The sequence below is a fragment of the Salmo trutta genome, chromosome 3, assembly GCF_901001165.1.
Source record: "Salmo trutta chromosome 3, fSalTru1.1, whole genome shotgun sequence".
NCBI lineage: Eukaryota > Metazoa > Chordata > Actinopteri > Salmoniformes > Salmonidae > Salmo > Salmo trutta.
In genome coordinates, this window is record NC_042959.1 from 30860316 (window position 1) to 31111924 (window position 251609).

General features: G+C 42.9%; 7 protein-coding genes across 26 annotated transcripts; 2 read left to right on the forward strand and 5 right to left on the reverse strand.

Annotated features, from left to right (window-relative positions):
* The first annotated feature begins 10267 nt into the window (after positions 1-10267).
* tex11 (testis expressed 11) lies at positions 10268-23097 on the forward strand. Of its 5 annotated transcripts, none has more exons than XM_029730234.1 (29): positions 10268-10388; positions 10740-10843; positions 10983-11067; positions 11173-11252; positions 11351-11431; positions 11552-11671; positions 11863-11943; positions 12062-12147; positions 12301-12358; positions 12503-12598; positions 12683-12764; positions 12897-12975; positions 13174-13325; positions 13955-14040; positions 15858-15995; positions 16135-16237; positions 16333-16457; positions 16829-16914; positions 18836-18889; positions 19184-19224; positions 19675-19761; positions 19921-19991; positions 20367-20480; positions 20715-20787; positions 20905-21054; positions 21179-21287; positions 21492-21666; positions 22231-22398; positions 22598-23097. In XM_029730234.1, exons 1-29 carry the CDS (start codon positions 10361-10363, stop codon positions 22667-22669), a joined length of 2784 nt encoding a protein of 927 aa, XP_029586094.1. In that variant the 5' UTR covers positions 10268-10360; the 3' UTR covers positions 22670-23097. The 5 variants fall into 5 exon arrangements, with proteins under 5 accessions (XP_029586094.1, XP_029586112.1, XP_029586102.1 ...); XM_029730252.1 differs by having other exon boundaries at positions 21492-21612; XM_029730242.1 differs by having other exon boundaries at positions 16339-16457.
* Positions 23098-24635: 1538 nt separating this feature from the next.
* On the reverse strand, positions 24636-154729 carry dlg3 (discs, large homolog 3 (Drosophila)). 10 transcript variants are annotated; one of them, XM_029730317.1, is made up of 24 exons: positions 154413-154729; positions 153487-153612; positions 135348-135433; positions 117471-117584; positions 79602-79655; positions 78997-79047; positions 77120-77244; positions 76013-76182; positions 75443-75579; positions 74386-74530; positions 69894-70080; positions 61471-61666; positions 60671-60773; positions 31776-31890; positions 30303-30479; positions 30148-30223; positions 29332-29431; positions 27705-27746; positions 27318-27368; positions 27092-27193; positions 26785-26957; positions 26540-26649; positions 26333-26424; positions 24636-26190 (listed from the first exon to the last, which is right to left on the reverse strand). In XM_029730317.1, exons 1-24 carry the CDS (start codon positions 154426-154428, stop codon positions 26084-26086), a joined length of 2655 nt encoding a protein of 884 aa, XP_029586177.1. In that variant the 5' UTR covers positions 154429-154729; the 3' UTR covers positions 24636-26083. The 10 variants fall into 10 exon arrangements, with proteins under 10 accessions (XP_029586177.1, XP_029586168.1, XP_029586183.1 ...); XM_029730308.1 differs by having other exon boundaries at positions 153487-153618; XM_029730323.1 differs by lacking the exons at positions 29332-29431; positions 117471-117584; positions 135348-135433; positions 153487-153612; positions 154413-154729 and adding exons at positions 28519-28564; positions 104595-105378.
* A 1320-nt stretch (positions 154730-156049) lies between these two features.
* On the reverse strand, positions 156050-169657 carry gdpd2 (glycerophosphodiester phosphodiesterase domain containing 2). Of its 2 annotated transcripts, XM_029730372.1 has the most exons (15): positions 169422-169657; positions 165651-165955; positions 162154-162257; positions 161925-162018; positions 161783-161842; positions 161503-161601; positions 161013-161106; positions 160510-160655; positions 158814-158896; positions 158494-158653; positions 158106-158309; positions 157851-157999; positions 157195-157342; positions 156858-156940; positions 156050-156172 (listed from the first exon to the last, which is right to left on the reverse strand). In XM_029730372.1, exons 2-15 carry the CDS (start codon positions 165735-165737, stop codon positions 156100-156102), a joined length of 1584 nt encoding a protein of 527 aa, XP_029586232.1. In that variant the 5' UTR covers positions 165738-165955; positions 169422-169657; the 3' UTR covers positions 156050-156099. The 2 variants fall into 2 exon arrangements, with proteins under 2 accessions (XP_029586232.1, XP_029586241.1); XM_029730381.1 differs by lacking the exons at positions 165651-165955; positions 169422-169657 and adding an exon at positions 165480-165608.
* A 1094-nt stretch (positions 169658-170751) lies between these two features.
* Positions 170752-178248, forward strand: pdzd11 (PDZ domain containing 11). The gene is made up of 6 exons (XM_029730393.1): positions 170752-170901; positions 172741-172844; positions 172960-173100; positions 173278-173376; positions 177264-177324; positions 177473-178248. The coding sequence occupies exons 2-6, from the start codon at positions 172752-172754 to the stop codon at positions 177505-177507; spliced, it is 429 nt and encodes a 142-aa protein (XP_029586253.1). The 5' UTR covers positions 170752-170901; positions 172741-172751; the 3' UTR covers positions 177508-178248.
* Positions 178249-193658: 15410 nt separating this feature from the next.
* LOC115172705 (START domain-containing protein 10) lies at positions 193659-202303 on the reverse strand. Its single transcript, XM_029730401.1, has 6 exons — positions 201612-202303; positions 200954-201101; positions 200418-200521; positions 199923-200040; positions 199516-199568; positions 193659-195004 (listed from the first exon to the last, which is right to left on the reverse strand). The coding sequence occupies exons 1-6, from the start codon at positions 201798-201800 to the stop codon at positions 194789-194791; spliced, it is 828 nt and encodes a 275-aa protein (XP_029586261.1). The 5' UTR covers positions 201801-202303; the 3' UTR covers positions 193659-194788.
* Positions 202304-202664: 361 nt separating this feature from the next.
* On the reverse strand, positions 202665-219878 carry rab41 (RAB41, member RAS oncogene family). Of its 4 annotated transcripts, none has more exons than XM_029730438.1 (8): positions 219535-219878; positions 209952-210010; positions 209623-209676; positions 208381-208486; positions 207784-207895; positions 206618-206711; positions 205360-205426; positions 202665-204441 (listed from the first exon to the last, which is right to left on the reverse strand). In XM_029730438.1, the coding sequence occupies exons 1-8, from the start codon at positions 219611-219613 to the stop codon at positions 204377-204379; spliced, it is 636 nt and encodes a 211-aa protein (XP_029586298.1). In that variant the 5' UTR covers positions 219614-219878; the 3' UTR covers positions 202665-204376. The 4 variants fall into 4 exon arrangements, with proteins under 4 accessions (XP_029586298.1, XP_029586291.1, XP_029586282.1 ...); XM_029730431.1 differs by lacking the exon at positions 206618-206711 and adding an exon at positions 207084-207177 and having other exon boundaries at positions 219535-219801; XM_029730422.1 differs by lacking the exon at positions 208381-208486 and adding an exon at positions 209136-209241 and having other exon boundaries at positions 219535-219798.
* A 17527-nt stretch (positions 219879-237405) lies between these two features.
* arr3b (arrestin 3b, retinal (X-arrestin)) lies at positions 237406-245140 on the reverse strand. 3 transcript variants are annotated; one of them, XM_029730467.1, is made up of 16 exons: positions 244848-245138; positions 243771-243804; positions 242678-242708; positions 242383-242443; positions 242235-242279; positions 241932-242125; positions 241634-241693; positions 241474-241550; positions 241215-241350; positions 241001-241085; positions 240843-240915; positions 240545-240682; positions 240298-240405; positions 238690-238743; positions 238500-238529; positions 237406-238070 (listed from the first exon to the last, which is right to left on the reverse strand). In XM_029730467.1, the coding sequence occupies exons 2-15, from the start codon at positions 243776-243778 to the stop codon at positions 238517-238519; spliced, it is 1083 nt and encodes a 360-aa protein (XP_029586327.1). In that variant the 5' UTR covers positions 243779-243804; positions 244848-245138; the 3' UTR covers positions 237406-238070; positions 238500-238516. The 3 variants fall into 3 exon arrangements, with proteins under 3 accessions (XP_029586327.1, XP_029586311.1, XP_029586319.1); XM_029730451.1 differs by lacking the exon at positions 238500-238529 and having other exon boundaries at positions 244848-245140; XM_029730459.1 differs by lacking the exons at positions 238500-238529; positions 244848-245138 and adding an exon at positions 244697-244818.
* Between the last annotated feature and the right edge of the window lie 6469 nt (positions 245141-251609).

Sequence of the window (251609 nt, forward strand, 5' to 3'; positions counted from 1 at the left end):
GGAGGCTCGAACATCTTCTGACGTATGCAGTGCGCTACACAATGTCATGGTCCTGGAGTTATGTTCAGTTTGTTTTGACTGATGTTTACATCGCATCATCCAACAATCATCTCTGATTAATATGTAACTTTTACCTGTTGTAGCCTTGACTGGGACTAGGCTTTATCGGGAATTGCATTTTATGTAGGCTATGTCAAGACTATTATATGAAAATCAATTGTTAAGAGTTTATTATCCTCATTACATCTTTATTATCCTACATAGTCCTCTCAATATACTGTATTATGGATCAGAGTATACACAGGATACGTTGATAGGCTATTCATTGCTCCAGTATCAGACACCATCTTGTGGGTGTAAAATAGAATTGCACCAAAAGTTTTCATTGGAAATTAGAAAGAACAGTGGATTTTATTTTTCAGCTCTAAAACGTTTACATTTCATTTCATTTACAAAATAGTTTAGTAAAAAAAAATGCTATTATAGAAAAAATTTATTCGGCCTAACTGACAATTTGAGATTCAAGCAAAACGATGAACTAGAGATGTGGGATCCCGATCTCGGTTGCTGACATAAGTAGAATTTTTAAGCGTTGCCGGTCGGTACGGTATCTCGAGCTTCGTCCTTAGTGCATGCGTAGACCAGCTGGATGGAATGTATGGACATATTCCACCTCTCAATATCCCAGTCTGTTGTCCCTATGTGCTTCAAGATGTCCACCATTGTTCCTGTACCCAAACAAGCTAAGGTAACTGAACTAAATGACTATGGTCCCGTTGCATTCACCTCTGTAATCATGAAGTGCTTTGAGAGGCTAGTCAAGGACCATATCACTTTGTTATTCCTAATCTACAGTATATCAATGACCTTGCTGCTGTGTCTTCTACCGTACGTCCCATTCTCTTTGCTGATGACAGCAATTTGATTTTATCACACAAGAATTTTGATTTACTAATTTCTGAAGCCAACTCAGGTATGGCCAAAATTTCCAAATGATTCCAGATACACAAATGATTTTTAAAAGTAAAAAAAATCCTACTTTATTGTATTCACTAGTAAGAATACAAAATATTCTAAAAAATAAAAATAAAGAGCCAGAATCTCAATTGGTGGAAATGAAATGGACAAGTGAAATCCACTAGATTCCTCTGAGTTCTAATTGATGAAAAGTTATCCTGGAAAGATCATGTTCAGTTTGACTGCAGTAAAGTGATGAAATATGTTGATATCATCATCAAGATTAGTGGTTTGGTTCATCATGATTGCTTCCTAACTCTACTTACCCATATCTCATTTACTGTGATATTATCTGGGCTAGTACATATGCCTCCTACCTACACAAATTGCTCATCATACAAAATAAATGTGCAAGACTAGCCACCTTCTCTAATTACCTGGGTACATCTGCACCTTGGTTTAAGAAACTCAATATCTTGTCTATTTACGACATTAATGTACACCAATTATGCACTGTCATCTACAAATACTCATACCTCCCAGACAGTTAACCTAAACCCTTCAATTGATTCTTCTAGGTTAATTCTGAAATCCATCTATATAACACAAGACACTGTGATAACCTTCACCCTCCCCACATAGTCCATTCTCTATCAGATACAGAGGTACCGTACTCTGGAATTCTTATCTTCACATTGCCAAAACCTCATCATCCCTCAATAACTTCAAGTGAAGACTGGGGGTGAGCCTGATAAACCAAACTACCCAATAATCCCCTCTATGTAGTTTTTTCTTGCATACTGAGTATATCATGCACAATTATAATTAATATGCTTTTTTTAACTGATTGAACAAACTTTTTTTATATATACTTATTGTCACGTCCTGACCAGTAAAGGGGTTATTTGTTATTGTAGTTTGGTCAGGACCTGGCAGGGGGTGTTTGTTTAGAGTATTTCGGGGTTTGTTGAGCTATGTACTTATGTAAGAGGGGTGTTTGTTTTATGTGTTCCGGGGTTGTTTGGTCTATGTTCTATGTTAGTGTATTTCTATGTTCAGTCTAGTTTATCTATTTCTATGTTTAGTTCATTGGATTGACTTTCAATTGGAGTCAGCTGTTCCTCGTTGCCTCTGATTGAAGGTCCTATGTATAGGGGTGTTTTTGTATGGGGTTTTGTGGGTAGTTGTTTCCTGTTTTGTGTCTGTGCACCCGACAGGACTGTTTAGTGGCGGTCGTTGTTTTGTATACGTGGTTTGTTTTTCCTTCTTTTGATTTAATAAAGAAGATGAGTATACACGTTCCCGCTGCACCCTGGTCTAATCCTTACGACGCCCGTTACACTTATATTTGTGGTGTGGTTTTCATATAAGCCCTTTTGGGCGTCCAACTTCACCTGCACACCGTTTTTACCAGTTTTCTTATCTGTACTGTTTTGTCTTTCAGTTATTTTCTTTGGTGCGAATAAATAAACCTCAACCCTCCACTTTGCCCGACACCCTAGACCCACAAAAATGTGCATACCGCCCCAACAGATCCACGGATGACGCAATCACCATTGCACTGCACACTGCCCTATCCCACCTGGACAAGAGGGATACCTATGTGAGAATGCTGTTCAACGACTACAGCTCTGCTTTCAATACCATAGTGCCATCCAAGCTTGTCACTAAGCTCAGGGCCATGTGTCTGAACTCATCCCTGTGCAACTGGGTCCTAGACTTCCTAAGGGGCCGACCCCAGGTGATGAGGGTAGGCAACAACATCTCCACCACGCTGATCCTCAACCCGGGGGCCCCACAGGGGTGTGTGCTCGGCCCCCTCCTGTACTCCCTATTCACCCATGGCTACGTATGACTCCAATTCAATCATCAAGTTTGCTGACAACACAACAGTGGTAGGCCTGATTACCAAGAACAATGAGACACCCTACAGGGAGGAGGTTAGTGCCCTGGTGGAGTAGTGCCAGGAAAATAAGCTCTCCCTCAATGTAAAAAAAAACCAAGGAGCGCCAAGAGACAGAAGAGGGAGCACACCCCCATCCACATTGACGGGGTTGCAGTGGAGAGGGTCAAAAGCTCCTTGGCGTGCACATCACTGAGGACCAGAAATGGTTCCACCACAACAACACAGTGGTGAAGAAGGCACAACAGTGTCTCTTCAACCTCAGGCAGCTGAAAAAATGTGGCAAGGCCCCTAAGACCCTCACAAACTTCTACAGATGCGCCATTAAGAGCATTTTGCTGGGCTATATCACCACCTGGTATGGAAACTGCATCGCCCTCAACTGCATGGCTCTCTAGAGGGTGGTGCTGTCAGCCCAACGCATCACCGGGGAAACACTGCCTGCAGTGTCGGATTAAGAAATCATAATCCACAGTAATTTTTTATACACTATTGATCCTCTGTGGATAAATTATGTACTCTGGTGTATTTTGAACAGTGAGAGAAGGCTACTATGGTTGTTTAAAATTGCAATATCTATTTTAATATTTGTTGCTTCTTGGGTCCCAGCCTTGACTCACATAATTGACTAGTAGTAGTCACATTTGCTTATTATGCAGTTTACTTTTTTTTTTGATCAGTTACTTAATTAACCTCTCTGGCGCATGTGGGACGAATTCGTCCCACCTACGTAACAGCCACTTCAATCCAGTGGCGCGATTTTTGAATCGTTTGAAATACTATTACTTCAATTTCTCAAACATATGAGTATTTTACAGCTATTTAAAGACAAGAATCTCGTTAATCTAACCACACTGTCCGATTTCAAAAAGGCTTTACAACGAAAGCAAAACATTAGATTATGTCAGGAGAGTGCCCAGCCAGAAATAATCAGACACCCATTTTTCAAGCTAGCATATCATGTCACATAAACCCAAACCACAGCTAAATGCAGCACTAACCTTTTATGATCTTCATCAGATGACACACCTAGGACATTATGTTATACAATACATGCATGTCTGTTCAATCAAGTTCATATTTATATCAAAAAACAGCTTTTTACATTAGCATGTGACGTTCAGAAAAAGCATACCCCCCGCAAACTTCCGGGGAATTTACTAACAGTTTGCTAAATTACTCACGATAAACGTTCACAAAAAGCATAACAGTTATTTTTTATTTTATTTTTTATTTTATTTCACCTTTATTTAACCAGGTAGGCAAGTTGAGAACAAGTTCTCATTTACAATTGCGACCTGGCCAAGATAAAGCAAAGCAGTTCGACAACATACAAAAACACAGAGTTACACATGGAGTAAAACAACATACAATCAATGATGCAGTAGAAAAAAATAAGACTATATACAATGTGAGCAAATGATGTGAGATAATGGAGGTAAAGGCAAAAAAATGCCATGGTGGCAAAGTAAATAAAGTATGGCAAGAAAAACACTGGAATGGTAGATTTGTAGTTTGAAGAAAGTTAAAAGTTAAAATATAAATAATATGGTGCAAAGGAGCAAAATAAATAAAATAAATAAATACAGTAGGGGAAAAGGTAGTAGTTTGGGCTCAATTAAAGATGGGCTATGTACAGGTGCAGAGATCTGTGAGCTGCTCTGACAGCTGGTGCTTAAAGCTAGTGAGGGAGATAAGTGTTTCCAGTTTTAGAGATTTTTGTAGTTCGTTCCAGTCATTGGCAGCTGAGAAATGGAAGGAGAGACGACCAAAGGAGGAGTTGGCTTTAGGGGTGACCAGAGAGATATACCTGCTGGAGCGCGTGCTACAGGTGGGTGCTGCTATGGTGACCAGTGAGCGGAGATAAGGGGGGACTTTACCTAGCAGGGTCTTGTAGATGACCTGGAGCCAATGTGTTTGGCGACGATTATGAAGTGAAGGCCAGCCAACGAGAGCATACAGGTCGCAGTGGTGGGTTGTATATGGGGCTTTGGTGACAAAACGGATGGCACTGTGATAGACTGCATCCAGCTTGTTGAGTAGGGTATTGGAGGCTATTTTGTAAATGACATCGCCGAAGTCGAGGATTGGTAGGATGGTCAGTTTTACGAGGGTATGTTTGGCAGCATGAGTGAAGGATGCTTTGTTGCGAAATAGGAAGCCAATTCTAGATTTCACTTTGGATTGGAGATGATTGATGTGAGTCTGGAAGGAGAGTTTACAGTCTAACCAGACACCTAGGTATTTGTAGTTGTCCACAAATTCTAAGTTAGAACCGTCCAGAGAAGTTATGCTGGATGGGCGGGCAGGTGCAGGCAGTGATCGGTTGAAGAGCATGCATTTAGTTTTACTTGTGTTTAGGAGCAGTTGGAGACCACGGAAGGAGAGTTGAATGGCATTGAAGCTCGTCTGGAGGGTTGTTAACACAGTGTCCAAAGAAGGGCCAGAAGTATACAGAATGGTGTCGTCTGCGTAGAGGTGGATCAGAGATTCACCAGCAGCAAGAGCGACATCATTTATGTATACAGAGAAAAGAGTTGGCCCAAGAATTGAACCCTGTGGTACCCCCATAGAGACTGCCAGAGGTCCAGACAGTAGGCCCTCCGATTTGACACACTGAACTCTGTCAGAGAAGTAGTTGGTGAACCAGGCGACGCAATCGTTTGAGAAACCAAGGCTACTAAGTCTGCCGATGAGGATGTGGTGATTAACAGAGTCAAAAGCTTCAAAATTTTAAGAATTATAGATACATTACTCCTCTATGCACTCGATATGTCCGATTTTAACATAGCTTTTCGGATGAAGCACATTTTGCAATATTCTAAGTACATAGCCCAGCCATCACGGGCTAGCTATTTAGACACCCGGCAATCTATTTAGGCACCCGGCCTTCACCAAAATCATATTTCCTATAAGAAAAATGTTATTACCTTTCTTGTTCTTCGTCAGAATGCACTCCCAGGACTTCTACTTCAATAACAAATGTAGGTTTGGTCCCAAATAATCCATCGTTATATCCAAACAGCGGCGTTTTGTTCGTGAGTTCTAGACACTATCCCAAAGGCAAATCACGGCCACGAGCATGGCGCATTACGTGACAAAAAAATTCTAAATATTCCATTACCGTACTTCGAAGCATGTCAACCGCTGTTTAAAACCAATTTTTATGCCATTTATCTCGTAGAAAAGCGATAATATTCCGACCGGGAATCTGCAATGAGCCTAAACAGCCGAATGAAATTTCTCCACGGGGGTGAATTGTGCACGCGCCTCATTCAATGGCCCTCTGATCGGCCACTTGGCAAAGGCGATAATCTGTTTCAGCCAGAGGCCGCCTCGTCATCGTTCAGGTTTTTCCCGGGTTCTGAGAGCCTATTGGAGCCCTAGGAATTGTCACGTTACAGCTAAGATCCTTACTCTTCAATAAACAGATGCAAGACGCACGACTCCTTGTCAGACAGGCCACTTCCTGCATGAAACCTTGTCAGGTTTTTGCCTGCCATAGGAGTTCTGTTATACTCACAGACACCATTCAAACAGTTTTAGAAACTTTAGGGTGTTTTCTATCCAAACCTGAACAATAATATGCATATTCTAGCTTCTGAGTTGGTGTAGGAGGCAGTTAAAAATGGGCACATATTTTTTCCACAATTCTCAATACTGCCCCCTAGCCCAAACAGGCTAATCAAGGCAGGGCCCTCCAGTTACCCAGGTGGGCCCCTACCTCCTCACCCCATCTGATGATAAGCAGAGTGGCAGCAGGCAGCAGCAGGCTGTCTACACTCATTGAGAGTGGGCTCCTGAGTCCTCCTGTGGTTGGCAGTTGCAGTAAAAAAAATACAAAATATATATTACATATATAATATATACTGTATACACAGTATATTTTTAAAACACTTTTCTGGGGGAGGGGGTTCCTCTTGGGACCCCCACGGGCCTGGGCCCAGGGGCTTCAGCCCCGGTAAGCCCCTGCATTCATCTGGCCCTGGTTGCCTGCCCTCCATAACACTAACAGCACTTGGTGTCAAAGGAAGGCCAAGAAAATCATTAAGGACCCAAGCCGCTGACTGTTCACTCTGCTACCATCTGGCAGACAGAGACAGTACAGGTGCATCAGAGCCAGGATCTATAGACTGAGAAACAGCTATCACCAGGGCCCAGGAAACAGGATGCATCAGAGCTCAATTATGAGTCTCATAGCAAAGTGTGTCAATACTTATGTAAATAAGGTATTTCTGTTTTTTTATACATTTGCTAACATTTATAAAAACCTGTTATGGGGTATTGTGTAGATTGCTGAGGACGTAACAAAAGGTGGAAAAAGTCAAGGGGTCTGAATACTTTCCGAAGGCACTGTATTCTCTGTATTCTCGACATACCTAATATACCTGCCACTGTACATACCATTTTCTTTTCCAAATTATACTGAACAAAAACGCAAAATGTAAAATGTTGGTCCCATGTTTCATGAGTTGAAATAAAAGATCCCAGAAATGTTCCATGCACACAAAACCTTATTTCTCTAAATTTTTGTGCACAAATTTGTTTACACCCCTGTTAGTGGGCATTTCTCCTTTGCATTTCTCCTTTGCCAAGATAATCCAGGCACCTAACTGGTGGCTGATGATTGGCTAGGAGAAATTGATAATAAAATGAATGTGAGGGCTGTCTTGTTAGACTTCAGTGCAGCTTTTGACATTATCGATCACAGTCTGCTGCTGGAAAAACGTATGTGTTATGGCTTTACACCCCCTGCTATAATGTGGATAAAGAGTTACTTGTCTAACAGAACACAGAGGGTGTTCTTTAATGGAAGCCTCTCACATATAATCCGGTTAGAATCAAGAATTCCCCAGAGTAGCTGTTTAGGCTCCTTGCTTTTTAAAATGTTTACTAACGACACGCCACTGACTTTGAGTAAAGCCAGAGTGTCTATGTATGCGGATAACTCAACACTATACACGTCAGCTACTACAGCGACTGAAATTACTGCAACACTCAACAAAGAGCTGCAGTTAGTTTCAGAGAGGGTGGTTAGGAATAAGTTAGCCCTAAATATTTCTAAAACTAAAAGCATTGTATTTGGAACAAAACACTCACTAAACCCTAAATCTTGTAATAAATAATGTGGAAATTGAGCAAGTTGAGATGACTTTAACTGCTTAGAGTAACCCTAGATTGTAAACTGTCATGGTCAAAACATATTGATGCAGTAGTAGCTAAGATGGGGAGAAGTCTGTCTATAATAAAGCAATGATCTGCCTTCTTAACAACACTATCAGCAAGGCAGGTCCTACAGGCACCTGGTTTTGTCGCACCCTGACTACTGTTCAGTCGTGTGGTCAGGTGCCACAAAAAAGGACTTTGGAAAATTGCAATTGGCTCAGCACAGGGCAGCACGGCTGGCCCTTGGATGTACACAGAGAGCTAATATTAATAATATGCATGTCAATCTCTCCTGGTTGAAAGTGGAGAAGAGATTGACTTCATCACTACTTTTATTTATGAGAGGTATTGACATGTTGAATGCACCGAGCTGTCTGTCTAAACTACTGGCACACAGCTCGGACACCCATGCATACCCCACAAGACATGCCACGATAGGTCTCTTCACAGTCCTTAAGTCCAGAACAGACTATAGGAGGCACACAGTACTATATAGAGCCACGACACATGGAACTCTATTCCACATCAAGTAACTGACGCAAGCAGTAAAATTAGGTTTAAAAAACAGATAAAAAAAACACCTTATGGAACAGTGGGGACTGTGAAGCAACACAAACATTGGCACAGACACATGCACACACACACACACACACACACACACACACACACACACACACACACACACACACACACACACACACACACACACACACACACACACACACACACACGATAACATACGCACTATACATACACATGGATTTAGTACTGTAGATATGTGGTAGTGGTGGAGTAAGGGCCTGAGGGAACACAGTGTGTTGTGAAATCTGAATGTATTGTAATGTTTTTAAAATTGTATAAACTGCCTTAATTTTGCTGGACCCCAGGAAGAGTAGCTGATTCATTGGCAGCAGCTAATAGGGATCCATAATAAATACAAATACACAGGTGCACCTTGTGCTGTGGGCAATAAAAGGCCACTCTTAAAATGTGCAGTTTTGTCACAAAACACAATGCCACAGCATGTATAGCATTGTGTGGGTGAGTGGTTTGCTGATGTTAATGTTGTGAACAGAGTGCCCCATGGTGGCAGTGGGATTATAGTATGGGCAGGCATAAGCTATGGCCAATAAACACATCCCTTTTGCCCTCAGGGCATGGACTCTACAAGTTGTCGAAAGCGGTCCACAGGGATGTGAAAGACCCAGCAGCGTTGCAGTTATTGACACACTCAAACCAGTGCGCCTGGTACCTACTACCATACCCCATTCAAAGGCACTTCAATATTTTGTCTTGTCCATTCACCCTCTGAATGGCACACTACACAATCCATGTCTCAATTGTCTCAAGGGTTAAACATCCTTCTTTAACCTGTCTCCTCCCCTTCATCTACACTGATTGAAGGTGACATCAATAAGGGATCAAAACTTTCACCTGGATTCACCTGGCCATTCTATGTCATGGAAAGAGCAGGTGTTTCTAATGTTTTTTACACTCTGTGTATCTACTTGGATTGTTATTTCTTGATTTCTTGTTTTGATTTTTTCAATTGTGTAATTGTATTGTATTTGCAAGACATCCTACTGCACTGTTGGAGCTAGTAACATAGGCTTTTCACTGCACCTGCCATAACACCTGCACATTTTTCTATGTTTTAGTCTGGCAGGCTGCTCACCTTAATTTTGGCTGCTCACCACATCCCTCTGTACTTCCTTATCGGTTAGTGCTATTCAGGACCATTGGGGCGTCCCTACCCAAAACACTAAACACTACCCTTAACCATAACCTACCTCAACCTACATACGTGTACACAGTACTTCAATCAATCACCTAACTTAACCTATTTGTACATATTACCTTAAAAAAAAAAAAAAAACTCCTAACCCAGTACACTGACTCGGTACCGGTACTCATTATATAGCCTCATTATTATTTGATTGTGTTATTTTATTGTTACAATTACATTTGTATCTATTTGCTAATTTTCTTACGTTTTAACTGCATTGTTGGGAAAGGGCTCGTAAGTAAGCATTTTACGGTGAAGTCTACACTTGTTGTATACGCCGCATGTGACAAATAACATTTGACCCTTACCTAACCTTAACCATTTGAATTTCAACTTCAATGGGGTGGTGTCAGCGGTGCACATCTAAGGGCTCGCGGATAACAAGGGCCGTTCTCTCTGACGTCACTTCAAGAGAGCGGCTCGCGCAACGCCAAGATCACAGCTGTCAATCACTTATCAGCATCAGCATCCGAATAGAGCGCTAGCTGGCGAGCTTAGTTACATTGTTTGTGTCTATTTAAGGTGTTACACTTTCCTTCACTCGAAACATGGATATGTTTATTTCAAATGTAAAATGTGAGTTTATAGCAACTTTTTCTGACATAAAATGTTGACTGCTAACGTATATCTTAACGTTAGCTAGCTAGCTAGCCAGCTGACTAACCTTCCAGTGTGCTTTAGTTTACGCTTCAGAAAATGTAGCAAAGTTGAAATATATTGCTAAGTTACCGGTATATTGGTTATATTCCTCATTTGAAATTCGCAAAAGTTTCCTTGAAATGTATTGGCATTACATGAGACGTCGATGGTGTCGGCGACCACTGGTGCCTCGAACGCAATGCCAACCTGTCACGTCACTCAACAGGCACCTGTATGTATTTATTTTCATGGTAGTTTTTGGGATAATATAGTTATGTTTTATTAAAGGTCTCACAGAGCGCCTGCTGCAGAAACAACTGGCTAATACAGATGAGGTTATTGAGAAGCTCTTTTGTGAAGACTTCCCAAGAGTAACACCATTGGATCCTCAGGTTGGCAGCCAAACTTAGAGCAGTATTTTTCTTCTCTAATGAAACCATTGAAAGGTGCATGTGTTTTAGTCAATACATAATTTATTCTATAGAAAAATAGCTAGTTTGCTAATTGCCACTTCAAATTAACATTCTCTAGCTTGAAGAAAGTGCCATTCAGCTGTGGAATTGGGCAGTCACCAAACGTGTGGGAACAGCCATAAATGAGCACCAGAAAGCAAAAGGTAGCCTAATACTTTTTTTTGCTGTGAAATACCTGATTTATGCCATTGTCATCATTACTGACTTTCTCCTGTGATGTATTCCTCCTGGTGTGTCTGTGGTGTCAGTGCGTCATGTTGCATGCAGGCTGCTGTACGCCTGTGAGCCTGAGAATCCAGCAGAGGGCGCTGTGCGCAAACAGATCCTGGTTAGTGAAATGGATCATGAAATAAACCACTGCACTGTAAGGCCTACCTCTGTGTTACTGTAATTCATTAATTAAGAAAATTAACATTTTCTTTACAGATGGCCAGCAAGACAGGAAGAACCTGGCTAGACTGTAAAAAGCCCCAGCTAGCTGATAACTTCCTGAGCCTTGCTGTCAAAGTAAGCTTGAATATGTTAAACTATGCCCTATGACTCTGTACAGTATATAAGACAGTTGATAAACTTTTAGAACTTCTGTCATAACACTGAACTCAAATGTTCATAATATTATTTGTCCAGAGCTTGGAGACACTGTACAGTCGACTAACATCCCGAGGCCATGGAGGGGCAGACATCAACACATCGAAAGGAGATGTAGAGAAGGACCTGCTTCGAGTTCTGTCTTACCAAGCTGAGTCGGTGAGCTAGAGATGGATTCACCATCTAACACATACAACAATGTTAGGCTAATTTGTACTTGTGAAATTTGGCAACTGAAAGTGAAATTTTCACACATCTGCAGAATGAAGAAGAAAATAGTTTTTTGTTCACATATAGCTTTACCTCACTGATGTGCTGGTAGCTTATGATATGTTTTTATTCTGATGCAGGCACTTGCTCAAGAGAATCACCAAGAGGCTGTGGCCTGCATGCAGCGCTGTAAAGACATGCTACTGCGGCTCCCCAAAGAGGTAGGATGCAAAAAGGAAACTAAACTCAGATATTACTTTGATAAAGCACTAGTGTTTTTAACTCTCCCGATATTGGGCAGGTATATTCAGCTACTTCCCCCCCTCCCCCCCCCCAAAGACAGGCTATCTCTCTCTCATGTGCTATAACTTCGGAGTGGATTCCTACAATATGAAAAAGTATGAGGAGAGTTCATTCTGGTTGAGGTAAATAGCATTGATTTAGCTTGACAAAATATACTATATTAGTGACATAAAGGAAGCATTACAGAAGCTCAACATCTGAAATATGTTACTTATTTTAATTAAGGTGTATGATAAAGTGCAGTACATGAATATCTACACTGTTGTCTTTTCCAGCCAGAGTTATGACATAGGGAAGATGAATATAAAATACTCCCCTGGTGCTGAAGTGCAAGTAAGGGAGTAGTGCAGTTCATACATACCATAGTCTCTTCAGTTTTTTCACTAGTACTTCCTGGTTATTAGAAACGCCAAAAGCTCCAATGTTTTGATTTGTTTTTAATTACAGTAGAGTAAATTGCTGAACGTTCTTATTTAGGCCAAGGTCCTGAGGCTCCTTGCCACTGTCTATATGAAGTGGGACTGTCAGCAGTTTCAGGAGAAGGCACTCAATGCTGTGAACTTAGCCAATAAGGTAACCCCCCCATCACTCTTGTTGATACTTTCTAATATTAAGCAAGATTATTTGGTTTTCGATTAAAACTCAGCAATTTGACAGGAAAGTGTGCATCCCTCTGGGCTCTACCTGAAGATCAGAATTCTACTGAGTTGTGGGGCTCAGGATGACCACATAAGAGCTGGTGAGTAGGACATTACCCTGTTTCTCTTTCTGCTTTTTTGAATGGCTTGAGTGGGAGTTTTAAGGACTCCCAAGTCCTCCGTTTACAGTACTGTATAATGCATTACCATTTCATCTTGCTGTCTCCATTCAGGAGTGACAGAGCTGCTGGAGTTGGAGGTTCCTCTGGAAGTGTGTCTAAGCACAGTGAAACTACTCATGGCTGAAGACAGGTAGACACACTGATCATCTTAACAAATTGCAAATCAGATTTCCACTTGTGCCATTGTATTCATTCCAGACGTTTTTAGATAAAGTAATAATGTAAATATTTTATAATATAAATATTTTCATGTTTCCATTGAAATACAACATTGTATTGATATATTGCATTGATATGTGCCGTGTGTTCTGTTGATATGTGTTCCCAGAGAGACATTGGCCTTTGACTACCTGAAGAGGGTGTGCCAGCACTTTGAGTCGTCCCCTGAACTGGGCAGTGCCCTGGTCCTGCACATTGAGTTGCTGCTGCAGAGAGGCAAGGAGCTTCTGGGAAAACAGAAAATAGAGGACATCATCACAGGTACTACAGTGGTGGTGGTGGTGGACATCATCACAGGTACTACAGTGGTGGTGGTGGTGGACATCATCACAGGTACTACAGTGGTGGTGGTGGTGGACATCATCACAGGTACTACGGTGGTGGTGGTGGTGGACATCATCACAGGTACTACAGTGGTGGTGGTGGACATCATCACAGGTACTACAGTGGTGGTGGTGGTGGTGGACATCATCACAGGTACTACGGTGGTGGTGGTGGACATCATCACAGGTACTACGGTGGTGGTGGTGGACATCATCACAGGTACTACAGTGGTGGTGGTGGACATCATCACAGGTACTACGGTGGTGGTGGTGGACATCATCACAGGTACTACGGTGGTGGTGGTGGACATCAATCACAGGTACTACGGTGGTGGTGGTGGACATCAATCACAGGTACTACGGTGGTGGTGGACATCATCGCAGTTACTACGGTGGTGGTGGTGGACATCATCACAGGTACTACGGTGGTGGACATCATTACAGGTACTACGGTGGTGGTGGTGGTGGACATCATCACAGGTACTACGGTGGTGGTGATGATGGTGGTGGTGTTGATGCAGTGAAATGAAAATGCAGTTGTAAGATTGCTGATATGTCCTCTTTCAGGCCACTACACTGGTAAACAGCTGTCTCCTCAGACTCTCACCTGTTTACATCTCCTGCTGTGGGACAAAGCCTCCAAGAACTTTGAGGTACAGTAGAACTTTTTATTTTATTTTTTTATTTCACCTTTATTTAACCAGGTAGGCCAGTTGAGAACAAGTTCTCATTTACAACTGCGACCTGGCCAAGATTAAGCAAAGCAGTGCGACACAAACAACAACACAGAGTTAGACATGGAATAAACAAACGTACAGTCAATAACACAATAGGAAAAAAATCTATATACAGTGTGTGCAAATGAGGTAAGATAAGGGAGGTGAGGCAATAAATAGGCCAAAGTGGCGAAGTAATTACAATTTAGCAATTAAACACTGGAGTGATAGATGTGCAGAAGATGAATGTGCAAGTAAAGATACTGGGGTGCAAAGGAGCAAAAAATAAATAAATAACAATATGGGGATGAGGTAGTTGGATGGGCTATTTACAGATGGGCTATGTACAGATGCAGTGATCTGTGAGCTGCTCTGACAGCTGATGCTTAAAGTTAGTGAGGGAGATATGAGTTTCCAGCTTCAGTGATTTTGGCAATTTGTTCCAGTCATTGGCAGCAGAGAACTGGAAGGAAAGGCGGCCAAAGGAGGAATAGGCTTTGGGGGTGACCAGTGAAATATACCTGCTGGAGCATGTGCTATGGGTGGGTGCTGCTATGGTGACCAGTGAACTGAGATAAGGCGGGGCTTCACCTGGCAACGACTTATAGATGACCTAGAGCCAGTGGGTTTGGCGACGAATATGAAGCGAGGGCCAGCCAACGAGAGCATACAGGTTGCAGTGATGGCTAGTATATGGGGCTTTGGTGACAAAACGGATGGCACTGTGATAGACTGCATCCAATTTGCTGAGTAGAGTGTTGGAGGCTATTTTATATATGACATCGCCAAAGTCAAGGATTGGTAGGATAGTCAGTTTTACGAGGGTATGTTTGGCAGCATGAGTGAAGGCTGCTTTGTTGCGAAATAGGAAGCCTAATCTATATTTGATTTTGGATTGGAGATGCTTAATGTGAGTGGAAGGAGAGTTTACAGTCTAACCAGACACCTAGGTATTTGTAATTGTCCACAAATTCTAAGTCAGCACCGTCCAGAGTAGTGATGCTGGACGGGCGGGCAGGTGCGGGCAGCGATCGGTTGAAGAGTATGCATTTAGTTTGGCTTGCATTTAAGAGCAGTTGGAGGCCACGGAAGGAGAGTTGTATGGCATTGAAGCTCGTCTGGAGGTTAGTTAACACAGTGTCCAAAGAAGGGCCAGAAGTATACAGAATGGTGACGTCTGCATAGAGGTGGATCAGAGAATCACCAGCAGCGAGAGCGACATCATTGATGTATACAGAGAAAGGAGTCGGCCCGAGAATTGAACCCTGTGGTACCCCCATAGAGACTGCCAGAGGTCCGGAAAACAGGCCCTCCGATTTGACACACTGAACTCTGTCTGAGAAGTAGTTGGTGAACCAGGCGAGGCAGTCGTTTGAGAAACCAAGGCTGTTGAGTCTGCCGATAAGAATTTGGTGATTGAGAGAGTCAAAAGCCTTGGCCAGGTTGATGAATACGGCTGCACAGTATTGTCTTTTATCGATGGCGGTTATGATATTGTTTAGGACCTTGAGCGTGGCTGACGTGCACCCATGACCAGCTCGGAAACCAGATTGCATAGTGGAGAAGGTACGGTGGGATTCGAAATGGTCGGTGATCTGTTTGTTTACTTGGCTTTCGAAGACCTTAGAAAGGCAGGGTAGAATAGATATAGGTCTGTAACAGTTTGGGTCTAGGGTGTCTGCTGAAAATAAGTACATTGCTCTGTCATAGTGAAGTCTGTATGTGTTGGGATGTGAGTCATTTTCCTGTTCCAGACTAAGAACTTCTCAGAGGCTCTGCAGTGGTATAACTACTCCTTGAGTTTCTACAAGGCTGGCCAGATGGAGCCCAACCTGGCCAAGCTTCAGAGGAACAGAGCCTCCTGCTTACTGCAACTGCAGCAGCTGGACAAGGTGACTCAATAGTGTGACAACAGACTTCACACAGCATGTTGTAATTATTACTGTATAGTAATCTTTGTGTGTGTGCATTCCTGTGTGTGTGTGTGTGTGTGTGTGTGTGTGTGTGTGTGTGTGTGTGTGTGTGTGTCAGGCCAAAGAAGCAATAAAGGAGGCAGAGAGATGTGATCCAAACAGCATCTTCACTCAGTTCAGTGTTTACAAGATTGCTGTCCTGGAGAACAATGTGGAGAAAGGTAACAGCATATTACATGAGTGTGGTGAGTTTTAGGATGGACTACATGTATTCAGGCCCTCTGTGCCTCTCAGTCTGAAGCCTTGTTTCTGTCAGCTGCAGAGGCAGTGAAGGCCATTGGGGCTCTGGCCCAAGGACCTGTGTCCAGTGAGGACAGACTGCTAGTGGCTGAGAATGCTGCCTCCAACCTCCTCAGTCTCGCTGCTCAGATCGCTCTGGAGGTGGGTCCCCATTACTGACCTACCTCTGGAACAGATGGTCATACTGTTGCTGATTATGGGGATGATAATGAGGATGATGACAATTTGAGAGCTTGGGACTAAAAGGTTCTATCTTCATTTTTGACAACATGTAGTTATTGACATAGCCTTGTTCTTTTCAGTGTTCTCTAGCTATTTAGTAAATACCCCCATTCATGTTCTAAAGAATAAAATATTAAAGTTGCTGACATCATTCAAACCAATGAGGGTTTGGAACTTTAAAGCCAATTACCTCAGAATCATCTTTTTGCAGATAGTCCCAAGCTCTTGAATTGTTGAAGGAGAAAAGACCCATCATTCTCATTGTCATCCTTTGTTTCCTTTCCTTCCAGAATGAGCAACAAGACACAGCCATGAAGGCTCTGGAGAGTTTGTGTGAACACTCAAAAGATGAAGCTCAGGTTCTCACTGCTCTCAGGTCAGTTACTAACGCACACAAACAACATCAGTGAACTCTTGTCCAGCGAGATCAGGAACACTATGTGAATGGTCCATCTGTAAGACATACAGTGGCTTGCGAAAGTATTCACCCCCTTGGCATTTTTCCTATTTTGTTGCCTTACAACCTGGAATTAAAATGTATTTTTTGGGAGGTTTGTATCATTTGATTTACACAACATGCCTACCACTTTGAAGATGCAAAATATGTTTTTGTGAAACATACAAGAAATAAGACAAAAAAACAGAACTTGAACGTGCTAACTATTCACCCCCCCAAAGTCAATACTTTATAGAGCCACCTTTTGCAGCAATTACAGCTGCAAGTCTCTTGGGGTATGTCTCTATAAGGTTGGTACATCTAGCCACTGGAATTTTTCAAGGCAAAACTGCTGCAGCTCCTTCAAGTTGGATGGGTTCCGCTGGTATACAGCAATTTTTAAGTCATACCACAGATTCTCAATTGGATTGAGGTCTGGGCTTTGACTAGGCAAGACATTTAAATGTTTCCCCTTAAACCACTCAAGTGTTGCTTTAGCAGTATGCTTAGGGTCATTGTCCTGCTGGAAGGTGAACCTCCGTCCCAGTCTCAAATCTTTGGAAGACTGAAACAAGTTTCCCTCAAGAATTTCCCTGTATTTAGCGCCATCCATCATTCCTTCAATTCTGACCAGTTTCCCAGTCCCTGCTGATGAAAAAAATGGGATGGTTTTCTCGGGGTGACGCGCCAGACATAGTGTTTTCCTTGATGAAAAAAAATCTCAATTTTAGTCTCATCTGACCAAGGTACCTTCTTCCATATGTTTGGGGAGTCTCCCACATGCCTTTTGGCATACACCAAATGTGTTTGCTTATTTTTTTCTTTAAGCAATGGCTTTTTTCTGGCCACTCTCGCGTAAAGTCCAGCTCTGTGGAATGTATGGCTTAAAGTGGTCCTATGGACAGATAGGACCACTTTAAGCCATACATTCCACAGAGCTGGACTTTACGTGAGAGTGGCCAGAAAAAAGCCATTGCTTAAAGAATCTCCGCTGTGGAGCTTTGCAGCTCCTTCAGGGTTATCTTTGGTCTTTTGTTGCCTCTCTGATTAATGCCCTCCTTGCTGGGCCGTGAGTTTTGGTGGGAGGCCTTGTCTTGACAGTTTTGTTATTCTTTCCATGTTTTAATAATGTATTTAATTGTGCTCCGTGGGATGTTCAAAGTTTCGGATATTTTTTTATAACCCAACCCTGATTTGTACTTCTCCACAACTTTGTCCCTGACCTGTTTGGAGACCTCCTTTCAGAACAGGTGTGTATATATGGTGAGATCATGTGACAACTCATGAGACACTTAAATAAAGTCCACCTGTGTGCAATCTAACTAATTGTTTGACTTCTGAAGGTAATTGGTTGCACCAGATCTTATTTAGGGGCTTCATAGCAAAGGGGGTGAATACATATGCACTCATCACTTTTCTGTTTTTAATTTTTAAATGTTTTTTTAAGCAAGTTATGTTTTTCATTTCACTTCACTAATTTGGACTATTTTGTGTATGTCCATTACATTAAATCCAAATAAAAATCATTTAAAATTACAGGTTGTAATGCAACAAAATAGGAAAAATGCCAAGGGGGATGAATACTTTTGCAAGATGACCTTATCATAAACATGACATAACATACAATGACAGTTGATTATCACAATTTGTGTCGCATCACCAGTCTCCAACATAAATGTGTTAGAATGCATGATGTAGTGAAACATGGTGCTATTTAAGCTTTCAGTGAGGTTTAACTGTGTCTCCATGATCTACTGACCTATATCTTTTAATTTCTCCTGTGAAATGTGTGCCTCTCAGTACAGTGTTAGTAGGTGAAAGGAACTAGGTCCCGAGTCCTCATGGTCTTTGTCTATTACAGGTGTTTGGTTCGACTAGTGCTCACAACAATAGAAAAGGCCAGTGGGGAGATAAGGTGAGATATCGTGAAACATGATCATACAATAGTGTTTAAATGCTCCATTTAATTTTAGTAATTTAGCCAACGCTCTTATCCAGAGCGACATACAGGAGCAATTAGGGTTAAGTGCCTTTCTCAAGGGCACATCAATAGACTTTTTTTACCTATCCGGCTTTGGGATTCGAACCAGCGACCTTTTAGTTACTGGCCCAACGCTCTTAACCGTTAGGATACCTGCTGCCCATTTCTACAGCGTTTCAGTTGTGGTTGATTTACTGTTTCGGCTTGTTGCATTTCCTCTATATATAGACATGCAAATCTGGATGTTCTGCTGTCATATCTAAAAATGGGTGAGTACAATGTACAACAATCACACTTACAGCAACATCTTTCTCCCCTCAATATATGAGTACTCTGAGGTAATGCATTATCAGTGTTTCCCCTATGCGCACCGGAGCTGCTAAATCATCCCCGTCTCCCCCAAAAAAATTATTATGTAGAATTGGCTGGTGATGTCATTGAGATCGAGATCAAATTAAACTGTCCTCGATTTACAGATGAGTTCCAAAGGAAGAGAACGTAATTTAATTTTCATACATTTTGGGAGTAGAATGTCCTTTAAAAAAGTCACCAGAAGTGACCTTCTCACATATGCCCCCCCCCAGGAAGACGCCCCCACTACCTCTGCCACCGCTGCTTAAAAAATCCTCAGCTTTAGTGCCGATTCTATTTTTCTCTGCTGTGCGCTGCTGCTTGGTTTTCACCCAGCCAGTGTTTGCTGTTTACTGTCACCACCACAGCACTGCAGAAAGTGTCACAGCTCAGCCCAGGGCCTAGCATGGCTGTAGAGCAGCGCACAGAGGACGCCAACTGGTTCAGGAAAATTGGTACTTACATACTATCTGGAGATATACTGTTATTTATCTTGCTCTTGTACAATTATCTGGATCATCTTGCTATTTTACGAATTACAGTAGCACTGTGTAAGCAGCATAGTGCACTGTGCATTTTGTCTAATTTTATTTCTGTGTGCCTGCGTGTCTTAGCTTGGAACTCTGCGCTGCAGTGTGAGAGCAGCCCTGACAGGATGAGGGATTTCTTTGTGTTCTCTTACCAGGCATGTCCTCTTATTAGCATCACCGGGAGAATTGATCTGTATCTGTGCAGGTGTAGATCAATACAACCCACAGGGAATTAGTGTTGCCAAAGATAGAAACGTGGAGCCCTGCAGCTTCCACATAAAACAACTTGGTCAGTCGTTATACCCTTACACCCCTAAAACACACAGACACGGACCGTCACGCAGTCACCCTCCATTTAATGCATTCTCTGTGTTGTGGTCCTTCATCTTTATGGTTCTCTTAATATATATATATATATATATATATATATATATATATATATATATATATATATATTGTGTGTGTGTGTGTGTGTGTGTGTGTGTGTGTGTGTGTGTGTGTGTGTGTGTGTGTGTGTGTGGTAACCCTAGCTGTCCCAGTTCTGCCCCCCGGACCGGGCCGTGCTGATGGGCCAGAAGACGTGCCTGCTGATGGCTGCTGCTGCCTCTCTGGAGCTCTGCAGGAAGTCTCCACACTCTGAACAGGTGTGTACCTCTCTCTCTCTCTCTCTCTCCCTCTTTTTCTCTGCCTGTCTTCCATATTTAGCTCTTTCTCCATCCGCATGGATGGAAATTTACCAAGACCAGCGGAGAGGAGAGGTGACTAACCATGTTATCAGTGCTGGCGTAGGTAGTTATTTTTAATCTTGCCGTTATGGTAGCGGCCACTAGGTGGCGATGATGAATACTGAATGACAATGTCACTGTCTTCATGTTTAGACGGAGCAACTGACACAAGCCCTGGAGCACATTCAGATCTGCTGGGAGGTCTGGAAGACTCTTAAAGCATCAGGTGGCCCTAATTATCCCTCCTCTTCCATTCCATACTGTGCTCTGCTCAATTCTGCCATGATGTTGGATTACGTTGTGTGAGGAGAATAATCTGACATCATCTGATACTCACGCCCAGGGGACAACTCCAAGGACCCAACCAACGTTTTGCTGCTGCTGTATGAGTTTGAGGCTCGTGCCAAGCTCAACGACCCCAAGGTGGAGACAGTGCTGGAGTCAGTGCTGGAGCTGGATAATGTTGAGATCAAGGTGTTGGAGACCATGGCAGGTGAAGAGTAAACACCGTAGTTGACCCTCTCCTTACAGGACTTGTCCTCCTCATCCAGTGTTTTTTGCCCGGCCACACAGTTTTGTATTGAGTATTGTGATGAGTGTGTTTCTTCTGTCCTCAGCCTTGGCCATGGAGCCTCCTGCCCACTTCCCTCTGCTGTGTAAGAAGGCCTTGAGGATCGCTCTGTCTCTGCACAGGAAACAACCACAAGCAGACCTGGCCCGCTGCAGGTGTGTGGCCATCTCATTGCTCATCCCATCACAAAACAACAACAAAAAAAGCCTCACAGTTTACCATTGATCCACTGAACGGGTCTTTCAGAGACTCATATATGATCCAGTCAGATATTTGCTGTGACAGAACTCCAATGTGTCCGTGCGTAGGTTGCTGTGTGTGATGTCTAACTCCCTCTCTATCTCAATGCTCCCTCTCAGCCAGTGTGTCCACAGCCTGATCCAGCTGTCGCTACCCAGCGGCGTGTCGGATGTGGAGGCCCGTGTGCTGGAGGAGGTATGGGGCTACTATGAAGAGGCCCTGTCCATCATCACAGCCGCAGTGAGTCGGCAGCAATCTCACGCCACCGCCGCCACCCCCAAGCAACCCCGCATTGTAATTAACCCCCTCGTCCCTCCGCCCTCCTCCGCCGCTGCACTGAAAGCATCTCCTGTTTGTTTTTATCAATGGGCTTTCAGCAGCACTTCAATTAGCAGATGCTTCCATTCACCATCCCTTTCCTGCCAATGTGAATGGTAATATGCTGTACAAGCCATTGCTCTGCTGTTAAACTGGTGAAAAGACACATCAGAGTATTGAAGCATTACCAAGCTTTATGTGCACAGGCACATTGTCATATGCAGAGTTGCAAATTGAAACACTGCCGTGCAGATTTTCCATTACACAACCTTGTAATCGATACATTAAAACAATGGATGGACAAGTGACTTAAATTAATATACATCAAAGTCACATACATTTTAATCTTCCTCACAAGTGAGCATGGTCCTGTATAAAATCCCGTTATTTTCTGACACCCAGACTGACTATAGACACTGAAAGCCACATTCATAGGCATACCTGGGCTCTGAGGTCAGGTGAGTTATCACTGGTGCTCCTAGCCAGGTGGACGGCAGCAGCTTGAATGTGTTCGTTGTCTCCTCTGTGCCTCCTCTCCAGCCTGAGGACTTCCCTGAGATGGAGATCCTGTGGCTGCTGACCCGAGCCTGGAACACAGGCATCCTGCTGTACAGCCTGGCCCAGTACCCCGAGGCTGAGAGGTGGTGTGGCCTGGGCATGAGCTTCCTCCGGCACCTGGGCTCCCTGCAGGAGAGCTACCAGACACAGGTACTACTGACTGACTGTGGGAGGGTTGGAGCAGCAATGGAGCGTGACAGGGCTGAGTCATCCAGTCAAATGAGAGGCCTCGGCCTCGTCTTAAATTAGAAAAGTTTGACTGTATACCTGTTACTGGAAACAAATATAGACCTAGCCATTTGTTTCTTAATTACATTGCTAATATCCAGTATTGTTTGTCTGTCCACAGATGTCAGGTCTGTACAGTGAGGTCCTGGACAGGCTAGACAAAGCCAAGAAGAACCTTATCATGGAGGAGTGATCTTGATGGTTGAGCTCTGCAGAGCACTTTTAATGTCAGGTACCTGATATCATCCATGTGGTAGCTGGGATGGTGGTTTACTGTATGAAGTCTCACTGGTTCCTGTATGACTGGTCTTCAGTTTAGTCAGCTCCTCCAGGATGTCAGTTGCATCCTGCCCTCCCCTAATATTTCCCTATGGAGAGTTTAGATAACAATTTCTAGCTTTTGTAGTTCATGTTTTGGTACTTCTCTACATTAATATAAATACATTTTTTCCCTCCCCAATATTACATTCATATGAATTTTACATTGTCTTATTTAAACAACTACCACTACCAGTGGACTTGATTTGGTGAGAATAAAACACATCGAAATCATATAACCGAGTCACATATTTTATTTTCAAACAAATAAACTCTTGTCCAGTCCAAACCTAAAACCCCAAACAAAAAAAATTGCAGGACTGTGCTCCCTCATGACTAGGACAGGGAAGACCATTTGGCCCAGCATCCTGATAGGCTCAAACACCTGCAGTGTGACAGGAAGGAAACTACTGTACAATCAAAGAATTCGCAAGCACTTACTGCACAGGTGTGCTGTCAAACAACTCATCACCCAAAAGGACAAACCAGAACCCAACAACCCCCCCAGAAAAGCTTACATCATCGTGTCTCTCTCACTGGAACAGACCCTCATCAATTATACACACACGGGCATTTAGGTTCAATCTTGTTATACCGCAACTTCAATGGAAAGGATGAAAAAAAATCATGTTATTTGGGCTTTATTGACATGATGGCTGACCGAAAGGTATAAATACCAGACACATGTTTAACAGTCAGCTGTGTTTCAACTAAAAACAGAGGACCAGTTCTAAATCAGATATTCATCAATGCTCCTCCTGGTTACTGGAATATATTGTAGTTTGCTGCCTGCATCTTGTCTTCATTCTTTGAATCTATACATCATTTTCCACAAGAAATAACATGTAGACAGGCCGGCCCTACTTCAGGGAATTAAATTCCCAACTGACTAAAAAGTGTTCCAATAGGCAGCTAAAGATTTGTCTATAGAGAAATACCAACATTACGTCACATGTATGGAAACATTGGAAATTATATCTCGGAATATCTCAGTTTACTTACCTGTCATTTGTGATCTATAAAAATGTTTTGTCCCAGTTTATTTCACACATGCATGAAGCACAGGTGAGGGGGATCTGCTGGGGGCATATTTACATTTGACAGCTACCACACCCTTTGAAACAGTCTGTAAGCAGTTTATAAATGGCTCTGTTCCCTTCAGTTATTCCCTGAACTCTGGTTTTGACACAGGTAATGACAGCTGGTTTAGCAGTGGTGCCTGGCAGGTGGGCACACCTGTTCAGAAAATGCCTGCATGTACAGGTGTTGGGGGGGTGGGGGGGTGGTTGACCCAGAGGGCAAGGGCATACAGAAGATGGTCTGACTCTCAGGCATCTGAGGAAAACCCTTCCCCTCTGCCAAAAACGGTGGAAAATGAAATGTTCACAGGGTAGGGGGCCACAGTATTCTTCAACAAGTCAGACACGTCCCCTCACATGAACAAATAAACAGTGCCAAGATCTGCAAATGAAGATTTAGCAGGTCATTTCAATCTTGTTGAATCCATAAAGCCAACTCAGGCAAGGGTTTACCACAGAAGTGGTCTTCACGAAGCTTCACCACATAAGATAGGCTGATGTATTGTGTCTATTAAAGAGTTCAATGCAAATGCCTTTCAAAATCTCTCCGACCATTGTCAGTTACTCTTTCATTCACATTTAACATCTGTGAACTCTTAAATTTGTCCTTTAAAACATGGTGTTTCAGTCGCAGGGGAAATTATATCGGTGCGTTAGATTCTTGAGCTGACCGAATTCACCCCAGATATACCATTGGGTTCATAACACAGTGCCTCAACACATGCCCAGAACAAATTCAAAAAAAGATTGAAAAACTTTATAGATACAGAGCATATAGGTTTTAATCAAACCCCTCTTAAGTGTTATTTTGGATGGGGGGGACAATCCAAAAAAACAGTTATATCGACTGTTTAATTGTTAGGACATCCAATACAATTTGTCTTGTTCTACCCGTTTTAAGGCCACCTTCAGGGTGGCATATACAGGACAGTACCATGTGACCATTCAACCAAAAAGAATCATCTTGGAAGGCAGAGAGTGTAATAGGGTGGTCTGCTGCTCAACATGGGTGAGGGAGCTATGGCTGCCCAAATTGGAATCCAATAAATTCTTAAACTACAACAGGAAAAGGATAAAAATACAGGGGGAAGATTGGAATCCACAGAGGTGAGATATGCGTTCAGTCTATTGCACTCACAAGTTAGACCTCCTGGAAGTCAGGAGGACAACTCAGAAAATAAAATAAATGTCCTGTTTGTTTTCCTTGTCAATTATTTGTAGCTTCCCTCACGAAGTACAGGTAGTAATATAACAATTTGTATTTGACGTAAGGCAGTTTGGTGTTTTGCAGAGAGCCCCGTTACACTTCTCTACCCCCACCCTTTACACAGAGCAGCTAAAAATCACAAGCAAAAAATCCCACACAAAAAAACAAAGGAATGAAATCTAACAGCCCTCCAAGTAGACAATTCTAGTGAAATGTAAAATGTGTCGTTTTTAATATGTAGTAAAATCTCAGTAGGATTTGTTCATTTACCTTGTGATTTCATTATATAAATGTAGATTCATAACTCATCTCTTTCATTTGTTCTGCCTCCCAAGAGGTCTTGATCAGCTGCAGCAGCACCAACAACTGGCAGCTGATCAAACAGCAAGCTGGTTTGTGATAGATCACCAGTCTGTAGGCTTCTCCACCAATTTCTTCAGTAATTATAAACAAGAGAGACAACTCCTCCAACAGTACCATCAGCTGGGCTTGATATTATTCAGTCCTTGTAGAAAAAAACCCTCCTAAGTGGTCTTTGCTTCTCTTGTGTCTTTTTTTAAATGTGATTTGATGAACATTTACAAAGTGTTCCAACTTGTGTGATTTAAGTCTCCATTCCTCTGCAACTTCCCCTGAATCCCAAACTCCTCCTCACCCCGGCATTGTCTGTAAAACATTCTGATCTTCAACTGTCAGTCCCATTTCACAAAAGACGGATTATTTCTCCTTTTCCCTTTTTTTTTGTTTTAAAATGACAAATTCATTCGGAATGGCATTTCCAGTCTTAAATGGATTTGCTGAGAAACTCATGCAGGGGTGTGCACAGTCACAGTAATGGTGATAAGACTTCTTTTCATTTGAGATTAACATAATGATGACACTAAAACTTGATATGAAACATATCGGCAAAAAAGGGGGAGGGAGGAGCTATTTGGGGGATGGGCGGGGTGTCAGGAGGGCTGTGGGGGGCTCTGCACTGACACAGAGGGGTATAGCTGGGAGTTCAGAGCTTCTCTGAGGAAGGTATCCAGATGTAGGGGCCCGACTGTTCCTCGATGATCATCTTGATTTTGTTGTAAATTTCCTCTAGAGAGTCACCCTGTACAATGGCTGGAGACGGACAGAGAAGTGGATATCATGAGTGCATTGATGCATTAAGATTCCTACTTGCCCTACAATACGATTCAAGTGTATCTAAAATATGTATAATCCGCGATGAACCTAAAAAATAAAAAAAAACTAGTGGACTTACCTGTGAAAAATTCTCCAAACTCTTGTTCCAGTTTAATTGCCTTATCAAAGATTTTATTGGATTGCTCAAATGTCTGTCTCTTATTCATCTCCCTGCAACACAGACATGGTTGGTTGGTGTGCAGTACAGGAAGTGATTGTTGTATGGAGTTACAGTAAAGAGAAATGCTTTTAACAGTTCATTAGATCCGAGAACAGACACACTTACATAAGAGTTTCAATGGATTTTGGTTTGATGAAAATTGCGATCGAATAAAGTTGTGCTTGTTGCAGTCGCTTTATAGCGTTCCCAGATACGTCCAGGATACAGTGTTTTCCCTTCACGAAGAGGAAGGAGAGAATGAGCACTTAAGTATCAAAATACCACATTTTCTCAGGCTCTACATCCCTTAACAATCAATCAGAAATTAACCTTGTGTATACTGCACATTTATGATGTGTTGTGCTCCCTACCCTCTCAGCCACTGCTCTGACAGACAAGATGCTGGTCCCATAGAGGTTCTCGTTGAACTGGCCCGCCTCAATGAACTTATTATCCTGAATGTCCTTCTCCATCTGCTCCCGTGAGCCCACAAAATGGTAGTCCTGGCCATCCATCTCATTCTCCCGCCGCGGACGTGTCGTGTCTGCACAGATTGAGGGACAGATTCAAATGACTGTTAGGGAGATGTCACTAAAACACAGGATATATATATTTTCCACCAGTGTTTCCATAAGTGGCTGTGATAATGTGGTGCATGTTGTCGAGTGGTCTACTCACGAGGAACGCAGGAGCCAAACTTGTGAGGGAACTCTGAGATCAGGTCATCGTTTACTCTGTCTTTCATTGGGCCCAAGATGATCACAGGCCTTGTGTAATGAACTGCAAACAAGAAGAGAGGGCGCAGGTCAAAACTCATGTCTGCAAACACTGGGATAAAATAAGCATTAATGGTCTCAAACACCATCCTAAATGGAGGAGAACATCTAGTATATTGCATACTTACTCTCCTGTCGAATCACTGGCTCGTAGGAGAGAATTGTGTCTTCCTGACCCTCTGAATAGCAGAAAGGAAGACAACAGTTTGAGTAAAAATACATCTTTATTATAATCCCATTACAATGGATTACTAGATGTGGTTGATAGTAATGGAATGTTTAAAGTACTCTTTTCATACAGTCACATTTTCCATAACAGCAGACGAAAGAGACGGTTTTGCTACTAAGTGCCTGATAACATCGCAGTCAAATGCCAGCTCACTACAGCACCGAGGACTAAAATAAAACACCGCTCTGGATACAGGTGTAATGACGTGCCGCATGCTTTTCATTTAGTTGGATTATGTCTGAAATAAAAGCTTCAAAAAAGGTAGAAGGAAAATAAGGTCACTTACTTGAGCTGCTTTCACTGTCGCTTGTGTTTGACGTCAGGCATTCTGCAAGGAGAGGAACATGTTTATGTTGGGAAAGCTCAAAGCTGGGCAGTAGTAGTAAAGCCACATCAAAATAAATTGGTTTTCATTTTGGTGACGGAAAAATGTTCACCACCAGTTGCCGAGCATCAAGAAGGAAAAGCAAGTGCCCTGTTGTCCCACTGCATATAACCCGATGAAAAGGAAAAAAAGACAGAAAGAGGGGAAAAAAATGTCTCGTTCTGAGCGATTGCGCTTTCTACGCGGGGAAGTGGTTGGAGGTATGCAGCAATAGGAAATTAAGTGTTTCCTTTCACAAAGTCCCAAGTGACCCTCCGGTCCCTTGCCAGTGTTTCCTATCGAGGGCTCCATATCTGTGACGCCAGATACAGTGTCAGGGACAAGCCAAAGAAAACAGTGGCGGTGGGTCTGTTAACAAGCATACATGGGCACTGGGCAGTCAGCTGAGCTTGCTAACATGGAAAAGCAGAATAGGAAAAGAAAACCCTGTCCAGTCAGTGTAGGGAGGGAGATACTTGGTTTCTCCAAGTAATCACTCTCTGACAATGACCTACTAAACTTTTATAGTAAAATCCCTACAGGGAAGAAGGAAGTCAGACTAGGAGTAACACTTGCTCTCTTACCCTAGGGCTGTGTGTTTGTGTGTATGTGTATCAGTAAACAAGAGTGTGTGTGTTTGTCGCAGCCATTGCTAGCCAGGTCTGCATTGAACAGGCGTTTAGCTCGGAGCTCAGGGGACAGCAGCTGCAGCGTGACAGTCCAACCACACACTTACTCAAACTCTTTGATCCATAAAAGTCATCGCTTAACCCTGGGAAGTCCTGAGTGTCCCGACAGGTGAGAGCAGAAACAAACAGAAGAGGCAGACAGGAAGAAGAGGTTAGTGAGAGCTGGGACAGGCCGAGAGAGAGAGCGAAAGAGAAAGGGAGGAGCGGTGTGCTGGCTGCTCGCCTGGTGGCAGGAAGGCAGGCCAAGATGGGGGGGACCAACACGAGGCACTGTGCTCCCTAAACCCCGAGCCCCACTCTACTCCCAGTGAAAGCCAAGGCCTTTAAATTACACACAGCCAATCCCATTAAGAATGAGGTTGACCCATTAGTGTTTTTTAGTGCTGCCGTCCAGTTAATGAAATTCTAGTTCTCTGGGTCAGTAACTGAGGATGAGGATTGACTGGGCAGCAATGAATAGTGGGGTCTAACAGGGCCTCTAGCAGCAGTACACAGTTATAGTGTTAGTGCAGCCAGCCACACACCTGCCCTGGCAGCCTGCAGCACACACCTGCCCTGGCAGCCAGCAGCACACACCTGCCCTGGCAGCCAGCAGCACACACCTGGACTCTCCACCAGTGGACAGACAGACGAACAGACACCAGAGAGGCCGACACCTGAACCCCAGGCCTGGGTCTGTGTGGGTCCTCTCTGGCTGTGAGTGAATGACAGTGAGCGGGGAAAGACAGCACTGCCCACAGACAGACAGCCACGGTCTGGTCCCAGAGGTGAGTGGAGAGATTAAGCTGCGGGAAGGATGAAGCATGAAAGGAAAGCGCGAAAAGTAAAACCCCCTCATATCACACACTTTGGGTACTCACGTTCAGACTCCACCAACTCCTGCACAATATTCTCCTTGCTCTTGTAAAACTGGAACTTGCGTGAGAGGTTGAAGCTTTTTTTGCGCTTTACTTTGACTGGCTGCTTGGAGATGTGCGTGATGAGGGGAGGGGGGCGATGGGGGGGGGGGGGGGGGGGTGAAACAAAAAACAGAACGTTGTTGTTCAATGAGGACACCAAACACACATGCAAAACGAAATAAAAACAGACAAATCTAAAAACAAAGAAAAAAATCTAAATGAAAGAATGAACATAAATGAAGGCAGATAACCGGGGTAAAATGAATGGAACGCTTATCCAAAGGGAAGATCATTTCCATGTTGATCCTAAAAACGGTACATACGAGCGGAAATTGCCCTTCTAATGAGTGAGCATATCATTACAGGACCATACAGGTGTCACAATATTACACGAAAATCATGTGAAAACAAGACAACCAATTAATACTTTCACCAGTGACAGCCTACAGGGGGTTTCTTACATTGCCTGATGTATACTAAGACTTTAGATCACATTAAAAACACTAATTGCACTTCGATAAGAAAGCGACAGGTCCCATTACTAAGCATCGAGTCAGTTTGGTAGCCCCTTGTCTTTAAATTAAAGAGAGGCAGGACTGTCTGTAATGTAAATGTATGCGAGTCTTCAGGTTTCTCCACTAGCTCTAATGAGCAGCTAGGTCCCTGCTACACGCTCCTGTTCCCACACTGCCTGCCTCAGGGAGGGGGAAGTGGGTCAGCTCCCTGGGTGCCCACTGCCAGGCAGGAGAACCAGAGAGCACAGCCCTCCAGACTCACCCTGTTGGAATCAATCATGCCCGTCCTGGCGTGGAACTTGACTGTTTTTAACCTCGCTCGCTCCTTCTTCTCCACCCTGCGTAGAAAAGACCAGTTTCAAATCTCTTACACAACAGGAGCACATTTTGGGTGGTAAAATGGGGTGATGAGGTTACCTCTTCTTGCTTGGAATGACCCCGATCTGCTCGCTCTCTCCGTGGGGCGTGACCAGACGCGCCTGCCACCACTCGTCATCGGAGGCATTGATGACATGCAGGATGTCCCCATAAGAGAAGCTCAGGCCCTGGCTGGGCAGACAGCTGTCTCTGGCCCGGTCATAGTCAAAAAGAGCTCTACACACAGAGACAGAAAGGGGGAGGGGTGTTTGTGTCAATCACTCAACAGCATATACAGTATTACTGCACCATACTTGTAACAAGTTCTGAAGTTTAAAACCCACTACGTCACATGAAATTTGACAACGTCATTGCAAAACACACTGGCTTCTTTGTTGCCACAGTTTCCATTACTTCTGCTAGGAGTCTGTCAGATAGGGAACTGACAGCTCTACAGGTTCCACTACTGCCACTAACCTGGCACCAATCTGACCTGGATCTGCAGGACACGACAAAGTATTCAGACTGCCCTGATACTAGCTACCTGCAGGTAACGGTAGCAAGTCTCACTGCCAGGTTACATGAGTGCCTCCCCTGACACAGGCATTCAGATTGTACCCTGGCTGTGTGTGTGCACCTGAGAGGTCTCACATTCCAGAGGATAGGATGGCTGGGGAGAAGTCTGCTCTACTGCTGTGAATTGGAATGAAACAGAGCCTTTTCCTCCATAACTGTATGCTTAGTCACCCACACAGAGGAAAAGATGGCTCTCCCTGGCTGACAGGAGAGACTTACAGAGCATTAGTCATCCTGGTTTACACTGTGTCTATAGGTGGTCCAATGAGCTACAGTCTTGTTGGGGGATACAACAATGGGGAAAATGACAGAACAATATCTTACTTTGTTTATTGACTGATTTGGACATTGAACAGATTACACATCATTCATTTCAAGTATTTTGATCTAGCTTGTGTTCATAGTAAGCCTTGGATTTTGAGATGCTTCCTTCTCTGTCAAGAATCGCCATCAAAACTGAAAATGTTGCTATTATTGCAGGGGTTGTAAATATTGGGTTTACGTGACGCTGCACCACAGCACTTAGCTTGAAATATGTTTCCAGTTCTTGGGACATGAGTGTTACATCATAGAATAATTATTTTCACCTTGACCCCCCCAGAACACTTCCTGTTCTGACTCAGTCAGCTGCACTCAATACAGAGGGGGAGGCTGCCTGCCTGGCACATGTTGCTCTTCCTGACTGACTGGGGTTCCTTACAGTTTTGGCTCCATGCCCAAAATGTAATAACATTATGTTACCAGGAGTACGTTTGCCAGCCATAGGCTGCAACTATGTAAAATAGGTCATGTGTGGCATCCAACTGAAAAGCTTGCTCATCAAATTCATCAGATATTTAGCGTCCGATAGTCTCATCATGACCTACTTTGTGCTGATGAAAAATCATAGTATTTGTGAGTGGTGAGCTAAACGTGATGAATTTGGGAGCGGTGTGTACTGTGCGTGTGTTCTGGTACCTGACGTAGAGGGAGCGTTTCTCGCTGGTGCGCAGGGAGCCCGAACCAGAGCTCATGCTACTGTTCATCATCTGTTCCCTCAGGTCGTGGATCTTCGACTCAAAGCGGCTGTACTCTGCAGGGACACACAAATGGTGTTAAAATTCACAATGTCACACACAGTTCACCCCCCTTTAATTCTCACAGAATCTGATGAATGGTTGATGTACTTGCAGGGACCGACATACACAATGTGTAAATATTTGCAATGACACACCCCTAAAAATACCATTGTTATTTGCTTCGCTCTCCAGTTTAGAGGTTAACACACACGGCCTGGATCAATGTGAAGTGAACCCAGTCCTCTACTAGTGTCTCCTGGGCATTGAGTGAGAGAGTGAGTGAGAGAGAGTCACACTCAGTGCTCTGGTGAGCAGAGAGAGAAAGTAGTGGAGTCCAGGTTCAGTAGCGGGTTGTTTCAGCCTGATTAATTACCTCAGGACCAGATGGAGCTTCATCATGTATCTGCCTCACACATCCACTAATATCTCATGGCAGGGCATTAATTATGCAGATTAATTAAGTAGGTTCAACATGGACCTCTAACATGATTTTTCGTTAAAGGAAGCTAGCCACTACAACCCGTTTGAATGGACAAATATTTGTCATGGTGTTTAAAGCCACCGCTTCCTTCCTGTATGGCCCAGGGACAGTTGCAGAGCTGATATATGAATCCACCTGAGCCTCCTCATAAACATGCACTCATTAGGCTAGCAGGACAGTGCAGTTAGTGTGTGGCCAGGCTGCTGGAACAAGCCAAGCAACCAACCCATAGTACACACTAGGCAACAAGAACAAAACCAACAGACACAGCTAGAAAAACAAAGAACAGTGTAAACGTCAGAAGCACACTGGTGTTAGTGGAGTGCCTCAACCAATGTTTGTTTCTGTAGTCCAACACCCTGAGATAAGATTTAATAAGGGCTATTCCACAGTAATGGAATTACGCTTTGACTCAGCTTTTTCACTTAAAAAAATGTATGCCATTGATTTAAAAAGTTTAATAAACCATACAACTTTGCATAAGGACTACTTTTAACAATTTCCACTGATTTAGTGGAATAACTGCAGATGCAAACTTTGGTAACAGAATTACAGTAAAATCTTTGTGACCACGTTTTCCAAAAGAAACGTAAATATCTGCTTCAAATTAAGATTCAACGATATCTGCAGAAAGAACGGTGTGTCAGCTATGACATGGCACCTTGAGTTTGAAAAAAAAAAAATATTTCGGTTATTGAACTACAGTAAGTGAAGTGGATTTACACCCGGAGACGGAATTACATCATAGGTCCCTGAGCCGTACTACAAAGAAATGCAGCATTATGGATAGGAATGTCATTCTCATGTTTCACAAGTTTGGACAGCACAGTGCACCACCGCAAAGTAGAGGCCGATTAATTTGGGCCGATTTCAAGTTTTCACAACAACTTGGTAAATCGGCATTATTGGACGCCGATTACATTGCACTCCACGAGGAGACTCCGTGGCAGGGTGACCACCTGTTACGTGAGTGCAGCAAGGAGCCAAGGTAAGTTGCTAGCTAGCATTAAACTTATCTTATATAAAAAAAAACAGAATCACTAGTTAACTACACATGGTTGATGATATTACTAGTTTAACTAGCTTGTCCTGCGTTGCAAATAATCAATGCGGTGCTTGTTAATTTATCATTGAATCACAGCCTACTTCGCCAAACGGGTGATGATTTAACAAGCGCTTTCGCGAAAAAAAAGCACTGTCGTTGCACCAATGTACCTAACCATAAACATCAATGCCTTTCTTAAAATCAATACACAAGTATATATATATATATATATATATATATATATATATATTTTAAACCTGCATATTTAGTTAAAATAAATTCATGTTAGCAGGCAATATTAACTAGGTAAATTGTGTCACTTCTCTTGCGTTCTTTGCAAGCAGAGTCAGGGTATATGCGGCAGTTTTGGCCGCCTGGCTCATTGCGAACTCTGAAGACCATTTCTTCCTAACAAAGACCGTAATTAATTTGCCAGAATTTTACATAATTATGACAAAACATTGCACAACCTTCAATGTAACAAAATTTAGACTTATGGATGACAGCAGTTCGATAAAATACAGAACGGTTCCGTATTTCACAGGAAGAATAAACGTTCTGTTTGCGAAATGATAAGTCATTAATACAGTCAAATCCGGAAACTAAGGCTCGTATTTGTGTGTCTATTATATTATAATTAAGTCTATGATTTGATATAGCAGTCTGACTGAGTGGTGGTAGGCAGCAGCAGGCTCATAAGCATTCATTCAAACAGCATGAATGTGTTTGCCAGCAACTCTTCGCAATTGTATTTATTTATTTCACCTTTATTTAACCAGGTAGGCAAGTTGAGAACAAGTTCTCATTTACAACTGCGACCTGGCCAAGATAAAGCAAAGAAGTTTGACACATACAACAGAGTTACACATGGAGTAAAATAAACATGCAGTTAATAATACAGTAGAAAAATAAGTCTATATACAATGTGAGCAAATGAGGTGAGATAAGGGAGGTAAAGGCAAAAACAGGCCATGGTGGCAAAGTACATACAATATAGCAAGTAAAACACTGGAATGGTACATTTGCAGTGGAAGAAAGTGCAAAGTAGAAATAATGGGGTGCAAAGGAGCAAAATAAATAAATAAATGCTTGAAGCACAGCGCTGTTTATGACTTCAAGCCTATCAACTCCTGAGATTAGGCTGGCAATACTATAGTGCCTATAAGAACATCCAATAGTCAAAAGGTACATGAAATACAAATGGTATAGAGAGAAATAGTCCTATAATAACTACAACCTAAAACTTCTTAACTGGGAATATTGAAGACATGTTAAAAGGAACCACCAGCTTTCATATGTTCTCATGTTGTGAGCAAGTTACTTAAACGTTAGCTTTTTTTTTTAACATTGCACTTCACTTCCTTCTCCATCACTCTTTTTGCATTATTTAAACCAAATAGAACATGTTTCATTATTTATTTGAGACTAAATAGATTTTATTTATGTATTACATTAAGTTAAAATAAAAGAGTTCATTCAGTATTGTTGTAATTGTCATTATTACACACACACACACACACACACACACACACACACACACACACACACACACATATATATATATATATATATATATATATATATATATATATATATATATATATATACATATACACATACACAAAAATCAGCCGATATCGGCTTTTTTTGGTCCTCCAATAAATCGGTATTGAAAAATCATAATCGGTCAACCTCTACAGCACAATACAGCAGAGTTCAGTATAATATAGTTCAGTACAGCAGGTGTCACTTTAAAGCAGGATTCTGCATTTTCCACGCTGAAAAGGAAAGATAAAATGCTGAAAAAATATCTTGCTGTGTTTCGTAAAAGCAGATCTAAATTGCTTCTTATTGTAAATTCTGCTAGGCTACAGTCAGGGTTCGCTCCAAATCATGAACGTAAAAGGAGTATTTTCGCACTTCAGTTGCACTTCTCCATCAGATTAAATATATTTGCTCACGACATTGGTCCACCAGACAGTGCTCTGACTGATGTGTAGTCTACTTTTCTCCAGTAATTTCCTACGGTATAGTTTTTCCTCCGGTAGAAAGTGAAAATGCAAGATTTCCTGATGTTTTGCTTAAAGTTAATGTAGCTGGCTACATTCTTTCTATAATAGAAATATGACGGCCATGCATAGTTTTTTGCAAGAAAAGTGCTTTTTCGTTGTTAGCCAATTTACTTGTGTGGCTGCAATAGTGTTGCACTTATGTCTGTTGTCATCTGTTCAAAACGGTTTTCTGCCGAATGTGTTGAACTAACATATTTTGTGTGAAAATTAAATTAAAAAAAGTTGCACTAGCTCTATTTAAGCAAAAATACAACAAATAAAATTGACTTTCACAATATAAAATGCAGGTGAAATGGTTTAATTTTTTTTTGGTTTCTGAAAGCTTATGCGACACCTGTACAGTAGAGCACAATACACTATACTTTAGCGTATTGGACTGTAATGTGCTCTACTCACTGCAGACGACACAACAGTAGTAGGCTTGATTATCAACAACGGCGAGAATCTACAGGGAGGAGGGTGAGGGCACTCAGAGTGCGGTGTCAGGAAAACAACCTCTCAACATGAACAAAACAATAAGGAGATGATCGTGGAATTAAGGAAACCGCAGAGGGAGCACCCCCCTATCCACATCGACGGAACAGTAGTGGAGGTGGAAAGTTAAGTTCCTCGGCGTACACATTACGGACAAACTGAAATGGTCCACCCACACAGACAGTGTGGTGAATATTGCACCTCTTCAACCTCAGGAGGCTGAAGAAATGTGGCTTGTCACTTAAAACCCTCAAACTTTTACAGATGCACAATTGTGAGCATCCTATCGGGCCTCATCGCCGCCTGGTATGGCAACTGCACCGCCCACAACAGCAAGGATCTCCAGGGTGTGGTGCAGTCTGCACAAGGCATCACCGAGGGCAAACTACCTGCCTTCTAGGGCACCTACAACACACGTCACAGGAAGGCCAAAAAGATCATCAAGGACATTAACCAACCGAGCCACAGCCTGTTCACCCCGCTATCATCCAGAATGCAAGGTCAGTACAGGTGCATTAAAGCTGGGACCGAGAGACAAAAACAGCTATCTCAAGGCCATCAGACTGTTAAAACAGCCATCACTAACACAGTGAGGATGCTGCCTACATAGACTAGACATCACTGGCCACTTTAATAAATGGAACACTAGTCACTTTAATATATGTTTACATATCTTGCATTACTCATCTCATATGTATATACTGTATTGTATACCATCTATTGCATCTTCCTTATGCCGCTCGGTCATTGCTTATCCATATATGTACATATTCTTATTCCATTCCTTAGATTTGTGTGCATTAGGTAGCTGTGGAATTGTTAGATATTGCTGCACTGTCGGAACTAGAAGCACAAGCATTTGCTGTATAATACTCTGTGCTGTACTCTACTCACCGTACTGTGCTATCCAAACATAAAATCTACTTCCTGTATGATTGGTCAGGACCAAATCTGAACCTAATTTAAATTACTTTTCAGCATCCATGGATTTCCGGTGTCGGTTGGTGAGAATGCTGATTACAGTTTAAAATAAAAAAATTTAAAAACACACATTCAAAAGTTGGTCACTTAGAAATGTCCTTGTTTTTGAAATTTTTGTCCATTAAAATAACATCAAATTGATCAGAAATACAGTGTAGACACTTATTGTTGTAAATGACTATTGTAGCTGGAAACGGCAGATTCTTTTTAATGGAATATCTACATAGGCATACAGAGGCCCATTATCAGCAACCATCACTCCTGTGTTCCAATGGCACGTTGTGTTAGCTAATCCAAGTTTATAATTTTAAAAAGGCTAATATAATCATTAGAAAACCCTTTTGCAATTATGTTAGCACAGCTGAAAACTGTTGGCTGATTAAAGAAGAAATAAAACTGGCCTTCTTTAGACTAGTTGAGTATCTGGAGCATCAGCATTTGTGGGTACGATTACAGGCTCAAAATGGCCAGAAACAAAAAATAAAGGCTAATCCAAGCGAGAAATTGCCAAGAAACTTAAGATCTCGTACAGCACTGTACTACTCCCTTCACAGAACAGAGCAAACTGGCTCAAACCAGAATAGAAAGAGTGGGAGGCCCCGGTGCACAACTGAGCAAGAGGACAAGTACATTTTGTATAGTTTGAGAAACAGATGCCTCACAAGTCCTCAACTGGCAGCTTCATTAAATAGTACCCGCAAAACACTAGTCTCAACATCAACAGTGAAGAGACGACTCCGGGATGCTGTCCTTCTAGGCAGAGTTCCTCTGTCCAGTATCCATCTTAATATTTTATTTTTATTGGCCAGTCTGAGATTTGGATTTGCAACTCTGCCTAGAAGGCCAGCATCCCGGAGTCGCCTCTTCTTTACCCCATGTTTATCCAGAAATCCAAGCCTTTATTTAGGCCGAAAATTATTTAAATGGAAAAGGGTTCTTTGTTTTTCCTCAAAATATAAACTTTTCGCTTTCGTTTTGACACCCAATTTGATATGCTCCTATGAACATCACGTTGGTGCTAATGGGTCCTTTTCGATGGAAATGCCCATAAGGCAAATTACATGTGGGAATAAAACATTGATTCCAACAGCATTGTCAGAAGCAACAGGTGCAGATGTTCCACATTGACAGTAACATACTCGACAAGATGCCATTAATTCTATTGAATAATAATAAAAAATAATAACAATAACCTGCTGTTAGGCCTAACCAAATACCATTTCCTGTGAAGTCACCACTGTCGACAAATTAAAGTATGTGTCAACGTCAAAGGTTTCACTTTTAAAACAGAGTTGTTTTCAAACAGAATATTGTTGTGCAATGAGACCGACTCCCATCCCCATAAGGGTTTTACTCACCTTAGAAATCAGTCATCAGCTGGTTGGAAACACTTTTCCTTTCCAACATGATAATGATCAGAGATCGTGCTCTAAAAAGGTAACGTCGGAAAAACAAAGAACCATTCAACCAATGATGATTTAGGCTACTCCAGGTTCTCCGTAAATAAACCCAGTCAGGTGTGAAAACAAGGTTAGGCAACTCTCTCCGGCAGTAGGCCCCAACTCTACCCCCCCAGTCGAAACCCAAAGCAGAGAGAATTCAAAAGGAAACAGAATCCACACCCGAGGCCTGCTGTGTAGTCTCCACCCTACCCTCTTTGGCTGGGGTTAACAATACAGGAGAATGACACAGCAAGGTGAGGTAACCAGACACCACCTGCCTGCCTGTAACCAGGGGCAACGCTCCGGCACTAATCAGGAGCCACAGAACAGCGGAAGCAGCCAGGCAGACAAGTCCACTTGGTTCTCAGGCACAAGGGAGGGGAAAGAAAAGGAACAATGCCGGAAGCAGGATATAAGAGGGACAACAACAAAAATACTGAAGGAGAGACGAAGACAATACAGTGTCCTATAACACATCGTTAGTGAACGCTTCCCAGAGCAATGCTGGAGAGAGTGGAGTGGGTGGGGCCCTCACTCCTAAAGGTCTGTAAGGAGCACTGTATCTGTTGTCAGTTGTACCTTAAGTCCTAACCACCAGAAAGAAATACATGGAGGAGCAGGACTAGCATGCAGCCCCTGCCTAGCTGCCAGGCTCCACAGGAAACAGCTGTAGTTTGCAGTCAGACAAGAGAACAAAAACTTGGTCATTTTTGTATCTCACCATCTTCTACTGCTTGTCCTCAGTTGTGCTGTCTTTTATTTTGGGGGTGCTTCTCTCTTGATCCAGTTATGCAACAGTCCAGGCATGCATTTGTAATATGAGCCTACAGTGCTATCAAAGATTGTTATAACAAACCCAAGATAGGCTCTGGTCTGTCATTTCCAATAGGAGCCAAGTTATCATAGTGGGCAGAACAGGTGGGCAGAGCCAAGCACGGGCTAGTGAGATCCTGTTCACTCCTTCTAGCATTTATTTGCATATTTTCATTAGGGAATGCCTACATTGTGAAGTGCGCACGTGCAATAACTCGATTTGCCCTTGCACTACTAAACAACGCCATTTTTACAAACTTTGGCAAAGGGTAAAGTCCACAAAATGCAGTCAACTCTGTTACAGATTCTAGTTTTGGAAACCAAAAACTGTATGGAGATCAAATGTCAACGAGAACATTTGCAGAATGTCAGCAAAAATCCATCTCGCTCCATCTTCTCCCACTGGGCTTCCTCTCGTCACCATATTTAGTAGTGAGTGGAAATACCAACTGGATGCTCCACATTTATAAATCCGGGTGAAATATCTGGCTCATTGTTCTCTGGGTTAGTCTAGGTTGTGACTACTGTTTCCGCAGTGCTGTAACAAACATGTAACTCGGGCTACAGTCTACCGTTTCTAAAATGAGTTGTTGTGGTTGACATTTAAGGCTTCCCCATGCGTCGGTTCGGCTGGCGCTTAGTCGAGCTTGGCTAGGCGAACCAAATGAGTGTGCTTGCATACTCCCTTAAAAGACCTTCGAATAAAAAACGAGAAAAAGTGGCACTAATACCGTGTCCATCTTCAGACGCCCTAGTATGTATACACCTACTCAAAAGTCATTAATTTTCACTTTTTTCAGAGATTTTACATCCAACAAATTTTACATGTAACTAAGATATTTGGTGCAGTATTTCTCAAGTGAAAATATTTTGCATGAAAACGAGTCGTTGAATGAAACACTTCATTGAAGAAACCCCAGCCAAAATAACCCTTGTGAAGACCAAACGTCACAAAAAGTCATAATATATGCAAACTGTTTGTGAAGGGAAGCATGCAGACGCATTAAGCCTAATCCTGTCCTGTGGCTGTGAAACCCCTTGCCCAGGCAGGTCTACGGTAATTCCGCCGCAGTGACAGAGGGTTAGCATGAGAGCACACTACACACCCCACGATTCAACTCAATGTTACGACTGAGTCACAGTTTTAGTGACAGTCCAGTGAGCTAATGTATGAAAGGGACTCGGAAGACCTACTGCTGTGAGTTCAGTTCATATATACTTAGCAAAAAAACAAACATCGCCTCACTGTCAACTGAGTTTATTTTCAGCAAACTTAACATGTGTAAATATTTGTATGAACATAAGATTCAACAACTGAGACAAACTGAACAAGTTCCACAGACATGTGACTAACATAAATTGAATAATGTGTCCCTGAACAAGGGGGGGGGGGGGCAAAATCAAAAGTTAGTCAGTATCTGGTGCATTAAGTACTGCAGTGCATCTCCTCCTCATGGATTGCACCAGATTTGCCAGTTCTTGCTGTGAGATGTTACCCCACTCTTCCATCAAGGCACCTGCAAGTTCCTGGACATTTCTGGGGGGGGGGGAGGGGGATGGCCCTAGCCCTCACCCTCCGAGCCAACAGGTCGCAGACGTGCTCAATGGGATTGAGATCCGGGCTCTTCGCTGGCCATGGCAGGACACTGACATTCCTGTCTTGCAAGATATCACGCACAGAACGAGCAGCAGTATGGCTGGTGGCATTGTCATGGAGGGTCATGTCAGGATGAGCCTGTAGGAAAGGTACCACATGAGGGAGGAGGATGTCTTCCCTGTAACGCGCAGCGTTGAGATTTCCTGCAATGACAACAAGCTCAGTCCAATGATGCTGTGACACACCGCCCCAGACCATGACGGACCCTTTACCTCCAAATCGATCCCGCTCCAGAGTACAGGCCTCAGGGTAACGCAGATCCGACCATCACCCCTGGTGAAACAAAACCGCGACTCGTCAGTGAAGAGCACTCTATGCCAGTCCTGTCTGGTCCAGCGATGGTGGATTTGTGCCCATAGGCGACGTTGTTGCCGGTGATGTCTGGTGAGGACCTGCCTTACAACAAGCCTACAAGCCCTCAGTCCAGCCTCTCTCAGCCTATTGCGGACAGTCTGGAGCACTGATAGAGGGATTGTGCGTTCCTGGTGTAACTCGGACAGTCGTTGTTGCCATCCTGTACCTGTCCCGCAGGTGTGATGTTCGGATGTACCGATCCTGTGCAGGTGTTGTTACACGTGGTCTGCCACTGTGAGGACGATCAGCTGTCCGTCATGTCTCCCTGTAGTGCTGTCTTAGGCGTCTCACAGTACGGACATTGCAATTTGTTGCCCTGGCCACATCCGCAGTCCTCATGCCTCCTTGCAGCATGCCTAAGGCAAGCTCACGCAGATGAGTAGGGACCCTGGGCATCTTTCATTTCGTGTTTTTCAGAGTCAGTAGAAAGGCCCCTTTAGTGTCCTAAGTTCTCATAACTGTGACCTTAATTGCCTACCGTCTGTAAGCTGTTTGTGTCGTAACGACCATTCCACAGATGCAGGTTCATTAATTGTTTATGGTTCATTGAACACGCATGGGAAACAGTGTTTAAACCCTTTACAATGAAGATCTGTGAAGTTATTTGGAATTTTACGAATTATCTTTGAAAGACAGGTTCCTGAAAACGGGACGTTTCTTTTTTTTGCTGAGTTTAGGTATTCCTTTTCCCATTCAGTGCTGGCCTTCCAAAGGTCTGTGGAGCGGATAGCCGACCTCTTGCCCAAGAAAGGAGTCCAGGCAACAAGCCTAGCATGAATCAGCATCCACACTCCACTTACTCCTGACTGAGTTACTGTCCTCTCTAGCGGGCCGGGCTGTGTCCCTCCTCTGAACAGACCCATGCTAAGAACATGTCATATCAGAGCTCAGGATGAGAGTTACTGGCCATGGGCCGTGTGCACCAGCTGGGCATAAAAAAAGTTTTTCTTAAATGCAAGGTCTTGTTACAAGCCCTTAACCAACAATGCAGTTAAGAAAAATACCTAAAAACTTTACCCCAGGCAAAATAACAAAAGCGAGGCTATATACAGGGGGTACCGATACAGAGTCAATGTGTGGGGGGACCGGTTAGTCGAGGTAATATATACACGCGGCAAGAGTTAAAGTGACTAATGCATAGATAGAGAGTAGCCATTTGATTAAGACGTTCAGTAGTCTTATGGCTTGGGGGTAGAAGCTGTTTAGAAGCCTCTTGGACATAGACTTGGCGCTCCAGTACTGCTTGCCGTGCAGTAGAAGAGAGAACAGTCTATGACTAGGGTGGCTGGAGTCTTTGACAATTTTTAGGGCCTTCCTCTGACACCGCCTGCTATAGAGGTCCTGGATGGCAGGAAGCTTGGCCCCAGTGATATACTGGGTCGTACGCACTACCCTCTGTAGTGCCTTGCGATCGGAGGCCGAGCAGTTGCCATACCGCCCAAACAGGACCCATGCCAAATATTTTCAGTCTCCTGAGGGGGAATAGGTTTTGTCGTGCCCTCTTAATGACTGTCTTGGTGCGCTTGGACCATGATAGTTTGTTGGTGATGTGGACACCAAGGAACTTGAAGCTCTCAACATGCTCCACTGCAGCCCTGTTGATGAGAATGGGAGCATGCTCAGTCCTCGTTTTCCTGTAGTCCACAATCATCTCCTTAGTCTTGATCACGTTGAGGGAGAGGTTGTTGTCCTGGCACCACACGGCCAGGTCTCTGACCTCCTCCCTATATGCTGTCTCATCGTTGTCGGTGATCAGGCCTACCAATGTTGTGTCATCGACAAACAATGGTGTTGGAGTCGTGCAGGCATGAGTGAACAGGGAGTACAGGAGGGGGCAGAGCATGCACCCCTGAGGGGCCCCTGTGTTAAGGATCAGCATGGAGGATGTGTTGTTACCTACCCTTTCCACCTGGGGAGGCCCGTCAGGAAGTCCAGTTGCAGAGGGAGGTGTTTAGTCCCAGGGTCCTTAGCTTATTGATGAGCTTTGAGGGCACTATGGTGTTGAACGCTGAGCTGTAAGTCAATGAATAGCATTCTCACATAGGTGTTCCTTTTGTCCAGGTGTGAAAGGGCAGTGTGGAGTGCAATAGAGATTGCATCATCTGTGGATCTGTTTGGGCGGTATGCAACTTGGAGTGGGTCTAGGGTTTCTGGGATAATGGTGATGTGAGCCATGACCAGCCTTTCAAAGCACTTTATGGCTACAGATGTGAGTGCTACGGGTCAGTAGTCATTTAGGCAAGTTACCTTAGTGTTCTTGGGCACAGGAACTATGGTTGTCTGCTTGAAACATGTTGGTATTACAGACTCGGACAGGAAGAGGTTTAAAATGTCAGTGAAGACACTTGCCAGTTGGTCAGCGCATGCTCGGAGTACACGCCCTCGTAATCCATCTGGCCCTGCGGCCTTGTGAATGTTGACCTGTTTAAAGGTCTTACTCACATCGGCTGCGGAGAGCACGATCACACAGTCATCCGGAACAGCTGGTGCTCTCATGCATGTTTCAGTGTTACTTGCCTTGAAGCGAGCATAGAAGTAGTTTAGCTCGTCTGGCTTGTGTCACTGGGCAGCTCTCGGCTGTACTAACCTTTGTAGTCTAATAGTTTGCAAGCCCTGCCACATCTGACGAGCGTCAGAGCCAATATAGTATGAGTCGATCTTAGCCCTATATTGATGCTTTGCCTATTTGATGGTTCGGAGGGCATAGCGGGATTTCTTATAAGCTTCCGGGTTAGAGTCCTGCTCCTTGAAAGTGGCAGCTCTACCCTTTAGCTCAGCGAGAATGTTGCCTGTAATCCATGGCTTCTGGATGGGGTATGTACGTACAGTCACTGTGGGGGGGACGTCATCGATGCACTTATTGATGAAGCCAATGACTGATGTGGTGTACTCCTCAATGCCATAGGAAGAATCCCAGAACATATTCCAGTCTGTGCTAATAATACAGTCCTGTAGCTTAGCCTCTGCTTCATCTGACCACTTGTTTTATTGACCAAGTCACTGGTGCTTCCTGCTTTAAAATGTTTGTTTGTAAGCAGGAATCAGAAGGATGGTCAGATTTGCCAAATGGAGGGTGAGGGAGAGCTTTGTATGCGTCTGTGTGTTTGGAGTATTGGTGGTCTACAGTTTTTACCCATCTTTCAACATGCTGATAGAAAAACAGATTTAAGTTTCCCTGCATTAACATCCCCGGCCACTAGGAGCGCCGCCTCTGGATGAGCGTGTTCCTGTTTGCTTATGGCCTTACACAGTTGATTTAGTGCGGTCTTAGTGCCAGCATCGGTCTGTAGACAGCTACGAAAAATACAGATAAACTCTCTAGGTAGATAGTGTATCTCATGATAAGCTGTAGACCACACTACCTCAGGCAAGCAAAACTTTGAGACTTCCTTAGATATTGTGCACCTGCTGTTGTTTGCAAATATACATAGACCATCACCACTTGTCTTACCAGAGGCTGCTGTTCTATCCTGCTGATGCAGTGTAAAACCCCCCCTAGCTGTATGTTAATCTTGTTGACGTTCAACCACGACTCGGTGAAACATAAGATATTACAGTTAATGTCCAGTTGGTAGGATATACGTGCTTTTAGCTCATCCAATTTATTTTCCAGCGATTGTACGTTAGCCTGTAGTACGGATGGCAAGGGCAGATTAGCCACTCGTCGGCGGATCCTCACTAGGCACCCCGATCTCTTTCCGCGATATCTTTTCTGTCTCTTTCTCCTGTGAATGACGGGGATAAGATTCTGGTCTCTGGAGTAATTCCCTCTCGTCCGACTCATTAAAGAGAAATTCTTCATCCAGTTCAAGGTGAGTAATTGCTGTTCTGATTTCCAGAAGCTCTTTTCAGTAATAAGAGATGGTTGCAGCAGCATTATGTACAAAATAAGTTACAGAAAAAGCAAAAAAAAAATAAACAAAATAGCACGGTTGGTTAAGAGCCCATGAAACGGCAGCCATCCTCTCCGACGCCATCTGGAGATACTGATAATGGTTGCTAAGCAGCGCCCATTACTAAGCTGTTACCTCATGGCAGTTCCAAAGTTTGTGAGGCATGTCCAGGGCTCTAAACTGTATCCAACTTGGTCACATATTAGGGGTGTTTTTACACTGCTGCTACTTGCTGTTTATTGTCAATGCATAGTTACCTTGCCCCTACATACATGTACAAATGACCTCGACTAACCTGTACATTGACTCAGTTCCCCCTTTATATAGCCTCATTATTTTATTGTGTTCGTTTTATTTTATTTTTCTCACTTTAGTTTATTTAGTAAATATTTTCTTAAACTGCATTGTTGGTTAAGGGCTTGTAAGTAAGCATTTCACAATAAGGTCTACACCTGTTGTATTCGGCGCATGTGACAAATAATATTTGATGGTACAGGTATTCGATACGAGGACCTCGGTTCAGTATGTGCAGTGCACCAAAATGAATACATAAATATTACCAAATAAAAACACTAGACTTATAGGATAACTATGCAGTGTTGAAGGCCTATGCCGCGAGTAAATCTGATCTGAACACTTTTAGGCTATTCTGTTAAAACTACAGCAGATTGGCACATTTGTAATTGGCACATTTCAAACTGGCTTTTGTGAGGCGCAGCCGGAAACTAGTTCTGTACGATGGCAAGCGGTGGAGTTGATAAACCAGAATTGGAAGATCCTCAATCATTGTTTAAATCTTGGCTTCCAAGTAGATTACAACGGCGATGGACAGAGTTGTGGATAAAACGTTAACAGTATGTCACCACGCTCAAAGAGAACGGCCAATGCAGCTGCCAACATTTCAAATATGTTGACATATACGCCAACGTCACCCCAGTATATCAGAGCAAGACGGAAACGCAAAGAAACAAAATTGGCTCCCTTATGCATTCAAGTAGCCCTTGGTAGCCAGTTCTGACCAAAGAAATTACAAGAGCGATAGGTAGGCTACTTTGTTTGTATGCAGTTTTTGGTTTATAGCTGTGGATATGCGCCCGTTCTCGGTGGTTGAGAATGGGGGTTCCAGCACCTTGTGAAAGTGCTCGGGCCACTATACGAACTTCCCTCTTGCACCAATTTCAGAAAACAGGAAGTACCCACTCTATATAAACAATCCAAAGCTTTCAATTAATTGGCTAATGCACCCTGTGTTGTGCTTACATAAAAAGGCCCAGTGAAGTCTAAAACGTGATTCTTTTTTTATATTTCCACACTACACAGGTTGAGTAATACTGTGCAATTGTGAAAATGCTGCTAATGCCCTTTTAGTGTAAGACCTGTTTGAAAAGGCCTCCTGAAATGTTATCCTGTTTTGGTGGAATGGAGTTTTGTCCTGCCTGGTGCAATCACCAGGCGGTAAATTAGTTAGACCAATAAGAGTTCCAAACCTCTGCCAATAAAAGCTAGTTTACAGTTGTCCCCTCCCCACTTCCAGTAAGGTACTTAATACCCAGAAAATATTTGATATTGAGAAGAAAAAAAACAGCTGCATTGGACCTTTAACAGTGACAACCCATCACATTACTATTATGAGAGTCACAAGTGTGCATCTGGCACTGAAGGAGGCTGTGTCATGGTGCGTTGGTAAGCAAGTAGAAAGTGGGAATTTACCACATGCAACTGAAAAATCCACTTGAACGGTCCTCAAACTAGTAATTACTAGTGGGAAACTCGTCTATCATCCTGAGCACCCACTTCTCCCACATGGTGACCTCTGACATCACCTACTAAGAAAAGGGCCTCTAGAACAGCATTTTTGGCAGTTAGACTTGTATAAATGTTTTATTGCATTTATCTATTAATGTGGTTTTTGAACTGAATAATTTGTTTACAAGCATATAGCTGTACTTTAAGTTTATGGTTAAGACAGCTTGTTGGCCATTTGCCAATTGTCATTTCGCAACGAGTTCAAATCAAATGACTATCCAACTGGTATTTACGACTTAACTGGTAAATTCCAACGTTTACAAAACGCAACAGAGTGGAAACTTGAGGCCCAACATAACAATCCCGTCACACAGATAATGCAAGGAACATGGTGAATGCTGAACATAGTGAATGACATTACATTTTCGCACCGAACAGTGGGTTTAGTGAACAGTTACACCCCTATCGCATATGCAACGAAATATTTTGCTGTGCGACCAGGAGTTTTATTTTGGGAGCACTGTGCGACTAGCAAAAAAATCTTCCAGATAATAATTGTAATGATAAGGCTTCGATGTAACGTTGTTTCCGGGTGCCCTAGAGAAAAAGTCATGGCTTCTAGTCCAACTTGGTTACAAGATCTGACCCATATTACAGGCGCAACATTTTTATCTTCCTATAGCGGATCGCATTTTACATTCATAAACCATGTCGTGGGCTTTCTAAAACTACTCACGGGTCGTTAATCATGTTTGCACTTTGTTAAGTCATGTTACGTCATTGGCTAGCTAGCTAACAACCTGGTAACTTTACCAGTATATCAAAACATTAGGGGGCACAGAAAGAAAGGAAAAAGGGATTTATTCTTCAGGAGATAAATGATCATAGATAGCAATGAATGACAGATCTCTTGCCTGTCATCACAAACCTGTCATTTTTAAAGAGAGTGTACAATTTTCAATGTAATGCATCTCAATGGGAATATAGTGCTTTTACACCATGTAGAAACCCAATATTCCACAAATGATTTTCAAAAGTAGATAGAAACCATATACAGTGGGGAGAACAAGTATTTGATAACCTGCAAAATCTGCAGTGTTTCCTACTTACAAAGCATGTGGAGGTCTGTCATTTTTATCATAGGTACACTTCAACTGTGAGAGACGGAATCTAAAACAAAAATCCAGAAAATCACATTGTATGATTTTTAAGTAATTAATTTGCATTTGCAGCCTACAAAGCTGGAAGCTACTGCTAACTTTCCTGACAACTAAAGCTAACATCAATTCACTACCCTAGTACATAACGCAAAAGATGCTGATTTCAAAGCTGATTGCACCAAAAACATGATTCACTTATTTGGCCTCTCTCACATCTTTCCCAAATGTTATCTATTGTCTCAAACTTTTTTATTATCATTTTCTGCCTCGTAAACTGGCCCCCTAATGACATCATTGTTTAAAAGAGACGGCACATTTTTTATAAAACAAGCTACTTCTACGCCATTGTTGTTGATCAGTACAATAAAATAAGTCCCAAATAGAAGGGAAACTCTGTAGCCCCATGAAAATCAGCCAAAACAAGTTCAATAACTCAATGCATGCACACTACTATGGAATATGCATTCACCTTAGGGCTGGGCGATAAGGCCTACAAATCATATCGATTCCTTCAAACTTACGGCTGACTTACGATACATCTAATTATACATTTTGTATATGTTCTAAATAAGGCTTTGTTGCATAATTAAAGGGTAAATTATACCTAGGCTAAATACAAGCCTTCCACAACCATAAGACCCACTAATACTTTCATCAAAATAGTTTAACCTGCTTTTTCCTGCAATAACCACTGATCTGGCTTTCAAGTTAGTCTATGGAAAGTTATAATTTTTTGTTGTTGAGAGATATATATATATATATATATATATATATATATCAGAACCACATACATCCACTAATAATGACCAACTTCTTGTAGCAGGCATTATAGAAAATGAACACAGGTCTCAAACAATAATCATATGCACAAGCCCACATGCTAGTGAGTAGCCAGCTAATCTTTATATTTCAAGTCTAGCCAACTCGGATCTATTTGCTTGCTACCAAGGTAGAACTGTTATGAATAGACCCTCCTGTTCGTCACCAACTGTTTGAACAACATATCCTGTTCACTTTGTTAATATATTGAAGTCAAGTGGCCTTCCAGGATAAGATGCTTATTTCTCAGAATGAAAAGAAGTTGCCTATTCCTGATATGAGTCTTCATGATCATTGCACATTCATAAAAACGGACTATACCGCTAGCACATAACAATCTGTGGCTAAAATGTTGCTAGCAGTACTTGGTATCACGATGCCGCGCACGACAGAAACTTCCCACACCTTCATTGATACTCTCGTTTTAATAGGGTCTGTTCTACATTTTGGGAGTTGAGACAAAGAGTATCGTTAGAAACGGTGACATGCTCGTCTACCACAGTACAATAACATCTAAGCGTTTCAGTGTCAATATAACTGATTCTGTTGGACCAAACCTCAAATGTAAATAGTTTAAACTGCTTATTGTCAGAGAGGAAGAAGTTATCTTTCACCTTTGTTGCGAGTGGCAGGGGGAGGGGCTTGGTGTCTGTGTGCGAGTGGGAAGGTACACAGTGTACACAGTACAGAAGGAACAAAGGAGACGAGATCAAAAAGAGAGAACACTCATAAAAACCTTGATTCTTGTGATACAGGCATTTGGAACGTCGCTCTAAAACAAATTAGAATTAATAAAATTCAATTGATATAATCGCCCAGCCCTACCTGGAATCACTAGTTATTAAGTTAAAACAAAATACCTTTTTGGGTGGATATTCTTGTTCGGTTTACTGGTTAAATGGTCGCTGAGATTATATTTGGTTATCAATGCAAAATAACCTAATTTGATGAACAGCCTATAGATCAGATCAAAGAACCAAGTGACAACACTGCCCGATAGCTGCGGAAGGTATGATATGGCGCGTCTCAATTTTCAGGTAGTACAAAAGTAAGTAGAATGTCGGAGCATATTCATATTCTTCTGCACATCCTATCATTCCAGTGTTTAATTGCTATATTGTAATTCCTTCGCCACCATGGCCTATTTATTGCCTTACCTCTCTTATCCTACCTCAGTTGCACATACTGTATATAGATTCTTCTACTGAATTATTGATTGTATGTTTGTTTATTCCATGTGTAACTCTGTGTTGTTGTATGTATCGAACTGCTTTGCTTTATTCTTGGCCAGGTCGCAGTTGCAAATGAGAACTTGTTCTCAACTAGCCTACCTGGTTAAATAAAGGTGAAATAAATAAAAAACAAAACAAATATTACAAGGAGCCGGACCTTTTGTGACGGAAAACGACATTGCAACGCCACGCTAGGTTCCGAATGCATCTCTGTAGAGCTTGCAGTAAGTTTAAATTGAGGCGAGTGCTCATGATGATAAATCTTTAGTCAGGTTTGCGCATCTATTAGCACTGATCAAAACATTTTGCAAGCATGATAGCTATGTAGCCTAGTATAAAAATTTTTTAAAAAGGGGGATTATTTTGCTCTTGGTCAAGCCTATATCTTGACCAATTGTCTGATTTTGTTTCACTGAATCTCCGTCTGTAGGCCAGAGTATGTGAGCGGAGCTGGCGCGAGGAGCGTGCCCAATTTGACTGGAGTGTGGAGCGAGATTCTCAAAGGCGGGAGTGTCGCTCCAATAGCACTCACTTCAGGAGCTCAGGGCATGCGCAGCCCAGCATGCATTTGTAGTCTACTTGTGTGCTGGCATTGCCCCTTGCTTTAGCTACCGTCATGGAGTTAGCTAAATATTTTCATAAAGAAACTGATAAAACACACAGGTGCTAAATCAAGATGACTTACAAAGATGAGGACAAAGAGCAAAAGGGAGTGCAGTGATGTAGAGTCCACAACTAAAGAAGTATTGTGGAATATGAAAAGATACGTATCCAAAAAGCATGGTGTACTTACTACGTGCACATGCTAAAAGAAAGGACCGAGGTGGGTAGGTAAGTGTGTCATCGTAACAAAGTATTTTATTTTTACTTTAAAAACTAAATATTTCATTAATTGTTGTTCTATTATCTATACAATAGGCCATAATTGATTTTGGCCCAATAGCCTGAAGCCACAGTTTGGCCAAACTCGAGGCACAAAGTCATTTTTCCATTTAATTCTAGGTCACAGTCTATAGGTGCAATTTATAGAATATAATGATTTAATAAAACAAAATGTTGTTGAAATGCTGACTGCTTTATGTCTCTACCAGCCTACTGTGTCGCACTCGCAAATTCTTCACAATGCATTTCTTTGTAGGCTATAGCCTTGAAATAATATAGCCTAAATCATTTATTTTTCATTCCTTCTTAGGCTGTCTGGCTCCTGACCTATTTAGTGTGTTTATATTATGTTTAATATGACATGTAGCCTATTTGAAATGTGCGCTACTTACATTCACCTTTTCATGTTTATTCAAATAAATACTTTTCATTCAAATCCATATGGTTTGGTTTCAATACTTAAAAATCAACTGGTAGGTCCAGGAAGTCACAAAAATAGATGGGTGTTGGTTAAATTGTGATTTTAATGAATGGACCGAATTTGGAGTTGCATTTTTTTTCTTCTTCCTGTGAGCACTGAGGGTTTCTTTGCGAAGCGGTTGGGAAGAACATGAAGTGCTGGAGCGGGTGCACTGCTCGATAGAGCGGGATTTCCAACTCTGCTTACATGTTCTCGGCTGTAGGCAAATGTGGTTATTTTACCTCTGGCTGTGCAAACAAGTGGAGGTGGTAGCTCATCTAGTTGTTTGCTAAATCTATCAGACACATTCAGCATGTTATAAAGTAGCATAAATCAAGTGTATTATTCTGCTATTGACTCAAGCATAGGTAACTCGAAAAACCCGCGGAGGTCGTGTAATATGAACACGAAACTCATTTCCTGTGGGTATCATGATGAGGATAGTCCCAAATGAACATCCTATGCCTGCTCTCTACTAGGCGTAGAATCTACACCCAGGTGTAGCTCATAGAAGGGCTTACTCCCAGGTGGAGAAACAGATAATTTTTCAAGTCCGCCGTATAGCGAATTTTACGTTGGATGTAACGACCCAATTACGACGAACTGGTGCAACAGGCCCCAGAGCACTAGTGGAGGGGGTCAATTTGCCAACAGTCTTCCCATTGTTAAGGGCTGGTTAAGTACTGCCAGCTCTTCAACAAATACTGATTTGTGAGTGTCCTTCATTGTCTAACAGTAAAAGCACAATACCACAAAAGTCACTATTGACATGCCTTGAGACATTTTACATACATTATGGAAAATGCATTTTGGAAAATGTGATTAAGATATTGCTAGCTGTTCCTGTTCAACCGACTCTGGGGAAGTAGATAAAATGCTTCATTGCCAAAATCTCGAACTATCCCTTTAATATGGAGGGAAATTACAGTCATTGGAGCTAGGGCTGTGGCCGTCATGAAATTTAAATCAGCCGGTGATTGAAAAGCAAATAACTGCCGGTCTCATGGTAATTGACTGTTAATTAACATGCACATTTAGCATCTCATGGCTTCCACACAGCCTACAAACCACTGATGCAGACCTTTGGAACATCTACATTTTAAAAAGTCTAACGGAACTATGTATTATAGCCTACACCTTCACAATCAATCAATTATATAATTTAGACAGGTTTAAAGAAAAATTATATGAAGAAAATGTAGTCTATTTGATAAGAACAGAAGAGCATACTCGGAGTTCCTTATGTTAGGTCCTGATCTGGCTATGCCATATGGCTATGGGCTACACTAGCTCATTTAGGAAACAAAATTTGCTTAGAATTCCATGGCACTGTATTACTTTATAGTATGAAGAATACAATTGAACAAAGCTGAATAAAATAAAAAATATTTTCTCCAAATGATTTGAGGGTGTGCACGTGAATATTCTGCGTTGAGCAGGTAACAAAAATAAATAGGTACTCCTATATGCTTAGAGTTCTTAATGTAACTTTAGTTGTTCTACAAGAGTTGGGCTATACATTTAGATTTTTAGACCATTTTAAGGATGCATGATGCAACTAATGAGGATTTTTTTTAAAAGTTGTTTGAATGGCATTTTTTTGCACAGGCTGTACACACGTCATCAGTCTCTCATTCACAATTATTAAATTTTTTACCCCTTTCTCTCCCCAATTGGTAGTTAGAGTCTTGTCCCATCGCTGCAACTCCCGTACGGACTCGGGAGAGGCGAAGGTCGAGAGCCGTGCGTCCTCCAAAACACAACCCTGCACTGCTTCTTGACACAATGCTCGCTTAACCTGGAAGCCAGCCGCACCAATGTGTCGGAGGAAACACCATACACCTGGCGACAGTGTCAGTGTGCATTGTGCCCGGACCACTACAGGAGCCGCAAGAGCGCGATGGGACAAGGACAAGCCGGCCAGCCAAACCCTCCCCTAACCGGACAATGCTGTGCCAATTGTGCACCGCCTCACGGGTCACTGCGATGCAGTGCCTTAGACCACTGCTCCACTCGAGAGGCCCCTCTCATTCACAATTTGACAAGCACTTGATAATGCCTCGAATTTCCCAGCAGCATCCCCTTTGTGTGGATGTAATGACACCTAAAAAAAAAAATCCATGCCTTTTGCGGCCATTGGCCGTTGTGCCTTTGGGCTAAATATAATAATTCCCTTCTCCCCGAGTGCTGCGTGCTCTGAAGCACCTCTCACTCACATGGCTCTCCATCATGTGATCGGGTCTTTCTCACAGGCTACAAGTGAAGACAGACATCGCAGACGCAACTGCACGTGTCCTTATCCAAATGCACGTGTCCACATTTACATTTCATCAGCCAACAAGAGGAGTTGGCCTAACAGCAAAAGCACTAGCCTATGTCAATCTACTATCCCCCGTAGTACAAAAGTCAACCTATTCTATTCTGTGCGAGAAATAAATATTCCAAACATAGTCTGGGACAGTTGTGGGATGCAATAGATCCCAAATTAATACAACCACTAGCATCAAAAACCCTTTATTTTTTACGCAATGAGGATGACGCAACAGATCAGAACGTTTAGCTTAAAATGTTGATAGCCTAATAGTTTATTTCTTCACATTATAAGCGCAGCAATGCACAGACAGCAGTAGGCTTAGCAGGAAAACAACATTATCAAAAGTGACTGCAAACGCGATTATGCATGTAGGCTTCCCTGTGGCTCAGTTGGTAGAGCACGGTGTTTGCAATGCCAGGGTTGTGGGTTCGATTCCCACAGGGGACCACTACAAAAAAAAAATGCATGAAATGAAATGTATGCACTCACTACTGTAAGTCGCTCTGGACAAGAGCGTCTGCTAAATGACTAAAATGTAAATGTAATGCTTTTATAATAAAAGGTGCATTTTAATGGTGAACATTTTGTTCCCCAAACTTGAAACTCACTCGCTGCTTATCTATGCCAGTTTGGCTCTACACCCCTTGTAAAGCGGATTAATGTGCTTAATTTTAAGAAGTAATTTGGTCACTTTTTAGTTGTGATACAAACCCTATCAAAACACATTTAGGCCTATGGGCTAGGCTACATGAGGTGTGCGACTAGGATTCCAAAAAGTTGCAAAAAATGACATTGACGCCCAGCGTAAGGCAAGAAACATTCACAAGCTAATATGGTCACCCATCAGACTAATCTTGATTTAAGCTCGTCTTTACATATATTATTTTGATTTAGAATGGACCACTACCATGCACCTGTCTCCAAACAGGGGCAGGGCACAAAGACATCTACACACTTAAATAGCAAATGGAGGATGCTTTTCCCATGGTTCATTTTCATGCCAGCCAGGTAAGCTATACCAGATAGAAAGCATGCAGAAAATATATATTTTAAAATAAGTGTTGTAGTTGAGTCCCGATTTTCATGACTCTACCATTGGCAACTCAACTTCTCCTGACTTGGATTTGCACGTTGACTGGATAGGCTCTTATGAGAAGCAAAACATTAGCTGCACTGTGCACATAGCAGTGAGGGTTCTGTTCTCAGAAGTGGAAGGACGTGCCATAGCCTACATCAACTGGTGAGCTGTAACCACAACCATTTAGTTTTGACTGGCTAAGAAACACTGCTTTACGAAATTTCAAAACACCAGTATTGCGTTTAATAGTAAAACAGTCTAGCTATGTCTCTCTCCCCTTGAGTAGAGGGTTGGTTGTTTGGCAACAAAACCAACGCGTGCGCAACTATGGGGCAAAACAGACAGGGTTGGCTTAGCTTGTTGATATGTAAACTATATTGCTTGTCCAATGTTTATTGAAAACATAAATAACGTTGCACAATGAGCACGTCTCAAATACATCAGTTGATGGTTAGCTAGCTAGCGAATATTTGCATAGACATGACAATCAAAACAAGACATGGTATCAAGAACAAGAAAAAACGACCTGAAACGAGTGACTTAGAATTCCCCAGTTTCTTGTCATTGTTGCTAGCTATCCAGAATCACAACACAGGGCATTCTGCCCTATTGAAGAGTGCGCATAGTTTGACGTTCTTAGCTAACCCGTCTATAAAATAAAGTAGGCTGGTACTTGGACTTGTGCCAAAGAGACTCGACTACAACACTGAAAAAAAGCGAACATTGCTATAGGCTAATATTTGAGCCAAACAAAACAGCACTAGCCATGGAAAAAGTCATAGAATTTCAGGAAATTCTTAACAGAAATTATCTCCGCTCCACGGAGTAATATTTTCTTTACGCCGCCAATATACATTTCTAGTAGGTAGTAGAGCGTTAGTTTAAACTTCCTCCTCCAATGAATTCTGAAGGTTAAAATAATGTCTACCAAATCGATTCATTTTTAAACGTTGAGAAGACGTTACTTCTTTTTGCTAACATACTCTATGGTCCCTGGACTGGGCAAGAAAAGTTAAAACAATAAAATAAAAAAATAAAAACCTGACCTACCTTATCAGCTAATGAGCAGATGCCTTTCGTGTCTACAAATCAATAAGAACATTAACAGCAGTAACTTAGATAAGTCCTGACGCTCTACTTTGGACATTACAAGCTCTTGCGCTATAATTCAACATTTGTACCTAGCTGACTAATAAGTCTACCTACAGTAACACGTTTAGCTTCCCTCTTGACACACAGCCAACAAGCTGGACGGCGTCTGTCAATTCATTTGGCTAACTAACCAGGTAGTTAAATTAATGAACTACCCAACTAAGTTAGGTAGCTACCTTTGGTGGAAGCTGGCAAGCCAATGGCACATAGCTAGCTACAGTAGCGGCATAGAATCTAATGTTACATTAGTTGGTATCTAGCTAGCTAATTCCACACTGATCCTAGCATCAGCCTTAGCTAAGAATAGCATTTACCAAAGGGCGAAAACAGGAGCTAATCCACGTAGCAGGTTTAGCTAATCAATTGAGTTTACCACGCAATTTGGATGGGCAACAGAAAACCATATCTAACTATAATGGCAAGTTACTGTCGTTAACCGACTCAGGAAGGTTACAAGACGATAGCAAAAGACACGAACCGACAACGTCTGTGCCTGGTTCCAATGAAATTCCAGTGTATTATTTACACGAGAGAAAAAAGTTATTCCTGTTCATTTCCTCACCTCTTTTCGGTGCAATTCTGTGTTACTTCACAGCCCGTGGTATATTAATGCCCATCCCCCCTCCACATTTGGGTGATGCTGAGAAAGTTCCTGGTTTTCCACCTTTTCCTTTCTTCCCCTACTACGTTATTAGCAGGCTAGCTATTTCCTCGCGCACGCTCTGTATTTATGTTCGCGTCCCTCTGCCGGCCCTCACTCCGGTTTGCTTTGTTTCCTTGTTCCTTCTCGAGTCCAGTGACCGCAAAGACGGATACACTGCACACGGGGGGCTTGGACTTGAAATAGGGGAAAGGACAACACAGCCATTCGGTTGCCCGACTTGCAATTGGCTCTACACTTCAGCCTGGACGTACAGCGAATGTAAGCGGAATCTGAATCCCGCCACAAGCAGCCAATCACACAACACTCTGTACTGTCCTCATTTGCAAACCAGACTCTCTTCAAGATAACAAAGCCAAACCAGGTAAGGGCTGCATGTTGTCAAGCCTATAGCACTGCAGTAGTTTAAACATATTTGGACACGTTTCATTTACATGTCACGTGGTTCTGAAACATTGGTTTTACTATATTGTACACTGAGCAAAAATATAAACGCAACATGTAAAGTGTTGGTCCCATGTTTCATGAGCTGAAACAAAAAATCCCAGAAATGTTCCATACACACAGAAATCTTATTTCTCTCTAATTTTGTGTACACATTTGTTTACGTCCCTGTTAGTGAGCATTTCTCATTTGCCAAGATAATCCATCCACCTGATAGGTGTGGCATATCAAGAAGTGGATTAAACAGCATGATCATTACACAGGTGCACCTTGTGCTGGGGAAAATAAAAGGGCACTCTAAAATGTGCATTTTTGTCACACAACACAATGCCAAAGATGTCTCAAGTTTTGAGGGAGTGTGCAATTGGCATGCTGACTGCAGGAATGTCCGCACCTCTCTGATTCAGAGGGATTGGGTTAAATGCGGAAGACACTTTTCAGTTGAATGCATTCAGTTGTACAACTGGCTAGGCATCCCCCTTTCTGTTTTTATTTTTTCACCAGAGTTGTTGCCAGAGAATTGAATGTTAATTTCTCTACCATAGTAATTTTAGATTATTTGGCAGTACGTCCAACAGGCCTCACAACCGCAGACCACGTGTATGGCGTCCTGTGGGCGAGCGGTTTGCTGATGTCGACGTTGTGGACACTGTCCCATGGTGACGGTGGGATTATGGTATAGGCAGGCAGAAGTTACGGACAACAAACACAATTGCATTATATCGATGGCAATTTGAATGCACAGCGATACCGTGACGAAACCCTGAGGCCCATTGTCGTGCCATTCATCCGCCGCCATCGCCTCATGTTTCCGTGTGATAATGCATGGCCCCATGTCACAAGGATCTGTACACAATTCCTGGAAGCTGAAAATGTCCCAGTTCTTCCATGGCCCATTGAGCATGTCTGGAATGCTCTGGATTGATGTGTACGACAACATGTTCCAGTTCCCGCCAACATCCAGAAACTTCGCACAGACATTGAAGAGAAGTTGAACAGCATTCCACAGGCTCCAATCAACAGCCTGATCAACTATGTGAAGGAGATGTGTCACGCTGCATGAAGAAAATAGTGGTCACACCAGATACTAACTGCTTCTCTGATCCACACCCCTACCTGTGACCAACAGACGCATACTGTATCTGTATTCCCAGTCGTGAAATCCTTAGATTAGGGCATCATTCATTTATTTCAATTGACTGATTTCCTTACATGAACTGTAACTCAGTAAAATATTTGAAATTGTAGCATGTTGCATTTATATTTTTGTTGAGTATATATTTATATTAGTAGGTCTACAGAAATACAAATACTGTAAGCGCTGGTTTTCTTAACTAGACCACCTGTATGCCCCTCATGTAACTCAGTCTTCAGTAAGACCAAGATGATTATTCAGCACATCTGTTCCACAACATAAAGATCAAGATGACTTTGGAAGTAGTAGCAAGAATGAGCTGTTTGTGCAGTTGCTCAGCAGCCCCCTACCTCACACAAACTGACTTGAGGTTGCTTTGGATGACAACGACTAAAATGTAAAGTATGTGGGTTACACCCTGACTAGACCAGACACGTTGTGTGTGCGAGTGATGAAAAATAAATGTACACATATACTTAACAAAAATATAAACGCAACATGTAAATTGTTGGTCCCATGTTTCATGAGCTGAAATAAAAGATCCCAGAAATTTTCCATATTCACAAAAAGCTTATTTCTGTGAAATTTTGTGCACACATTTCTTTACATCCCTGTTCATGAGCATTTATGCTTTGCCAAAATAATCCATCCACCTGACAGGTGTGGCATATGAAAAAGCTGATAAAACAAAATGATTAATACACAGTTGCACCTTGTGCTTGGGACAATAAAAGGCCACTCTAATATGTGCAGTTTCGTCTCACAACACAATGCCACAGATGTCTCAAGTTTTGAAGGAGCGTGCAATTGGCATGCTGACAGCAGGAATGTCCACCAGAGTTGTTGCCAGAATGTTCATTTCTCTACCACAAGCCACCTCCAACAATGTTGTAGCAAATTTGGCAGTACATCCAACCGACCAGACAACCGCAGACCACGTGTAACCACGCCAGTCCAGGACCTCCACATCCGGCTTCTTCAACTGCGGAATTGTCTGAGACCAGCCACCCTGACAGTTGATGAAAGTGTGTTTGCACAACCGAAGAATTTCTGCACAAACTGTCAAACTGTCTCAGGGAAACCCATCTGCATCCTCACCAGGGTCTTTACCTGACTTCAGTGGGAAAATGCTCACCTTCGATGGCCACTGGCACGCTGGAGAAGTGTGCTTTTCATGGATGAATCCCAGTTTCAACCGTATCGGCTCGACGTGTGCAACAGTGTTCCATTTCCCACCAACATCCAGAAACTTCGCACAGCCATTGAAGAGTGGGACAACATTCTACAGGCCACAATCAACAGCCTGATCAACTTTTCTTTTCTTTTTTGGTGTTTTACCTCTTATTTTTACCCAATTTCGATCTTGTCTCAACGCTGCAACTCCCCAACGGGCTCGGGAGGCGAAGGTCGAGTCATGCGTCCTCCGAAACATGACCTGCCAAACCACGCTTCTTAACACCCGCCCGCTTAACCCGGAAGCCAGCCGCACCAATGTGTCGGAGGAAACACCGTTCAACTGACGACTGAGGTCAGGCTGCAGGCACCTGGCCTGCCACAAGGAGTCGTTAGAGTGCGATGAGCCAAGTAAAGCCCCCCCGGTCAAACCCTCCCCTAACCCGGACAGCGCTGGGCCAATTGTGCGCCGCCCTATGGGACTCCCAAACACAGTCGGTTGTGACACAGCCTGGGACACAACTGCGTACCTGGGAGGCCCGCTGATCAACTCTATGCGAAGGAGATGTGTCGCGCTGCATGAGGCAAATAGTGGTCACACCAGATACTGACTGGTTTTCTGATCTATGCCCCTACCCTACCTATTTTTGAAGGTATCTGTGACCAACATATGCATATCTGTATCCCCAGTCATGTGAAATCCATAGATTAGGGCCTAATGAATTTATTCCAATTGACTGATTTTCTTATTTGACTGATTTCCTTATATGAACTGTATCTTAGAAATTGTTGCATGTTTACATTTTTGTTCAGTGTACATGTTATTCAATAATTTCCTCCAAACTGCTTGAGCGTCTGCATAGCCAGATGCTAAAATAGAACTTGCTCGACACGCTGCAAGTCCCTCCTCTCCCATCTACTCATTGGTTTTCACGAGCATACTAACCCACGTGGGTAATTGAAAGATGAAGCGAGGAGAGATTAATCAAAGATAACTAACTAGGTTTCCCATTTTATCTGTGAATTAATCGTCAAAGTAGAGAAACATATGATTTTGTATGACTACCGGTCAAAATTCAACAAAGATCCAGCAACAGCAAAAAAAAAGACTATATGCATTTCAGGTGAAATAACAACACAATACCAGGCCAAATTAACTAGCAACACAAGCTAGCTAAATGTCCATGAATGTTTCATGTGTGTTTTGACCTGTCCACAGACAAAATCAACATGTGCACGATGGTGCGTGTGACTGGTTTGGCCAAGGTTTTTGGTGTGTGTGAGAGAGAGTGAGAGAGAGAGAGAGAGAGAGAGAGAGACTCCTACCTTCTGGTCGGTACTGGGCAATGATGGTGACTGTCTGGCCGGCCCGCTTCAGCGCTGCAGCTGCCTGCTCGTGTGTGGCGTTCCGCAGGTTCACCCCGTTCACCTGAGACACATAGCACAGGGCAGAACCTCAGCCATGGAGCCTTGATTAGCAGGTCAATGGACCAACCAGCACTGTTCCTATTTAGCCTACAAGGGAATGAGACTACCTGGCTTTGACATAAGGATGTGGAGGAGAGCCTCAGCCTATCATTCCTTTCTTTCTTGGATCACCAGCTTGATGACTTGTTTTCAATCAGTGGAAGAATGACCTTGGCATGATTAAGAGGATTGTGACCAGGGAAAATGCCTGATTCACAATTCCAGCAGGGCCATTGAGCAGATGTGCCCTCCAGAAAGGTACCTATCTGTCATCACGGGGGGCCTTGCGTTAGCTATAAGAGATTATTGATTTATATGAGAGCTGTGACCTTGACTGGAAGATGGTCCAACGCTGTCTCTTTTGATTACTTTGACTCCATGCTGCCCAACGTATCATCTTTATCCTGTTACCCCTTTGGGTCTACTCCTCTCTACATTGCTAAAATTGTCTATTTGTAAAGGCAAGTCTTTGATGGTAAATATTCAGTGCTAAACCATGTACAGCTGTAGCTATCTATGTCGTTATGACAAAGCACTAACTACTGTAGAAGCTTTGCAACTTGCTGTAAGTATGTTTTAAGCAAATATCTCAGATGTGTAAGCCCTGCCACAGGTTAGCTGGCTGGTTAGTTCATTGCGAGGGCCGATAAGCCACTGACCGAGAGGATGCGGTCTCCCCTCCTCAGCTCCCCGCTCAGGTCTGCTGGTCCTCCAGCCAGGATGAATGAGACAAAGATGCCCTCTCCGTCCTCGCCGCCCACGATGTTGAAGCCCAGCCCTGTGGAGCCCTTGTGAAGCAGCACCTTCCGCGGCTCCCTGCCAAACAGAGCGACAGCGTCAGGCCGCAGGGCGGGACTGGGAGCACAGGAAAGAGACGGAGACAGACAGAGTGCGAGAATGTAGGTAAGGAGAGAAAATGGGAGAGAGAGAGGTTGAAAAAGAGACGAAGAGCAAAAGTGGGAGGAGAGACAGAAAAAGAGGGAAAAGGGATGAAAGACAAAAAGACAGAAGGGGAGACGGAGGCAGTTTAGGAAACAGCCCACACCAACATCTGTTCATACATGGGACTAACTTGTATTCTGGAAAAGGTGACACATACATCTCTCATTTTGCAGTACGTATACAATCCTTGGAATATGCTGCAGCAGAGCCTGAAGAGTAGCACTTTCTATACATGTTTGAAAGTGAACACTTTCATATACTTTTGCAGGGGAAACAATCTCAGCATTCAAATGAGTAATAAAACATCCTTTCCACAAATGGAATGAAAAAAAAGGAGAAAAAGGAAATTAAATACAGACAGCACTTTCAAATATGCTGAACTACACTGGTAATAGGCCTATAGGAACAACATTATTATGATTCGACTTCACCTCGAACAATGCTTTGGCGCAACAGGGCCCACCAAGACATGCCGTCTTTGGATGAACAATTTACCCCCTGAAAAACACACACACACACCGAGCAGCAGCCCCACACTTGACTGCCCCTGCTTGCAGCTCTGTTTTAGCTTTAGCCGCTGTGAGTCATCATCAGGCAGGCTGAATTCCAGACTGTGTTGGACTGAGGATCCTGGAGAGGCCAAACCACTGCTAGGGACCATCAAAAGACTTCTGAGAACATGCCTCAGACTGTAAGGCAAAGACACACCGCAGAGGCCCTAGAAGCTGACACACACACACACACACGCACGCACACACAGCCCGTCTCAACAAAACTCTCCACATGGTTCCCATTAGTGGTCTTCGCTCTAGTACTCAGCCTGCGGTCCACAATAACAATTCCTACTCAATCCCTAATGGCTGTGCTCCAAGTTGCTGTAGAGACCCTTTTAACATCAATGGGAGCCAATGCATACATACTTTCCTAGCGTTAGTTTCAGGTCCCGACTGAAAACAACCCTGATTGTTCTAGTTAAACATGTGAAGAGGCATGGTAAGTTTTTATATGGTTTCACAAAGGTTTAATAACATAAACGAAAGGCACTTTGACTGAAGAGCAATGATTGGATGGTACTTACATAAATATCTCACGTTGATCTAAAACCCATATCAGCACATCCTGGATTGCTACAATACCCTTAAAAAATTATGCATTTCCTCAATTGAGAGTCCATAAATGTAAGGTTCATGCCCATGGTCTCAAATTAGAGCATGTGAATAAAGCCTGTTTGGCATTGAAAGTCAGGAACTATAGTAGGCAAGTCTTTTTGCAATTACTGCATTAGGTTTATTCCCACATGGGAGGATGAGTCACAGAGATGTAATAAGCCCATACTGACCACACACTCTCCTTTTCTTTCTGTCATCCATGTAAAATTCTGCCTAGCAGAGGCTCCTTTCTATATATATTTCTGAAGGATGAATACCTTTTTGAAAATCAACATCACCCTTACATACACAACGGAGTAACAAACGTGAGTAGCACACGAGAGAGATCATCTTAAAAATAACCGCATGCAGCGACACAATAGGACCGTTGTACCCCGCACATCGGACCAGACAGTATTGGACCATTCCAACTCAGGCACATGCATCACCATGGTTACCTGAGGATCCTGTGTTTGCTCCTGAATGACAGTCGCTTCCTCAGCCGCTTGGGGTGAGCTCTCACAAATGGCATGGAGGAGGAGATGTTCACTGCAAACATGGTGGCTACTGACTGTTGCACATTATTATGTCAACTCCAAGTAATGTCTCAAAGCCCCCTAACCCCACTCTCTATCTTTGCCCTGCTTGTGAGAGGAGCTCTGGTTGAGGCTCGCTATGTACAGACATAATCTCAGGATGTTGTGTGATGAGATACAGCTCCACTTTGGGCTGTTACATTCTACTCCTCATCAGCAACAGGACAAGACTTAAACCACACCCGCCCACACAGACTAGACCAGAGCCATCTCTACAGAACAGAACCACATCCTACAGGAAACAGCCAGGGTAGGTTCCCCCGTTCCAAGCTTCCTCATTTTGTTGCCCAGGCTTCCCTTGTGTGGCTCAGAGGGCTGTGTATCACAGCAAAAGGCGGCGGGAGTGGGATGTTGATGGGAGGACCTTCAGACTACATGCTGTTTGAGTTATTTGAATGCTGTGGCTCTCGAAAGTAAATGTGTGTGTTTTGTGCCAGCACATGTATGGAATCCTAAAATCAGGAAAAAAACGCTTGGGCAATTCTGGGAGCTGACTCCCCCTCCCTCCTCCCCTCGTTTTTTCATCCACGCCAGGAATGTAAACCGTTATGGTGCTATAAAACCTTTACTCTCTATGCCTGTCCCTCTCCTCTCTCCATGCCTCTATGGGCCTGTCTATCTTATTCTCTCTCTCTCTCGCTCTGGCTCTTGTTCTCTCTCTCCCTCTCTCGCTTTGCCTCTCCCGCTCTGTAACCAGCCATCCCCCTCCCCTCAGTGTTTTGGCAGAGGCTGAGGCAGCCCAGTCCTAATGCTCTGAATGGAGATGTGGGCTGTGGGGTTTAGCGGGTCGCGCTGCCCCAGCACTCTGCTCTGGCTCTCCCTCGCCTCAGCCCAGTAATTGGTTCTGCTTGGCTGATTAATGGTGGACAATGCGGACCAACATTTTCCACAAACATAGACAGACATACAGACCAAGTCTCAGGGTTAAACATTAGCTCCCTTTCTTTCTCTCTCTGTAGCAGGCTCACAAGCCCAATGTATGCAGGGCTGGTGTATACAGATGAAAGAGAGACTGCTCTCTTGTCCTTCTTCTAGTTTTCATCTTCACATTCTCCAGTGGATTCTACCGCCACTGCCTCTCTCCTCCTAGACCTATTATTTCATTCTAATTTGACATGGAAAAGGCGACAGACGGTTCAAGATATTTCAAGCCTCTCAGAGCGGCTAAGAATAAACCAGGCGCAATGAATGATTAACAGTTTAGACTAACTCAGGCGTTCAACTGATCCTGAACTATGATTACCATGTTCTAATCTTTCCCCCGTCTACGAATGGTTTCCAGTGGCCATAGAAGGGCTTGCTGCAAATGTGGATATATCACTGTAATGCTCTCAAAGCTTACCAGTCAAAGGTTGAGCGCATTCACAATGGAAGAGCAACACCAAGTTATTGATTAGCTCACCTGCTGCACTGCTCTGTAGATTCCTGTTGTTTACAGTATCTAGTCTCTGGGCAAACAGTCCTGGCCAATAGCATTCTTTACTCTCTGATAGTGCACAGCTAAACAGTTCAGGTTGTGGTATTGGTCAGCAAAGACGCACACTCAAAAACAAACACCATTCCGGTCATTAGGTCTCACTTGAAAAATATATTTTATCTCAACAAGATTAACCTGGATAAATAAAGGTCACATAGCTTATAAAAACAAAAGTGACATACTGTATACTAAGATATCTGCATATGGTTCCTGTAGTGGCTAAATTGTCCAATATAATTATCCCAATAGAATTTCCATTCTAGTCCTTTAGCCACAATGGAGAGTGGTGAAATGTTAGTCTTGACGCAGACAAATCTAATGTCCAGAGTTTGATTCAAGTTGAAAAATAATAATACATGGGTACAAAAATGTACAGAATTCTACCAAAACTAATTCTGATCATTAAAGAAACAAACAGCATGGTAAACATGGTCTGGTTTGGCCAAAAGACTGTGCTGCCATTCCAGTCACTCCCAGTAGGCCTTGGAGAATGTATGCCTTTTAACTGTATTCTCCATTGGCCAGTAGAGGGGGTACACACACACTTGACAGGGGATTAATGGCAAACACACATAAAACAGATGTGCATCATGAATTGGAAACATGCAAATATACAATATGACCTATTTGGCTCCTACACACCAGTCCCAATTGTATTTGATGTGAAATCAAAAACAATTCTTTACTTAACTTGAAGGCGCCTTCCATCTAGGCTGTATTACAACTGGCTGCGATTGGGAGTCCCATAGGGCGGCACACAATTGGCCCAGCGTCGTCTGGGTTTGGCCGGTGTAGGCCGTCATTGTAAATAAGAATTTGTTCTTAACTGACTTGCCTAGTTAAATAAAGGTTAAGAAAAGAACCAACATTTCTATAATGTTGGTTCTTGTTTTCAGGCGTACTGCACCTACTAACCCCTTGGAATCAGGCTTGGTCTCAAGACCCTTTCCAAGTATCCATGCACTACGTGGTGCCGTGGGGTCCATGCCCAGAACCACATCTCCTTCACTAAAGCTGCATTTCACTTTACCTCACTTTTGCCTTTCTTGTAAGTGGCAGGTACTCCTGTGTCCATCTCTTCCAAGATATGTCGGCCATGTAGTGGACTTGTTCCAATGCCGTCTGATGTACAGGTAGTTGTTTTGAAAGGTTGCAGGGGGTAGGACAGGCTTCGACAATAGCGTGATTTGGGGTGAGGGCTTCTAGATCCAGGGGGTCGTAGGTTACCGTGGTGATTGGGCCGCTGTTTAGAATGGTCTCTACTTCACATAGCATGGTGTGCATCCCTCCTCATCTAGGGTCTGTTGTTTCATGACAGAATGATGTTGTAGGTTCTCCGTCTCCAGAATATCCTCCACCATGCAGAGAGGAGGTCGTAGTGTCAGATGGAGAGGGGAATGTGTCTGTGAGGTGACGGCAGCACCACTGAGGGGGACGCATGGTGTCGCAGATGGGCACAGGGCAGACGATACCGGCCCTCTCTCTCTGACTGAGTCTAGCTCCACTCCTCTGGAAGCCCTCACTTTACACTAGAATAATCACTCCAATAAAAACCCTGAGAATAAAATCCTATGCAAATCCTCCTGGGCTGCAGGGAGGTCTCTCTCCTATCCGACAGCAGGGAATCTGATGCATCTAGATGTTGATCTAGTCTGACTGGACCGGAAGTCTGTTGGGATGATGTCATCCGTGACAATGTCTCTCTGTTTAGGTTTGAAGCAGACGCGCCATACTGTATAGGCCCTGAAAGACAGAGCAGGGGCATGTGTGTGTTTGTAGACCAGGGGCATGTGTGTTGATGTGTGTGTTGTCTGGGTGGGTATGCATGTACTGTATACCAACAAGTGTTTTTATGTGTGTGTGTGTGTGTGTGTGTGTGTGTGTTATATTGCAATGTGAGGGAGCCAACATTAATGTGTGTGTGCCTATGCGTCAGCACATTATGAGGAAATGTCTGAGTAGATCAGTGTGTGTGATTAATGTTGGCAGCGTGGGCTGTCTTTGTGAGGGGTGGAGGGGGGGTGGTGGACCTGGGTGCATGGCCTGGTTTTCCCAGAGTGCAGATGAATCACGACAGCTGCAGGAATGTCCGGCACTCCTCATTTGCTGCCCCGTGCTGGATAAGCCTCTCACTTCCCAATACATTTATGGTAAAACCACGGCCCAGTGTTTATATTTACATAAGGACAGCAGCAGGCAAAACATTCCTGTGCTGCACGTGTGTGTGTGTGTGTGTGTGTGTGTGTGTGTGTGTGATGACAGCCTCCAGTTACACCTCCTCCCAATACTGTCTGTTCACTTTACCCCCTCAGTCTACTGGCACATACACACAGACACTGGTGGCATGTTCTGTACACACACACACACACACACACATAGATTAGACACGCATACTCTACACAATCATAAATACAGTGGCATGCAACCAGCAACATCAAGGCATTCATCCATGACAACATGGTGATTGATGAGGAAGGTAGGACAGACAGAGGACACGCAACACAAATATATGACAACACATAAAACAAATCAACTCTACACACACAGAGACAGGTAGATTACATTAAATACACACTCATAAACAACCCAGACACACACTAACAGACATTCTGTCCATATATCTGCCGTAGAGGTTTTCAGTAGGGAAGCTAGGACAATGACAGTGGCTTGGCTGGGGACTCGGGCCTTGGTTAGACTCGGCTCCTGCCAGATGGAATTGAGCAGCTTGTGCCAGCGAGCGGTCCTGTGGAGACGTGTGTCTCTGTGAAGGGCAGGTATAACTCTGTCAGCCGGCTCAGGCTAGGGCTGGTCTCAGCTCAGGACTGTACTAATGCTACTGTTTCTAATTCATATTCATGTAGGTTTGATGATTTAACACTATTAGCACACAGTATTTTTTACTCTTAATGTAAAATGGTGTTTATAAATACGTGCAATAAGTAAATGGAGGTTAGATGTAAAGTCAAAATGGAGCATGCCAGTGTAGGAAAAACAACAATTAAATATTAACTCTGGAAATACAAATAAAGGAGGAAACAAATACCGGTGGAAAACTTTCACACTTGACTTGGGGGAGGGCTGTTGCAGATGTTATCCATCTTAGACAGGTAGTCAAAGCAGATCATTATCGAAGCCACTGTGGCTATTTCAACCTTACAAAAGTGACACATGGCACTGTAAAGGCTTTTATAGATGTATACTGTGAGTATGACCACCAACATTAAAAGCAGGAGCAGACATGGACATGGAGAGGTAAGACATGTATAGACTGTTACACACAGACCGATAGATTCTAAGTGGCTATCAGACATAGATGGGACGCCCTCCCTTACAAGAGAGCTCTGTCAGCACAAACAGCACTCCTTCCTCCTTTTCCCTCCTAACTTCCCTTTCTCTTCATCCCGTTGTTCTTCTATCTGCTGCCATCTCTCCTCCTCCTCTAGTCTCAAAGTGGAGCCACGTCCCTAAACCTTTGCCATGGTGATCCCCCTCTACCACCACTTCTCCCCTGTCTCCAGGCACCACAGTCTACTGCCAAGCCCAGATACAGGTGTGGCGAGGCGGGTGAAGGTAGGACAACACAGGGCTGTAACTAGGTAGTAAGATTAGCTAAGCGGACCTAGCGACACCGCTGGGTTAGTACCTGCCAGAGGAGGGGACTGGGCCTTGGCCAGAACAGTAGCCTGTGTCCCGGGGTATCCCCCCGCTGTAGAGACCCAGGGGGACCCCGCTGTCCCCAGGTTGTTTGTGGATGACACTGTAAATAGGTTCAGGCCTGGTGGGGGAGTACAGAAATCACAGTGAATGGGGCTTGAGTAGGACACAAACACAGAACACACAAACACATATACAGTATACGGGACAACTACGCAGGACAAATACACAGGACAAATACACATACATACATGCACATGTATAGAAACTGTTACACACAAAACTACACAGTCACACAGTCGGATACACACAAACACACGCCCACATGCACCATACAGTCATTGCCACACACACACACACACACACACACACACACACACACACACACACACACACACACACACACACAATAGCTCAGGATATTAAGGTGACTGTGGGGCTCTCAAATCAAGCTCTGTGAATGTTGTTTCAGTGTTTGGCCAAGAGGTCGTAAGGCAGAACAAGGAGGAGGGACTATGGGATGAGAGGGCTTCTTTGAGGTATTTGGGCTATACATTGCCACCTCAGACAAAACTGAACCCTCCTTGCCCAGCTAGTCAACCAGAGACAAACACATTGCCACGCTGTTGGAGGCCCACTAAACTACATCAATCTACATACATATCACCAAAGAAAGCCACAACACCGGGGAACGCCAGGTAAAGCAACGGTCACCACACCAAGATTAAAAAATGTATATTCTAAAGTTCACATCAAAAAGGCCTCTTACTGCGATCTGGTGGCCCTGTCTATTTTGACACGAGAAAGTGACTCTAACCCTGGATTGTCAAAACTACTCTTAAAACTTACATTCACATGGTAAACAACATATTATAAACTGGGTGGTTTGAGCCCTGAATGCTGATTGGCTGACAGCCATGGTATATCAGACCGTATACCACGGATATGACAAAGCATTTATTTTTACTGCTCTAATTACGTTGGTAACCAGTTTATAATAGCAATAAGGCACCTCAGCGGTTTGTGATATATGGCCAATATACCACGGCTAAGGGCTGTGTCCAGGCACTCCATGTTACGTCGTACATAAGAACAGCTCATAGCCGTGGTATATTGGCCATATACCACCCCCTCGGGCCTTATTGGTAAAATATAATTCCCTTTTGTGAATTATACTGCATAGCTATATCATCCTGTAAAAGATTGTTATGTGCTGTACAACAATGAGATAATAAAGAAAAAAACATGCAAAAAATGGTACTGACCTGGTGAAGTCTTCCTCCCCCAGCATGTGACGTGGGTCTGGGGAGTACCTGGAGGGCGTGACCTGGGGGGGCTGGCTGTAGACGGGCTTGGGCTCCATAGCTCCCATGTAGGCCATGCCTGAGTTGTGGCTGATGTGGTTGTCCACCATGGTGGGGAAGGCTGGAGGGAGGGCAGGGAGGGCCAGACCAGTAGATGGAAAGGAGGAATGATTAAAACAGTGGTCCACTGGAGGCCTGGCAGCACTCTGGCCAAGAGGGATCAACTCATAACACTATCATACATGTGACGATGCCTGTTCAAAAAATCTATGGCCCATTAAAGACAGTATTCTCCCTACAGATTAGTCAGTGTGGGTATTCTCTATACCTGAGATATAATAGATGTGTGCAGGCTACTGTGAGACCACAGTATGTCCTACACCAGAGATTTTGAGTAGCTAAAGTCTAGAAAGTTCCCAGATTTACATTCCATCATGGGGCTACAGTACTTATGACTCATGGCTCTAAAATCCCTTGAAGAACATCTGACTATAGGTCATACTTTCAGAGCTGGCTTAAAGGAGTAGTTCACTAGTTTACAACATGATGTTAGATGGTTCCTCACTCTGAAAGTCGTATATGGGCCAGGATACGTTTCTTTAAACTGCCACAAACTTCAGCTAACTATAGCCACCGCTAGCTAAAAATCAATTTTAATGAAAGGGAAAGGGGGATACCTAGTCAGTTGTATAACTGAATGCATTCAACTGAAATGTGTCTTCCGCATTTCATCCAACCCCTCGCCCGGGGAACAGTGGCTTAACTGCCTTGTTCAGGGGCAGAAAGATAGATGTTTACCTTGTCAGCTCGGGGATTCAAGCCAGCAACTTTTCGATAGGGGTATGTGAACATGTTTATTTGAATATTTTATATATTTTATTTCTAAATCAACTGTTAGTAACATCTAACCAAATATGGAGTTGATTTGAGTTGATTTCAGGTGATTTTGGTCACAGGGGATCACATGCCCACATTACTTCCAATTATTTTTAGCTAGCGGTGGCTAAAGTTAGCTGAATATTATAGTAACTGTTTAAAGAAAACCAAACTATGGATTACAATTTATCCTGGCTCATAGCCTACTTTTAGGGAGAGGAACAGTCTAACATCATGCTGTAAAATAGTGAACTATTCCTTTATGTCAGTATAAGGGGCTTGCTCAAGCCATGGAAACCACACATACAAAATAACAATGAACATATACAGTACTACTGTACATGCCCTTTGACAATAAATCACTGGTTGACATACATATTGTTTAGTACAATATAGTATACCTGTAATAATTACATATAGTCCAGTACAGTTATTTTGTGTGTGTGTGTGTGTGGTTCTTCAGTAAAATCGATGTGTGTGGCTGGCAGGAGCCCCAGGCCATGGGTTCTCCTGAGCAAGTGGGTGGGATGTGAGAAAGCCTCCACACTCAGTGGGAGAGAGAGAGCTGGGCTTGGTGTTTCAGTGGGCAGCAGTGTGTCTGCACCATGTAGGAGTCTGGGCACAGCCAAGCCGAGGAGAGCACACTGAAACGGTTCTACCACTCACTGAGATAATCCATAAACATCCCTGTGACAGGGACAATGTTGTGTACCTACAGTAGGGGTCGGCAACCCACCGCTCCATTGCTATGTATAGATTTCCTCAACAAACAAACAACTAAACTCAGCAAAAAAAGAAATGTCCCTTTTTCAGGACCCTGTTTTTCAAAGATAATTCGTAAAAATCCAAATAACGGCACAGATCTTCATTGTAAAGGGTTTAAACACTATTTCCCATGCTTGTTTAATGAACCATAAACAATTAATGAACCTGCATCTGTGGAATGGTCGTTACGACACAAACAGCTTTCTCACTATGGTATCTATAAAACAATGACACTAAATAGTACAGTCACAAAATTCTCATTTTTCTAAAATCTATTTTTCACAGGTTTTTGCCTGCAATATGAGTTGTGTTATACTTACAGACACCATTCAAACTGTTTTAGAAAATTCAGAGTGTTTTCTATCCAAACCTGAACAATAATATGCATATTCTAGCTTCTGAGTTGGTGTAGGAGGCAGTTAAATATGGGCACATATTTTTTTCCAAAATTCTCAATACTGCCCCCTAGCCCAAACAGGTTAATGAACATGCACCTGTGGAACGGTCGTTAAGACACTAACAGCTTACAGACGGTACAAGACCTTGCATTTAAGACAAACTTTTTTTTACGCCCAGCTGGTGCACACGGCCCATGGCCAGTAACTCTCATCCTGAGCTCTGATATGACATGTTCTTAGCATGGGTCTGTTCAGAGGAGGGACACAGCCCGGCCCGCTAGAGAACAGTAACTCAGTCAGGAGTAAGTGGAGTGTGGATGCTGATTCATGCTAGGCTCGTTGCCTGGACTCCTTTCTCGAGGTCGGCTATCCGCTCCACAGACCTTTGGAAGGCCAGCACTGAATGGGAAAAGGATTACCTAAACTCAGCAAAAAAAAAGAAACGTCCCTTTTTCAGGAACCTGTCTTTCAAAGATAATTCGTAAAATTCCAAATAACTTCACAGATCTTCATTGTAAAGGGTTTAAACACTGTTTCCCATGCTTGTTCAATGAACCATAAACAATTAATGAACCTGCATCTGTGGAATGGTCATTACGACACAAACAGCTTACAGACGGTAGGCAATTAAGGTCACAGTTATGAGAACTTAGGACACTAAAGAGGCCTTTCTACTGACTCTGAAAAACACGAAAAGAAAGATGCCCAGGGTCCCTGCTCATCTGCGTGAACTTGCCTTAGGCATGCTGCAAGGAGGCATGAGGACTGCGGATGTGACCAGGGCAATAAATTGCAATGTCCGTACTGTGAGACGCCTAAGACAGCACTACAGGGAGACATGACGGACAGCTGATCGTCCTCACAGTGGCAGACCACGTGTAACAACACCTGCACAGGATCGGTACATCCGAACATCACATCTGCGGGACAGGTACAGGATGGCAACAACAACGGCCCGAGTTACACCAGGAACACACAATCCCTCCATCAGTGCTTAGACTGTCTGCAATAGGCTGAGAGAGGCTGGACTGGGGGCTTGTAGGCCTGTTGTAAGGCAGGTCCTCACCAGACATCACCAGCAACAACGTCGCCTATGGGCACAAATCCACCGTCACTGGACCAGACAGGACTGGCAAAAAGTGCTCTTCACTGACGAGTCGCGGTTTTGTCTCACCAGGGGTGATGGTCGGATCCGCGTTTATCATCGAAGGAAAGAGCGTTACACCAAGGCCTGTACTCTGGAGTGGGATCGATTTGGTGGTGGGGGGTCCGTCATGGTCTGGGGCAGTGTGTCACAGTATCATCAGACTGAGCTTGTTGTCATTGCAGGCAATCTCAACGCTGTGCGTTACAGGGAAGACATCCTACTCCCTCATGTGGTCTCAACGCAGTTGACAGTGAGAGGACATTATTTTTTTGCTGAGATTATATATATTTTTTGTATTTTTATTTCACATTTTTCAATCAGAAATAGATGGGTTTGGAAAGATCAGGACTAACTAAGATAAGCTACGTTACAATCTACAGGACAATACATGTTAAAACCGTATCTTACTTTTATTCTGTTTTTGAAATGTACAGAAAATAACCTTTTGAAGGTTAAGTTTCTGTTGCTGAAAGTGTGCAGACAAGGTCTGTCTGAATGGGCTAATGTCTCATTTATAAAAGCAAAGTAAATAAACAAACACTTTTGTTAAATCAGTATAATAAATATCAAACCTGTTTGCATTATAATATTTGTGTATCTGTGTTTCATTATTCAATATCTTGCGGGGCTTGATGTGGGTATTTCAATGAATCCCTGGAAAACAACATGTCCTTCATTTGTAGGTTTTTAAATAAAAAAAGTAACACTACTTCTGTAGCATATTTAATGTATGTTCACAAGATTTGATTCTCCCTGCAACTTCGCTAGACAGCCACTGCTCTGTGACCCTGAACTGACAGATTCTGTGGTAATTTGATCTGACTGCTATCTGTGGTGCTGAATATCAGATATTGCCACTATTGCGCTTGAAAAGGGCTCAAACTTCTTCTGCAGCTCCCTCTAAACAATTTTTTTTGTGTGGAATTTTTTTTGCTTTTCAAGTCAAAAAGGTGACCCCTGACCTAAAGCTAATGCTAATCAACAAAGCCTTCTTCTAACAACTGATGCATGGGTTGGTTTTTGAGGTTTAGGCAAAAACTGAGAATAAGGAGTGTGGAAAGAGACCACCAGTGTCATTATCGCAGGGTTCCTGTGGTCTTCCATTAAAACAAACTGTGTGTGCTGGTACAGTACCATTGAGGCATCCATCGCCTGGAATGTTCAACTGTAGTTGTATGTATTGTGAGCAGTATGAGAGTAGGAGGGGAGGGGGGTGTTTAGTTTGAGCCATAGGTGAATACAGTAGCTAGCAGAAGAAGATACGTACTGCTGGAGTAGTCCGGAGGGGCGTACATGTCGTTGAGGTGCCCGGGTCCGGGCTTGGCCACCTTGAGGTAGACCATGTCAGAGGTGTTCTTCAGCGCCGCCACCGCCTCCTCGTGACGCACGTCCTGCAGGATGATGTTGTTCACCTGAAGCACACAGACCACAGTCAAATCCTCAAGTCCACAACACTGAGGCTTATAGCTACCTCTTTTAGTTTACCTGAGCCACACCCAAATCATTCATACACTACTGTTACTGTGTACTACTAAGATAAAGTATGGTTTTGAACAGAGCTGCTCCATATAGGTACAGTTGCGAGAGATTACTTATTTACGGAGCCGTCACATCTGCATCATTGTGTCGACAGATAAATGCATGGATTTCGGGGATAAACTTTGATCAAATAGCACAAATGATACGGCCATCCGTCCAGAAGTGTACTGTGATGAAAACAGTGCAGTGGGGATTCAGTGTTGGGCAGTTGTAGTCACTCACAGCTCTTCCCCGCACAAAGGTAGCAGTGCTTAATGGCTCTGTTCTTATTTATGGCAGTCTTAAACACATCTCATATTTTCTAACAGCGTAGTCACTCATTCAGCCTGGCAGGAAGTTCTCTTTATCTTTTGCCGGTGTAGAACAGAATATGCCCGGGGAGCAGCTGGGCTGTTTGAACCCGGTCTCCAGCACCGTATCAATCACACACAGGGCCATAAACGCTGATGCGCGTCACCTCGCCTGGTTCTCCTGAGAAACGTCCAGGGATGGGCACAGAGGCACCCACCAAAGTATCAGTGTCTTGATGTGTGCAGGGAATGGATCACTAAACAGTAAGGGAATCAAGACTGTTCTAGGGCATCCATTAGAGCTCAGTATCATAGGCCACTATCTGTGTAATTGACTAGGTATGGAACCAGAGTTTTCTACACAATTAAAGACTGTGTTAGGCTGCTGAGCTTAAGTCTAGGCATTCACTCTGGCTTCACCAAACCACCTCTGCTACATCGAAGCAGGGGTAAGCCCAGGTAATGAATAAAGATGCAAATTATATGTGTTCTTACAGCTAGCAGGCGGTCTCCGGTCTGCAGCCGTCCGTCTTTCTGTGCGGCCCCGCCCTCGATGATCTTTGTGATGTAGATGCTGTTGTCTCCAGGGATGTGCTGGTTGCCGATCCCCCCAGCAATGCTGAAGCCAAGGCCTGGGGGTGAGAAGCACAAAGACGACAGTCAAGAACAGAAAATTGCACAAAATCGTCAATGGGGACAATTCAAATTCTCAAACATAATCTAAATGTATGTTCCAATTTCAGAGTTGACCTAGAATTACCCAGGGGAATTTAGTTTAGTTTATTAGGATCCCCATCAGATACTGCATATGCAGCAGCTACTCTTCCTGTAAAGAAGAGTTATAGACAAGAACAATAGAAGATATTATATTCAATTCTAAATAAAATATTTTATATAAAATATATTAGAAAGACACCAAGAGACAACAAAATTACTATTTACCCGTTATTCATATATATATATATATTCATATTCTTATATACATTACAGTTAAGTTATAGGGGCCAAGAAAATCCTGTCCTTCAAAATGAGGATTCATTCATATATGTACTATATATAGCTGACCTTTGGGCCCCTTGAGCAGGTTGATCTCCAGGATGGTCTCAGGAGGGGCCTGTCTTCTCCTGACCAGCAGCCTGACCACAGGGCCAGCCTCTTTCAAGGCCTCCACCGCCCGGCTGTGGACCACCTCAGACACATCTACCTCATTCACACGCAGCACACAGTCATTCACCCTGGGGAGACGAGGGGAAACAAAGTTCATATTTTACAATGCTGTTAGTACTGTATATACACATACATAATATACACTGAGTGTACAAAAACATTAAGAACACCTTCCTAATACTGAGTTCTAAGGCACTTAAATATTTGATCTTGCCCATTCACCCTCTGAATGGCACACATAAACAATCCATGTCTCAAGACTTAAAAATGCTTTTTTAACCCATCTCCTCCCATTCATCTACATTGTTTTGAAGTGGATTTAACAAGTGATATCAATAAGCGATCATAGCTTTCACCTGGTCAGTCTAGGTCATGGAAAGAGCAGGCGTTCTTAATGTTTTGTACACTCAGTGTATCTACACTATATGATGATTTATCCGTTTGCCTACTGAATCATAATTATGGAATTAATGGCAATCCACAGGCTGTACAATATGGATAGAATCAACAGACTAGTCAACTGCACAAACACACAGAAAAACAAACAAACACAAACTGGGCTCCCGAGTGGCACAGTGGTCTAAGGCACTGCATCTCAGTGCAAGAGGCATCACTACAGTCCCTGGTTCGAATCCAGGCTGTATCACATAGGGGGTCCGATAGGGAGGCGCACAATTGGCCCAGCGTCATCGGGGTTTGGCCGAGGTAGGCCGTCATTGTAAATAAACATTTGTTCTTAACTTACTTGCCTAGTTAAATAAAGGTTAAATAAAAAATAATAATACAAATTTAAAAAACACAGAGGCCGGCAGTACACCGAAAGTACTCGAGATCATCATTTGCATGTTTTAGGCTTTGGCTTTCCAGTGAATCACAACTTAGTGGAAACACAGACAGAGCCTGGGGGCAGAGGGCTGTAGAGGCACTGCCACCCACACACACACCTCTGACTGCCTGGCGGAAAATGGTGGAGTGAGAGAGAGAGAGAGGGGGGGACTAACTCACCCCAGCCTGCCATCCATAGCTGCAGCTCCTCCAGGGATGATCTTGGTGATGAAGATTCCTGGGTCATCTGGGATGTGTGGATTGTCCATCCCCCCAGCAATGCTGAAGCCCAGGCCAGAGTTACCCTGCAGTGGTTATGAGGCATTACACATAGAAGAGATAAAATAGACACACATACACACACACACACACACGTGAGCGTGACGCAGAGGAGGCTGGTGGGAGGAGCTATAGGAGGAATGGCTCATTGTAATGGCTGGAATGGAATGGATGGAACACATCAAAAATATGGAAACCACATGTTTGACTGCTTTCCATTTATTCCATTCCAGCCATTATAATGAGCTCATCCTCCTATAGCTCATTCTACCAGCTTCCTCTGGCGTGCAGCTCGTGCACACTTTCACACACACACACACACACACGTGCATGCAGGCACACAGAGCTCTACTGCATAAGTGATGGGTCCCGTCCCACTCAAGGTGTGTGGACTCAAGGGGGGAGAAGGGGCTTCTTCTTAATGGTATTGAAGTCTCAATACATGTGATCTATGAAGAGTGCTCAAGGGAATTCAACATTACTGATGACCATGGCACTTTCTCATGCATGTGTGTGTGTGCATCTTCCTCACATTGAATTTACTTCATACTACAAACTACATTCTAACATCAAGTCACTTAATTCTAAACGTATGTAAGATGAAGCGGTGGTTTGGGTGTAAATGGTTTGGGTGTAATTGTTTTGTTTAAAAAGGACAGATTCATAAGTAGAAGAGAGTCAGAGAATCCACATTTCTCTAAAGACTTGAATGGTACAAAACTTCCCTTTTTCTCTATCTATATGTACACCCCTTTCCCCCACCTCTCCCCCAGAATGGCAAAGCACCCATTTGGATCCAGTGGGCCCAGGCGTGCTGTTCTATCTGACAGCCATGGCTGCAGAGACAGGCTCCAAACAAGACAACTGAGAAAAGACTTCACTTTATTATTTTCTATAATTAATGAGAAACGGTCACAACCAATTAGGACAGAGTGAGGCTGAGGCCTCCCAGTGCGCTGCTCCTGAGCCAAAAGGAGTGCACTGGGCCCGACCACCAAATGTTCCACACCCACAGACCTTTTAAAGTGTGATTTTATCTAGTTTATTTAAGCCTCTGCATGCAGAAATGCCACTCGGAGAGGGAGATGGAGAAAACAGCTCTGCACCTATCTGTGGGTGGAATAACAAGAGCAGGAACATAAAGTATGTCTGCGCTCCACTATAGACTGAACTCTGTCACTGACAAGTGCAACTGTCAAGGGTCCTGAGAGTGTGTGTGTAGGGGGAGATGGCTTTTGCTTCTGAACTATTTAATGTGTGTGCTTTTGAAAGGTGCAGTATGAGGCCTACAGGGGTCTGACGATGACGATGTGCATACGCTGCTGCTACTTATTATCTATCCTCATTGCCTAGTCACTTTTACGCGTGCCTACGTGTACATTTTACCTTAATTACCTCAACTACCTCGTACTCCTACACATTGACTCGGTACCAGTACTCTTTGTATATCAAATCAAATCAAATGTTATTGGTCACATACACATAGTTAGCAGATGTTAATGTGAGTGTAGCGAAATGCTTGTGCTTCTAGTTCTGACAGTGCAGTAATATCTAACAGGTGATCTAAAAACTTCCCAACAACTACCTAATACACAAAAAGAGGTGAATGAGAATAGCAACATTTACTGCACTGAGAAACCTTAATAAAGCCAAGAAGAGCTTATTAGTGCCATCTAGTGGGAAAAGCTCACGTGTTTAACAAAAGGCTTTGAAAAGAATACATTTGATCACAAGACGTTCAAATAATGAGCGGTTATAAAGGTGTTAGTGAAACTCACCCTCTCCAAGATGATCTCTTCATATTTAAACATCCCATCACTGCCATTTACCTGTCAACACAGAACACATACAGGTCAGTTATATCATCATCATCATCATATATTAACAGCCCACATGAAAACATCCTAGAAATAATAAAAAAACAGAAAAGGAACATAAAACATGGACTAATCTTTCATCTCAATAGAATAATTTTTAATAACCACAGAATTAAACATAGACATACATAAAACAAATAGTATTGCTGGTTTTGGCTATTATATCCAGATTTTGACAATGAACACACAAATATGATCATGTTTACTATTAATATTACCATTAGGCTTTTCTCAATCCACAAATCCTACAGGAATACTGTAGAAACTATTTCAATCTCTTGCATTACCATACTAAATGCATAACTGCATCATATTCATGCTGTAGACGCAGCTCAATAGAGATAATGAAATAGGTCCACATGGTGAGTAAATGTGATCTTATATGCTGCGACCATGACGCACATCCATCCACACACAGAGACAACAGAATAGATACTCCATCCACACACAGAGACAACAGAATAGATACTCCATCCACACACAGAGACAACAGAACAAATATTTACATAAGGGCCTGCATCCAGTGAGTCTGCGTTGACGATGACGGGGGGAGGGTTCGCCTGCAAAGATAGATAAAGAGATACAACATTACCTAAGCGCGTGTGTGTGCGTGTGTGAGGCTGGCAGATCACACATCATCAGTCAGCTAGGTGCCAGTAAGTGGATGCCATGGGAACAGTCGGTGTGTGTGTGTGTGTTTGTGTCTCGCTAGGGATGGGTGGATGATGGCTACAGTAGGTGTGAGGACTGAGAATGAGGAGTGGGGAAAAGAGACCAGCAGTGTTATAATTGCCTGCTTCCTGTGTAAGACTCCATTTGAACAAACTGTGTGTATGTTGGGACCATTGGGTCATTGTCTAGGATATCACAACCATCTCATACTGTACCGTACCACTACCTGTTCTAACACACTGGAAATGACAACTTGAAGTCTGGCATCCAACACTACGTCTATGTTTTGATGGTCTATTGCAGGGTACTCAAGTGCCATTTCAGAAGGTCTGGTCACACAAATGTTCTAAGTGGCAAAGGTCCGGATGGATATTGTAATTTATCGACATAGTAACAAACCCTCATCCCATAACCCCAAACTGTTCACACCCTTCTTGTTGGCGAAGAGAACATTTTGCAGTTTTAAAGCTAATTTCCTGCAATTCTACACATTTTTCCATGTCGTATGTGTTATCATATGACACCAGGGATTGGAGGCCCGACTGAGTTCCTAAAAAAAGTTGGGACCCGTGGTCCGTATTGACCCCGTTCCGGACCGCGGTCCACCTGTTTGAATGGCTGGTCTATTTGGTCAGTAAGACTCAAAAACTCTTGCATTCTGTGTTGTATCTGTATATCAGAATTAGATCTCTTAGCAAGACAAATCAGGCTGTTCAGGCTCCATTACGCCACCTAGTGGCTGGTGTTCATTTCCCAACATCCCATGCATGTTGTATCAGAGGAGACGTTATGATCCTGTGGAGAGGGCACCAGTCAAAGCGGAGTGCAGGAGAGGGCACTGCAAAGATATGCCTCTCACAGCGGCAGTTATAGACATCGTTTATTCTTGTAAAATGTCCCCTCACAAGGTGATGTGAATGCTATACTCAATCAAATGTTACATAAAAGACTAGCAGCTCTCAGTTGAGGAGGAGACGGAGGAGGAGCGGGACATAGCCCCAATAGACTGGACACAGGGCTGACCAGCAGTAATGGCCTCTCCTTATAGCACAGCACAGAGCCCTGGAACACTGCCCCCTGGCTGTGTTCTCTCTATTGATCTGATTGAGCTGTGGAGGTGAGGTGATGCTGCTGACGGGGCAGCTAGGGGACCAAGGCTACCTGAGGTCCAGCAGAGAGAAGCTACTAGTCACTCACTACCTCCCCCTTATTGTCTCCCCCCAGTATTCACTATTTGCACACTACCAGGTTCTTGGGGCTTTTCAAAGTGGATCCACTCCTATTGATCCCCATTGATTCCAATCTTCTTCCACCAACCTCTATCGCCACACACGATGAGCATGCATGCATCCCCATGTTTTGGCTACGTGATGAGGCAGCCTATGGCCTTACCTGACTGCTTTAAACTCGTCGAGGGGTCATCGCAGTTACGGATGATTGCTTTCGTGGCACAGAATCTCGGTCGCTCATTTATTTCCATAGCGTATCTCCCCCTAGTGACGGCATTAAAGGATCACTTGATCACGGCTCTTGTATTCCTACCTGACACTTCTTTCACACAGGACTCACAGGCAAAGGAGGCGCAAGCGCAGTGCAACACTCCAATATAACAGGTCACAGTCTGAGACAAAAGAACCACACCCTTTATATTACAGCTCGAGTTATAACAGTTCTTTGATGCTGGACCATGGTACTTCAATACGCACACATACAATCAGAGCTGGTTTGAGCAGAAAAGGCTGAATACTGGAGTTGTACTGAGGTCATAAGACGAGAGCATCAAGCCCCACTCGCTTTGATCGGCATCATTCATCATCATGCTACACCCCAGTTTCTGTGAATCTTTCCAGAGCTTTGTTACTTTATTTTCACTGAGTGACTTCTCTGATTAATGGAAACTGTTCAAATCCAACACAGAAGACGTGACCTCTTTTTCAGATCTGTAGTCTAGTTCTATGGCTCTGGCCAGCTGTGGAGAAACACAAACGTCCCTTAGTCAGCACAACATGGCTTGTGTAATCTGCGAATGGACTGCAGACGCCCACAACAGTGCTTGTGTGCACGTTTTCCATGTACCGTACACATTTAGGCATTTCCTGTTTGTCATGAAAATACAGGACAGCAATGTTCTCACCAGATCTAAAGCCTAGTGAGAACAAAGGGACATGGTAGCAGCAGCTCCCTTCACATGCTTTTAGAAGTGTGTGTGTGTTTTAGAAGTGCACAGTGTGCCACAGCACCATAGACACCCAAGTCTTTAAGAAATGTACTCATCCCCCACAGCCAACCGGCCCCATTGAGCAGCTGTGTGAAAGGTAGTGGAGAGAAGGAGCCTGAGGGCAACAGTGGGGACTATTTCTGCTCTGTCATTGTACTGGACTGAGCTAGTGAACAGAATCCAGTGCCACAGCCAAGGGACCTCAAATGACAAGCACAACAGCAGGAACAAAATAGCTTATCATCAGCAACAGAGGTTACTTCCTAGCTGGCTAATCAATGATTGAAAATAAACCAGTATGTTACAATAATAGCAATATAAACCTCGTAAGGTTTCAAGACAGTCAGTCTGAAAATAAAAACGTCATCCTAGTCTGGGATTGAAGCGGGTAATCCCAGTATCTGTTTCTTCCTTAACAAGCACACAAAAAGAAAGAGGAAGATAATCTCAGTGAGTGTAATCCTAAATCCGCCCCAGAGCGGTGTGTTGTCTCTGAAGTGGGAGTTGGGTTTGAGGAGGAGAGGGCTGATAAGCGTGGGGCCGCGAGGCCAGGGCAGCAGCGTGGGGCCGTGAGACCAGGGCAGCAGCGTGGGGCCGCGAGACCAGGGCAGCAGCGTGGAGCCGCGAGACCAGGGCAGCAGCGTGGAGCCGCGAGACCAGGGCAGCAGCGTGGGGCCGCGAGACCAGGGCAGCAGCGTGGGGCCGCGAGACCAGGGCAGCAGCGTGGGACAGCACACAAAGTAGCACACAGTTCTTTCTGCTGTGACTGAAAGAGCCCTGGACTGGCCACGTCCCCGAGAGAGAGAGGCTTACACAGTCTGTAATGTAGGCTCACAGAGGTCAAGATAAACACACATTTACAGATTATTAACAGGGGACGGTGCATACAGTGCTGTGTGTGTGTGTGTGTCTGTGTGTATGTGTGTCTGTGTGCAGGCACGTGCACAGATAGGGGTCTACCTGTGCAAAGCACATCCATCTGCCCTCCCACTCGCCAAGTGCCCTTTTGGGTGGTGGTATAATATATATTTTTGTATACAGTTTTTCTCGTTGTTGTTCTGAACCCACTGCAGCAAGTCGTTGTGATGTCATCAAGTTCGCCACCTCCACCCCGTCCGTTGGTTGGTTGCGCCTGTTAGTCTGCCCTGTACGGCGCTTGCGCATGCCTCGGGTAGCGCCCGTTTTCCCAGTCTGCCCTGTACGGAAATTGCGCATGCCCGTTATCCAGACATGTATGGCTTGAGATGCTGTCACCCGTCGAGTGTGTGTAGCTATCTACTTAGTTTAAATATCAACAGTACTGCCACACAGCAGCATTAACACTTGATAACACTTGATATACATCATTATGAATATTTCGGTCTGGTTGGCTGATACGCACAACAGAGAGAGGCAGAAAGACATAGAGAGGAGCGGCTGCATCTACGACCCTCGACCCCAACTCCATCCCTTCAGCAGTCGGAAGTTGCACTTGTGTGTCAGGGCAGAGGCAACACAGGTAGTTTAGACTCTAGCTAACCAACATATACTAAAATATCCACACAAGCCACTAGCCAGCCAGCCATATATCATGAGTAAGTAGATTATTCATATTATATTATGAAGTTATTATTTAAGTATTTAAGAGAATTGAAGATAAATCACAATCTGTAAAAAAAATACAAGTAAAATAAAGCTAGCTAACTAGCAGATTTACATCAATCATCAACATCAATGATCAGCTAACAGCCCACTTTCTTTCACCCGATCATGTCTTTAGGAGGCACTGTGACTAGCTTGCTTACAATTTGTGATGAGTGTGTTGTTGAAGAAATAAATAGGCCTATGCGCCCTTTTTTCATTTTGAACACCTGCCCCCTGAAAGGTCTGTGCACAGCCCTGTGTGTGTGTGTGTGTGTGTGTGTGTGGGGGAGGGGGGTTACATGGGGATGGCCAGCAAATGAGGTGAGGGGGGCAGAGAGGAACAGGGGATGACGCTGGTTAAAAACGTTGGCAACCGTCCAGATGTGGCAGAAGGGTGTGACTGAGGGGCATGGGGGGAATTAACCAAAATCTGGATAAGATTATAATAAATCCCTTAATTTCCTTTTAATTCAAACACTAATCATGTTTTCCCAGCCAGCTGTCGCTGTTCACTTCTGTCCAACTGCAGTGCAGGGCTCAGGGCAGGCTGTACAGACACACACACGCACGCATTCAGACACACACATGCAAACAGACACACACACCCTGCTCAAGCTGCTCTCCCAACAGGACTGACTGTACAACCACTACAACCAACCTATCCCAACTGAGCACCATTCCAGACAAAAACACTCATCTCCATACATCCAGCTGTTCACTAGTTCCCTCCAAATTGTTATCGATCCATCCATCCATCCCTCCGTTCATGTATTTATCTGTGACTTTCGTTTCCCCATGTATTATCTTCAAACAGCACTGCACCTGACAGCACTGATTTGGCTGCAGCCAGTCTGGACAGCAACGCTACAAAGACTCCCACTAAACCTTGGCAACCGTAGAGCACAGCCTTCGTCCAAATTGCTAAATAATCAATGTGTTCCAATAACAACCGGTGCTCGCACGCCCGCTTAGCCGCCTCCCCCTGGTTCACCTCTCAGGACGCTGACTGCAGCTTATGCACATGCATGGCCATGGGCACAGCCTCAGCTTGGCTGGCCTGCCTGCTCACTGCCTGTCTATATCGTATTAGTACTGTAGCTACAATCCTCCCCCTGCAATGAATGAATAAAACAGTTACACTGTGTCCAGATCTGCACTATTACTGTCAATCAGAGCCCACTCGACCAGAGGCCCTGTGTATCCACTACCTAGCTAGAGTCCTTTAAAAAAAATGTTTATCCTATGTTGTGACAGAATGAAGTTTGAGGCTAAACTTTTAAATTGTTCATCTGATTCATTCAGCTTTTTAATTCCAGTTATGATTCATTCTTTTTATGAAGTAATTACATGAAAATACCTATTGTTAGCACAACAACTCCAGGTAAATACCAATGGAAAAGTACTGTAGAATAAAGTACAAACAATATTAGCCTATATATGATGATGCCATATGTTGGCACTGCAATAAATAGTGCGGCCACACCTCAAATGAAATCCAAGCTCCTCCTCATGCAGCGTTATTTCTATGGTGTTTTTAACTCCTTGAGTTCCCTGGGGTACAGGAGGGTTTGGCATGTGCATAGCAATGAGATGCTGACAAGATAATAACCCTTAGATCCTCCTTTACATAGTACACTGATACTGTATGGCAGCCCTGTAACCAATGACAACGTCACATTGAAATATGACAGTGACTCTGATCCAGCCCTGTCTGAAACAGGGAAATGAAGGCTGTTCTGTCTGATGATCCAGTCCTGTCAGACAGGGTAATGGAGGCTGTTCTTCCTGATGAATCAGTCCTGTCTGAGACAGGGTAATAGAGGCTGTTTTGTCTGATGATTCAGTCCTGTCTGAGACAGGGTAATAGAGGCTGTTCTGTCTGATGATTCAGTCCTGTCTGAGACAGGGTAATAGAGGCTGTTTTGTCTGATGATACATGGAGCATTAGGAAATTATTCCTCTGCCTTCACTCATTCATATTGATTACTGATATAGAGAAATGGTGAGCCCAAGTCCAATAGAGTCAATCTTAACCTTCCTTACAGTATCTATTGATGCTTACAGCACAATGGTTACATGTCAATACGTCAATACTACGTTATCTACAATGAACTGTCACTGTGAGCTGGTCAGCCGTGTATGGTTTGTATGTTTCCTGCAGAATGTGGGATGAGAGGTGCAGTCAGTCGGTCGGTGGTGCCTTGCTCTGATCCTCGGGCCTTCATTGGCCTCTCGTATGCCACGCTGCAGTCCAATCAATACCTACTCAATTACCATGCACGCAACATCTCATTCACGCTGAGCTGAGGCCCCGCTCACTGCCAGAGGGACCGGGGGAGAGGAGAGCAGGAAGAAAGAATGGGAGAGGAGGAGGGAGAGAAGGAGGAAGGGAGAGTGAGAAAGAGGGAAGGTGAGAAGAAGGGATTGATATACATTATATAGAGAGAAAGGGACAGAGAGGAAAGGGTGTCGTCGTCGTCCCCAATAAGAATACCAGCTGATTTAAGTCATTCAGTCACATGTGGCAACCACAAGGAAATGTATTAGTTCATGCCTATTACAAACCATGGTTTCCATTGGAAAAACACATTTGATGTGAATGATTTGAGTATTGTGACACACAAACAGGTATGATCCTCTCTCTTGCTTTCACACAGAGCGAGGCTGACACACACACACGTGCACACACAAGCACGTGCACACACAAGCACGTGCACACACAAGCACGTGCACACACAAGCACGTACACATTTTTATGAAATGATAATTAATAGGCGGTCACAGCTGTCAGCAGCATTCCCTCCTCATCTTGATGTAATATTACTAAAGCGTGCTCAAGCTTAGCTTCCTGTGTGGTCACGGTGAGCCTCAGAGAGGTGGTTAGTCTGACCTTCAACACAACAGACACAGCCACACACTGAAATGATATTACTTATCACATGCACTCCACACAATACCACTCCCAGTGGATGCTTCAGTATTCATGAGGCTGTTATGTGGTAATGAAGTCGGAGCATGCCAATGTGTGTCTGATGAGTGCATGCATGTGCAGTGCCTTGAAAAGGTATTCAGACCCTTGGATTTCTTCACATTTTGTGTTAAAGTGGGATTAAAATGGATTTAAGGAAAAATGTTGGGACAAATAACAAATTCTTCAATGAAAATATAATCAATGCATAAGTATTCAGACCCTTTGTTTAGTCAAGCCTAAATTATACTGAACAAAAATATCAACGCAACATGCAAAGTGTTGGTCCCATGTTTCATGAGCTGAAATAAAATAACTCAGAAATGTCCCATATGCAAAAAAAAAGTTTTTCTCTCAAATTTTGTCCACAAATTTGTTTACATCCCTGTTATTAAGCATTTCTCCTTTGCCAAGATAATCCAGCCACCTGACAGGTGTGGCATATCAAGAAGCTGATTAAACAGCATGATCATTACACAGCTGCACCTTGTGCTGGGGACAATAAAAGGCCACTCTAAAATGTGCAATTTGTCACACAACACAATGCCACAGATGTCTCAAGTTTAGAGGGAGCCTGCAATTGGCATGCTGACTGCAGGAATGTCCACCAGAGATGTTGCCAGGGAATTTAATGTTAATTTATCTACCATAAGCCACCTCCAACGGCATTTTAGAGAATTTGGCAGTACATCGAACCGGCCTCACAACCGCAGAACACATGTAACCATGCCAGCCCAGCACCTCCACATCCGGCTTCGTCACCTGCAGGATCGTCCGAGGGGGGATGTTGGGGGTGCTGAGGAGTATTTCTGTATGTAATAATGCCCTTTTATGGGGAAAAACGAATTCTGATTAGCTGGCCTGGTTCCCCAGTGGGTGGGCCTGGCTCTCAAGTAGGTGGGTCTATGCCCTCTCAGGCCCACCCATGGCTGTGCCCTTGCCCAGTCATATGAAATGTATTTCAATTGACTGATTTCCTTATATGAACTGTAATTTATTGAAGTTGTTGCATGTTTCATTTATATATTTTTGTTCGGTATAGTTCAGTGGTAAAATTTGTTTAAAAAAAAAAAAAAATCACACAATAAGTTACATGGACTCACTCTGTGAAATAAAAGGGGTTGACATGATTTTTGAATGACTAACCGTTCCTCTGTCCTCCCTACATACAACATCTGTAAGGTCCCTCAGTCAAGTATCACATTTCAAGCACAGATTCAACTACAAAGACCAGGGAGCTTTTTGAAAGCTTCATAAAGAAGGGCAACGATTAGTAGATGGGTAACAAAAACAAATCAGACATTAAATAACTCTTTAAGTATGGTGAAGTTAATAATTATGCTGTGGATTTTATATTAAACCACCCAGACGTCCTTCTGAACTGAGCTGCAGGACAGAAATGAAACTGCTCAGCGATGTTACCGTGATGATTGGTGATTTTAAAACAGCTACAGTGTTCAACGTCTGTAATGGTAGAACACTGAGGATGGATCAACAACATTGTAGAGACTCCACAATAATGACTTAAATGAAAGAGTGAAAAGAAGAATACAAACATATAGAATAAAAATATTCCAAAACATGCATCTTGTATGAAACAAGACACTAAAGTAATTGTGCAAAAAAACACAGCAAAGGAATAACCTTTATGCCCTAAATGCAAAGCCTTATGTTTGGGGCAAATCCAACAACGGAGTAACTGCGTCCTTATTTTCAAGCATGGTGGTGACTGCATCATGGTACAGTATGGGTATGCTTGACATCGGCAAATACTGGGGAGTTTTTTAGGATCAAAAGAAATGGGATGGAGCTAAGCACAAGCAAAATCCTAGAAGAAAACCTGCTTTAGTCTGCTTTACAATAGAGACTGGGAGAGGAATTCTCCTTTCAGCAGGACAATAACCTATAACACAAGGCCAAATCTACACTGGAGTTGCTTACCAAGAAGACAGTGAATGTTCCTGTGGCAAAGTTATCGTTTTGACTTAAATCTGCTCGAGAATCTATGGCAACACTTGAAAATTGCTGTCTAGCCATGATCCCCAACATCTTGACACAGCTTGAAGAATTTAGAAAAGATTAATGGGCAAATATTGCACAATCCAGGTGTGCAAAGCTCTTATAGACTTACCCAAGAAGACTCACAGCTGTAATCAATGCCAAATGTGTTTCTAACATGTATTGACTCAAAGAGCTGAATACTTATACAACGACTATATTTTAGTTATTTCATTTCTATTAATCTTTCAAAAATGTTAGAATTTTTCTTCCACATTACAGTGTTTTGTGTATATTGTTGACAAAAAAAGAACAATTAAATATATTTGATTCCCACTTTGTAACACAATAAAATGTGAAGAAATCCAAGGGGTCTGAATACTTTTGCAAGGCACTGTATGTGGTGATGGTACATGTACAGTATATACTATATGTAGGCTGGCATATGTGTGTATATGAGTGGATGCACGCATGTGTGAATACAGACTTGCATTTAAATGTGTGTGTGATTATGTGTGCATGTGTGAATTAGTGATGAGGGAAAAAAATCGATACAGCTACATATCGGGATATTATTTTGGCCGATATATATCGTATTATTGTGACAATATCATTTTTGCGCTTGTTGGCTGTACCTGCACCAAAACTCTAGTATTTTTCTTGTTCTCCATCTTCTTTTTAAATAGTGAGCCAATGTGTTTTCAGCACTCTTTTTCCATGACTGATCAAAACTCGTTTTTTTATGGCTCTCGCTTGTCCCTCTGCAGCAGACATATGGTGAGCAATATGTTTGGAGCATCGAATCGCAATAAAATCACAGTATCGAATTGCAATACATATAGAATCGCAATACATGTCGTATCGTCACCTAAGTATCGTGATGTCCCTGGCAATTCCCAGCCCTAGTGTGAACGCAGGCTTGCAGGCTTGCATTCAAGTGTGTATGTGTGTAGGAGTGCATGCATGGGTGTGTTCATGGGTGCATGTAGGCTATGGCTTACGTGTTTGTGTGTGTGTCTGTGTGTGTGTGTGTGTGTAAATATGCGTGCATGTGTCCATGCGATCATGTAAGCTTGTATTTAAACGTGTGTTGTATTAGGGTTGTCCATGTGTTGTAAGAAGGTTGTCCATGTGTTGTATTAGGGTTGTCCATGTGTTGTATTAGGGTTGTCCATGTGTTGTATTAGGGTTGTCCATGTGTTGTATTAAGGTTGTCCATGTGTTGTATTAGGGTTGTCCATGTGTTGTATTAGTGTTGTCTATGTGTGGTCAGTGTTTATTTTTTGGGATGCCCGGGGCAGTGGCAGCTGCTGCCTGGTCTGTGGATTACGCTGTGCGGTATGGAGAGAGAATCAGAAGAATCTGGATTGATAATTTAATCTACCCCCACCCCTGTCTGTCGGATGCTACTGGTGCCAGGTTACTTGACCCACCGCCGTCCGTCAGTCTGATCTAATCATTTCCACTCACTATTACACGGAACGTGTCCGAATTGGCACACTATTCCCTATGTAGTGCACTATGTTTGACCACAGTCTGACTGCAACAGGCTCCTCCGCTCCTCAGATAGATGTCAGATTGATTGACGGGTTGCTTAAAATGACCACCAACAGATGTGCGTCATAACGTTGTTATGGAAATTATAATAATAACAATACAAAAACGGTGGATGCACTCTCAAACCCATTAACATGGCACTGATCTGGAGGGGGTAAAATGCTCCCTCTACATCAGAGGTCTCTGCAGCATGCTAGCTTGCAGGCAGCTCTCTCTCGGCTGGTTGCTACCCCTTGTTGCTAAGCTGAGAGCAACACTTCTGTGCTGTTTGGGATTCTGCCTGTTCTCAGTGAGCGCCAGCGACAGTGTACAGCACTATGCTGCCATTTTGAAGCTCGCTGACTATAATAATGTTTTGTCATCCATAGTCAACGACATATGAAATACAGGATTCTATGGTTGTGTTCTGATCATAGAACGTGGGCTGTTTCTCTGTGATGATGAGGATTACGAGTGAGTGTTTCGTGACATGATGGCCTTATTTTGGCAGCTTATTTTGGCACTACACAGTGTGACCTTTGACCATTGAGTGTGTTGGTGTGTCACTCGGGGGCAGAGGGCCAGCTGATCCCTTCCAGGCCATCCCTGCCTAAGCACCACCAGACACAGTACCGCCCATATAAACACAACAACACCGTCCGCTCAAAAAAGCACCAAAACAAATTATGATTCATTTGTTTCTTTAAAAAAAGACCATCATTTGAATCATTAAGCTGAACCTGCGAGCCATGGGGAGATGGGGAGGGAAGCAGAGGGAGCCAGTTGGTCGGTAGGGGAAGTACACTGTACATGTGGGACTAAGGGGTCGTCACACACGGATCATCTTTGATCTACTGTTAAAACAACCAGTGCAGATGACAGAGCCACTTCTGACCCTGGCCAAGATGGAGAGAGGATGGAGAGCAGGCAGAGGCCGGTCCCAGGTGGCGCCCCTGTGGCACTACAAACAGCCCAGCAGCTCCCCTCCCCTCTTTCCCCTCCAGTCATCATGGCCCACAGGGCTCAGCAGGTCTTTATTCCTCGACTGCGAAAACACCCACACAGCTCCATTCACTGCCTGCCCTGCCTGCGCTCACGTTGGCTGGCAAAGCGCAAAGGTGTTGAAAGTGATGAAGAATTACAGTAAAGTAGGAAAACGATAAGGCAACAAAAACTGTGGCAGTACTTTCTAATGCACAATTATGAATACATTCATGAGCACGTTTGTCCATATGCTGGTGTATTTCCTGCCAAATGAAACGGCGGTGGGAAAAAAGGGTCCTTTGTTTCAAACGTTTGTATCACTTTGGGGATTGCCAAGCCAATCTGCCTCCTGTTGAGGGCCCAGATTTTCTCGTCTCTTCTTCTCCTGCAGAACACCTCAGGTTGGATCACGACACACAGGCCTCATGGAGGACTGTGTCTCAGCACAGATCAGAGCAGATCAGAGTCAGAGCAACCATCATTTGGGCATGGACATATGACGCAAACACTGATCAGAGCACAGACAGACAACAAGAGGCTTTGAAGTTGTAACCTTTCAGCATAGAGGCCTCTGATCCAATGGTAAGGACTGGCCTTTGTTCAAAGAAGCCTTCAGTCAGACCATGGAAAACAACATGAGAGCACCACACAGCATCGTAGCACTAGATACTGTGACGTACTGTAACCAGAAAATATAAATATTCAAAAGTATAATATTGATAATATTCAAATGTAAATTAAGATTTGAATATACAGTACAAGAAGGTTAAGATAAACAATCTAATTTCTTTACTATGCTAACATTGGCTTAATGAAAATCCTCTGCATGTCAAAGAATCTCCCATGAAGCAACTCTGTTGTAATTCCATATAGGACTCCAGCAGCTCATCACTAGTACCCTCTGAGGACGCTTAGACAAGAGGAATAGATGGAGGTCTTTATATCTGCACAACATAGAGGAGGGTCATGACCTGAACATCAAGAATAACAATCATTTGGAGTATTCAACTGCAGTAGAAACATAATATGGATCTGTTATAACAGACATGAAAATATGCTGAATACTATATTCACCATGGCCATTCTAGCTAGGATGAGTTTTCAAAATGACCAAATCTCTAACAGCTTTTCGTCTCCTGGGCACAAGAGAGAGCAATCTGGTGTTGTGGTGTCATTGGCTTCATTTTGATAATGCGCTGTAACTTGCAGTGCAACCACATGTAACCATGGCATTATCTGGTCAGCCTGCCAGGCGGACACAGCATCCACAGGAGATGACAGTCCGGGGTTCAAAGTGCATGGCCTAATATTGCAATATTCCTCTCGCTTCTGAGCCCCTCCACCCCTCCTTCCATCCTCTTCTCTCTGCCAAACCCCCCATCCCTGCCAGTCGCGTCATCGGGCTCGGAGATATTCCAATGAGAAAATGCAATGCTTGGATTTGGCTGATTACATCATTGGAATTTTAAAATGGGGAACATTAATCCACAGCGACCCACATTGGGTTTTCTAAACTGGCTGATCATGATCTGCAGCCTATTCACAGCAAGGCTCTGGGGCTTGGCTGCTTGGAAGACCTCTCTGTGTTACACAAGTGGTACGCCAGGTAACACAGGAGAGGAGAGGGAAGCAGCACCACAACAGCACCACTACTAGAACCAGAATGGCTCCTCACTCCTCCACTAGCTGCCTCTACCTCAAACAGCATCCTTGGTAGTAGGACATATGGGATTTGATTCTGTCCTTCAAATACATCTGAAGTAAATCCTCATTCGTGTTTGTAAAATAAAATGTATGTCTAACTGTGTAACTTACAAATGTGTACTACATGTCCTCCATATCTATGCGGTATCAAAAAATCCTTTGCTTAAAAAAGTCCTTTGCCTGTCTTGCTGCCTGTCTGCCTTACTGCCTGCGCCTCAACATTGCAGTCTCTCTCCGTAATTAGCCGAGCAGCAGAGCTAATGTACAGCTCTGGTTGAGACTGCACCATGGCAACACTGTCTCCTCCCCTCCTCAAGGTCCTCTGCCCCAGGGACAGACAGAGACACAGCTGAAGACGTCTTATGGCTTCATGTGTGGGAAGGCAGTGCTCAACATTACTGCCTTACTTATTCTAACACAGGGATATGTACTAGGATATTATGTAATTCAGTTCAACTACAAATTAGGGCCATCTCCAAGATACGGTGGCTAAGATTAGTGCTTAGACATCACGCAGTTGCCCTCAGTGAATCTTTCATTTTGTAAAAGGCTGGCAAGAGTGATACTGAGACCCATGAATGATCAGGCCATTCAACTGATCGTTGATCATCTATGCGATTCATTGACACAAATATCCCTGCACATTCAGTGACCAACTCTAGGAGCCTGAGCTCTGTGACATTACCATGGGCCAATAGACAGACTGAGACGACTGAGATCAGGCAACAAATCCCAGGTCCAAGCCCATCCAGCCGTGGCTTTCCTGCTCCAAATATACATTTAGAGAGCCCTACTGGGGCATCTGCTATTACAAAGGCTTAACGGGAGTTCAAGTCTCTTTTCCTATTTCCTGAAGCAGCCCTTCTGAAAATCACAATGACTAATATCACATAATAAACTGCTTTTCTTCTTTTGAAACACTGCTTCTTTAAGCATCTCCTCCCTTTCTTCACTTGTAATGAGTTTTGGGGGACTCAAGTTTCAAGACGACACTATCAGCCTGAGGTTAAAGAGCCATAGTTAACCCTAAAGAACAGACAACAGGCCTATACTGTATTTGCTAGTGGTGGGGACCATTGCGGATAATTTGATTTGATATTATTTGATATTGACATGAGCGAGGAATATCGTGATATTGGTTTATTCTTCCTGTTAACCTACACTACTATGTAAAAAAACATACATGACTGTTCCTGCATGCACAAAATCCTCTCACAGACATTTTCATAGGCATTAGCATACTTAATGGAAAACTCCACCCCAAAACTATCTTTCAGTATTTGTTTAATTAGTCCATTGTTGAAATAGTCCAAAAACTTTCAAAATACAGAAATCATGATTTCTGTATTTTGAAAGTTACATATATTGAAAACTTAGGTGTTGAAAAGCAAAACATTTTGGGACTATGTCAACAATGGACTAATGAAACAAATACCAAACTATAGTTTTTGGCTGGAATTTTCCTTTAAAGGAAAGATGGGCTTAATTGACAAAATGTCACACTTTTTTTCTACTTACCCAGAGACAGATTAACTCATGGATACCATTTTTATGTCTCTGCGTACAGGAACAACTAGCACGCTAGCTGTTCCTTTAGACTTCCAGTCATTGCGCTAACACATTCAAACTGCACGCAGAGACATCAAATTGTATCTATGAGGATGCTAAATTGCCAAAATGTCGAACTATCCCTTTAATTACCTGCTCATGGGGCATCAACAGTAGATTGATGCCCATTGTATTCGGACTGGTTGGGTAGGTAGATTGATGCCCATTTATGACATTTCCTCTCCCTCTGTGCATGTAGGGTGTCTGTGAATATGCCATATTTGAGGAGAGGTTGGTGGCCGTCTGTGTCTTGTCTACACTGTATGATTGCAGCTCTCAAACTCATATTTCCTTTCCTCCCCAGGATTTGTGTTAGTGCCTCGTACACTGTAGTATTACACAGAGTATTTTACTGTGTTCAGTAAGACCCCTAAGACACTGCCTTTCCCAATGTCTTCAGACTCAACAGTAGATTGATGCCCATTGTATTCGGACTGGTTGGGTAGGTTTTAGGATGCCAGAACATTCACACCCGGCCTAATTGGCAACCAGTGAACATTCACTCATTTGCAATGTTTTAAAAGTTTAATGAATTCCTATTGTATGTCAAGTGCATACTTGTGGTGTTTCCAGGTGGTAGTCGTGTGTTAGCTTATAAAGTTGGGTAGGTTGTTTCCAGAGGCAGTTTGGAACTAGGTAGAGAGTGTTGCAACTTAGAACAGGCGATTTTTAAGTGCTGCACGCTTCAGCACTTGGCAGTTCCGTTCTGTGAGCTTGTGTGACCCTACAACTTCACGTCTGAGCCGTTGTTGCTCCTAGACGTTTCCACTTCACAATAACAGCACTTACAGTTGACCGGGGCAGCTCTAGCAGGGCAGAAATTTGACGAACTGACCTGTTGGAAAGGTGGCATCCTATGACGGTGCCACATTGAAAGTCACTGAGCTCTTCAGTAAATGCCATTCTACTCCCAATGTTTGTCTATGGAGATTCATGGTTGTGTGCTCGATTTTATACACCTGTCAGCAACGGGGGTGGCTGAAATAGCCAAATCCATTAATTTGAAGAGGTGTCCCCATACTTTTGTATATATAGTGTATATGTAGTCTCTCCTAAGACTAGCTCTTCAGACTAACTCTATACGGTAAAGATGGGCCTCAAATCCTCACTACGATTTCAAATAATCCATCGATCACACCTCAACTATCGCCAAGGTTGAGGATTGGCATTAGACTATGTTTTTTTAATTGAAATCTTGGACATTAAGGTTCCTAACATTGAAGTAATGGCCAGAAGATGGCTGCTGTGCTGTTAGTATAAAGATGGCATGGTAATGCTACACTGAGTAAGGGTGCCAACCGCCAACGTTTTATAGTTCCAATGCTTATAAATCAACCGCAACCCAAATACCTACGGGCGCCTTGACTCGGGCACCTTGACCCGGGCGCCTTGACCCGGGCGCCTTGACCCGGGCGCCTTGACCCGGGCGCCTTGACTCGGCCGCCAGTCATAAAAAAATAACACAATAGCAGAGAGCAGCAGAGGCGCTACACTGACGCATAAAGACAATTACATCAGTGCCCAATGAAGTTCTTATTGCTCTGCTGTGTATGGCCCGCTGAGCCCTGCCAGCTCCAACGGTGGGCTGCTGCCTGCTGACCATGTACTACATAGAAACTTTGATAACGTACTATGGTAATCCACCATGTAATCTGGACAGGCCCCGCTTGTGCTAAAGCTTAAATACAGTACTACAGTACAGTCAGGGGAGATGCAGAGATGACACCAGACGCTGGATATCAAATATAATGTATGTTCAGCAGAATAAAAAAATGGAGATAAAATATATTCGTATACAGTATTGCTTATGCTCTGTAGTCTGAAGACATTGGGCAAGGCAGTGTCTTAGGGGTCTTACTGAACACAGTAAAATACTCTGTGTAATACTACAGTGTACGAGGCACTAACACAAATCCAGGGGAGGAAAGGAAATATGCGTTTTGGAGCTGCAATCATACAGTGTAGACAAGACACAGACGGCCACCAACCTCTCCTCAAATATGGCATATTCACAGACACCCTAGATGCACATAGGGAGAGGAAATGTCATAAATCCAGAAAAAGCTATGTCAAGGCCGGTGTACCCCATCTACAGTGCAATGAGAAGAGGGATATTAAGAAGGGATTGTTTGTATTGTTTGGAACCAGGAACGGGTCGAGTTGTGCTCTCTCTATCTGTTTTTATCTCGTTCTCCGTCTCTTTCTCTAGGCTGGGGATATCTGTCTCCATTTCCCAGAGAGAGAGGGGGGGGAGATACTTTTTTAAGCACATTCAGCTCAATGGGTAGACACAGTATACTGTATATCCACTGGGCAATAATGACTGATCAGGAACCAGGGGCCTGTTAAAGGATGATCTGTGGTCTGTGCTCTAGCATAGACATACTGTATGTTTGGATAACGTCAGTCACCCTCTCACTCATCTTGTCTTTTCACTGGGGAGGGAGGGGGGAGAGAGGGAGAAGGGATGGAGGGAGAGCGCAGTGTCAGGCAAACATATGCTTCTGTAGGTGACTATATGGTGCTTATACTGTGTTGATCCCATTCGGAGTGTTTTTTCAGAGGCATAGTGACTAAGACCAATCGAAACAGCAATGAAAAACACCGACACTACTGGAATTGCAGTGAAAACATGAATAATTGAAACCAATTGCTCTATGTTAAACAGATGTGCAATCAACAGCAGGTTCAAAAAGACAGTTTAATTGTTAGATTTGTCAAAAGGAATCCACGTATTTCAACTATGGATCAACCTTCATCATTTAGTTTAATGCATTCAATTTGTTCAAGGCCTCATTTCGATGGGGGGAAAAAACAATGTATTCAGTGCGACTTCAAAGATAAAAGACGTGATTGTTTTGAAGGCGTAGCGGCTGTATATTAATGAAGCAGCACCTCGTGCACATCCTCTTAAAATGGCAGAGAAAAGCTGTGCTAATTATACTGACGCACAGAGCTGAAGCAGCCTGCTGAAACATACCCACACCATGTAGCTAGGTGATTGGAGCTTTTGATCTGGACAATGCATGAGAAAGACAGAAGGCAGAGATGAGAGGATGATGGGAAAAAAAGAAAGATTGGAGGCCAGCAGACCAAATGGCTAAAGGGCTACTTGGATAATGCATTAGCGAGATCAGATGGCACTCAGTGCAACTACGCTACACATGGGAAGAGATGCACTGACTGCATCGCCAAATGTTCTCCTCACAAGACACAACTCTCCAGAAAATGGGAAAAGACATCTAAATCTGTGCATTTCAGCTCTTCCCGCTTTAGCATTTAGTCTTCATTCTGCATCTCAATATTAATCTGAAAAATCAACATGTTTGGAGACAACAGCTTCACAATAATGCATGAATAACAGCATCCAGTCAACACTCTACTGTGAAGAATATTCCAGATCTGCAGGCCCTTGTCTACAGTATACAATACATGCATCCACTGGAGCCAGAGCTGTGTTTCTAAAATTACGAGCAGTGGAACAATAGCCCGAGCGCTGTTGAAAGCGCCCACGGACACCCACAAAAAAGGAGAGGAGTCAGAAGGCTTGGGGATAGGCCCAGTCTTCAGCGTTATCGATGTGATGCATGCAGTCCCGTGGCAGTGTGTGGGTGTTCTAGTACGCTCTGGCCAGGAGTTAGTGCTGCGATCTGAAGCATACCCAGCCAAGAGCAATAGAGGAATAGAACCCAGATAAGGCAACAGGAGATGACAGTTGAAGCTAGAAGTACCATACATAAATCACACAGCACTGTTTTCTGTACATATTATTCATTATAGATTATAGCAGTAGGGGGGCGAGACCATGTGACCGTGTCCCCCCATCATCAACCAATGAAAGGCCTCTTCCTCCTCCCTTGTCTTCCTGACAGAACAAGGGAATGATGGTCCCATCGTTGAATCAGGAGTACAGCCCTGCACAGCACATTCCCGTTTCTAGGCCAGCCGCTACCTTGATCAGCAAAACCCCCTAAATAAAACAAAGCAGGCAAGCAAACAAACAGCCCTCCCCTCCCCTCTTTCCTCTCCTCCCTGGCTGGCTGGGAGAGGCAGAGGGTTGAGCCCAGGCAGGACTCTGACAAACAGCATTCGGATCACATGGCCTGGCCTCACCATACATGGCAGAAATCAGGCAAGCCAGTTTACACACATCATGTACATGCTGTACAAACAGCCCACGCCAATACACATTTCATTCAATTCTGCAGTATAAGTTTTTATAAACATATACTGCAGATTTGGTTGCATCTGAGAAGCATATTTGTATTATATGTTGAGTAGAATACTTATATTTAGAGTAAGCCTAACCTTGAAACGAAGCAGGTCCACCTCTCTGTGAATGAAGTACTGCAAGTCCATGGGGGCTGCAGCAGCTTTTACAGGAGGTGTGGGAGGTGAGGTTAGGCTCCAGGCCAGTCCCGGGTCATTGTTAGACCAACACACCTGACTGTTCAAGCTCTACTACTTTTCTAATAGCTGTCAAACGATCCCCGTCACTCTGACGTCCACGTTTGTGCCGGCCTCTTCTCAACCACAGAATCCTTGCCCCCTCTAATGGTGTAGAAAAAGTTTACTTTTCTAAAAGTGCACATAAATATTGCAGCACACCTTGTCCCCTCTGTTTCACTGCATTTGCAGTGATTCACCGTGCTGCTCTCCTCCCTTGAATCTTTATGAGTCCGGTACATTTTGTTTTAGGCAAAGGTCTGTTTGAGATGTCTATATGTGTGTGTGTGTGTGTGTGTGTGTGTGTGTGTGTGTGTGTGTGTGTGTGTGTGTGTGTGTGTGTGTGTGTGATGGTGTAAAAGAGATCCAAAGAGACAGAGAGGGGAGACATATAGATAGATATTAATACAGATTGGACAGGTAGTATTCACAAGTCCTTGTCCAATGACAATTGATACTGCAAGTGAGCATCAGTGTGCAGCCAGCCACTGACAGGCATGAATACAATATAGAAATTACTTACAGGGGAGAAAGTCTCATGGCCGTTAACTAGACTAGCAGATTGTCATAGCTAATAAGATTATGGAGTAACTGTGTTGCACTGGACCACGTCAGCTAGCTGGACGACTCTCCTCCCACGGGGCAGGGCACTGCTGGCTAGCCTGGTATGGAGGTTATACAATACCAAAGTTTGTGGACCGAGTAGGATCCCACAATTGGCTCCAGTATCTATTTCATGCCTCCTACATATCTGGATCCATGCTGTGTCCCTCCTGAATACACTGTACTGGATATTAGGGTCAAATGTATCCATTTTGTTTACCTAAATACAGCTTTATGTCCACATGGCAGCAAAGACAAACAGACTGGCCTACTCTTCTATGTTTTATCACACCAAAATGCTCAAGGCTGAGATCCCACGAGTCTCATGTACTGTATAAAGTAGCACAATGTTGCAATTGCAAAAGCTACGATTAACACAAAAATGTGTAGGAATTCAGAGTATCAAACCAAAGTATCAAAGTATCAAACCAAGCACAGAACATCCCACACTGTCTGACACCAAACTGATTGTGGACATCCAGTTCTGTAACCCCTGAGCATCCGTCCAGCACTCAGCCCCAGTTATTAGTCAGAAACAGGCACACAACCTCCCCCCTTTTCTACAGACACACACTGCATTTAGAATGACATCATTCTCTGAATGCCAAGCTGTCTGGCCTTCAAGAGTCACCAGAGATAATGGGGTGGATGGAGTGGGGGGAGGTTTGGCCCCCCTGGGATCCACCCCAACCCCATCTTTGTCTGGGGCGGCCTGTGATCAACACTCTAAAAAGGACAGGCAGCACCCCACCAATCAACTCCACTACACTCACTGACAGACAGGCCTCACCACCAGGAACCTAACCTCTCCTGTTTCGTACCTCTCTCTGTACCACTCCAGATGTACTGTTAGAAAGCTATGCATTATGACTAGCTGTACATGTCCCAGGGTTGACATCTCAGGCCAGACAAACAGCGAAAACCAACCAACTCCCCCCCCCCATGCTCCCTTCATCTCCCTTCCATCCATCCTATCCCATCCTCTTCTCTCAGAAACCCCAGTGACAGCACGATACGCTGGATATCTGCTGACATATGTGATATAGATGGGACATACAGTATCTTCCCCATCAGAGAGAGGAATATTAGCCAATGAGAACGCTGACATGTAACGTTACATCCAATATATATGCAAATAGGCTCATCCACATTGATAAGACACTTAAAAGACAACCATGAATGAATAATCTGTAAAAAAATGGCCAGGGTGTATGGATGGACCTCAGAATACATGTCATGAAAAGGTCATACATCTTGTCCTTACTGCATGACACTGTAATGCCCCAGTCCCAGTGTAGTGTAGCCATAGCCTATCATGCCAACATCCCCTCGTCCTTGCTCCCCATTTTGAGATCAGCTCAGAGATAAATCCCTCTTGATCTGATGAGAATATTCCTGCGTTCAGATGGAGGCTGTCTAAATCACAACAGGGGTCTGAGCTCAAGACATCTGGGTAAAAAGCCTTTGTAAGTCCTCTCCTGTAATACTCCTTGGGCTGGGCCCCTGTTAGAGGCCTGGAAAATCACATCAAAATGGACAAAGTCTCATCATCACATTGACGCAAAAACGCACAAATAAAATGTATGTATTTGCTGTATGCACAGAGATTCCACATACTGTACTAACCTTGAAGAAATGTGGTATGATGCAAACACACCAGATATGTGGATATAACTATCAAAGAAAAACTTGGACTAAAAGCCTATCTGTTAATAACTGTTTATTTACTATTCAACTATTGTAGAAACATCTGGTGGTTGGATCGTCGAGAATGGAGACATTGGAGAGCGTGCTAAAGTTTCAGTGAGCAGGAATAACAATTGTGACCACCCAGCGAGAGAGGGGCCAAGAGACATTTCTGATCCAAACCTGAAGGCTCTCGACTGGAAACCACCTATGGGAGTGTTCATGATGTAAGCCCACACTCAACGCTCATGCATTAGTGATCCTGTACGTCCACAGAGCACCAATCATCTGGTAAACAATAGACCTACGACGGAGCATGGGGGACTGGGAAGGCATTTTGGAAAATGTTTAATATCTCGCTCATAATAAATAAAGTAAAATCCAATTAATATTTCAAGCTAATCATAGGCACAGAGCTGGAGAGCACACACAGACAGATTGGAGCCTGAGGGGGGAGGGAGAGCTCTGAGTGAAGAAGCCTCCCATTAGGCCAGGGTCTCCTCATCTCTCAAATGGAAATTCAACTGCTCATGTTTAAAGGAAATGCTCCTTTTAATCCCAACTGGCTTCATGTACATCCATCCATCCATAATTAACTTAACCAACCCCCTGACAATAGCCATTGACTGTAATCTTGCTTTCAAGGAGATATGGTGGGGAAGGAGGAGAACAAAGACGTGTGGTTAAATGGAAGGTAACATACTACACTTTGGTTAGTTTGGAACAATTTCTTAGCCATTTTAGGAACTTTTTATGGAACACTTCTGGCTATCAAAATCTTTTGAAAAAACCCAGATATGAAAATATGTTAACCAACTGTAATCATGTATTATTTTGAGAGATTATGTCGGATGACTACTAATAACAGTTTCAGTATCCCAAAAATCTTCCAAAAGATGCATGTATCAGAAAGATTAGTGTGGTTGTGTGACTGTGTATAATATGAGCATTACACATGTCTATGCCTGCCCTGGCGTCTTGTGAGTGCTGCGAATGGTGGTGGGGGAGGGGGGAAATTCCCACCCATGGATGTGCAGTGGGGACTGAAGGGAACAGAGATGCTCCAACGTCCATCCAAGGCTGTGCTTTGCCCACAGCAAGCAGGGGTGGATGGTGCTATGTTGATGCTGTACTAGAGACAGAGGGTTAAAACCTGACCCTGTAGAGGGCCTTTTAGGAGGCTGAGGGACAGATGCTTGTCCACAGAGCCATGGGGCTCCCTCTCTCTCTCTCTGAGCATCCCCTCTCAGCACCACCAACTGCCTCCTCTTACATAATCCCCTCCCCCTCTCCAGGCCGGCTGTCTTTATTGGTTTAGTGCTCTCTTTTTCTACATTAGCATTTTCACCTCTCTTTCCTGTCATCACTAATTCTTTCTCTGTATGTCCGGTGCTGTTGTGCCGGTTACATTGCAGATTATCACTGTTTGGATTTGTATGCTGTATTTTACACACGTTGAAACGTCTCTCTGTACACCCAGACTTTCTCCTAATAAAGGCCAGTGATAATGTGTAAATGCAGTATATTAGGCATAAAACCATCCCAAAGATCCTCTGACAGGATGACAGAAGAGGAGCAGGACCAATCATTTTAGCTCCATTGATTTCATCTATCAAAGGCTGTGGCTAAGTTGTGATGATGCATGCTCCAAATAACCCACCCCCTTCGCATGAATTGACAAGCCACTACATAAATGAATGAGCGGCTGAAAAACATTTCACAGGAGATATTGGCTCCAATTCATTTGCAATCTAGACATTACATTTACGCTGGGAATAAGCAGTTGGCAGGAGGATATTTGTACTGATGGTAAATAAATAATCGACACGAAAATGCTTACGTAATCAAAACTGCCGTGAGGTTTTAAATGTGAGAAATGAAATCTGCCTGATTGGCTTGGGCACAGCTGACGGTGGATATGGACCGGTTAGAATATACAATAGATTATTATTACAGCACAATGTCAAGGAAGCAAATCGTAGGCTACTCGATTATGCTTCCTTTACTAATGAAACCTCTTCCTCCCTGGTTCATGTAGGAAGGCTAGCTAGTAATATCAGTTAGGTTGCTGTTCATCTGTGCTCTTGTGCTCAGTAGAATTTCTCCAACATTGCCAGTGAGATTTCAGCCTCCATTTTACCCCCACGCTGTCTCTCTCTCCTGCCGTTTTATGCTCTCTGCTCAAATAAATTCACACACATTCACAGTAGCTTCGAACACCGTGTATATTATGGGACTAAACAGACACTAACACACACACACACACACACACACACACACACACACACACACACACACACACACACACACACACACACACACACACACACACACACACACACACACACACACACACACACACAGGCCCTTCCCCCACCCCCAGCTCACTCTCGTGCGTGCGCACACGCACCCTGCCTAATTACAGATTGTGTTCCTAGCTTTAGTCTAAAGAGAAATGTCAAGACTGAGACAATAGAGGCCCCGAGACTATAAAGGAAATGGTAAACGGAGAATATAAAACATGTGCTGGTTTAAATGGTCCTAGTTACAGTATCATATCTGCCCAGTAGGATGGACACTTCTTCCTTTTCATCAGTCAGCTTGGTCCAACCCCTCCATCTCACCCAACCCTCCATTGCAGAGCAATGTACATCTTTTAAGGAATAACCAGACACATACAGAAATAAGCCATCTAATGGAGTCTGTCTTTCTCCTCATTCTCCCCCTCCTCTCCTCCTCATCTCCTCTCTCTCTCTCTCTCTCTCTCTACAGGAAATCTGCCAGATGAGAGACAACCCTTTCAGTAGTTCATCTGTGAGAAACATGCTTCATATATGTCAGGCAAAATGTATTTTTGTTAAGGGCCGATGGAGGAGAAACATGTGTCTGCATTGCAGCGTAATGAGCCGGCTTTAGTATAATTTAGCCTTAAATGAATATTGCTCGATCGCCGCTACACTCTCTGTGGCTGTTGAATGAAAACGAATGCAGGGCTGGTTTAGTCTGTGATGTTAACATAGGCCTTTGATGAAAAGCAATAAATAAGCAATACTCATTCCCATCTGATCTTAAGGCAACATTCATCTTCAACATTCTTATGTTGAAGTGAATATAGAACACTAGGCCTGCTCTGCATGGTAGACAAATGAATACGAAACAGCTCACTACTCCCTAAATGAATGAATGAGTATGAACAGATGAACAGATAATCTGTATTAGAGCTGGGATGAAGCAGTGCATATGATAGAGCTCAGGTTGCTCTCTACCACACCACAGCACAACAGGCTTCACCAAGACAGATAAGCACCTCTAAAAAGGTGTGCACATGTCTGTTTCAACCCAACAACCTCACATCAAATCCCATTCACCCACTGCCCCTCTGCCTAATCCCTACGCCCCCAGAGGCGTGGGATAGAAGGCCATAAGGCCGGCTAAGGAGGTTGAGGTAGTTACCTGGTCGTACCACTCCCGGTTGGAACAGGTGCATTCCGGCCACCAACCTGCTTGACCACCGGCGGTGTTGCCATTCACCTTGGGGCCGCCCTTGGATTGGAGCTTGGGGTTTGGGCCTCCGGGACCCCCGGAAGACATCATCTTGCCCTTACTTCTCCCCAGAGTGCCCCCTCCTCCTCCCATGCCTCCTCCTCCTCCTCCTCCTCCTCCTCCACCCGAGGCTGGAGGCTGGGGTAAGGTCTGCCCGCCCCCGGGCCCGTACCCGGCCGGGTATCCATAGGGCTCGGTCTGCCATTCTTGGTACTGAGGGGCGTCCATCCTGCGCAGGGCGGCCATGCGGGTCACCTCGTAACATTCTGGGCACTTGCAGCAGTGGTGGTGTTTGTGCATGCTGGCTGTGCTGGCGCTGTGCTGCGCTGAGCGGCGTGGTGTGGCACTTTCTCTCTGCTGCCTCCTCAGATCACACGCAGCACGCTGCGATCGGCTCACAGAGCGCTAATACTGACGCAAATAACACTAATCACAGCAATTCGACTGATTTTCCTTTTTCTCCAAATCCTGTTACTTTCCTCTCTTCCCCTCAGATGCAAAAAAAAAGCGCAAGGGGGGGGGGGAGTAGCAACAGGAAAACCCAAAAATTCAAAATGAGTATGTAGTCTTCCTTCCTCTTGACGTAGAAGATCAAAGAAAATAATACTGAAAATATTGTATATGATCACACAATCAGAGACCAGCCCCGATGGTAGAATTTTCCTCTCGCCTCTCTTGTTTCACAGTGATATGTATATAAATTCATAGATATATATATTAATTTGTTTATATATATTATATATATTTACACACACACAAATACATATAAAAATATGAATATAAACAGACTAGCACAAATACACAGATATATACAGAGATATATGTATATATATATATATAAATATCTATATGCGTGTATACAAATATATATATAAACAATATGTATATATAGAAATTATATCCTCAGATGAAATCTTCCTCTGGATTTCTCTTCCCTTTTTCCAAACCCGTTTTCTTCCTCCTGTTTTACCTCGTGTTGAGAAGCAGTGTTTTCTTTCTGTTTCTCTCTCTCTTTTCTCAGCCTGCAGAGAGGAGCTGAGCACTGGATTGCCTCTCAGCCTGCCTGCCCTAGATGTGGATTATACAGAGGGATGCGAGCAAGCGAGAGGGAGATGGAGCGAAAGAGAGAGAGAAAGCACGAGAGAGAGAGAGAGAGAGGGGGAGATACGTAGCAGCATCCCTCCAGCACCTCAACCCTGACAGCCACAGCCAATCAACTGGCAGCACTGCCATCAGCAGCAGCAGCACCAACAGGACTGAGCGCTTCACTGGCTGCTCTTAAAGGGGCCACGCCACCTAAACCACACCGTTCACTGCCTAGAGAGGAAAGACACTGCCTCACACATGCAATGACTGTAACCTAGTCACATTTGTCCATCTCCTCCATATGACTGGGCTGTGTTTGGAAGTAAAAGACAGGAAAGATCATAACCACATTCTCCGTATGTTCATTCCAACCCTCAGTGGTGATCCTCTGCTATTCGAATCCATGTTTTTCCTCGTTCCAATGCAGCCAAAATCTAACAGGCAACCTCCAATTTACAGCCCTGTTCCTGGGACTGGTCCCTAGGTGTCTATGGTCATCTCTGGTTCAATGATGGGAGCTTTGTTGTATTGGGCCATTGATTGACACCCTCAGGGCTAATGTCAAGTTTAGCTCTGAACATCTAGACATAATGTAATAATGAAACGGGTGTTGTTGCGACTCACATTCACATGACAATCCTATTGCATTTGGTATATTTAAATATTTATAGGGGTGATTAAACTCAAAGGTATCACCATTATTAGGCTTTGTCTTGTAATAAAGGATGCCTACAAATCACCATACTAAAGATCCCTCTCTAGCTCTTCTGCCGATACCAATGTATTACATTTTCAGCAGGCCTTGAACAGCATTGAATAACATCATTCTGAAAACCTAGATGAAACATAGTATGATGACCAGAGCCCTGTACTGACAGGTAGTGACTAGTGCAGTACATCTAAGAACCATCACCTCACTGAAGAACCATGGGGGAAATATCTCACATGTTCACAATGATGACATCAACACATGTGTACGCAACAAACACGATTACACGCTTGGGCTTTCGAGTGGGCGGAGAAAGAGTGAGAGAGAGCGAGTGAGTGAGAATGTCGAAGAGAGACAGGAAGAGAGAGTATGGGTGGATATGTATTTTTTTATGTGTGTGGTTATGATTTTTAATTAGAGATAAATTCATAAGCTTGCACAAAGCAGTTAAGTGTTGATCAGAGCTCCATCGAACAGACACTGAAGCTGAAGGTCTGTCTTTTGGATAACTGGTGTGTGTGTGTGTGTATGTGTGTGTCTGTGTTACAGTGTCGGCATTAAAGCCCTGCATCTGTGCATTATTAATGAAATGTGGTGGGGAGATGGAACTGGGTGTGTCTGTCTGTGGGGGAAGATAGTAGCTATATTTACATGAGTGTCTGCTGTGAGAGAGGGAGACACTATCTATGAAGAGAGTACATTCGAGGGTACACAAAGAACATCTAAGAGTACGCATCTTGGTGTGTGTCTGGGGACATAAAACAGAGTATGCATTTATATCAATGTGTATGTGTGTGTGTGTGTGTGTATCTGAGTGATGCTTACAGTCAGTACACACTATGCCTCTGCAGCCCTACCAGGAGGCACAAACAGCAGGCTCAGCCACTTAATTACACGCAACAGTAACTCACTTCATTATCATGATATTCTATTCCTGTAACTTATGGAGATTCTGCAAACGGAGCAGAAAGAAGGGGGAACTTTAACATTTTTTTACAGAGCGAGGGGCCACTGAGAACTCCCATCTCGGATACAAAGACGCAGTCAAAGCCAATCACAGCTTCAAGGCGGTGCTTGAAGGCGGTGGCTTGAAAAGACGTTGCAAGCAAATCCATCATGGCACACATGACCGAGCACATGTTGCAACCATCCTCCCTCTGCCTCTCCGTCTCTCTTACCTATCGTCTGCATCATATTTACCGTCCAGCGTTATGCAGCGAGGGGGTTTGCAGTATAAAAGGAAACATATGACAGAGGGAATGAAAATGGATGGATACAGTACAGGCAGGAGAGATGAATGGAGAGCCGGAAAGAAACAGACTGCCTATACTGTATGAACACAGATATGTTATGAGATGTGTTTGTGTGTGTGTGTGTGTACAGTGCATTCGGAAAATATTCAGACAATTGACTTTTTATACATTTTGTTACGTTACAGCCTTCTTCTAAAATAGATACAATTCTTGTTTTCACCTCATTCATCTACACACAATACCCTATAATGACAGGTTTTTAGACATTTTTGCACATTTAATTACAAAAAAAAAGTATTCAGACCCTTTGCTATGAGACTCTAAAGTGAGCTCAGGTGCATGCTGTTTCCATTGATCATCCTTGAGATGTTTCTACAACTTGATTGGAGTGCAACTGTGGTAAATTCAATTGATTGGACATGATTTGGAAAGGCACACAGCTGTCTATATAAGGTCCCACAGTTGACAGTGCATGTCAGAGCAAAAACCAAGCCATGAAGTCGAAGGAATTGTCCGTAGAGCTCCGATACCGGATTGTGTCGAGGCACAGATCTGGGTAAGGGTACCAAAAAATGTCTGCAGTAACGAAGGTCGCCAAGAACACAGTGGACTCCATCATTCTTAAATGGAAGAGCAATCGGGGGAGAAGGGCCTTGGTCAGGGAGGTGACCAAGAACCCAAAGGTCACTCTGACAGAGCTCCTCTGTGAAGATGGGAGAACCTTCCAGAAGGACAACCATCACTGCAGCAATCCACCAATCAGGCCTTTATGGTAGAGTGGCCAGACAGAAGCCACTCCTCAGTAAAAGGCACATGACAGCCCGCTCGGAGTTTGCCAAAAAGCACCTAAAGACTCTGACCATGAGAAACAAGATTCTCTGGTCTGATGAAACCAAGATTGAACTCTTTGGCTTGAATGCCAAGTGTCACGTCTTGAGGAAACCATCCCTACGGTGAAGCGTGGTGGCAGCATCATGCAGTGGGGATGTTTTTCAGCAGCAGGGACTGGGAGACTAGTCAGGATCGAGGGAAAGATGAACGGAGCAAAGTACAGAGAGATCCTTGATGAAAACCTGCTCCAGAGCGCTCAGGACCTCAGACTAGGGCAAAGGTTCACCTTCCAACAGGACAACTACCCTAAGCACACAGCCAAGAAAACGCAGGAGTGGCTTCAGGACAAGTCTCTGAATGTCCTTGAGTGGCCCAGCCAGAGCCCAGACTTGAACCCAATCGAATATCTCTGGAGAGACCTGAAAATATCTGTGCAGCAACGCTCCCCATCCAACCTGACAGAGCTTGAGATGATCTGCAGAGAAGAATGGGAGAAACTTCCCAAATACAGGTGTGCCAAGCTTGTAGCGTCATACCCAAGACGACTCGAGGCTTTAATCGCTGCCAAAGGTGCTTCAACAAAGTACTGAGTAAAGGGTCTGAATACTTATGTAAATGTGATGTTTCCATATTTTTTTTTATAAATTAGCAAAAATGTATAAAAACCTGTTTTTGCTTTGTCATCATGGGGTATTGTGTGTAAATTGATGAGGGGGAAAAAACTATTTCATCCATTTCAGAATAAGGCTGTAACATAACAAAATGTGGAAAAAGTCAAGGGGTCTGAATACTTTCCGAATGCAGTGTATGTGTGAGTGTGCGAGTGCATGTGGGCGTTTCTAGTACCTCTGGGGAAAAGAATCCTATTCCTTCACAAATGATGTAATATGAAATCTAAAATGTTTTGCTAGGTCTCCTAAGTCAGAACCAATCAATGACCAGTAGTAGTCTCTGTATAACCAGGACAGGGAAATGGAATGAGAGAGAGAGAGGGAAAGGAAGAAAGAAGGGAACGGAGATACACGAGGTTACCAATGGCAAGTCAGACCAAGAAATGGTCTCCAACACGGCATAGTGTGTACTATATTAGCTTATAAAGTAGAATGGATGCATGTTCTTTAAAGAACATTCTTACTGATGCATTGGATATAAAGTAATTTCAATAAAATGCTTTACTCGTCATTAAGGCTTGAGAATAGTGTGTATAGCAGTATACTATACTAATAGTGGCAGCATTTGGGTCCATATCCTAGTGCAGTCCTACTCACACAGTGAGGGCTCAGAAGCATCTGGGAACAGATGCTTGCTCTGAGACTAATTTCCAAAAGCGAAATGTGTTCACTGTCAACTGACAAGACGTTGCTCGGGGTTCTCCTTAGTTTATAAGAGTTAAGTAGGACATCTACAAAACACTTACACAGAGGGGCGTTTCAACTGAGATGGAACATCTGTAAAGATTATTTTGTAATTGTTTTATTCTGAGAGGTACAGGTAACTGCCAAAATAATGGAAACACTTGATTAAATGAGGGATACAAAGTATATTGAGTTAATTAAGCAATTCAAATCCCATCAATCTTAGGGTCATGTATAATGCTGCCATTATTTTGGCTACCATGGCTATGCTTCCATATGACAATGTCATTTGGGTGTTAAGCATGTCCCAGTTTAGGTCACCTAGCAGCACGAGCTCTGAAGATAGATGGGGTGCAATCAATTCACATATGGTGTCCAGGGCACAGCTGGGGGCAGAGGGTGGTCTATAGGAAGCGGCAACGGTGAGGGACTTGTTTCTGGAAAGGTGGATTTTTAAAAGTAGAAGCTCACATTGTTTGGGTACAGACCTGGAGAGTAAGCCAGAACTCTGCAGGCTATCTCTGCAGTAGATTGCAACACCGCCCCCTTTGGCAGTTCTATCTTGTCGGAAGATGTTATAGTTAGGGATGGAAATTTCAGGGTTTTTGGTGGTCTTCCCAAGCCAGGATTCAGACACGGCTAGGACATCCGGGTTGGCAGAGTGTGCTAAAGCAGTGAATAAAACAAACTTAGGGAGGAGGCTTCTAATGTTAACATGCATGAAACCAAGGCTTTTACGGTTACAGAAGTCAACAAATGAGGACTTCTGGGAAGAATGTAAAATGTAAATGTAAATCTGGTTCAACAGTATTAGGGAATTTATCTTCTGAAATTAAATCGGCAACCCTTGACCCTCCCTTGACAAAAGAAAATGGGAGACCTGTGATATATGGTTTTAAATCACAGGTTAAGGACACGCACCTTTTTTTTTTCACCTAAAATGACATACCCAAATCTAACTGCCTGTAGCTCAGGCCCTGAAGCAAGGATTTGCATATTCTTGGTACCATTTGAAAGGAAACACTTTGAAATTTGTGGAAATGTGAAAGGAATGTAGGAGAATATAACACAATAGATCTGGTAAAGATAATACAAAGGAAAAAAAAAACGTTATTTTGTATTTTTTTTGTACCATCATATTTGATATGCAAGAGAAAGGCCATATTGCACTATTCCTGGCCAGGTTAAATTTAGATTTTGGCCACTAGATGGCAGCAGTGTATGTGCAAAGTTTTAGGCTGATCCAACGAACCATTGAATTTCTGTTCAAAATGTTGTATCAATCCTGCCCAAATGTGCCTAATTTGTTTATTAATAACTTTTCATGTTCAAAATTGTGAACTCTCCTCAAACAATAGCATGGTATTATACCACTTTAATAGCTACTGTAAATTGGACAGTGCAGTTAGAGTAACAAGAATTTAAGCTTTCTGACAATATCAGATATGTCTATGTCCTGAGAAATGTTCTTGTTACTTACAACCTCATGCTAATTGCATTAGCCTACGTTAGCTCAACCGGGCATTTTACTCTGGCTTATTGGAGGGCTACAGCAGATTTCACCTCACAGCACTCCCCACATATGTCTGTCAGCCTACTGTCACCTAGCTCTCACATCCCCCATTACATAAACCCACCTGGAAGACCCAACACACTCGCTCTCACACACACACACTCCCAAACACCACCATTATCACCCCTCACCCCCTGCACACACAGCATATGTAAGAGCATTTCGGTCATTTCTATGCATTCTCCAAGAAACAATGTGACTACTCCCTGGTCACCTGACAGGATGCATGCCCATGTAAGTAGAGAGGACGGAGAAGCTGTCTTAAAGGTGCAGTCCCAGCAACCCTGTTGCAGTGACCATATTACCGCCAAACCGGCGGTCACGAGTCATGAAGGCAGTCAAATTCCACATGACCGTTTAGTCACGGTAATTAGGCTTCTCCAAGTTCTGATGCTGCTGATGGTCATTAGTAGCTTACCGAACTTGCTAACTGCCTGGTACTCAGCACTCTATCGTCCCTCTAATCATTCTGATATCAATGCAAATGTAATCGAAAATCTAATAAAACACTTCATGAGAGCCCATGAGCTCATGTTGCGCAACATTTCTATAGGCAATGCAAATGCAGGAGAAAACAGATTGATGGCCTCTATTAAAAAGAGGATCCCATCAGCTTTCTATAGGCTCGGCCTACTATATTTATTTCTCAACTTTCCTAATATTAAGCACATTGCTTATATTTACAACAGGAGTATAGCCTAACTGGCTGGCATGAAAATAAACCACAGGGAAAAGCGTCCTCCATTCGCTATTTAAGTACATAGATGACATGTATTTTTCCCCCTTCCCCCATTTTCGATACAGGTGCATGATAATGGTTCATTCTAAAACAAAACAACATGTCACACATATATTATTTAGTATTTGTAAATACAAGATTAAATCAAGATTAGTCTGATGGGTGACAATATTAGCCTATCACTTGTGAATGATATATTATGACTTGTGAATGATGCCCAGCATAAGAAACAATGCCTTTTTTTGCGACTTGTTTGAATCAGTCGCACACCTCATGTAGCTTAGCCCATAGGCCTATATGTTTTAATAAGGTTGGTATCACAACTAAAAAGTGGACAAATAACTTCTTAAAATGCAACATATTAATCTGCTTTACAAGGGGTGTAGAGCCTAACTTGCATATATAGGCAGCATGTGAGTTTCAAGTTTTGGGAAGAAAATTTTGGCCATAAAAATGCACCTTTATAATAAAAGCATTACATGCATAATCGCATTTGCGGTCACTTTTGATAATAGTGTTTTCCACTAATGGAACATTCATGCTTATAGTCTACTACCATGTACGCATTGCTGCACTTATAATGTGAAGAAATAGCCTAATAGTTTATCAACATTTTAAGCTAAACATTCTGATTTGTTGCGTCAGCCACATTGCATAAAGAATATGTTTTGATGCTAGTTGTTGTATTAATCTGGGATCTATCACATCCCACAACTGTTCTAGACTATTTTTGGAATATTTATTTCTCGCACAGAATAGAATAGGTTGACTTTTGTACTATGGAAGATAGTAGATTGACATAGGCTAGCGCTTTTGCTTTAGACCTACTCATCTTGTTGGCTGACGAAATGTAAATGTGGACAGTTCTTCCAATATCTTTAATATGCTCCTCGGAATTGGATAAGGACACACGCAGCTGCGCCCCGATGTGTCTGTCTTAACTTTTAGCCTGTGAGAAAGACCCAATCACGTGACGGAGAGCCGTGTGAGTGAGAGACGCTTCGGATTGTGCAGCACACTCAGGGAGAAGGGCACAACGCAGCACTCCAGGCCGCAAAAGGCATGGATTTCTTTAGGGTGCATTATGGCCACAAAGGGGATGCCACCGTGAAATCCAAGTGCTTGTCAAATTGTGAATGAGAGACTATTGGAGCGTGTACAGCCTGCGCAAAAAAAAAGCAGAACTCATGCTTTTCAAGCAACTTTTTTCAAATCATCATTAATGTCTCATGCAGCCTTACAATGTATTAAACATCAAAACATATAGCCCAACGTTTGTAGAACAACTAAAGTTACATTAATAACTCTAAATTAAGCATATTCCTTTGATAACCGCTCAACACAGAATAGTGTTGTGCGCACTCCCTCAAATCGTTTGGGGAAAAATATAGAGATTTTATTCAGCTTTGTTCAATTGTATTCTTCATACTATAAAATAAAATAAAATAATGCCACGAAATTATAAGCAAATCTGCTAAATGAACTAGTGTAGCCCACAGCCATTTGGCATAGTCACATCAGGACCTAACATAAGGACAACTCAGAGTCTGCTATTATTTTCTTCTGAAACAGACTACATTTTCTTCACATCATGCTTCTTTAGACCCGTCTAAAATAAATAATGGATTTATTGTGAAGGTGTAGGCTATATTACATGGATTTATTATACTTTTTAAAATGGCTTGTAGTGGAAGCCAGGAGATGCTAAATGTGTTTATGTTAATTAACGGCCAATTATCGTGACACCGACAGATATTTGTTTGACAATCACCGGCAGACGTAATTTCGTTGACTGCTACAGCCCTACCATAACCCATCTTGATCCTCTCCTGTTGTCTTAAAGGAACAGTCACTCCATAACCCATCTTGATCCTCTCCTGTTGTCTTAAAGGAGCAGTCACACCATAACCCATCCTGATCCTCTCCTGTTGTCTTAAAGGAACAGTCACACCAGAACCCATCTTGATCCTCTCCTGTTGTCTTAAAGGAGCAGTCACACCATAACCCATCCTGATCCTCTCCTGTTGTCTTAAAGGAGCAGTCACACCATAACCCATCCTGATCCTCTCCTGTTGTCTTAAAGGAACAGTCACACCATAACCCATCCTGATCCTCTTCTGTTGTCTTAAAGGAGCAGTCACACCATAACCCATACTGACCCTCTCCTGTTGTCTTAAAGGAACAGTCACACCAGAACCCATCTTGATTCTCTCCTGTTGTCTTAAAGGAACAGTCACACCAGAACCCATCTTGTTTCTCTCCTGTTGTCTTAAAGGAGCAGTCACACCATAACCCATCCTGATCCTCTCCTGTTGTCTTAAAGGAACAGTCACACCATAACCCATCCTGATCCTCTCCTGTTGCCTTAAAGGAACAGTCACACCATAACTCATCCTGATCCTCTCCTGTTGTCTTAAAGGAGCAGTCACACCATAACCCATCCTGATCCTCTCCTGTTGCCTTAAAGGAACAGTCACACCATAACTCATCCTGATCTTCTCCTGTTGTCTTAATTAAATGCAGGGAGGCTTGGAGATGGCTAGAGGCACAGGTCCCTCTCTCTCAGGATGAAACTCTACATCAGAGCGTTATCAACCTGTTTCCTCCTCAGAAGAAAAGAGATATAGCAAGATATCATCTCCCCAGGAATATTAAAAATAACAACTTAATGTATAGCAGATATAGTCAACATGGACAATAGGAATGTATCCAGAGGAGTTGACATAAGACAAGGAATGGGTCCATGATGAAATACTCTGACCTGTGGAGGTATGACTGGGGCTAGTAGAGCTAACACACACACACACACACACACACACACACACACACACACACACACACACACACACACACACACACACACACACACACACACACACACACACACACACACACACACACACACACACACACACACACACAGAACCAGAATGTAACCTGCCAAGAAGACGACAGTTTGCTGGACCAGAAACACAGAGACAGGAAACAAAGGCTCCACGGCTGTGACTCCTATTAATAGGCCACAGTGGCAGAGAACAGCTGCTCCACCAACACAGCACATCCCACTGATAGAATAATGATAGAGGGATAGAGAGTGAGGTAGTTGGAGAGATTGAGAAAATAAGAGAGATAGACGGAGAGGAGAGAGTGAGGGAGAGAGTAAGAGAGAGAGAGAGCGAGGGAGAGAGTAAGAGAGAGATCGAGAGGAGAGATAGGGAGGGAGCAAAAGAGGGAGCGAGAGATAGAGAGCGCAAGAGAGGGAAAGAGTAAGAGAGGGAAAGAGTAAGAGAGAGGAGACAGAAAGGGGGAGGGAGAGAGATAAAGAAAGATAGAGAAGAGGGATGGAAACAGGGATGGAGGAAAACATGAGGAACATGGCGAGTCAGTAGAATAGTGTCGGTGGTGATGTGATGTAGGGGTGTTGGATAGGTAAGGTGTAGGGCACAGAGAAAGCTGTGATGGGGATTGATGAATGGGAGGTGAGGGGAGACAGACTAGAAGCAGAGAGACAGAGAGAGGGGGGGTGCTAAGTGACAGAATATGGCAGAAGACACAGGAGAGAGATAGGCACCTTGTGAGTGGGAAGAAATGCAATGACTGGAGCATGCTGCAGAAAAGAAGGGATGAAGAAAGAAAGAAAGAAAGATGGAGAGAAATAATGTGTGTGTATCCATGTATGAGAATGCAGAATCACATCCGTATATTTATGCATTTAATTCTCTGCAGCGAAGCAATGTATCTAAATCATGTGATCCATGCTAAATACAGCATCATTTGTAGATGTACATCTTTTAATATGCATCTGTGTGTCTATAATATGACTGGGAATAAAAGAGAGATGTAAAAGAAGGAATGAAAAATGGAGAGAGAGAGAGAGAGAGAGAGAGAGAGAGAGAGTCAGAACAGTCTGTAGGGATGCAGGCAGGAGGAGGAATGTGGTTTCCATGGCAACCTGGGGAAGGCTGAGCTCTGGGTGTCCGTTCCAGCTCTGACTGCGCGTTGCACTGCAGCGGCCCTCGCCTAGCTCTCTCCATCCTCCCCCACTCTCTCCCTCTATTCCTCCCTCGCTCGCTCATTCACTCCATCCCTACCCTCCCCCTGCCACCTCCTCGGCTCCCTCCCTCTCTCCATGCGAGAGAGAGGAACTCAACACTACACACACCCAGCTCCATATTATCCAGACCCAGCTCTTCACTGAAAACCATTGAGTCTAACTGTACTGTCACAGTGGTTTTATGCAGATATTACATTATCATACGAGAACAGTGATCCTGTATCACCGTGTCTCAACCCAGGCAGCAGCCCCCTCCCGTCCCCCCACCCCTTGCACTAGTTCTCAGCTCAGTTGAAAAGCCAGCATCTGCGGGCATTCTGCTGCCATGTGCCGCTGGGCATGTTGTGATTGGGAAGGCATGTGAAAACAAGGCATGCCATGGTACTGTACTGTTGTAGTAGGGAACATGGACAGGAGGCCTGGCCCTTCCCTCCCTCCTTCCCTGACAGACAGACACAGGGGCTGTGTGATAGCAGGTGAGTCACAACCCTTCATTCTAAGGTATCGTGGCCCACTACAAATGACAGTGATATACAGTATAATCATATTGTCAATCTTTGATGATTCATCATACATGCATGATTTACATAATTTACATAGTCTAAACTGACAAACATAAATTTGAAAATATGACAGCATGCCAAGTTACAAGAGGCTAAATACCATGAAATACCAGGCCCCATTATCTGCCCAGTGTTGACATATTGAGTTGAAACAGCTGTCAACATGCTTACCACTTCCTTATTTGACATAATGAACCCAAACTAAGCAATGTTTCAGCCTCAACCTTCCCAAATATCAAAAATGCTAAATATATGTTGAATTTCAGAAATCCACACCAGCAAAATCTACAACAATTCTGAATATTCTCATATCAACATTAGGATGAATTGTACTAAAGGCTATGGTGGTTATGTCATCACAACTGATATCACTGATTTGAGTCGCTGGGATAGTTCTGTGAGTCCGTGTGATGCATGCGCTGTAATGCCCTCTGATTATTAATATGTTCATAAGGTCACTGAGCTTAATGAAAAATAACAAACGTCTCAGGACGTTAAGGGCAGCCCTGTGACGACTCGTTGAGCAGGCTGAGAAAGGATATGCCAGAGAGACACTGATTGGGTTAAACTTTTTTGGGCTCTTTTACGTTAAGGAGCGTTCATTTGACCCCTGGGTGACTGACCTTTGGTGTCTCGATGTGGGAGCAGCTCACCAGCACCGACACACGCTCCACCTTCTGAGGGCTCCTCCTTGTGGTCACTCGTACCCGCGACACTCCCTCCTCCTCCCCAGAGTTCTGTAGGAAGGACACACAGGATGAAATAGATCCAAATCTTTCCGACATTAGGTAGGCTATTTGCTAGGTCAACCTTTCTATAATTAGATACAGGAAATTTGTCTTCGGTCATTACTTGATGCTCTAGAACACTAAATAAAGCTTTGCTCACCAGAATAATGTCATAAATCAATACAATGAATGCATCATCAACAATATAGTTGACATCAGTAAAGTTCTCTTTCATTTCTGCTTCTCTAGCGGAGCAAAGATGTTTAGGGACCAGGGAGATTTCAGTGCAAAATTTCCAAATGACATCAGTTTCTCGACCGGTTTTACGGAAATGAAAAGCTGTGAAAACGATCCAACATGTTTATGATAGTATTTCAGTTCATCTTGGATGCATACTTTGGTTGAAAGTTAAATACTGTCAGCTTTTATGTAGCTGAAAAAAAGCTAAGCACGCATTCACATTTCCTCAAGATTAAATAAATAAATGTATCATATTTCTCCACTCCTGTTCCTGAGAAACACTTAATTCTGCAGGAGTTAATATTATAACAGGCTACATGTGAGGCCTACAGTCAGTGACCACACTTGGTGATACTATATGAAACAGCTTGCGCAGACTGCGAAAAACAACAAGTTTACATGCCACAGTATCCCGTATAAGATCAGCCTATCCCAGGGATTTTATTCGGGTTTCTCAAAACTGGGATACGAGCTTATTTTGGGTTATTGTAAACGGCATATGATGTTTATATGCATCCACTCAAAAACAGAATATTTGAGTATCCCGAATAATAACAGGATACTGGTGTGCACGTAAACATGGCCATTGCCGTAGCAACATTTAAAATGAATCAAGGCAACATCCATCTGCGATGGAACAGGTTGAGTAATACAGCCGTTGGGCTCTCTTTCTGTCGGCCTCTCTGCTAACGAGCATTGACTGACTGATATTTGTTGTGCAAACAGTCACCGGTGCCCCACAGAACCAATGGAGAAAAGACAGAGTATAAACTGGACTGTCAAAGATCTACTAAACATGACAAACAATTGGATCATAAGTGAAGAGAAATTAAAACTCAACCAATACATAGTGACAGGAGAGGAGAGTAATCACTATGTTCCAGGCTCATATAGGACAGACTGGTAGCCTAAAGACTGTAACTGTATGAAATTATATAAGGACGTTGGCAGGTATTGATTCTTACACACTACGTATGTATTATTCAAAGCGGCAGTTAGATCTGACACAGAGAGAGGGAGGCTTTTCCTACGTTTGAGCTGTTGAGTGTATCGCCACAGCTTAACCCGCACAGACCCTTAAGATACAGCAGAGGGCAGCCTTTAGAGCAGGCCATGGAGTGCCTTAGACTGCCTGATGCAAGGTCACAAAAAGCGCTTGACAAAATTGCATTGATGATCAAGGCGCCAGCGAGTCTTTTGTCCTGATCTGTGTATAATAGACACGCTACACTCATAGAAGCATGCAGGCTAAACAAATCCGTCGTCCCGTAAAAAGGGCTCCTGAGTGGCGCAGTGGTCTAAGGCACTTCATCTCAGTGCTAGAGGTGTCACTACAGATCCTGGTTCGATCCCAGGCTGTATCACAACCGGCCATGATTGGGAGTCCCATAGGGCAGTGCACAATTGTCACAGCATCGTCCGGGTTAGGGGACGGTTTGGCCGGGGTAGGACGCCATTGTAAAATAAGAATTTGTTCGTAACTGACTTGCCTAGTTAAATAAAGGCTGAATAAATACGTTTCAAATGAATGCTTGTAGATGTTTTGTCATTGCTGTTCCGTACTTTAACCAAACATGTAGCTGTGTCGCTGCATGGGTCTGAATATGTTATCAGGGAGATGATAAGGGAGTTTTGCTTCGGCAGCTCTGTTCCCACGTGGCAGTGCTGACAGGCAGGTCAACTGACACAAGCAGGGCTGAGGGTGCCCCCTGCCCTCTCAGCTGACCCCTCTGTCTAATGATGGCAGCTAGGAGGACGGCCTCGGCAACACTGGCAGGTCACTCATCACACACAAACACACACAAACGAAAGCACAGCACGCACACATGCACGCAAATGCAGTCACACACACACACGCACGCAAGCACATACGAACACACTGCAAAAGCACGCACACGCACGCACGGTTGAATGATGAGTCTATGAATGACTTATCATGAGTCAACAAACAGCATGCAGTATTCATTAGAAACATTCCTATTTCAAACTTGAACAGTCAAATAACAAATAATGACAACTAAATATACCAAATCACACAAGTATGACATTGGAATCACATTTTAGCTCCAAACTAGATTCTGCATTGCACAATGATAACCTAATATATTCAACTTTTCCATCAGGCCTCTTCCTCCCAAGTATCCCCCTATTTTAACCAGTTTCATTCATTCCATCTCTACAGAAGCTATTATCCCCCTCACTTGCCTCTCTGCACCAAATCAGTGAATTTGCAGACTCATTTATTTTCCCTCCCATCCTCCACACAGGTGACAGCATGCCTCGAATGCTGATGAGGGCCTACTCACTGGCCAGCCACTGAGCTGAGCTGTCCCATTCACTAGCCCCCACTGCTAGGGCCTCCTCACTGGCCCCCACTGCTAGGGCCTAAGTAAGACCAAGGAGCTGATCGTGGACTACAGAAAACAGGGGGGTGATCATGCCCCCATCTACATCAACGGGGCTGCAGGTCAAGCAGGTCAAGTTCCTCAGTGTCCAAATCACTAAGGACTTAAAATGGTCCACACACATACGCACAGTTGTGACAAAGGCATGACAGCGCCTCTTCTCCCTCAGGAGGTTAAAAAGGTTTGGCATGTGCCCTCCAATACACAAAAAGCTCTACAGCTGTACCATTAAGAGCATCTTGACTGGCTGCATCACTGCTTTGTATGGCAACAGCACCGCCCTCGATTGCATGGCGCGACATCGGGTGGTGCGGACAGCCCAGTACATCACTGGGGACAAGCCCCCTGCCATCCAGGACCTCTATATCAGGTGGTGTGAAAGGAAGGGTCGGAAAATTATTAAGACTCCAACCACCCAAGCCATTGATGGTTCTCTCTGCTTCCGCACGGCAAGCGGTACCGGTTCATCAAGTCTGACATCAACAGGCTCCTGAACAGTTTCTAACCCCATGCCATAAGACTGCTAAATAGATACACGGACTATCTGAGTTGACCTTTGTATTTTATTCTTACTTTTCACTGTGTCTATGCACACTCACAGGGCCCTACACACTACACACACTGATATCCCAACACACATACAGTGAGGGAAAAAAGTATTTGATCCCCTGCTGATTTTGTATGTTTGCCCACTGACAAAGAAAACGCATGTCAAAAATGATTTGCATTTTAATGAGGGAAATAAGTATTTGACCCCTCTGCAAAACATGACTTAGTACTTGGTGGCAAAACCCTTGTTGGCAATCACAGAGGTCAGACGTTTCTTGTAGTTGGCCACCAGGTTTGAACACATCTCAGGAGGGATTTTGTCCCACTCCTCTTTGCAGATCTTCTCCAAGTCATTAAGGTTTCGAGGCTGACGTTTGGCAACTCGAACCTTCAGCTCCCTCCACAGATTTTCTATGGGATTAAGGTCTGGAGACTGGCTAGGCCACTCCAGGACCTTAATGTGCTTCTTCTTGAGCCACTCCTTTGTTGCCTTGGCCATGTATTTTGGGTCATTGTCATGCTGGAATACCCATCCTCGACCCATTTTCAATGCCCTGGCTGAGGGAAGGAGGTTCTCACCCAAGATTTGACGGTACATGACCCCGTCCATCGTCCCTTTGATGCGGTGAAGTTGTCCTGTCCCCTTAGCAGAAAAACACCCCCAAAGCATAATGTTTCCACCTCTATGTTTGACGGTGGGGATGGTGTTCTTGGGGTCATAGACAGCATTCCTCCTCCTCCAAACACAGCGAGTTGAGTTGATGCCAAAGAGCTCCATTTTGGTCTCATCTGACCACAACACTTTGACCCAGTTGTCCTCTGAATCATTCAGATGTTCATTGGCAAACTTCAGACGGGCATGTATATGTGCTTTCTTGAGCAGGGGGACCTTGCGGGCGCTGCAGGATTTCAGTCCTTCACGGTGTAGTGTGTTACCAATTGTTTTCTTGGTGAATATGGTCCCAGCTGCCTTGAGATCATTGACAAGATCCTCCCGTGTAGTTCTGGGCTGATTCCTCACCGTTCTCATGATAATTGCAACTCCACGAGGTGAGATCTTGCATGGAGCCCCAGGCCGAGGGAGATTGACAGTTCTTTTGTGTTTCTTCCATTTGCGAATAATTGCACCAACTGTTGTCACCTTCTCACCAAGCTGCTTGGCGATGGTCTTGTAGCCCATTCCAGCCTTGTGTAGGTCTACAATCTTGTCCCTGACATCCTTGGAGAGCTCTTTGGTCTTGGCCATGGTGGAGAGTTTGGAATCTGATTGATTGATTGCTTCTGTGGACAGGTGTCTTTTATACAGGTAACAAACTGAGATTAGGAGCACGCCCTTTAAGAGTGTGCTCATAATCTCAGCTCGTTACCTGTATTAAAGACACCTGGGAGCCAGAAATCTTTCTGATTGAGAGGGGGTCAAATACTTATTTCCCTCATTAAAATGCAAATCAATTTATAACATTTTTGACATGTGTTTTTCTGGATTCTTTTGTTGTTATTCTGTCTCTCACTGTTCAAATAAACCTACCATTAAAATTATAGACTGATAATTTCTTAGTCAGTGGGAAAACGTACAAAATCAGCAGGGGATCAAATACTTTTTTCCCTCACTGTACACACACTCACTCCATCATTTGCTCACACACACATAATATGCATAGACATTTATACTGACTCTACACACAAACAGACACACACTTTTACATTTTAGTCATTTAGCAGACGCTCTTATCCAGTGCGACTTACAGTAGTGAGTGCATACATTTTCATACTTTTTTCATACTGGTCCCCTGTGGGAATCAAACCCACAACCCTGGTGTTGCAAGTGCCATGCTCTACCAACAGATACACAGTAACATACAATCATCATATACGCTGCTGTACTCTGTTTATCATAAATCCTGATGCCTAGTCACCTTACCCCTATACAGGGCTCCCGAGTGCCGCAGTGGTCTAAGGCACTGTATTTCAGTGCTAGAGGCATCACTACAGACCCTGGTTCGATTCCAGACTGTATCACAACCGGCTGTGATTGGGAGTCCCATAGGGCGGCGCACAATTGGCCCAGCGTCGTCATGGGCTTGGCCGTCATTGTAAATAAGAATTTGTTCTTAATTGACTTGCCTAGTTAAATAAAGGTTAAATATCAAATATAAATATCTACCTCCATCACTACAGTATCCCTGCACATTGTAAATATTGTACTGGAACTGACTCTGTATATGCTATGCTTACTTACCTTATCGTGTTCTTCTTATTCTTATTTGTATATGTTTTTGTTCTACCTTGTTATTTGTAGTATTACATTGTTATAAATTATTACACTGTTGGGGTTAGAGCTTGCAAGAAAGGCATTTCACTGTACTTGTGCATGTGACAAATTCTTGAAACTCATCCCTGGCCCCAACCGCTAGAGTCTCCTCACTGGCCAACCACTGAGCTGAGCTGTCCCATCCACTAGCCCCCACTGTTAGGGCCTCCTCACTGGCCAGCCACTGAGCTGTCGCATCCACTAGCCCCCACTGTTAGGGCCTCCTCACTGGCCAGCCACTGAGCTGTCCCATCCACTAGCCCCCACTGCTGCGGCCTCCCTACATATAGCCCACACTGGCCAGGCCGGAGGATGGGCCTGGGGATGGGGCTGGGTATGGGGCTAGGGCTGGGGATTGGGCTAGCCAAGCCTCAACACTGTCACTAGTAACATTAGCTACAGTTCCACTGTACTAGTGACATGGTGACCAGCTGTAATGCAGGGAGGGAGGGCTGGGGCACATGTGCAGAGGATTTAGTTGTAAGCAGCACCAGGGTGTATCAGAGGAATGATGGGTGGGGCACTAGGTCTCTGGATAAAGCTTTTGACCTGCTGTGACGTGTGACCACAGTGTGTGTTTGACATGGGTCAAGGAGATGAGGGTTTTGCACAATGATATCTGTCAAGTGAGCGTTAAATCTGACTGTAATTCATTGAATGAATGAAAATCTGATTATAGCAGGAAAATGATTGGTTCACTACAGTGTATTCCTATTAAGGTTTAATAGTTTAAGCTAGGAGGTACATATGGGAATTCCTAGAGAGTTAACTGGTCTGCAACCTGATTTAAGATGGGCGTCTGTGAAAAATCTGTGTATGAGGACTGTCATGTGTACATGTGCCCAGGATACAGCAAACTTGCCGAATTCAGGTCCAGCTCCGTCTTGACTTCTTGGTCGGCCAGTCCAAGCAGATTACTCATATCTTCATGGTGACAAAACAAGTCTACAGTAAACATGTTGTCCCCCACAAATGATGTAGCGCTTCTTCTTGTGTCTATTAGTAACAATTATTCCAACATACGAGTAAGAGGAAAAAAATTTATAAAATGTTTTCCCTTGCTGGAAATTAAAAGTTGATCATTGACTATGGGTGGTATGTTAGTGAATGGACTATACTTCTTTATAGGGAGATACAATGATAAAAAGCAGGATTCGTTTTTATGGGCAGACTAGGGACATTTATAATGATAGTTGTCTTGCCGGACTATACTGATAGTAACAATGTTTGTTGTCAATGAATTGACTGTGAAATATTTCCATTGATCCATTGTTGTCAATCATTTACACTTACGCAAAAAGTATCGATGTAGACATGTAAGATGTTATTAGGGCAATAGAAATTACTTTACTGTTTGATGACTCACTTAAAATTATACTGAACAAAAATATAAAATGCAACATGCAACAATTTAAACAACGTTACTGAGTTACAGTTCATATAAGGAAATCAGTCAATTGAAATAAATTCATTAGGCCCTAGTCTATGGATTTAACATGACTGGGCAGGAGCGCAGCTATGGGTGAGCCTGGGAGGGCATGGGCCCAACCACTTGGGAGCCATGGCCACCCACTGGGAGCCAGACCCATCCAATCAGAATGAGTTTTACCCCACAAAAGGGCTTTATTACAAACAGAAATTCTACTCAGTTTCATTAGCTGTCCGGGTCTCAGATGATTCTGCAGGTGAAGAAGCCGGATGTGGAGGTCCTGGGCTGGCATGGTTACATGTGGTCTGCGGTTGTGAGGCCGGTTGGACATACCAGCAAATTCTCTGAAACGACGTTGGAGGCGGCTTATGGTGGAGAAATTAACATTCAATTATCTGGCAACAGCTCTGGTGGACATTCTTGCAGTCAGCATGCCAATTGCACGCTCCCCCAAAACTTGAGACATCTGTGATATTGTCTTGTGTGACAAAACTGCATATTTTAGAGTGGCCTTTTATTGTCCCTTTTATGTGCACCTGTGTAATGATCATGCTGTTTAATCAGCTTCTTGATATGTCAGACCTGTCAGGTGGATGGATTATCTTGGCAAAGGAGAAATGCTCACTAACAGGGATGTAAACAAGATTTCTGTGCGTATATGGAACATTTCTGGGATCTTTATTTCAGCTCATGAAACATGGGACCAACACATTACATGTTGCGTTTATATTTTTGTTCAGTTTAATATCAAGTACTTGCAAAAAAGTCTGAGTTGCACATTTATGTTAATTAGGCTTATGCCAGCAATGGGGGGAGCAGGTAGCCTAGTGGTTAGAGCATTGGGCCAGTAACTGAAAGGTTGCTGGACAAATCCCCGGGCCGACAAGGTAAAAATCTGTTGTTCTGCCCCTGAGCAAGGCAGTTAACCCACTGTTCCCCGGGCGCCGAAGACGTGGATGTCGATTATGGCAGCCCCCCGCACCGGTCTGATTCAGAAGGGTTGGGTTAAAGGCAGAAAACACATTTCAGCTGAATGTATTCAGTTGTACAACTGACTAGTATCCCCCTTCCCAATGATATTTTAGTCCGTTTTTTCACAATTAACCATGGTTTCTGATTTCGTATTGAGTCAACAATGAAAAGAAGTGTGATTTGAAATTAATTTGAGGAGTAATATAACAAATACAAATGTAACAAAAATGAACAATAATGTTACAATAAATGTAATAAAAAAAGTTACAATAATGAGCCATAATGAGCATTAACACTAAAAGCACCAAGAGGGGTACATTTGACCCCAAGGGGTCTAAAGATGTCATAATTGTTCTTTAAAATATATATATTTATGAAATAAGGTCTTTGTCAAGCAACTAGTTTCTAGTTTTTGTATTAATATGGAGTATACCGTATACTAGTGGTGCACGTGCAAGTGTGAAAATAAGTACTGAAATTATATAGGTCATTGTGGGAAACTTCTCATAAGGAGATGCATATATGTCCAAATTACATGACTGTAGCTCAAACAGGGCAGGAGATATGCTTTTTAAAAGTTTGGTGGGGACAAAAAGTCGAATTAGCAGAAAAACTAAAGGGCGGAGCTTATAGGTCCTTATGAAAAACCTGCTGCTCATGAGGGGCTGCATATATGAACAAATTTCATGACAATAGCTCAAAACGGGACAGGAGATATGCTTGTTCAAAAGTTTGGAATTTCAGTTGATTACTATAGCTTCCCCTTAGGGCCAATCAGTGTAATTTTGGAATTTCAATTGATGACTATAACCACCCCCCTTGGACAAATCTGTGTATTTTTGTACATCACCCAAGTTTCGTCAAAATCGGGCCAGTGCTGTCTGAGATATAGTGTGTGACGAACATACTAACGGACAGAGACAGATCCACAGTCTGCTCCCCGATTTCATTGTGGGTGACAATAAATATGTACAGTTGAAGTCGGAAGTTTACATACACCTTAGCCAAATACATTTAAACTCAGTTTTTCACAATTCCTGAAATTGAATCCTAGTAAAAATTCTCTGTCTTAGGTCAGTTAGGATCACCACTTAGTAGAGAGAATGATTTATTTCAGCTTTTATTACTTTCATCACATTCCCAGTGGGTCAGAAGTTTGTGTATGTATTGATATGTAGGTTACATGTGCCTTTAAAAAAATGTATGTAGTTCTGTCCTTGAGCTATTCTTGTCTATTAATGTTCTGTATTGTTTCATGTTTTGTGTGGACCCCAGGAAGAGTAGCTGCTGCTTTTGCAACAGCTAATGGAGATCCTAATAAAATACCAAAAATACCAAATACTCCGATGATGATTACTATTATGACGGTAAGTAAAAAAAAAAATCTGATATTGACTTGATTGTATGTACTTGTATTGTATGTAACAAATCAAAGTTTACTGGTCCCGTACACAGATTAGCAGATGTCATGGCAGGTGCAGCGAAATGCTTGTGTTTCTAGCTCCTACAAGGCAGTAATACAGTACCGATACAAAATCAATACACAAATAATCCAGAAAAATACCAAAACAATAAATAGCCAATGGTTTTCCTTCATTATTTGTTTTTTAATGCATGAATATAATGGCTCACTGTTCGTTGTTGGCATTTCCTGCCTAAGTTTGCCGACTTTTCCAATGAAGTAATCATTAAAATAATTGACAACATTAAATGGTTTTGTGATGAGTAAGCCATCTGATTCGATGAAAGATGAATGTCTTTCTGTCCATAATTAAATGTTTTCCATCATTCTTTATATCATTGATCTTAGCTTCATAATACAGTTTCTTCTTTTTGTTGAGTTTATCACATAATTTCAAAAGTAAATCAGCCAGACAGATGTGCAGCCAGACTTTTTAGACACTCCTTTTGCCCCATCTCTTTCGACCATACAGTTTTTCAATTCCTCATCAATCCATGGAGCCTTAACAGTTTTAACAGTCAATTTCTTAACTATTTTAGGCCCAGCTTTTAGAACTTTGGCATTCCCTGGATATAGTCACTATATTGTGATCACTGCATCCAATGGGTATGGATACAGCTTTAGAATAAAGTTCTACAGTATTAGTAAAAATGTGATCGATACATGTGGAAGATCTTGTTCCTGTAGTGTTTGTAAACACCCTGGTAGGTTGATTAATGACCTGAACCAGATTACATGCACTGGTTACAGTGAGAAGCTTCCTCTTGAGCAGACAGCTTGATGAAAACCAGTCAATATTCAGGTCCCCAAGAAAGTAGATGATCTTTCTTTTTACATCACATACACTATTGAGCTATTCACACATATTATTTAGATACGGACTGTTAGTACTTGGTGGCCTATAGCGACACCCCAAAAGAAAAGGCTTTAGATGTGCCAAGTGAACCTGCAACCACAACACTTCAATAACACTTGACATAAGATCTCCTCTAAGCATTACAGGGATATGGCTCTGAATATATACAGCAACACCTTCCCAATAAGCATTTATGTCTCAGAATTGGCTAATATATGAATGTTATTTGATGTTAGCAAGTTATTGATTTCATGAACGTTATTTCTAAGGCTACATATATTAATATGTGCTATTTTCAGCCCTTTCCTGGGTAGCTTAATATAGATATACACTACCGGTCAAAAGATTTAGAACACCTACTCATTCAAGGGTTTTTCTTTATTTGTACTATTTTCTACATTGTAGAAAATAGTGAAGACATCAAAATTATGAAATAACACATATGGAATCATGTAGTAACCAAAAAAAAAGTGTTAAACAAATAGCCATCCTTTGCCTTGATGACAGCTTTGCACACTCTTGGCATTCTCTCAACCAGCTTCATGAGGTAGTCAACTGGAATGCATTTAAATTAACAGGTGTGCCTTAAAAAGTTAATTTGTGGAATGTCTGTCCTTCTTAATGCGTTTGAGCCAATCAGTTGTGTTGTGACAAGGTAGGGGGGAATACAGAAGATAGCCCTATTTGGTAAAAGACCAAGTCCATATTATGGCAAGAACAGCTCAAATAAGCAAAGAGAAACAACAGTCAATCATTACTTTAAGACATGAATGTCAGCCAATGCGGAAGATGGATCACAGGAAGCTCCACCTCAATCTTCCTGTGGTCCATCGTCAGTTTCTCAGAGATCATTTCCCTCACTTTGTCCTCAGACTCCATCCAGGTCTTGTGGAGATTCTGCAATTCCGTTAACAACCATGTTGTTCCACCTAGATTGTCCCTTGAGATCATGGATTATCATGGATTCACACACAGAACTGATGTCTTCTCTCAATGACTTACAGATTGCTGTCATCTTGCCGTTCTTCCTGTTTCAACTAATCGAGCTGACCCCGGGAGAACTGCCACAATGGCTAACCGTGTCATGGGCTGCATTCAAGCCCCCAAGAAAACCCTGCTAGCTTGATAGGCAGCTCGCTAGCAGCTAGGCTAACTGCTACGCCAAATAGCTCCTCAGACCCAGGCTTGGTCGACAGGATCACTGGACAGAGACTAGCAGTCCCAGCAACTGATGTCAACTGCGTCGCAGGATCCAAACTAAGAAGTTAGCTAGCTACTAAGAAACTTTCCAATATACTTCAAAAACAACAAACTTTTCAAAACAACAAATTGAGCTCTCCCTCGTTCAACAGGAAGTGACGTATGTGTGTACATTCGTCTATATATATATATATCTCATACATTTTATGTTCCTAGTTTACCGACACACATTTTCATTATATAGTTCTTAAAAACCTCTTAAGGATCGGACCCTTTTTTTCAATTTTCATCTAAAATGACGTACCCAAATCTAACTGCCTCTAGCTCAGGACCTGAAGCAAGGATATGCATATGCTTTATACCATTTCAAAGGAAACACTTTGAAGTTCATGGAAATGTGAATGTTGGAGAATATAACACATTAGATCTGGTAAAAGATAATACAAACAAAAAATACGCATTTTCAACAACAACAAAAAAATCATCATCTTTGAAATGCAAGAGAAAGGTCAGAATATAATATTGCAGTTTAGACACAATTTAGATTTTGGCACAATTTAGATTTCACCCTACCTTGTAAAGCATTGCAATACTGGACAATATTTGGATAAAGTCTTCCCAAATGTGCCAAATTGGTCAATTAAGTAATAGTAAAATGTCTTAAAAAGAAAAGTTAATTATATCAAAAATAATGTGCAATAATATGCAAAACCATATTGCAACCGGAACAATACAAAGTGTAAGAAACCAAAAATCCCATAGGGGCGAGCACACTCCACTGTAGATTTTCATATGGGAAATGGTCACAAAGTCAGATCCCAAGGGTGAAATTTTACAAATTTTAAAACCGATTTTTTGTGTCAATTATACATATGTAGAAACCGTATCGACAAACATTTGTCTTATTTTATTGAGTTTGTCCATAAGGCCTATGTTTTGTCCCTTTGCCATATAAAAATGTAAAAAATGATCATAGGAAGTTGGCTTCCATACACAAAAGTGCATGAACCATGTCCAAATGGCATAAGAAATGTCCAAAGGGCATATATAAGTATTGAAAGTACCAAATCAGGATGTTATGTCCATTTGTCATATATAATCATAGGAACTTGGGTTCCAAACCCAAAATCAGTGAACCATGTCCAAATGCCATAAGAAAATGCCCAAATGGCATATATATCGACCAAATGACATATATTACTATGTTAAGCCCTGATTCAACCTATAAGGTATATTTGTTATGTTTGATCATAGGAAGTAAGAATTTCTGGTTGATGTTGATTCAGCATGTCCATTTCGCAATACAAGTCCTTATGGATATACATCGGCAATGGACACTGTCAACTTGCAGAAGAGCATGTTCACACTGACAATATAGCATATGTGTAATGGACACTGTCCAATTACAAATGTAAACTGTCCATTTGCAAAGTCTTACAATGGGCATTTACCATCACGAATTGGACATGCTCTAAAATACTGCAGAAATGCCCAATTGACTGGCTCGTTGAACTCGGGATGGCCGAGCAGTGATAGTGGTTCCTCTCCATCGCTCATTGGTGTTGATTTCAGCCTGTCTATCCCTCATTAAATACATTGGAAATGTACACTGTCCATTTGCAATATTAAAATGTCCATTGCCAATATATTATTACTGGCATCAAGTCAGCCATCGTTCAATAAGATATCATACTGACACCAAACTGATACATACTGACACCAAACCCACTTTGTCCAACTCGTTTAGAAGCCAGCCATCACATTTCAGAGCCTGCCCAAAATTCACACAGCGCCTTCTGTTAAAACCATTAAAAAAAACATAAAAACACGTAGTTACGTTCTATCTGCGTGTCCAGTTCTGACATTGTGTGTAGGCCTAGCTGAGGCGACCCGAATCCCGAGTTTCAGTTCGATAGGTCATTCGGAGCTCGAGCAGCGACCTTAAATAGTGCTGAAAATTTACTTTTTCCGGGAGTTGCTACGGGGTCCCTGAAAGAGCTATCGGACAGAAACTTTAGGGTCCGTTTCTATGGGCCGAGGCAGATTCAATACACCTAGTCTTGTGATTCTGGGACTTTTCTAAGTGTCGTCATTTTCGGGACATTAAAAATTAATTTAAGTTATTGCAAATGGACGAGGCTCTTTCTCAGCCTGAGAACCTTCTACAGTGACATAACTCACCGTGCACTACCGACTTAAGCCATAGAACAGGTTTATAAAGTTTCAGGGCTCTAGGTCTGACCGTTATTTGATGGTTCGAACAGAGGTAACTATTGCAGGCTCTGTGTGTCTGTAAGCCCCACACTGTGTCACTCCACATTGTGTGTGTATGAGAACAGAAAATCACAGAAAATCACAGAAATCACATAGAGCTCCGAAACCCACCTTAACGGATTTCGACCTTTAATCCCAGAAAATGGGCATTAACTCAAAGAGCGTTGAGGCCTCGAGGCCATCTTGTTACTGGGCTAAAAGTACATTTGTCCAAACCTGTGCTCACTGAGGTTCTTCTTCCAAGTCTTTTCCGTTTACGAGAAACGTCTGGTACAACAGAAAAATGGCAAAAAATTTAACATTTATAACGCAGAAACCAAATGTCCAATAGACTTTATAAGATGAATTCCCGGAAGACCGGGCCCTTGGAGATTTTAACATTTTAATCTGCATATTTTAATAACACCTGCGGACGTCCAAACTCATCCCAATATTGGGATGCCCCTGCCCAGTCACGCAAAATCCATAGATTAGGGCCTAATGAATTCATTTCAATTGACTGATTTCCTAATAAGAAATGTAACTCAGTAAAATCGTTGAAATTGCTGCACGTTCCATTTATATTTTTGTTCAGTATATCTTGGAGATCTACGGGAAGCACTGACCCAACAGATCCACAGACGATGCAATCTCTATTGCACTCCACACTGCCCTTTTCCACATGGACAAAAGGAACACCTTTGTGAGGACGCTATTCATTGACTACAGCTTAGCGTTCAACACCATAGTATCCTCAAAGCTCATCAACAAGCTAAGGACCCTGGGACTAAACACCTCCCTCTGCAACTGGATCCTGGACTTCCTGACGGGCCACCCCCAGGTGGTAAGTGTAGGTAACAACACATCCACCACACTGATCCTCAACACAGGTGCCCCTCAGGGGTACGTGCTCACAGTCCCCTCATGTACTCCCCGTTCACTCATGACAGCACGGCCTGACATGACTCCAACACCATCATCAAGTTTGCCGATGACACAGCAGTGGTAGGCCTGATCACGGACAATGACGAGACAGCCTATAGGGAGGAGGTCAGAGACCTGGCCATGTGGTGCCAGGGAAACAACCTCTCCCTCAACATGATCAAGACAAAGGTGAGGATTGTGGACTACAGGAAAAAGAGGCCCGAGCACGCCACCATTCTCATCGACGGGGCTGCAGTGGAGCAGGTTGAGAGCTTGAAGTTCCTTGGTGTCCACATCACCAACAAACTATCATTGTCCAAACACACCAAGACAGTCGTGAAGAGGGCACGACAAAACCTGTTCCCCCTCAGGAGACGCAAAAGATTTGGCATGGTGTCACGCCCTGACCTGAGAGAGCCTTTTTTATGTCTCTATTTAGGTTTGGTCAGGGTGTGATTTGGGTGGGCATTCTATGTCCTTTTTTCTATGCTTTGTATTTCTTTGTTTTGGCCTGGTATGGCTCTCAATCAGGGACAGCTGTACATCGTTGTCGCTGATTGGGAGTTATACTTAGGCAGCCTGTTTTCCTTTGGGGTTTGTGGGTTGTTAATTTCTGTTTAGTGTGTTAGGATACCTGACAGGACTGTTTGGCTGTCGTTTGTTTTTTCTTTGTGAAGTGCCTTTTTCATCCAAAATAAAAGATGAACAAATTCCACGCTGCACCTTCTTCCAAAGACAGCCGTTACACATGGGTCCTCAGATCCTCAAAAGGTTCTACAGCTGCACCATCAAGAGCATCCTGACTGGTTGCATCACTGCCTGGTATGGCAACTGCTCGGCCTCCGACCGCAAGGCACTACAGAGGGTAGTGCATATGGCCCAGTACATCACTGGGGCCAAGCTTCCTGCCACTCAGGACCTCTATACCAGGTGGTGTCAGAGGAAGGCCCTGAAAATTGTCAAAGACTCCAGCCACCCGAGTCATAGACTGTTCTCTCTGCTACCGCACGGCAAGGGGTACCGGGGCGCCAAGTCTAGGTCCAAGAGGCTTCTAAACAGCTTCTACCCACAAACCATAAGACTCCTGAACATCTAATGAAATGGCTACCCAGACTATTTGCATTGCCCCCCTCCTACCCCTCTTTTACACTGCTGCTACCCTCCGTTGTTATCATCTATGCATAGTCACTTTAACTCTACCTACATGTAAATATTACCTCAACTAACCAGTGCCCCCGCACATTGACTCTGTACTGGTACCCCCTTGTATATAGTCTCACTATTGTTATTTTACTGCTGCTCTTTAATTACTTGTTACTTTTATTTCTGATTCTTATCCGTATTTTTTAACTGCATTGTTGGTTAGGGGCTCGTAAGTAAGCATTTCACTGTAAGGTGAAATACCTGTTGTATTCGGCGCATGTGACTAATAAAATGTGATTTGATTTGATTCCTTAAAACTTCATGGTATAGTTTCTGCTCTGACATGCACTTTCAACTGTGGGACCTTATATAGAAAGGTATGTTTCTTTCCCCATTTCGTTGCATTTGCGTATGCTTAAAAAATGTTTTGCAACAGAATCGTCAGAATGAATACGCCCCTGATCACCCGCACACACAGTTCATTTACATAGCAGCCACATACAGCATAATCACTTTGATCATTGTGTAATTCCTTCTCACATCGCAATTCCTGCTCTCCTCCTCTCACCTTTTCCCTTGGCTTTTTGGACTTCAGTGGACAACACATCAGTTGTGACCAGGCAAAACAACCTTTCCAAGCCAAACCTTCATATCATAACTGCTAACCGCTTCACAGCCTACATCGTTGGCACCATATTAGCTAACATCATCGTCAACATAACTACTCGAACTAACGCGTTAGTAAACCCACAATCCAATCCATGTGTATAATCACGCAGTGCAGCAAGAAGTTTAGCAGTTACACCGGCGGGCCCCAGTGGCATTAAATTAATACAACCGAAAACTCACCTTGACTTGGAAGAGTTGCAGTGTTGGATAGCCTTAGCCAGCTAGCTAACATAAATAGCATTCCTCTCTGTTTGAGTCAGGTTGTTGAGTCGGCTAAATTAGCTACATTAGCTAGTGAAGTACTGTAAGTGAAAGGTTAACTAAGAATAAAAAAATACAATGAAATATAGCTAGCTCTCTCTCTCTATGCTGCTTGTCCATATTTTTTGAAAACATTAATTTGTTCAAAACTTTTCAACTAGTATTTCTCTCTCATCGAGTCAACTACTCGCCACACTTTATGCACTGCAGTGCTAGCTAGCTGTAGCTTATGCTTTCATTCTCTGATTCTTTGATTGGATGGACAACATATCAGTTCATGCTGAAAGAGCTCTGATAGGTTGGAGGCCGTCCTCCGGAAGTCATTATAATTACTGTGTAAGTTTATGGAAGGGGATGAGAACCATGAGCCTCCTAAGTTTGTATTGAAGTCAATGTAGCCAGAAGATGCTGTTGAGGCTACTGTAGACCTTAATTGCAAAACAGTGTGTTTTAATCAGTTATTTGGTGATGTGAATATACTTTTTTGATGTTTCACTATTTAAATTGGTCCTCCCCTTCCTCCTCTGAGGAGCCTACACTGCTTTCTCCAAATTTCTCAGTGGTTATTTTTCCAGAGCTTGTCTATAAATATTACTGTCAGTGACCATGTGATTTGATTGCAACCACTTGTAATGTAAGGATTGGGTGACATTGTTATCAGCAGCCCACTGATGAGCACATGGGAGCACATGGTGTTACCATTGCTGAACTGACTAATGCTGTGGTGTCTGTCTTCATCTATCACTCCCAGACAACCACTACTTTATCTCTCACTCTCTCTGCGTATCGCTAACTCTCTAACTCTCCCAGACAACCGCTACTTTCTCTCTCTCTCCCCCCTCTCTCTCCTCACTTCTGACACCAATGTAGCAAATGGTGTAAAAGGCAAACACCCTACGCATCGCGCCAAAAGGATTAACCACTTGGTGAGAATTGTAACGTGGCTCATATAAGTGAGGATCGCTACAGTATTTTGTGCGTTATGTAAGATGTATAGAGTATTTGTAAAGGCATACAACTGGTATCCGGTTTACATATTTTTGTATTGTGTACAGTTTGACTGATAAAGTGAAGCGGGCCTTTCTCTAAGTTTCTCACCTCCTCCGTATCCTCAGCACTGGCCTTCTTCACACCGTTCTGTGTTGTGTTCAGTTGCAGGGTCACCTTGTAACATTCTTGGATATCTGCAAGGAATTAAATAAATAACAAGTCATAGAAATAAAGGCCATGGTCCCCCGAGATATGAGTATTTGAATGACAATCCACAAAAATATCCCATAGATAATGTATCATTAAAACACTGAATGTTGCTTGTTTTCTTCAGTGTGCATCTGTTCACTACTATGCAGTTAAGTTTTCTAAATGTTGTTGTATGACTCAAATCCTGACTGGAGAGTTGATCATTAAGTCAATGTCCAAACAGCCCCAACTTTAATAACAAGTTATCCTTTGTATGGTCTAATAAAGATCAGTACTCTGCCTCCTACGTAAATGAGTTTAGACTAAATTAGATGAGAGAGGTAGATTTCTCCACAAATACCCCATCTGAACGAAGGGCATAGAATGAAGATGTTGGACTGTCTGATGTCTATGGCCTTTAACTACAGTGCCTTCAGAAAATACTCATACCCCAGCACTTTCCAAATGTTGTTGTGTTACAGCTTGAATTTAAAATTGATTAAATCTAGCATGGTGAAGTTAATAATTACACTTTCGATGGTGTATCAATACATCCAGTGACTACAAAGATACAGGCGTCCTTCCAAACTCAGTTGCCGGAGAGGAAGGAAACCGCTCAGGTATTTCACCATGAAGCCAATGGTGACTTTAAAACAGTTAGAGTTGAATGGCTATGATAGGAAAAAACTGAGGAAGGATCAACAAAATACTAACCTAATTGACAGAGTGAAACAAAGGACGCCTGTACAGATTAAAAATATTCCAAAACATGCATCCTGTTTGCAACAAGGCACAAAAAAAAATGCAAAAAATGTTTAACAAATGTGGCAAAGCAATTCATTTTTTTGTCCAAAATACAGAGTGTTGTGTTTGGGGCAAATTCAATAAATCACATTACTGAGTACCATTTGCCATATTTTCACACCTAGAGGTGACTGCATCATGTTATGGGTATGCTTGTAATCGTTAAGGTCTGGGGAGTTTTTCAGGATAAAAAAAATTACGGAATGGAGCTAAGCACAGGCAAAATCCTACAGGAAAACCTGGTTCAGTCTGCTTTACACCAGAGAGGTGAATTCATCTTTCAGTCGGAAAATAAGCTAAAACACAAGTCTACACTGGAGTTGCTTACCAAGAAGACAGTGACTGTTCCTGAGTGGCCGGAGTTACAGTTTTGACCTAAATCTACTTGGAAAATCTATGGCAAGATCTGAAAATGGTTGTCTAGCAATGATCAACAACATGTTTTACAGATCTTGAAGAATTTTCAAAAGAATAAATGGCCAAATGTTGCTCACCCAGGTGTGGAAAGCGCTTAGAGACTTACCAAGAAAGACCAAGAAAGACTCACAGCTGTAATCGCTGCCAAAGGTGCTTCTACAAAGTATTGACTCAGGAGTGTGAATACGTATGTAAATTTGATATTTCTGTATTTCATTTTCAATACATTTGCAAAACATTCTAAAAACATGTTTTGACTTTGTCATTATCGGGTATTATTTGTAGGGGAAAAAAAAGATTTAATACATTTTGAATTCAGGCTGTAACACAACAAAATACAGAATAAGTCAAGGGGTAAGAATACTTTCTGAAGGCACTGTAGGTGTTAGATCAGACGGTCTGGAAAAACTACTGGCTTTACCTCTATAACATAAGAGAAGGATGAGCCCAAGTTCTCTGTCAGTCCATCACCACTAGGCCATGCTGTTTTCCCACTGTGGCCAGCTCTGCCAACCCAAAACTGCTCATCCTCCCAAATCCTGCTCACTCCCCTAAAATTACCTCCGGCCCATCGCCTTCCCTTTCTCAACTCATCCTCCTTCTTTAATTGAGTTTCTTAAACACTGATTCCCCCTCCCTCTCCCCCTCGTGTCTCCCTTCATTACATCTCAGGTCATTAAGGAGATTCTCCAGTACTTTTAAATACTTTCTAGCCAGTAGTTGAAAGTAGTGCTCACAAGCGTCCCCGAAAATTGCATACTACGTCACATATGTGCAGATATGTGCACCATGTAATTGCTCTCTCTCTCGCTCTGCTGTTTGTGCATCTTGCTAGCTGTCACTCAAATGGTGAGGGACTGAAGCTCATTGGCTATAACTCGAATTGCTAGGGGGCTGGCCCATATGGGGGAAAATGTAGGGTAAATGGCGCAGCACAGCTTCCATAAAAATGGTCACTTTCAAACTAGAGATTTCATGGCTAATTGAGGTAAAACAGTAATTCTGCTCATATATTATGCATGTATTAACCACACATTGACACATTCAGCCCAAAGCAGGAGGTTTAAAAAATACTTCGTAGTCGACAATGTTCCGGAGCATGTATTTAAGCTGCTGTGTCTTGTGGTCACCTATTGACTGGCAGCCACTTGATGAGAATGCAGGGAGACATTGTTGCTGATGTCATACACTGGCCCTCTTGCTGAACTGTAGACATAAAGAGGTCGCTGTTCTCATAAGAGCTCAGCTATGCTACAACTTTCTTAGGTTCAATGTCAGGACACAGTGATGGAAACAAATGTGTAGAAAGATCATCATGTACTTGAAATGTATAATTCTGTGTACAAATATCTGTGTGAAGGAGTGAAGGCACTGTATGTACTGGTATGTCCTCGGTGAGTGTGTGTATGTGGTCGGTGTATCCCAACAGGGTGGAGTGGGAACAAATGTGGAAGAAGGGGGCATGTGACTCATCACTGTATAAGAGTGTCTGAGTGTGTAGGAGTGGAGCCGTGTGTAGGCAGAGCTTTTTGCAGCCCAGCTGGTTAGAGGCCCACACACACACACACACACACTCCTGTGATTTTACAATGTATTATTTAGCTTTGTTATAAGAATTACCTTACAAAAAATGTGGAATTACATTTTCAGATGTGAAATAGCTTAAATTTCACACATAACTGTTTTTCACATGTATTCAATTTATAATTCACATGTTAACGCCACCTTTTCACATGTGAGGAGAATAACTTGTTTTCACCTCACATTTGAATTGCAGTTTCACATGTTCAAAATGTGTAAATGGGATATGCAGCTTCACATGAAAAATATTCACATGAAAATCTCACTTTAACAAGTTGGAATTGCATTTTCACATGTGAAAATCACATTTGACGTTTCTTATGTAAACAAACTCCACATTTGAAAATGTCACTTTCGCATGTGGAATTGCAAGTTCACATGTGAAAATCAATCGCGTGAAAATTGAATTTGGGGGGACTAGGAGCGTTTGCTTGGATGGTTGGGGGTGGCAGGTAGCCTGGCGGTTGGAAGCGTTGGGCCAGTAGCCGAGAGGTCTACACATGTGAAAAGATGGTGCTAACATGTTGCAGAAGCAATGTTTTCACTGGTGGAATTAGGGTGACCACATCTAAAAATATAAAATGCGGGACAAGGGTGCGATTTTGCGCGACATTCGCGGAACAGTGGACAGAATAAATGTTTTGGGGGCAGGATAATGGATCATTATCAAATGGCAACATAGTTCTGCTATATGAAGGTCACTGCCTGTTAAACATATTTTATAGAGTAATAGTATTATTATATGGTGCAATCCTTTAGTGAGCGAGTTACTTTTGTGCCATTAATATCAAGCAAATCTTCTGAAGTCAAGAACAACATTTGTAGTATTGCAAACAAAAATAATGATATTGAAAGCAAACCATCAACCCAAAAGTATTGATTACAAAACAAAATATTGCAAGGAAATAATTTTGAAATGTGAGAACAAATGATAACACGATTAAATACAAGTCTCCCTCTTTGGTTATGTTACCCTGGCATTCAATGCAAGTTTTGGCACATTCATTCCAGCAACATAGCACCCTGTATCCCACTGCTGGTTTGCCTCTGAAGCTGACCAAGGTCAGTCCTGGCTGGTCCCTGGATAGGAAACAAGACGTAGCTGGAAGTACTAAAAAAAAAAGTTCAAAATAAAACTTGTACAAAAAAAATAAGTGGGAATTTTTTTCTTCATGATTGAAAAAAGGGAAGAATTTACATGTGAAACTTCACACATTCTGAAAACCACATGTCCACTTATCTAAACATAAAAAATAAAATAAAATGAATCATGTGATATTTTGTGTTGCGTTCACACGTGTCCGAAAACAAGTTATTGTTTTTCACATTACTTTTTCATATATATTTTGTAAAGGTTGTATAAACAATGCAAACACATAACTTGTCCTGATTACTTGTCTAAAGGAATTGAGAGAAAATGAATGCATAAGTATTAACATACTTGTATAAATTGTTAAATTTATGTGAAATTACTTGTCTCTTAATTTTTAACAACCACCACTTGAACCGCAGATATGAAACCATTATCACATGGCAATAAGAAGGCTTATTCTCAACAGAGAACTGCTTGTTCAGAGCTTTAAATAGGTGGTGTTGTGTACAAAAACCATAGTCAAATAAAACATCAGAGACTGGAGCTATTTCTCAAACTTTTCCCCCTAAAATTCCAAAGCTACTCCATCCATCAAAGACCACATTAATTCCTGGCTACGGAACAAAAAACACAAACCCTGTTTAATCCCAGTCAGTACAGGCCATCTCTCACAGATCTCTTTTCAATACCGTGGTCCCATTTTGGGATGTCCAGATTAGAATGTGTGCCTTAGTCAAAGTCATCAGGGTTTTCCAACTGCTACTGCTCTCTGTTTTACAAATGACACTGTGTGTGTGTGTGTGTGTTATAGGGAGTAAGGAATACAACCACGTTAGACCCTCCTCTATTTGCAGCAGACCTATTCAAGTGTACTGGAGTCCTCTTTCCACTCATCGCCTGTTCTGGGTGAATAAGCTCAAAAAGAATGTGCCCCAGAGTGTTTTGCATGGGATGACAATTTGCGACAGACAGACACTCCGCTCACTACAATCTACATTCAGCAAAAATTGGGTCAGAATTAAAGGGCCGTACAATTCCAACCCCACCCCCCCACACTCCCCGTCTCCAACCCTAAAATAATCTCCTGCTCCACCACTTGTGGGAGTGTTGTGTGTGGGTATGCCCAACTTCCTGCATGTTTGCATGTTGGGGAACAAAGATATGAGTCCGCAGTCAAGGCGAACTTTGTTCATGTTTGTGCAACCATGCAGACATCCAATCAAGTGCTCAGCTCTCCAACTTCCTACAGTGCATCCCAGGCAAGGGGATTCCCATTCATTCACACATCAAATACTTTACAATGCTGCTCACAACTGAACTCATGAACACTTTTTGCACCAGTCATGCATGTTGTCATTCACTATCATCATACCTTCTTTGACATTGTGCCAATGCTGTTAATTTACAAATGTTCCCACTGTGGCAGAGCATACCGGTAGCAATACAATTGCAACAACACAAATACAGCCAGTGCAAAAATACCTCCACCACTACAATGACACTACCTTCACCACTACAACAATGACACTACAACAAGTAGCCTAAGCAAAGCCCTTCTACCTATTTTCAAATAGGTACTGTACAAAAAGGTACAGTAGCGACAGTTGCAACACAAAAATCCCAAACTTCCCCAGGTCACACGAATCCCGGCCCGTGAATGCAAACAACAGAGAGCATCTGGGAGGCTAATGCGATGAGTTACCCCGTATTCCCTTTAGCTGTGGAAACGTTCAGCACCTCCCCTGTGCCTAGGCTGATGATTAAAACCACATGTTGAGTAGAGAACCCAGCCTCGTTTGACCCTGCTCTGCCCCTGCACCTGAGACACTCTCTCTCACACAAACTCTCTCGGCTATATCCTCAGGCTGAACTCAGATATGTCACGCAGGCCAGGAGAAACAGGGGGTGAGGATGGCACGGCACGGCAGCCATGAGCTTTTTGTTTTTACATCTACATCCCTCTACTCTACCATACCTCCAGCCCCAGCCTTTTGCTGCACATTCCTGCCCCAGGATCCAGACACTTCAGTGTGGAATGCTTGGAACCCTGATCCTCTTCGCTGCAGCCCAACCTACTCTTTAGTATATCAGACCTAAACTGTTAGGATAGTCATACACCCCCCTATGTATTTATTTGGACAGTGAAGCTAAAACCTTTAATTTGGCGATATACTCCAGCATTTTGGATTTGAGATGAAATGTTTTCCATCACAGTAAGTCGGGCGCTGATGACGTGGATGTCAATTAAAGCAGCCCCCTGCACCTCTCTGATTCAGAGAGATTGTGTTAAATGCGGTAAGCACATTTCAGCTGAATGCAATCAGTTGTACAACTGACTAGGTATCCCCCTTTCTCTTTCCCTTTACAAAATGTCCCCTTTTAAATTTTTGTAAATTCATACATATCGGTTTCACCATTTAGAAATGAATGCACTTTATTTATCTAGTCCCCCCATTTGAAGGTGTCATGAATATTTGTAAAGTTCATTTGTGGAATTTCTGTCCTTCTTAAAGCGTTTGAGACAATCAGTTGTGTTGTGACAAGGTAGGGGTGATATACAGAAGATAGCCCTATTTGGTAAAAGACCATGTCCATATTATGTCAAGAACAGCTCAAATAAGCAAAAAGAAATGACAGTCCATCATTACTTTAAGACATAAAGGTCAGTCAATATCAAATCAAATGTTATTTGTCACATGCGCCGAATACAACAGGTGTAAACCTTACAGTGAAATGCTTACTTACAAGCCCTTAACCAACAATGCTTTAAGAAGTTAAGAAAAAAAATAAGAAAAAAAGTGTTGAGTAAAAAATTGAAAATAAAAGTAACAAATAATTAAACAGCAGCAGTAAAATAACAAGCAAGGCTATACACAGGAGGTACCAGTACAGAGTCAATGTGCGGGGGCACCGGTTAGTCGAGATAATTGAGGTAATATGTACATGTAGGTAGAGTTAAAGTGACTATGCATAAATTATAAACAGAGAGTAGCAGCAGCGTAACAGAGAGGTCTGGGTAGCCATTTGATTAGCTGTTCAGGAGTCTTATGGCTTGGGGGTAGAAGCTATTAAGAAGCCTTTTGGACGTAGACTGGGCGCTCCAGTATCACTTGCCGTGCGATAGCAGATAGAACAGTCTATGACTAGGGTGGCTGGAGTCTTTGACAATTTTTAGGGCCTTTCTCTGACACCGCCTTGTATAGAGGTCCTGGATGTTAGGAAGCTTGGCCCCAGTGATGTACTGGGCTGTACGCACTACCCTCTGTAGTGCCTTGCTGTCAGAGGCCGAGCAGTTGCCATACCAGGCAGTGGTGCAACCAGTCAGGATGCTCTCGATGGTGCAACTGTAGAACCTTTTGAGGATCGGAGGACCCATGCCAAATATTTTCAGTCTCCTGGGGGGGGGGAATAGGCTTTGTTGTGCCCTCTTCACGACTGTCTTCGTGTGTTTGGACCATGATAGTTTGTTGGTGATGTGGACACCAAGGAACTTGAAGCTCTCAACCTGCTCCACTACAGCCCCGTCGATGAGAATGGGGGCGTGCTCGGTCCTCCTTTTCCTGTAGTCCACAATCATCTACAAGCGGTACCGGAGCGCCCAGTCTAGGTCCAAAAGGCTTCTTCTTAGGGCAGTATTGAGAATTTAGAAAAAAATATGTGCCCATTTTTAACTGCCTCCTACACCAACTCAGAAGCTAGAATATGCATATTATTGTTCAGGTTTGGATAGAAAACACTCTGAATTTTCTAAAACTGTTTGAATGGTGTCTGTAAGTGTAACAGAACTCATATGGCAGTCAAAACCCTGAGACAAATTCTGACAGGAAGTGGATACCTGATGTGTTGAATTACCTTTAAGCCTATGCCATTGAAACACACAGGGGCTTATTAATCTTTGAGCACTTCCTATGGCTTCCACTAGATGTCACCAGTCTTTACAAAGTGTTTTGAGTCTTCTACTGTGAGATCTGACCGAACAAGAGCCATGGAACGGTGGTGGCCGATTAGACTCTGGCGCGCGAGTTCATGTTCATGTTTCCTGTTTCCGGTCACAACTTGCAGACTTGTTTACGCTGCTGTGCGTTTTTGTTGCATCTCTTACTTTGCTACCTAATGGTTTTTACTTTTTCATTACCGTATATTTTTTACTTTTTACCCTCACTCAACTTTTTTTATTCAACTTTCTTACCCCGGAGGTTTTATCTGGACATGGTTCGTCAGGACTTCAAACAGCCGAAGCTAAGTAACATTAACATGATGCCTTCTAATTGCAGTCGTTGTAATTATAATATACAGGAGAACGATCGCCTTACGGCAAGGATAGCTGTGCTGCAAGCCCAGCTTCAGACGCAATCGTTAGGCAAGGGTAATTTCAGTGTAGGAAAGGATGAAACAGCGTCTGTGCCACCAGCAAGTACAGATAGTAACGTTAGTATAAACAGCCTCGCACGATCCCCGCAGCCGGACAACTTTCTCATGGCTTCTGGAGGGAAACGCTGTAGGAATGCTCAACCGGTGTCGCTTATTCAGCCGACAGAAACTTTCAACCGGTTCTCCCCATTAAGTGAGTCGGAGTCGGAGGCCGAGACTTCTCTGGTCTCTACTCCTCCCGCTGTGGGGTCTGAGACGCCGACGGCTCCCACCATTAGCTCTGACAAATTGAAAACCCTAGTCATTGGCGACTCCATTACCCGCAGTATTAGACTTAAAACGAATCATCCAGAGATCATACACTGTTTACCAGGGGGCAGGGCTACCGACGTTAAGGCTAATCTAAAGACGGTGCTGGCTAAAGCTAAAACTGGCGAGTGTAGAGAGTATAGAGATATTGTTATCCACGTCGGCACCAACGATGTTAGGATGAAACAGTCAGAGGTCACCAAGCGCAACATAGCTTCAGCGTGTAAATCAGCTAGAAAGATGTGTCGGCATCGAGTAATTGTCTCTGGCCCCCTCCCAGTTAGGGGGAGTGATGAGCTCTACAGCAGAGTCTCACAACTCAATCGCTGGATGAAAACTGTGTTCTGCCCCTTCCAAAAGATAGAATTTGTAGATAACTGGCCCTCTTTCTGGGACTCACCCACAAACAGGACCAAGCCTGGCCTGTTGAGGAGTGACGGACTCCATCCTAGCTGGAGGGGTGCTCTCATCTTATCTACGAACATAGACAGGGCTCTAACTCCTCTAGCTCCAGAATGAAATAGGGTGCAGGCCAGGCAGCAGGCTGTTAGCCAGCCTGCCAGCTTAGTGGAGTCTGCCATTAGCACAGTCAGCGTAGTCAGCTCAGCTTTCCCCATTGAGACCGTGTCCGTGCCTCGATCTAGGTTGGGCAAAATTAAAAATGGCGGTGTTCGCTTTAGTAATCTCACTAGTATAAAGACCTCCTCCATTCCTGCCATTATTGAAAGAGATTGTGATACTTCACATCTCAAAATTGGGTTACTTAATGTTAGATCCCTCACTTCCAAGGCAGTTATAGTCAATGAACTAATCACTGATCATAATCTTGATGTGATTGGCCTGACTGAAACATGGCTTAAGCCTGATGAATTTACTGTGTTAAATGAGGCCTCACCCCCTGGTTACACTAGTGACCATACCCCCCGTGCATCCGGCAAAGGCGGAGGTGTTGCTAACATCTACGATAGCAAATTTCAATTTACAAAAAAAAAACAATGACGTTTTCGTCTTTTGAGCTTCTAGTCATGAAATCTATGCAGCCTACTCACTCACTTTTTATAGCTACTGTTTACAGGCCTCCTGGGCCATATGCAGTGTTCCTCACTGAGTTCCCTGAATTCCTATCGGATCTTGTAGTCATAGCAGATAATATTCTAATTTTTGGTGACTTTAACATTCACATGGAAAAGTCCACAGACCCACTCCAAAAGGCTTTCGGAGCCATCATCGACTCAGTGGGTTTTGTCCAACATGTCTCTGGACCTACTCACTGCCACAGTCATACTCTGGACCTAGTTTTGTCGCATGGAATAAATGTTGTGGATCTTAATGTTTTTCCTCATAATCCTGGATTATCGGACCACCATTTTATTGCGTTTACAATTGCAACAAATAATCTGCTCAGACCCCAACCAAGGAGCATTAAAAGTCGTGCTATAAATTCTCAGACAACCCAAAGATTCCTTGATGCCCTTCCAGACTCCCTCTGCCTACCCAAGGACGTCAGAGGACAAAAATCAGTTAACCACCTAACCGAGGAACTCAATTTAACCTTGCGCAATACCCTAGATGCAGTTGCACCCCTAAAAATTAAAAACATCTGTCATAAGAAACTAGCTCCCTGGTATACAGAAAATACACGAGCTCTGAAGCAAGCTTCCAGAAAATTGGAACGGAAATGGCGCCACACCAAACTGGAAGTCTTCCGACTAGCTTGGAAAGACAGTACCGAAGAGCCCTCACTGCTGCTCGATCATCCTATTTTTCCAACTTAATTGAGGAAAATAAGAACAATCCGAAATTTCTTTTTGATACTGTCGCAAAGCTAACTAAAAAGCAGCATTCGCAAATGGAGGATGGCTTTCACTTCAGCAGTAATACATTTATGAACTTCTTTGAGGAAAAGATCATGATCATTAGAAAGCAAATTACGGACTCCTCTTTAAATCTGGGTATTCCTCCAAAGCTCCATTGTCCTGAGTCTGCACAACTCTGCCAGGATCTTGGCTCAAGGGAGATACTAAAGTGTTTTAGTACTATATCTCTTGACACAATGACGAAAATAATCATGGCCTCCAAACCCTCAAGCTGCATACTGGACCCTATTCCAACTAAACTACTGAAAGAGCTGCTTCCTGTGCTTGGCCCTCCTATGTTGAACATAATAAACGGCTCTCTATCCACCGGATGTGTACCAAGCTCACTAAAAGTGGCAGTAATAAAGCCTCTCTTGAAAAAGCCGAATCTTGACCCAGAAATTATAAAAAACTATCGGCCTATATCGAATCTTCCATTCCTCTCAAAAATTTTAGAAAAACCTGTTGCACAGCAACTCACTGCCTTCCTGAAGACAAACAATGTATACGAAACGCTTCAGTCTGGTTTTAGACCCCATCATAGCACTGAGACTGCACTTGTGAAGGTGGTAAATGACCTTTTAATGACGTCAGACCGAGGCTCTGCATCTGTCCTCGTGCTCCTAGATCTTAGTGCCGCTTTTGATACCATCGATCACCACATTCTTTTGGAGAGATTGGAAACCCAAATTGGTCTACATGGACAAGTTCTGGCCTGGTTTAGATCTTATCTGTCGGAAAGATATCAGTTTGTCTCTGTGAATGGTTTGTCCTCTGACAAATCAATTGTAAATTTCGGTGTTCCTCAAGGTTCCGTTTTAGGACCACTATTGTTTTCACTATATATTTTACCTCTTGGGGATGTCATTCGAAAACATAATGTTAAATTTCACTGCTATGCGGACGACACACAGCTGTACATTTCAATGAAACATGGTGAAGCTCCAAAATTGCCCTCGCTAGAAGCCTGTGTTTCAGACATAAGGAAGTGGATGGCTGCAAACTTTCTACTTTTAAACTCGGAAAAAACAGATGCTTGTTCTAGGTCCCAAGAAACAAAGAGATCTTCTGTTCAATCTGACAATTAATCTGGATGGTTGTACAGTCGTCTCAAATAAAACTGTGAAGGACCTCGGTGTTACTCTGGACCCTGATCTCTCTTTTGAAGTACATATCAAGACTGTTTCAAGGACAGCTTTTTTCCATCTACGTAACATTGCAAAAATCAGAAACTTTCTGTCCAAAAATGACGCAGAAAAATTAATCCATGCTTTTGTTACTTCTAGGCTGGACTACTGCAATGCTCTACTTTCCGGCTACCCGGATAAAGCACTAAACAAACTTCAGTTAGTGCTAAATACGGCTGCTAGAATCCTGACTAGAACCAAAAAATTTGATCATATTACTCCAGTGCTAGCCTCCCTACACTGGCTTCCAGTTAAGGCAAGGGCAGATTTCAAAGATTTACTGCTAACCTACAAAGCATTACATGGGCTTGCTACTACCTATCTTTCCGATTTGGTCCTGCCGTACATACCTACACGTACGCTACGGTCACAAGACGCAGGCCTCCTAATTGTCCCTAGAATTTCTAAGCAAACGGCTGGAGGTAGGGCTTTCTCCTATAGAGCTCCATTTTTATGGAATGGTCTGCCTACCCATGTGAGAGACGCAGACTCAGTCTCAACCTTTAAGTCTTTACTGAAGACTTATCTCTTCAGTAGGTCCTATGATTAAGTGTAGTCTGGCCCAGGGGTGTGAAGGTGAACGGAAAGGCTGGAGCAACGAACCGCCCTTGCTGTCTCTGCCTTGCCGGTTCCCCTCTTTCCACTGGGATTCTCTGCCTCTAACCCTATTACAGGGGCTGAGTCACTGACTTACTGGTGTTCTTCCATGCCGTCCATGGGAGGGGTGCGTCACTTGAATGGGTTGAGTCACTGACGTGGTCTTCCTGTCTGGGTTGGCGCCCCCCCTTGGGTTGTGCCATGGCGGAGATTTTGTGGGCTATACTCGGCCTTGTCTTCGGACGGTAAGTTGGTGGTTGTAGACATCCCTCTAGTGGTGTGGGGGCTGTGCTTTGGCAAAGTGGGTGGGGTTATATCCTGCCTGTTTGGCCCTGTCCGGGGGTATCATCGGATGGGGCCACAGTGTCTTCTGATCCCTCCTGTCTCAGCCTCCAGTATTTATGCTGCAGTAGTTTATGTGCCGGGGGGCTAGGGTCAGTCTGTTTCATCTGGAGTATTCTCTTGTCTTATCCGGTGTCCTGTGTGAATTTAAATATGCTCTCTCTAATTCTCTCTTTCTCTCTTTCTTTCTTTCTCTCGGAGGACCTGAGCCCTAGGACCATGCCTCGGGACTACCTGGCATGATGACTCCTTGCTGTCCCCAGTCCACCTGGCCATGCTGCTGCTCCAGTTTCAACTGTTCTGCCTGCGGCCACGGAACCCTGACCTGTTCACCGGACGTGCTTGTTGCACCCTCGACAACTACAATGATTATTATTATTTGACCATGCTGGTCATTTATGAACATTTTAACATCTTGACCATGTTCTGTTATAATATCCACCCGGCACAGCCAGAAGAGGACTGGCCACCCCTCATAGCCTGGTTCCTCTCTAGGTTTCTTCCTAGGTTTTTGGCCTTTCTAGGGAGTTTTTCCTAGCCACTGTGCCTCTTTCACATGCATTGCTTGCTGTTTGGGGTTTTAGGCTGGGTTTCTGTACAGCACTTTGAGGTTTCAGCTGATATACAAAGGGCTATATAAATAAATTTGATTTGATGTTGGGTACTCTCGTTCCAATACGTTTTAAAAGAGAATGCAATCGTCCGCCTTGAATATTATTCATGTTCTGGTTAAAAAAGGCACTAATGATTTATGCTATACAACGTTTGACATGTTTGAACGAACGTAAATATTTTTTTCCCCCTCGTTCATGAAGTGAAGTCCGGCGGGCATAGATCATGTGCTAACAACACGGAGCTTTTTGGACATAAATTATGAGCTTTTTCGAACAAAACTACATTCGTTATGGACCTGGGATTCCTGGAAGTGACATCTGATGAAGAGAATCAAAGGTAATGGATTATTTACATAGTATTTTCGATTTTAGATCTCTCCAACATGGCGGTTAGTCTGTATCGCAAAGCGTATTTTTCTGGGTGCAGTGCTCAGATTATTGCAAAGTGTGATTTCCCAGTAAGGTTATTTTTAAATCTGGCAATCCGGTTGCGTTCAAGAGATGTAAATCTATAATTCTTTGAATGACAATATAATATTTTACCAATGTTTTCGAATAGTAATTATTTAATTTGTTGTGCTGATTTGACTGGCGGTTATTGGAGGGAAACGATTTCCTGAACATCAACACCATAGTAAAACGCTGTTTTTGGATATAAATATGAACTTGATAGAACTAAAAATGCATGTATTGTCTAACATAATGTCCTAGGAGTGTCATCTGATGGAGATTGTCAAAGGTTAGTGCATAATTTTAGCTGGTTTTCTGCTTTTGGTGACGCCTGTCTTTGAATTGACAAAACATTACACACAGCTATTGTCAATGTACTCTCCTAACATAATCTAACTTTATGCTTTCGCCGTAAAGCCTTTTTGAAATCGGACAACGTGGTTAGATTAAGGAGATGTTTATCTTTCAAAGGGTGTAAGATAGTTGTATGTTTGAGAAATTTGAATTATGACATTTAATTGTTTTCAAATTTGGCGCTCTTGATATTTCACCTGTTGTTGATAGGGTGTACCAGGGGTGGCACGCTTGCGTCCCACATAGCCCCTAGAGGTTAACAGCTTCTACCCCTCAAGCCATAAGATCACTGAACAGCTAATCAAATGGCTACCCAGACTATTTGCATTGCCCCCCCCCACCCCCATTTTACACTGCTGCTACTCTCTGATTATTATCTATGCATAGTCACTTTAACTCTACCTACATATTACCTTGACTAACCTGTGCCCCCGCACATTGACTCTGTACAGGTACCCCCTGTATATTTTTTTATTTCACCTTTATTTAATTTAACCAGGTAGGCATGTTGAGAACAAGTTCTCACTGACAACTGCGACCTGGCCAAGATAAAAGCAAAGCAGTTTGACACATACAACAACACAGAGTTACACATGGAATAAACAAATATACAGTCAATAATACAGTAGAAAAAAAGTATATATACAGTGTGTGCAAATGAGGTAAGATAAGGGAGGTAAGGCAATAAAATAGGCCATAGTGGCGAGGTAATTACGATATAGCAATTAAACACTGGAGTGATAGATGTGCAGAAGATGAATGTACAAGTAAAGATACTGGGGTGCAAAGGAGCAAAATAAATAAATAAATACAGTGTGGGGATGAGGTAGTTGGATGGGCTATTTACAGATGGGCTATGTACAGGTGCAATGATCTGTGAGATGCTCTGACAGCTGGTGCTTGAAGTTAGTGAGAGAGATATGGAGTCTCCAGCTTCAGCGATTTTTGCAGTTCGTTCCAGTCATTGGCAGCAGAGAACTGGAAGGAACGTAGCCTCGCTACTGTTATTTTGCTGCTGCTCTTTAATTATTTGTTATTTTTATTTCTTACTTCTCTATTTTTTACCTAGCACTTATTTTTCTTAAAACTGCATGTTGGTTAAGGGCTTGTAAGTAAGCATTTCACTGTAAGGTCTACACCTGTTGTATTTGGCGCATGTGACAAATACAATTTTATCTCAATGCATCTCCATAGCCTACTGGCGTTAACAAAATATTCGTACAAATATGATTAGGCCTCTCATAGACTAGGCCTTGTAGAAAGAGGGTCAATCAAGTTCTGTCTGCCAAATGAATGTAGCATTGGAAAAAATGCATAAATCCAACCATAGAGTATAGCCTATCATCATCAAAATAATAAATGTGTTTATAACATGCACAATTAGAAGCATCAATCTATAAAGAGAAAGCTTGACTAAATTCGAGCCCAGTAACTTTTCTCACCGCATCCTCCTTTGATTGTCTCGTCTGGTTGCCACGAGAAGCCCACACTTTGGAGAGAGTTGATCACATCATTGTGGAGCTGCTGATTTGCACGAAGTGTGTGCATGCCACTGGCGATGTACTTTGCTGGACATGCTAGCTGTTCTCGGCGGCGCATCACTTCAAACGCATTCCGTCTTGGTGATATCAGTTGGCCTACTACTACTGGTAGTACCGGTAAAATGTAAGTTATGAATCACAAATCACCATACAGCTGACACACTTCAATTTCATGAATAATTTTGACTTCAATTTGGTATCCAAAATACTATTAGCTTGCACTGCGTCTTTGCTGATGAATGCCCTGATCTCTGGCCAGTCAACTGGTTCAATGACGTTGTTTTGTCTATTAATCGATTCTATTAGATCTGAAAATGATGCATTAACCATGAATTTAATCGACTGTTTGTTTATAATGAGGCACGTCCCACATTGAACCTGGACACATAAATAGTAGGAAATTGCGCTGGCTTCAGCCATGACAGCATGACGCCTGCAGTTGCGAGCGTGTGTGTTTCACTGTCCAATCCGAGGCTCGAACATGACCTGAGCGCGTGATCTGAGGCTGTTTGGTTTCTTGTACATCAACTTGGGAAATCCTCAAGGGAGCGCAGACAGTGCATTATAAACAAAGCACTGCATATACTGGCCAAAACAAAAATAACCCATGGGGGGGGGGGGGAGAAAAGTAAGGTGGGGCATCTGTTAAACAGTAATTCAACTTTGTCCGTCCTTAGTGGGACAATCATTTGTTTTTCAACAGGACAATGACCCACACACCTCCAGACTGTGTAAGGGCTATTTGACCGAGGAGAGTGATGGAGTGCTGATTCAGATGACCTGGCCTCCACAATCACCCAACCTCAACCCAATTGAGATGGTTTGGGATGAGTTGGACCGCAGAGTGAAGGAAAAGCAGCCAACAATTGCTCAGTATATGTGGGAACTCCTTCAAGACTGTGCATTCCTCATGAAGCTGGTTGAGAAAATGCCAAGAGTGTGCAAAGCTGTCATCATGGCAAAGGGTGGCTACTTTGGAGAATCTAAAATATACTTTGATTTGTTTAATACTTTTTTGGTTACGACATGATTCCATATGTGTTTTTTCATCGTTTTGATGTCTTCACTATTATTCTATTATTTGATCTCAAATCCAAAATGCTGGCATACAGAAGCCAAATTAAACATTTTAGCTTCACTGTCCAAATACATACGGAGGGGAGTATATGTGGTTTACAAAGCCATCTTTTGAATACTGGATATATTGACCAACTCAACTGTAAGACAGATAGAGCAACATATCTTGTATTTTCTGTGTTGTGATTAACACATACTTTTCTAGTTAGACCACAGCAATAGTTCTGCTAATAGCACATTATCATCAATGTATTTGTTCAACTAGTTTGGACAGGCAGGCATCCACGTCTGGAGAGGTCACTAATCAGGGTGGACAGCCTCCTCAGTCTCCCCTTTTCTCCAGTCCTCAACCCTGCTCCATGGTCACCCATCCCCCATGGAGGCTCCAGAGCTCTGGGTAGAGCAGCAGTGGCGGCAAACCCACAGGCTAGCATCATTAAGGCATGGCCATGGTAATTAGAGGGGCCACTCAAGCATTGGTTAAATTGAACTCACTTGTCTCCTTTGCAGGGTAAAAAGACTGTGAAATGTAGTTTCACAGGAGCCCTTTTGGGGCCCTAACGGCTTATTAAGGTATCGTTGCAATACACTCAAGAGATCATTGTTCCAGTTAGGCAATGATAGATGTGGTGAGGTCAAGCACATTCATAGTATTGAAAAAGCTATTGTAGACTGGTAACATCCTCTTTTTACACCTCATACAGCAGTGTTTTGGCTGTTGTGAGTGATCCATATCTAATAATAACTCTTTCTGTGAGATGATCCTGATCAAGTTAGGATGAGATCCAACAGTGCAAATAAACAACTGAAAATGTGCAACTCTTTTACAGCGCAAATAAACGACTGAAAATATGTGTAACTCTTTTACAAAGTAAAGAGGTTTGAACTGAGCTGTCTGATAGCCTGTGAGAGGGCTTGTGATCAGCCCCATAGATAGAGTACATTGTGTCATGGGCATGTTTAATAGGATTTAATAGGATACAGCAAACCTTTTGTGAGAGGCCACTGAAAGGCCTCTTTCATGGGACTTAATTGAGAAATGTTTAGGCTCAGTTAACTTCCCACACAAATTAATATAACCTGACCCTGTTGTCTTCATCCTGAAGCTTTGGCCAGAGGCAATACTCAGCCCACACCAAAAACAACTAGCGAGTTGCTAATTTTCTCATTAGAAAGATAATAAGCAGAGACATAAGTATAATAAAAAAAATATCTTGATGAGTTTTGTTACTAAATACACTAATTGATTTAGAATATAGTGATTTGAAAAATAATTTGCTTGTATTGTTGTGGGGCTGGACTGAGACTTCCCACTGGGCAGACACTAGTTGAATCAACATTGTTTCCACGTCATTTCAATAGAATGACTTGAACCAACATGGAATAGACGTCTGTGCCCTGTGGGTTCGTTATTCATAAAATAATAATAGTGAAAGTCTCAATATGTGTATTTTCTGTGTCTTACCTAATAGTGCATGAAAGAGTTGGCTGCCGAAGATGGTGGATACCTTCCCCACGCTGGTCTTCAGGGCCTGTTCCTCTGGACTGGTCAGACTGTCCTGGTACTGTCTCAGCAGACCCACTGCCCTCTCTGTGTCTGACAACAGGGATGCTTCATGTTAAAACCCTCACCAAGCCAGTCGTTGTGATGAAATGTTAAGAAACTGATCAGATGTGACTTGCACATGACCATTTTGGTCTTTGAAACAAGTGCCAATATTATTCTACCATAGCATAAGACAAGCCTAAATGCATGCTAGGAAAAGCCTCAAATGATTGTTTTATCGGGCACACTCATGTCATAGGCTATTGTACAATTGTCAGGCTCAAAGCACAAGGACAGAGTTGGTGCATAGTTTTGTTCATTGTTGAAGAGTTTCTCTAACTTTAGGTGCTGCTATGGGCGGGGAAAGGGACTGTCTGTTATCAGAACTGCAGTAGTCTAAGTATAGAATGTATGCGCGTGCACAGCTGTTTACCGAAGCCAGGTGGGAGGTGTAGCGTAGTTAACAGCCTTGTGATGTGCCTCACTCGCTTTACTACAACTACCTAAAGTTTATTTATGAGTAAACTAACTACTTCCCTTACCATGGCAGTGTGAAAGTGCTCCATGCCAGTATATATGAATTCATGGAAACATACTTCCTGTTTTCATGTCTCTTCCAAAAATGTACAAGCTAACGTTAATTCTCTCGATTCTGGCTTCATAGTTGGCAACAAAGTGGGAAAAAAAACACGGATACGTTTCTGTAATTTTCTGCTTGTCAATACTTTTCGGCTATGACAGCGAATAAACCTAAATGTTCTAAAAACGGTATCGAATAAACGTTTACGATAGTTTAAAACTTGTACACAAACAAAATATTTACGAAAAAGTATGTAGGCACTTACCATATTTGTGGACCATGGTGTATAGAAAAATATTTTGAGGACAACTATTCGAGGCAAGCCGAAAACTAACCAAACAAACCAGAAGAAAGATTTAACAGAGTTGATGTTTGTACCCCGTTATTCTCCCCCACAATTAGGTTAATCCCGCAGTTTAGAATTTTACTACCGAAACAGACACTCCCAAATTCGCACAACACTGAACTGTTACTGTAGCGGCAGCAGCTGTAATCCATTTGGCACGAGACGGGTCCGCAAATTCTGTTAAAAAGTGAGTGTTTCTGGGTCACCCTCGGGCCCCTCGATTAATTATCTGATAACTGTAGATGAGTATGTAGCCCGTCGATGGGGGTCTATAGACCGAACATTCGTAATTAAAAATGTTTTGTTTTTTGGGGGATACTTTTGCTAGACTTAAATCATAATTATGACCATCATCATCGTCGAAAAATATCGCTACAATATCGTCGAAAAACAATTCCCTTTAGATCTTTTTCATATAGCCAACTAAAAATATTCAATAGTTTGACACTTCGAATTTGACCGTCTCACAAAAACGTGGTTACACCTGCCATCTAGTGGTTGTAGAAGATACTTTCATATTACCAAGGAGCCGCACCTGTGGCGATTGAACACATTCCAAGGTGAGAATTCACACAGACACATAATTCATCATAAAACGTTTATTCCATTAACACATACACGTCAAATCTCGATTGTAAAATCTCTCCATCAGAATGTAACCCTAAGTGCACTGGAAATAGTGCTGACATTTATCAGCAACACCAATAGCTTCCAAATAAGATTAAACTTTATGTGTAGAGTGAACCAGTTATGTTGTTTAATTTTTTTACAAATAAAGTGTTACACAAACATATTTTCTGTAAGAATATACTCTTTACACCTCTGTTCATAAATTCTCATGACGAATGTAAAATGTTTGCCTGGCTACCCAAACTCCTTGCATCTGGCCAAATGGTACACCATCCCCATTGATGTTAATTTCTTCTCTGTAATGAGTCTGGATCCGAGTACCTCCATGACAATTTGTATAATGGCAAAAACATTCTAATCGTTCTGATTGGTCCCTGAATCTGATGGGTTGGGCCAGAGCCAGAACACACGTGGGTAAAGCTGAGGTTTGAAAATCAATCATTGGCTTTGCTACTGATTGGTTAGAGATGATCCAATTGCTGATTACTTTGTTTTGTACAACACCTCTCATTATGACATCACCTCAAACGAGTTCAATAATGGCAGTCTCAGACTGAAGTATGTAGCGAACAACAGAGCAGCGGAATAATTCAGTTTATTTTTTTTTACCTTTATTTAACTAGGCAAGTCAGTAAAAAACAAATTCTTATTTACAATGACAGCCTAGGAACAGTGGGTTAACTGCCTTGTTCAGGGGCAGAGTAACAGATTTTTACCTTGTCAGCTCGGAGATTCGGTCTAGCAACCTTTCGGTTACTGGCCCAACGCTCTAACCACTAGGCTACCTGCCGCCCCAGTTTGAGTCGTCAGGCAAGTAAAATGTACTCTATGTATGTGATCCACCATTTAAAAAAAAAAAGTAATTTAAATGGGCCGAATTCCTCCCTGATTCAAGGCTTAACCAATCAGACAGTATGTTATTAATGGGGGGGGGGGGGGGTCTGGATCCAGGCTGTTGTTTCAGGCTTAATACAAACTATTCAGAGGGTAAGAAGCGGGACAGTTCTCTCTGTTTCCGGCCGGAAAATCCTTTCTTTGCTTCTCTTTCCCTGCAGAGATAATCACACACAAAATAATTATTCCACTTCGTTATCTGTATCATCATCATCATCTGTATAACATAAGGCGGTGCACAATTGGCCCAGCGTAGTCCGGGTTAGGGTTCGGCCGGGGTTGACCGTCATTGTAAATAAGAATTTGTTCTTAACTGACTTGCCTAGTTAAATAAAGGTTAAATAACACATTTAAAAGATTGTCTTTATATGATGCCCTTGTACATCCTAGTTTATGTGACCGTAAGGACAAATACAGCAGTTGTTATCTTTGCATGTCATTAATGCAACCACTACACTACAGATTAAATTATTTAAACCATCAAGACAAGAATGGCATGTATTACGGTAAGAGAGCATGACATAATATATCAGTCCCATATCAAAGTTAACAATAGCAGTCTTAAAGATTCATAATACAAGATACATTGATAGCAATTATCTTAGTAGTTAGTACCGTACATAATTACTGTAAACATTGCTAAAAAAAAGGGCAATCAATTTGAATTGTTCCATATTGATTATATTGATCAATTGCAATGTCTACTAGCAAAACCCACCTGTGGCATGACTCAGAAAGCACCTCTTCCAAAGAATAAGAGTAAAGTGAAGCAAATCAAGTAATCAAATTACAAACACTGTTTCCATTGTCTTTTAGAAACAATGGTAGTGCTCTACTCACCTCTGTAAAATGAACAGTGTGACCATTATGAGCAATGACCCCAGGTCCACTATGATCCATATCATTCTGTATCTATCAGGTCTCTGAAACACATACAAACCAAGTAGGTACATTCATATGACTCATAGATCGCGCACAAGATTAAAAACACAGCATTGAACAAGAAAATGTCAAGTTCAATGTTACACATGGATATCATAATATATGCTAGCTAATGTCCAAACACAACATTGACTTCGTGAGAATTACAATGTCAGGGTGGGGTGATCGGGTTGACTTTTGAAGAGGGAGTGTCTATGGAAGAGTGAAGAAGAGGGGTTTGATGTGAGTCCCTCACCATTGTCCAGTCAGGCTGGGTCATGTCCTGTAGGAGGGAGCAGGCGTTGGTGGTCACAGAGTTGGCCCCCGAGCACCAGAGCAGAGAGAAGAGCCATGGCTCATTCACCACCCACAGGTTCACTGACACATTCCTGCTACGAAGCTCCCTGGGACAAAGAAACACACAAAAACACAAATTTAGTAGGTAATTCAAAGATTAGTTGAAAGAGCTCAGCTCACACAGAGCTACTTCAGCAAACATGACACTTCTCAAAGACTACAGACAGGAGTGATCAATCATAACATGTCGTACTATTAAAGCACACATCATGTTTGTTCAGACAACACTTTCCCATCATCTTTGGAGCTGTTTGTTTCACTAAACCAACAGAAACTATCATCCCACAAGAAAGTTTCACTACTGGGCTCTCAGCCATTAAAAAACACACCTGGGTGAAAACATGATATGAGTCTCATTCTTCCCTGAAGCAGCGTGTCTCCATCTACAACAATGCCAGTTCTTTGTCTCAGCACACCAACACTTTTCATTGTGACACTATTGTTTACCCTGCAGCAGTCAGTCAGCACAGGAACAGTAGAATGTGGTTCTGGAATTAAGGTTTATTTGGCAACAGCTCTGAGAAAAGCGTGGGTGCTTTGAGGTAGGCTACTCACCCAATCTCTGTGGCACTCAACGCACTGTATTTGACATTCAGATGGTCTCCTCTGTCAAGGTCCATATCAGTCACATTGTTGTAGACCTGTATGAACCCTGGTGCGACCTCCCTCACATCCACCCTGTGTTTGGGGGGAAGCCAGAGGATCTAGAGAGAGAAACGACAAAAAAACACTGTCATACAACTGTAATAAGACTTTAACTACACAGGACAGGAATGATAAAGCGGTGATACTGATAAACATTCTACTCACCAGGTCTTGGGGGATGCCAGATTTGAGGATGGTGTTCACAGTGTCGATACTGTCATTGTTGTCGTCATTTTTTAGGTCAAAGATGACAGAGGTGTTATGAGCCTTGGCTAGGTCCAGCAACTGCAGAAGGGAGGGAACACTCTGGTTCCCAGCTGTCTTCTTCTCCTGCTCTGAGAGCTGGGAGACTGAGCGGAACGGATCCGTCTGAAAGGGAGACATCCATAGTATGGATGTCATTATGTCATTATGTCAATGAGTTTGTAGAGTTCAAATTGTAATCAAAATGTAAAGGATCTACAGTATATAAGGAATTTTCAAGTAAACCTTCTGAAATGATTTCCAACTACAACATACAAGGGAGGCTTGTGAAACTGGATATCACCCTTACCTTCAGGAACCAATCACCAGCGTTTAATTCCTGTAGCTCCTCCCAGGTGAGGTTTGTGCTGTGGTTGAAGTCTTTCCCAGGGAACTTATGTAGAACATCTGTAGTCCTCCTCAGGAAATGGCTTCCGTGGTCGTGCATCAGGTAAGGAACTCTGTCCTTACTGGGGAAGGAAGAAACGTCAATAAACTGCGTCTCTGAAAAGCGCTATATAAATCCCACGTGTTATTATTATTAAACTGAAAACAATTTAAAACAGCAGTGCACGTTTGATCCTTCACAGCGTCTATGTATAGATGAAGCAGCCTTAGTCCCCCGGGTACCTGAGCTGCACGTCCGTCTCAAAGGCGATCACGTCGCACCCCACACTCCTCCTGAACGACATCAGGGTGTTCTCTGGGGTTAGCTGAACACAGAGAGAGGACAGATGTGTGAGAAACACTCCTGTGCTAAATACAGATGACACAGCTAAACTGAGTGGACCTATGGTGGCGATAGTAGAGAAGAGTGGAGCAACGTAATGGGGGCAGAGCAACATGCCATGTGGGGCCCTCATAGAGGAATGTTCCCTCCAAAAAAATTCAGCACTGAGCAAATGTCAGGTCTGCTGAACCGCAAACTTGAACTTTGTCAAATTCTGTGCAACTTCCGGGGCACTTTACGGTGAACACTAAGTCTGTACCCACTTTAACTTACAGTTTAAACAGTGGCCAAGTAGGCTACTGTGGCTTTTTGACCATAATGTCAGCCTAGCAGAGCAGCCTACCATAAAAAATGATGGAGAAAAATGCTTCCCATAACATTTTAACATGGAAATAGCTGTTCTGTCATTCAGCCTACAGTAGCAGCCAATGTGTGGTGTGCAAATGCCTATACATTCCATGAGACTTTTGAAAAAAAAAAATGTTTATCCACTTGTCCTTCATACCATCATTACAGAGAATCAGACAAATTATGCTACACTCTGCCTATTGATGTCATGTCGTGTGTGTAGGTGGCAGGGAAGTCATGCACAGGAGAATCAAACTTGGTATAAATGGAGTAGTTTAATAATGTAAAACGAAAACTCCAAAACCAAAGTACATAATAAAATAAACGTGGGTACAAGAACCCGTTGCGCACCAATCCATAATCACGAGCATAACAACAAATAATCTCTGACAAGGACATGAGGGGAAACAGAGGGTTAAATACACAACATGTAATGAATGGGATTGGATCCAGGTGTGTAGGAAGACAAGACAAAACCAATGGAAAATGAAAAATGTATCAATGATGGCTAGAAGACCGGTGACGTCGACCGCCGAGCACCGCCCGAACAAGGAGAGGCATCGACTTCGGCAGAAGTCGTGACAATTGACTACTGTCTCAAAATACAATGTCTACTGAAATAGAATCCTACTCCAATGAGCTCTTTCTACAAGAAAATATCTTGCAGCTAGTTTTGCATTCTAAATCGTGCATAGTTCGTTGTGTTTCGGTATGTTACATTGAAAGTGGCTAGTGTTGGGTTGATTCGATCACAATTCCCACAGTAGAGCGAAACGTTGATAGTGTTAACTAAAGGGGAAAACTGTAGAAAGTTGAGCGAAGTTCAATCTCGTGCTTCTTTGTGCAGGCTCATATTTCTTCTGCGCGGCAGTCGGATGGAGGTTAGAGGGAACGTTGAGTTTAAGCCCTCTGATTCACTGGCAAGTGATGGAAATAGGGATATGTGCTCAGTGCAATGTAAACACTAATCCTGAAGTCATTTGGTTATACTGTATCTACACTATATGATGATTTATCCGTTAGCCTACTGAATCCTAAGGGATGATTATGGAATTTATGACAACAGTAAAATGGTAACACATAGCCATTTTTGGATGATGGTCTTGTAATAAAGCCTTATCCACTGTATGAGTAAGGTAGTCAATCAACTTTTGGTACTTTGTGTTTTCCAGCTTAGACCTTTAATATTGAGGCAATATAACTAATGTAGGGTATGAGAAATAGACTGAGCAGGATGCACTTCCTCACCATTGGTGCTCCGCGATGACCAATGAGGGCAGGTTTAGGGGGCAGCTGTTTCTCCTCCACCAGACAAGGGGATTGGATGAGGAGGGGGCTGAGGAAGATTGCCACCGACACGCCAGCAAACACTACCATGATGAGGATCTTAGAGGCTGGGGACACAACCAGACACAGGTTAACAAATGAAACAGTCATACTTTAACTATTGTTGTGAATAGAGAAAGGCAAGGAAAGAAGACGCTGCATTTAGTCAACTGAATTAGTTCATACAGGCTGGTATAATCATTCATTTTACATTACATTTACCCTTTAGTCATTTAGCAGACGTTCTTATCCAGAGCGACTTACATGTGCAATTAGGGTTAAGTGCCGCCAGTTTTCACAGAACTCAATTCTATTGAATTAATATACCTGTAAATGGATGTGTAGACTACTGTATGTCTCATATTATTGATGTCATGGTGAGAGTTTGTTTATTTCTATTGGAGGAGTTCAGTATCAGCACTGACCTATTCTGCGGGTCCTATGGAAACACTGGAACACCAGGCAGCTTACCAAGGTCAGGGCTCCAACCCCTCCCATCTGTAGGAATGGAGCTGTGGCCTGAGGGAGATCAATGTTACATACCAAAGCTCTGACCCCAAACGCATTTATTCTTTTTTTATTTAACCTTTATTTAACTAGGCAAGTCAGTAAAGAACAAATTCGTCATTTACAATGACGGCCTAGGAAAAGTGGGTTAACTGCCTTGTTCAGGGGCAGAATGACAGATTTTTACCTTGTCAGCTCGGGGATTTGATCGAGCAACATGTCCGGTTACTGGCCCAACGCTCTAACCAGTAGGCTACCTGCCGCCCCAAAACCTGCTTCACATCTCACTATAGCTCTAACATTCTCACCAACGCACGCACGCACGCACGCACGCACACACACACACACACACACACACACCTAATAGACGGTGTGCTGCAATGCTGCAATACTTTAGCCTTACTATACCTGTAGTGACAGGAGAACAGTGTGCCACTCTTTTTTCCACTGTAGGCTTATTCCAGTGGTGCCCAGGGCGATGAAGACCACGCCTAAAAACAGGAACAACTGTGCAGAGCAAACCACAAGACAATACAATGCAATCAATACAGATCATACCTAGGTTAGTTAATATTGTTAATCATCAATGCTATTATCATTCATGTTATGCAACCTAGCAATATATCTGGATACTTCTTGTAACACATGCAGAGGGAAACATTCCAGGAACACATAATATTCCTAATACCTTGTGTAGACAGTGTAAGTCTAAAGGCTCTTTCAAGGCAAGTTGGACCAGTGCAAAGACCTGCAATTAAACAGTCATTACAACACAGCTAATGTAAACTACATAAATACATTGATAGGTATATATGAATTGTCTCCCTCACCAGTAACAGGATGCAGTAGATGGTCAGTACGGCAGCGATAACGATCAGCACCATGAACCAGTTCACCCACAGTTTAAAAATGGAAAAGGCCTTCCTGGTAGGGGACAAAAGATGGTAGAAGATCACAGGGTCTGTCAACGTGTGTGTGTGTGTGTGTGTGTGTGTGTGTGTGTGTGTGTGTGTGTGTGTGTGTGTGTGTGTGTGTCTGAAGCTGTATGACCAAGCTCACCAGTTGACATCCTCACGGTCATTGAAAGCCATCAGACAGACATACATCCAGAAGAGAGTGAGCAGGGACACAGCGGTAAGGACCGACAACCAGCAGCAGGAACACTATAGCAAGGAGAGTTCATCATTACTGCTGGAACTCTAAACCTGTTGAAATTTTTACTCACATTGGAAGAACTCATTAATTACTAAACTTGTATGTCAGGAAAACACTTACTTTCCAGGATACAATTAAAAGTGTGTGTACAGGTTGTTTCGACAATCAGAAACTGTACTCAGAACTTAATCCAATTAATTAGATTTATCTCCGGGGTACAGGTGAAAATAATCATATACAGTGCATTCGGAAAGTATTCAGACCCATTGACTTTTTCCACATTTTGTTACGTTACAGCCTTATTCTAAAATTGATTAAATAGTTTTTTTCCATCATCAATCTACACACAATACCCCATAATGACAGAGCAAAAACAGGATTTTAGAAATCTTTGCACATTTATATAAAATAAAATAAACGGAAATATCACTTTTACATAAGTACTCAGAACCTTTACTCAGTACTTTGTTGAAGCACCTTTGGCAGCGATTACATCCTAAATTCTTCTTGGGTAGGACACTACAAGCTTGGCACACCAGTATTTTGGGAGTTTCTCCCATTCTTCTCTGCTAGTCCTCTCAAGCTGTGTCAGGTTGGATGGGGAGCGTCACTGCAAAGCTACTTTCAGGTCTGTCCAGAGATTTCCGATTGGGTTCAAGACCGGGCTTTGGCTGGGCCACTCAAGGACATTCAGAGACTTGTCCCAAAGCAACTCCTACGTTGTCTGTGTGCTTAAGGTTGTTGTCCTGCTGGAAGGTGAACCTTCGCCCCAGTCTGAGGTCCTGAGCTCTCTGGAGAAGGTTTTCATCAAGGATCTCTCTGTACTTTGCTCAGTTCATCTTTCCCTCAATCCTGACTAGTCTCCCAGTCACTGCCGCTGAAAAACATCCCCACAGCATAATGCTGCCACCACCATGCTTCACCGTAGGGATGGTGCCAGGTTTCCTCCAGACATGACGCTTGGCATTCAGGCCAAAGAGTTCAATCTTGGTTTCATCAGCCAGAGAATCTTGTTTCTCATGGCCTGAGAGTCCTTTAGGTGCCTTTTGGGAAACTCCAAGCGGGCTGTCATCTGCCTTTTACTGAGGAGTGGCTTCCGTCTGGCCATTCTACCATAAATGGCTGATTGGTGGAGTGCTGCAGAGATGGTTGTCCTTCTGGAAGGTACTCCCATCTCCACAGAGAAACTTTAGAGCTCTGTCAGAGTGACCTTTGGGTTCTTGGTCACCTCCCTGACCAAGGCCCTTCTTCCCCGATTGCTCAGTTTGGCCAGGCGGCCAGCTCTAGGAAGAGTCTTGGTGGTTCTAAACTTCTTCCATTTAAGAATGATGGAGGCCACTGTGTTCTTGGGGACGTTCAATGCTGCAGAATTTTTTTGTTACCCTTCCCCTGATCTGTTTCTCGACACAATCCTGTCTCAGAGCTATACGGACAATTCCTTTTACCTCATGGCAATTCCTTCGACCTCATTTGCTGTGACATGCACTGTCACCTGTGGGACCTTATATAGACAGGTGTGTGCCTTGCCAAATCATGTCCAATCAATTGAGTTTACCACAGTGAACTACAATCAAGTTGTAGAAACATCTCAAGGATGATCAATGGAAACAGGATGCACCTGAGCTCAATTTCGAGTCTCAAAGCAAGGGGTCTGAATACGTAAGTAAATAAGGTATATCTGTTTTTTATTTTTAATACATTTGCAAAAAAATCTAAAAACCTATTTTTGCTTTGTCATTATGGGGTATTGTGTGTAGATTGATGAATAAATGTTTTTATTTAATCCATTTTAGAACAAGGCTGTAATGTAACAAAATGTGGAAAAAGGGATTGGGTCTGAATATTTTCCGAATGCAAATGTGTTAAAAAATAAATAATCTGAAATACCTGATTTACGTAAGTATTCAGACCCTTTGCTATGAGACTCGACATTACCCAGAGGGCTCAGGACCTCAGACTGGGGTTCACCTTCCAACAGGACAACGACCCTAAGCACACAGCCGAGACAGCGCAGGAGAGGATTAAGGACAAGTCTCTGAATGTCCTTGAGTGGCCCAGCCATAGCCTGGACTTGAACCCGATCAAACATCTCTGGAGAGACCTGAAAATAGCTGTGCAGCAACGCTCCCCATCCAACCTGACAGAGCTTGAGAGGATCTGCAGAGAAGAATGGGAGAAACTCCCCAAAAACAGGTGTGCCAAGCTTGTAGAGTCATACCCAAGAAGACTCAAGGCTGTAATCGCTGCCAAAGGTGGTTCAACAAAGTACTGAATAAAGGGTCTGAATACTTATGTAAATGTGATATTTCAGTTTTTAATTTTTAATACATTTGCAAAATTTTCTGAAAACCTGTTTTTGCTTTATCATTATGGGGTATTGTGTGTAGATTGATGATGGGGGGAAAAAACGATTTAATCCATTTTAGAATAAGGCTGTAACGTAACAAAATATGGACAAAGTCAAGGGGTCTGAATTCTTTCCGAATGCACTGTATATCTAACCCCTAGCTATGGTTTAGAAGTACATATTCATTGAGTTTTCTTGTGTGGCTGGTCGACCCAAAAAGTGTGTTTTTGTGTTTGTGATTGTGTGAGTGTGTGTTTATGTACACTGTACATGTGGTATTTCTAAGGGGCTCAGCTCCCTCTGGGATGTTTGAGTCACTCCAACGCCTCTTCATGTTTGGTTTCACCTGCTGTTCCATGCCACCACACTTAGGGGGAATCAATACAGTCATCAAACACACCAGTATCCACCATCCAACCAACCTCAATTGTGTCCGAACAGAAACCCCCCTCCCCTTGGACACTAATGGTTTGTCCCCTTTGTAGTCCTGTCCCAGATCACCTTTTACCCAGCCTGTAGGATCCTGTGAGTTCATTTCAGCAATTAGTCCTAGCACATATTCACATGCTCTAATATGCACCACAATCTCCCTCCTCCCAATTATCCTGCTCTTATTTACACAACAGGTCTGAATGAATGGATGCCTCTCCAATAACATCCATCCACATCTCACATGCCTAGGAATAGAGGCTTCCTATTATACACCCACGGTGAGTTTATAAAGGGGAAACATCCTCATGCATCCACTGGAATGTTAGTGACTGCTGCTGCTGGATGGTGATGACGATGAGGATGACGTAGATGATGACATAGATGATGACGATGACTGACATTACAACACATACCAAAGCCCTTTTAACATTTACATGTAGGCCTGACTCACCTGGGAGAAGTCACTAAAACAACTACATGGAATTACAGTATATAAACCAAAGTTGAGGATAATGATGGTAATGTATCGGAAGTTAGTACCAAAAATGTTAATAATCTTAATGTATGTTCTATAGCTATATTCTACCCAAAAATCTAAATCTGGGTCAACAACAGTACTCACTTTTCGTTTCCTCTCACTGGGGTGCTTCCAGTTGCAGCTATACATTACCCTGCAGCATATTCGGCCACAGCTGTCCTCAGACATCATCACCTCCCCTCCTCATTTACTATCAACTAAAAGGATATCCTGTCCAGAGGAGTGTGGATCCTGTCGGTCCTGTTGTGTAGTTATTGGATCCTCTCAGCCTTGAGGGGCTGGATAGAGTGGTGGGGGGGGACAAGACTCCTGCAGAACACCTTGTCTGGCAGCTCTGTATGTGAGGAGAGGGGCTCCGCTCCGCAGTGGGCTGACTCACCGCTCTAAACCTACACAGTGTAGGAGGAGAGAGAAAAAAGGGTGAGGGGAAAAACAGGGAATATCTGTGAGTATTGTCGTGGACGAATCAGAATTAGTTGGGTAGCATAGATAATTAAGATGTTTTATTAGTATAATATGCTTATTTGAGGTACTTGTCATTAGAAAGTGTCCATTGGACTCTGGTGTCTTTTCAGTTGCATGTCTACCTTAGCTGGGGTTCAGACACTTGGGGCCCAGAGAGGGGAGAGGTCAGATTTGTCGTCATGGGAATGTGTCTTTACCTATTTTTTAAACCATGTGAAGGGATGGCGTGATTAATGGGGAACCAATGACTTGTCTCCACAATGTCTGTGAGCAAGTCACTCCCTCCTTTTCTTTATTGTGGGGAGTATTATGGCAGTAAATGGACCCTTGTATGTCCTCTCTTAGATCTCGCACTTATCCTGTGATAATATATGGCCTAGAGGCTCACTCCCCAGTGAGCCTGTCCAGGAGTAGGGTCAAGAGGGGGTTTGCTTGAGATGGGAGTATCGAGAGTTGACAATTGATATATGCCATTGGATGAAATGGTGTTTTTGTTCTATACCGTACCAGGGAGGGACGGTTCTAGGGGGACCAGATACTGGGCTATTCAATGAACCAGGTTGACATAGCAGTTACTGTCTGCTGTGTTTTATGGATATCTGTCATACAAAACTTAACCTTTGTGAACTGTTACTAAGTATCTGTGGTTTGTCAATGTACGTTGAAGGGGGTGTATCGTTGCTATAAAAGATGTCTGTAGCCATTGTGTAATTACCTCATTCAATGGTTCATTCGAGAGAGTGCATTATTGGGGGTCAAATACTTTTGCAAAAGTATCTTAAGTATTAAAGATGTAGTTTAACTCGGACTGGTGTGTTTGTAACTCTTCTCATTTGGTAATGCGGAAATTAGCCACCACAGTATTAGGGCCATTCCTGTTCAATAACTTCCTGAATAGAAATTCTAAGTTGGGGAGCTGCTGACAATGGCCAACCCTGTGGGGTTCTGTGAGAGTACCACGGAGAGGCCTGAGAGTGAAGTCCCACCATAAGACACTCAGTTCCGTGGGAGTAGGGAGGGAGAGGAAGAAGGAGGAGGAGGCTCATCGTCAGCAGGGGGTTGCGGTGCAGAGATGTACAGACTTCAACCGGAGGATTAGCTTGGGGGACTGGCGACCTGTTTTTATGAAACCAAGATATTAAGCCTTCACATTATTGAAATATTACTCTACAAAGAGAGCTAAAAGATGGATGAGGGAGGTGAGGGAAGAATATTCAGTGAACAGGCTTGGGCAGATACATGTAAACCTGCTACCCCCTTATTCTCTTCACTGGGGTGATGATATTGAATTAGGGCACGGTGCCCAGTGCCCACATAATAAAAACAAAATAAAAAAACACATGAAAAGTTTAAAAGAGTTCTACCACATTGTAAACCAAATTGACATTTGACCATCTATTGAGCCATTTCGGGAAAGTCTGACAAGTGTTTTTTAAAGCATGAGCTGTTAATACATCAAGCTAGAACACTTGTTGAGCTTTCCTTGAAAAGGAATAACTATTAACCTATTGTAAAAACAAGGCAACTGTACTTGGTCAGTTATTATATTTGTTTTGGATTTTCGCCATCAATATGTATCAGATAATCAAATGTATACTGTTGGTCAAGGGCTGAGGTGTGTTAAGCAAACTTCAGACCTGACACATTTTGTTTGAATAGGTATTTTGTCCACAAGTCCATAATCCAAAATAAGTATTTAAGAAGTCAACACTTATAGAGAGGGGCTAGTATGAAATAGTGTGAAGGTATTCTGTGCTGAGGAAAAGCCCTTCTCCATAAATCAGGTTGGACCGAGGAGAACCATATGATCACAGGAACATGTCTGAGCAGGTCGACAACGGGAAAGAAGTAAAAGTCAAGAGAAATCTGAGCAGGAAACCAGATAATTTGCCATTGTAATGTAAGTTGTCTATGCCTACAAATCTACAGACTAAGAATGTAGGCACAGAAGTGAATTTCAGGATGCTTGGTGAAAGCCTCCTTTAAAGCTACCACTTCTTGGCCAGGGCTCCCTTGAAAAAGAGACTTTGTCAGCTGCTACAGAATCATACAGTCTCCACAGTATGTCATAATACAATACAACAGTGGATAATCAGTGTGTTCTCGGTCCTTGTACATCCAGTCTGGCGTCAATCACTATCAACAGATTTGAGGAACAATCCATAACATTCAGTATCAAGTCTAGAGACCATCAACACTGAATGTCACAAACAGAACACTTGAAATGATGTGTATTACAGAAAATCCCCAAATGCTAAACATTGTGTTGATCACTCTAAGCTAAATACGAACTTTAGTGATCTTAAATGTCCCCATTACAAGAAGAATAAATAAATACATGGAATAAAAAACGTCTGACAATCAACAGGGAAAGTGTTCCGATAAGCATGGGCCTAAAAAACAATAAATATTTGTTAGAAGAAACATCTCTGTTTCTGAAACAATTGTATACTGTAGCATTTACTCTTAACAATTAGTAATGTCAAGGCCAAGACAAACTCAGCAGTGTTGCGAGTGTGAGAAGGCATGATTCACAACTTGGCACACATCAAGCACTGGGACTTGGCGGAAAAATGTACATAGCATATCAATGTTTGTTAGATAGGCGAGGGTACGCACAGGTTGTTAGGTATTCAACTCGGTAATAAGGAAGGGTTACTGATCAGAACAGATAAGGCGAAGAATGTATTTTTGAGCCAAGATTCCAACACATTCATCACCTACCTTTCTAAATAGAACTTTGAAATGGAATCATGCATGCCCTTTTTCACTTCAACATTTATAATGTGGTTATTATCCATAAGATCCTGGTCATGACAATAGATGTTATCTTTTGAGAGTTAAGCAATAATGACTTTCTCAAACTATGGTGGTGAGAAAGTTGCGACATATGAGAACTTGACTTTAAAATCAGGAAACAGAATGAAATGTCTCACAACTGATTGTAACAATGTCCTGTTATCACATTTAAGTCCATTTCCAATTGCATCCCTCAATGTGGCTTAACTGTCCTGGATTTGAACAAGTTACAAATATTTAGTTAACCCACTCATAATGACATAAAAAGGTAATAAAATATCATACAAAAGTGAGTGACAGAAAGCCTACTATTGAACCCTTTCTGTGGTAAACCCTGTACTGAGTGAATTTTGTTATTTAGAATGTGGTCTGTCTGCATCAGAACCACATAAAGTATTGTATCTACAATTACAGGACATTTCACATGTTCTCCTCATTTTACCAATAACGAATAACTATCTCTGTTCAAACTCAGTGTTTAACCTGGTCAACCAATTTAGTTGAAATATGTAGATATATTAATCCATTTGAGTTAATTTGACAACGCATTAAAATACAATAGGCTAGTAAAAGGAGTGAGGTGCACCATACCTTGAGATAACATGATGTGTGCGTCTCTCTTGTAGTGTTGCAACACTGTAACAGCCGGTGATATTCTGTTCATCAACTTTTTCTAGTCCAGTCCACTATATTTCGTTACCTCTTTTCTGTGTCTGTTGTTCTGTCATCCACTCCCGTTCTTTGTGGAAATCCGTGCCCGGAATGTAAATGAATAATAATGAATGGGTGCAAGTTTCTAAAGTAGTAAGGGGAGGGGTATGTGGAGGGAGACAAGTCGCCCGAACGCACTACAATTGCAGATAAATGCTTTGAGCGCATTTTTAATACTATTGGTAAATTACAATGTACATGTCTAGGGGTAGAGGCAGATACGTTTTTCACATTGTCTAACTCATCAATAGACTAAATAAATGGACAGTTCATATATGGATAGTCCTATATAGGGATAGTTCACCCAAATTACAAAACGACACATCGACAGGATTTTTTGGTTTCCTTACCCTGTAAGCAGTCCATAGACAAGGTGAGAACAATCCATGCTTTGGTTTAGTTTCCCTGGCACGGTTTCCACATGCTAACAAAGCATGGAGTGCTTTCATACATTGTACATAGACTGCTTAAAGGGTAAGGAAACCAATATGTCATTTTGTAATTTGTAATATCCCTTTAATAGTGTTAGAACACCGTTAGGGCTTCTGTATGCGATGTCTGCACTATTTCATACAGAACTTTAGTTCAATACTACTGCTCCGAAAACAGTTCAATTAAGCTTAAGGGAACTGAGCACGCTTTAAAACTTGTCATGTGGAAGTTGTTACTGAGACTTAAAACACCCTTTCAACAACATTACCTAACCACACTTAAAAGCGCGACAGAATGCATGTCATGCTCTATTTCTGTTGGAAATTGTCTCACAAATAACTTGCTCATCTACTATTGGCCAAGATGAACATGTAGGCTACAAAGGAAAAAGACACCTGGGTTTTTCACAGGAGGTATACAGAGATGATAGGGCTATTGCATTTAATCTATATCTGTTCAGTTTATATTTTGAGTTTAGCCTAATTTGTGTATTTTAAATATGGGGGTCATCTGGCTACTGGGGAACACCCCTATATGAACTTTCTGAATCCCATAGGGGCATAATACATGTAATTACAGAGATATTACGATTCATTCTCACATCAGACCACTACAGTCCTCGGCTAGGATACACCTTGAAGTGCAATAGCAACATAGGCTGATATCTTATATCTGGAGCAGATGTTATGGACACATACACTGAATCTCGGCATCTTAACTGAGCACTTGACCACGTTCGAAATAAATATGAAACATAATATGCTTGTATTTATTTCATTGGGTTCTATGTAAACTACTTTCATACTCTTATTATGGAGTCTATATATTACAGCGGGGCTCTGTAAGTGCACATGCGCACCCATTGCATCGATGATTATAATGCGCCAGCAGGGCGTTTGTTTGAAAGGGAAATTGTCTTTTTAGCCTGGTAAGATATTTGTTGTTGCTATTTGTAGCTAGCTAGAGGCCATGACAATAAAATAACTGTTTAGGTTTTGGATTCATTGTAACATTTCATGTAATCTGTAGTTTACTTGCTACACTTGCAGTATTTTGTCATCACCGGCTACTGTAGCTAGCTAACAACAAATGTTAGAACAGGTTGCTGTTGCTATCATGAAAAATGCTGCTACTAATAATGGCTGAGCTCGTAACGTTATTGGAATTGAATTTGATACGAGTCCCTATTCAATACATTTAGTGACCCACTTATTGCTTGTGAAATTGCATTGTTAAGGCAAACCTCCTGTGAATACTGGCATATTGTGTATTCAGCTAAATTGTCTTCTGTGCGTCTGTAATCTCTGCTGCCCAGAATCAAATCTCTGGAAATCATCTTCTTTATATATTCTTCTTCTTCGATGAGGTTCAACGGCGGTTGACATCCAATGTTAATGGTGCGTTACCGCCATCAGCTGGACGGTGTATTGAATAAGAAACAACAACAAAAACATTGCGGGAAATGGGGAAAAACGACATCATACAAAATTAAACATGTCAACTAAGAAAACCCATCCCACTTCTTCAATCTCATTCCACTTCAAAATACATCCCTACACTGGATCAGAGTTCTGTCATGGCGGAACATTCACCGACAGGATTTTTTGCACGGCCTCGGCTGCGAGTTCACGAAGACCCAATAAACGTTCAGCAGCATTTCACAATGATTCCAATTTTCTTAGACTTCTTCTCTCTGCTTGTGCTGTACAGTTTATGACCATTGAAATAAATAATACAAAGCCCACCTTTTTAACATGTAGCATTTTATTATACCTCGTTTGATGAGAACTACCATTGTTTCTTCCCCGCCAATCGTTCCTTCCAATCTCACCGCCTCCAGATAGGAGACACGCTGGACACTCCTTACCCTTACCACCTCATTCTCCTTCACCCTAACAGGGGACCCCAGGAATTCAGGCGCATGTTGACTTCCACAGTTGCAGCATTTCACTTCATCTGGCATGCAATTCTCTTCCCTTCTGCACACACTTGACACATGGCCAAATCTTTTGCATTCATGAAACTGAAGGGGCTTGTGCACAAAAGCTCTTACAGGGTATTTCGTGAATCCTAACTTTATATGAGAAGAGAGAGACTCTTCCTCAAAGTACAGTAGCATGAATGAAGTGAATACATTTTTTCCAGGTCAGACGACGTGCACCAACCACTCCATCAATGTCTTCAGCAATATCCTCTGCCTTTATTTCCATACAGGAAACATTCCACTCAGATATCTTTTTTTGTCTATAAACAAGCTTCTTCTGCACCACAAATGAACAAAAAAATCTAAATGAGACCACTTCTTGTGACTCTCACCGACTCCAACACGTTCCAGATTTTCCTGGAGACGTTAAACGGATTTCCCAAGTAGCATTGATCCAAAACCCTCACTCCGACTAATAATGAGTCTAGTGGTTTCCTATTTTCCAGCATAGCATAACTTCTCGTTTCCCTTTTTCTTCGCCACTGTAACCCACTCATTCTCACTTTCCGCCAATCTTCCTGTCCCCATCTCCAATCCTGAAAATCCTCTTGGCCATCCATAGCCAAATGAAGCCCCCCCCCCCCCCCCAAATGCCAGGTGCACCCCATAATTGTGATTCGCTAATTAATCAGGGACGCAAAAACCATGGAGCGCACCTGACCGGTAATTGTTCCTCATTAAAACCCTCCTATCCCACACAGCTTCCTAACAAACGTAACATTTTGTTTTGGAGACTATTGCATGCAGAAATGATCATTGCCTATGTCTTTTTTGAACCAATAGGTTTTGAAACCATGGACCAAAAGATCCCATATGATGACTACCAACTCCCTGTGGTCTTTTTACCTTCTTATGAGAGTCCCCCGGCATGGATAGCCCCTCAGGAGGTATGAGCCTGAGATGACATCCATACCTTGTCATAACACTGTCAACAGCCAGTCTAGTTCCCTGCCACCTCAGATCTTCAATGATGTTCCCTCTGTGTCCTGTCTGTCGGTGTAGCGGATCCACCATCCTGACTACAACAATGAGCTGACCCAGTTCCTGCCACGCACCATTGTGTTGAAGAAACCTCCTGGGGCACAGCTAGGCTTCAACATCCGTGGGGGAAAGGCCTCCCAACTGGGCATCTTCATCTCCAAGGTGTGTGTGTGAGAGAGGGAGAGGCTGAGGCTGAGCCTGGTGCAACTGCCCAATGAGTGCTGATCTAGCTAGCCTACACTTCTCAGACACTTTCATTGTTTTTAAATATATGTTTTTGCTTTTTCATTTTGTCAGTAATCTCCCTTCTCCTTAATCTCTTTGTGTGTATGTTGCTAGGTGGTCCCAGATTCGGACGCCCACAGGGCAGGGCTCCAGGAGGGAGATCAGGTGCTGTCTGTCAATGAGGTGGACTTCCAGGACATAGAGCACTCGAGGGTCAGTGATGTACTGTAGACAATACAACATTATTGTCACGACTTCCGCCGAAGTCGGCTCCTTTCCTTGTTCGGGCGTCGTTCGGCGATCGACGTCACCGGCTTTCTAGCCATCGCCGCTCCATTTTTCATATATCCCCTTTTGTCTTGTCTTGTTTCCATACACACCTGGTTTTCATTTGCCCAATTAAGCTACTTGTGTTTAACCCTCTGTTTCCCATCATGTTTTGTGTGTAATTGTTTCATGTTATGTGGTGTTAGTTTACGCGCTTTACTTTTATGTTCCGTTTTTTGAGCGCGTTTGATTTATGTAGTGCTCTCGTTTTTGGAACTATAATAAAAGTGCGTCTGTTCATTATACTCTGCTCTCCTGCACCTGACTTCGCCTCCAATACACCTTTTGAAAGAATTACACACCTTCAATGGAGTCAGCAGGAGCAGGTACCCCGGTTAGAGGAGTCGAGGAGCGCGTCCAGGAACATTCAGCCATGTTACAACATCTTGGTGCCATGATGGATCGCGTTGTCCAGACCATGGACCGCTGGGAGAGACAGGAAGTCTCTCCAGTGCCTTGACCAGCACAACCGGGGGTTGTCTCCATCCGTTCCATCTGGAGAGAGTTCCAGTGGGATGCGTCTCTCCCTTCCCAGGGAGTATGATGGAACGGCAGCACAGTGCCAGGGATTCTTGTTACAACTGGACCTCTACCTGGCCACTGTGCACCCAGCTCCCTCAGGAGGGGAGAGAGTGGCCTCCCTCGTCTCCTGCCTCACAGGAAGAGCACTGGAGTGGGCAAACGCCATGTGGAGAGAAGGAGACACGGCGCCAGACCACTTCGAGGAGTTCACCCGTTGCTTCAGGGCCATCTTCGACCATCCACCTGAGGGCAGATCGGCGGGGGAGAGGCTCTTCCATTTGAGACAGGGGACGAGGAGAGCCCAGGACTTCGCCCTGGAATTCCGGACCTTGGCCGCCGGAGCAGGCTGGAACGACAGGGCCCTCATCGACTACTATCGATGCAGCCTACGAGAGGACGTCCGACGTGAGCTGGCCAGCAGGGATGCCACCATTTCCTTCGACCAACTGGTGGATTTGTCCATCCGGTCGGATAACCTACTGGTCACCCGCGGACGTACAGAGGGGGCTCTGTCGGTTCCATCGTCCAGCACCCCTGCTCCGGTGCCCATGGAGTTAGGAGGGGCTGCTCATAGGGAGACTGGAGGAGGAGCCATCACGTGCGCCATCTGTGGCCGCAGAGGACACACTGCCAGTCGGTGCCGTGTTGGTTCCTCTGGGAGTTGAGGCAACAGGCAGGGCACTCTGGCGTCACCCCAGGTGAGTTTGCACCACACTCATCCAGAGTCCTCTGTTGATCAACTGTTTGTGCCTGTTTGTTTCCCTGAGTTTTCCCCACATTCCCAGCATAAGGTGGTCGTCGATTCAGGTGCAGCTGGGACTTTTATCGACAGAGCCTTAGCCATTAGGTTAGGGGTCCCTATTTTTCCTATAGTTAGACACCTCCCGGTACACGCTCTAGATAGTCGACCATTAGGGTCCGGGCTAATCAAGGAGGCCACCATCTCCTTGGCCATGGTTATGCAGGGGAATCATGAGGAGAGAATCAGTCTCTTTCTCATGGACTCTCCTGCATTTCCTGTGGTACTAGGCCTTCCTTGGTTGGCTCTGCATAACCCCACAATTTCCTGGCAACAGAGGGCTCTTACAGGGTGGTCGCGAGAGTGCTCAGGGAGGTGTGTAGGGGTTTCCGTTGGTGCTACCATGGTGGAAAGTCCAGACCAGGTCTCCACCGTGCACATCCCCCCAGAATATGCCGATTTGGCTCTCGCCTTCTGTAAAAAGAAGGCGACTAAATTACCACCCCATCGACAGGGGGATTGTGCGATAAATCTCCTGGCAGACACTGCGCTTCCCAGGAGTCACGTATATCCCCTGTCGCAAGCGGAGACGGTGGCTATGGATACATATGTCTCTGAATCCCGGCGTCAGGGGTACATTCGGCCCTCTACTTCACCCGCCTCCTCGAGTTTCATTTTTGTGAAGAAGAAGGATGGAGGTTTACGCCCGTGCATTGACTATAGAGGTCTCAATAAAATCACGGTGAAGTACAGTTACCTGCTACCGCTTATCGCCACGGCGATTGAGTCAATGCATGGGTCGCGCTTCTTCACGAAACTGGATCTCAGGAGTGCGTATAACCTGGTACGTATCCGGGAGGGAGACGAGTGGAAGACAGCGTTCAGTACCACCACAGGGCATTATGAATACCTCATCATGTCGTACGGGTTGATGAATGCTCTGTCAGTTTTCCAATCCTTTGTAGACGAGAATTTCAGGGACCTGCACGGGCAGGGTGCAGTGGTGTTTTTCAATGACATTCTGATTTACTCCGCTACACGCGCCAAGCATGTGTCCTTGGTGCACAAGGTACTTGGACGACTGTTGGAGCATGACCTGTACGTCAAGGCTGTTATTTCAGCAGGCAGTCTCCTTCCTAGGGTTTCACATTTCCACATCAGGGGTGGAGATGGAGAGTGACCACATTGCAGCCGTGTGTAATTGGCCGACTCCCACCACAGTGAAGGAGGTGCAGCGATTTTTAGGGTTTGCCAATTACTACCGGAGATTTATCCGGTTTTGGCCAGGTTGCTGCGCCCATTACCTCACTGCTGAAGGGGGGTCCTGTAAGCTTGCGGTGGTCGGCTGAGGCGGACAGGGCTTTCGGGCAACTAAGAGCTCTGTTTACTTCGGCTCCAGTGCTGGCCCATCTGGATCCCTCTTTGGCATTCATAGTGGAGGTGGACGCGTCCGAGGCTGGGATAGGAGCCGTGCTCTCACAGCGCTCGGGCACGCCACCGAAACTCTGCCCCTGTGCTTTCTTCTCGAAGAAGCTCAGTCCAGCGGAGCATAACTATGATGTGGGGGACCGGGAGTTGTTGGCTGTGGTTAAAGCGTTGAAAGTGTGGAGACATTGGCTTGAGGGGGCTAAACACCTTTTTCTCATCTGGACTGACCACCGCAAACTGGAGTACGTCCGGGCAGCGAGGAGACTGAATCCTCGTCAGGCAAGGTGGGCCATGTTCTTTACCCGTTTTGTGTTTACCCTATCCTACAGACCAGGTTCCCAGAATAAGATGGCAGACGCACAGTCCCGGTTATATGACACAGAGGAGCGGCCCATGGATCAGACTCCCATACTGCCGGCCTCCTGCCTGGTAGCGCCGGTCGTGTGGGATCCGGATGTGGACATTGAGCAGGCGTTGCGTGCAGAGCCCGCTCCCCTCCAGTATCCCATTGGGTTTATGTACGTTCCGTTTGCTGTCCATGACCAGTTGATCCTCCTCTGGTCATCCGGGGCTCGGTCGGACAGTGCGCTGTCTGACTGGGAAGTACTGGTGGCCCACTTTGGCTAAGGACGTGAGGGTTTATGTTTCCTCCTGCTCGGTGTGTGCCCAGTGTAAGGCTCCGAGACACCTGCCCAGAGGTAAGTTACATCCCTTACCCGTTCCACAACGACCTTGGTCACATCTGTCAGTGGATTTCCTAATGGATCTTCCTCCCTCACAGGGAAATACCACGATCCTGGTCGTTGTGGATCGTTTTTCTAAGTCCTGTCGTCTCCTCCCTCCTCCCTTTGATTTATGTAGTGCTCTCGTTTTTGGAACTATAATAAAAGTGCGCCTGTTCATTATACTCTGCTCTCCTGCACCTGACTTTGCCTCCAATACACCTTTTGACAACTATACACACACAACACTATACCTTTTGATACATTTCATTACTTAATTTTGAACCTCAACACTAACTTTAAAAAAAGTTTAATTGTTTTCGGAATACATTTCTCATAGAAATGGTTTCTTCTCCTCTCAGGCTGTAGAGATTCTGAAGACTGCCAGGGAGATTCTGATGAGGGTGCGCTTCTTTCCCTACAGTAAGCATTGCTTTCACCTGTTCCGCCATGTAACATTAAGAAAGTGCCTAAATTGTATCTACTGTATACGGTGTCATTTATGCTTTATACCTCTGCAACCTGTGAAGTTTTTTTGAATGGTTGTTATGTAACTTCCTGTTTCCCATAGACTACCAGAGACAGAAGGAGAGGACTGTGCACTAGGTGACAGAAAAGTTCCACGGGAGAGTGAGAAACAGTATGGTTACATGCACACAATAATATGATTATTGTGGATAATAAGGTTAATATAATAGTTTGTTTAAAACGTTTACATGCTTTGCAAGAATAACGATGTCCCTAATAATCCTGTTTACATGGACACATCTGAAATCAGGCTACCTGATGGGACTTTTGAGAAATGCAGAAAATCGGTAATGCTGTGGTACAAAGCTGTCATCAAGGCAAAGTGTGGCTATTTGAAGAATCTCAAATATGAAATATTTTTTAATTTGTTTAACACTTTTTTGGTTACTACATGATTCCATATGTTATTTCATAGTTTTAATGTCTTCACTATTATTCTACAATGTAGAAAATAGCAAAAATAAAGAAAAACCCTTGAATGAGTAGGTGTTCTAAAACATTTGACCGGTAGTGTATAAATTATATACACTATTTACAGTACTCTGACATGCAAACTACATCAATTGAAGTGCATGTCAGAGGGACATATTCATCACTGAAAATGCCATCAAGGGATTGAGTGTACTGGACTAAAGCTTGCAGTCCTTGTGATTTATTTTTTATTAACCAATTTGCTTTCACTCACCTCTGACTAGAACATTGTGAATACTAAATGCTAAACTGGTTACCCCTATTGTGTGTGCATGTATATATGAGAACAGTGTAATGATATTCAAAAAATACACTGCTCAAAAAAATAAAGGGAACACTTAAACAACACAATGTAACTCCAAGTCAATCACACTTCTGTGAAATCAAACTGTCCACTTAGGAAGCAACACTGATTGACAATAAATTTCACATGCTGTTGTGCAAATGGAATAGACAACAGGTGGAAATTATAGGCAATTAGCAAGACACCCCCAATAAAGGAGTGGTTCTGCAGGTGGGGACCATAGACCACTTCTCAGTTCCTATGCTTCCTGGCTGATGTTTTGGTCATTTTTGAATGCTGGCGGTGCTTTCACTGTAGTGGTAGCATGAGACGGAGTCTACAACCCACACAAGTGGCTCAGGTAGTGCAGCTCATCCAGGATGGCACATCAATGCGAGCTGTGGCAAGAAGGTTTGCTGTGTCTGTCAGCGTAGTGTCCAGAGCATGGAGGCGCTACCAGGAGACAGGCCAGTACATCAGGAGACGTGGAGGAGGCCGTAGGAGGGCAACAACCCAGCAGCAGGACCACTACCTCCGCATTTGTGCAAGGAGGAGCAGGACAAGCACTGCCAGAGCCCTGCAAAATGACCTCCAGCAGGCCACAAATGTGCATGTGTCTGCTCAAACGGTCAGAAACAGACTCCATGAGGGTGGTATGAGGGCCCGACGTCCACAGGTGGGGGTTGTGCTTACAGCCCAACACCGTGCAGGACGTTTGGCATTTGCCAGAGAACACCAAGATTGGCAAATTCGCCACTGGCGCCCTGTACTCTTCACAGATGAAAGCAGGTTCACACAGAGCATGTGACAGACGTGACAGAGTCTGGAGACGCCGTGGAGAACGTTCTGCTGCCTGCAACATCCTCCAGCATGACCGGTTTGGCGGTGAGTCAGTCATGGTGTGGGGTGGCATTTCTTTGGGGGGCCGCACAGTCCTCCATGTGCTCGCCAGAGGTAGCCTGACTGCCATTAGGTACCGAGATGAGATCCTCAGACCCCTTGTGAGACCATATGCTGGTGCGGTTGGCCCTGGGTTCCTCCTAATGCAAGACAATGCTAGACCTCATGTGGCTGGAGTGTGTCAGCAGTTCCTGCAAGAGGAAGGCATTGATGCTATGGACTGGCCCGCCCGTTCCCCAGACCTGAATCCAATTGAGCACATCTGGGACATCATGTCTCGCTCCATCCACCAACGCCACATTGCACCACAGACTGTCCAGGAGTTGGCGGATGCTTTAGTCCAGGTCTGGGAGGAGATCCCTCAGGAGACCATCCGCCACCTCATCAGGAGCATGCCCAGGCGTTGTAGGGAGGTCATACAGGCACGTGGAGGCCACACACACTACTGAGCCTCATTTTGACTTGTTTTAAGGACATTACATCAAAGTTGGATCAGCCTGTAGTGTGGTTTTCCACTTTAATTTTGAGTGTGACTCCAAATCCAGACCTCCATGGGTTGATAAATTGGATTTCCATTGATTATTTTTGTGTGATTTTGTTGTCAGCACATTCAACTATGTAAAGAAAAAAGTATTTAATAAGATTATTTCTTTCATTCAGATCTAGGATGTGTTGTTTAAGTGTTCCCTTTATTTTTTTGAGCAGTATATTTATAATGCACCATGGTATAAAAATGTACGTCTGTACATGTCATACCAACTACATCCACTAGAGGACATGCAAGTTAAGGGAATGATTATTGACCTGCATAGTCATGTTCTTTTAGCAATAAGAGGGGGTTGATTTGTGTGATTTGAAAGGGGCTATTGTGTATTGTGGCACATTACATTATGTACAAACATCTGTTCGCTGTTGTTATTTTAAACTTGAGTTTTATATCCTTTTAATGGCCTGCTTACTGAATCATTTGAGGTTATCCTAAATGAATCAACATACTTGAAGCGTTACAGAACGCCAAAGTAACCAGGGTAACCACTCTGAGAGATTTAGTCTTGGGCTCAGATACTACAAGTTACATTTAAATGTGCATTTGAAGGTTGTATGTTATGCTATATGGCAAGGAAGTTACTGATCACTGTTTAAATATCAACAACAACAAAACATTTGAGGTACACACGTTCAGGTGATGCTCAGAATCGCTAGGTAAGCGGTTATCGGTATGCGGTGTAAGTTTGTACTAGGGGTTAGTGCAGGGTGTAAGTGTGTACTAGAGGTTAGTGCAGCCTCTCGTTCCCCTCAATGTGAATGGATGTTACTTATCTTTTTATCTTATATTCTGTTGTTTTTTCCCCCTCCCCACCTCCCTGTCCCCATTGCAGAGGTTTTCAATGGTTTTGCATAGCCTTACTCTTCACTACGGCATTGCCAAATAGTCTAGGCAGTGCAGCAACTAAACTAAAGTTGGAACATGCGCGGTTTGAACCACCTGGTAAAAATAAAAAGGGTATTTGCCCATTTACAGAAATTAACGGTGGATATAGTGTATCTCCAGGAAACACATCTAAGCATGACGGATCATTCTAGACACAAACGGAGAGGATTCTTGTAGATATTACGATCCAAGTTTCATGCTAAATTCTGTGGCTTTCCTATTTTGATTCATAGAGATGTTCAGTTTGTAGAATCAAAAGTTATATTGGACAAAAATGGGTGTTTTGTTATTGTGCAGGACAAACTATTCAACATGTTGGTTGTATTAGCCAGTATTTATGCTCCTAATTGGGACAATGACTAGTTTTTCAGAGAGTTTTTCTCACTCCTCCCAGTTTTGAACACTCACCAATTTATATAGTATCAAATCAAATCAAATCAAATTTATTTATATAGCCCTTCGTACATCAGCTGAAATCTCAAAGTGCTGTACAGAAACCCAGCCTAAAACCCCAAACAGCAAGCAATGCATGTGAAAGAAGCACGGTGGCTGGGAAAAACTCCCTAGGAAAAACTCCTGAGAAAGGCCAAAAACCTAGGAAGAAACCTAGAGAGGAACCAGGCTATGAGGGGTGGCCAGTCCTCTTCTGGCTGTGCCGGGTGGATATTATAACAGAACATGGTCAAGATGTTAAAATGTTCGTAAATGACCAGCATGGTCAAATAATAATAATCATAGTAGTTGTCGAGGGTGCAACAAGCACGTCCGGTGAACAGGTCAGGGTTCCGTAGCCGCAGGCAGAACAGTTGAAACTGGAGCAGCAGCATGGCCAGGTGGACTGGGGACAGCAAGGAGTCATCATGCCAGGTAGTCCTGAGGCATGGTCCTAGGGCTCAGGTCCTCCGAGAGAAAGAAAGAAAGAGAGAAAGAGAGAATTAGAGAGAGCATATTTACATTCACACAGGACACCGGATAAGACAAGAGAATACTCCAGATGTAACAGACTGACCTTAGCCCCCCGACACATAAACTACTGCAGCATAAATACTGGAGGCTGAGACAGGAGGGATCAGAAGACACTGTGGCCCCATCCGATGATACCCCCGGACAGGGCCAAACAGGCAGGATATAACCCCACCCACTATGCCAAAGCACAGCCCCCACACCACTAGAGGGATATCTACAACCACCAACTTACCGTCCGAAGACAAGGCCGAGTATAGCCCACAAAGAACTCCGCCACGGCACAACCCAAGGGGGGGGCGCCAACCCAGACAGGAAGACCACGTCAGTGGCTCAACCTACTCAAGTGACGCACCCCTCCCATGGACGGCATGGAAGAACACCAGTAAGTCAGTGACTCAGCCCCTGTAAAAGGGTTAGAGGCAGAGAATCCCAGTGGGAAGAGGGGAACCGACAAGGCAGAGACAGCAAGGGTGGTTCGTTGCTCCAGCCTTTCCGTTCACCTTCACACTCCTGGGCCAGACTATACTTAATCATAGGACCTACTGAAGAGATAAGTCTTCAGTAAAGACTTAAAGGTTGAGACTGAGTCTGCGTCTCTCACATGGGTAGGCAGACCATTCCATAAAAATGGAGCTCTATAGGAGAAAGCCCTACCTCCAGCCGTTTGCTTAGAAATTCTAGGGACAATTAGGAGGCCTGCGTCTTGTGACCGTAGCGTACGTGTAGGTATGTACGGCAGGACCAAATCGGAAAGATAGGTAGGAGCAAGCCCATGTAATGCTTTGTAGGTTAGCAGTAAAACCTTGAAATCAGCCCTTGCCTTAACAGAAAGCCAGTGAAGGGAGGCTAGCACTGGAGTAATATGATCAAACTTTTTGGTTCTAGTCAGGATTCTAGCAGCCGTATTTAGCACTAACTGAAGTTTGTTTAGTTCTTTTATCCGGGTAGCCGGAAAGTAGAGCATTGCAGTAGTCGAGCCTAGAAGTAACAAAAGCATGGATTAATTTTTCTGCGTCATTTTTGGACAGAAAGTTTCTGATTTTTGCAATGTTACGTAGATGGAAAAAAGCTGTCCTTGAAGCAGTCTTGATATGTTCTTCAAAAGAGAGATCAGGGTCCAGAGTAACGCCGAGGTCCTTCACAGTTTTATTTGAGACGACTGTACAACCATCCAGATTAATTGTCAGATTCAACAGAAGATCTCTTTGTTTCTTGGGACCTAGGACAAGCATCTGTTTTGTCCGAGTTTAAAAGTAGAAAATTTGCAGCCATCCACTTCCTTATGTCTGAAACACAGGCTTCTAGCGAGGGCAATTTTGGGGCTTCACCATGTTTCATTGAAATGTACAGCTGTGTGTCGTCCGCATAGCAGTGAAATTTAACATTATGTTTTCGAATGACATCCCCAAGAGGTAAAATATATAGTGAAAACAATAGTGGTCCTAGAACGGAACCTTGAGGAACACCGAAATTTACAATTGATTTGTCAGAGGATGAACCATTCACAGAGACAAACTGATATCTTTCCGACAGATAAGATCTAAACCAGGCCAGAACTTGTCCATGTAGACCAATTTGGGTTTCCAATCTCTCCAAAAGAATGTGGTGATCGATGGTATCAAAAGCGGCACTAAGATCTAGGAGCACGAGGACAGATGCAGAGCCTCGGTCTGACGTCATTAAAAGGTCATTTACCACCTTCACAAGTGCAGTCTCAGTGCTATGATGGGGTCTAAAACCAGACTGAAGCGTTTCGTATACATTGTTTGTCTTCAGGAAGGCAGTGAGTTGCTGCGCAACAACTTTTTCTAAAATTTTTGAGAGGAATGGAAGATTCGATATAGGCCGATAGTTTTTTATAATTTCTGGGTCAAGATTCGGCTTTTTCAAGAGAGGCTTTATTACTGCCACTTTTAGTGAGCTTGGTACACATCCGGTGGATAGAGAGCCGTTTATTATGTTCAACATAGGAGGGCCAAGCACAGGAAGCAGCTCTTTCAGTAGTTTAGTTGGAATAGGGTCCAGTATGCAGCTTGACGGTTTGGAGGCCATGATTATTTTCATCATTATGTCAAGAGATATAGTACTAAAACACTTGAGTGTCTCCCTTGATCCTAGGTCCTGGCAGAGTTGTGCAGACTCAGGACAATGGAGCCCTGGAGGAATACCCAGATTTAAAGAGGAGTCCGTAATTTGCTTTCTAATGATCATGATCTTTTCCTCAAAGAAGTTCATAAATTTATTACTGCTGAAGTGAAAGCCATCCTCCATTTGCGAATGCTGCTTTTTAGCTAGCTTTGCGACAGTGTCAAAAAGAAATTTCGGATTGTTCTTATTTTCCTCAATTAAGTTGGAAAAATAGGATGATCGTGCAGCAGTGAGGGCTCTTCGATACTGCACGGTACTGTCTTTCCAAGCTAGTCGGAAGACTTCCAGTTTAGTGTGGCGCCATTTCCGTTCCAATTTTCTGGAAGCTTGCTTCAGAGCTCGTGTATTTTCTGTATACCAGGGAGCTAGTTTCTTATGACAGATGTTTTTAATTTTTAGGGGTGCAACTGCATCTAGGGTATTGCGCAAGGTTAAATTGAGTTCCTCGGTTAGGTGGTTAACTGATTCTTGTCCTCTGACGTCCTTGGGTAGGCAGAGGGAGTCTGGAAGGGCATCAAGGAATCTTTGGGTTGTCTGAGAATTTATAGCACGACTTTTAATCTTCCTTGGTTGGGGTCTGAGCAGATTATTTGTTGCAATTGTAAACGCAATAAAATGGTGGTCCGATAATCCAGGATTATGAGGAAAAACATTAGTACTATTATCAACATACAGCTGGCTGGTTATACGCTGTATCGGCAGGATAGAACAACAGCATCTGGTAAGACAAGGGGGGTGGACTATGCATATATGTAAACAACAGCTGGTGCACAATATCTAAGTAAGTCTCAGGGTTTTTCTCGCCTGAGGTAGAGTATCTCATGATAAATGGTAGACCACACTATCTACCTAGAGAGTTTTCAACTGTATTTTTCGTAGCTGTCTACATACCATCACAGACCGAGGCTGGCACTAAGACTGCACTCAATGAGCTGTATACGGCCATAAGCAAACAGGAAAACGCTCATCGAGAGGCGGCACTCCTAGTGTCCGGGGAATTTAATGCAGGGAAACTTAAATCTGTTTTACCAAATTTCTATCAGCATGTTAAATGTGCAACCAGAAGGGAAAAAACTCTAGACCACCTTTACTCCACACACAGAGACGCATACAAAGCTCTCACTCGCCCTCCATTTGGCAAATCTGACCATAATTCTACTCTAAAAAGTGGTCAGATGAAGCAGATGCTAAGCTACAGGACTGTCTTGCTAGCACAGACTGGAATATGTTCCGGGATTCTTCCTATGGCATTGAGGAGTATGCCACATCAGTTATTGGCTTCATCAATAAGTGCATTGATGACGTCGTCCCCACAGTGATCATACGTACATACCCCAACCAGAAGCCATGGATTACAGGCAACATCCGCACTGAGCTAAAGGCTAGAGCTGCTGCTTTCAAGGAGCGGGACTCTACCCCCGAAAGCTTATAAGAAATCCCGCTATGCCCTCCGACAAACCATCAAACAGGCAAAGTGTCAATACAGGACTAAGATCGAATTGTACTACATCGGCTTCAACGCTTGTCGCATGTGGCTTGCAAACCATTGCAGACTACAAAGGGAAGCACAGCCGCGAGCTGCCCAGTGACACGAGCCTACCAGACGAGCCTACCATGCTCGCTTCGAGGCAAATAACACTGAAACATCCATGAGAGCACCAGCTGTTCTGGACGACTGTGTGATCACGCTCTCCGCAGCCGATGTGAGTAAGACCTTTAAACAGGTCAATATTCACAAGGCCGCAGGGCCAGACTGATTACCATGTAATTACCATTACATGTACTGCGAGCATGCGCTGACCAACTGGCGAGTGTCTTCACTGACATTTCTTTTCTTTTTTTACCCCTTTTTGTCCCCAATTTCGTGCTATCCAATTGGTAGTAGTTACAGTCTTGTCTCATTGCTGCAACTCCTGTACGGACTCAGGAGAGGTGAAGGTCGAGAGCCATGTATCCTCCGAAACCCAACCCAACCAAGCCGCACTGCTTCTTGACACAATGCACATCCAACCCGGAAGCCAGCCGCACCAATGTGTCGGAGGAAACACCATGCACCTGGCGACCTGGTCAGTGTGCACTGCGCCCGGCCCGCCACAGGAGTCGCTAGTGCGCAATGAGACAAGGATATCCCTGCCGGCCAAACCCTCCCTAACCCGGTTGACGCTGAGCCAATTGTGCGCCGCCCCATGGGCCTCCCGGTCGCGGCCGGCTGCGACAGAGCCTGGGCGCGAACCCAGAATCTCTGGTGATGCAGTGCCTTAGACCACTGCGCCACCCGGGAGGCCCTTCACTGACATTTTCAACCCCTCCCTGTCCAAGTTTGTAATACCAACATGTTTTAAGCAGACCACCATAGTCTCTGTGCCCAAGAACACTAAGGTAACCTACCTAAATGACTACCGACCCGTAGCACTCACGTCTGTAGCCATGAACTGCTTTGAAAGGCTGGTCATGGCTCACATCAACACCATTATCCCAGAAACCCTAGACCCACTCCAATTTGCATACCGCCCCAACAGATCCACAGATGATGCAATCTCTATTCCACTCCACACTGCCCTTTCCCACCTGGACAAAAGGAACACCTATGTGAGAATGCTATTTATTGACTACAGCTCAGCGTTCAACACCATAGTGCCCTCAAAGCTCATCATTAAGCTAAGGACCCTGGGACTAAACACCTCCCTCTGCAACTGGATCCTGGACTTCCTGACAGGCCGGCCCCAGGTGGTAAGGGTAGGCAACAACACATCTGCCACGCTGATCCTCAACATGGGGGCCCCTCAGAGGTGCGTGCTCAGTTCCCTCCTGTACTCCCTGTTCACTCATGACTGCACGGCCAGGCACGACTCCAACACCGTCATTAAGTTTGCCGATGACACAACAGTGGTAGGCCTGATCACCGACAACGACGAGACAGCCTATAGGGAGTATGTCAGAGACCTGGCCGTGTGGTGCCAGGACAACAACCTCTCCCTCAACGTGATCAAGACAAAGGAGATGATTGTGGACTACAGGAAAAGGAGGACCGAGCATGCCCTCATTCTCATCGACGGGGCTGTAGTGGAGCAGGTTGAGAGTTTCAAGTTCCTTGGTGTCCACATCACCAACAAACTAACATGGTCCAAGCACACCAAGACAGTCGTGAAGAGGGTACGACAAAACCTATTCCCTCTCAGGAGACTGAAAAGATTTGGCATGAGTCCTCAGATCCTCAAAATGTTCTACAGCTGCACCATTGAGAGCATCCTGACTGGTTGCATCACTGCCTGGTGTGGCAAATGCTCGGCTTCCGACCGCAAGGCACTACAGAGGGTGGTGTGTATGGCCCAGTACATCGCTGGGGCCAAGCTTTCTGCCATCCAGGACCTCTATACCAGGCGGTGTAGGAGGAAGGACCTAAAAATTGTCAAAGACTCCAGCCACCCAAGTCATAGACTGTTCTCTCTGCTACCGCACGGCACGCGGTGCTGGAGTGCCAAGTCTAGTTCCAAGAGGCTTCTAAACAGCTTCTATCTCCAAGCCATAAGACTCCTGAACATCTAATCAAATGGCTACCCAGACTATTTGCATTGCCCCCCTTCGCCCTCTTTTATGCTGCTGCTACTCTCTGTTATTATCTATGTATAGTCACTTTAATAACTCTACCTACACGTACAGTTGAAGTCGGAAGTTTACATACACCTTAGCCAAATACATTTAAACTCAGTTTTTCACAATTCCTGACATTTAATCCCAGTAAAAATTCCCTGTCTTAGATCAGTTAGGATCACCACTTTATTTTAAGAATGTGAAATGTCAGAATAATAGTAGAGAGAATGATTCATTTCAGCTTTTATTTCTTTCATCACATTCCCAGTGGGTCAGAAGTTTACATACACTCAATTAGTATTTGGTAGCATTGCCTTTAAAAATGTTAACTTGAGTCAAACATTTCGGGTAGCCTTCCACAAGCTTCCCACAATAAGTTGGGTGAATTTTGGCCCATTCCTCCTGACAGAGCTGGTGTAACTGAGTAAGCTTTGTAGGCCTCCTTGCTCGCACACGCTTTTTCAGTTCTGCCCACAAATTTTCTATAGGATTGAGGTCAGGGCTTTGTGATGGCCACTCCAATACCTTGACTTTGTTGTCCTTAAGCCATTTTGCCACAACTTTGGAAGTATGTTTGGGGTCATTGTCCATTTGGAAGACCCATTTGCGACCAAGTTTTAACTTCCTGATTGATGTCTTGAGATGTTGCTTCAATATATGCACATAATTTTCCTCCCTCATGATGCCATCTATTTTGTGCACCAGTCCCTCCTGCAGCAAAGCACCCCAACAATGTGATGCTGCACCCCCTTGCTTCACAGTTGGGATGGTGTTCTTTGGCTTGCAAGCCTCCCCCTTTTTCCTCCGAACATAACGCTGGTCATTAAGGCCAAACAGTTCTAATTTTGTTTCGTCAGACCAGAGGACATTTCTCCAAAAAGTATGATCATTGTCTCCATGTGATGTGCAGTTTGGAGCAGTGGCTTCTTTCTTGCTGAGCGGCCTTTATGTCAATATAGGACTCGTTTATCTGTGGAAATTGATACTTCTGTACCTGTTTCCTCCTGCATCTTCACAAGGTACTTTGCTGTTGTTCTGGGATTGATTTGCACTTTTCGCACCAAAGTACATTCATCTCTAGGAGACAGAACGCATCTCCTTCCTGAGCTGCGTGGTCCAATGGTGATTATTCTCATGTACTATTGTTTGTACAGATGAACGTGGTACCTTCAGGCATTTGGAAATTGCTCCCAAGGATGAACCAGACTTGTGGTGGTCTATAATTTTATTTCTTAGGTCTTGTCTGATTTCTTTTGATTTAACCATGATGTCAAACAAAGAGGCACTGAGTTTGAAGGTAGGCCTTAAAATACATCCACAGGTATACCTCCAATTGACTCAATTGATGTCAGTTTGATGTCAGTTAGCCCATCAGAAGCTTCTAAAGCCATGACATCATTTTCTGGACTTTTCCAAGCTGGTTAAACGCACTGTCAACTTGTATGTAAACATTTCACTGTTGTATTTGGTGCATGTGACTAATACAATTTGATTTGATTTACTAGCAGGGGATTTTAACTGTGTCCTTCACCCCACATTAGACTTCTATAAAGCGGTAGCAGGATCCCTTTCTATATCAGCAGATGTTATTCATTCGTTTAACCAGGCATATGGTGTAACAGACCCCTGGAGATAAAAAAAATCCTACATCTTAACAATATTCTTTCTTTTCCAAAGTCCATCGGACGTGTTCCAGAATTGATATTTTCCTCCTAGACAACAAGTTGCTCCTGATACTAAAGTCCACTGATTATGAGGGTATTGCCATCTCGGACTGCAGCCCAGTGGTAATGGTATTGTGTTTTCCTGATAATGTTCTCCCACAATGCACTTGGTGACTCAATCCACGTATCATCTCAGATGAAGAATTTAACACACATATCGGCCCAAATTGATTTTTTCCTTGAGGTCAACCGGCTACCAGAGACAAGTATGTGCACCCTATGGGAACCGCTGAAAGTTGAGAGAATGCCAAGAGTGTGCAAAGCTGTCATCAAGGCAAAGGCTGGCTGCTTTGAGGAATCTCAAATATAAAATATATTTTGATTTGTTTAACACTTTTTTGGTTACTACATGATTCCATATGTCTTAATTCATAGTTTTGATGTCTCCACTATTATTCTACAATGTAGTAAATAGTAGAAATAAAGAAAAAACCCTTGAATTAGTAGGTGTGTCCAAACTTTTGACTGGTACTGTAACTTCTAGATTTGGCAATGTTTCAGGTTACAAAATCAATTTCACAAAAAGAGTACTCTTTCCGATCAATAAGCAAGCAATAGATATATCTTTGAATTCATATCCTTTCACGGTAGCTTCCAATACTTATTTAGGGGTCTGTGGGACTTGGAAATTCAAAGACCTGTTACATTTTCATTTCAAGCCAGCTTTGGCGAAGGCTATGCAGGACCTCAATCGCTGGTCGACACTCCCCACATCACTCGCTGTTAGAGTCAGCTCGGTCAAGATGGTCATCGTGCCAAGATTCTTGTATCTGTTTCAAACTATTCACATCTTTATAGCAAATTACTTTTTTCAAGAACTGATTAGACATACGGCGCATTCGGAAAGTATTCAGACCCCTTGACTTTTTCCACATTTTGTTACGTTACAGCCTTATTATAAAATGGATTAAATATTTTTTTCCCGTCATAAATCTACACACAACACCCCATAATGACAAAGCAAAAACTGAAATATCACATTTGCATAAGTATTCAGACCCCTTACTCGGTACTTTGTTGAAGCACCTTTGGTAGCGATTACAGCATTGAGTCTTCTTGGGTATGACGCTACAAGCTTGGCACACCCGTATTTGGGGAGTTTCTCCCATGCTTCTCTACAGATCATCTCAAGCTGTGTCAGGTTGGATGGGGAGCATCCCTGCACAGCTTTTATCAGGTCTCTACAGAGATGTTCGATCAGATTTAAATCCAGGCTCTGGCTGGGTGACTCAAGGGCATTCAGAGACTTGTCCCGAAGCCACTCCTGCATTGTCTTGTCTCTGTGCTTAGGGTCATTATCCTGTTGGAAGGTGAACATTCGCCCCAGTCTGAGGTCCTGAGCACTCTGGAACAGGTTTTCATCAAGGATCTCTCTGTACTTTGCTCCACTCGATCCTGACTAGTCTCCCAGTCCCTGCCGCTGAAAAACATGGTGCAGGTTTCCTCCAGACGTGACGCTTGGCAATCTTGCTTTCATCAGAACAGAGAATCTTGTTTCTCATGGTCTGAGAATTTTTTAAATGCCTTTTGGCAAACTCCAAGCGGGCTGTCATGTTCTTTTTACTGAGGAGTGGCTCCCGTCTGGCCACTCTACCATAAAGGCCTGATTGGTGGAGTGCTGCAGAGATGGTTGTCCTTCTGGAAGGTTCTCCCTTCTCCGCAGAGTAACTCTGGAGCTCTGTCAGAATGACCATCAGGTTCTTGGTTACCTCTCTGACCAAGGCCCTTCTCCCCTGATTGCTCAGTTTGGCTGGGCGGCCAGCTCTAGGAAGAGTTGGTGGTTCCAAACTGTTTCCATATAAGAATGATGGAGGCCACTGTTCTTGTGGACCTTCAAAGCTGCATAATATTTTTGTTTTTGGTACCCTTCTCCAGATCTGTGTCTCAATACAATCCTGTCTTGTAGCTCTGCGGACAATTCCTTCGACATGATGGCTTGGTTTTTGCTCTGACATGCACTTGCAACTGTGGGACGTTTTATAGAGAGGTGTGTGCCTTTCCAAATCATGTCCAATCAATTGAGTTGACCACAGGAGGACTCCAATCAAGTTGTAGAAACATCTCAAGTATGATCAATGGAAACAGGATGCACCTGAGCTCAATTTCGAGCCTCATAGCAAAGGGTCTGAATACTAATGCAAATAATGTATTTTTTATTTTGATAAATTAGCAAACATTTCTAAAAACCTGTTTTTGCTTTGTTGTTATGGGGTATTGTGTGTAGATTAATGAGGAAAAAATATAATTTAATCCATTTTAGAATAAGGCTGTAACGTAACAAAATGTGTAAAAAGTCAAGGGGTCTAAATACTCGGAATGCACTATACTGTATGCTGTATCTACTTCAGCGAAGGCTGCTGAGGGGAGGACGGCTCATAATAATAGTTGGAAAGGAGTGAATGGAATGGCATCAAGCACATGGAAACTATGTGTTTTATGTATTTGATACCATTCCACTGATTCCGCTCCTGCCATTACAATGAGCCCGTCCTCCCCAATTAAGGTGCCACCAACCTCCTGTGATCTACTTTCATTTGGAATAATAAGATTGCACGGTCTTGCCCTACCCAATTTCCTCCATTACTACTGCGCTGCCAATATTCACAAGATAACCTTTTGGGTCTCTACATTCTTCGAAGGGGAAGGACCGGTGTGGTCCCTTATGGAAAAGCACTCGTGTCAAACATCATCCCCGGTTTCCTTAGTCTCTGTCTCCTTACTATTGAGTAAACAATATCACTCAAACAATATTGAGTGACCCTCACTCAGGATATAGTTTATGCTTAGGATCCACTTTGGACATAGACAAGCTATCTCATCCATGCCTTTTATTTCCAACACACTCTTCACACCTTCTTTCATAGACACAGCATTCCAGCTATGGTTTCAGAAAGGTTTGAGAGTGTAAAATACCTTTTCCATGACAGATTATTCATCACATTTGAACATCTAGTTAGAGAGCACAGTATACCCCAGACACACTTCTTCAGGTACCTGCAGATTCACAACAAAAAAGACCATCCCCTCTTTCCCATCTCTCCCTCCCACTAGCTGTCTTGAAGAATGTTTGAACCTGGATCCCTATGCAAAGGGACACATTTCAATGCTGTTTGACATTATTCAGAGTATGGCATGCCCCACTCTTGACCATGTAAAGCATTATTGGGAAGAAGAGTTTGGAAGCGAGATCTCCGATATCACCTGGCATTCTGCAATTGACAGGATACACTCATCCTCTATCTGCATTAGACATGGGTTACTACAGTTTAAAGCATTTAATCGCCTACACTTTTGCAGGAGTAGACTTGCCAGATTGTATCCCGATATAGACCCAACCTGCTCTAGATGCCATCAGGCACTGTGTATCATATGCACTGGTCATGCTGACGCTAGTTCCATTCTGTCCATTTATCTTTCAGACTTTCTCATTTACTGTATATGCAATAAGGAAATTGCCCCAGATCTCGCCGTCGCTCTTTTCGGGGTAGGACCCAAGCAGAGGCCAAAGCCTTCTTGTCCCTTCTGGCACACCCACTTCTTCTTTTTGAGTGGAAGTCAGATACACCGCCTCTTAAACTGGGTTATGGATGTTATGGTCCATCTTAAACTGGGTTGGCGGAGTATCTCTCTGGGTTAGGGATGTTATAGCCCATCTTAAACTTGAGACGCTAAAATATTCTACCCGTGGCTCCTCTCAAAAGTTTTAGAAGGTCTGGCAGCCATTTTGCGACTACTTTGAACGTAACCTCTGCGCTGAGAACTTAATGTAGCCTCTGCAATCCCCCCATATCCTTTTATAATTTATACTTATTATTTATATTTACATCCATGTACTTATATAGAATTGTTTTTTTTATTGTCCAACAGCTGTTGCATAGGATAGTATCAATGTAACCTGTTGCTTTATTGATGTTCTGTTACTGTAAATGATGTTCTGTCTTCGTCTACTTTTAAAAAAACAATAAAAACAATTGCAATATAATGCACCAAGGACCTGATAATGTCTTTATTCTGTGTAAACTATGTACGAAATGTTTAGAGGTTATCTAAGATGCAGGCATTGTTTCTGACTACTAACTGTTAGTGTTATTAACTACCTTAAATTATATTTCACATAACCTGTCGACTATTAAGGTGCCAACATTCCTCATTCAACTATGGCGACACCAATTGCCTTGTATGAAGCTCAATACGTGAAACAAAATCACATTTTGTGTTCTGTGCCACAGTTCATGGTCCCTCACTAATAAATTGTCAGCACAGAATGAGTTCCAAATCTGTTTTAACATGTCTGAAATAGATGGGATAGTGACTCTAAATCACTGTCGTGTCCATTAATGCCCGTACAGATGGAGTCAGGATACTCTATCTGTCCTGACCCACTTCACAGGTCACGTTCTTGTAGAATACTAAATCAATCAAGCTTCTCAAGCTTCCCAGTAACCTAATTTGATATGCTTTTATATGCTTTCTTCAATGAAAGAATCATTACTAAATGGCTACAGAAGCTGACTCAACATGTAGGTTAACCAGACCATGCTACCCATGCAGCTGCCCTGATAACACCAACACCAAAAACAGGCCTTCTTATATTGCTCCACTACACGACAGTAGAATAACTAATTGTTCCACTTTGAGTTTATGTTGACTGACTCACCATAAAGACATCCTGACTGACAAACCAAATCAAAGTAATTACGCACATACACGCGAATCTTATCTGAGATTTATTATTAAAAAAAGTTACAATCATTTGTCTTCAAAGTCAAGTTCGACAGCTCAGTTTGCAAGGCTAACTTCAAGATCCTTGCTTGCTCTGTCATGACATTATTTGAATGTAACTTTATGACAATAAATACACTTTAAAGGGGTTAGATCTATGACGGCAATTCCAATCCTTTAGGTAATAACACCAAAAAAATATCTATCGTACAATTCACTTAATAAATTAATATCTCACTCTGTACATTTGATAAAATGCTAAGTGTGATATTACTGAAAAGATTTCCATTGAATGAAGTCACCATTGGATCCTTTATTCAGTGCCTACAGTAAGACCAAGGCATACATAACCCCCAAGTGTACATAACTAGCAATGGAATTAACTCCCTCCCAGATTGCACAACATTTCAATAAATATCGATATGAGAACCCACATAGATAGACACTCTGTCTATCCATGTGGAGAGTGAACCATACTCTTGGCTACCACGTGCACGTTGATCAGGAGAATAGTAAAGTCTATACAATGTAGCTCAATAAATACGTTTCCAATAAAATGTTATTTTTTTTTAAAACAGAACATACAAATACACCTCTATTGACTTTCATTCATACTCAGGATATCAAACAGCCAATCCTGGCTATTCTTCAACTTTGTTCTGAATTATTCCAAACAAATGAAATTGATAATAGACCTGATGCTGCTAATGTTTCTAAAAGTAGCTGCATATCACAATCAACAACCAGGTCCTAGTATCGAACACTTCTTCTACCAGTGCACTGTCTGGAGTTGTCACAGTTAGTTGGCAAATAATTATCAGTTCAGTTCAAGCGGAGTGGATGAACCAGAAATGCCACTCATTGGTATGATGTTTCCGCTTCATAAGGCCAAACAGATGGAAACTGTTCATTCTCTTGATCACCCATAAAGACACAAGTGGTGGTTTATAAGGTCAAAACAGGATGAATACAAAATTAATTGGGGGTAGATCGGAGACTTTAAAGATTGGGATCAAGTGCCGTGGAGAGGTCAAAGACTTCCGTCTTTAGGTCTGTGTGAGCGTGTCCATCCATCCTCTCTTGGCTCTCTTGGCTAGGTTTCATCCCCTCTGACAGATGTGCTCAGCTGCTATCCTCTGTCTTGTCGCCCTCCTGAATGTCAAGCTGTGTGCTCTCGTCAACGTTCTCCAGAGAGTCCGCCCGCTGGATGGTCAGCTCAGATGGGTCCATCATGGGCAGGATGCTCTGCTCTGGGTACAACCAGGGCTTCTGATCCGGAGAATTCTGCTTCTTCCACTCAGGGTAGCTCTGGCCGGCCTTGTGAACGCACTTCAGCACCTGCAGGGAGAGAGGAGGGTGTCAGAGACCTAGAGCTGAGCCCCAGCCTAGTTTTTCCCCCTCACTTACTGCACTTTCATACAGTTCTGCCCAGAGGCATATACGTGTACACTAAGTGTACAAAACATTAAGAACACCTTCCTAATATTGAGTTGCACACCACCCCCCCCATGTTGACTCCAATGCTTCCCACAGTTGTGTCAAGTTGGCTGGATGTCCTTTGGGTGGTGCAACCATTCTTGATACACACAGGAAAATGTTGAGTGTGAAAATTCCCAGCAACGTTGCAGTTCTTGGCACCTACTACCATAGCCCATTCAAAGGCACTTAAATCTTTTGTCTTGCCCATTCACCCTCTGAATGGCACACATACACACAAACACACAATCTATGTCTCAATTGCCTCAAGGCTTAAAAATCCTTCTTTAGCCTGTCTCCTCCCCTTCATCTACACTGATTGAAGTGGATTTAACAAGTGACATCAATAAGGGATAATAGCTTTCACCTGGATTCTTAATGTTTTGTATACTCAGAGCCATCAGAAAGTATTCACACCCCTTGACTTTTTCACATTTTGTTATGCTACAGCCTGAATTTAAAATGAATTACATTTAGATGTGTTTATCACTGGCCTACACACAATACCACATAATGCCAAAGTGGAATTATGTTTTTAGATTTTTTTACAACTGAAAAGCTGAAATGTCTTGAGTCAAGTATTCAACCCTTTTGTTATAGTAAGCCTAAATAAGTTAAGGTGTAAAGTCACATAATACGTTTAGTGGTGTAAAGTACTTAAGTAAAAACACTTTAAAGTACAACTTAAGTATTTTTGGGGGGATATCTGTACTTTCCTATTTATATTTTTTGACAACTGTTACTTTTACTTTATTACATTCCTAAAGAAAATAATGTACTTTTTACTGCATACATTTTCCCTGACAGCCAAAAGTACTTGTTACATTTTGAATGCTTAGCAGGACACGAAAATGGTCCAATTTACTCACTTATCAAGAGAACATCCCTGGTCATCTCTACTGCCTCTGATCTGGCGGACTCACTAAACACAAAAGCTTCATTTGTAAATTATGTCTAAATGTGCTGGAGTGTGCCACTAGCTATCCGTAAGTAAATAAAAAAAAAAAAGAAAACTGTGCAGTCTGGTTTGCTTAATATACAGTTGAAGTCGGAAGTCATTAAAACTTGTTTTTCAACCACTCCACATATTTCTTGTTAACAAACTATAGTTTTGGCAAGTCGGTTAGGACATTACTTTGTGCATGACACAAGTAATATTTCCAACAATTGTTTACAGACAGATTATTTCACTTATAATTCACTGTATCACAATTCCAGTGGGTCAGAAGTTTACATACACTAAGTTGACTGTGCCTTTAAACCACTTGGAAAATTCCAGAAAATTATGTCATGGCTTTAGAAGCTTCTGATAGGCTAATTGACATCATTTGAGTCAATTGGAGGTGTACCTGTGGATGTATTTCAAGGTCTACCTTCAAACTCAGTGCCTCTTTGCTTGACATCATGGGAAAATCAAAAGAAATCAGCCAAGACCTCAGAAGTAAAATTGTAGACCTCCACAAGTCTGGTTCATCCTTGGGAGCAATTTCCAAACGCCTGAAGGTACCACGTTCATCTGTACAAACAATAGTACGCAAGTATAAACACCATGGGACCACGCAGCCATCATACTGCTCAGGAAGGAGACGCATTCTGTCTCCTAGAAATGAACGTACTTTGGTGCGAAAAGTTGAAATCAATTCCAGAACAACAGTAAAGGAACTTGTGAAGATGCTGGAGGAAACCGGTACAAAAGTATCTATATCCACAGTAAAACGAGTCCTATATCGACATAACCTGAAAGGTCGCTCAGCAAGGAAGAAGCCACTGCTCCAAAACCGCCATTAAAAAGCCAGACTATGGTTTGCAACTGCACATGGGGACAAAGATCGTACTTTTTGGAGAAATGTCCTCTGGTCTAATGAAACAAAAATAGAACTGTTTGGCCTTAATGACCATCGTTATGTTTGGAGGAAAAAGGGGGAGGCTTGCAAGCCGAAGAACACCATCCCAACCGTGAAGCACGGGGGTGGCAGCATCATGTTGTGGTGGTGCTTTGCTGCAGGAGGGACTGGTGCACTTCACAAAATAGATGGCATCATGAGGAAGTACAATTATGTGGATATATTGAAGCAACATCTCAAGACATCAGTCAGGAAGTTAAAGCTTGGTCGCAAATGGGTCTTCCAAATGGACAATGATCCCAAGCATACTTTCAAAGTTGTGTCAAAATGGCTTAAAGACAACAAAGTCAAGGTATTGGAGTAAAATGTTATAACAAAATGTTATTTAAAAAAAAATAGAACATACAAATACACCTCTATTGACTTTCATTCATACTCAGGATATCAAACAGCCAATCCTGGCTATTCTTCAACTTTGTTCTGAATTATTCCAAACATGAAATTGATAATAGACCTGATGCTGCTAATGTTTCTAAAAGTAGCTGCATATCACAATCAACAACCAGGTCCTAGTATCTAACACTTCTTCTACCAGTGCACTGTCTGGAGTTGTCACAGTTAGTTGGCAAATAATTATCAGTTCAGTTCAAGCGGAGTGGATGAACCAGAATTGCCACTCATTGGTATGGACAATGATACCAATACTAACCTGATTGACAGAGTAAAAGAAGGAAGCCTGTACATAATAAAAATCTTACAAAACATGTTTGCATCAAGGCACTAAAGTAACATGCTAACCAAACCGAACGCGCACCTAAGTGCGCCATCGCGTGCATGTTGATTTTGTACCCCCACACCAGACACAATCAGGCCACGCAGGTTGAAATATCAAAACAAACTCTGAACCAATAATATTAATTTGGGGACAGTTCGAAAAGCAATAAACATTTATGGCAAATTAGCTAGCTAGCTTTCTGTTGCTAGCTAATTTGTCATGGGATTTAAACATTGGGTTGTTATTTTACCTGAAATGCACAAGGTCCTCTACTCCGACAGTTAATCCACAGATAAAACGGTAAACCAAATTCTTTTCTCGTCCATCTCTCCTCCTTCCTCAGGCTTCTTTTTTACTTCTTTGGACTTTATATGGCGGTTGGCAACCAACTTTATGGTGCATTACTACAACCGACTGGAGTGTGGTCGTCAGTTCATCTTTCAATCTCCCACGTGGTATATGCTCTTAAAAACCAATGAGGAGATGGGACAGGCCAGCCTTGCAACGCGTTGAGCGTCACAAATAGAACCTATTTCTATTTTAGCGCCTTGCCACGCAGACGCTCGCTGAGGCACGCAAGCAGTGTGGGTGCAATGATTGAAGAACATGTGTACATTTATTTTGCAACGCTCGCGCACGCGACGCAAGCAGTGTGCTCAGCATGTAATACTGACAAAAACATGGCAAAGCAATTCAATTTTGTCCTGAATACAAAGTGTTATGTTTGGGGCAAATCCAATAGAACACCATACTGAGTACCACTCTCCATATTTTCAAGCATAGTGACTGCCTCATGTTATGGGTATGCTTGTAATTGTTAAGAACTGGGGAGTTTTTCAGAAAAAATAAGAAACGGAATGGAGCTAAGCACAGGCTAAATCCTAGAGTAAAACCTGGTTCAATTTGGTTCCAATTTGACAGAGCTTGAAGAATTATGAAAATAATAAATGGGCAAATGTTGCATAATCCAGGTGTGGAAAGCTCATAGAGACTTACCCAGAAAGACAGAGCTGTAATTGCTGCCAAATGTGCTTCTACAAAGTATTAACTCAGGGGTGTTAATACTTTTGTAAATTAGATATTTATGTATTTCATTTTCAATACATTTGCAAAAATTTCTGCAACACGTTTTCACTTTGGCATTATGGGTTATTGTGTGTAAATGTGTGAAAAAAAGCAATTTTGAATTCAGGCTGTAACAAGGAGTGTGAATACTTTCAACTTCATGTATTTGATCTCTATCATTTGTGTTTTACTAACTTATATAACGTAATGATATTACAATGCACGTAAGTGGGGTGCTATTCAAACAGGCTTTTGAAGAGCAGCCAGCTGTTGATCATTAATCAGTAGGTCAAGGTTTGCATTCAATCACAGCTATGAGCCACACACACAATCTTTGTTTCACACACAAAGATACACCTTGCCCTAAATAGTTTAATGCTGCACATGCTATGAAACCAGGAAAACGAGTTCTACAGGGCCGCTGAGAGTCAGTTGCTCTACCTGAGAGACTACATTGTCCCAAAAGCTGAGCAGGACCTTCCAGTGGGTTTTTATGGTTACTATTGTCATTTATCTAGTTCAAAGACAAGAATTATCACTGTAGCTCTAACACAGACTCAGGTATTGGCTGACTGTTGCTTTGGAGCTAAATTAAAAACCAGTTATAACTCTGTCGTCAAACACAAAGAAGCTAAAGAATTTAGCCGAAGGGAGATTAATAACAATGTTGTCTGAGGTCATTCACGTACCCTGGGAGCCAGAACCTGAGATGCTTTGTTCACCACCCACTTTGGAAGAGAACCTGAAATACAGAATAAACCAAATAATGCATAATAACTGCAACTCTTACATTTACATTTTTACATTTTAGTCATTTAGCAGACGCTCTTATCCAGAGTGACTTACAGTAGTAGTGAATACAAATGCATTTCATGCATTTTTTATTTTTTTTGTACTGGCCCCCCGTGGGAATCGAACCCACAACCCTGGCGTTGCACACACCATGCTGGCATTGCAAACACCATGCTCTACCAACTGAGCCACAGGGAAGGCGTGGTACCTGTAGCGTAACATACTCTGTATCAAATATCTTTCAACAAAGAAAAGATAACTGAAGCATAGGATTTGAAAAAGGTCAGTGGAAGGTGGGTCTCACCTTTGGGGTCAGCCTGTGAGAGGTAGGTAAAGGAGCAGCTATTGGGTCCTACGGCCTTCACTAGGTAGCCAGTCAGGAGGGAGATGGCTCTCACAAGGTCCTTTCTGGGAGGATATTTCTGTGAAGAAATAACCAAATCAGCTGAGACGTTATCACTTGCATACTCTGAAGCCATGTGAATGACAAGAAACACATTCATGTAACAACCTTGTAATATGCTGCGTCCATACGGTTCCAGGCACATGTTGAGTGAGAAACACTTTATACACGATAAGGTGCTTTTAATGTGGATGAATAATAATAAATGATATTTTAATTGCAATGAGTCTCGGCTCTACCATTCCTATGGCTCAACGTCAGCTAATTGTCCTCGTATATGTACACTGATGTAACATTCCGTAACTATTGGTAACTAAAGACAGACTGCTGTATGTACTGGATGGTTGCTAAGAGCCAAAGTCTACAGACAGAGGTGGAGGTGCATGGCGTACATACTGGGTGTTTGACTGAGCAGTTAATGATCACATACTCGTCGTCCGTCACCTGCCACGAACGCAGCGTCACCACATCTCTGTTCTTCAGTGGCTTCGGACACAGCCCTGAAAAAAACAGGACAACAAATTTAAAACAACTTGAGGAAAGATTTCTCATTTACAACACACCCCCCCCTGCCTTTCAATGTCAGTGTAACCAAAGATTCAGAGGCAGCAACTGGACTCTCGTGTTGACTAAATACACTCTGAAAAACAGGTCACTCATGCCTTGTCTGAACTCCTGAAGACTCGGTGAAGAGATACCATGGAGAAAGGGATTCCTTAAAGCAAGGGGAAAGTGGAGTGAATCTTAATACGAGACTTTATACCAGATTTATTTCACATTTTCACCTGTGGTCATTTCATGTTTGAACCTGTGGTTTAAAGTCAATCATTAGTAAAGTTGACCCGTCAAGTTCTTGCACTGAGAGAAGAGACAAAACAACGGAGAGGAATGTGGAACAGCACACTTAACTCTAGCAGATAAGAGGAACTCACATGAGTAGTAACCCATATCGGCGTTAGGTGAGAGACGGGCAATGTCAAAGCTCTCCAACATGGTGGGATCCCACTTCCTGCGATACTGTCCATCATGAAGGACGTCGTACATCGTGGCGGCCGACACATCTTTTATGGTCATTCTGCACTGAAATACAAACAGCAAAAGTAAATTGATTATTGGAGTAAAATAATACATGAATTAGATCTGTCTCTAGATCTGCTCTTATCTGTTGAGTATTCACTATAATAAAACATGACACCAGATAAACCAATAATAATGGAAAGTTGGAAACACGCCCTAGATGCTCTTGTGATAATGTTGCCACAAAAACAAAAGGGTTGCGGTGGAAAACATTAAGACTGTGTCATGCTGTCTCCGAGGGACATGGAAATGTCAAAAGACTAGAGATTGAGATACATTGGAAAGTAGAGAAAAGAGAGTAAAATGTTGTCCTTATAATGCATTGTCTATTCAGACTATGATATTCGTGATGGAATACAGCATGCCCCTATTTCTGTTTTTAATTGAAAGTTTAAATTGACTGAAAATAAAAAACGTTGTCAACTTGACTGATCCATGGCAATGACTTCATACTGTTAGTTTTACATTACAGTGCATCAAATTGACTGGTGAGTCAAACCAAAGTTTCCTTACTTTTATCTTGTGAACTTTTGGGACGTTTTTGTTTCCTTGAGGGGATGTTACAGGGGCCACCTCGACCCAGACCTCCATCCCGTTCTTGTCATATTTGCTGTACCAGTTGTCCGTTGACAAGGCTTGTCTTCTGAAGTCTGCAAAGACTGCCTCGTCTGGTATAATTCCCGAGAGAACTCGAGACATCATTTATATCCAACAATAAATCTTTATGAATGAATGAAAAAGCGGTAGCCTACTTAACGAGCAAAAGAAGAAGCGAAATGCTACAAGTAAAGTCACTGAATTAATGTGTATCCACTCCGACCCTCTTGCCTCTAACAAAATGCTATTCTAGTAGTGACAGTGAGATAAATCCGGTTTTATACTCACTGATTAGCATATCAAGTTGGACTGGATTTTTGTGTTAGATTCCTTGCCTATCAAGTTTCCAGCCTAACGCAGAACCCTTTGAATGTGTTTCGTACTTAAAATCCAGGGCAGGGTGTTCTTTACCTGTAGTTTTACACCCCTCTCAACACGGCCGCGCCCCTTTCAACTAACTATATCAAGTAATAAATACCGTTCATTTGGCAAAGAAATCACGATAAAAGTCTAAATGTGTCGTATAGTAAATGCACAATATATTATGCAAAAATACTGTGTCGTATTGAAATTGCACAATATATTATGCAACAACAAAAATGTCCGTCCTCGTGGCACAGAAACTGGCCCGTTGGTTACAATCACTGATGCACTGTGAATTGCATGATTAGGCCCATACATCTATGGATTAGGCAACATTCCATTCATTAGGGCTAATAACCTTTGACCGACAATATGAAATGGATGAAAAAGAGGTAAAAGATAAATTACAAGACCATATATATATATATATATATAGATTGATGTATTTGAAACAAGACCGTGCTGCTCAACAATCTGACATTCTTCACTAGTAGGAACAGTTTCAAATGACAATTTCGAAAATAACGTGCAGGTAAAAGTAGGCCTATCCAAATAATCTAAATCAATAATATTCATAAAAATAATTTGAAAGAAACTTGGAACAACTTTGGTGAAATCTCTTTATTTCAGGTGATACATTTCGGTGTTCTTTAATGCTTCTTTTTTTATACAGCAGATAGTACATTATTCACACAAACGTTGCTAAACACGACATATTTCAAATGGACAGACACATCAGAATAACACACAGTTCAGTTGAGTACTCAGTCAGTGAGGGATAATAGAACGGCTGTTAATAAGGTAAAGACGGTGGTTCGATGTAATTAAATACTCATCCCCATTTTTTTTGTAAAAATGTAACAGCGAATGTATTGGTGTGTGGTGGTTGGACATTTATGGCTGTGTGTTTAGTTGGTGTGTGTGTCAATGTGTTTGTGAGAACGTGTTAAGGGACAGGGGTGGAACAACTCATTTTGGTCAAGTATACAAGGCAATTTTACGGTTGCTTGTGTTACAAAATAAATAAACACAAAACCAACGGTCGTAAACAGGCAATAGCGCTAAAGATTAACTTCACTGCACTTATTTTTACAGCAAGGGTGTTGGTAAGCGTTAGCTGTATCTGAGGACCAACTCTAGCTACCTGCTCTACAGAACAACTACTGTCAGCAGGCTTCTCCATCTTTACAACGTTGGTGAACAAACAAGCAAGGAATCGTTTTTTCTTAACCATCTATGAATCCTGCACGATGAGCACGCCGTTCCTGTAATAGTGTGACGAAAACAAGACAACAATATACATCAATTGGAGGGTGAGTAGGGAGACATCGTATGTCGTATGGGCCCATTGCATGTTTCCATTTAGTGTGTAAAAAGCTTTGACACCTTATCACTCCATAGGCTCCCATATGAACTTTAAAACACCTCTTCTCCTCAGACACAAGATGTGTTAGTACGTGTGCGGCTATTTGATGTAAGTCGCTATGACATATTTTCTATAGTTTCAAAGTGTATATCAATAGATTTAGGTTAGTATTTTCCACTACAATGAATTTGGGATCATGTCCCTTTTCTAAAAATGCATATCCTTGTTTTCATACTGATTGGCTATACATCCTTTCTGCAGCATCCTCTTTGGGAGACCTGCCAAAATAACAAAAGTTGCCATTGAAATCATCAGTCGATTAACTACAGTAATCCTAAATGAAGTTCTTTGGCTGTTCATGCCTTGAAAATGTCCTGATAATAATGTCCCTTATTCATGGTCCCATAAACCATTAGGCCTAAATTAATAGCTTTGATTTGAGCCAACAATGAGGAAATAATATTCATAGTTTAGAGGGGAATCTTTTTAGAACAAAGTATATCAAAACCTTGTGAATCACTGTTTATCACGTAGCTAGAATACTCTAGTTGACCCACTCCAGACTCGCCATTGGAAATAAAAGCAAAGATCCAAGGGACTGAGACCATATCCCTTTAATAGTCACTTAAATAATCTCAAACAATATCACTTCACAACAAACGCAATAACCCCAGAGCAGTTAGCTATGCCAGTCTGCAATCCTATATAATGTCATGCAGTTGGATGAAAATCTGAACATATTCAGCTTTCAACCTATTCTGTGTTTGACTTTTAACATAGTTTAATATTATCTGTTTAAATACAGAGTAATAGCACATCCACACGGTTACTCCGAAAAGTCATTGAGTTGAAAGGGGGGGGAAAACAGGTTCTCAGGTCGATGTCAGTGAGCCATGGGTGGGGAGAGTGGCCACTGAGAGACAAGCTGGTGGGTAGGAGGGTCAGGTGTTTACTAGCAGGAGCAGCTGCTCTCCGTCACTGCCATCTCTGGTGGCTTCTCCAGTTTGATATCGATCACTGAGAGAGATGGTTAAGGAATATTATTCATTACGGTGTAATTTTATGGATATTTTTTTTAATGATATTCCACATGCAATAGATAACCTGGTTCTCTGTTGTAAAGTTTCCATCCAAACTTTTTATGCAATTAAAGTACAAAAATTGCACGACAGGCCTGATGCAAACAGCAAATGTTTCTATAAAACTTTCCAAATGTCTACAAAACAAATTACGCTAGGCAAGGTGGGATCTATGTCAAATAAATTAGTGGCAGTAGACACGCTTTTATGAGCAAATATTTATATAATAACCACCATATTGAAGTAAACTTGGAGTCGTGATGATATGTTGTGTGGTCCTCCCACTACGACTCGGGAAAGCATGCAGTTTATTAAACTACAGATTAAATAAGTTATGAACGTCACAGGGTGGTGAAAGTGGAAGGTGATGACCTTGATGCTCCTTTCCAATAAATATTGAGGGTCTTATTCTGGTGATATGATCGATGCTTGGCTGCCGTTTGACATAAAAATAATCTTGCTCTTTTGTCCATAATAATCTCATCATGTAAACCATAGCCAAACTGAATCTGCCAGCTGTTGGCTAGAGTGCATGTGCCAAGACCAGAGTGGGCACATTCGCTATTTAATGCAACATTTTGTGTGACAAAACCATTTTTATGTGCACAACGTCATCACGCACAACTTTTGATCTGCAACAAGTACATTTGATGGAAACATCTCTGCTGTGAAAACGTGCGTGTTTTAATGTGCGTCCTGTTTTATGCAGATTTTTTTTTTTACCATTAGCATGAAATTCTGTTAAATGGATAGAAACTTAACTACTGAAGCATTTCTGGAGCGTTGATTTACATGTTGAGCTCAAACTTGCTCCAAACCATTCTGCCTCGGGGCTAACCCCCTTGTGAAAGGATACTGTCCTCTTTGCTCTTCTCTGGTGTGCTATCCATCCCAGGTAGGGCTGCAGCAACACGGCGAAACAGCTGAGGAACCACAAGAAAATAATCAGTGGAGAAAAACAGCCATACCACACAGCGCATCAATAATGTAAAGTTGGCCACATAACAGTGACGAACTACACAGGAACACCTTTCTAATATGGAGTTGCACTCCCCCTCCCCCCATTTCACCCTCAGAACAGCCTCAAATCTTCAGGGCATGGACTTTACAAGGCGTTGAAAGCGTTCCACAGGGATGCTGGCCCATGTTGATTCCAATGCCTCCTACAGTTGTGTCAAGTTGGTTGGATGTCCCTTGGGTGGTGGACCATTCTTGATACATGCGGGAAACTACTCAGTGTGAAAAACCCAGCAGCATTGCAGTTCTTAACACAAACCAGTGTGCCTGGCACCTACTACCATACCCCGTTCAAAGGCACTCAAATCTTTTGTCTTGCACATTCACTCTCTGAATGGCACACACACAAGCCATGTCTCAATTGTCTCAAGGCTTACAAATCCTCTCTTTAACCTGTCTCCTGCCCTTCATCTACATTGATTGAAGTGAATTTAACAAGTGACACCAATGAGGGATAATAGCTTTTTCACCTGGATTCACCTGGTCAGTCTGTCATGGAAAGAGCAGGTGTTCTTAATGTTTTGAATACTCAGCGTATATAGTAACATCTACTGGAAAGTCAATATTTATATTTCCATTTAAAATAAACATACAACATATTTGTACATAGGGCTACATGCATTGGACAAAACTGATTTGGTTAATTATTACACATTAAAATCTTGGAAGATGTCTCAATAACACTAAAAACAATGCAAGAAAAGGCCCCTACAGAATATTGAGAATCTTCTTGTTAACTTGTCACAATTTGCCATGTAATTGTTCATATTTTATGCCCATAAAATGTCCATGATTCCATGCCAAACAGTGAGAAGCAGACATTTTGTGGAACGAGGCAAAATAAGAGAAAGACCCAACAACATGGAGCTAGACAGTGCAGTACAACTGATGCTGAAGCGTTCTAAAGCAGTGGACAGGAATGACAACATGACCTGAGCACTGAGGGGAATCACAATGCAGAAAGGACTAGGTGGACAAGCCTTGAGGAGCCAGGTGAAGAGAGAGAGAGAGGAGGGAAAACTAGAAGTTGTGAAAGAGGCAGCTGACACTAGGAGGGAAGACTGGGCTGGACTATCCTGAGTGAACAGACGCTCTACCTGTTTGACATTGTAGCCAGTCTTTGCGCTGGTTTCAATGAACATGACATTCAGTTCCTTAGCTCTCTGCTCGCCCTCTTCCGTGGTGATCTGTCTGCTCAGGCCACAGCCGAGAGGATGGAGAGATAGACAGACATGAAAGAGGACAGGCAGAGGGGGAAGGGAGAGATGGAGAGAGAGGAAAAAAAGAACGAGCTCAGAGATTCCAGTTCTTGGTTAGAAAGAGGTTAGTTTGGTCCCATCTCTGAGGAACAAAGGGATAGGAGAGGAAGCAGCTTTGCTGAGAAGATCAAACAGCTTGACACGATACAGAGAAACAATCCCAGGTCACTCACAGTACAATCACTCGTTCCACATTAAACCTCTAATCCACGTTGTACATCACAAATTATTCTTCCTAAGGCACAGCATAATGAGCCGTTCTGGAGGCTGTTTGTACACCTGCTGGTGGTAGCTGGACACCCACCTGTTTGACGTTATAGCCAGCCTTGGCGCTGGTCTCTATGTACATCACATTGAGTTCACGAGCTTTCCTCTCTGCAGCCTCAACAGATACTTGTCTGCCATGGTCCCAGGGGGAGGGATAGGAGGGGAGGGTGGTGGCAGTGGGTTGGGAGTGGACACCAAATCAAAGTGACATGGGGAGACACCAGGGAGAGGGAACAAAATAAATAAATAAAACAAAAAAAATTGACAAAAACAAAAAAAGACTTAAAAAGGAAAACTCCACCCCAAAATGATATTTTGGTATTTGTTTCATTAGTCAATTGCTGACGTAGTCCCAAAATGTTTTGCTTGTCAGCACTCAAGTTTCAAGATATGTCACTTTCAAAATACAGAAATCATCCCTGTATGATGCATATTACGGGGATGATTTCTGTATTTTGATTTCAGTATTTTGAAAGTTACATTTCAGTAATGGAGTAACTCCAGCATGGAGTTCAACAGATCAAAATCAGAAAACATATGAAAATGTATGTTGGAGGCGCCAAATACATTCAAGGGACGAGGGAGGAACCAGGCTTTGACAAAGGCTTTACACATACATCGGTTGTCAGAATATGTCAACATTTAGTTCAGGGACCACATTACTGTTTACCACCACACCAACCTGTTTAACACCACACCAACTACGCTTGCCACACACACACACACACACAATGTACCTTTTATCAGCCAAGTCTGTTTTGTTTCCCACAAGCATGATAATAACATCACTTCCTCTCTCTGTTCTGACGTCATCAATCCACTTTGAGGTTTGCTGGAATGAATTGAGATCTGAGGGGAAGAAAATTAGCAACTTGGAACACATACAAAATGAGCATGACCACTTTAAATATCGTGTGAGGTATGAACTCAACAGTGAAGGAGTTATTAATAACGTTGGACACATTTGCAAATCAGAACAGTTGTTGCTCTTCATTGGAAGTACAGTTGATTTCAGTAGAGTAGCCAGGTGTTAGTAAGCAAAAGTAAACAGTAAGTTAAGTTTAAGCACAGAAAGGAATATTAGTCCCCACTCCACTGTTAATGCAAGGGAAAACTCTAATCCCCATGAAGTAGCATCATTAAAGTCCCTACATGGTATAGTGACACTGACTGCCTCCAATAATAGCAACACTACTCATACACTGAAAGCTGTTGCGGTTTGCTACTGTGTTATAGAAGATGACAACCTCCTTCCCAATGTAATGTCCCAGTGGCCCACAACCCCTACAGTGATGAGGTCATAGCTCTAACTAGGCCAGGAGGCTCTGACTCACTGGTGATGTCATAAACCACTACAGCAATGGTGGAGTCGCGGATGTAGCTGGGAATGAGGCTACGGAAACGCTCTTGTCCAGCAGTGTCCCAGAGCTGAAGCCGGACCTGGGGATTGGGATGGAGGAGGAGGAGAAACGAGACAGACGGAAAGGGGAAAATGAAGAAGAGGATTGACATAAAAAGAGAGGCAAGAAAACAGCAAGGCAGCAGAGGTGAAAAATGATCATGCATCCTGGAATAGGAAAAGCTTTCCCCATGCAGCTAGCAGATGACCTGTTCCCAATGTTGATCCTTTTTAGTGACCTATTACGGAGGGCAAATGTTCCAAATCAATGCTTTTGGTGCAATTAAAGTCAACCAAACATTGCTGGTAACCTCTGCTAGCATTTGCCCTATTCCTTAGAAAAGCCCCTTTAGGGACAACATTTCCACAAGCGCCACTGGATGTACTGAGCTTGAGAGTTCCATCATCCCCCTCTATAGGCCTATTTGCACCTATTGGGAGAAACGTAGAGGAAACATTGCACTAACAAAGTAATCTACAACATCTACTCACTTTAGAGTAGCATAGAATTTGAGGGAATGGAAGCCCTGAAGCGCCAATAACCTATTTCCTGATCTGGTTCCTCACTGACCACAAGCAAGTCTGGTTCAACTCATTGCTACAGTCCAGTGACGTTGCCAAGCTGTGGAAATACTGTTTGCCCTGTCCTCTCCTTCCGTCCACAGAGAAGGGCAGGGACGTGATACCTACTTGCTATGTCATAAACCACCACAGCAGCGGCTGAGTCTCTGATGTAGCTGGGGATGAGGCTGCGGAACCGCTCCTGCCCGGCCGTATCCCACAGCTGGAGCCGAATCTGTGGCCAACCACGCAACAAACCGAGGAGCGGACACAGTTCGAAACCCAGCCATGGGGATGGAGGGGAGGGGTGGACAGAGGGAAAAAAACGTATAATGATGATGGAACTAAAAACAGAATCATGGCAGGAAAGAAAACTTGATTGGCTACATGAAAACTGATAATTAAACTGCAAATTATAGTTCCTCTACGTCCATACTTAACAAGCAGTCTAGTTGGGATGAGATAAAAAGCAGACTACCTAAGCCCATTTTTGACAGTGGCATGTAGAGGGATATACAATGTTTATGCATGGGCACAAACTCAAGGGACACGTGAAATGGTTTCAAATGAAAGGCTCCAAGTGATGCAATGATATAGAAACAAAAGTGGTACTTACCGTACGATCTTCCAGGTACATTGTTTTCGATAAAAAGTCTATGCCAATTGTAGCCTGCAAGACAAAAAAAATGTAATTCTCAGACATCACATGACCATACAACATTCAACAAAAAGCAAAAAAGGGATGGCCTTGTGTCCTTATTCTTTCTCAACTTAGTAGCTTGCATAAAATCTGCTACAATCAGGTTAGAAAAACAGAACATTTCCCCCAAGCAAAAGAACCAAAAGAGCTTAGAATTGTGTGCATGCCTGCTAATATTACTCATGTTATGCATTAGTTTACATGCAATAAATAACCAGTACTGTACTCGAGATGAGGTAATGTACCTGATAGGTATTGTCAAAGCTGTCATACATAAACCTGGTGATAAGCGATGTCTTCCCCACTGTAAAGACAGACAAGCAGAGCAGAGAGCATTTAGTTTACATTTTGACATTTAGGCAATTCCACAGTAACAGAATGATGCAGACTGATTTTTCACATATAAAATGTACATCAAACAAAAACCAATGATTGCAAAGTTAAATAAAACATACAACTATGCACAATGACGACTTATGGCAATTTCCACCATTTTTTTTACAAAAACATGTTTACTTGAAGAACAGCGCAGATGCAAAGTCTGCTAACAACAGCACTGTTCTTTGTAATGGTGCAGACACACCAAGAAATCTGACTAGTTACTTAGCAAAGTAGGAGGCCGTTCCTTTTCTTGCTAGAACAAAAGACGCCCCTGGTGTGTACGGACGAACCAGACGCTTCTACTTGTAGAATCGCAATGCTCGTCAGTGGCCGAGAACTTAACTTTGAGCCAATCAGAGAGCACAAACCTATACGTGAAGCCAACAGAAGTATATAACAAAAATGCACTTTTCCCATTGTAATCCACCACGTCAGAATTGTTCTAATTAAAATAATAAAGCCGCATAACACATCATTTTTCTCAAGCAAGTCTTTACATCTAGCTAATACGTTTTGTGCTTGAAGGATTTTTTTTGTTAGGTTTAGTTTGATAATGTGCACCTGCTCATTAGCTTGCTAACTGAGCCAGGCAGTCACACAAACAAACCGAAAGGGGTGGTAAATGCAGCACAATGCACACAACACTAAATGCTTTACCAAGCTAGCCATTTAGCAAGGTGAAGAAATAATTGAATTCACTCTCCATTATCCCATACTGTCAATACCAGTTCGCTTGCTAGCTAACGTTAGCATCGCAACACATAGGGCGTTCACTCACTGCTATAGAGAATGTAGGGGAAACGCAAGTCAATTAGAGGGAACTACTAAATAAATGTGCTTCTCTTTGCACAAGGACTCTGAGTAAAAAATATCTTTATCAATCGATTGGTCGAAACTTCAAAACGTGTATTTGTGTGATCTGACTCAATGTAGCAGAATTAAATAGACAAAATCAATTCTGTGGGTGTTTTTACACAGTTCAGTGTTCTCTGCTGGCTGCCAGTGTTGCCAACTCCTCAGTAAGGAAAGTAGCTATTGGCTGTCCTAAAAGTAGCTAGAAGACACTAAATGACGTCATCACAGAATTTGCATAATTGGTCATGTGCATGTAATTGTGATGGATGCTGTAGGAGAGAGGAATAACATCGTGGGGAGAGACAATGAGTAAAAAATACCCTAAATATGTTTAGAACTACAAATGAGCAAGCTGCAGAGAGTGGCACACAGCGAATAAGAACCAGATATGAGGCAATACTCCTCCTTCAGCACTTTATAGACCCCATTGTTAATCCCCGTCATAACAGAGGTATTGTCAGTCCCTATCCCCAGGAGTTTCTCTTTATTAAGACAACACTTCGAGGAAAGCCACAACAGCACGGGCTATAGATTTGGCATCTCCTCCCTCCAACTCAACAAGCCCAAGAAATGTTGATACAATTGTCTGCTTGGTGTCACTAAAGTACCTTATCACAACCCCCAGGTAATTAGAAACACTTACATCCGTGGACTCATCGATGAGGAGGCTGAAATGCTGGTCACCCACATCTGCAACCAACTTTTTCAGAAAGTATGGTGCTAGAACACCATTAATCATTTCTGTGCACTTTGTCCTGTGCATTTTGAAGTGGGTAGCAGCAGTGGAGTCTGAGAAAGCAGCTCTACATGCTTCTCCAATGTGATCACATGCCAGCATGGAACAGTGTTCAGTGATAGCGAATGCCATTTTTTAACCATAACTGGCAGCTTGTTTTGGGTGGAACTGTTATAAGGCTTTGCCTTTTGAGTTGTCATGTGTTTTTTTACATCACTAAGTTTGGTGTAGAAATCAGCCTTACAATACAGGCAGTATGCCCGTGTATCATCTCCAATAAACGGCTTCAACCAGCCTTTGAATTCAGGGTTTAATTCCCACTCCTTTCCGTATTTGAGTGTACAGTTTAGACTGAGACATGATGAGCTAGCCAGCTAGATGTTTAGCTTATGTCACAGGGAGGCACAGACACAGTGGACAAGGTGAGTAAGTGACTGAGGCTGTGTGAGTCAAATGTAGCGATTTATTTTTGTGCAGTGATTTATTTTAGACAACCGACATTTTACATTTACATCCCACCCTGAATGTAAGCCAGGGCTGGCTTCCCGCATGCGCGATTCATTTGCAGTCTGGACAAGGGGTGCTTTGCTCTGACTGCAGCTGGGAGGGACTGCTGTGCGAGGACTGGGCCGTCTGAGTGCTTTGGGACAGGGGTGGGGACCACGGCAGCACCCGCTGCTCATTGAGAAGAGTAAGAACGATACGCGCTTTCATGTCAGAGTCTCCTAAAGTCTCCAATAACACCAGAAAAAGTCACGATTTGTCGCTAGTCGATTTTTGGAAAATGTGTCACTAGAGGGGGCTGAATACATGCAAAATATAGCGACAAAGTCGCTACGTTGGCAACACTGCTGGCTGTTGAGGTTGATGCAGAGAAAGAGGTCAGTGAGTGTAGCAGAGGGGTGATTGTGTAGCACATGAGCTAGTTGACAGGTGACTGCTAGGCTCTTAATTCATCCTTCCTCAAAAACCCATTGGAGAAGGTGGTCAGAGGGGAGGGACCGTGTACCTTCTCCTCCACTAGTTGTGGAGATAGGATGTCAGTAATCAAGGAAATATAAAATCAAACAAAGCCTAGTAGTAGTGCTGAGTGATTAAACAAAATGAAAGTTATTTTTTGAAGAACTGTTGGTAAATTATCTGTTCAATTATTTGAATTCCATGTTATTTTTTTGGGTGAGCTCAATGCGCACATAGCAGTTTCTCCAGAGATAAATCAGATCCAGCCTGAACTGTGTCATGTAGTAGGGAGTTATCGTTTCCGACTGGCCAATATTCTACACAATTACCACGTTTTATGCGCTAAACTAACTACAATGACCATAATCCACTGCGCATCTACTTTTCCGGGTCGGAGTTTCTTTTAGGACTACTACGGAAGAGAGAAGAATGTGCGATTCTGAGTGATAGAGCGTAGCAGTTGCTTCCCTCTACCTGAAAATACATGATCTAAGTCAGGGTTTCCCAAACTCGTTTTGATTTTTGCCCTAGCACTACACAGCTGATTCAAATAACTAACTCATCATCGCTTTGATTATTTGAATCAGCTATGTAGTGCTGGGGCAAAAGCCAAAACATGCACCAAGGGGAGGCCCCAGGAAAGAGATTGGGAAACCCTGATCTAAGTGATTGATAGTTGGTATTCAGCAGTCATAAAAGTATGCCTTATTTACTTTGAAGAACTACAAAATAGTGATAGACAGCATAAGAAGCAACTCTATAGAGATGAGATGACTTGAAATGAAATAAAGTCATCAAATAAAACAAATGTTAATAAATGATAAGCAGTAACAGGCAGTCACTACCATCATGGGACTTTTATGAATTGTTCCATACCGTGTTACAGCATTCAACTCACATAATGCATTTAGTTAAAAACATTTTAAACCGTGATTATTTTTCTAGAATCTAACCGAATTCAAAAGCACTAAAATGGCTCAGTACTACCTAGTAGACATCGTGTGGTGATGTCACCCACCCCCAGGAAGACCTACAGTACTGTTATCCTAGCCCAACCAAGATCATAGTTTTTCTAGGATAATGGACGCGGATTTGAGTTTATGGACGGGGTTGCATCCTAGGTCAGCAATGCCGGGATTGTTACACCCACACTAATGATCAAGGACATCAGCTTCACATCTGTAATATCAGACAAAATGAGAGCGAGTGACAACCAAATACAACAAACAGGGAATTTTCAATGAAAAGAAAAACCACTATACTTAATTCAATGAAACAACACTTTTATATCATAAAAAGAACACCTATATAAATGGTTATTGGGTTTAGACATCCATCTTACTCCAAAACAAGACATGATTGAATAGTAAAATGCACAGTGTCAAATACAAATAAATCAGCAGAATGTCAAGGCTGGAACAGAAACCTGCACACCCAGTAGCTAGATCTCTAGCAGCAAGGTTGGCCATGCATGTTCTAGGTCTATGCATTGTTAATTATAAACAGTATTTTTTTGTTGTCCTACAACCAATTCTAAAGAGTAAACCAATAGCATATGTATAACCTATTGGAGACAAACCCTTCAGTCTCTCCAGGACTTGGGACTTTAATCCGCAAACAGGGTTTAGCAGCTTTCACAGGTCTCTGTATCTGAGGTTAGGAAATTATACCAGTGATATAACATTTGACATTTCATTGCAATTGTGTTTTTGTATTGTCATAGTTCTCTCTTTGGGACTAGCTAAGCGAGGTAGTGAACATTGTTGTTTTTAGCAGATCAAGCTAACGTTTGCCATAAGTTAATATTTATATTTTTACATTTTTAAATTTTTAGTCATTTAGCAGACGCTCTTATCCAGAGCGACTTACAGTAGTGAATGCATACATTTCATTTTCATTTCATACATTTTTTTTTTCTTCGTACTTATACATGTAGCTAGCTAGCTGATGTAGCTAGTGTGCTACACATCATCCTGGCGCTGCCGCCACCTGCTGCTGCTGCTAACGTTCCTATCCATGCAGGCAATGCAGCCCACTGGAATGCTTCTTTGGGAAATCTAGAAACTGTAATTTTCTAAAATAGATTTGATCCCGGCCGTAAGGACCATCCAACCCACAAATACTATGGTCGAAATGCTAATTTTAACCTTGAAAAAACTACACTAAGTTAGCTAGCTAGCCGTTTACAAGCGTGATGGAAGAGCTGTCGTTTACAAACACACCAGAAGTTCTTTGGGGTTCCAGTGTTCATTTCCGCTCCTCCTCAAAAATCTGTTAATAAAAAGGTATATAAACTATTCTTGGCCCTCAGTTTCACTCTGGACAGACAGTATTTGCACAAGGGATAAGAAGTAATCAGGTATTTTATGTTGTTTCCACTGGATCAGAGCATAAAATGTTTCCCTGCCATGCCAAGGCTCAGTGGTTATCGAAAGAGAGAGCTGGAAAGATTTTTCAAAATACATTGAAGAACTATTGTCATTCTCAATGGATGAAAAACCAAATCAATTTTTATTTGTCACATGCGCCAAATACAACAGGTTTTGACCTGACTGTGAAATGCTTAAAAATAAGAGTTACGAAAATATTGACTAAATAAACAAAAGTAAAAATAAAAAAAATAATAACGAGGCTATATACAGGGGGGTACTGGTACCAAGTCAATGTGCGGGGGTACAGGTTAGTCGAGGTAATATGTACATGTAAGTAGGGGTAAAGTGACTATGCATAGATAATAAACAAACAGCGAGTAGCAGCAGCGTCCGGGTAGCCATTTCATTAACTGTTCAGCAGTCTTATGGCTTGGGGGGAAAAGCTGCTAAGGAGCCGTGTATGGTGTCGTATGGGCGAGCGGTTTGCTGATGTCAACATTGTGAACAGAGTGCCCCATAGTGGTGGTGGGGTTATGGTATGGGCATGCATAAGCTACAGACAACCAACACAATTGCATTTTATCAATGGCAATTTGAATGCACAGAGATACCGAGGCCCATTGTTGTACCATTCATCCGCTGCCATCGCCTCATGTTTCAGTGTGATAATGCATGGCCCCATGTCGCAAGGATCTGTACACAATTCCTGGAAGCTGAAAATTTCCCAGTTCTTCCATGGCCTGCATACTCAGACATGTCACCCATTGGGCATGTTTGGGATGCTTTGGATCGACGTGTATGACAGCGTGAACCAGCTCCCGCCAATATCCAACAACTTCGCACCGCCATTGAACAGGAGTGGGACAACATTCCACAAGCCACAATCAAATCTATGCAAAGGAGATGTGTCACACTGCATGAGGCAAATGGTGGTCACACCAGATACTGACCGGTTTTCTGATCCATGCCCCTACTTTAAAAAAATAATAATTAAAAGGTATGTGACAGATGCATATCTGTATTCTCAGTCATGTGAAATCCATAGATTAGGGCCTAATGAATTTATTTCAATTGACAGATTTCCTTATATAAACTGTAACTCAGTAAAATCTTTGAAATTGTTGCATTTAGATTTTAGTTCAGTATATATGCCCAATTTTGTTTTCTAGTCTGGATTTCATTTAGAAAAGGCCCATGCTATCACACTAACCTGCAGCCACTAGCTAGCTTATCAGATGGTGTTGGAAGTTAGCTCCGTTCTGCCCGCGGAGCGTGACAGTTCTACTGAGCAGCGTAGAACTTATTTTTGACCATGGCCGCGATGACAATCTATTCACGCTAATCGTGCTAAATTATCAGAGTAAATCATCTAACATCTGAACCGTATATGGTAAAGACATGGGTATGGGCTATAGTTTTTCTGATGTAATTCTCTATCGAATAAACATTTTTATAAACCTTGAATGAAAGAGTACAACAGTGGTCACCAATCTAGTCGATCACCAAACATTTCAGTAGAAAAGCCAACTATAAAGCCTTGCGCTCCTATTTTTTGTTATTCGTCTTGCACTGTTGGCGGTAGGTGCACTTGATTCAGAAGTGCTCTGCGCCAGGTAGGGAGTGTTCCCATTTTGAACCTTTTCATTTGTCTGAAGGGATAGACTGACTGCCCAGGGGACTGGGAGAGCTAAATTAAGTGTGCCTACTGCGCTGGCCAATCGGATAGCTCAAATCACCATGCCTAAAGCATCCACAACCCCACAGCAAAGTTTCATACTAGCCTGTGAGATTTCATTAATTTTAAAACCATGACCAATGAGAGACTGTCAAAGAATACAGAAAACACTTTTACAAAACGGCTTCTCTCTACTTCCACTCGCACTACAACCAGCACTGCAGCTGCAATTAATTAGTAGCCAAGTGTATCGATAGACCTGCATTTTTATTAGCAGCTCGTCATGTTTATTTTAATATCAAGGAATATTTCACTTACTCTGGTCATAGGAATAACATGGATTTGTGCATGAGGCAGAAATAATGCAATGCTACTCGAGTGTCACCATTAGGTGGAAGACTGTCCCCTCTCTGTGGTCAGTCTCGTCGGAGGGAGGGAGAGAGCAGGGGCTGTGAGAGGCAGACCCTCTGCTGCTGCTTTTCCCCCCCTCTCCCTCTCCCAACCGACCAGATGCAGGTACCATCAGTCCAGTAAAATAAAAAAACAAATTATTTGCAAATGATTTCCATTCATGCTGAGCTGTGCCTCGGACGTGATACAACTGATCAAATGTTTTATCAAAGCTTGAGTTTTGAAATATAATAAGGTCAAAGAAGAACAACATTGGCAGGCCAAGCATAGCAAATAGTAAAAAAAATGGAGGAAATGTTCACTAATGTTGGGATCCGTTTTATAAGCGAATTTACACACTCCAGACTGCGTTGTCAGGGAATTACCGCACACCTCAGTGATTGAAGTGACTTTATATAACTTAACACAAGCCTCATTCCTACAGAACTGTTTTTATTTAGGTTAATGTTGCATAGTCTTACATTTTTTTACTCATATTTTTTAACTCTGAACAGTAGATCTCTGCTTGCTTTTGGACTCAAACTGATCTTGAATCAGAAAAGGTTGGTGACAACTGCCCTAAAACATAGCAACCCATCTACTCTGACTCTTGCCAGCTAACAAGCAGCTGCTTCATTCAAAAACAAATAACTTTTTATTTAATTATGTTGCTAGTTACTCCAGTTATCTGGTTAGTATCAACAATGGCTTACTACAAATTCTAGTTAGCCAAATAGCAACAACATTAGCGCAGCTGGCTAGTTAACTTACATTAGCTACAGCAGGCACAAGCCGAACAAACTACTGCCACTTTGTGGCCTGGAGTATTTCAACACCACAAAACGGAGGTAAAACCGCAGCTTTTCTAAACCCAGAGGCGCAACATCGCGAGACTTCCGGTGACGTTTACGAACCAGACCAGGCCGAGGTTTGGGGTTAGAGAAGTCAAATTCCTCATTAGGTGTTAATTTTCTCGAAATTTAAAAGGCACAGTGATGTAATCTAAAAGACACAATCTAGATTTGAGCCAATGTCTTAAGTAGTTGAACATGTTATTACTCCAATCTCGTGAAAATGACACATTCTCGTCAAAAACAACTATATCTAAGGAGCGTCTTTAATTTGACGTCCTGCACAAGACGACCTTAGACCCGATGACCTATTTCTGCGCAGCTAGCCATGACATCTACAAGTGTGATCGAGATTTCTATTAGAGAAGCAGTTTTTGCCTATCGTCATACTGTACTGTCTTTGGTAAAACTGTTCTAACTGCCTACACTGGGCAGAGGTTCTAAGTACCTAACGTTATCCGCAGTCAGATCTCTCTGCGTCTGACCCTTAATTTCCAGTGGAAAGTCTTAAGGCGACCTTGTGCATACAGATGTAAGGTTTGTAAATTAAACAATAATTGGTTTTTGTTTAGCATACATTTAAGTGAAATTGGAATATCTGCATTATTCTGTACCATATAATTGCCCAATTGCTACATTATGCAGTTACCATAGAATTGTCAATTTGCTAAATTATGCATGATCCTCTGTGGAACTGCACTTTGGGAGGAATAGTAAACGTAGCCTAGGCAGATTTGCTTTATTATGAGCATTTAGCTATTTAAAAAATGTAATCCACTGACAGTGACCATGCGTAAGCGATCATATGTCATCTTGTATGATAACATATCTAAAAACGAATCGATAGACTACTGAACCCACGGCGCTGAGCTGGCAAGGGTGGAGCCACGAATGGAGGAGACAGCTAGCAAGCTAAAATGGACTGGAAAATCAATACACAATGTTGGGTCTATGCAAATCTAAATTAAGATTTGTCTGAGGAAATAATGTGCCTTGTCTAGTTTGTAAGCGGCCCAATGCGTTCCCACCCAAGCTAACGCGTTACTAGGCTCCCCTCTGCTGACAGACGTGGCTTAGCAAAGTTACCGTTAGCTAGCTAACAGTACCCAACTGTTAAAGTTAGCTATATGACTCCACACAAGCTGAAGCTACAGTAGCTGGCAAGTAAACACAAAACATTCACGTAACTAGTTGGCTAAATAAGTCTAACTACCTAGCAGAAGCAAGTGTAACTTCAACTAACGTTAGTGAATGACACCGACAATTCAGTAACGTGCTAGTACTGTAGCTAGCCAACTTAGTTACAGGGTATGCATGACTTGGCTAGCTAGCTAGCTAAATACGTTGGCATCTTCTTGGGCAACATCTCAAGCAACACATTTTCCTGATTAAATTGGATAGCTAGCAAGTTCCCTTTACGAGTTAGTCATTGGCTAAAATATAGCTAACTAACCTAACGAGGCATCGTCTGAGTTGTTTAAAGCCTCATCGTCTGCCTCGGCCTGGCTAGCTACGGTACTGTTAGGCTAATGCCAGCTGGCAGTACTCTCACCAAAACGCCCCAAAACAAATAACCACATAACATGCCCTGAATACACCTCCACTTACCACTTTGCTCGCCTAAGAATACGAGCTTAAATTTCCGCAGGGGGTTGCCAAACTCTCCGCCACCGGTCGTGGTTGACATCTTTATCAAAAGATAAACAACAGCTAGCTATATGGACAGTTTTCTATGTTGTCTCGATAGGGAAGAGTCGCAGAGTAGTAAAGCCAGAGACTGTAGAGAAAGCGAGACACCCACTCCCTCTTCTTCGATGGGGTTTATCCAATGTTCTTCTTCGTGTGAATTTCCGGAAGACTAGACGCTGTGTTGCTTATTGCTGCTTTTCGCAGGTCGGGTTGGCTTGCACATTCTGGTAAAAAAAAAAGTTAAAGGTGAAGGAGACATTTTTAAATTGCACCACCAACTAGCCCTGCACCTTACCTATACACTATCCCCAAAACCCACCACCCCATCCCACTACTTTGGCCCTAAACGATTCTACACCAGGCGGTTGGCCTGGGAGGATGGGACCCCCTCCCTCAACTCCCTATAGATCTTCTGCACTAAAATCTCTCACACCCAACTATTTCTCTGCTGCTGCAACTACCTCACCTATCTTCTGTGATTTCTGCTCCATCAGTGCAGTTGACCACCATGGCTATAAACACAAGAAATCTAACCTTACTGAAACTCATCCTCTCAATCTCTCTCTTCAGGCCTACTCACAGGGGGCTCCCAGTCGAAACCCTCATTCTTCGGTTATCCTCTACTCTCCTTACTGCCTCAGCATATGAAATCTTTTCCCCCACTCAAACTATGCCAATCTCAACATGCTTTTTTTGTAAAGTGCACTTCGGATCCCCAGCTGCATGGGCATCCCCATGGCACCTAAAGCATTGTAGCGGGTTCGGAACAAATGCCCTCACCAAATAACTAATATGTGACCGACTACCTCAATTCGGTATTATGTATCAAAATGTGAAATTTTGTTTATACATTGGATAAAAGTAGAGACTCAGAGCTACAAAATGGTATGTCATACACTGTAGTTGAGAAAAAATGGGAAAGTAATTCTGCTTTGAAAGTTGATAAACTTGTAATCCCACTTCTGAGAAAATAGCCCTTGAATGTTTTGGTACACCTACTAGAGAGCTCTTTGTCTACACCTATTCAGCATCGTTCACACCATCTTAAGCCTTAGCCCCACCCATCTCTAAGGAGTCACGTGAGGCCATGTGCTGAACAGAGTGAGTAAACATTTCCAGACTAAAAGTGGGGAAAAAGGAAAAACTCCAGGTAAAAATGCACTTTATTTAGTCCTTGGCCTATATCCTAATCTGACTTTAAAGTGTCCAGATAAAAATATTGTATAAATATTTTATAATTATTAATTATAATTATTAGATGATGCTTACCCAGACACACTGGTCTAAATTGATGATGGGGTCATGTGAAATAAATGCTATAACCACCCCCCAGCCACATCGAGCTAAGTGTATGGGTCACTATTGTCTAGACATGTACACATCTTCATGAAGTACAATAGATGGCCGTAATCACTTGATGGGTCAAGTAATATTCTGGCGAAGTGGAGTCTTTTGTTACGCATGCCTCTTGGAGGAGGGAACGCAACACCCTGCTACACTCAACTCCCCGTAGAGTGAAAGAGGTATGTGATTGTAGGTGCGGGTAAGGATGACAGAGCCAGAATATTACAGTTTACTGGGAATTTATTTCCTTAACACGGTAATTGTGGGGGAAAGGGGCTGGACGGAACCAAAGCAAAGAAAGTAAAAGTTAAAGAGTCCTCTCCTACCTTACCTGCCTACCCACTACTTACCTAACCTTAACACCACCTGGCGCGCTAACCAAAATACAGGGGATGGTCCGCCCAGGTCTTACCTAGTGTGCATAGACAGAGTACATACTACGGGTATATGTATACCCACAGGCCTCTTGCCTAAGCACTCCCAAGGTGCCTTCCCCTTCCCCCCTGGGAACAAATGAAACAGAATAATACAAACTTAAAGTGAACAAGTTCAATAATCAAAAACACTGAGTCCTATTGGCACACACATACCTCAGAAGTAGCAGCTACAAAATATTCCCAACAAAACTGTCTCTGAGCAACAACAAACAAGAGGACATCCAAGAAGCTCTCTTTTCTAACAAAGGAACACTGGCTTTTATCCAGCTGCAGAAGGAGTTTGTAATTGCCGACAACTGTATCCCGCTCCAATCTGCAATGGGGCCGACCAATCAGCTGCTTGGAGGAATCCAGGAAGCCATTTCCTGAAATACACACATACATATACACAAACCCACAACACAGAAACTGGGGAAGGTAACACTTTTGTTTAGCAAGCTAAACAATGAACAATAATCCCAACCTATAGCTACAGTACAAACGGATTGTCATAGCTAGCCACCTTGCATGAAGTGCTGGATTATGAATCTGCAGGTTGCTAAGGCTAACCAACTAGGTTCAACGTTAGCTAGCTAGCTAACATTAGGCTATAACTAGAAATGCAAATGGCTTTCTGAGATACTAATAATATTACTACACAGATCATACATGTCATGTTAGCTAGCGAGCCAGCAAGCTAACATTCACTAGCTAGCTAACAGTAGACTTTAACTTGAAATTAAAATGACTTTCTGACAAAATTAGAAACGTATAATATCAGAAAACGTAGCTAAACTCTTACCCATATACATGGATGAACGATTCACAGCAGCGTGTCTTTTCCATTTGGTTTGTAGCTAGCTACAGCTTGTTTGGTCCGTTGTTGTGTCAAGTTACTGCATTTCACAATGACCGTGTGCAGGAAGTAGTCCATCACAACTTTTTCCCACTGATCTTTGTTGATAACGCCTGCTAAATTCAGGGAAGCAATGTTGTTGAGAGCAGAAGCAACACTTTTGCAGTTCTCCATGGCTAACGTTATATCTTTCAAAAAAAATCCTTGCGGTAGCAAGGATTATCTACACACACTGACCAGCTCATGTCATAGGCAGAAGCGTGCTACATGGCAGACCAATCCGAACTCATCTCTCGGCATGTCCAGCCCATCCATTACCTCAGCCTATCATGGTTAGCAGGGATGGTTCCTGTCTTTGTCCGTGGCTAAACCAACTAGGCTTGTAATTTAACAATTGTATTCGTATTTACAGATGGCATACACGTTTGTTATTAAGGCACATGAAATAAAACAAATAAGTTCAAATGCCTCTCCTGGGAAGTAGTGACATGTGACATACGCCTAGCTTCTTGAAACGGGTCACAGACACCCTAGCCTGACCTTATAAAGGTAGAACTCCATATCAAAGCTCAGCAAGACAGACAGGGTAACATCCATTTCACCATTTCCACCAGGTCTGCGTCTCACCAAGCGGTGTGCGCCACAAACACCAGAAATATTCTCTCTCATCTTATCCACCTCTACACTTAACGCCACTGATCACGCCTTTGAGCGGTGCCCAGCTCCGGAGAGCAAAGCATGACACAGGCCGACCCCGAGACGTGTGACATGAAGCGCCTGCTACCTCTGGGTGGAGGATACACAAAAAATCTAAACAATTCCACTTCGCAAAACTTTGGCGGATGTAAGAGTTCCCAGTTATTCCTTTGCCCTACTTGAAACAACATATTGGTCGACCAAAATGCATGGATCCACTTTTTCCAAAAACCTCATTCCTACCTATTCAAAATCATCTGTGGTAGAATTCTCAGGGGAAACATTGGAAATCTCTACCACCATACCTGTCGCCACAGGTACTGTAGGTCTTCATCCTGGTTCGGCTCAATTTCAGAGTAATCATTACTGCCGCTGGACTCCATCTCATGATTCTCAAGAGAGCCATCAGACCGATGGGATCCAACATCCTCAAGATGCTCAAGCGATAAAGTAGATTTATAAGTAATTTTACTTGGCTTGTATTCAGGAGACGTAGGTCTGTAGTTAACGCCATTGTTACGCCTTTGTGACATCGCAGCTCCCTCTTCCTTTCCAGATCGGCATCTAATGTTATTGGTGCATTACAACCACCTTCTTCAGCATCCAATGTTATTGGTGTATTAAAACCTTCTTTTCCTTCTTTTTCTCATGTGGATTTTGCATGGTGGTTGGCAACCAACTTTAAAGTCCATTACCGCCACCGACTGGACTGGAGTGTGAACCAGAGACAGGGAATGTCAAAATCCTACCCATTATTCTCGTCTCCCCAAGAAATGCAATACATAATTAAATACTACATCCCCTGAAGATTTTCTCAGCAGGTCATTTTAGCTCGGTTCTTCAACAACATTACTCCATACATTTGATAACAATCTCCCTTTCTCTCCCATATTGCTTCCACTGTCTCCATCTCCTCCTGACAGTGATCACATCTCCCAGTCTGATTTCCTACCAATTTCAATGTACTGTTGAGCCTTGTGAGTCCATGTCTCAGCCTTGTGATTACACTTTCCTCCCTTCTCTCTCGACCTGAGGACCTCCTTGCCCCCACTTTTCCTGGATCTTACAGTATTCAGTTGTCTTCCCTTTCCCTCCTTGTTCCACAACTCTTGCCATTTGTTTTTAACCACTGTTCTCATCAACACCTTGGCTTCTGCTTTACTGATTGACAATTCCATTTCAACATTAGGATGTTTGAGAGCCTGCTTGGTGATAACATCCACCTCCTCATTACCCTCTACTCCCACATGAGCAAGATACCCAGAGGAAAATCACAAATCCCCCATCTGTCTCACCCTATACAAGCACAGCAAAATCTCATGCAATACATCTTGTCTGCTCCGAGACACAAATTAATTTAAGGAGTCAGAGAAGATGACTACCCTGTCTGGCCTCACCTCCTTCAATCACTCTGCAGCCAAGAATATGGCCAGGCACTCCATTGTGTAAACAGATAGAGTAAATTGTACATTGCTTTTTTGTCCCTGCCACCTTAAACTCAGGAACACTAAATGTGGCACCTGTCCTCCCTGTTTTAAGGTCTTTAGATCCATCTGTGAATATATTCAAGAAAGCATTGTACTGTGTTCTTAATGTTCACTTACAATATTTACTGGATGTACTTCTTCCGCACCAGCTATCTATCATTGGCTGAGGGAGCAACCAAGGTGGTATAGCAGGAAGAACCACAAAGGGGCTGAACTCCTTCCCAAACAGCCCTATTTCTCTCATCCTGCCATTACCTATCCACCCAAAACTTTTTCAGTATTCATATTTCGTTCATGTTCCCAGCACTCTAGGAGCACCTTTTTTGTTGGATGTGTAACCCTATGTCTTTGAAGATTTACCCAATATGTCATGTCAGTTGTTGTCTTCTCAACTTTAACGGCATCTCTCCCAACTCTAGCTGCAGCGCTGCCACCGGGGAGGTCCTGACAGCTCCACAACAAATTCTTGGGTCTTGAACCTGGATTAGATCTACTGTAGCTTTTTTCAAAGATGTCTGAGCTGCTGATCCATATGCTACACTATCATAGTCCAGTGATGACCTTTACAGCACCATATATAGAATTTTAAACGCCATTCTATCTGCCCCCACCCACACCATTCCTGAAAGGCAACGCATCACATTCAATATTTCTTTCCTTTGACAACTACTCTGTTAATATGCTCCGCCCATGTCATTCGAGTGTCAAACCAGACCCCCAGGAACCTGAAAACTCCCACCCTCTCCAGATTCCTTCCGTACATCTTCAGGCATATTTCCTTGCCAACCTTCCTCCTAGTAAAAAACACAGTCTGTGTTTCCTCAACGGAGAACTTGAAGCCCCACATGAGGGACCACTGCTCCACTTCACTGATCGCTTCTTGAACTCTCCCGGCTGTATGGGGAATATTTATTATTCTCGTTCACAGCGCCCCATCGTCCGCAAACAATAACCTACCAATATGTGGTCTCACCTGGGAGAATACATCCTCAATCATAGTGGAGAACAACAAAGAACTAATGACACTTCCCTGGGGGGTACCATTATCTACCTCACAACTTTCTGACATAGAGCTCCCCTCCCTCACTTGTATTAATCGCCCCAAAATAAAATCCTTTATCCAGTAAAAAACTCTTCCTCCTACCCCCATGATATTCAGTTTGACAAGTAAGCATTCCTTTCATATAATATCAAATGCCTTCTCTATATTGAAGAAAATGGCTACCACCACCTCCTTAGTTGCCTGTTCCTTCCATATGACTGACTCAAGGCACAGTACAGGATCCATTGTTCCCCTGCCTTTCCTGAACCCACTTTGATCAGGTGACATTAGGCCTCTGCTCTCCAGGAAGTAAGTCAGTCTTTATGTTATCATCCTTTTCATAAGTTTACATACATGAGATGTCAGTGCTATCAGCCTAAAGCTTGATGGAAGGATTAGAAGGGACTTTCCCTGGTTTCCATATTGGCACCACTACAGCCTGCTTCAAACTGTCAGGCAGTTTCCCTTCCTCCCACACCTTATTGTAAAAGCCCAATAATTTTCACATTGCTGTGTCACTGAGATGAGCCATCATGATGTAACACATCTCATCCTTCCCAGGAGATGTTACCCCAGCTTTAGCTATCACTCTCTTCATCTCAGCCAATGGTAAATGGGGACTCCGGATGTGCTCCTTTGACAAATCAAATCAAATTTATTTATATAGCCCCTCGTACATCAGCTGAAATCTCAAAGTGCTGTACAGAAACCCAGCCTAAAACCCCAAACAGCAAGCAATGCATGTGAAAGAAGCACGGTGGCTGGGAAAAACTCCCTAGGAAAAACTCCTTAGAAAGGCCAAAAACCTAGGAAGAAACCTAGAGAGGAACCAGGCTATGAGGGGTGGCCAGTCCTCTTCTGGCTGTGCCGGGTGGATATTATAACAGAACATGGTCAAGATGTTAAAATGTTCGTAAATGACCAGCATGGTCAAATAATAATAATCATAGTAATTGTCGAGGGTGCAACAAGCACGTCCGGTGAACAGGTCAGGGTTCCGTAGCCGCAGGCAGAACAGTTGAAACTGGAGCAGCAGCATGGCCAGGTGGACTGGGGACAGCAAGGAGTCATCATGCCAGGTAGTCCTGAGGCATGGTCCTAGGGCTCAGGTCCTCCGAGAGAAAGAAAGAAAGAGAGAAAGAGAGAATTAGAGAGAGCATATTTACATTCACACAGGACACCGGATAAGACAAGAGAATACTCCAGATGTAACAGACTGACCCTAGCCCCCCGACACATAAACTACTGCAGCATAAATACTGGAGGCTGAGACAGGAGGGATCAGAAGACACTGTGGCCCCATCCGATGATACCCCCGGACAGGGCCAAACAGGCAGGATATAACCCCACCCACTTTGCCAAAGCACAGCCCCCACACCACTAGAGGGATATCTACAACCACCAACTTACCGTCCGAAGACAAGGCCGAGTATAGCCCACAAAGATCTCCGCTACGGCACAACCCAAGGGGGGGGCGCCAACCCAGACAGGAAGACCACGTCAGTGGCTCAACCTACTCAAGTGACGCACCCCTCCCATGGACGGCATGGAAGAACACCAGTAAGTCAGTGACTCAGCCCCTGTAAAAGGGTTAGAGGCAGAGAATCCCAGTGGGAAGAGGGGAACCGACAAGGCAGAGACAGCAAAGGCGGTTCGTTGCTCCAGCCTTTCCGTTCACCTTCACACTCCTGGGCCAGACTATACTTAATCATAGGACCTACTGAAGAGATAAGTCTTCAGTAAAGACTTAAAGGTTGAGACTGAGTCTGCGTCTCTCACATGGGTAGGCAGACCATTCCATAAAAATGGAGCTCTATAGGAGAAAGCCCTACCTCCAGCCGTTTGCTTAGAAATTCTAGGGACAATTAGGAGGCCTGCGTCTTGTGACCGTAGCGTACGTGTAGGTATGTACGGCAGGACCAAATCGGAAAGATAGGTAGGAGCAAGCCCATGTAATGCTTTGTAGGTTAGCAGTAAAACCTTGAAATCAGCCCTTGCCTTAACAGGAAGCCAGTGTAGGGAGGCTAGCACTGGAGTAATATGATCAAATTTTTTGGTTCTAGTCAGGATTCTAGCAGCCGTATTTAGCACTAACTGAAGTTTGTTTAGTGCTTTATCCGGGTAGCCGGAAAGTAGAGCATTGCAGTAGTCGAGCCTAGAAGTAACAAAAGCATGGATTAATTTGCGTCATTTTTGGACAGAAAGTTTCTGATTTTTGCAATGTTACGTAGATGGAAAAAAGCTGTCCTTGAAGCAGTCTTGATATGTTCTTCAAAAGAGAGATCAGGGTCCAGAGTAACGCCGAGGTCCTTCACAGTTTTATTTGAGACGACTGTACAACCATCCAGATTAATTGTCAGATTCAACAGAAGATCTCTTTGTTTCTTGGGACCTAGGACAAGCATCTCTGTTTTGTCCGAGTTTAAAAGTAGAAAATTTGCAGCCATCCACTTCCTTATGTCTGAAACACAGGCTTCTAGCGAGGGCAATTTTGGGGCTTCACCATGTTTCATTGAAATGTACAGCTGTGTGTCGTCCGCATAGCAGTGAAATTTAACATTATGTTTTCGAATGACATCCCCAAGAGGTAAAATATATAGTGAAAACAATAGTCGTCCTAGAACGGAACCTTGAGGAACACCGAAATTTACAATTGATTTGTCAGAGGACGAACCATTCACAGAGACAAACTGATATCTTTCCGACAGATAAGATCTAAACCAGTCCAGAACTTGTTCATGTAGACCAATTTGGGTTTCCAATCTCTCCAAAAGAATGTGGTGATCGATGGTATCAAAAGCGGCACTAAGATCTAGGAGCATGAGGACAGATGCAGAGCCTCGGTCTGACGTCATTAAAAGGTCCTTTACCACCTTCACAAGTGCAGTCTCAGTGCTATGATGGGGTCTAAAACCAGACTGAAGCGTTTCGTATACATTGTTTGTCTTCAGGAAGGCAGTGAGTTGCTGCGCAACAACTTTTTCTAAAATTTTTGAGAGGAATGGAAGATTCGATATAGGCCGATAGTTTTTTATAATTTCTGGGTCAAGATTCGGCTTTTTCAAGAGAGGCTTTATTACTGCCACTTTTAGTGAGCTTGGTACACATCCGGTGGATAGAGAGCCGTTTATTATGTTCAACATAGGAGGGCCAAGCACAGGAAGCAGCTCTTTCAGTAGTTTAGTTGGAATAGGGTCCAGTATGCAGCTTGAGGGTTTGGAGGCCATGATTATTTTCATCATTATGTCGAGAGATATAGTACTAAAACACTTTAGTATCTCCCTTGATCCTTGGTCCTGGCAGAGTTGTGCAGACTCAGGACAATGGAGCCCTGGAGGAATACCCAGATTTAAAGAGGAGTCCGTAATTTGCTTTCTAATGATCATGATCTTTTCCTCAAAGAAGTTCATAAATTTATTACTGCTGAAGTGAAAGCCATCCTCCATTTGCGAATGCTGCTTTTTAGTTAGCTTTGCGACAGTGTCAAAAAGAAATTTCGGATTGTTCTTATTTTCCTCAATTAAGTTGGAAAAATAGGATGATCGTGCAGCAGTGAGGGCTCTTCGATACTGCACGGTACTGTCTTTCCAAGCTAGTCGGAAGACTTCCAGTTTAGTGTGGCGCCATTTCCGTTCCAATTTTCTGGAAGCTTGCTTCAGAGCTCGTGTATTTTCTGTATACCAGGGAGCTAGTTTCTTATGACAGATGTTTTTAATTTTTAGGGGTGCAACTGCATCTAGGGTATTGCGCAAGGTTAAATTGAGTTCCTCGGTTAGGTGGTTAACTGATTCTTGTCCTCTGACGTCCTTGGGTAGGCAGAGGGAGTCTGGGAGTCTGACCCGCTCTCTCCCATGCTGCACCTTTACAAATGGCTGGGCTAACATCTCTGCATTCTCCATGTCTCTCAATGCAACGGTCTCCCCACTTTTCAAATCTTATTAGCATAATACAAAAATCCCCATAAATATCTGTCAGTTTAAACTAGAGATGTTTGTTTTTTTTGCATTGGATGCGTCTGTATCTGCCTATGTAACACTCCGCAGCTGCGGTGACAGAGCTAGAGCGGTGTTTGTCAGACCATGAGACATCACGAAAATCGGTATTCTTGCAAAATCGTCTGTACGAACGCTTTGGCCTACAAACTATTATGACCACGCTATGTGAAGATGAGACTCTCACGATGGTGTCCGTAACGCCAAACAGTTTGGGCTACACAATAATATGACCCCTATGTGGAAAGGTGAGACTCTCGCGAACACCTACATGTTCGTTGTTTTGCTCCAGGGCACCCACAGGCCTGAAGGTCCCCCAGTACCAGTTGAAAAAATGAATGGAAGTACAGAGCAGAGCCCCACCTGTTTTGAGACCCACATTTTTCCCCCCCAAAAATACAAATACAATTAATATATACCACTCAAAAAAATAAAGGGAACACTAAAATAACACATCCTAGATCTGAATGAATTAAATAATCTTATTAAATACTTTTTTCTTTACATAGTTGAATGTGCTGACAACAAAATCACACAAAAATAATCAATGGAAATCCAATTTATCAACCCATGGAGGTCTGGATTTGGAGTCACACTCAAAATTAAAGTGGAAAACCACACTACAGGCTGATCCAACTTTGATGTAATGTCCTTAAAATAAGTCAAAATGAGGCTCAGTAGTGTGTGTGGCCTCCACGTGCCTGTATGGCCTCCCTACAACGCCTGGGCATGCTCCTGATGAGGTGGCGGATGGTCTCCTGAGGGATCTCCTCCCAGACCTGGACTAAAGCATCCGCCAACTCCTGGACAGTCTGTGGTGCAACATGGCGTTGGTGGATGGAGCGAGACATGATGTCCCAGATGTGCTCAATTGGATTCAGGTCTGGGGAACGGGTGGGCCAGTCCATAGCATCAATGCCTTCCTCTTGCAGGAACTGCTGACACACTCCAGCCACATGAGGTCCAGCATTGTCTTGCATTAGGAGGAACCCAGGGCCAACCGCACCAGCATATGGTCTCACAAGGGGTCTGAGGATCTCATCTCAGTACCTAATGGCAGTCAGGCTACCTCTGGCGTGCACATGGAGGGCTGTGTGGCCCCCCAAAGAAATGCCACCCCACACCATGACTGACCCACCGCCAAACCGGTCATGCTGGAGGATGTTGCAGGCAGCAGAACGTTCTCCACGGCGTCTCCAGACTCTGTCACGTCTGTCACATGTGCTCAGTGTGAACCTGCTTCATCTGTGAAGAGCACAGGGCGCCAGTGGCGAATTTGCCAATCTTGGTGTTCTCTGGCAAATGCCAAACGTCCTGCACGGTGTTGGGCTGTAAGCACAACCCCCACCTGTGGACGTCGGGCCCTCATACCACCCTCATGGAGTCTGTTTCTGACCGTTTGAGCAGACACATGCACATTTGTGGCCTGCTGGAGGTCATTTTGCAGGGCTCTGGCAGTGCTCCTCCTGCTCCTCCTTGCACAAAGGCGGAGGTAGCGGTCCTACTGCTGGGTTGTTGCCCTCCTACGGCCTCCTCCACGTCTCCTGATGTACTGGCCTGTCTCCTGGTAGCGCCTCCATGCTATGGACACTACGCTGACAGACACAGCAAACCTTCTTGCCACAGCTCGCATTGATGTGCCATCCTGGATGAGCTGCACTACCTGAGCCACTTGTGTGGGTTGTAGACTCCGTCTCATGCTACCACTAGAGTGAAAGCACCGCCAGCATTCAAAAGTGACCAAAACATCAGCCAGGAAGCATAAGAACTGAGAAGTGGTCTGTGGTCACCACCTGCCGAACCACTCCTTTATTGGGGCTGTCTTGCTAATTGCCTATAATTTCCACCTGTTGTCTATTCCATTTGCACAACAGCATGTGAAATTTATTGTCAATCAGTGTTGCTTCCTAAGTGGACAGTTTGATTTCACAGAAGTGTGATTGACTTGGAGTTACATTGTGTTGTTTAAATGTTCCCTTTATTTTTTTGAGCAGTGTATATATATAATTGAGTTGATAAAGCCGCATACAACCATGGTCTCTTTTTGCTTTCTTGAGTGGCAGCTCCAAAATGCAGGTGTTTCAGCCTAGCTCAGTGCTTTATGTGGTGGTGGGGCGGGCCAGCAGAAAATAGGAGCATTGCATCGTGATTGGCTCAGTATTCTGTCACATATGGGGACCTTGCGCAATCGCCTAACTTCAGTCCTCTAGTAAGAGTAGACATCCAAAATGTCAGCCCTTTGGGTCCTACCATAGAGTTATATTACAAGTGCCCTTCCAAGAAGGCTCAAGGTCATTGGCCACAGAAATTACGTCAATATATATATGTACAGTAGCTTTGATTGGACTGATCATGATCATGTCAACATCTTACTTTCACATCTTACTTTCACAATCTTAGCTAGCAGTCATCATTGTGAATCAAGTCTACTGGCAAATCCCTTTTAATCCTTGTCATATGAAGAGAAATAATGAAGAGAAAATATAGATAAAACGCATCAGTGCTCATCGGCAATTGGACATAAACATTACACAACAAGTTGGAAATCGCAATGAGTTGTTTGGAAGGAATTGGTGACAGTGGCTAACCGCAAGCATTGCAATTGGGAAGTCAGACTGGGAAAATAGTTTTGAACGGTCATCCAACTCGGAATTGTAAATCTTTTGCTTTGATGACGAAATTTGTCAAAGAAGGACTGCCGCGCACAACAAGGTGAGTCCAAAAATGTATTATATGCTGCTGCATAAATTATTTAATATGCCAGAGAGATATGGTCAGCCATATCAGCTATGTTTTTAAAAAGGGCAGTAAACGAGGCTGAATGAATTGTTTCGCTGCCAGACAAGGCTCTGCTGATAGCCAGGTGTATCGGTGGTAAGGATTCACTCCCTCCATTGTGCTGGAAAGAAAGCTCTGCTGTTGGGACAGCTTTATGTAGGCCCTAAATGTTTGTGGGCACTGCTTGTCGCCGTTAGAGTGCAATTCATGTATTGTTTAGTGTTGTGTTGTGTAGTGGCTTTGCTGGCATGCATCTAAAAAAAATTGGGGGGGAGTTTGCCCCACCAGGATTTACATGCTTTACACGCCACTGACTATATATGGAGACTGTAGTGCTAAAAATAAGGGGTTAAAGACACTTCAGAACAAACTTCCTTTAGATTTTTTGGGGGACTCTTTGTTGTTTAATGTAGTGAATCTATTATTCAATGCGTTAGCATGGGCTAATAGCAGAAGGCCAAAAATGTTTTTTTTATCAAATCGGTTTTATATATTTGTTTTTTATACTTCAAGGAGTCTTAAAATTCTAAATAAAATAGCAAAAATATTCTTGGTATGACCTTCTTAAACAATTCCATATAGCTTTGCAGAATTGTTTCTGATCGGGGCCGGGCAACTTTGGTCTACTTATTGCCCCCGTCCCTCATAGGGGGTGCCCCAGGGTGAGACATCTCACTGGCAAAAAAACTTCTGGTTGTGGCGGGTGGGGCTGCTGGAGGGGCCAATAAGTAGACCAGAGCCAGCTGTTCTCTCTCTTGTGTGAGCATGCCAGATATTATGGAGGAATTGTGAGCTCACACAGGAAAAAAATCATGCTCATGGGGGAAAAGCATGCTCATGCGAGAGAGGAAATGGCCACTTAGACAGGAACCATGACAATAAAAAATTAAAAAGGTAAACAACCTAAGTAAACTATCTTATTTATCCATCATCTTTCGTAACGCTAGCCAAGGTTTTGTTGCATTCTTCTTATTCTTCATCTTCATCTTCTTCTTTTATGGTATTAGGGTAGTAGTCCATAAAACAATCGTTAGAGGCATATGCTGCCTCCTACTGTATAGAAGAAAATATCCATTGTAGGAAAAGGGAAAAAATGTCATCATACAAAATACAAAAATAGACATCCCACTCCTTCAGTCGCATTACAATTCAAGTCACATACCTTGCACAGGCTCAGGGCGTAACATTCTTTGCAGGATTTCTTGCAGTACCTCGGCTGTAAAGTTCCAAAAATCATTCTGCTGCATTCAAAATTATTCACATTTTCTCATTCCCTTAATGTCAACCAGAACTTATCTAGAATGTGGTTACAATATTCTCAGAATATACAGTGCAACATTCATGTTCTAGATGTGTTTTATGGGACTATGCAAGAACATTCATGTGTCCAATTTGGTGGGACGTTGATGGAATATTCTCCTAACCTACAGAAAACTGGACACATTAATGGTCTTTCAACGTTCCCACGAAAGGCGTCTAGAACATTCATACTGCATCTTATATTCTGAGAACATGGCAACAATTTTCGGTCTATTTGACATTTAGGCAATGGTCTCTTGGAAACATTCCTTACACATCACAGAAACATTCCTATGAAAATGTTAGTTAATGACCTAATGAGACTCTTAAGGGAACATTCTCTAAAGTTGTGGGAATGTTTGTTGTTAGCTGGGTGCTTCTTCTTCATGTGGTTTTCCGCCAGACTATATTGCTTTGTTGGGAAAAGGGGAATGGGAAAAAAGATATTGCACCACTATCTAACCCTACATATACACCACCATCCCCAACAAACCCACCACCCCTTCCCACTACTAACATATCCTACATCAGGTCGTCTACCTGAGAGGATGGAACCCCTTCTCTCAAGACCCATAAAAACACTAAAATCTCTCACCCCCAAAAACATACCTGCTGCTGCTACTATCAAATCAATCTTCTGAGATTTCCGTTCCATCTGAGCAGTACAATTAGTGAACTTAGCAATAAACGTCAAGAAACCAACCTTACTAAAATACAAACTATTCAGGACACTTACTACTGGCTTAACTCACAGGGACCCTCTCAGGCTCCCTCACCCTTTGCCCATCAGCCTCTACTTTCCGCACTGTTTCAGCATATGGCACATTCTGCTCTGCTCAAACCCTGGCAACCTCAACCTGTCTCTCTTGCACCGGACACATCTGATCCCCAGCAACATGGACATCCCCACAATTGTCACACACAGCTTTTCCCAACAAAACTACACACTCCTTTGTCCCATGCCCTCCTGCACACTTTTCACATCTCAGAATCTCCCACCTACACACTGCTGCAACATGACCATGCACTTGACACCTAGAACACCGTAGTGGGTGAGCTTGGAATAAAATCTCTTACTGGATAACTGACATACTTTACATGACTTTATCAGGGAAAAACTATGCATCAAAATTAAAAATGACAGACAGGGTCTCCTCAGTCTTGTGCTCGCCACCGGTCTGCTTCGCACCAAACGGCGAGATCATCTTCAGTTGATACACCTCGAAACTCAACTCCAGATATCAGTCCTTTCAGTGGCGCTCTGCTCTGGAGAGCAAAGCAAGACAGATTTCGTCCCGAGGCAAGTGACGCGGACAGACAGAAAATCAACACCAGTCCACTTCTGGATAGTTTGACTGGGTTAACAGTACCCAGCTCCACATATGGGTCGGTAAAAATATCCCCTTTGTCCAAGAATCTTATTCCCACTGGGCCAGAGTCCTCTGAGGCATTATCCTGCTCATTGGAGTGCAGCTCGGAAGTCTTCATCACACCTGAAAACGCTGGTATCTTCATGCTCACTTTCGTCTGGTTCAATTTCTGAGCTTTCCCTAACTGATTCCATCTCAAGATTTTTAGGAAATGGAGCATTTAACCATCACTTCCGTAGCTGATTCATACGTGAAAATAGTAGGCTTCTATTTGGGAGACAAAGGTTTGTATTTAGCACCATTATTTCTGCTTCGTGTCATTCTCCACCCTACCATACTCCTCTAGGTGTGTATACCTGCTGCTGGTTTGTCATGTTAAATTGTGATTAGAGAGCCGGTGTGCCCTGGCGGACAGACTACAAACCAAAAAGTGTTAGCTGCACTCTTAGAAAAAAAAGTGTAGATTTGTTCCTAAAGGTGTACAATAGCTTGTCACTGGGGTGGTACCCTGTAAGGTATGTAATTTGTACCTTTAGTTACAAGTACATCATTTTACCCCAGTTCATTCCTCAGATAGTACCTTACATACGGTATACCCCACACATACAAAAGTGTGCTTTTAGAAAAAGTACATTTTGCCATTATTGGGAACCACCACAGTGACAAAGCCATTTGTTAATTGAAGGTAGCAAAAATGTACCTCTGACATGGATCACTTAAACTGGTACAACATTTCTACTCTTGGGTGGCCAAAAATAATTAACTGAAAACCATGGCCCCACTAAGCCACACCTCCAGTATCATTTCCCAGTGTGCCTTGCCTTTTCGAGTGAATTGTAGTTACCACCCATGACTGTATTTGTTAGTGACAGAGACATGGTTGTTGAATTCATAAATGTTCAGTCCTGTGGCCTTCACCAAGTGAGTTCCTAGGTGTATGTTATCATTAAAATGAAACTCTTTATGACAATACATTACACATCTCAGAAAGCCTTATTTTGAGGCCTAATTTTACCCTAATACAGTGGCCTGAACCTCATGATTTACAAGCCACATCAGGCCTGCAAGTGGGGTTGCAAAATTCCAGTAACGTTTCCCAAATTCCTAGAAATCCTGGTTGAAGGATTTTGCATTTCCTGCTTATTTTCCAAACAGGATTTCTGGAAAACCTGGGAAAGTTACTTTAATTTTAAACCTTACCTGCAAAACACATTATGCTGGCTTGCAAAGTGATGTATAATTCCTATCAGAATCCAGCCAGAGTTAAGATATCCAACAGTTCACCCACAACCTGCATTTAGAATGAATGCCAGGGTTAGAAACATTGTCAGGAGACTACCTAAGCTATTTAAAAACTGGAACAGCCATTTCATTAACGGGTGCAAAAAAAATCTAACTGATGTTATCATGTGTTGCATAAGATTGATCAATCAATAAATCAATCAATCAATATACATGCAAAACCACAGATATTAAAAACTATTTTAAAAAGTCTACCTACAGTAGAGCATGCTGGGAAATATGATAATGATACAAATTTGCCTTTTTAGAGGACCACCCCAGTGACAAAGCTGTTCATTTTAGGTGGCAAAAATGTATCATTGTACCTTTCTTCAATACATTGTTTTTCTGATAAGCAAAGGTACAGATCAGTACCATCAAGAGTTGTGGGTACACATATGTTTGTACCCAGGGAAACAGTAATGTACCTTCACCGTACATTGAAAGTAAAAGTGTGATGATTGTACCTTTTATATTAAAAATATTGGGTACAAAAAAAGTACCATTATACTAGATTATCTGCACATTTACCCTAAAAGGTACCAAACTGTATTATGCGAGATCATATGTGGACCTCTGAAGGTACATTGTGTATTTTGACGTTTTTGTACCTTAGGGTACAGTACCACTCTTATTTCTAAGAGTGTGTAATGGACAGGTGATGGCGCTATTTTTCAAAAGAAAGTGTAGGGGCCACATCATGATTGTAGGCTTACAATTTTCTTTGTTGCAAGCAATATCTTATGTTGTAAAATGCCATATGTGATCGTTTAAATGTTCTAAATTATTGGGCTGTGGGCCTATGTGACTGCATTAGCCATGTGTGACACGGTAGTAACCATAATTTTGGTTAATGTTTCCCAGGGGACCCTAATTAGCAGTGAGCATGTAAAAGATTAAAAGCACCCCAGTCCTGTTTGTACCTGGTTTCAGTTTGTACCTGAATGTCCTCTGCGTGTATTGGCTGTGCGGTGTTGCTGCATCGGTCATTTGTTTCAGAGCCATTTGAGAACCATGCTGTCTTGATCATTTTTGGGGTGTGGTTGAATGTTGGTTTATCTTTATCAGCCTTTGGTGATTTTAAGGTTGACAAAATCCAAGAGCTTATTGCTTTGAAAGGTTTGGAGAGACTGATGGCTGTGGGGCATTGCTAATCATCAGACGAAAGAAGCGGTGAACCAACATTAGAATACAGTGAGCAGATAGATATGAAGACTTGACACAGGAAGTAGGAGGTGAACATCTTTTAATATTTTTCTGTTGTCATAGGAGTACGCCAATCAGGTTCCTGCACAGTCTTGTCCCCACATACCGCTGACAATCCATTTAAACCAAACGCTACTAAAACAAGTTTGTTCCTTTTGAGAACTTGTGCAACAAAAATTCTAAGATTATATATTCTTTATTGCAGAGTTCACTTGTAAAAGGCGAACATTTTAAACTATAGAAATTACATGTTGACCTATAGTGGCTAGTAATGAATTGTGTTTTGTGTGTTTTGTTAAAGGGGATTCTGAGCTCCCTCGTCTAACTGGGATATGATGACATCCCAGTTTGTGATTGGTGTAGAATGCATGTGCCCTTATCAATAGATTTAATGTTGAAGAAAGGTTTGGGCACAAACGTCAATTTCACGTTGGTTCAAAGTAATTTTGTTGAAATTACGTGGAAACAACGTTAATTCAGCCATTGTGTGCTCAGTGGGAAGAGAGTAAAAAGAAAATGCACATTAAGATAGTCTGGGTGTTTTCTGTGTCTTCCTATTGGTGTTTAGTTTCTCTGGCGTCAGTTGGCCTTTAAGCGCGTCTGTGAGTCTGCTGTCTGTCGCGGTTTCTCTTCCTTGTTGTCCTTCTGCATCGTCTGTTGCGGAATCTACTCAAATTTGATATCCGTTCTAGAGGGGGAGACATGGACAAACAACATCACATCAGCTATCTGACAAGGAATTGCTTGAATATGTGGTTGTTCTGTTCAATTGTTTCTCTTTTGAGTCCACTATCAAACCGTGGTATCTTGTGCACTGTGCTGCAGTAGAATCTCTCATCTTTAATTGGCATATTTATCCAAGTACGTGTTCATTTTGCAACACAATACTTTAGCATCTCAAGAGGATACATTGAGTCGACATTGTGCACTTCTTTACTTAAGAGCTAAGGCTGGTGTAATTCTATACCTCGATTGCATCTCCTAAGGGCAACAACGCAAACTATTCTTTCCCATGCAACAATTTCAACCCTTTCCCATTGTTGCCAAATATAGCTTTTGCATCCCTTGAAGAAGTGAACATCAGGCCTAAAACATGTTACATTGGGAGTGACCTCACCTGCACTACAGAGGCATTTACTCCACTGGGCTGTAGTTCAAAAAACGCACAAACACATAAGATCAGAATTCTTCTGGAAACAATTGGAAAATATTGAATCATTGGAAAAACTGAAACAGTCACACATGCCAGAATATCACACATTAATCAGCCATGTCACACATAAACCACGTGGTAGCGTTGTACTTACACATCTGCGGGTTTGGGGGACATCAACACCAAGGGGACTTCTACTCCGACATCACTGTGGCAAAACAAACATTTACATTGTCAGTGGGCAACATAATCTGTCCAACAATGCCTCTGACACAGTATGTATATATACACTGAAGAAAAATATAAACGCAACATGCAACAATTTCAAAGATTTTACTGACTTACAGTTCATGTAAGGAAATCAGTCAATTGAACAATAAATCAGGGCCTAATCTATGGATTTCACATGACTGGGAATAAAGATATCCATCTGTTGGTCACAGATACCTTAAGAAAAAGTAGGGTACGGGCGTGGATCAGAAAACCAGCCAGTATCTGTTGTGACCACTATTTGCCTCATGCAGCACGACATCTCCTTCACATAGAGGTGATCAGGCTGTTTATTGTGGCCTGTGGAATATTGTCCTGCTCTTCTTCAATCGCTGTGCAATGTTACTGGATATTGGCGGGAACTGGAACACGCTGCCGTACACGTCGATCCAGAGCATCCCAAACATGCTCAGTGGGTGACATTCTGGTGAGTATGCAGGCCATGGAAGAACTGGGACATTTTCAGCTTCCAGGAATTGTGTACAGATCCTTACGACATAGGGCCGTGCATTATCATGCTGAACCATGCGGTGATGGCGGCGGATGAATGGCACGACAATGGGCCTCAGGATCTCGTTACGTTATCTCTGCATTCAAATTGCAATTGTGTTCATTGTCCGTAGCTTATGCCTGCACGTACCATAACCCCACCGCTACCATGGGGCACTCTGTTCACAACGTTGACATCAGCAAACCGCTCACCCATACAATGCCATACACGCTGCCTGCCATCTGCCCGTTTACAGTGCCTGCCTCGGATTCATCGGTGAAGAGCACACTCCTTCATGGAAGGTGAGCATTTGCCCACCGAAGTCGCTTACAACACCGAACTGCAGTCAAGCCAAGACCCTGGTGAGGACGACGAGCACGTAGATGAGCTTCCCTGAGACTGTTTCTGACAGTTTGTGCAGAAAATCTTCGGTTGTGCAAACTCAGTTTCATCAGTTGTCCGAGTGACTAGTGTCAGACAATCCTGCAGGTGTAGAAATCAGATGTGGAGGTCCTGGGCTGGCGTGATTACACGTGGTCTGTGGTTGTTAAAGCCGGTTGAACGTACTGCCAAATTCTCTAAAACAACATTGGTAGAGAAATGAACTCAGTTCTCTGGCAACAGCTCTGGTGGACATTCCAACTGCACTCTCCCTCAACCTTGGAGACATCTGAGACATTGTCTTGTGTAACAAAACTGCACATTTTTAGAGTGGCCTTTTATTGTACCCAGCACAACGTGCACCTGTGTAAAGATCACGCTGTTTAATCAGCGCCTTGATATGCCACACCTGTCAGGCTGATGGATTATCTTGGCAAATGAGAAATGCTCATTTACAGGGATGTAAACAAATTTGTGCACAACATTTGAGAGAAATATGTATATGGTTAATTTCTGGGATATTTTCTTTCAGCTCATGAAACGGGACCAACACTTTACATGTTGCGTTTATATTTTTGTTCAGTATATACATGTATGTCATATATCAACTCCGGTTCTTACCTGGCTGTTAGGCCTCCCAAGAGGCCTCCGCTGGAGACCAAGAGGTTCACCTTGATTTTGTAAGAGACCATGATTCCCTGCATTCCTTTATCCATGCCAGGACGGATGCTAGGAGAGGGGAGGACAGGACAAGGACGGGTTACCTCAGGCATTTAAATGCAGTAAATGTTGTTTTTTTTTAAATCATCATCTACAGAAGGAGAGGAGGGTGTGGTTGAGCTATGTCTTGGGGAACCCACTGACTCACATTGTGGTGGAAGCCAGGTTGGTATCCTCGTCCTTTAGTCTGCCGTCCACGGCCAGACCACGCTTCTCTTTGTTGTTGGACAACAGAGGGATCACCGTGAACGTCTTCTCCAGGGTGGATTCACCTTTTATTTCCTCCCTGCACAGGACGACCACACAAACAGGAAGTTGTGATCCACCGACAGTGAAAATCCAAATAAACGTTATTGTTGTTTGAGTTGAGTATTGGGGTAAGATAGACATAAGGCTTAGTAATTCTAGATTGCAGTAGTAATGGAATGAATGCGTTCTTGACTTACGCAAATTCCTCAGTAAGAACCGTCTTGGAATATTTATCAGACTGGTAAAGCAACACCTCTGTTGTCTGCTCAACTGGTCAGAAAGAGATGTTTCAGCCATAATCACGATTTGAAACACATGTACAAACGCAACGAGAACTCGCGTCACAACCACTCACCTGTAATTTTTATTTTCTTCACCACTTTGGTGGTTTCATTGTTGATTTTGACATTTACAGGGATTGGGTCTCCATGGAAATAGAGCTGAAAGTCACCAAATGAAAGCAAACATGTTCAAGTCAAAAGGTATCATACAGAATGACCCATCAATAGAAAACTAGCACAGTAATCAATGTTCTCCTAGGCTTACAGAATAAAAGTCTACAGGCCTACCTCCTTCTCTATGGAGGCCTCCAGGTGGACTGGCTTGTCAGACATCATGAAGTTCTTGCTGATGTCAGCCTTGGGTCCAGCACCCACTTTGCCTGGGGCAAACTGGATCTTACGAATTATCAGACGGCAAGTGTCCCTGACAGGAGAGAGGAAGAGAGGGAGAAAACCATCAGAATACACAATAATCTGATTCCTAGCAACAGCAAATGGCATGTACTGTACAGTTGTGTGAAATTTGTGGCATTCCACTAATACATACTTCTTGCTAATTTTCTCATCAGGGTCATCTGCCTCCTTGGCGATGTATGCTTTCACCTCATAGTCAACACCACAAGACTGCAGGGGTAGAAAACATTTGTCTTTAATGAAAGGTTTAAAACGAGAGATTGAAAGAGCGAGAGAGAGAGAAACTAACGTACCTTGCCAGCATCCTCTGGTGCAGGCTGAAGGCCGACTGAGCATGGCAGGTTTGTATCAATCTGAAATGGACAGGAAGGAAGAAGTGATGAGATGTGAATAGATACAAACCAACAGGCTAGTATGTCCATTCCCTGAATGGGAATGTCCATGGTGACAAAGCCTCTGATGTGGTTTCCAACACCGTCTAAGAGAGTGGACCGTAATCACACTTTGTGTGGCTGAACAGTGAGCTCTGCACTGACATATTGTGGGATGTCATGTGAAGGATGAGATGGAAGGCAACACAGTGAGACTCACAGTGAAAGTGAAGGGATGGCCTTGGTCCCCACATTTCTTCAGGAGGGCCTCCTGCATGGGGGTGTTGGCTGGTCTGGTGCCAACAACAGGGTAGATCTGTATCCTTTTAACCCAGATGTCTTTTCTGAATGACAGCCCGATCACATCCAGGTCGTCACTACCATAACGGAAGGCGCATGCCAGATACACCCATACTGCAGAAAGATAGGGCTTCAGTATTAAGACGGAACCTCGATTGGTTGAATGTGACTTCATGCGTGTTTTCAGGGTTCAATAGATACAGTGAAATCAACTGAATGTTACCTTTCCGGCCTTCAAGTTCAGCGGGGTCCACCTTGATCACCCCATCTGCAAGAGAATATGTAGATATAACACACACACACACTCACATTTACACTACTCTGTAAAGAGCAGTAACGCCTAAAGATATTCAGAGAACTTTATAACACACCGACGATGTCAACACTCTCCACATGGTCCACAAAGTCTCTCTTCCCCAGGTAGAGAGCAATCTAGGAAAAAGGGAAAGGGAAAGCGAGAGGTTACTTCCTGCCTGACATCAACACCATATGGATAGGCCTAATCTCAGTTATCTTGATGGAGCCTGAAGAATTGCAGTGCTGTATACATATAGGTTGGCTCTGTTGGAGAAAGCCTATGGATTCCTGCTCTGTTATGCGATAAGTGCATCAGAGCAGGCCCTGACCAGTGTGTCCCTCAGTGATGATGTCAAAGGGGGTTCTTACCGATTCGTTGCCACTGGTCTTCTTGTAGACTCTACAGAGGGAGGGTGATAGGAAGAGTCAGGAGTTTAGATCCTAGATTGGATTCAACAAATCTTTTTCATGGTCGGACATCCCAGTACGTTGCTTAATTTATAGTGACCTACCCTAACTGGCCTGCTGTCAGCTCCAGTTAAAGGATGAGGCCTATACTCCCCCTCCCTCCATCCCTCCCTCCTCCCACTGAGGCTCTGGATGGATTAGGACCCAGGGTGGCATGGGAGCCGCTAGCATTTCTGGTACAACCACCTAACTTCACATAACACTTATGTAACCATAGGTCCGTCTGAAGGGGATCCTGACCTATAGTATGCTTTGATCTGGTTACAACAGAAACATTACTGAGGAGTTGTTGACAATTACTTGGTTTGCATATTCATTTTCTCATATATGTTTTTTTTCATACGATATCTCATAATGGCTCCCGAGTGGCGCAGCGGTCTGAGGCACTGCATCTCAGTGCAAGAGGCGTCACTACAGTCCCTGGTTTGAATCCAGGCTAAATCACATCCGGATGTGATTGGGAGTTCCGTAGGGCGGCGCACAATTGGCCCAGTGTCGTCCGGGTTTGGCCGTGGTAGGCCGTTATTGTAAATAAGAATTTCTTCTTAAATGATTTTTTTATATAAATAATAGAATCCTATCTATTCCTTTTCTCTTTTTTATATCAGTTTAACCATCAATATAATATGCATCGCTTGCCTATTTACTTGCGTCTTTCCTTGCGTATGCTAGGCTCTGGGCTGTTAATTCTAAACTGCTCTATTCCGGATCTAATCCAGAGATGATCCGTTCTAATCAGAATTTATCTGGATCCTCTTAACATAAAGCCCCAGAGGTGTCACACAGCCCTGATGGCCTTAGGCAATGTGCTATAAGTTGGGTGTCAGGGAGAGTTGGGATGTGCAACAACAACAAAAAATGTCCAATTCACACATTCATATTAATACACATTTGCACATGTGTGAAATAGGACAAATATAAGCACCCACCTAATTATTACTATTATAAATTAGCCATCGTTGTTAGTTGATGGGTAAATTTTAAAGATACTCACTTTGCCATGTCTGTGGTGAATTGGATGAGGTTGTCTGTAGAGGTAGAAAAGAATGGTTAATAAGCCAATCGGGGACAGCATTACAATACAATAACAAGTACAGTACAGCTCAACACAACAGAAAAGGCACTGTAACAGTTTCCTAAATAAGATCGCAAATAAGTATATGGTGAAGCTGGACAAAGGGAGTAGAAAACAAACAAATTAGTCTTTGATTTGTCAAAACCTGTGTAGCTAATCACTAGGAGGGGAGATTAACATAAGGATGCACTGGTCCCCTAATCTGAGATGAGGTCAGATTAATCCCCCAAATGGCTGTCGTAACAAATTCAAGTCAACTTCATAGAAACACTGTTCAAGATGCTAACCCTCCCGGTTTGTCTGAAGTTCTCCATAAGTGGCCTTAACCTATCAGCAAGTATTAAAGCTGTTCAAATCTGAGCTGGTCCGATTTAACTCTGTACACTGTCTAAGCCTGTCCGAGGCTGCCAATGTAAACATACTACAATGATTGCCAATACAGGTGATGGATGAATATATTTCAAATGGGCACATCACATGCCCTGTCCATTCAAAGGTGGTAGAAGTTGGTCAAATCCTTCCTAGTCTACAATAACAAAATATTAGACTCTGTGCCTAGTGTCAGTTCTAAAAACATTAGATAGATACATTATATCTGCAATGAAAGATTAAGCCAAAATGTTCCTTCCGTCCCATGACAATAAGGCAAGGTGGGCAATTCCATCCCTAGGCAGCCTCGGAGTATAGGTTATTGTTCCAGTCCATCCCTAACCTGAGCACTGTTAGAACTAAAGCTTGCTCAAACCGAAAACTATTCTCCATCCTTGCAGTGAAGGCTACACCGCACACCCATCTATATATTCTAGTCAGTCATTCCTTAAATCAGCATCATAGTTATCACTTACGATATAGGTTAAATGCAGATACAGTTCTCTGAGATGTAAACAAGATAGGGTTTCATGCACGATATAATCCTCCATGCATGATGTCATCTTTCCCCAGTAGGCTATGCTGTGGATGTAAAGCAGGGTCAGCCGGGATTTGCAGTGTACTCACCTCCTTAGTGTCCTGACTGTGTCTTTTGTCTGAGCGTTTGTGAGTGTCCTTCACCTCCCATCCTCCGGTCTTATAACTCGACCTCTCAACCTCGCCGCCCTCCCCTCAGCTTCCCCGGCACGTTATAGGACACCACATTTAGGCCCAATCCTATTAATGAATTAGCTGGCTGCTGTTTTCGGGTTACAATTGGGTTAAAAATAAGCAGAGTAGGGGACTTAAAAGGATTAGGTCCTGAGTAATGTGTTGTTGAATGAGTGGGTGTGAAGAGTAGAGGGCATTTGGTTGGATTACAGGAAATATAATGTAACAAGGGTCTTGCCCTTTGTCAGTCTACATCTCTGTGGGAGAGTTATGCTGTCTGGGTCCACTTTGGGCTTGTATTCTCTGTGGTGCTTTGGCTTGCGCTATGAGTCAGAAGAGAAGCATAAAAATACCATTGGCGTTGCCACCGCCCAAAAGGGTACCAGTCTTTCCCCCTAGTGTGTGTATTTGTGGCACACAGGCCATGTGTCTATCTTTATGTCTGTGTCTTCCTGTCTGTTTTTCTGTGTCTGTTTGTCTGTCTTTATCTGTCTGTATCTGTCTGTTTAAGATCTTATCATGAACCACTAAGTAGACAATTATGTGCCAAATGGTGGTTGTCTTACTTAACTTTTTCATGTGGTTATGTTACTTAACTCTCATGTGGTTATGTTACTTAACTCTCTCATGTGGTTATGTTAATAAAACCCTTTCATGTGGTTATGTTACTTAACTCTTTAATGTGGTTATGTTACTTAACTCTTTAATGTGGTTATGTTACTTAACTTTTTCATGTGGTTAAGTTAATAAAATTCTTTCATGTGGTTATGTTACTTAACTTTTTCCTCTTTTTTTACCCCATTTTCTCCCTAATTTTGTGGTATCCAATTGGTAGTTACAGTCTTGTCTCATCGCTGCAACTCCAGCACAGACTAGGGAGAGGCGAAGGTCGAGAGCCGTGCGTCCTCTGAAACACAACCCAACCAAGCCGCAATGCTTCTTGACACAATGTCCACTTACCTTGGAAGCCAGCTGCACCAATGTGTCGGAGGAAATACTGTACACCTTGGCTGGGCCAAATGTGCGCCGCACCAAGGGTCTCCCGGTCGCGGACTGCTGCGACAGAGCCTGGACTCGAATCCAGAATCTCTAGTGGCACCGCTAGCACTGCGATGCACTCGAGGCCCCCACTAAAGCTCTTTCATGTGGTTATGTCATTAAAACTCTTTCATGTGGTTATGTTACTTAACTCTTTCATTGTGCACAGTCCTGTCTCCACAAAGAAGACAGTGTTTCAAAGGGGAACTAAGAAACAGCATGGTCTGGATTGCTATTTCTGATTGGCTGGTAAAGCCACAATGTTCTCTCAAGTCGATGGTCTGTTTATTCCACCAAAATGTGGACTTTTGTTCAGTCTGGTTTTGTTTAACCTGATAGAAGTAAAGCTTTTGGACATTTATTATCATATTAAAATGTATCAATGCATCAAGAATGTGGGCAGATGTATGATATGTCACGTTAATGTGTTTGTTTATTAAGACAGTAATAATAAATAAAAATGTCCCTCTTGTATGGGTTAGACATGGTGTAGAGTGGTATTAGGGCTGGGTTTTGGTTCGTGTTGTTGCCAGGACGACAGATGGTTGTTCAGCCAAGTCTTGTGCAGATGGCTGGCACAGCGAAATGTGAATTGATCTGTTGACTCGAATGTTGCAGCACTCAACGTGATAAGGAGATTATGGGGTCTCTCCAAATTATCCCTCTGACTCTTGATGGTGTAGGTAGGTCAAAATGAGGTCAACAAGTGAAAGGTGTTCTTACATGTTTGACACCATTGATATAATGGTTGCCATCAATGATACAATGGTTGTTAGATAGGGTTTAAAGCAGTACTGATATCCTTTCCACTATTAAGTGGAGACCCCTATTTTTATGATCTTTCCTTTTATTGGTTGTCATTTCCACTTAAATGCACAGTCTGTAATAGCAATCTCTGTCCAAAACACACAAGACAGATGGTGATACTCAGGTAGCTAGATTGAATGATGTCCGGCCCCAACAAGCTCTCACAGTCTCTCTGCAGAGTCAGACGTCCACACCCTTGTACCTAAACGTCAATCAACACCACGGTGAACTGAATGGTTAAGGGTTCAGGTTTGGGATAGGGTTCAAAGAAAACCAGTACCTAGCACTGGGATTGAACACGCGACACTCGGAGCTGGTGCGTGTGGCTTACGCACATTCACCATTGACATCCACAACGCCCTAATAAAACCCAAGCAACAATGACAAGCCACCGGGGACTGACAATCTGGATGGAAAATTACTGAGGATAATAGCGGACGATATTTCCACACCTATTTGCCACAGCTTCAATTTAAGCCTACTAGAGAGTGTGTTCCCTCAGGCCTGGAGGGAAGCTGAAGTCATTCCTCTACCCAAGAATAGAAAGCCCCCTTTACTGGCTCAAATAGCCGACCAATCAGCCTGTTACCAACCCTTAGTAAACTTCTGGAAAAAATTGTGTTTGACCAGATACAATGCTATTTTACAGTAAACAAATTAACAACAGAATTTCAGCACGCTTATAGGGAAGGACACTCAACAAGCACCGCACTTACACAAATGACTGATGATTGGCTGAGAGAAATTTATGATAAAACGATTGTGGGGACTATCTTGTTAGACTTCAGTGCAGCTTTTGACATTATAGATCATAGTCTGCTGTTGGAAAAACGTATGTGTTATGGCTTTACACCCCCTGCTATAATGTGGATAAAGAGTTACTTGTCTAACAGAACTCAAATATAATCCAGTTAGAATCAGGAATTCCCCAGGGTAGCTGTTTAGGCCCCTTGCTTTTTTCAATTTTTACTAACGACATGCCACTGACTTTGAGTAAAGCCAGAGTGTCTATGTATGCGGATGACTCAACACTATCAGCTACTACAGCGACTGAAATGACTGCAACACTCAACAAAGAGTTGCCATTAGTTTTAGAGTGGGTGTAAAGGAATAAGTTAGACCTAAATATTTCTAAAACTAAAAGCATTGTATTTGGAACAAAACACTCACTAAACCCTAAACCTCAACTGTAATAAATCATGTGGAAATTGAGCAACCCTAGATTGTAAACTGTCATGGTCAAAACATATTGATGCAGTAGTAGCTAAAATGGGGAGAAGTCTGTATATAATAAAGCGATGCTCTGCCTTCTTAACAACACTATCAACAAGGCAGGTCCTACAGGCCCTAGTTTTGTGGCACCTTGACTACTGTTCAGTCGTGTGGTCAGGTGCCACAAAAAAGGACTTGTTGGCTCAAAACAGGGCATGCCGGCTAGCCCTTGGATGTACAGAGAGAGCTAATATTAATAATATGCATGTCAATCTCTCCTGGCTGAAAGTGGAGGAGAGATTGACTTCATCACTACTTTTATTTATGAGAGGTATTGACATGTTGAATGCACCGAGCTGTCTGTCTAAACTACTGGCACACAGCTCGGACACCCATGCATACCCCACAAGACATGCCACAAGAGGTCTCTTCACAGTCCCCAAGTCCAGAACAGACTATGGGAGGCACACAGTACTACATAGAGCCATGACTATATGGAACTCTATTCCACATCAAGTGACTGACGCAAGCAGTAAAATTAGATTTAAGATTTAAAACACGTAATTGAACAGCGGGGACTGTAAAGAAACACAAACATTGGCACAGACACATGCATACACACACACACACACACACACACACACACACACACACACACACTATACATACACATGGATTTAGTACTGTAGATATGTGGTAGTGGTGGAGTAAGGGCCTGAGGGCACACAGTGTGTTGTGAAATCTGTGAATGTATTGTAATGTTTTTAAAATTGTGTAAACTGCCTTAATTTTGCTGGACCCCAGGAAGAGTAGCTGCTGCTTTGGCAGCAGCTAATAGGGATCCATAATAAATACAAATACAAATACAAACGTTAATAGCGCTCACCGTTGCCCCTAGTGGCCATTTTGACGTCATCTCCTGACGTCCTGCTTACCTGGAGGGACGTCTAATTTCGCAGTGGATCTTGAGCAATCCCTCTGCTGGCACCATGGCACAGCCCTGCCTGCTGCCAATCATGCATCAGAAAGAGTGGGATCTCCTTAAGCGTACCCAGGCAGAGGCGCCGACCAGATTACATCGCCAGATGCCGAGATGTTCAAGAGAAGGGTTAACCAAGGGTAACTGGGAATACCTGTAAACACGTTAATGCCTTTCTGCTGTACTCACTACCTCTTCTGCTACTACACATATCACTGTAGCATACAAATATAATGATTCTATTTATATGAACTGTACACTTCCTTGAAAGACACCTGGTACTCCAGGAAAGATGACGTGGCAATGTGCACTGCAGCAGAGAAAGCAGCGGGCACATCTTTAGTTTCATTCAGGTATTCCGTTTACACAACACCAACAATGAAGCTTATTCCTCTAAAAATGTCATTTTGGGTTCCACTGGGTCTGCAGTGAGCATAATTAGGTTATTTCCTCCATTGATTTGAGTATGACTCTGGTGTAGCTTATACGGCCATCCATATAAGGCAATATGATTCTATCTTATTGCCTTACAGTCATTCTGATAGTGCACCGTATTGCTCTACTGATCAAAGATGCTAAATGACAAAAATGTCAAATGTAAATATAATGATGCGGAACAATGAACATCTGCTCTGTGTACACTACCTAAAAGGAACCAACACTTCCTCATTCCTGTATCTCAGTGTTTATTGGTCAGGTCTGTGGTAAAGTGAATACTGTTTTAGGAATTATATTTTTGGGACTAATATTGATACCATAATATAAATCTAAACCAGTGTATACATTTAAACCAGTGTAGCTAATCACTGGGAGAGGAGATTAACATAACGATGTACTGGTCCCCTAATCTGAGTTGAGGTCATATTAACACATGCCACTTCTGCCTCTATCCTCTCCCCTGTATTCAATGGCTGTCCTAACAAATTCAAGACAACTTCATGTACATAGACACAGTGTTATACATGCTAAACCTCCTGTTTTTTTCTGAAGTTCACTCCATAAGTGGCAAGTAGTAAAGCTATTCTTGGAGATTTTGCTAATGCCTAAATTAAATTGGATAGTGCAATGTAAACATGTTAAAATCTGCATATAATGAGCTGGTCTGAGTACACTGTCTAGACCTGACCGAGGCTGCCATTGTAAACATAATAACAGTACATCGATTGCCAATAGAGAGCAATAGTAATGGCATATTTATGTAGCATCTAACTCCTCTATAGTTCATTCAAGCCTATAGCGAAGAGTTTTTGTAGGGGTTTTGAATAAACGCTGAAAAGAAAGTCTGTGGTAAACACAGGCTTAGGAGATCTTATACGTTTTGTTCTGATGAGATAATCTTAATCAATTAATGTCACTTTTTATGAATTTTGAAGCATTTATGTAATAAGAAAAAGCACATAAAGGCTTCATAATTCATAAAGTTCATGTTAACTGATATTACCTCATAGAACAAAAACGTATAAGATCTCCTGAGCTTGTGTTAACCTCAGACCTTATTTTCAGCGCTTATTCCAAAACCCTATTCTTTCCCGATTCATTTCCCCATAGGAATGGCTGAACGAACCAGAGGTAACTCATTTCTGGTTTTTAGGACTACAAGCTGGCGAGCTCTATACAGGTGACAGATTCATGTATTTCAAATGGGCACATCACATGTCCTGTCCATTCAAAGTAGTTGGTGAAATCCTCGCTATTCTACAATATGTTTTGGGGGATTATACTCAGGCCCTCGTCTCAGTTCTAAAGATCCCTGATAAATGATATCTGGAATGAAAAGGTTAACACAAATGTTCCTTGCATCCCATGACAATAAAGCAAGATAGGCAATTCCAGATATTGATATCCTATCCAGTGTGTGACTTCTTTATCGATGAGATACATTGTTTGGACTCATGAGGTCACATGAGAAGCCACGACAGCAGTGTCTGCGTGCAATCATTAGATGCGTCTTATCAGTAAGCCTCTTATGCCTTGCTCTTCTGGCAACCTGATTCTCCACTCCTCATGGAAAGCCTAAGATGCTATTAGTGTATAGCAAATCACTTCTCTTCACACATTCACACTGGGCTTAACTGGGCTTAGCCCTGCTTTTAGACACTGTGAATTGAATAACAGTCAATGGGTGGACTGGGATGCACTCGCCATGTGCTTTTGGTACTATATGGTCCATACTTTGCATTGTAAACATGCATTACGCCAATCAATTCAATCAATATGTATTTCATATTTATCTCCTATTTTTAGCAGGTGACAAAAGATGGATGTCGAGTGATAACGGTAAAACAAATAGAAGCTTTGTCCAGGGTTAATTCATTCCATCTATTTCCAGGCCTCTTCCTTTGTTATTCAATTACTTTCCTGGGTGTTCATCTGACAGTTTCAGCCGAAGGACGAGATCACAAAATAGCTTATGTCTTCATCTAATCCCCTTACAGCTAATCTCTCTCCCATTTAGCCCCCATGTGGCTGAAACTATATATAGATATACAATAAATAACTTAATCAATGTCCCAGAGCAGTGACGAGACCGCTACCAGTTATAACACACCAGTACTGCACCATGCAGGGTTATAAAAGCCACAACAAGTGACTTGGAGAGTCAGAGACACTGAGGGGGAGATGGACATCGATATGAAAGGAGA

What these genes read in the sequence shown, in the direction of transcription:
- rab41 (XM_029730438.1), bottom strand. Translation starts at nt 219,613, where the DNA reads ATGTCAACCACGACCGGTGGCGGAGAGTTTGGCAACCCCCTGCGGAAA. An exon ending in CTGGCTACAATGTCAAACAG is followed by an intron (nt 205,427 to 206,617) that starts GTAGAGCGTCTG and finishes GTGGTTCCTCAG; the next exon opens with CTGTTTCGCCGTGTTGCTGC. An exon ending in AGAGAAGAGCAAAGAGGACA is followed by an intron (nt 204,442 to 205,359) that starts GTATCCTTTCAC and finishes CATCTCTCTCAG; the next exon opens with TGATCGATATCAAACTGGAG.
- arr3b (XM_029730451.1), bottom strand. An exon ending in GCCATCCCTTCACTTTCACT is followed by an intron (nt 241,694 to 241,931) that starts GTGAGTCTCACT and finishes TGTCCATTTCAG; the next exon opens with ATTGATACAAACCTGCCATG. An exon ending in GAAGAAAATAAAAATTACAG is followed by an intron (nt 240,916 to 241,000) that starts GTGAGTGGTTGT and finishes CTTTCTGACCAG; the next exon opens with TTGAGCAGACAACAGAGGTG.
- dlg3 (XM_029730282.1), bottom strand. Translation starts at nt 104,984, where the DNA reads ATGCACAAACACCACCACTGCTGCAAGTGCCCAGAATGTTACGAGGTG. An exon ending in CGACAGTGAAAGCAGCTCAA is followed by an intron (nt 27,369 to 27,704) that starts GTAAGTGACCTT and finishes TCTGCTATTCAG; the next exon opens with AGGGTCAGGAAGACACAATT. An exon ending in GCCAGTGATTCGACAGGAGA is followed by an intron (nt 27,194 to 27,317) that starts GTAAGTATGCAA and finishes TCTTGTTTGCAG; the next exon opens with TTCATTACACAAGGCCTGTG.
- LOC115172705 (XM_029730401.1), bottom strand. Translation starts at nt 201,800, where the DNA reads ATGATGTCTCGAGTTCTCTCGGGAATTATACCAGACGAGGCAGTCTTT. An exon ending in CGATATGGGTTACTACTCAT is followed by an intron (nt 200,522 to 200,953) that starts GTGAGTTCCTCT and finishes TGTTTTTTTCAG; the next exon opens with GGCTGTGTCCGAAGCCACTG. An exon ending in CTCAGGTTCTGGCTCCCAGG is followed by an intron (nt 195,005 to 199,515) that starts GTACGTGAATGA and finishes CTCTCCCTGCAG; the next exon opens with GTGCTGAAGTGCGTTCACAA.
- tex11 (XM_029730234.1), top strand. Translation starts at nt 10,361, where the DNA reads ATGGATATGTTTATTTCAAATGTAAAAT. An exon ending in TAACACCATTGGATCCTCAG is followed by an intron (nt 10,844 to 10,982) that starts GTTGGCAGCCAA and finishes AACATTCTCTAG; the next exon opens with CTTGAAGAAAGTGCCATTCA. An exon ending in CTGTGCGCAAACAGATCCTG is followed by an intron (nt 11,253 to 11,350) that starts GTTAGTGAAATG and finishes TTTTCTTTACAG; the next exon opens with ATGGCCAGCAAGACAGGAAG.
- pdzd11 (XM_029730393.1), top strand. Translation starts at nt 172,752, where the DNA reads ATGGACCAAAAGATCCCATATGATGACTACCAACTCCCTGTGGTCTTT. An exon ending in TGGGCATCTTCATCTCCAAG is followed by an intron (nt 173,101 to 173,277) that starts GTGTGTGTGTGA and finishes GTATGTTGCTAG; the next exon opens with GTGGTCCCAGATTCGGACGC. An exon ending in GGTGCGCTTCTTTCCCTACA is followed by an intron (nt 177,325 to 177,472) that starts GTAAGCATTGCT and finishes TGTTTCCCATAG; the next exon opens with ACTACCAGAGACAGAAGGAG.
- gdpd2 (XM_029730372.1), bottom strand. Translation starts at nt 165,737, where the DNA reads ATGATGTCTGAGGACAGCTGTGGCCGAATATGCTGCAGGGTAATGTAT. An exon ending in CCATAGGACCCGCAGAATAG is followed by an intron (nt 160,656 to 161,012) that starts GTCAGTGCTGAT and finishes TTGTGTCCCCAG; the next exon opens with CCTCTAAGATCCTCATCATG. An exon ending in TTGAGTGCCACAGAGATTGG is followed by an intron (nt 157,343 to 157,850) that starts GTGAGTAGCCTA and finishes TCTTTGTCCCAG; the next exon opens with GGAGCTTCGTAGCAGGAATG.